This window comes from Motacilla alba, chromosome 4A, assembly GCF_015832195.1.
Source record: "Motacilla alba alba isolate MOTALB_02 chromosome 4A, Motacilla_alba_V1.0_pri, whole genome shotgun sequence".
Taxonomy (NCBI): Eukaryota; Metazoa; Chordata; class Aves; order Passeriformes; family Motacillidae; genus Motacilla; species Motacilla alba.
Window position 1 is genome coordinate 751,412 of NC_052045.1, and position 234,987 is coordinate 986,398.

A 234,987-nucleotide genomic window follows, 5' to 3' on the forward strand; every position below is an offset into this window, starting at 1 on the left:
TTTGGAGACAAGGGAGATTATGAACAATCCTTTAACAAGATCCTCAAGCCATCAGGCTGGTTAACATTATTGATCAGTGCAGGCAGAGCACATTTTTTAAAAGATCTATGAGATTAAAATGGAAATAGATTTCTGGTTCTGGCTGCTCACAAGCTTCATTTCCCTTGGCAGCAGAGAGCTCCTCTGAAGGAGGGGCAGCCCCCAGGTGAGAGGGGGAACAAGCTGCCCTGCCATTCCCTCTGCCTGGGCACGAGCACAGGCCCAGCAATCATGGGGGGATGCTTCCATTCCAACAAAAAAGGGGTATCTCAATAAAAACCCACATCACACCAGAGGAGACATCCCCCAACAGCTCATCGCCACAGCAAAGCTGTCCAGCAGGGAGGAACGTCACTTGGGTGTCATTTTAAACACTCTTCTTCTGAAACATTGAACACCAAGTCAGGACACATCCAGATCTGATTGGTGGCACCCACCTGGACAGCAGAGCTTTCATCTCCAAAGGGCCCGTGGGGGATCACAGTGCTCAGGATCTGTTTGCAAAATAAATAAAAAGAAGCACTTTGCTTTCAAATTAGTGCCCCAGGAGTTGACAGCAGTAGTAGTACACGATAGAAATTATTTGTATTAATAGCTGTGCTTATTCTAATGGTGTTGGCATTCTCTGTGAAGATTAATTGGCAATAATGCTGCAAAAACTATTGCACGAGAAATATGCACCATAAACCTAAAATAATTTGACTGACCTATGTTCCAAAGTAAAATATTTACAGTAATGAGATTCTAATCATCCTTTGTTATGGCAGCCATTCTCCCCACTCCTCTTTATTGATAGATGTATTGTTTCAGCATTTTAGCTCCATTTATTTTCTCACATTTGCATTTCCTTATGCACAGAAAATGAGAGGCAATCATTACCTTCTTCACTTTGCATTCAATTTACATCAACAGCACATTACCTCATCCAAACTCATTTATCAACTGCAGAAATTTGATAACAAAAGCTACTGTCAGTGATGAATAAAGATCATTTCAAATGGAGCAAGAAGAAACAAGATGAATTATAGGTTTCAGGACTTTTTGTTTGCTCAAGAAAAGGAAGATAAAGGATTTTTTCCACCAAGAAAAGAGGGATCTCACAAGGCTGCAACTCATATTCAGCATCTCCTCTTCACCTGCTGGGTGTGTGCTGCACACAGAGGCAGCCCCAAATACCATGAACCATAAACGTCTGCACCCGTTGCCTCACAAAGGAAAGTTCCTCCTTTTCCAGACTGAGTGCACAGAATTTATGGCTCATTAGCTCGAGGAAAAGCTTTCCCAAGCACCAAGGCTGCTGTGGCCTGAGGGCAGTGAGTGGTGCTGCAGCCTGGAGACAGCAGCATGTCCAGCAGGACACCCCTGTCCCTGTCCCTTCCCCTGCCCCTTCCCCTGTCCCTGCCCCTTCCCCTGTCCCTGCACCTGTCCCTTCCCCTGCCCCTTCCCCTGCCCCTTCCCCTGTCCCTGTCCCTTCCCCTGTCCCTTCCCCTGTCCTGTCCCTTCCCCTGCCCCTTCCCCTGTCCCTGCACCTGCCCCTTCCCCTGTCCCTGCCCCTTCCCCTGTCCCCTGTCCCTTCCCCTGTCCCTTCCCCTGCCCCTGTCCTGTCCCTGTCCCTTCCCCTGTCCCTGCCCCTGTCCCTGTCCTGTCCCTGTCCCTTCCCCTGTCCCTGCCCCTGTCCCTTCCCCTGCCTCTGTCCCTTCCCCTGTCCCTGTCCCTGCCGGGCTGCGAGCCCCCGTGCCACGGAGCTCACCCTGCAGTGCTGGTGGCAGAGCACCAGCTGCCTCTGCTGGGCACTGGCACATCTGGGGACCTTCCACCCAGGGTGCCCCGAGCCAGTAAACAAGCACCTGCACTTTGAACCCTGGACCCAGCTCAGCCACCCGCACTCGCTGTCAGCGAGAGCCTGGGCAGGGGGACAAGATGGCAAATGTCCCCCTCCTGCTCTCCTTGTGCCTCCTGGGAGCTTGTCTTGCTGCTGAAAACACAGGTGAGTTCGCTTCAAAGCGAGCAAAGCCTTCGCTTTTGGGCACAGGTGTTACAGACTCTGGCAGAGGGACAGCTTGTCACCTGGTGGTGGGACAGCAGCTCAGAGGCACTCTGCACTTCACAGCTCCTCTCCAGAGCTCTGCCTCTTTGCTGGGCAATGAAATAATAGCTGTTATTCTGATTTTATACAGCATGCGTCACAGGGATTAATTCCCAGAATGGATTTTTCCTTGGGTTTTTTGCATCTTTGAGCTTTCAGAGCTCGATTCAGCCATTTTAGGAGGCACACAAGAAGGGGAAAAGGGGAGAGCGCTGCCGGGGGAGTGACAGTCACACCTCTTTGTGTGCCATCACTTTGTCCCGGAGAGCAAACAAGTGCTCCCATCCATAAAACACTCATTGGATCTGCCACTGGAGGCTTGTTTAAAGGCAAGCCCAGCGTGGCTTGAACAAAGACTGTGGGATGCAGCCAGAGCTGGAGACAAGAGAGAGCAGCTGATGGATGTGGGCAATCACACACAGTAATGCAGCCGGGCTTGATTTATCTGCAGCAGCAACAGTTCCAGCAGAGGCTGCTTCACACCCAGTGTCAGCTGCTGTTTCCTGCAAGGCTGCCCTGTCTTCTTTCATTAAACATTGCTGGAAACAGGTTAAGAAAAGGCTCTCTCCAAAATGTTTGCTCAGCAATGGAAAGTGAGCAGAACCTCATATTTTTGCCACCCCCCACCCAGGTGTAGCCCCTATAAAATCCAGTGGGCAGGACAGGTGTGCCCTGGCAGCACCTGCCTAGAGAGCTGTGTCCCTCTGGCAGACTGGGGTTCAGCTGGTAAAGGGTGTGTGAGCGTGGTCCCAGGCTGAGCATGGTGTCCAGTCCGGAGGCTGCCATTCCTGTCACCCCACAGGCCCTGCAGCCCGCAGTCCCAACCAAGCTGTGCTCGTGAGAGCAGCGCGTGGGACCTGCTGAGGGAGGTGGACACCACAGCCCGCTGAGGAGGGGCCCAGGGGTGAGGAAGGCTCGTGCCCCCTCCTGCCTGCAGGAGATGCTGGGACCCAGGGCCAGGATGAGGAGCAGGGAGAGGAGGAAATGGCCCCTGGCTGCCAAGGGCCGCAGCTCTGCAGGGCACATGGCCCTCCACAGCCACACAGGCAGACAGGGAGGACAGTTTGTGTGGCCAAGCAGGACCTCACCAAGCAGCAGCCTGAAAAGCCCATTATTTGCCCCTCTCAAACAGCTTCTGGCAGTCTGTGCATCTGTGATGGGAGATGCTCACACCTTCTGCTTTAGGGTGTTTTAAGCATCAAACCTGAGCACTCCCAATCACCCTCTGGCCATCAGTCATTTCTATGGACTGCTCTGACCTTGGCTCTGCAGATTTGATCCTTTGCATTGGGCTCAGGTGGGGCAGTAAAGAAAGCTCAGCCCACAGTGACAGTCCTGGAGCGTCCCTGGCCATGGGCAACGGGGTGCACACCTGGAAAGGGAGGGCAGAGCCCTGCCAGCCCTGCTGCTGTCCCCTGTAGTGTTCCTGGGCAGCAGAGAGGCCAGCGCCGTGCTGCAGAGGGGCAGTAAAGGGAGAGGGGGCAATAAAGAAAGCTCAGCACACAGTGACTGTCCTGGAGTGTCCCTGGCCATGGGCAATGGGGTGCACACCTGGAAAGGGAGGGCAGAGCCCTGCCAGCCCTGCTCCTGTCCCCTCTCAGTGTTCCTGGGCAGCAGAGAGGCCAGCGCCGTGCTGCAGAGGCAGCGGCGAGCCAACTCCAACCGGCTGGAGGAGGTGATCCCTGGCAACCTGGAGAGGGAGTGCATCGAGGAGAAGTGCAGCTACGAGGAGGCCCGAGAGGTGTTTGAGAACGAGGAGAAAACGGTGAGTGCCGTGCTGCTCTAACCTAACCCTGCTCCCTCCAGCTGGGGCAGGAGGAGGGAGCAGCCAGGAGAAAACCTGCAGGGCCAAGGGCAGCCTCTGTCGAGTTCTCATTTGTGCTCCAGCACTTGGGCTGGGGAGCTGTGTTAAAAGCTTTATCAGCCACCGCTGGGATATGGAGCTGCTGATTTCCCTGCAAGTCTTTCCCTCCAGCTTTGGAGCTATCCAGGTACTGCCTCAGTCAGACAACACCCAGAAATTAGAAAACAAAGGAAACTTTTTTCTTTTTTCCCTTTGCAGATGCAGTTTTGGCAAACATACATTGGTAAGAGCTGCTTTCTTCATGTTCTAATGGTTAATATTCCTCTCTCAGTGCATAAAGACCTGATGTTTCTGTGACAAATGTATTCCAGCATCCAGGAACTCTAAGGGCAGAGCCTGGTGCTCCAAATCCTGCAGTGCCCAGCCTGGGTCTGTCCCGTTGGTATAGAAATGGCAAGCCAAAAAAAAAAAAAAAAAAAAAAAAAAAAAAAGAAAAAAAGGATGCCTTAGCATTTTATTTGTTCAAGCAGGGTTTTCTAATCAAATTTCAAAAACCTCGCGGAACAAAACCAGTTCAGGCAGACTGCTGGATCTCATTGAGCCCCATGCCCTGGGCTTCAGTTTCAGCTGTGCCACAGAGTAAAACCCCACAGCAATAATTAGCACCCCTTCAGCAAATAGCAAATGCTCTGCTCTCAAGCAGAGATCTCCAGATAAGGCACAGCCTTGTGAAGGCTCAGCGTGAATCCCTAGAAAGGCCACATTAGAGTGGAGACTCAACATGATCACAGCAAACAGCTGTTTGCAATTCACACCCTGACTTCATGCTTTCTTTCCACATCTACTTCTTCCTTTGCGGCCTCCATCCCCAACTCCTTGGTCCCTTAACAAAAAGATTTCCATGCCCACTACACCATCTGAAACTAATTTGAGGACATTTCAATAAATGAACTGTTTGTTAGATTGGCAGAGTGCCCAGAACATCTCACTAAACAGCCTTAAATAATTCAGATCACTCAGTCCAGACTATAAAATAAAAACCTTACATTTGCATTGTAGGACTGTCCTCTGACAAAACAACTGATGAAACTCAACACTGCATTAGTTTCCCAGCCACTGTAACAAATTAGCTCATCAGAAATAAGGAATGCCATCTATTCCTGTATTCTGGGGTGCCTGGTTTGCTGTTCCCAAGGCCCACGGGAGCTCAGCCCTGCTCCCACAGGAGCCCAGCTGCCCTCCCCGGGCACAGCAATCCTCACCTGCCTGCACAGCTCCCTCCAGGACTGGGACAAGCCCAAACCATTTTGTTGCTGTTTGCTCCTTGCATTGCAGCCCCGTGCCGAAAGCGCCTGGCGGGCCGCACGTCCTGCCCCTCACGGGACACACACCCGGCTCGGCCTGCCCCGGCACAGGCCCTTCCGAGGGCATCCCCGCGGTTTAACATCGCCGAGTCGCTTCTCCAAAGCTGCAGATCCCCAGCTTTGCACTGGTATTTTCATTAAAGCCTCAGGGTCTCAGCTGGAGAGCTGTGAAAATAAAAGCCCTGGCACAGGGGGGAAATGCAGAGCAGGTAACAGCAGTGCAGGAGCGGGAAAGGAAGAGCAGCGCCAGGGTTCTCAGTCTGACACACAGACAGGTCTGCACACCCCCCTGGACAGACCCGCACTTTCACAGAACAGCCTGAGTGTTAAACAACCAGACTGGGATCCCCAAAGCGCTCCCGAGGCAGCAAACCTCCTACACCTGGCTAACGTGGCCGAGCCATGAGCTCCTGCAGAGCCGACCCGCAGGGGACAGGGGACACGGCTCCAGCAGAGCCCTGCCGTGCTGCCCCAGTGCTGCCCGGGTGTTGCACGCTCAGCTGCCAGGACCTGCCAGGACCTGGCCGTTCCCGGTGCCCGAGGGAGCTGTGCTGTCTCTAGCTGGGACCTGCCAGGACCCGGCCGTTCCCGGTGCCCGAGGGAGCTGTGCTGTCTCTAGCTGGGACCTGCCAGGACCCGGCCGTTCCCGGTGCCCGAGGGAGCTGTGCTGTCTCTAGCTGGGACCTGCCAGGACCTGGCCGTTCCCGGTGCCCGAGGGAGCTGTGCTGTCTCTAGCTGGGACCTGCCAGGACCTGGCCGTTCCCCGTGCCCGAGGGAGCTGTGCTGTCTCTGGCCCGGCTGGGCTCTCTCTCTCTGTGTGTGTCTCTCTGTGTGTCTGTCTCTGTGTCTCTGTGTGTGTTAGCCGTGTCTGCTCACCTGTGTGTTCTCTCCGAGACGGGGATCAGTGCAACCCCAACCCCTGCAAAAACGGAGCCGTTTGCAAGGACGAGATCAATTCCTACGTGTGCTGGTGCCCGGCTGGCTACGAAGGCAAGAACTGTGAGATAGGTACGTGCCAGGGCTGCGGCAGGGGCCGTGCTGCTCTGCTGGGACCCCTGGGACACCGGGGTCAGCGCCACCCTCGGGGCTGGGGGACACCCACCTTGCTGTGCTGTGAGGCAGGAGGGTGTAAATTCACCCTGCTGGCCCTGGGGGTGGCAGGGGGACATGCCTGGGGACAGCAGTGGCCATCTCTGGTGCTGCTGGCCCTGGGGACATGCCAGGGGACACACCTGGGGACAGCAGTGGCTGTCTCTGGTGCTGCTGGCCCTGGGGACGTGCCTGGGGACAGTAGTGGCTGTCTCTGGTGCTGCTGGCCCTGGAGACATGCCAGGGGACACACCTGGGGACAGCAGTGGCTGTCTCTGGTGCTGCTGGCCCTGGAGACACCCTGGGGACAGCAGTGGCTGTCTCTGGTGCTGCTGGCACAGGGGATGGCAGGGGGACATGCCTGGGGACAGCAGTGGCTGTCCTGGCGCTGCTGGCCCTGGGGACACACCTGGGGACAACAGTGGCTGTCTCTGGTGCTGCTGGCACAGGGGATGGCAGGGGGACATGCCAGGGGACAGCAGTGGCTGTCTCTGGTGCTGCTGGCCCTGGGGATGGCACTGGGGACACCCTGGGGACAGCAGTGGCTGTCCTGGCGCTGCCCAGCCCCCCGTGCTGAGCACCTGCTCTTAGGCAGGGCTCAGTGGAGACTCAGGCTCAAGGTCTGCTGTTCAGCTGTGGCTGCCAGGGCAAATGTTGACACAGAACCCTTCCCTCGTGTCCCAAAAGCTTTCCGGGGTCTGCTCCATCAGGGACAGCCTGCTGGAAGCAGAGCTTCCCACAGCCCCCACGGAACCCCCTTCTCCCCGTCCCCTTTCTCACGCCAGGCTGAGCAGCAGTGGGCAGGGCAGGGCTGTCCTGACTGCCTCTCAGTGGCACTCTGCTTAATTCATAATTATAACTATCAGCAGCAACCTTGATTCTGGAGGCAAATAAAAGGCAAATATTTTCCTGATGGGTTGAGGAGTTTATGAAAACCAAACAGCTGATAATTTAAGCAAGAGGGATATTCAGCTCTTCTAATATAATCAGGGGCTGTGCAACTCGCATAATGTGCGAGACTCACTGCACTAATAAAAGATTCTCTTTCTAGTTGTATTTCTGCTCTGGCAAGAGAGGAGCGTGCGTTAAAAAGAGCATTTCAAAGTTGCATCAAATTTAAATAGTCTCATTGCAGATTTCTCGGGGAAGTGAGGAGCAAAAATAGAGCTGGAAGTGAGGCGTGAAGAAGAGCTCTGTAAAAATAGTAAATGATGGCACTAAAATGGCTACAGGAAGGGAGGTGTCCTTGAGGAAGTAGGAGTGGAGTTAATCTGCTGTGAAGATATTTGAAAACTCGCTGAGAATTGCAAGGGCCTCTGCAGATTTGTGTTTCCCCACCTCCAAGGCTCTGCCTCCCAGAGGAGCGAGGGCTGGGCTGGGGGAAGTGCAAGTGATGGGAACCTGGCTCTGCCTCAGCCGGGCTTGTTCCATCACAGGTGCTGCTGCAAGGGCTCCTCCAGCCAGGCTGGGACAGCTCCTGGGTGCCTCAGCAGGAGCACAGGCTTGTCCCAAAGCCTGGAGCCCAGCAGCAAGCCGTGCCCGGGTGCAGGCTCTGCTCCAGGCTGACACAGGGCACCCAAAACACAAAAGCGGGGAAATCACGTGGCTTGTTACCAAATATTTGCAGCACTCCTGTAGGGTCAGGCTGCCAAATTCCAGCCAGCACGAAGCTGCTGGAGGCAGGAGGCTGAGCCAGGGCTCTGGGGGCTCTGTGAGCTCCTCAACCCGCCTGCCCCAAGAAGTGCCCCCTGCTCCTGCACTGTGGGCAGGGATGGGGTTGCCCTGCTCCCCCTCTCCTTGCAAACCACGCTCTGCTTCCCAGGGTCTGGGGCAGCCACGGGGGTGCCGAGCCCAGACCCCCGAGTCTCCATGAATCCCTGAGCAGCTGTGTTTCCAAAGAGCTCCCACAGTTTCGTTTTCATTTCTTTCAGACTTCACTTGTGCCATCAAAAACGGAGGCTGCAAGCACTTCTGCAGTCACCAGCCCCCACAGAAGGTGGTGTGCTCCTGTGCTCCTGGCTATAAGCTCCATGAAGATGGAAAGTCCTGCGAACCTACAGGTGAAATTTTAAACTGCTTTTAAGTGATATGGGTTAAAGTTTTCAAGGCCTTGTCCTGGCTTTAGTTACATGACTTTCACAGGTGCAATATCCCGTCAGAAACCTTGTTGCTGGTTTTCCTGCTTGGCAGAGGCAGAGCCCACCCTGCCCTTTCCCCGGGGCACATTGGGGTCTGGCTGGAAGGGTTCAATCACCCTTTAAAACATCCCTTTTGCAGCCCGGGTGAGATGGAGGGTACTTATCCCGGGATTTGTTCAGAGGCAAACGCTGGTCTCAGATGGCTGCTCAGACAGGCTCCAGCCATGTCACAGTTCTGCATATGGATCAGAAATGTTCCGAGGGCAGAAGGGTGATGTTCAGCCACCCCAGCACCCAGCCAGGGCTCACTCCCACCCCTCCAGTATGAGCTAACAGTTAGTTACTGATTCTGCACTGAGGATGCTCTGAACTTTTCAGAACAAAAGAAGATTTTGCTTACTCTAAATCCTCCTGATGGTCTGTTTTGTGGCTGGTCCTGACCCAGTGTTTTACAATCTGAGCTGGGTGGGTGCAATGGAGCTTTGTGCTGGTGCTGTCCTCCCAGCAGCGTGGATCTGCAGAGACCCTCAGCGAGAGCTGGACTCTGGCTTAGCTGTCGTGTTGGGTGGGGTGGACGGAAAATGCAGTGCCTGAGGCTGCAGCTTCACAAAGGGCTGAGGAATAGCAGGTTCTCCTTGTGCTCCCAGCTTTACCCTGCCCCTAGACCATTACAACACCTATAAACACACTGACATGTGCAGACCCACCACAACACAGCAAGTTACCTGGGCATGAGCAGCTCAGAAGCACATCAGGCAGAGAGGAGATTGAGCAGATAAATATTTTGTCATCTGCAGTCAGTTTAACGTTGGATGCTATGACATTTCTAAGAGCTGCAGCAGCAGCTCTACACACCCAGGCTCACATGCAGGACCTGCACAGGGCAGCTCTGTCAGCTGCAGCAGGGCACACTGACCTCCTGGAAGTGCTGCCTGCCAGCAGTCAGTCTGGGAAGTGTCCTGGGCTGGGAATCCTGCGAACAGAGGATCTCATCAAGAGCTCAGCCCGTGTTGCCCAACATGCTCTATCACTTTCACTGGACCAGAAAGGTTTACGAGAAGATTATCTTTCAGGTTGGGTGATTGTCCTTCCTGCAAAAGCTTTGTTTTGTTTGCTCTGAACCCTTCATTTCGTGGGCTAAGCCTGCAGGTACCACTGTCCATCACTCAGCACTCGTTTGAGTCCTGTCCCTAAAGTGAACTGTTTAAAAATAAAGGATGAAGTCTCAGTAGGCCACACTCACATCTGATTTTACACTACTGTTTGTTTGCTCAGTGCTTCCGAGAGCTTTTCAGATGAAAGACAATGCCTGGTGCTATTTACTATTTTGACTGCCACCAGCAGCAGGAATCCAGCACACACTGCGTGGGAGAGGAACGGGAAGAGCTCGTGTGAAACGAGCCTGCAGACGAGTTCTTCATTAACAGAGGAAATATACAACTCTAGGAAGAGTTTATTAATGTTTTCCTCACCTCGGTGCCAAGCAGGATTATCTGTACAATTGGCAGCTGATATTTCCTGCCCTCTCCCAGCTGGCTGTTTATTGTTCCACTGCTGTGGAAAGGCCCAGCACAGGATTCCCAGGTATGCAGCACACATCCTGCCAAGAGCAGGCACAGCTGCCCCAACCCATCAGGCACAGGTGCTCAGCACAAGCTTTTCTCACTTCTAAAGCTGCTCAGATGTCATTTCCAAAGCCCAGAAACAACCAATGCTTTTGCTGCTTTTCCACATCGCTCGCTCTGGGGCTCCAGGGCACAGGCACAGTGCACAGGGTACTGCTCAGCCCGCGGCCCCGAGCTGGTCCCAAACTGTGCTGAGTGAGGCAGCATTTCCCTCCTCCCTCCCCTCGGGTGGCTGTAAGCCGGTGTGACACAGCCAGTCCCAGCTGTGACCGTTCCTCTCCCAGTGCCATTTCCCTGCGGGAGGATCACGGCTCCCGAGGCCAAGAGGAAGCTGACCCGCTCCATGAACACCTTTGAGCACTGGAACACCACGGGTGACGACCCTGAGGACGGCCCCGAGGAGGCGCAGGGCAATGCCACGGAGAGCAGCCCTGCAGCCAGCACGGAGAGCAGCCCTGCAGCCAGCACGAGCATCACGCCCGTGCTCAGGACGGGCACGCGCGTTGTCGGCGGCTCGGACAGCATGAAGGGAGAGGTGCCCTGGCAGGTACCAGCTCTTTGTCCCTTCTGAGTACAGATCATCTTGCTTCTAGATACCCTAAGCCTGTCCCTGAGGTTAGGCTGGCGGTAGTCTCAAGCCTAGCAGGAGCACAGCTCCTTTCCATTCGGTTTTCTGGCACGGCAGCAAGGCCTGCCTGCATGGGGCTCTCCTCTGGCGAGGAAAGCCAGAAGTCAGAGTCACAGCAGCTTTACCCAGTGGGGCACAAAGCTACACCAACAGATTGCCTAGTAGTCCATGAACGTGCCAAAAGTAAGCTGAAGGCTGAGGGAAAGGAGTTTGGCAAGGAGCAATGCAACTCATTTTTTGGCTCCATCAGTTTCAGCAGATCATAGAATCACCCAATAGTTTGGGCTGGAAGAAAACTTAAATATCAGCTGCTTTCATCCCCCTGCTGTGACCAGGGCCACCTGCCATGGTCCAGGCTCACACAAACCCCAGAGTGTGATTTGCCCCTCTCCCACAGGTTCTGCTGGTGAACAGCCAAGGCCTGGGCTTCTGCGGCGCTTCCATCATCAACGAGAAGTGGCTGGTGACAGCAGCACACTGCCTGAAGCCAGGCTACACCCACAACCTCACTGCCGTGGCAGGTGAGCAGCGGGGCAGGAGGGGAGGGACAGGGCACAGGGCTGCACAAGGCGTGGCACGGGGCACTGGCCACAGGGCACTGACCACAGAGATGGGCAGCAGCAGGACTCGAGCTGCTCTGGGGCCTGACTCGAGCTGCTCTGGGGCACGGAGGCCCCGGCTGAACTTACAGCACTTCAGCAGCCTGGTCCTGCAGGTCCCACCACCGCTGGCAGGAGCAGTGAGCCGGGTCTGCCTCGGTCCCAGAGCCACAGAGCTGCTGGGCACAGATCAGCCTGGCCACGGGCGAGCTCACCTGAGCCACAGGCTCATCCCAGCAGCTTTCAAGCCCGGTGGAAGAAGCATTCCCCTCCCCTGTATTTTTTGCTTCTCCGCTTTCATCCCTGAATCACGTTTTCAGGTCCCCAGCCACAGCGAGCATCTCTAACATAAGAAAACCAGCCGAAAGCCTCCCGCAGGTTTGCCTTGCGTTTAGGCTGGACAAACAGCCTGGGCGGGAGCTGCCGTTCCCCCTGTGCCCGCAGAAGCCCGGGCCGAGCCCGCAGGACCCGCTCACCTCAGGCTGGCTCCGCAGCAGTGCGGGCACGGCAGGCAGGGGCCGCGGATGCTGCTCCGGGGAGCCCGGCAGGGCCAGCAGAACCCCCGCAGCACGACCACAAAGCCCCGGGGGCTGCGGGACAGCGCTCGGCAAATCCATCCTTAACCCTGCCCAGCCTGCGGGGGATGCGGCAGGGGCGGCCCCTTCACCCACCTGAGCGCACGGAGCCGCCCTGCCCTCGGCACACCTGTTACACGGGGCGGGGAACAGGCTGCGGCACCCCATCACTGCATCCCGCAGCTGATCACTGCATCCCGCAGCTGCCCGCACCCCCATCACAGCATCCCGCAGCTGTGAGCACCCCCATCACTGCATCCCGCAGCTGATCACAGCATCCCGCAGCGGTGAGCAGCCCAGCCTCGGGCGGGCACAGGGGCACCTGTGAGCATCAGTGGTGGCATCGCTGCCCCGTCCTGCCCCGTGGCTCTGGGGGTTTAGAAAGGGGAATGTGAAGTTTCTTTTCACCAATACATTATTTATTTTAGAGCAGTATTTTTCATCAGCGAGTTCTTCCCCCTTTGCAAGGGAGGCATGCCCTTACCTCTCTCTGAGGGTGCAAATCCCCAACAGCCACTTTGCTGCTAACTCTGGCAAAAGCATCTGCATCTGTGCTGCCTGACTGGATGATGTGTGCCCGGTGTCACACCTGGGTTGTGCCAGGGGCCTGAGGTGGGAGGGAGCCTGCAGGTGCCTCTGGCAGGAGCCACAGCCTGGCCAGAACAGCCTCAGAGGCACCTGAGGGCTCAGCCCTCTGCAGCCTCTGGGCTGGGCTGGAGTGGCACAGGCTGGCACCAGTGGGGCACAGTCCTGGAGCTGCCACAGCCCTCTGCAGCCTCTGGGCTGGAGTGGCACGGGCTGGCACCAGTGGGGCACACTCCCTAGAGCTGCCACAGCCCTCTGCAGCCTCTGGGCTGGGCTGGAGTGGCACAGGCTGCCACCAGCAGGGCACAGTCCCTGGAGCTGCCACAGCCCTCTGCAGCCTCTGGGCTGGAGTGGCACAGGCTGGCCCCAGCAGGGCACAGTCCTGGAGCTGCCACAGCCCTCTGCAGCCTCTGGGCTGGAGTGGCACAGGCTGCCACCAGCAGGGCACAGTCCCTGGAGCTGCCACAGCCCTCTGCAGCCTCTGGGCTGGAGTGGCACGGGCTGGCACCAGCAGGGCACAGTCCTGGAGCTGCCACAGCCCTCTGCAGCCTCTGGGCTGGAGTGGCACGGGCTGGCACCAGCAGGGCACAGTCCTGGAGCTGCCCCAGGCACCCAGCCCGGTTGGTCCCTGCAGGCGAACACGACGTCAGGAGCGATGACCACACGGAGCAGCTGCGCAAGGTGGTGAGGCTGCTGCCCCACCCCACGTACAACGCCTCCATCAACGAGTACCACAACGACATCGCGCTCCTGGAGCTGGAGCGGCCGCTGACCTTCAACAGCTACGTGACCCCCATCTGCCTGGGCAGCCGCGAGTTCACCAACGCGCTGCTGCGGCAGGGCGTGGGCACGGTCAGCGGCTGGGGCAAGGTGCTGTTCCGCGGCCGCAAGGCCACCACCCTGCAGGTGCTCAAGGTGCCCTTCGTGGACCGGCCCACGTGCCTGAAGAGCACCTCCACCACCATCCTGCAGAACATGTTCTGCGCGGGCTTCCCGTCCGGCGGCAGGGACACCTGCGAGGGGGACAGCGGGGGGCCCTACACCACCGAGATCGAGGGCACCTGGTTCCTCACGGGCATCACCAGCTGGGGAGAGGAGTGTGCCCTGCCGGGCAAGTACGGCATCTACACCAGGGTCTCCAAGTACGTCAAGTGGATCAAGCAAACCACGAGGCTCCCCTGAGCCCGGGCGGCGCCGCGGAGGCTGCGCCACGCTGGAGGATGGACTGGGGACACGGAGAGGGAGCACGGAGAGCTCCGTGGCTTTGGAGACCATTGCGTTTCAATAAACGCTTCTAAATGAAACAACTTTTGCTCTTGGAAGGCAAAAGTTGAGAGAATGCAATGAAAATGTGGCAATAAGGAAATAAAAGCCCTCTAATGACCCGTGGCTGCATTTCTGAATGCACTGGCACCACTGTGGTGGTGTAAGTCCCCAAATCCTGAATGCAGAGGTTGGTGGATCAGCAGGGGAATGGCTCCCACGTGTCCCAGGCCGCTGTGCCACCAGCACTGCCCACAGCTGGCACACAACAGAGGGGCAAGGGAAGCCCAGCAGGCACTGCTGCCCCAGCAGCATCCCAGGAGCCCACAGGGGAGGTGAACACACCCTGCAGTGCACCCACAGTGCTCCCAAAGAGATGTTTTCACATGGAGGGGACACTGGGGACACCCTGAGCTGTGCTGGGATGGAGGCAGGGGACACTGGGGACACCCTGAGCTGTGCTGGGAGGGGTGCAGGGGACACTGGGGACACCCCGACCCTGCTGGGATGGAGGCAGGGGACATTGGGGACACCCTGACCCTGCTGGGATGGAGGAAGGGGACACTGGGGACACCCTGAGCTGTGCTGGGATGGAGGCAGGGGACACTGGGGACACCCCGACCCTGCTGGGATGGAGGCAGGGGACACTGGGGACACCCTGAGCCAGGGCAGGGTGTCAGCAGCTGCTCGTTCAGAGCTCAGGATGGGTGCTAAGGTGCCTCTGCACTTTCATTGCCACTGCATCCAGCAAGAAACAGATTGGATCATCTGCCACTGCTTACCTTAAAATCCAAATGCACGTAAGAAGGTTTTAAGTTGTTGCAAGGAAATAAAATAAAACCAACACTGTGAGCACTTTTTTTTCTCAAGAATTAGAGCAGATGTGTATTTGAACAGAATTGCACATTCTCAGGTGGATTTATTTAACAAGTTTTTAATCTTTAAATATAGATTTAACACATTTTTACAGGTACATATACAATATAGTTCATCTAAACTTGCAGTCAGAGAAAATTCTCTACTGTAGTTTATACATATACATGGAGAGCCTAGTTCAACAGCATACTCAGGGGAACATACCATGTGTGCAAAGTTCCAAATGTTAAAAACCTCAGACTGTACATTCAGATTTGCAGAACTTATCAACCTCATAAATTAATAAAAGCTTAGATTTAAAACTATGGAAGACAAAAAAGATTAAAATCATTCAATATGCAATGTGTGCTATGGTTCAGACAAATATTTACAGTTGTACCTCAAAATGTGTATTGTTACCACAAGAATTGTTACCACTAGAAACAGCCCCCACAGTGACTTCAGACCTTCCCACCTCGTTAGTGCATCGGGATGGATTTGAAAGCACAGGAGAGCCTTCAGTGGTGGAACAGCCCTGCACTGGGATTCCAGGGAAGGACACGGTGGGCTGGGCTTTGCTGGGGCTCGGGGCACACTCAGCTGGGCCTGGCTCTGAGGGTGCACAGGGCTCACCCCAGCCAGCAGCTCAGCAACGAAACCAGGCACAAAACCAACCCAGCATGCTCTGACTTCATCAACTTGGGACTGTGTCTAAGGAGCAGCTCACAAAGAAAGGTCAGATCATAAAGGTGCCCCTTCAGCCCACGGTATGAACACTTCGTTTGGCTGGGGCAGAGCAAACTCACTACTGCATGCACACCATTACCCTGCTCTCCACACACTCAGGTGCTCTTTGCACACATCTGCTTCAAAGTTCAAACCACTTGCACCTACCCATGTTCTACAAAAGCAAAACTAGACAAAGAAACACAGAATTAAATCATGAGTCCTCAACATTCATTTTCCCTTCTCAAGAATTCAATAGATACATTATTGTTAAAGATGCTGAAAAAGTCTTATCACAAGAACATCCTTAGTGCAAACATGGACATTTAGCTTGGATTTATGGCACGTGTTCCAAAAGTACATACATTAATGTAAACTTCAACACTTGCTAGATACAGGTTTCAGCCCTGGGACGCTTTGGGACCCTAAGTGATTGGTGACAACCCTGAGGTGTCAGTTTGACCTGATCCAGACCTCGCTGAAATCAGGGAGGCTGACTGCAACGGGCTGGAGTCAGACCCTAAGTGCAAAAAGAGGATCTTTAGTGTTATTGCTTCCTCACATGGGAGTCAGCCAGATGATGCTCTTACAGAACATTACATTCACACAGCTGATGCAGATATTTAAGAAAAATCCACCCATAAAATCAATTAAGCAGGACATACAGCTTCTTGGTTTGGTTTTTTTTTTTTTTTCCTTTTTGGTTTACCAAAACTCAACTCTTGTTTGCAACTTCAACAGCTGTCAGCTAGCAAGTAGGCAAAACCTACTTCAACCTGCAGAGGAAATTTCAAGCATCTAAACGAAGTGTCAGGAAACTGTAGTGTACTTCTCTGATGAAACATGATGTATGTCATGGAAAAACAGCAGGAAAAATTAATAAAATACCATAACTTCCACAGGCGAAAGAAAACAAAGAGCAGAGCATGGCTTCCTTTATGAGCATGAGAAGCTGCTAGGACCCCGTCCCACTCAGAGCAGATGAGGCTGTGGAGCTCTGTGAATGTGATGAACAGTACAGGACAACTCCAACTACTGTGCTAGTTCTCTGTAACACTTAGCTGAAAGCTTCCAAAGAGCATCGAAAATAGGATGCTGCTAGTTCACCCTCAATCAAGGGGAACTAAACTTTCTCGTGTTACACAGGGCAGCATCTATAAAGTAATGGAGAATGGTGTTAATATTAAAGCATCTTATTCCGAGAAATACAAATGTTACATGATTACAGGGAACAATGTATAACAGAAAAAAATAAATAAAAGCACTCCTGCTTTGCTCCCTAAAAGCTGAACTCCCACTGACTAAGGCAGGACCACAGGCTCTGACTCATTTCCATCATCTATCACTTCACTGTCACAGCAAGGCCAGCTGATATCTTCTCTGGGCTCCTTCTTTTGTCAGGCTGGAGATGGCTTTCTGGGTTACTCAACAGCTGCTCTGGCCCTGCAGGGCACAGGAGAGACCCTGCTTTGTGCTTCAAAGGCCAAAAGCAATGAGCGCTGCCTCTGAGGGACCCGGGGCAGGCACAGAGCCCGTGGCTGCAGGCATTGAAGGGTGTGAGGGGCAGAGAGCTGTGCTGCAGAGCCAGAACGTGGCAAAGCTGGCACCTTTCAGCCAACATGCCACAGCAGCCTGCCAAAGCTCGAGCCACAGGCATGAACACCCTGCTCAGGCAGCTCCAGTGTGCCCAGGGGACACAGGACAATCCCAGTGACTGTCCAGGGGGCACAGGAGAATCCCAGTGCCCTGCCCAGTGAGGGCACAGGACAATCCCAGTGCCCTGTCCAACAGGGACACAGGACAATCCCAGTGCCCTGCCCAACAGGGACACAGGACAATCCCAGTGCCCTGCCCAGGGGACACAGGACAATCCCAGTGCCCTGTCCAGGGGGCACAGGAGAATCCCAGTGCCCTGCCCAGTGAGGGCACAGGACAATCCCAGTGCCCTGTCCAACAGGGGCACAGGACAATCCCAGTGCCCTGCCCAAGGGACACAGGACAATCCCAGTGCTCTGCCCAGGGGACACAGGACAATCCCAGTGCCCTGTCCAACAGGGGCACAGGACAATCCCAGTGCCCTGCCCAACAGGGACACAGGACAATCCCAGTGCCCTGCCCAACAGGGGCACAGGACAATCCCAGTGCCCTGCCCAACAGGGGCACAGGACAATCCCAGTGCCCTGCCCAACAGGGACACAGGACAATCCCAGTGCCCTGCCCAGGGGACACAGGACAATCCCAGTGCCCTGTCCAGGGGGCACAGGAGAATCCCAGTGCCCTGCCCAGTGAGGGCACAGGACAATCCCAGTGCCCTGTCCAACAGGGGCACAGGACAATCCCAGTGCCCTGCCCAGGGAGCACAGGACAATCCCAGTGCCCTGCCCAGGGAGCACAGGACAATCCCAGTGCCCTGCCCAGGGGACACAGGACATGCAAGCTCAGTCCTTCAGGCACTGCCAGCAGGGAGAAACCTCTACTCAGCTCTTTGGCATGGAGAGCAGGCACAGGGGATCCCCCTAAGGCTTGGAGCAGAGGATGTGGCAAGCAGGATGTTAAATAAACTAGGAGAGGGTCTGGCACGTAGAACAGGAGCTGTGCCCACCTCAAATCACCAGGATGGCTTGGGCAGGAGGAGAGCTCTGAAGGAATCTGGTTCCAAGCCCTGCCCTGGGTGCTGCAGTGCAGCTGGGACCCCTTCCCTTCACTGGCACAGACCTGCCAGGGCTGCACAGTGTCATCCTGGCACACTGGCCACCCAGGCCACCAAGGCACATGCAGAAATGGTTTGTCTCCTGCTCCAGTGCAGAAGGGGAGTTGGGATTGCAATGCTGGAGCCCCAGCCTTCCCTGAAATGAAGAGCTAATCTTGCTTCTCTGTGTTAATTCATGGAAAAGCCAAGCCAGTTAACCAGGCAATGCCTGACCCCTGCAAGGCCCCTGAAACTACCAGCACATGGGTGAGCCTCAGCCGCAGTTACACTCTGAGTATGGCTCTTTCTGAGCACAGTTCTCTCCAAATATTGTTCGTTTTGAGCTCTGCATGTTACCACCTGCAATACAACACTGCTCCTTCATCATGCACAGTAAAAAATCCACCATGGGTTTGCACAGCAGAGAGAATAAATGTGTCTGGAAGAAAGCAGCAAGGACTAATCTCAGAACTTACAGCTAGAGGCACACCAGAAGGAAAACTCATTTTCCAAGTGATCTCCAAGGCAGCCACCTTCCTCCCAGAGAACCTCATGGCTCTATCCAGGCCAAGATTTACACGGGACCATGGATTTGCAGAGCTGGAATGGCTGGGGAGTGAGGTATTTACCAAACACCCCTCTGCTAACTTCAAATGGACAGCAAAGAGTTCCCTGTAACTTCCTCGTGATCTGTACTGGCTCAACACTGCAATCATTAGCAGGAGGGAGAGGAACAGCTGGTAGGCATGCAGGTATCAGCCATCCTGTGCTGGGCCCCCACAGGGGGATAAATCTAAGCAGAAATGGGAAGGTAATTTATTCAGATAAAGGCTTCACCCTGAAAAAATCCCAAGCCCCAGATTTGTATGAATTCTGCTCTGAAATTCTGTGACTGGACATGGAGTTTTAATTAGAGGAACCTGGAGCAGAGCAGTCAGACAGGCACTGCCCCCACAAAATGCCAGAACTGCCTCTCCCCCAGCACTGAAGTTTCTCCAACACTCTCCAAGCTCTGGGGGATCCCACAACGTGTTAGTCAAGTTTACATTGCTGACATGCAAAGCAGCACCTCAGCACAAGCAGCTCACAGTCCCTGAGGGATCTGAGGCTCCTCCTGCCCTGCTCGGCTGCCTAACTCTCCCTCTGCTAACTGGAACAAGAGCTCCATCTTCTGAAGAAGCAGGAGAGAGCCCAGACACTGCCAGGGAGTCACTGCAGGGGGAAGGGACCAGCCCCAGGGTAAAGGCAATGGCTGAGTGCAGAATACTGCATGAAAATCAATTTTCAGAGTGCAAGTTGCTTATGGCTGTAAGGACACGCTGCTGAAAAGCTCTAGGAGTAGCTCTAGGATACAGCAGAGAACATCCCACATCATGCCCCAGTCTTTCCTGGAGGGTGTGCAAGATTAGACTCGTGCCTTGGGACTGCAGGCACCATCAGAAACAGCAAAGAGAGCAGCTACCTCCAGAAACAGCAAAGAGAGCAGCTACCTCCAGAAACAGCAAAGAGAGCAGCTACCTCCGCAGGGAAAACAGAGCCCCAGCGCTCTCAGCTGGGGGACACGGCTCTGGGGTGCCTGGCAGTGGTGTGGCACTGACAGGAGGCATTTTCTGTGGTTTCACCCCGTGCCATCCCCCTCAGGTTGTACTCAGCAGCTTTAGAAACCAGCCCTGAGCTGACAGTCTCTAGGTTTTGGGGGATATGAGCACTGACAATGCAAAGCAGGGCTCAAAGTTTCCCAGCAGCTTTTTGTGAGATGCATTCACAGCTGGAAAACCCTTCTGCATAGGACCTGGGGAGATGGGGTAGTTATACATGGAGAGGACATCAAGGGAGCCATAACTGCAAGGTGCCAGTAAACTCTGAACATTGGCTAGCAAACTACCCCTTACAGAAAATCAGCAAACCTTCAACCTGGGAGATTTGACTGCCCTGCAACAAAGGGGATGAAAAACACCTTCCTGTATAGGATGGATTTCACTGAAATATACCAAAAACCATCAAGAGCTGGCTGGAATGTTAAGCCTCTCAGATGGCTTCCTTCACATTCATAAAAAAAAAAATATTCTGACAGAAAGAATTATTTAAAGAGAAATCTCCGTGCAAGATTTGCTTCATACAGTTATAGCTAGTAATTTTAATTTTTTTTTAATGGACTAAGTCTGTGTGGGCTTCCTGAGCTGTTCCATCTCCAGCCCTGGTGTCCCATTTGCAGAGGACAGCGTGGTGATGAGGCAACACATGGAGCAGTGACACTGCAGACACGGCAAGGGCAACAGGCTGCTCTTAAGGCATTTTCTTGTGTCATCTCTTATGCTTCCCTGTCTATTTCTATGTACAGTTACAGCTAGAAAATGAGAACTCTGGGTCTGCAGACTCCAAGCCTTTGGCTGAAGCCTGGAAACCTGTTTATAATACACTTTATCTAAGGGTGGATTAACCAGCAGGCAGCAGTGAGGGCAGGAGGGAGGCAGCAGGAGGAAGTATTGCCTTTAGAGTGCTGGGCTCAGGCCACGATGTCTTTAGCAGCAGGAGGAGATTTGGCTTAGGTGCCTCCTGCTCACACGGGGTGTGAGCTACAGCAGGGAGGAGGAGAACAGTCACAGGAATCCCTGGTCAGACTCCATCTCTTCTCCCCGGTCTTCTACCCAGTGCTCTCGCAATGAAATCTACGTTTTTAAATGCTTGGTTTTAATTTACCACGGCCTAAAGTCTCAGAAACGTCTTAAACAAACAAACAAAAAAGCTTAATTTGCTACTTTTGCAGGCTTTTTGGAAGAGCTGCTTGCTTTCCTATTTTTCCAGCAGAGGCATACGCAGCCAGATTTAGTACATCAAGTGTAATGCAAATGGCTTAAAAGACCTGATTTGAGCTAAGAAACATTTCTGCTAGGCGTGCTATCAAATACCTGCAACTTTGGCATTCCGAAATCTGCAGTCACCGACTACAATCTGCAGGCTGTGCACGGGAATCCAGCCTTCTTTTCTTCTGTTGAGGTTTTTCACCAACCTTTGAACGACAACAGCATTAGGAACAGAAGCCACCAAGGCAGGAGCAGCTTGGTGAGGGCACGCTCTGCACAGCTGGGGGGGCAAGCAGCAGTTTGCTCCAGCCAGGGAACATTTTAACAGGGCCTGGCCAGCATTTAAGGCATCTTCCCACCTAAATTCAGGAATATAATTAAAACCCACACCTCTGTAGACAGTGGAGAAGAACAGGACTCCCTCTCAAGTCACCCTGCCCGAGACCTCCAGAGATGCCAGCTCAGGAAAACTGGCTACTGAAGGAGTTGAGGACAATTATTTTTCTCACTCCTCTGCCAGACTGGTAGGATGATTTTAGTCAGGCCAAGATTTAGGCAGCTGGAAATACTCATGCTCATAAGTGACAACCCTCTGTGTCACTCATCAGTGAAGATTGTGCTGACAAAAAGCTTGGTGTGAGAAATCTCCGCCTGGCACTGGCTGAAGCCCCCAGGAGTGGTGAACTTCAGCAAACCTGAGATGCTTTGCATCTGCTTTTGCTAACAACAAACTGAATTCTTCAAATTGCAGTGGGACTAGATGATCCTTGCAGATCCCCTGCAATTGAAATATTCTGTTTTATCCTGTTCTGATTTCCCTTGAAGTGCAGGGGCTGCAGCTGTCAGCCAGGAATCCTGCACGGGGCATTGACATCTGTGCATTTACAGGCTGGTGCCTGCACAAACCTGACCCAGCTCCTGCCCTGCCCACAGCCCAGGCAAGACCCTGGGCTGGCTGAGAGCTGCTCAGAACCATCCTGGACAGGGAAGAGCCAGAAACCCCAGCCAAGCTGCTGTAAGTCCCAGGAGGGGCATGCTGCCCCCCAGACAAGGACACCAGTGCCCAGCAGACCCAGGGGTGCTCCCAGGAGATGCTCCCAGCTCTGAGGGGTTCTCTGGTGAGCCTTTACAGCTTTACACACCACAGAAACAGCCTGCAGCCATCCCAGTGCAGGGAACACTCCTACAGCTGTCTGAGGGAGGAAAACACCTTGCAGTTACTCACTGTGGCTGTTAAACTCCCAGAGGAACAAAGCCTGGAGCTGAGCTGGGATGGACAGAGGGACAGCATGGCAAGAGGGGCTGTGAAGGTGTTGGGAACTCCCAGCTCAGGCAGAGACCCATGGCCAGGGAGGTCCTGACTTGTTTCCCCAGGCTGTGCCAGTGTGGATGGCATCTAGTCTGGGCAAGAAATGACTTCTCCAGCTTTCTGGAATGGTCCAAAGCTCAGTCAGGAGCTGCAATGACTGTATCACCAAGCAAGGGGCACTTCAGGGGACTGCCCTGCAGGCTCTTGGAGATAAGGCAAAGTAATCCTAAAATACCTACCACTGCCCCTCACCATCTTCATGCAAGAGCTGAATTTCATCCCCGTTCTTCACCAGCAGGTCCTCTGATCCTCTCCTCTTGCAGTCTGCAAGGGCTTTGTATTTTCCTGGAGACTGTGGCACAGAGAAAAGCTTATCTCATTTAGCTGCACTGTGTATCATGCAGCTGTGATGCCTGCCTGCTGCAGGGAACGTGGCAGAGCCCCACCAGCCACCTGAATTAGAATTATTTCAAGAAACTGTGGCTGAGGCATCTCCTCATCCCCCACACTGAGGCACGGAGATTCTGAGGCACACGGCCACGACACGGGCACCGTGCAGTGAGGAGGACAAGGCAGGATGTCACAGCACTGGGGCAGGGATGGCACTGGTGACAGGGATGGCCACCTACCAGCTGGCTGCCCTCGTCCTCCTCGGTGTCGGAGCAGCTGCACAGGTACTGCTGGCCCGCCCACTCCTCCAGCCCCTCGCAGATCTCCAGCGACTGCGACATTCCCGGCCAGCCTGCAGGACAGCGTGGGGCTCAGCCCGGGCCAGCAGCCCCAGAGAGGCCCCAGAGGGAGGGCAGGGGAGGGGAGGGGGCCCTACTTCTGTGGGGTTTGTTCTGGGGGGACAGCAGCCCGCTGTCCAGCATCACCGGGCTGGTGCGCTCCGAGTCGTTCTCCTCTGAGCTGATGGAGGCTCTCTGCTGCTTCCTGAGGGGTCAGAACGACAAAATCAGCACTAGCTGTGCTTCACCAGTGAACACCAACTGCACGAGGTTAGGTTAAACAGGGTCAGAAATAATGCTGGTGCCTCTCCGTGGATGTTTTTGTGAATATTAGGGACTCAGTGCCCAGTTCTCAATAATTTGGGAGGGGAAGGGAAGCTGCTGCAGTGTCTCTGCTCTGAATCAGAGCCCTGTCTTTGCTCTGCTCCATCTGCAGAGGAGCTGCAGCTCGGGTGGAGCTGCCAGGCTCAAGGGCGTCCCTGCAGACCCTGTCCCCAGGCCATGGCCACCCAGGGAGCAGCAGCAGCACAGCCCTGCTGTCCCCTCCCCAGGACAGAGACAGTGCCAGCAGCAGGCAGCCAGCAGGCTCTGGGTGTCCCCTGATGGGAGGGCACCCAGGCCAGGCCAGCTCAGCTCATCCAGCCCAGGCCAGCCCAGCCCATCCAGCCCAGCCCGGCCCAGCACTCACCTGTCCCCCAGCTGGGAGGAGAGCTGGAGCTGCTCCGAGCACGAGCCAGGCTGCTGCTTCTCCCCTGCTGCGAGGCAAACACAGCTTCAGAGCCAGCTCTCTGCTGCACCTTCACACTTGAAGCATTGCTTTCAAAAGGAGAGCTGTTGTACAACCCTTCTGATCAGGGAAAACTGACCTATGGGCTCTTGCAAAGCACAGAGTGAATTATGGTTAAGGTGGCGTGTTAGCACAAATCCAACACTCGGCATGCTCCTGAGGACCATGAGATGCTGCAAATCGGGCATCTGGTTTGTATCTTGTTGAATTAAACCTATGATAACAAACGTGAAACAATGCCCAAGGTAATGACGACCAAAAAAATGTACTTCTGTGATTCACTGTCACATCAGCAGCCGGTTTTTACTGCTCAAGGTATGCTACTCCCTGCAATGCCAGGCCTCACTCCAGCATTTTGCTACCAGGCTTCTAAAAATTGCTTCTCCAGTGAGAATGAGTGGACTTGAAGATCAGCAATGTGCCAGTAGGAAAGCTGCTGCTGCAGAATGAAAGCCACACTGAAATTGATCAAATGTACCTTTTATAAGCTCTTGCTGCTTGAACAAAATTTTCCTTATTTCATTCAACCATGCCATCTTCAGATCTACTGTTTGGGCCTGGGAGAAGAGAAAATTGTCTGAATTTTGAATTAAGAGTCATCCATTATAATGTAGAAATAAAATCTTACTTTTCTATGCTGTAATTATCTGAAATCCCCCTTTTCCCCCAAAGCTACCACTAAATTTTAAACAGACTTGATCTTTTAAAATAGATGATTCCCATTACATCCAGGCAGGGCACAGTGGCAATTGTAGAGCTATCAGCACAAGCATGAAGATCAGTGAGAAACCATTCCTTCCCACAGCTCTGAGGAGGTGCAAACAGCCAAACTGGGAAGGGACAAACCTGCACCACATACACCTCCTCTCTCCCACTGTACCAGATCTCAAATTTCCGATGGTCTCCTTTCACATTCTCAGTTATCCCAACTGCATTCATCTGCAAATCCAAACAAACACAAAATTAAACACAGTACCCAGCTCCCTCTTCCCTAGGAACGCAGACTTTGTCAGCAAGTGAAACCTGCTTGCACTGAATTTAACATCTTTCATCAGTTTCAATTTAAATAGCAACTGGAAGTCATTATCTGTCTCATTCCTCCTGACTTTCTATCAGCTGCATTTTGGATGAGCCTTCCACAACAAATCAATGGACCTTGGGAGCTTTGCATTTGGGAACCAGTGGAACCAACTGAAGCATCATCTCAGCTGCCTCCTTCCGCACAGAATTTCTGAGATTTGGCAAGTGGAGATTTATAAATACTTTACGTGTTACGATACATGCAATTTATCCACACAGATTATTTCTTTCCAAAGCAGGGGTAATTCTTGGGACGCCCCAAGCCTGGCTTGCAGCTGAATGCTGCTTTACTCACTGTCCCAAACCACTTCTGACACTTTGGAGGAAAGCACCAAAGGCCCAAATCCTTCAGGACCACCTGAACCAAGCTCAAACCATGGTTAGAGACACAAAACTCTTCAGCAACAGGAGAGCTCTGCCCTCCCTCCTGAGCAGGCCATGAGGCTGAAAACTGCAGTAATACCTGACACCATGTGAACCACCCTCTCCCCTAAAGCAGGGTTTGCTGGCAATTATTCACTGATTAAAGGATGGCCAAAAATAGCTCAAGAATCCCACTTGCATGTTTTGGAACAGATGTAATAATAGAGGTATCATCTATCATAAATTATTCACGCAGACTGGATTAGACAAATCCACTATAAACACAAACAAAGCCTCAGAAATAACATCTGTTCAACACTGCTGTTCCTCCCTGACAATATGTGCGTGCCTTGGTCTGACAGATTTGGGTGATTTACAGCAGAGGTGCCATGGACAAATGTTCTGTTCCAACTGTTCCACACTTGGGGCCCTTCCCAGAGACAGGAACAGCCCCAGGGAGCAGCAACCAGGCTGCTCCTGACATCCCAGGAACATTTGGGCTGGAAAAGACCCCGAGACCATCGAGTCCAACCATTCCCCCAGCACTGCCGAGGCCACCACTGACCCCTGTCCCCAAGTGCCACATCCCCAGGGCTTTGAATCCCTCCAGGGATGGGGACCCCTCTGCCCTGGGCAGCTGTGCCCGTGCCTGCCCACTCCTCACACCCAAGCTGAACCCCCCTGGCACAGCTTGAGGCCCTTTCCCCTTCAGGAAGCTGGAGGAGCTCCATTTTGATTTTATAAAACATAAAAACTGATGAAAGCTGTTGGAAGGGCAGCCTAGAGAGCAGCTCACCCAGTCACTGCTGTCCCCAGTTCTGTGCACCTGGGTCACCTTGGCAATTTGCAGAGGCTCCTACAGCACTGCCCAGGCATCACGACATTAGAAACTTTAGATGATCTGCTAGGATGGTGCAAAGAACAAGTGCCAGGAAGAGACAGATTTAATTTCTGATTTAATTTTTTCTGTCTCAGATTTACGGTCTGTTCATTCAGGTCAGTGGATTTTAAGATTCCATGTCCTCCCCCTCCCAGGATTTGCTGTCAGCTGCTGGATCACTGCAGTGCACACCAAGCTGGGCTGGTGCAAAGCTCTGGGCTGGGGCTCCTCTGCATCAGCTTCCCCAGGCAGCAGGCAGATCCACCTGGCACTGCAGCAACCTGCAGCCTCTGGGACCCTGAACTCAGCTCAGAGCTGCTTACCTCTGCTCATTTCACACAGGATGCAGAATATCATCCTGAGGTTTCTTTGGTTTGCTTCATGGGTGTTCTGTTACACAGCACCTACCCAACAGCTCATTCCAACCCTGCATCCCCAAAAAACATTGCTGCAAAGAAAAGCCATTTCCTGATGCTTAGGGACATGGCTTAGGGGTGGATTTGGCAGTGCTGGTTTAACACTTGCACTCGATGATCTCAGAGGTCTCTTCCAGTATCAATGTCTGTGATTACAAACCAAACCAGTGGCAAGCTCCAGAAACAGGATTTTGCCCTCAGTGCAACAACTCTCAAACCGTTTGTGTGCAGGTGTAGTCCTGTCACCTCCATGGATTCTCTAACCCCAACCTCTGCCTGTCAACACAAACAAGGAGTCCTCCGGAGGCAAGGAAAAGCTGTGGGCACATTGCCTGGACTCCTGAGTGCAGCATCTCCTCCTCTGAGCTGCATTTCCCTGCCACCTCTTCAGTCCTTCCAAAGGCAGGTGTGGAAAAACAAGCCCTGCAGGAGAAACAAGCTCTCCAGAAAGAACCCTGGGCACCAAAACACACGGCCTGAGACTTGCTCCTCTTGCATGGTTTGTAACCCGCACCGGGGCTGAACTGACTCCTCTGCTGTCACCTGCTTTCCCGACTGCCTCTGCAAATCCCTCCCAGAGCCCTGGGACAGCAGCTGCTCTGCCCCAGCTCCTCAGGTCTTTCCAGTCTAACCTATACCCCCATGGGTATATAAACCCCCATGGGCTTTCATTTCTCAACAAAAACAAGGCAGAGCCCTGAGAAAAAAATCTCTGATATTAGAGCTGCTCATCACACCCAGTATGCCAGGAGGTCTCTCTCAGAGCAGCACTTTGGGGATTTTATTGATAATAGTTAGCATTTATGGTTGTTTACACTCCTCTTATATTGCTGCAGGCTACCCTTGTCATCTGATAATTGGCACTTCAGCTGCAGTTGGAGCCTGCCACAGGAGAGGGGAATGGGGAGGAAGAAGAGTTAACCCTGCTCCTCCTGTGGGGGGAAAAACAGGGCTCAGGAGCAGCCAGGCAGAGCTGCCCAGGGCCTCCTGGGGCAGGAGGAGCCCCCCTCTCTCCCAGGTGGGCTGGGGAAGACCAAACCTCCCTCCCATGGCCTCAGCAGCCCTGAACATGGACAGGAGCAGGGGCCAGGCACACCCGTGCCCCTGTACTGGCACAGCTCCACGTCCCTGGCAGAGTCACAGCCCCGACCCCGAGGCCAGGGGCTCTCCCAGCTGCTGCCTCAGCTCTGGGCTCCTCAGGGCTCCTTCAGCCTCCATGGATATGGCACGGCCCCGTGAGGCACCACAGCAGCAGAAAACAAACCCCATGTCCGAGAAAACCCCCCTGGCTCTGCAGAAGTACTGCTCTGCAGTCCACATGGCTGTAAAACACCCGAAGGCTCATGAACAAAAATAAAACACCTTACTTTCAGAAAGTGCTTAAAGCTGTAAGATGAGGTTTTGTCATAGCCATCTCCGTGCTCCTCTCTCTTCTTGCAGAAGACCAAGGCCTTCTCATACAGAAACAGGTGCCTCTGCATGGGCTTGAACCTGGCCAGGTCCTTCATTTTTGTGGGCCCTTTTCGGTGTCCTGCCCAAACACTGAAAGATCCCTGCATCAATACCTTCCCCAGCTCGCTCAGGTCACCCTGGGGACAGCATGACAAACGAAAAAGAACCAAAAAAAAGGGTGAATTAAAATGTGAGAGGGCTCTCCAAACAATGGCAGGACACAGGGCCAGCTCTGTTCCAAGGCACGTCCCTCCAAGAATAGTTCTTCCTGGAAGGATCAGAGGATCTTTTGGGAGCGAGGACCTGGTGCCAGCGGGAGCACAGGTCTCATGCAGGGCTGCAGCTAGTCTGGAAGGGCAGGAACTGGAAGAACTAAAGGGAACAGAAAACCACCAGCTCCTATGGAAGAGCACGCCAAGGGCTCTGGCCACTTTAGTGGGACAGGGAAGTGAGCTTTGAGCCTGAACTGAGGTACCAGAAGATGGAGTTCTCCAGGAGGCCAGGCCTGGGATCAGCAGCTTCCCTGAAACCCTAGGACAGACAACAACTCCAATGGGAAAGGCTGAAAATCAGCCTGAGAGAGTCGTTTGCTGAATGCTGAATGGAAATGCCACAGAAAGAGCCCAGGAGAGTTATTAAATTAGCCATGAGAACACAGAGGGCCACACTGGAACAATCCTCTAGAAAACCACAAGGTGGAAGCGTGGGCACTGTGCAGCCCAGGAGATCCCAAACCCCTGAAACCAGATGGAAGATTGTCACCTGTGAGGGCTCCCTGGTCCCACCCAGCACAAGTTCTGCTCTGGGCCAGCTCCCACTGTCACATTCTGGACACCCCATGGCCAGTGCACCACCCAGCCCCGTGCCAGGGCTACTCACATCATATCCTGTGATGGAAATCTGATGCATAGAGTCATTGACTGACTTCAGCAAATCCAGCATTGCAACCAGAGCTTCTTGGAGTTCCTGAACTCCGTCACAGCTCGTGCTGTACTTTAGCAGCTCCTGAAAATAGAAATAGCAGAGCACGTGTTTGCACTCGAACAAAGCAGATTTTTCCACCTTGCCCCAAGTTCCCAATGCCCACAAGTGACCTGCACTGGGCTTCTTTTTTCATGTCCCTGGAAAAGGGGCTCCCTCTAAAGCACAGTCAGCATGAGGCGTGGACCAGGCCAGTGAGGGGAGGCCGATTTTAATGTGTTTCCTTAAGGATGGTGCCAGCACAGAGCAGCATCACATTCCTCTGGTTCCTTTGTGCTGTGTTCTCCTGCTTGTTGAGATATGGCAAACAAGGCTGGGGGTGCTCATTAGTGCCAACATGCCCTCAAAGGAGCTTGCAGCAATGGCTGTCTTCAGACTGGCAGGCACAAGGAACAGAATTTATAAAACCAGAGCCTTCAGGTCAGTAAATGGAGGACAGAATTTTAGCACTGAGATAAAGGTTTCATTTCAGATCTCCTGTGCCCACCTACAGCTGCATGCATACTCACTCAAGAGGCTGGAAGGAGGGTCAGAAGCTACTGCCCAAATGTTACTCCTGCCTACAAAGTGAGAATAACTGCCCTGCCCTGCCTCAGATGGAGACACAAGAATAAATGCATTAAAGATTACAGGTGCTATCAACACCCGAGGAGAAGAGATGCAACAATTTATTTCATTCATCATCATCATCTCTGGCTCGGTTTTCTTACAAGTGCTTCTGTAGTTCTGCATCTCTGAACAGATTCCAACAGTCTTTCTCTCCCTAAAAATGGCCTGCTACAAGCACCTGCTCCTTTTCCAGGTATGTGAGCATCCATCTTCACTGAGAGGCACTTCAGGAGAGCCAAGATAAGCAATATGTCGTGCAAAGCTTGGTGCTGATCTACAGGTAACCTTTAATTGAAAAATAAACCAAATCCAATCTATCTGCTGGTGGCCTTTGGAAGCAGAACAGGAGATACCTTCAGAAGGAGCTGGTACTTTGTCAGGCGCTGCACTGGCTTGAGCAGATAGGAATCCAGCCCCAGCTTGTGCTCCAGTTTTCTTTGGCATTCCTGCAACACACAAGTCAGACTGAGAAAGCTTTGCCCCATCTGTGGGCAGATATCCCAACAGCACAGCCCTGGGGTTTGATGACTCCAGAGGCCTCATGGCCAAGGGTTGAACGGTACCCACAAAGAAAGAATTATGCAAATTAACATGCAAATTAACAGTGAGTGGACCTGCCCTCCTGGGGTACGAGAAATGCCACCGTCTCTTTTGTGAGTGCTTTGTGTGCAGAATGCCCACAGCACCAAACACTGCAGGACTGTGGGCTGCTGAGGAGGCTGCCAGGACGAGGGAGTGTCCCAGGTGTGCCTGCCCGGGTGGGAGCAGCAGCTCACCTGGAAGAAGGAGCTCTCGGAGCACTGCCTCCACAGGGACTCGGAGCGGGGCTTGTTCTGGCAGTACTTCTCGTACATCTGGAAATCCTCCCTCTGCAAGGCAAGCCAAGGGGCAGGTCACCCTCAGGGACCCAGTCCTGCCAGGCAGCAGCTCAGGCCAGCACCAGACTGTGTGTGCCTTCACCTCTGCTGCCGGCTTCGATGCCTACAAGTGACAGTCTGGGTGAAAAAAGCACAGCAGGGACCACAGCTGGGGCCAGCACGGCTGTTCTGCCATCTCTGCTGGCCACACACGGCCTCTGCTGGCCTGGCTGCTGCTCCTGAGGGCCACGAGCCCCTCAGCCCACCAACACAGCTGAGGTGCTGCAGAGTGTGACAAGCCAGGAGAAAGCCTGGCCCTGGAGTCTGCTTTGCACTGAAAATTCACCCACCCTGTCTAGGAAACAGCATCCCACTCTCTCAGGCGCTCCCAGGCAGCTCTCCAGACTGTGCAGGAAAATTCTGCAAGAGATGGGAGAGGGACAGGAGCACAGCAGTGAGCAGGGTGGGCTTTGGGCAGCCCAGCCGGGTGGGAGGGGAGAGCAGCAGCATACTTGTTGTGGAAGTCGTAGATCTCGGGCATGTTCCCGAAGAGAACGTCCTTCCTGCTCCTCAGCACGGGGGGCAGCAGCACCAGCATGGCAGGGTTATCCATCTCAGCTCTGTAGCCCTGCCACATGAAAAGGGCTCCCCCTCAGCTGCCATCTCCTCAAAGGCAGGTGAAAAGGGGACAAAAACAGACTTTCAATATGATCTCTCTGTTTCTAAGTGCAATATCTCTTTTATTCCCTGGTTTTTGGTCTCCAATCCCTGTCTTCAGTCCCTGGGCACACGGGGCTGTGGTCCCGAAGGGAATGGTGTGGGACAGCTCCCGAGGGGCTGGCAGCACTGCAGAGATGCTCCCAATTGTCCAAAGGCAATCAAGGCTGCAGGAGGAGCCCCAGGAATGGGTGTGTGGGGAGCACAGGGGACACAGGAGGGGCAGTGTGTGTGTGCAGGGACACAGGAGGGGCAGTGTGTGTGTGTGCAGGGACACAGGGACACAGGAGGGGCAGTGTGTGTGTGTGTGTGCAGCTCCACACAGCCACACCAGAGCCCTGCAGGAGAGCTGCAAACCAGACACTGCTGGAGATCAGACCAAACAGCCACGGGCTTTGTGCTCCTGCACAAGACGTGCTGAGCTCTGGGTGCTGCTCTCCTCAATGCTCCAGGAACTCTGGGCTCTGTGGCTGCACTGCCCCTGCACAGCACAGGCTCCCAAAGTGGGGAGGAGCTGGAAGGGACAACACTGGAATACAACACTGGAGTACAAACTGTTGGGTGGAAGCAGGAAACAGTGCAGAGCTCCCCAGAGTAACAGCCCAGCACTGCAGCAGACATGGCACATTTCCTACTGCAGTGCAGGGAGCAGGCACGGCCAGAGCTCAGCAGCAGCAGTGCAAAGAGACCCCAGGAATGCCAAAAGCCACACTCAGGCTGGCCCTGCTGGCCACCAAGGGCTGCACACAACTGAGGCCCTTCTAAGATGGGCAGCAAAAACGTGTTCAGTATGTACAGCACATCTCCTCTGGCTTCCCAAACTAATCTCTCCCTCACCGTGTTGGAGTCCATACTCCTCACACTAAGCAGGCATTTTGTAGCTCATTAAGGATGCAATAGATGATAAGTATCTGGAAAATTAGTCATTTTTATTTCAGGCCAGCAAGCAGGCTTCCCCCTTTAAAGGAAACAGTATTTTCAGGAAACTGAAGTCTATCTGTCCATTTTTCTCTATCCAGACTCCATGTGCACAGCAATAAATCTGTGTACCTGCAGCTGCTTCCTCCCAGAGAGTGTGGTTTAACAAAAATCCCAGTCAGGGCAGGGCAGCTACCTGCAGCCCAACAGATTTCTATCCTGCTTGCTCCTGGCTGAGAGAAATGGGGAGGGGGAGCTGTTTAACACCCAGCTTGTTTTGGCCATCAGCAGGAGTTATTTTGGAATAAAGTAGTAATGTCTAAAACATCAGTATGAGACATCATTGTCTGCTTTCTAAAGCAATGTGCTTCATGCAGTCACCGTTTCACAGCACTGAGACAGGATTCTCCCAGGGATAAAACACAAGCTGCTTCCTTTTGTCTCCTAAAGGTAAAGGAAATTAGGGAACAGTCAAGAGGAACAGCTTTTTGTATATTTTACAGGCACTGCTAAGGCTAATTACCAGTGCTTTTGTGTACAAACAGAAGGGTTCTCCTTCACTGCAGATGAAAAGCTCATCCTGACACCAACTGTTCCTGCAGTTGCCTCCAAAAAGAAAACCTAGGGAGCAAACTTGAGCATTTATGACTAGACTGGGATCTGGCAGTCTGGTGGAGGCCTGCCCTGTCCCATCTCAGCTCAGTGTGGCAGGGTGGCAGGTGCCCTTTGGCACAGGGCCCCAGGGAACAGCACTGAGAAGCTGCACAAGTCACTCACCGTCAGAACAGTGAAGAGCTCCTCCACATACACTCTCTCTGTCTCTACCAGCTCATTTATGACGTGGCTAAAGTGAAAAAGAACAGAAGTGTATTATTTCATGTCTATGAAAGCCCCACAGGTGGTCAGTGCAGTTCAAGGATCCAAGCATTGTGTGATCCCGTTAATCAGCAAGAGGGAGGAGCACAGGAGGCGACACCTGGGCCAGGCTGGAGGAACACAGGGGTGGGGCAGGGACTGGCCAGAAACAAACATCCTTTGGGGTGATGTGAAGGGGCTGAGTGCTCACCCTTTCAGCACATCCAGGCTGTCATCACTGTCTGAAATGAAGTACTGCAAGGAATTCCTCTTCTCCTGGTAGTCGTGCATGACCTCGATCTGGAAGGGAAGGCATGCACTGGGCAGGGCTGCAGAAGACCCTGCAGGGCAGCAGGAGGGTGCACCCAGCCCTGGGGTAGCTCCTGGGAAGGATGGAAGGTGCTTCCTTCTGAGAACCCTTGGGCAGGAAACCTCAGAAGGGAATAACGTGTCATGGTAGCCAAAAATTCCCAGACTTACTCTGCGACATGAATCTGAAAATGCTGCTCACATAACTCACTAGTGAAGAGGCCAGGGAAGAGTTCCCACAGGGGAAATATCTGTGCAGGGGGACATTTCCTAATGCCCACCTCTGCAATGTCAGAAATTACTCCAGGGAACAACACACAGCAGATAGGGACCCAGATACTGTGAAATCAGTCAAGCCAGGGCTCAGGGGTTGGACTGATCCAACCAAACCACAGGCAGACAAGAGGGTTTGGGTTTGCTTGAGGTTTTTAAAAGGCAAAAGAAAATAAAGGGAGCATCTCCAAACCCAAAGTACACTCAATCTTTAGAGCAGTTTCTCTTTTTCCATAAAACTAACTCAGATTCCATGAATAATTTTTACCTTGCGAGAACTTGGAGTTTTTCTTGAAGTTTTCTTCCCAGGGAGAGAGAGATCAAATGAAAATTTCAAACTGGAATTAAAATCTACACCTTGGATAGAAAAAAGCAGAGTTACATCATGTACATCTGTGGTGTCGTTTCAGACAGAAACTAATAAGTCAGGAAGAAAAATGGGATATGCTTTAAGAATAAATAATTGGTTAGCTAGTACTAATAGCAAACTGACAAAATAAAGGGTATTTTTCCCAAACAGTACTGATTCCACACAGCACATCCCATGGACATAAAGGCCATAAAGTACAAATATTTAGGAAAAACAAAATGCCCTCTGAGGGAACACAGTAATCAAAACCTATCACAGTCTCTGAAGCCTGAGCATATGATAACAGCAAAAACAATAAAAGCAAACAGACTACAAAGAAGGACACCCCCTGCTAGGACAGTGTTTAAAGTCCTTTTATGAATGTAGGGCAAGATGCTCAGCTGTAATAAACTGTTTCTCCATCTTGCACAAATTTATTGATGCTGTCAGTAAATAAACAAGTTGCAATTGAGCTACGGAGGTGAACTGGAAGCTCAGAAAGAAAGCATCAGTCTGCCCAGTGAGCTGCATGGCATCATTCAAACACTGTAAGAAAACGTGGAGCTGCTGGAGAGGCTGTGAGGGCACACTGGGGCACTGGGGAGCCCATCTCCAGCTGGGGCACTGGGGAGAGCCCATCTCCAGCTGGGGCACTGGGGAGGGGAGCCCAGCTCCAGCTGGGGCACTGGGGAGGGGAGCCCAGCTCCAGCTGGGGCACTGGGGAGGGGAGCCCAGCTCCAGCTGGGGCACTGGGGAGGGGAGCCCAGCTCCAGCTGGGGCACTGGGGAGGGGAGCCCAGCTCCAGCTGGGGCACTGGGGAGGGGAGCCCAGCTCCAGCTGGGGCACTGGGGAGAGCCCAGCTCCAGCTGGGGCACTGGGGAGAGCCCAGCTCCAGCTGGGGCACTGGGGAGAGCCCAGCTCCAGCTGGGGCACTGGGGAGAGCCCAGCTCCAGCTGGGGCACTGGGGCAAGCCCAGCTCCAGCTGGGGCACTGGAGAGAGCCCAGCTCCAGCTGGGGCACTGGAGAGAGCCCATCTCCAGCTGGGGCACTGGGGCACTGGGGAGCCCAGCTCCAGCTGGGGCACTGGGGAGCCCATCTCCAGCTGGGGCACTGGGGCACTGGGGAGCCCAGCTCCAGCTGGGGCACTGGGGAGCCCAGCTCCAGCTGGGGCACTGGGGCACTGGGGAGCCCAGCTCCAGCTGGGGCACTGGGGAGAGCCCAGCTCCAGCTGGGGCACTGGGGAGAGCCCAGCTCCAGCTGGGGCACTGGGGAGAGCCCAGCTCCAGCTGGGGCACTGGGGAGAGCCCAGCTCCAGCTGGGGCACTGGGGAGAGCCCAGCTCCAGCTGGGGCACTGGGGAGAGCCCAGCTCCAGCTGGGGCACTGGGGAGAGCCCAGCTCCAGCTGGGGCACTGGGGAGAGCCCAGCTCCAGCTGGGGCACTGGGGAGCCCAGCTCCAGCTGGGGCACTGGGGAGAGCCCAGCTCCAGCTGGGGCACTGGGGAGAGCCCAGCTCCAGCTGGGGCACTGGGGAGCCCAGCTCCAGCTGGGGCACTGGGGAGCCCAGCTCCAGCTGGGGCACTGGGGAGCCCAGCTCCAGCTGGGGCAGTGGCAGCTGAGCTCTGCAGGTGCTCACAGCCTGGCCCTGCAGCCGTGACCAGAGAGCTCTGCCTGCTGCAGACAGCCCCCAGGTGGGCAGGGGTGGGGCCCACCACACCTGGGAGCACCCAGAAGAGCTGAGGACTTGCCAGAGGCCCTGCTCAGAGCCTGCCCTGGGAGGAAGGGCACACGGATGTGCAGCTGGATGGGACACGGGCACCAGCTCCTCTTGCAAGAGGGACTCTGCTGCAGCACTTGGGCCCTGCAGTGCCACTTCTGCACATCCCACTGCACCTGAGGGCTCAGGGGGGATGGATTTACTCTTCCCCCCTCCCCATCCCCATAAAAATGGTTAAAAATTAGAGCCACATTTCTCAGACAGGCTTCAAATCCAGGGCAAAGATAAAAGAGGAAGCATCTGTCCTCAGACAGAGACAGAAGGGGCATAGAAACATAAGGAAGAAAGGAATAGAGGACAAAATGATGTGCTGAGAGTTGGTTTGGTTTCAAGCCCCACCATAAAACCCATCCATCTCAAAGCACTCCCAGCAGTGTGCCTTTGACACTGCCCATCACCAGCAGGCCTGCAGCAGTTTGATGTTTGCTATCAAACAGACTTCATTAAAAAGCTCTCTTGTCATGATCTCTCTAAAGGGGAGCCTTTTGTCTTTGCCACACTTGATCATTGCCTTCAGGAAGAGATTCATGCAGCACACCTGAGCTTTGCAGGGGACCTGCCTCTGCCAGGAAAACTCGTGTCCCATAAAGGCAGGAGAGAATTCCAGCTGGGTGATGGTGAGCTCATAGCATCCACAGAGGTGGGCACACATTTACCCTGCTCTTTAGGTCAGTAATTTGTCTTTGACCCTTTCCTACTCTTTAGGTCAGTAATTTGTCTTTGACCCTTTTCTCTTTCTGGCAAGCTGGAGAAGCTGTGCTGGGTAAAATGGGCAAAGCTCTAGTTTGGAGACTCAGAGCTTTTCCTGATTGAGGAAAGGCTTCAGAAGGTCATGTGCTTTGGAGAGGGTGGCATCAGCCTGGGAAGAGGAAAGCTGGGATTTATTTGCTGCACTGGCCCGCCTCTTGAGGAGCTTAATTTCCCTCCCTGCATCCAGCTTCATTCCCACCCCTCCACTTGGCCACTTCCATTTCTCATTCCCTGAACTGAAGCTGCTTTTGCTGCTGTGTGACACCTGCTTCAACTCACCATAACCAATATTTGTTAATTCATCATAAAAACCTTGTGTTAAAACACAAATGTTTAATTGCTTTTATGTAGTCAGATCACCAAATTTAATATTGTGACACAATTTAGCCAGTCCCTGGTGGAAAATACATGGATGCAACTTTGGAATCTCCTTTAATTCTGCCTGGTACACTCAGGGCTGCCAAGGATGAAAGTTTTAATGTCATCATTTAAAGCTGACATGGTGCCACATCCCATTACCAGAACTAAGGCAGAACATTCAGTGACCTCAGTTCAATGAGAATTTGTAACTTTATGGGCATTAATTATTCCACAATTGGGATTTAGGGAAGACACCCTGCAGGAATCAAAAGGAGTTAAGCATCCAGCTCATTTCTGTTCATGAGATTCGAGCTCCTCAATTCTCCAAGCTCCTTTGCAAACAGCAGTCTAACTTCATGTCAGCTCCAGCTCAAGACAGCCACAGAGAATAGGCAAGCTGATAAACTGATAAACCTTGCCCTTTTTGCCCTGGAGTATTACCTCACCAGTTTCCAGCCCAGCAGGACACCAGTGACTGGAGGTGTGCACGACTTACAGCTCTTTTTTCACTGAGAGGGAAGTGGAAATAAAGAACAAGCAACCAACTTCATCCTTCACACAGGTATGGGAGCACAAACACTGGAAAATTAATAAATCACCTGATATATATTTAACACTCTCCAATAACTCTGTCTGCCAGCAAGGTTTAGTCAGCCTCTCAAAGCCATCCTAAGCCTTACTCTTCCTGCCTCAAAGCCAAGTTACCCGCTGGAAATGCATTACTGCCCAGAATTTTACCGTGCTTAGGAGAGAACAAGGGTGACTTTGCTCGGGGTGGGTTCTCTGGCCGGGGAGCCACGAGCTGCACGGGCCTGACGTGCTTGTCCAGCAGCCTCCTGAAGCAGGCCTGCCTGTTCTCAAACATGCTGCGAACGTTCTCCAGCTTCACCTGCACCGCCTGGATCTGGCACTGCCGGGACACGGGAGAGCCACAGTCACCCTCCAGCTGCACTCTGGCCCGAGCACAGGGCTGCCCAGGGGACAGCACCACCCAGCCCTGCTCCTCACTCACAAGGAGCTGCTTACCTTCAACTCAGATGTTAACACTGACTCAAAGTCGTACTGTAGGGCTTGGGGATCATGGTTTAAGTAGGATGAGGAGCTTTCAAGAAATCTTTCTATGTCCTGGAGTGCTTTCTGAGCGCCTTCTTTAGACTGGCACTTGTCCATCTGCTGGTTGGCGAGCAGGTAGGCACCTTCATCACAGCACTGCAGAGCCTGGGGACAGCACAGGGACTGAGACCCTCCAGGTACCCCCAATGGCACGAGGCTCTCATGAGAATATCACTGGCTGATCTGGATGCAGCCACACTGGGGACAGCACAGGGACTGAGACCCTCCAGGTACCCCACTGACATGATACTCCTGTGAGAATGTCACTGGCTGGATCTGGATGCAGCCACACTGGGGACAGCACAGGGACTGAGACCCTCCAGGCACCCCCACTGGCATGAGACTCTCATGACTATGTCACTGGCTGATCTGGATGCAGCCACCAGCACTCCCAAGGAGCTCAGCACTCCCTGTGGCTTCATCAGAAAGCACAAAGCCATGTTTTTCCTGTCAGGTGATTGCAGTCCTGCACAGACCCAGCCCAGGTGTACCTGGCTAAAGTCAGTGGTGTACCTGCCATGGAGGGGCTGGTGCACAGCTGACCCCAGGGATAAGCAGGAGTTTATCTCTCCAGCTGGGAAAGCTGGGGTGGGCACTTGGCAGCTTACAGGGAGGCTGGCAGGTTTCCTGAGGCTCAGTGCACACCTGAGCTGGGGCTCACTGGCACTCACACTCTGAGGTGTGCACAGGGGGGAGAGGATGCTCCAGCCCAGAACAACGGAGAATTCCCAGTGCTGTGAACAGGACAGGAGACATGGAGAGCAGGAGCATGCTGTGCTCCTGCACAGCCCCAGGCCAGACCCCAGGCACCAACCAGGCCTGCAAGGAGCCAGGAGAGGCCCCTGTCCTGCTGCTGAGAGGCTGCCAAGGAACTGTGTCCCACAGATCAGCACAGGCTGAAGTGGAGCCCACTGAGAGCAAAAAGGAGCTCCCCAGTTCCCCGAAATAGGGAAACAGAACAGGGTCAAAATTCACTGTGTCTCTTAATTGGCCTCAAGCACATTACAGCCGTGTGCCTTCTGGCCTAATTAGCGTGAATTTCCCTAAATGAATATTTGATGCTGATTAAGATATCAAGGAGCGTTGGAGCCACATGACTCCACTTCCATGCTAGCATGCAGCAGCTGTGCCTCTCTGCCAATCTGTCACCTTATTTCACACTCAGCTACGTTCATTCTTAATAAATGACTCAGAAGAAAGGGCTGGAGTTTATGTGAGAGCATCACCTCTGTCACACTGGGCAGGAGAACCTCCAAAGTCAATTAATACATGGATGTAGCATGAAAGCTCCACCAAGAGCAGCAGCTGAGCTTGGTGCTCTGTGGAGATGCCCACCTGTTTTCTGCTGCCCTCAGAGCTGCAGCAGATCCCCGTTTGCTGACTTCCCAGCCCAGGGAGGAGTGTGGCACTCCTCCAGCCTCTGGGGAACACCTCCCTACCATTAACTGTGAAGAAAAGCTGCACATTCCAGAGGCTTCCAGCAAAGAAGAGAGGCTGACCCCATGGAGGAGCAAACCAACCGTCTCCTCCGAGCCCTGTCCCTCTGAACTCTACCTGCTGAAGGCGGGTGTGGAGGTCCAAGGTCTTCTGCAGGCGCTCCTGCTTCCTCTTGCTGTGCTCAGCCAGGAGGTCGCAGTGGTGCCGCAGCTCGTTGCACTGCTGGCAGATCAGGTTCAGGGCATAGTGGTGGTTGGCTGCCAGCTGGTGTCCGTGCAGGATCACCACCTGAGCCTTCCCCATCAGCTCCTGCAGGGAAGAGGAGACCTGCTGCACACCCACAGACACGGTGCCAAAGTGCCCACACACCCAGCGTGCCCTCCCACCCCACGGAGCTCAGGCTCTCGTGGAGATGGCTGCCAGCAGGGGTGGCTTACACAGCATGAAATGGCACCCACCATCTGGGGAGAAAAACCCTTCTATCCATACAGAGGATGAAGAAGAAAACAGTATTTCACCAAAGCAGCAGTGCTGTGAGTGTCTGCTGGCAGTGCCTCGCTGCCCCCTCCCGAATAAACACCCTGAATGAACTGCAGCTGGTGGCCAGGACAGGCCCACCGTGCCCCCAGGCACCAAGGGAATTGCAGTAGTTAAGGTTTATCTTGATGCCAAGAACACAGGATCTGATCTGCACACCTCAGTCGGTGTAATGGCTCTGGTTTCTCCAGGGCTGGGAGAAACTGGATGGCTTTCCACTGGGATGGCTTTCCTGCTGCCCCCTGCCCGCCTGGCTCTTTGATCCTTCTCCCTCTCTCCATAAACACTTCTTCCAAATGGCCAGCAAGCCTCAGACCTTTCTCTAGAACTCTTCTGTGCCCTGACCCCTCAGGATTTCTCTTCTGACACTGGCCCAGGTGCCCAGCTCATCCCTTTGCAAAGGTCACATCCTTAGCTGGGCTCCTGTCAATCATTTCTCTTCACTCTTCTTTCCCCTACATCTCTTAGTCTTCACCCATATGTTATGTTCAAGTCACAGACACGTCAGGATACAACTTTTTTTTGCAACTCCATGTGCCTGGTAACAAGTTTCTGCCTATTAGCATAGCTAAAGCACTTAAAATATAAATAATTCTCCTTCCAGCTCATTAAATCCCACGCCTCCCCCACGTTCAGACATTTATCTGTTCCGGATTTTCACGGTGGCTCAGCAATTTATTTTAGCTCTGATAATTAAATAGCCTGTTTCTGGCTTTCAGGGTGATCACAGCCTGGCTGCTCAGAGCAGAGACATGAAATCAATCCTTTCGTGCAGCACTTACCAACAAATTACAGAACCAGGGGGGTTCACACACACCTCCTACCACAAACACAGAACGTGGCTCTTGTGTTTCACGGCGCTGCCTCTGCGCAAGGCTCTCTCACCTGAGCCATGCCCTCGAAATGCTCCAGCTCCTTGAGCCTCTGTTTCACCTGGGGGACGCTGTCGCCGGTGTCGGGCAGCTCCGCCTGCTGAGCCATCAAAAACTCAATGGCACTCTTCACCTGCACACAGAGAACCAGACTGCTGCAAAAGGACACAAAGCACGGGCAGGAGAGCACTCTGAGCCCAAAATTAATCACACTTGAGCTAAGATTGCTAAATCCAGTAATACAACTAGTGTCCAAGAACTAATTTCTAAATTCAAAGATGCTTCCGTCAGCAGAATCCACGCGGCTGCAGGGCACTGATCCCTAAATTAGCTCTCAGGGAGGAAGCACAGCTGTCTCCCCAGGCTAGCCAGCCCTGCCGCAGCCAAGGAACAGCAGCATGAATTAAACACTCTCGAAAGAAAAAGCACAAGAACTTCTCTCCATCAGATCTCCAACTCTCCCTTCTGCCAATGGAAGCACGTCTGATCCTACCTCTTGAAAACTTTGCTCAAACTTCCAGAGTTGTAAATACTGCTCCATTTTTAACTGGTGCTTTTCCCAGAAGCCATCAAAAGCAGTCTCCATCTCACGCAGCTGACCAAGCAACCTTGGGCACAGAGAAAGGACAAGATTGCAACAATTTGCAAACAGGGGACAAGCAGAGATGGACAGGATCTGGAGATCACTTACACAGGTCTTCTGGACCCAAGGTCTCAGAAGAAGTCAACAGACATGTACATGTGGCTTGAGATGATCCCAGAGAGACATTTAAAGAAATCAGCACTGCAGAGGACAGCATCTGTGTGAAGCAGTTGCTGCTATCTCCATTTATGTGGGTAAAACCTGGGAGCCTGGCATGGGAGAGCCCTGCATCTACCCCACAGACTCATCAGAATGGTGGGGATAAGGATCAGAGCAAGTCAAATCAGGAGAGAAGTCACCCAGCCATCTGATGGACTGGAGCAAAATTCTGGTATCTTGTCTTTGATAGGTGACCTAAACAACACATCCACACCTGAATAATTGGAGTATTTCCACTGCAAAGTCAGGGGGTCAGGAACACAGTGCACTCACCGATTCACCGTCTCCCAGTCCCCAGGCCTCTCCTGCTGCTGGTCCTGGCTGCACTCCCCTGAGTCCGGCTCTTCAAAACTGCTCAAAAGCAGCTTTCCCTCTTTTGTGACTGCTGTAATTTCTTCCTGTGTAACACAAAACATTTCTCATTCAGGCTGCTTATTGTGAGGTAAGGATAAAAGCATTTTGTGTTTCTCCTGCCTTATTTTCCCTGTGTGAAACAAAGCAGCAATACCCAACAGACCAAAGGACTGCCAGCAGATGTTTTAGTGAATTCCTCTTACCATGGAATTAACCCCTGGAGCTGCACGAGGCTGAGCCTCGGATGGGTCACCAGGCTGGGTGGAAACTGCCCCACGTGAATACACCAGGCCACAAAGGGATTCAGGAGGCCAGCACAGCCCCAGCTCTCTGCTGGTGAGCAGGTGGTGCTGGTGTGGGACATCTGTCCACAAGCTCATGTCTTCAAGCAGGATTTTCCACAGCTTGAAGGCTGTGCTTCTCCATCAAGGTCAGCAGAGGAGGTTGTAAGGGAGCATCCCACGGGGGAACAAAGGCAGGACTGAGCCCACACAGCACCACTCAGTACAACCTCTACACATGAAGCCAACACCCCCAGTACAACCTCTCTTAGGGGAAATTTAAACCCTTGGGGTCCTCATCAGCACCAGCTGAGGTGCTCTGTGCTGGCTGGGCTCAGCCCCAAAGCAAACATGTGCACTGAGTCAACTATTTTCAGGAAAAAGAGGCCAAACACAGAAATGAGGAGGGAGAAAACACATGTGGCTGATGAACTGAGGTGGCAGAGGCCCTGAAGGAGTGACCTGCGTATGTTCCACTGCAGAGCCTGGTCCTGGAGGGGTAGGAGCTCCCCTAGGAGATGGCCAGGTTTCTGTGACAAGAGAAACAATGGCAAAATCTCTTCAGGGAGAGGATTCAGGAAGCCCAGACTTGGTTCAATGTCTGCCTGCCCCAGAGAGCTCACAGCAGCCCAAACACCAGCCCCAGGAGCAGGACACAGCTGCAGGAACCTCCCCTCTCCCCCAGTGTCCAGGGCCAGCCTGCAGCCCTGTCACTGAAGCACCCTGAAGATGAGCACAAGGCAAAAACCCCTCTCCTGACCCTGCCCAGGCAGGAACTCGGCAGAGAAATGGGGCAGCATGTTTGAGACTGCAGGGGACTGGTGTTTATCCTCTTACCCTCACTCTCCAGAGAGCCACGTTCCTCCTTTGATTCCAAGCCATTCCTCATCCATAAAGCAAAGTGGCCTGTCTGTCAAACAGGTGGTAACTTGACTTCTTCTGCTCAGCATTTCGATGGGGTTAATTTCTTAGTTACTCTGTTTAATTAATTTCTGTCATTTTTTCATTGTGCTTGATGCCAGTTTCTGCTCAGCATCACAGCTGCAGAAATTATTCTGATTTACTAAATATTTGAATTCAGGAATCCTCTGAACCAGTCCTGGGGTTGTCAGAGGGAGACAAGGATCCCATGTCTTGCTGTCACCACAACCTGTGCACAGCTTCTCATCTGCTTTTGTGTTTCATGGGCTCAGAAGGAACAAAAGGAAAAAGCCAACAGACCTCATTTCAGACAAAAGCGAACGAGTGGTTTTGATATTTGAAATTAATAGATGAGGAATTAAAAGCAACAGATGGCTTGTACTGAGTGCTGCTGTGCTTTCTACGCAAATGAAAACACGTGATGTGTTTTACTTCTCCACAGAGACACGTGGGCACTGCTGCCTGGTTTGTAGACTCTGACCTCCCCTGTGGAGCTGCTATCTGCCCCTGCACTGTGGCCACAGTCCTGAGCACAGAGCTGGATCATTCAGTCCTGTTGCAGTAGATGTAGCTGCTATTTCATATCACTCTCTTCATTTCCAAAGAGAGGGAGGCCCATTGACAGTGTCTGTAATGATACTTTCTAAACATGCACACACATATTTATGCCTACACACAGCACAACTTGGATGATATTTTCAGTATTTCTGAGAGGCAGCTTTCTGGGAATGCGCTGTCACATGAATGACAAATGATTATAAATTAAAATAGATACAATTCTTTGACTTAGGTAAATGAAACCTGTCACAAAGCAAAGGAGCTCATTCTTCACAGAACAACTATGAACACAGTGATTGCCTCTGCAGGAAGGGTTTGGGGCCTGTGCTGCTCCCTGGAAGGTGCAGGAGCACCAAAGACAACAGGCTGATAAAGCAGCAGCTGGCTGCACTGAACCTTCCTCTGACTCCTATGACAACATTAATCACAAAGAGTTGAAAGAAAAATTGAAATATTCAAGAAACAAATGTTGTGCAAGACAAAACCAGAAGGCTCTCATGAAGACAGGGATCTCATTGTGGATGCTCTGTGCCCTGTGCTCACACTGACATCTTCACCCTGGATGCTCTCCAGCTCAGTTGCCTTAAGCATCCCTTGGATGCTCTCTTCCCACAGCTCCCTTCCCTTCCCAGGGAAGGTCCAGCAGGCAGAGGGACCGGGGACAAACCACCCCTCCAGACCTGCTGATGGACTCTGTGTGCAGCTTTCTGCAGCCACGGGGCTGAGGCAGAGGGGCTCCAGCTGGGGACAGGAACAGGCAGGTGACAGAGCCTCCTACGGCGCTGCTGGCAGCCAGACGTGCAAGCCCTCAGGAGGAGCAGGCTGCAGCCGTGGCTGCTGCAGGCACGAGGGGGCTGCAGCTCAGAGTTTGCTGGCTGTAGGCAGGATGGAGCTGCAGCTCAGAGTTTGCTGGCTGCAGGCAGGAGGGGGCTGCAGGTACGAGGGGGCTGCAGGCACAAGGGGGCTGCAGCTCAGAGTTTGCTGGCTGCAGGCAGGGTGACCTGCTCGCTGCATGGCACAGGTAGGGGACACAGAACAGCCGGGCTGTGCTCTGCCTCATCTGAGAGCACGCACATGGGAGGGAGGGAGGGAGCAGAGGGCACCAACCACATGGGGGACACCAGCCACACAGGCAGCAGAGCCCCAGCAGCCCAGCTGGCCATGGGCACGGGGCTGTGCTAAGCCATACCTGGGGCTGGCAGTACCCTGTGAGCCACACCTTGAGCTGGCAGTACCCTGTGAGCCATACCTGGGGCTGGCAGTACCCCCTGTGAGCCATACCTGGGGCTAGCAGTACCCTGTGAGCCATACCTGGGGCTGGCAGTACCCTGAGCCATACCTGGAGCTGGCAGTACCCCCTGTGAGCCATACCTTGAGCTGGCAGTACCCTGTGAGCCATACCTGGGGCTGGCAGTACCCCCTGTGAGCCATACCTTGAGCTGGCAGTACCCTGAGCCACACCTGGAGCTGGCAGTACCCCCTGTGAGCCATACCTTGAGCTGGCAGTACCCTGTAAGCCATACCTGGGGCTGGCAGTACCCTGTGAGCCATACCTGGGGCTGGCAGTACCCCCTGTGAGCCATACCTGGAGCTGGCAGTACCCCCTGTGAGCCATACCTGGAGCTGGCAGTACCCCCTGTGAGCCATACCTTGAGCTGGCAGTACCCTGAGCCACACCTGGAGCTGGCAGTACCCCCTGTAAGCCATACCTTGAGCTGGCAGTACCCTGAGCCATACCTTGAGCTGGCAGTACCCTGTGAGCCATACCTTGAGCTGGCAGTACCCCCTGTGAGCCATACCTTGAGCTGGCAGTACCCTGAGCCATACCTTGAGCTGACAGTACCCTGTGAGCCATACCTGGGGCTGGCACTACCCTGAGCCATACCTGGAGCTGGCAGTACCCTGAGCCATACCTTGAGCTGACAGTACCCCCTGTGAGCCATACCTGGAGCTGGCAGTACCCCCTGTGAGCCATACCTTGAGCTGGCAGTAGCGCTCGGCGCGCAGGGCCAGCAGCCGCTCGATGCAGAACATGTCCTCGGGCAGCTCGGTCTCCGCCAGCTCCGTGCCGAAGCTCTGCAGCATCTGGGCAATCTCCTTCACAGTCAGGGCAAAGCTCTCTATGGCCTGCGGGACACAGGGACTGCAATCAGCCCGGCGGTCAGCACGCTCCTGCAGCTCCAAAGAGCCGGGGCTGGGCTGTGCCAGGGCAGCCCAACAGAGAGCCGGGAGGGATGGCCAGGCACACAGAGAGAGCATCCCACCGGGAATCCAACCTGCCACTCCCCTGGGACACAACACCCTGGGAAAACTGAGCACAGGAAGCACAAAAACACACAGCGAGGCACCACTCCTGCCTCCTGGCAACATGAAAGCTCTTTGCAAAGGGAAAGAAACAAACCCAACTGGAAACTCTCTGCATTTGCTCAGTATGCAGTGGGCACTCTCATTACCCCGCTCCCCAAACACAGTTCTGACATTAATCACATTAAACCACCATTATTAACAAAACATTCTATTTGGTATCTCCCATGAAGGGAATTCTAATAAAGATTTAAAAAGACAGATCTTTCAGGAGCAGTTTCAATAGGAGCCGATCCATGCAAACCCACCAAAGCCCAGCACCCCTTGGCTCCTTTGCACTTGTGATCTAGGAGGTGCAGTGCCTCTGGGGGCTCCTCTCAGCCCCCCAGTGCTCAGTGCCTGACTGCAAACCCTCCCCAGGGAGCCCCAGCTGGCTGGGCAGCCCCACTCACCACCCTGAAGGTGACCCACTGGCTGTGGCAGCCCCACTCACCACCCTGAAGGTGACCCACTGGCTGTGGCAGCCCCACTCATCACCCTGAAGATGACCCACTGGCTGTGGCAGCCCCACTCACTGTCCTGAAGATGACCCACTCGCTGTGGCAGCCCCACTCACTGTCCTGAAGATGACCCACTGGCTGTGGCAGCCCCACTCACCGTCCTGAAGGTGACCCACTGGCTGGGCAGCCCCCCTCACTGTCCTGAAGGTGACCCACTGGCTGTGGCAGCCCCCCTCACTGTCCTGAAGGTGACCCACTGGCTGTGGCAGCCCCACTCATCACCCTGAAGATGACCCACTGGCTGTGGCAGCCCCACTCATCACCCTGAAGATGACCCACTGGCTGTGGCAGCCCCCCTCACTGTCCTGAAGGTGACCCACTGGCTGTGGCAGCCCCACTCTCCATCCTGAAGGTGACCCACTGGCTGGGCAGCCCCACTCACCGTCCTGAAGGTGACCCACTGGCTGGGCAGCCCCCCTCACTGTCCTGAAGATGACCCACTGGCTGGGCAGCCCCACTCACTGTCCTGAAGATGACCCACTGGCTGTGGCAGCCCCACTCACCACCCTGAAGGTGACCCACTGGCTGTGGCAGCCCCACTCACCGTCCTGAAGGTGACCCACTGGCTGTGGCAGCCCCACTCACCCCCCTGAAGGTGACCCACTGGCTGGGCAGCCCCACTCACCGTCCTGAAGATGACCCACTCGCTGTGGCAGTACTCCAGGGTGCCCCCGAGCTCTGGGGTCAGCTGCTGCTCCTCAATGTAGGCCAGCAGGTCACTGACCGAGCTCAGCATCACCACCTGCACACACACAGAGGGCCTGTGTCACCTGGGGCCACCCTCCTGCCCCACCCCGAGCTCTGATGGTCCCCGAACTCCAGCTTGCTCTACAGCCTGCTCTGGAGAAGGGCTTCCTTCTTACACTTATGGCTTAACACAGCTTTTATTCGGTGTCTCTGACCATTGTAAGCCACCCCTCCTCTCCAGGTGCTTGCTTTCCTAAATGCAAGGCACAGTGAGATGCTGCAGAACGGGGCTCAAAGCAAAGTGATGCAGGTTTAAGCAAGGCATGACCAGTAAACTGGAAAGAAGACATACATTTTAATAAGTTATGAATGATAATCACCAGTTTCACACAAATGTGCACTCATGATTTTTTTGTGTGTCTTGATCTGCCATGGGATATGTCAGGAGTGTTCAATATTGTGCAAAGAGCAGCCACCTTAGAGGGAAAAATGTAAAGTCTGTGAAAATCATGCTATTTCCTAAAGGAAAGCATTAATTTGTTCTCTGTGTTTGTAATAGCATCAGCCTTAGATTCTATAAATGTACTTTTCTTCTCTTAATTATTCTCATTATGTCTTATAATCAAGGTGGTTTAAAGGTCTGGAAATTCTGAGTTGAGACTATAAACTCACTTCAGTTGCTATTTCAGGAACAACTATGAGCAGGATGTTGGTATGGAGTCTACACTCAGATTAATATAGGAAAATTCATAGCAAAAGCTCCACTAGACATGTCTTTTGACTTTTCAGACATTAAACAAATTCCTGGCTACTCCTCACATAGAATGCTTTGGGTTGGAAGGATCATGAAGTTTCCAGCCCTCACTCCTATGGGCAGGGACATTCCACAGTCCCAGGCTGCTCCAAGCCCTGTCCAGCCTGGCCTTGGGCAGTCCAGGGATGGAGCAGCCCCAGCTGCTCTGGGCACCCTGTGCCAGGGCCTGCCCACCCTCCCAGGGAAGAATGTATTGTAATATCTAATCTATATCTACCCTTTTCCAGTGGAAGCCATCCCCTGTGTCCTGTCCCTCCATCCTTGTCCCCAGTCCCTCTGCAGCTCTCCTGGAGCCCCTTCAGGCCCTGCAAGGGGCTCTGAGCTCTGCCTGGAGCCTTCTCTCCTCCAGGTGAGCAGCCCCAGCTCTCCCAGCCTGGCTCCAGAGGGGCTGAGCCCTCCCAGCCTCCTCTGGACATGCTGCAGTGGATCCATGTCCTCATGTCCTTCTCCTGGGGACACCAGCAGAGTGGGGCAGTGTCCCTGTCCCACCATGCATGGCAGGCTCTGCACACACAGCCCTGCTCAGGCTGCTCTGGGCACACACAGCCCTGCACAGGAGCTCTGTACCAGGCTCTAGGCACACACAGCCATGCACAGGAGCTCTGTACCAGGCTCTAGGCACACACAGCCCTGCTCAGGGCACACACAGCCCTGCACAGGAGCTCTGGGCACACACAGCCATGCACAGGAGCTCTGTACCAGGCTCTGGGCACACACAGCCCTGCTCAGGCTGCTCTGGGCACACACAGCCCTGCTCAGGCTGCTCTGGGCACACACAGCCCTGCACAGGAGCTCTGTACCAGGCTCTGGGCACACACAGCCCTGCACAGGAGCTCTGTACCAGCCTCTGGGCACACACAGCCCTGCTCAGGCTGCTCTGGGCACACACAGCCCTGCACAGGAGCTCTGTACCAGGCTCTGGGCACACACAGCCCTGCTCAGGAGCTCTGTACCAGGCTCTGGGCACACACAGCCATGCACAGGAGCTCTGTACCAGGCTCTGGGCACACACAGCCATGCACAGGCTGCTCTGGGCACACACAGCCCTGCACAGGAGCTCTGTACCAGGCTCTAGGCACACACAGCCCTGCTCAGGCTGCTCTGGGCACACACAGCCCTGCTCAGGAGCTCTGTATCAGGCTCTGGGCACACACAGCCCTGCTCAGGCTGCTCTGGGCACACACAGCCCTGCACAGGAGCTCTGTACCAGGCTCTGGGCACACACAGCCCTGCACAGGAGCTCTGTACCAGGCTCTGGGCACACACAGCCCTGCTCAGGAGCTCTGTACCAGGCTCTGGGCACACACAGCCCTGCACAGGAGCTCTGTACCAGGCTCTGGGCACACACAGCCCTGCACAGGAGCTCTGTACCAGGCTCTGGGCACACACAGCCATGCACAGGCTGCTCTGGGCACACACAGCCCTGCACAGGAGCTCTGTACCAGCCTCTGGGCACACACAGCCCTGCTCAGAAGCTCTGTATCAGGCTCTAGGCACACACAGCCAAGCACAGGAGCTCTGTACCAGGCTCTGGGCACACACAGCCATGCACAGGAGCTCTGTATCAGGCTCTGGGCACACACAGCCCTGCTCAGGCTGCTCTGGGCACACACAGCCCTGCTCAGGAGCTCTGTACCAGGCTCTAGGCACACACAGCCCTGCTCAGGCTGCTCTGGGCACACACAGCCCTGCACAGGAGCTCTGTACCAGGCTCTGGGCACACACAGCCCTGCTCAGGCTGCTCTGGGCACACACAGCCCTGCTCAGGCTGCTCCATACCGGTAACTTGAGCAGGAAATCCTCCTGGCTGAAGCGAAAGCCGATGTCGGTGAAGGTGCGCTGGAAAAACCCCGTGGGCCGCAGAACCATCACCAAGTGCAGGTTCCCTGGGAAGGATGCCTGCAAGGAAACACAGACAGCATTCACCCTGGGCACGGGGCAGCTCCCAGTGCACTGAAAATGGGGAATCATTCCCTTTTGGGGGTCTTTTCTCATTTCAAAACAGGAGGGTGTGGCACTCACATTCTCTGAAAAATCCCTTTGCCCAGGATTTTTCTCCTGGGAAGCTGAGCAGCCTCAGAGAAAAGGAAAACAATAATTATCTGATTTGCTTCTCCTGTGCTGTGCTCGTGTGGAATGTGTTTGGGGATTGTTTACCCACAGGTGATTGTTTCACTGCATTCTGCTGGGAGTTGTTTTCACTATTTGGCCAGTCAGGGCCAAGCTGTGTTGGGACTCTGGAAGGAGTCACAAGCTTTCATTATTATCCTTTAACCTTCTGTCTGTATCCTTTCTGTATTCTTCAGTATAGTTTGGTATTCTTTAATATATTATAGTATCATAAAATAATAAATTAGCCTTCTAGAACATGCAGTCAGATTCATCACTCCTTCCTTCACGGGGCACCCCACCAATACAAATACAGCAGGAGGGAGATGCTGGGAGTGGTTTTGAGATAGGGAATGTAACCCCAGCTCCCTTTGGGGCAGGCACGAGGTCAGCTGTGCTCCTCGGAGGCACACTTGTTATAAACTTTAATAATACAGATACTGTTTGTTCATCATTATAACTTGGGGAGTGAAATTACAACTTAGCAGGGAGCAGAGGGCTGGAACACTGCGAGGAATGACAGATTGAGGAAGCAAAATTTATTGCCAAACTTGCTAATCATCCCATAAGTGCATGAAGCACACTCGTCGTGTCCTTGGTAATTACCAGGCAACATTTAATTTGTGGCAAGAATTTGGAATTTCCTGTCTACACTGCTGGAGCCTTTTTTCAAGCATATGGTTAGCAGGTGCATTTTTAAATAGATCTGTGAAAAGGGTTCTTGAGAATGAAAAAGAATTTTTAAGAAAGTAGAAGTTGCTGCATTAAATTATGGATAAGTGCATGATGCAAAGACTTGAGTTAATTAAGACATGATTTGCTCTGAGATCCTGCCAGGCCAGGTCACATTTCTCTCCTCCTTATATCATCCTCCTCCATGAAACATGATAGTAACCTCTGTACCAAGGTGAGAATAATGAAGGTGTTTGGGTACTTTGCACTGCAGGCACTTCATCCGTGCCTCCCAAACAAAATCACCCCACAAACACACACCAGTGCTGTTTACAACAGGCCTGCTGTACACCTGAGCTGCCCTGCCACTCATCTGCTCTGTTTTCTTGGGTAGGAAGGGGCAGGTTGTGGCTTCCACTGCCCACAGCTTCCCTTAGAAATGGACAGCTGCTTTTAGGATCATATAAGCCACAGAAATCCAATATATTGATCTGCTGTTATTTTAAGTACAAGCAGAAAAAAAAAAAAAAGATTGTGAATGAAATGATGAACTCATCCCCTTTGGAAGTCAACAAGAGTGGTGCCAGGGACAAAGACTTGGCATTGGAAACAACAGCAAACCATTAAATAACAGAGACACTGGTGCTGGCTGCGGGCCCTGTGCTGTGCTCCTGCTCCAGCACCTGGGCAGCAATAACGCCTTCTCTGTGAACTCCTACCTTGACCCTCTCCTGAAACATGCTGCAGGAAAGTCTTTGAGAACAACCAGCCAGAAATTCATCCTGCCTCGGTCTGACACCATCATTCCCCTTCGTCCCCTGTCCCCTTTAGCCTTGCTGGCACTTGCAGCTTTGGCCTCTCCTTCTTCAAGTCCTCTTTGACAGGCACCCTCTGGGTGCAGAGCAGGCTCCCTGGAGGAGGAGCCTGGTGTCCAAACCCAACTCCCCATGGGAAAACCTGCAGCCTTTGGATGGCAGCCCCTAGGAGCCCCTGGGCACGAAAGGAAAGCTGCAGGAAGGGGGAGCAGAGGCAGGAGACAAGGCCAGCTGCACAGGGACCAGAGGGAGCTGCCTGGCTGCGAGCAGGGACGCCCCTGGACCCCTCTGCTGCAGGGTGCCAATGTATTCCACACCTGGAGAGCACAGCACTGCCCTCCTCCACCCCAGGGACTCCTCTGCTGCAGGGTGCCAACATGATCCACACCTGGAGAGCACAGCACTGCCCTCCTCCACCCCAGGGACAGCTCTGCTGCAGGGTGCCAACGTGTTCCACACCTGGAGAGCACAGCACTGCCCTCCTCCACCCCAGGGACAGCTCTGCTGCAGGGTGCCAACGTGTTCCACACCTGGAGAGCACAGCACTGCCCTCCACCACCCCAGGGACAGCTCTGCTGCAGGGTGCCAACATGATCCACACCAGGGCACAGCACTGCCCTCCACCACCCCAGGGACAGCTCTGCTGCAGGTGCCAATGTGTTCCACACACACCAGGGCACAGCACTGCCCTCCTCCACCCCAGGGACAGCTCTGCTGCAGGGTCCCCACGTGTTCCACACCTGGGCACAGCACTGCCCTCCTCCACCCCAGGGACTCCTCTGCTGCAGGGTGACAACATGATCCACACCAGGGCACAGCACTGCCCTCCTCCACCCCAGGGACAGCCATGCACACACCACTGTATCCCTCCTGCTCCTGGTATTTCACCTCCACAGAGCTGAGTTCCCAGGGCAGATGATTGGGTTTCCATTCAGTTCAGAAAGCATTTGGGGATTTTTCAGCTGATCTTACACATACAGGACCGAGGTCAGCACTTACGAGTAGCTACAAAACAGGAAACTCAGCTTTGCAAATGACACCTAATGCATTCCAAGCATGGGGGAAAAAGAACACAACAAGAAACAAGCTTGTAGAAAGACAGACACCAACAAGCCGTGTCCTGTGCCCTCTTAGAGACTTGAGGGAAAGGATGAAATGTTAGGGAAAAAAAAAACAAACCCACACACAGACCAGTAATTCCTCAATATAACATTCCTGTAGGGATTGTATCTTTTTTAATTACTGTAACAATTTTAATTTTTCTCAGAGCTGAAGTGTACATAAGTTTCCTGAAAACTGAACTCTGATGGTACTGAAAGTGCTGCTGCAAAAAACCCTTCCCCACAATATATTAAAGACAAAAGGATATTTAATCTTGCCTTATGCTTTATCTTATCATTTGTAAGCCTAAGAAGAATCCTGTGCACTTGATAAGCCTGGGGTTATGTAACAGAACACCTAAAGAACCTTCTGAAGCCTCTGCAGCAACCAGGAAAGGCAGAAAACTCCCAGCACAGCTCCACTAAATCAGGCAGCGGGCAGCACCTCACTGCTGTGAACTGTCTCACTGAGCACAGCCCTGCTCGCCACATCCCTCCCTTCCCAGGACGCAGACACGGATGCCTTAAGGCCAGTTCAGCAACTTTTTAAATGCACATTTAACTACAACCACACAGAGAGCCCTGAGCTAATCAATACAGACGAACTGGGCTAATACAGCACAAGAAAGGGCATGCACTGAAAGCACCACAGTTACTCCTCATTACTGAATATCTCATTCTGACACATTTCGTGTTATTTTAACATTTCCACCAATTTTAGGAGCTTTGTTTGCAGACACTATTCTTCCTAGCAGTTCACTGGGGCATCCATGGGGTTAGAAATCCATAAATAAATTTTTTAAAAAATTAAAAAAACAAAGTAGTATCTGGCAGTAAGTTTCTTTCTGAGCCCTGCAGACTGAGTCCAGGAGTCCTTATCCAGCTGCTGAACTTAATGACTTTCTGCTGGCCCTTAAAGGAAAAGTCATGCAACACAATGCCAGGCGCTGCTAATCTGAACCTTTAACTCCCCCCAGAGCCAGAAGGAAACTCCCAAGTGCTCTGCTACCTTTACTCCAGCTGGCTGCATGATTAAAGGGCCGAGGATGCTGTGAGCACCAGCGGGGCACGGATCCGTGCACAGCCCGCTCCCTCCAGGGCACGGACCCGGGCACAGCCCGCTCCCTTCAGGGGCACGGATCCGGGCACAGCCCGCTCCCTCCAGGGGCACGGACCCGGGCACAGCCCGCTCCTCCAGGGGCACGGACCCGGGCACAGCCCGCTCCCTCCAGGGGCACGGACCCGGGCACAGCCCGCTCCCTCCAGGGGCACGGATCCGAGCGGGGCCGCTCCCGCCGCGGCTCTCCTTCCCTGCAGCAGCAATGACCGAGCCGCTCCTGCGGGCGGGGAGCGCCGGGAGCGGCACTGCGGGCAGCGCTGCCGGCGGTACCGGCGGCACCCGGGGAACCCGGCGATACCCGGCGGTACCAGCGGTACCCAGCGATACCCGGCGGCACCCGGCAGTACCGGCGATACACAGTGATACCCAGCGATACCCGCGGTACCAGCGATAACCAGCGGTACCAGTGATACCCACTGATACCCAGCGATACCCAGCGGCAGCCGGCAGTATCAGTGATCCCCAGCGGTACCAGCGATACCTGCGGTACCCAGCGATACCCGGCGATACCCAGTGATACCCGGCGGTACCAGCGGTACCCGCGGTACCCAGTGATACCCGGCGGTACCCAGTGATACCCGGCGGTACCAGCGGTACCCGCGGTACCCAGCGGCACCCGCGGTCCCGGCGCCCGGCCGCTGCCGCACGGAGGATGCCGCTGCGCCCGAGCCCGGCCGCTGCGGGCCGTGCCGCGGCTGCCGCGCCTCCCCCGGGCCGCAGCGGGGCCCCGCTGTCCCTTGCGCCGCAGCACGGCGGGCCCGGAGCCTTACCGCATCCCGGCCGGGCCGCCCGCCCCGCCGCGGGCCCGCCTCCGCCATGCCGGGGATGCGGGACGGGGATGCGGGACGGGGATGCGGGACGGGGATGCGGGGATGCTCGGCTCGCCCCGCTGCCCGGCGCCGGCACGCAGCGGTTCCGTTCGCTTCGGTTCGGTTCGGGCAGGCAGCAGCCCTGCCGGCTCCCGGCTGGCAGCCCCGCTCTCCTCCCCAGCGCCGGCTTTGCTTTTAAGGTGGAATGCCAAAAATCAGCCTGCAGACGCTCTTTGCTGCGAGGATTGGGCTCGCAGCTCGGAGCTCTCACCCTTCCTCTCCCCCCCGCCGCTCTCTCCAAGGTGCCTTTCCGAGCTGCCCTGGGCTCTGGGGTGAACCAAGCAAAGATGCTCCGGCCAAAACCCGAGGCTTGCCCGGCATCACTTCCCACAGCACTGCTAGCCCGGCTTGCCCAGGCAATTGCAGCCATACACAAAGAGTTAAAACAAAAATCTGTACAGTGTGATAGAGAAATTTTCAAGATCAGATGCACAACCGCAGAGCTGCAATTGCATATACATATGCTGGAAAAATAGGACACAGTCTGTGCTTCAAATTCAGCTTCATGGCACTCCTTTACTCCAAAATTGTACAAAGATCAGAAAAAGATTTTTTTAATTGCATCAGGGTTTATGATGCGTGACTGGGAAAAAAAAATCAAGATTTAAATTTTTGTCCTTACACCTCCTGGACATTGAGACAGCCATTTAGGACCTGACTCTGTTTTTAAGACCATATTCCCAAGTCTTAAGACTCAGTGGACACAGGTTTCCTGCATCCCTCTCTGCACAGAGCACCTCCCCTTCTGTGCATGGGCAGCCCTGATACTGCAGGCAAAGTCACCTCCACTCATGGACACATGGCACAAACAGGGTGTATGCTCAAATAATTAAATTTCCTTATTAAACACAAAATGAATGACACTTTTGTAGAAGCTACAAATTAGGACAGGATTTTTTCCCATTTGACACTTCCAGACTATGCAAAGCAAGTACTTCATCCTTAAAGGATGCTCTTGGTATGAGCACCTGTTCAAACGCTGGCAGCAGAACTGAATTTTGATGACCCCTTTAAAGAGCTACTTTCTAAATGCTGCTTCTTCCCTAGTGGTGTGGTAACCACCACACCTGCAAGTTCAGTTCCTAACATTCATAAAAATCAGAACCAGAATTTCTCTCAGTGGGATCTCACTCCCACTGCAAGAAGGGAACCCTCTCTGCCTCCTAAGGGATGCTCCCAGGTATTGTTAACTGCCAGCAAAGCCAGGATTGTTAACACCAAGCTCAGCTGTAGCAGCATTAACCATTTCAAATACCACAAATCTAACTTTATCAGAGCCAGGCAAGCATTTTCTGTCTCAGTACATCCCCTCCACCCTTTCTCAGCTGGACCAACGTCTTTGACCACTCAATGACTGAGCAGAAACAAGCACAACAATAACACACCCAGAACACTGCCACTGACCCACACGGCACGGTGTGGCTGGGAAAGGATTTCTCTGCTGGCTCCTACCTCCCCCTGCACCCATAAATGTGACTTTTCCAAGCTGCAGGCTCTGCTGTGAGTCCAAGCTCTGGTTCCAAGACACAGTGCAAGGCAGAATTGTCCAAGCTCTGGTTCCAAGACACAGTGCAAGGCAGAATTGTCCAAGCTCTGGTTCCAAGACACAGTGCAAGGCAGAACTTCACAACCCCCCCTGTGAGCTGTGCATGTGTGTACGAGGCCATTTAAAACACATTAATGCATCCATACACTTTTAAATAGATTTTTCCATCCATGCCCACACACAAATCCTTGTGAAGCCTGTTTGAAGAACCTAAAACTTTCAGTCACCAACAATTAGGTAAAATAAACTAATAGCCAGTGTCAAGAAAGAACAAATATGGAGCAAAATTTTCTACCCATCAAAAGCAGAGAAGATGGCACACAACACATTTGAACCAGCGCAAAGGAGCATAAAACCCAGGAAATGGATCAAGCAAGCAAATTAACACACAAACAGCTCATTTACATACTCAAATTAATTACAGGGCCATAAAACAAACTGCCTAGAGAGGAAGCAGGAGCATCACTGCTCTGGTTCCCAGTGTTTTCTGAAGGGGATACACAAAGGCAGGCTGGCTTAGTGCACTAAAAGCAATCCACATTAAAGAGGACTTACTGCTATTTTTTGGAGAGTCGTTTTGACTGATGTCCATGTGTCCAGTCTTCTGTCCAGGATTAGGATAAATTTAGTGTCAGACTCATGCTGACTGCAAGATAAGAAAATACCAATAACCAGATAACGTTCCAAGAAAAGTGACTCTGTTCCCAAAAAAACCCAAATCCAAGAACTGGGAATGCAAACCACATTTTAAGATTTCTGCAGTTCCTGAAATTCCCTTTGAAAAAAAATTTTCCTGAGCACCCAAACTCTTTCCAGTGATGCTTAGCAACAGGACAAGGGGCAGGAGGCACAAACTGAACCACAGGGAATTCCATCTGAATGCGAGGAAAAATGTCTTTCTCCTGAGGGTGACAGCCCTGGGACACGCTGCAGAGAGAGACTGTGAAATCTCCTTCTCTGGATATTTTAAACACCCACCTGGGGCTTTTCATCTCTCCAGATATTCCAGCACAACCTGCTGCAGGTGAAGCTGCTCTGGCTGGGGGGTTGGATCACCTTTAAGATCCCTTCCCACCCAGGCCACTCTCTGTGATCCCCACAGCTCCCCTCCCAGCCCAAGCTCGCCGTGGCTCTGATTGTGCCAGCCCAGGGCTCAGCATCACCTGTGCCTGTGTGCAGGGGGGTGACAGCACATTGCTGGAGCCCAGACTGCTCCTGAAACCCAAACTGGCCTGGAGAAGGAGCCTGCAGAGGAGCTGTGCCCCTGCAGAGGAGCTGCAGAGGAGCTGTGCCTCTGCAGAGGAGCTGTGCCCTGGCCAGCAGGCTCCCCAGCTGATGCCCCAGGACCCCCCTGCCTTCACTGCCCAGCTCAGCTTAGAGCAGCCAAGCTGGGACTCCTGGCTGCTTTGGGCAGCAGACAGCACAGGGGACACCAACAGGGCAGGAGACAGCAGAGGTGGCACCAAGGCAAGAGACAGCAGAGGGGACACCAACAGGGCAGGAGACAGCAGAGGGGACACCAAGGGAGGAGACAGCAGAGGTGGCACCAACAGGGCAGGAGATAGCAGAGGGGACACCAAGGCCAAGCTGGACAGGGCAGGGCAGGGCAGTGCCAGCTGGCAGAGGGGATGGGGAGCTCTGGTGCCTCCCCCAGCCCGCCCTGCCAGGGAGGCAGCTGCTGCTCCAAGGTGTTTCCCAGCACACCCCAGCTGACTCAGCAAGCACAGGCTCCTGCCGTCCCTTTTAACACCCAAAGCCTTTGAGGTGCTTTGAAATGCCCAGGCAGCCAGCCGTACCAGGGCTGCCCTGTCTGTAATTGAAATACTCCTGCCAGGCTGGAGGGGAGCAGCACTGGCTGCAGCAGCTGAGCCACAGCCAGCCTGGAACCACCTCCTCTCCAGCAGTGTATTTACAGGAGTCTCAGGTCATGCTGCAGTATTTATTCTGTGGATGCTGACACAGGATAGCCATGGCCACACACCCTTCCTGGTGCTGGGAGAGGCTCCCAGGCCACGTGCTGGCTCCCCAGAGGGCTCAGGTGTCTGCCCTGGGCACAGCCCTGTGCCAGCCCTCCTGCCACATCATCTCTGCTGATTCCTGTGTTTGGCAAGGCAAACACACGGTGGATTACTCTGGAGTATCTCACAAGGCAGACAATAGTTGGCAACTCACTACAGAAAAGAAAAAAAAGCCACTTGAAGCCAATGCAGGAGCTTTCATTCAGTGCACATCTTGCTGCTGTGGTCTGTGGCAGCTACAGCTCTGACAAACACATTTAAGAGGAATTAGCAGTGGTGCTCAGAGGGATGAGGACCACAATTCCCTCTGACTCCTAACAACAGCTGGCTGAAGGTGTGGAGAGGCACCCAGCTCCCAAGCTACCCTGTGACACATCCTATGGATCTGCAGCTTCACACCCAAAGTGCAAAGGCTTCCCTTGAATTTATTCAGTGACTTTGAAGTGTAGAAGAAAGGAGCAGGGAAAATGAACATCAGATTTTACATATGGGACATACACAGAGCACATGTAATAGAGTCTGAGGCTGTGAGCATGGTGAGTCTGACTTTTCAGCCAAAACCTTTATTTGCTTAGAATGGTTTAGGCAATGTGAGACAACTCTGCAGGGTTCTGTTAGCTCTGTTCACCCCCACCATAAGCTAAGTGACCCAGGTGGGTGGGAGCAGGCCAAAGGATCCTTTGGTTTGAGGCAAAAATAAAACCCTTTGGTTTCTCAGCACACTCTAAAATTTTAAAAGGTATGTCTCTGAGCTACAAGAAACAATTCCCAACTCCCCTAGTGTTTCCCAAGGGCCTGCAATTGAAAAAAAAATAAACTGTGTTTACACAGAACTGCTGTAATCATAATAAAACCTGCAGACAACCCCCAGAACCCAAGCAATCCAGAAAAGGCAGCCAGCCTGTAGTGCAGTGCCAGTTAGGAAAAGCTGAAGGCATTAACTCAGGCCAAGGTTATGCTCAGAGAGCAGCCCCTGAGCATGCTAATGTGCTCTCATTAGTTCCCTTACAGAAAAAAGAGGAAACTTCCAGCAGTCTGACAGCCTTGACACCTACAGGGAGAAGTTTGTCATTTATTCTAAGCCAGTGCAGAAAGCCTGTGACTATTTGCAACCAGCCTTGCAAGTTTATCAGATTTCCAGGCCCGTGATGTACCTCTTAGAGTGACAATAAAAATAAATCAATGCTTTCTACCAAGGCTCTGAGGGCTCTGTTTGCATCCAGCAGGAAGATGGAGACAGATAACCAGGGCAAGGACTGCTCCTCTCTGGGTGTTTCTTGCCACTTTTTGATGCACCAGACTAAAAATAAAGACCTGGGATATTTTGCAGGACTTGAAATTGGAGCCTGGAGTCTGCAGCTGTGAGACTGAGCACAGCACTGAGAGACTCCTTGCCCCTGGTGGGATCAGAGCATGCCACCACGACCTGCCCAACACTGAAATCCAGAGATATTTATAGCCACCAGCACCCTCCAGTGTGCCACTACTCTGTGTCACAGTTCTGAGCCACTCTGCACCTCACCTCCCAGCCTACAGCAAACAGGCAAAGCCTGTGTAAACACCAACAAGCTGGAGAGCCAAAGGAAGAACAGGCCAGGACAGAACAGGATGTGATATTCCAGCAGGAAGGGACCCCCAGTGATGATCTGTCCAATGTCTGTCCAACAGCTGGGAGATGTTGCTAAGGGCATTGTCCAAATGCCCCAGGAGCTGACAGCCTGGGGAATCAATGACATCTCTAGGGAAAGTGTTCTGGTTTTCCAGCCCCTCAGTCAATAAATGCTTCCTAGTGTCTGTTCTAAACTGCCCCGACAGCTCTGAGCCATTCCCACACGCCCAGTCCCTGGCAGCCCGGGGGCAGAGCTCAGCACCCTGCTCTGCACATGGCCCCCTCAGGAGGCTCAGAGGGCAGGGGGATCCCCCTCAGCCTCCCTCTCTCCACACAGGACAAGCCCGGAGGCCTCAGCTGCTCCTCAGCACATTCCTTCAGCCCTCTCACCAGACTCGCTCCCTCCGGACAACTCAAGGACTCCACAGGCTTTATAAAAGTGGCACTAGAACTGCACACAGTACTGAAGGTAATACCACACCAAGGCTACACACAGAGGGATTTTTTCAGTTTTCAAGTTTTACTTTAATAGAATTAAGTCAGTTTTTTGTAACTGCAATCTCACAGATATCATAACTGACTTCAATTGATTTTTTTAAGCTTCTACTGGAATTCTGGCTCAACTAGGAAGAGATCAATTCTTTCAGGCTAGAGAAAAGATTTGTATTTGCTGTAAAGACCACACTGTCACAGCCCTCAACCCAAGCCTGGATGAAGTGCTGCTTTCTCACTCCTTAGGTCTCTTTTCTGCAACACAGGCTCTGTCACTTCCCTGCTTCAGCAGCCCACTGCAGGTGCTGCTCAGCACAGCAGCCTGAAGGCAGGCAGGCAGCATTTTGAGCTGGATGTGCACAGAATAGAAAGTGGGCACCTCTTACTTATGTTCCCTTCCAGCTCATCCACACAACTGCTTCCTGCAGCTGCCTCCTGCCTGCAGCAGTTCCAGGAATATCAGAAGTTCCCTTGCCTACAGACTCACCTTCCTGCTGGCTCTGCCAGGAATGCACTCGCCCTGAGGACTCAGGAGCAGCTCTCAGAATCCATCTCCTTTTCTAACAATTCTTTCCAGGAGAACAGTGCCTCCTGAAATCCAGCTTTCCAAAACACTACAAACCATTCAAGTTGCCCAAATGCCACAAACCTGACACCCACGAGGTTTGCTCAGGCTAGCACAGGCAGGGCACCAGGCAGCTCCTTTGCACGGGGTGTGTGGTTTTGATCTGCCCCTGCACAGCCACAGCTGAGCAGGTGTTGGTGCACCCACACCTAACCCTCATATCTGAGGAAATAAAATACCTCTGGCAGGGAAATATTTCCCTCTTCTAGGGACTTTCTGGCCAAAGTCTGAGCTCTAACCCCACGATGTGATGCTGCTGAGGGATGTGTACACTGGGGCACCAGAGCTGGCACAGACCTGCCACCCTCACCCAGTGATGCTGTCCCTGCCACCCTCACCCAGGTGATGCTGTGCCTCCCACCCTCACCCAGTGATGCTGTGCCTGCCACGCTCACCCAGGTGATGCTGTGCCTGCCACCCTCACCCAGTGATGCTGTCCCTGCCACCCTCACCCAGGTGATGCTGTGCCTGCCACCCTCACCCAGTGATGCTGTGCCTGCCATGCTCACCCAGGTGATGCTGTGCCTGCCACCCTCAACCAGTGATGCTGTGCCTGCCACCCTCACCCAGTGATGCCGTCCCTGCCACCCTCACCCAGGTGATGCTGTCCCTGCCACCCTCACCCAGTGATGCTGTCCCTGTCACCCTCACCCAGTGATGCTGTGCCTGCCACCCTCACCCAGTGATGCTGTCCCTGTCACCCTCACCCAGTGATGCCGTCCCTGCCACGCTCACCCAGGTGATGCTGTGCCTGCCACCCTCAACCAGTGATGCTGTGCCTGCTGAGCCTTCCAGCTCCAAAGTGTGAGGGAGCAACGTTCCTGAGGTGGTCAGACACTGGGGCAGGCTGTTATGGCGGCAGCAGGAGCAGAGCAGGATGATTAAAGTGGTTTTACTAAAGACATGCTGAACGTGTTTGAATCACCAGCAAGCTCGCAGCTCTCATTAGTCTCTTGATTGAGTCTGACCATTACAGGGCCAGCAGGACTGCTCATCATGCTAATGCCAGGCTGTGTACAGCCAGAAGCCTTGGAGAAACCAGGCAGAGTCCTGCTCCTGCTGGGCCAGTGCTCTGTGGGCCAGGAGCCCTCGAAACCTCAGAGTCCATCAAAACGAGGACAGAGGAACCAGAGGCTCCTGCTTGGTTTTTTTTTTTTTTTGAACAGAGGTGCCTAAACACTGCACACTTCTTGCAAAGCTGCTGCTAATGGAAAGCTCCCACCCAGCTGCTGTCAGCCTGCTCTCCCTGCAGCAAGAAATTTGCCAAAACAGGCATTATTCAAGAAAATTAAGGATTCCAGGTAACTGAGTCACCAGGCTCAGCAGCGAGAATCAGGAGGGCCATTAATCTAAGAACACAGCCCTGCGTGAGGCACAGGCAGACTGTCAGCAGCTTAACCCTGACACACAGGCAGGTAATGGGAGCTGCTGCTCTCTGCTGAGCCGTCAGCTGCCACGGGGACCCCAAAGGCTTTGTTCTGTAATTAGGCTCTTCCCCTGGTTTCATTTCTCTTTTTCCACAGTAATGACTCTCTATTTGTACACGTCAAAATATTATTTTGCAGTGGCATGGCACACTGAAGCAAGCATGGAAACTGCTCACCTTGCAGTGGCAGGGTATATTTAAGTGACACCTGCCAAAGCTTGAGGAAAGCTTGTTGTTAATTAGAAACCTAACCAACTAAATGTGTGACACACCCCAGCGGCCAGGCCACAGGGATGATGCCCACTCCCCCCTCTGCAGCTCCTGGCACATCAAACACCTCACCTGCACACTGCAGGGGCTTGCACCCCTGCTGTCCTCTGAGAGCTGAAGGAGCCCCTCACCCCCACCCATGGCTGGGCCCTGCAGACCCCTGCCCAAGCCAGGCAGGACCCCCCTCTGCCCACCCCAGACAAGGGCTGACTGTTATTATGATATTTTAATGAAAATCCTTTGTTAGGATTTTCTTTTTTTGAGAAGTTCACTAGTTTTAAAAAAGAAATGTAAATAATAATTATTTGTTGTTGTAAAATGCAACAGAGATATTGTTGATTAGTTTATGTTAAGTATTTTTACTTAATAATTAATTAAGAATGCAGTTGGCTCAGATTTTCTAGTCAGTTGTGAGTTTTTGTTACCATTCCATTCTATTCTTGTCCAACCTTCTGATGATTCCTTTCTCTCTATTATTTAGTATAGTTTTAATTTAACATTTTCAATATAATATATATAATAATATAATTCTCAACCTTCTGAGAAATGGAGTCGAGATTCTCATCTCTTCCCTCGTCCTAACTGCCCTGCAAAAGCCACAGCTGACAGGGAGCCTCCTACCTGGGGACAGACGTCAGGTAGGTCAGGACTTTGGCCACGCTCTCCTCGGGCACCTGGTTGAAGCCAGCGTTGTCAGGGAGGGTGATGATCCACGCCTTGTCCTTGCCCCTTCCACCTGCAAACACACAGGGATGCTGCTGCTGAGGAGGGCACGGCAGAGCCAGGGGCACCAGGCAGCTCACAGCACCCTGAGGGGGTTCACACCCCCAGAAGGGCCAGACAAAGCCAGCTCTGCCCCTGGGGCCACGCACAACACCAAGGGCAGGTGCTGGGCACAAATGCACGGAGTACCAGCATTTCCCTCATGGACTGAGTGCGCGTCACACGGGCCAGCTGAGGGAATCAGAAATACAGGGGCAAGCAAACACACTGGTCTGGAACCTAGAGAAACACATTTGACAGCAAAGGGCTTGTTCATGCAGAGGGCTGGGAGCCCAGAATGCTTCACAGTGTGGCACGGGACAGAAAGCCAACCTGCTCTTCAGACTGCCTCCGTGCTTTACTGACAGATTGCACTGGATACTGCCTGGTGGGCAACAGCCTGTGGGAATACCACTGACAAACGGCAAAGGACTTTGTCTGGAGTGTTTAATTACCACAGGGGGAGAGAGAGAGACCCTGGAGATGTTCTCATACTCACCAGACAGAAAAGCAAACTCCTTCATCAGATCATCACTGATGTCCTTTGCACAGATGGGTACTGCAGTTTCTGGGGAAAGGGAAAAGCAGCAATCAAAGTAAAGCACAAATCCAAAGCAAACACATTAATCATGGAGTTAATCCAAAGGTGGAACCTGAACTTCCCTAAACCATACATGAGATTGGGTAATAAAGGATATTTGGATCTTAGAGATGTTATTTCTGATGTTCCTGATGACTCAAACAGGGTGAAAGCCACAAGTCAGCAGCAAAGGTATTCCACGGGAATGCACCGAGGGGCACTGCCCCTGAGCTGGAGTGCCCTCCCTCAGCGGGCCATACCCACTGGAAATGTTTCCTTTCAGGTTAGCCATCCCACTCCTGTTTTACAGAGTGTCCCAGTGCTTCCCCTGGCAGGGCAGTGGGGTTTCTGCTGGAGCTGCAGCATCCAGGCTGCTGCCCTGGGAGCGAGGCTGGGCTTTCACACCGTGACAGTCCCTAATTCTGAACAAACAAGCTTCTGAAATCATGCCTTCACCTGGCACGGGGCCACAGACATTGGAGAGGCTGTTGTTCTTATGCTCAGTTATTAGATTTCTTCCTAATTAAATCATGGCAGAGGCTGTTTCAATGCCACATTTAGCACCACGATCATTTCAGAGGCAATGAAGCACATCAGAACACACACACACAACTTTACCTTCTCCTGGGAGAAGGAAACAAAGACCACACTGACTAAACACAAGAGGAGCTTAAAGCTGGCAGACATTTTTCTGGATTATCTATAAATGGAACGACAGCTAAAAATCAAACATCCTTGTTCCTGCAAATAAATATTTTGAAGCACATTGATACAGATTAAAGTCCTTGGGCTTTCTGATAATCAAATTTTAAACACTGATTATTTCACAGAGTTGGTCCTGGGGAATAATCTTCTGGCTGTTTTAAATCAGACAGGCTGCATACTTCAGCACACTCCAGCATAATCAATATTTATTCTATTTCTCTTTTTTTCAATGTCTTTCTGGTCTCTTCTGCTTTATCTGCAGATTTTTCAGGCCTGTGGTGGCTGCAGGGTGCTGCAGCACAGCAGCCCAGGTGTGTGGGGGGTACTCTGCCTGCCACAGCCCCCGGGCATGGGTTGCTCTCGGCCCTTCCAGGCACACACACACTGCTGCTTTCCCTCCCGCAGATAAAAATGGGGTTTTGTTTGCTGAGGATGGAGCCCCAGTCCCACTGGCATCCACAGAAACATTCCTGATTTTAACAGGCCCTGGAATTGGTCTTGGTGAGAAAGAAGTTTGTCTTGCAGAGATATTTCAAATATTTGTCTCTCATTCAACCTCTTCACCCAGCTTGAGGACAAGCAGCAGTGAGAGATTTCTTCTCTATTTGTTGACTCCTTTTTCCACCAGGTCAGTGGTTTCATACTGATAAAATTCACACTTAACAACTTGATGAGCTGCAACGCATGAACTAGATGACACCAAACACGTGTGTCATTGAAAATATGAGACAAAAGCCCGTGCTGTGCACATGTGTTTGTCACAAATCAGCGGGGGGCTGCCCTGTCCCCAGGCAGGGTAAGCCCAGCCCCAAAGCTCACCCAGCCCAGCCCCGGCTCCCCCAGATGCAGGCCTGGCCACGTGAGGAGCACCCCGTGCCCCAGAGCTCAGCAGCAGGCACAGCCCCAGGCTGGCAGGACGTGGATTTTGGCTGGCTTCTGCACTGAGACCACAGGGATGTGCCAGCTCGTTGAGGCTGAGCAGGAAACAGGCTGCAGAAAGGAAGCCAACCTTTCAAAAAAAAACATCACCACATTTAAAAGCTTCACAAGGCATCGTGTCACTGAGAGCCAGCTAACAAGGTGCAGGGAGGCAGGGGCAGTCTGTGCCCGTGCTTGGGACAGTCCAGCAGGGCAGAGGAGCAGGATGCTGCCCCTTGGCAAGGCAGGGCACAACAACAGCCTGATTGTGGCTGATTAGAGCTGCTCCTCGGCAGCTCATCCCTGGCACTCACTGTGTGCTGGGCACTGAACTCGGCCTCCTGGGCAAACACGAGGAAAAATCCAGTGCTGGCACCGGAGCCACAGCGTGCTGCTGTGCCTGAGGGACTCAGCTGGGTGCTGCAAGGAATCCTGAACCTTTGTCCTCTAACATTAATCTCTCAGAAAGGGCAGAGAAAGGCAGGGAGGCACCAAAGGCAGCAGCCGCTCAAACAAGGCTTCAGTTGATGTTCTGTGGCAAACTGGGGATTTTTCATTTAAGGCCACTCTTGGGACAGCACAGAAAACACCCCAGGGCACCCTCCATGAGCAGCACAGCCAGCCTGCACCTCCCTGGCACAGGGGGCAGGAAGTCAGGGCTTCAGGAAAGTCCACTCATTTCTTTCCAAGGCAAAAGGAGGCTTTGTGATCACCAGCTGTTACAAAACCAAGCCTGAAAACCCCACACAGCATCTCAGAGCACTGCCCACACTGCTGTCCCCACAGCTGGCACCACCTCCAGTTTTAGAGTCTTGCTAAAAACCAGCAGCATCTGGGTGGTAAATTGTCATAAGGGTGTAGTGTCACTTTTACACAGCTCTAAAATGGGCATTCACAAAGTGCTGCTGCAGTTATTACACTCAGAGGCTGCTCTGCAGGGGGAGATTGTTGCCATGGCACAGAGTTTTGGAGGCTGCATCAAGCCAAGCAGGGAAAAGACAAAGGGGGAAGTCAGGGCTCTCCACCCCTGAGGAAACCAGCGTGGCTCAGCACGGAGCCCTGCTGAAGCTGTCCTGCCCCCAAGCCCTGGTTTGCAGTGTGCAGGAGATTTCCCAGCCCTCCAGAGGGATGCACCTGGACCCTGCACAGGCTGGGGGGCGAGAACGATGCTCAGGGCAGTGCCCACCCTCTGGAGGAGACCCAGGCAGGGAGGGGCTGCCAGGCAGGTGTGCAGTGACACCCAGAGAGGGGACAGCTCCTGTCCCAGATCCCTCTTCTAACACCCAAACAAACCCTCAAGTGCTCTGCTCGTAGCAACTCTTGTTTTCTTTCCTTTTCCAAATTTGAGAGGCCCGCAGCACCGCGGGCAGCAGTGTGTAACAGGTGTGTAACACACCTGCCAGGCTGCCCCACCCTGACCACACTGTCTGCTGCTGGGAAATCCTTCTGGAGACAGCTCTGCTGTCAGTGAACAACAGCAGCCTTTCATCTGTGTGCTCCAGGAAACAAAACTGGAGTAAATCAAGTGAAAGGTGTAAAAGATCACATTGGGCTCCTCCAGGATCTGCCTCTCTCAGCTGCTCGTCCCTCCAGACACCCAGCAAAGCAGCATTTATTTGTACCAGGGAACCTCCAAATCAGCTGTAACCTGTCTCCTGTAACCTGGAGACCTTCTGGGCTAGCTGGGGTAAGCAGCCAGCGTCTGTCTTGGGCTGTGCCAGCTGTGCCAGCAGGTCCCTGGGGGTGACACCAGCTGCAGCACACACCACACACACTGCAGTGTTTGCAGGGTGCTCAGGGACCTTCCATCAGCTGGGCTTCTCCCACTGCACAGGCACCAGGGTCTGTGCAAGCTCCCCAGGCCCATGGAGCACAAACGGGGAGCGTGCAAGGATGGAGGCACTCCCACCTTTGCTTTGTGCAGGAATGGGAACCAAACCCCCCTGGAGCAGAGTGCCCCAGCCATGCACCCAGCAGAGAGGGGAGAGCAGCCCTCACAGCTTCTCCTGCTGCAAAATCCAACATTCATCGGGGCAGAGAACAGAAACACAGCCCTGTGTGTGAGGAGGGAAAGCAGCAGCACTGCAGTGTCCCCAGCCCAGCCCTGACTGCCATGCCTGCTGCACACACCCCAGAGTGGCGACCCTGCAGCCCAGCCCTCCCTCTCCACACACCATGCCCAGAAAGGAGCACAGAGGGGGTTAATGAGGAATCAAATACTCCCTGACAGGGCCTGCAAACTGCCCTGCTGTGCCATGGAGCACACAGAGCCTGTGCCCAGCGCCAAGAGCCTGCTCCTGGCTGCAGGGAGCAGGGCAGGGGGACGGAGCCCCAGGCAGCTGCCCCACACTGCTTCAGGCACTGCTCCCGGACTCTGTCCCACCCAGAATCACAGAATCACAGAATTTCTAGGTTGGAAGAGACCTTTAAGATCATCGAGTCCAACCCATGTTCTAACACCTCAACTAGATCATGGCACCCAGTGCCACATCCAGTCTGTTTTTAAACACATCCAGGGATGGTGACTCCACCACCTCCCTGGGCAGATGATTCCAGTATTTGACCACTCTTTCTGTGAAAAAATTCCTCCTTAAAAGCACCCATGTGCTTCCCTGCCCGGCCTGCACCTGGAGCAGGGCCTGCTCCCCCTGAGCAGCCCGGCGGTGAGCCGCTGCCCAGGAACAGCACACGCGGCTGGGCACGGCACAGCAGCTGCCCACACGGCACGGCAGCTGCCCACACGGCACGGCAGTTGCACACACGGCATGGCAGCTGCCCACATGGCACGGCAGCTGCCCACACGGCACGGCACGACAGCTGCCCACACGGCACAGCAGCTGTCCACACGGCACGACAGCTGCCCACATGGCACGGCACCTGCCCACACAGCACGGCCGCTGCCCACACGGCACGGCAGCTGCCCACACGGCACAGCAGCTGCCCACATGGCACGACAGCTGCCCACATGGCACCTGCCCACACAGCACAGCAGCTGCCCACACGGCACGGCACAGCAGCTGCCCACACGGCACGGCAGCTGCACACACGGCACGGCAGCTGCCCACACGGCACAGCAGCTGCCCACACGGCACGGCATGGCAGCTGCCCACATGGCACGGCATGGCAGCTGCCCACACGGCACAGCAGCGGCCCACACGGCACGGCAGCTGCCCACACGGCACGGCAGCGGCCCACAGGGCACACCAGCTGCTTACACCACATGGCAGCTGCCCACACATACGGCAGCTGCCCACACGGCACCTGCCCACACGGCACGGCACCTGCCCACACGGCACGGCAGCGCTGGCCACACGGCACGGCAGTGGCCCACACGGCACGGCACAGCAGCTGCCCACACGGCAGGCCCAGGAGGGGCTGGCAGCACACAGGCGGCACGAGGCTGCTGGAGACGCCCCACGGCACGTGTGGCACACGCCAGCTCAGCGTGCTCCTCAACAGGGCCTGCTCTGCTCAGAAGGTGACTTACGGGGCACAGAACAGACTGCCAAGGTCCTGGGGCTGCTTCCTGCACAGGAGAGTAAGCTCTGGCAGCCAGGAGCAAATCCTGTCCCCAGCGGCTTCAGGTGCCCATGTGGGACAGAGCAGGCCCCAGTGCCAGCAGGATTTGGTGCTGCAAAGGGTCAGGGTTAGGGTCAGGGTTAGGGTTAGGGTTAAGGTCAGGGTTAGGGTTAGGGTTTGGGTTAGGGTCAGGGTTAGGCTAACCCACCTAGGACAAAGCAGGCACCAGTGCCAGCAGGATTTGGTGCTGCAAAGGGCCCTGAGCACGCTGATGCCAAGGGCAGGAAGGACCCTGCAGCCCCCAGCCAGGCTGCTGCAGGTGCCCGTGGCTGGTGAGACTGGCACCAAGGGCAGTGCTGAACCCTGCTGAACCAGCTGCTGCAGGTGCTGGACTAACCTGGACACCTGGGAGAACCATGGAATTCCAGCTGGTATGGGCATTCTCCGTGCCAAGCGAGTGACACAAAAGACACATTTAAATATTTATGGCAGAAAGGTTCATCACTGTGACTGCTGCAAGTGCCTTTGTCCCACAGCCCACAGGGACAGCTCTCACCTCTCTGTGGCCAGGGAGCACCTGCACACCCCGAGCCCTGGCTCAGCCTGCAGGCACCTGCTGCCTGTCCACAGCCACTCAAAACCAGCTTTCATCTCGAGGAAAAGGTCAGCAATTAGGTTTATAAATGGCTGTTTTTCTGGGAGATCTCATGCGTTGGTCCTGGGGAAGATGGCCCCTGCAAGGCCTGAAGTCCTGCACATGGCAGCAAAGTCCCACCAGCATTAGTCCATGCCTAGCAGTGATGGCCTGGTCACCTCACCAGGTTCAAGGACTCCCTAAATTATCTTTTCTCAGATTGGGGGAGATTTTTAAGGAATGGCTCACTCTATTTTCAAGCTCCTTGCTTTCCTTGTCCCCAAGCTCCTGCTCCAACACAGCGTAGGAAGCAGCAGCAGATGGTTCTCTCTTCTGACCCAGGGCTGTGCTTCTCCTGTGAGGATCAGTGCTCAGTGCAGACACATCCCCACCACCAAACCTGGGGGTGTGCTCACTGACAAACCACACTGCAAAAAAAGGAAAGCTCCTGAAAAACCAGAATGACCTTTTCGAAAGGCTTAGATTTAGACACCGTGAGGATAAGAGGAAAAAGGCAAAAAAAAAGGTGCTGTGAAAGGAAAAGAAGACAAGAAATAGAAAACGTTAACTCAGTGCAATTCAGGTTTGAGGACCATCACCCAGGCAGTGTGGCTGACCCACGGAGGAGTGTCCCCATGGGGACAATCCCCACCTTCCAGCAGGAGCCAGCCCCGTGCTCAAACAGGGGTGGAACCACCACACCCAGCTGAGCACTGAGCCACGGCTCTGGCTCCACAGCCGGGCTGCCAGCCCCGGGGCAGCATCCCAGCGCCAGGCATAGCTCCAGCAGCACCATCCCAGTGCCAGCATCCCTCCAGCAGCACCATCCCAGCGCCAGGCATAGCTCCAGCAGCACCATCCCAGTGCCAGCATCCCTCCAGCAGCACCATCCCAGTGCCAGGCATGCCTCCAGCAGCACCATCCCAGTGCCAGGCATGCCTCCAGCAGCACCATCCCAGTGCCAGGCATCCCTCCAGCAGCACCATCCCAGTGCCAGGCATGGCTCCAGCAGCACCATCCCAGTGCCAGGCATGGCTCCAGCAGCTGCATCCCAGTGCCAGGCATGGCTCCAGCAGCACCATCCCAGTGCCAGGCATGCCTCCAGCAGCACCATCCCAGTGCCAGGCATGCCTCCAGCAGCACCATCCCAGTGCCAGGCATGCCTCCAGCAGCTGCATCCCAGTGCCAGCATCCCTCCAGCAGCACCATCCCAGTGCCAGGCATAGCTCCAGCAGCTGCATCCCAGTGCCAGGCATGCCTCCAGCAGCACCATCCCAGTGCGAGGGATGGCTCCAGCAGCTGCAGGGGACAGCCGGAGCAGCCAGGGCACCATCCCAGTGCCAGCATCCCTCCAGCAGCTGCAGGGGACAGCAGGAGCAGCCAGGGCAGTGGGGTGGCACAGCTGCAGCCACTGCGGGCACACCAAGCCAGCACTGCCTTGTTCCTGCTGAGCAGCCACTGCTGCCAGCAGCACAAGGAGCAGCCACCAAGGAGCCCAGACAAGGTGCAGGCAGATAAAGATCCTACAGCCATGGAAACCCATCCTTCACCACAGCTCTGGGAGCTGCAGGGAGCAGAGGGTCTGCAGGAGCCGTGGCTGAGCCACGCTGCCAGTGAGGAGGAGGAGGAGGAAGAGGAGGATGTTCAAGGGTGGTTAAAAGATCCCCTCTGCTGGAGACCATGGAGTTTTGGGGCCGGGGGTGGTGGGGAGGGAATCTCTTCCAATTTATATTTAGCAGCTGAGAAACTGGGGAAGCTTTGCTAAGAAAAGGTGAAGCGAAAGCAAATTAAGCAGCAACAAGGCTTAGTTGTTACCTTCTGCTGTGCGGTGATGTTTTCATGTCCAATCAGAAAATCCCCATCCTCATATCACACCAAACTAAGCACAAACTGGGAATGCTAAAAGCCAGCTCCACCATCCATGAATCCACGTCAGTTGCAAGAGAGGCAATAAAAGATTCTCCACACCCACTCTTTTGGATTCAGCCTCAATGTGGGAGCTGAGAAAATCTAGTTTCTGGCATTTCTAACATATAGGAGCTTCAATGTGCTTTAGTTTTCTCCTTTTTCCAGTTTCAGCCACCCTTCCCTCACCAAAGAGAGCAGTACATATGTTTGCACATCAGCACCAGGGCACACGTGCCAGCTGTGCAGGCAAAGGCACATTCAGCATCTGCCAGCAGTACCCATCTTCTCAGTCTAAACAATCAGCCCCTAAACCAGAGCCCATTCAGCACAAAAGACTTCCAAAACCCATTAAAATATACAGACATCAGTAACTTTCCCATCATCATTCAGCACCAGGCACTGATTTTTCAAAGGGAAATTCCAGCACGAAGTAACTCCTGGGAGATATTTCAGCAGTAAATCCTGGGGCCTCACTGGCTGCCTGGAGATGCTAGAATGAAGTTCACTGAGGACACTGGAACAATTTCTTTCACAGCTCTTACAGCCAGGAAACTGAACTATGCAGCCAGGTTCTCCCAATGGCATCACCTGGAAACTCTACTGTAAAGCAAGGGAAAATAAACACAATTTTTCCTGAAGTGAAAGTGGAAATGCCCAATTCTGGCATTCTCCCACCGAGCAAAAGCACATTTCCAAATCCAGCTAACCTGTTCCTGCAGCAGGAGCAGGCCTGTGCAGCAGAGAGTGAGATGGGGAGGACACTGCTGGAGCTTGCTGGCTGTGTCCCCCCTGTTTGCCCTTACAGACACCCCCGGAGCACCAGGACAACTGTGCTGTGCTGGGCCCCAGGGAACAGCTCTGCCCCAGGACACCCTGCCTCCTCTCTGCCCTAAAAGCAAGTCAGGCATCGCTGGGAGGAAAAAGGGATTCAGAAAACCAGGCAGCCCCACCCAGGCACCGCCACCAGCACCCCTCACGCTGCAGCTCCTCTGCCCAGCCATTTCCCACTGGCCCTGCACCTCCCAGCGTCAGGGGACTGGCAGCAGAGCAGGCTGAGCAGGGACCTGCCCTGTGCCCTGCACGTGTCCCCAGACAGCCCTGTCCCAGCCACACGTGGCTGTCCGCAGAGGCTCGCGGCTGGCTTGTGGCTCCAGCACTCCCCTGCACGTCCCACCTACCAAAAGCAAGGCTAACAAAGGCTCCCATGGCAGCACAAGCAGGGCAGTGTCCCAGCTCTAAGCCCCCATCCCCAGGCACTCTGTGCCTCCAAGCATCCCCTCGTTCAGTGGCAAGGAGAGCTCTTTGGGAAACTCTTCTTTCCCTCGCCATGTTTTACACTTCAGTTGTTCCGTCCCACACAGCCCTGCTGTCACTTCCCTTCTGTCCTGGTTCGTGAATGATAACCATTGAAGTGCTTGTAGCAAATGTGATGTAGGGAGAGGAAGCACTTCCCACCTACTACTGCCTGCTCCCAGACTACTACTGCTCCGTGCCCACCCAGAGCCTGGGGGATGCCAGCACACACCTTCTGGAGGCTGCCCTGGCTCTGCCGTGCTCTGAGGCAGCCCAAGCCATTCTAGAGATGGGAACGGCCACAAGGCTTGGGACTTTTAGAGCTTTTATCTCAGTCTAAGGCAGGTACGGGTGCATCACCTTCCACTAGAAACAACCAACAAGACTCCAGCACTGCTGCATGTAGGGAAATGGTTAAAACGTGGTCCCAGATCAGGCTGAATGCTCAGAAATCAGCAAGAAGGGAAAAAACCTTCTGATTTATTTTTAATCTCATGATTTGAAGAACCTTACTCAACTTTGTCTCTTTCTCAACATTTTATTTTAAGAACCTGTGTGGATGCCAAATCATGGGTCCAGATCCTGCGGCTATAACCACACAAGTGTGCCTTTGTGGGGATATTTTGGCTCTGTTTGACCATTACACAAAGGTCATGTGCCAAAGTGGTTAGGAGAGAGGGCTCGTGGTCAGTAGAAACCCACTGCCTGCTCCCACATGGTTCCCAGCAAACGTGCACCATCTGTGTCCCCATGCCCGTGGCACCAGCTCCTGCTCCAGCAGCGTGGGTGCTCCATGCCAGCAGCACAAGGAGCATCTAATCACATCCATTCAAGCAGCATCCTTTGCTAACTGACCATGACCACCCCTGCCTCCACGTATCTGCTCCATTTTAGGGTGCAGGAAAGGAACAGGGCAGGAGGGCAGGGCAGCCAGAGCAGCAGGTGCTGTGGCACCACCTGAGAAGGGCACGGTCACAGCAGCTGCTGGGAAGCAGGTGACACATTGGTGGAGTCCTCACCTGTGACCTACCCCTCGACAAACTCTTCCTGCACCCCCAGTTGTGCCTTGCAAAGATGTCAAGAAAGCTGGCAGCAGACAGGAAGATTTTTTTGGGTCAGTGTGTCTTTTTTGTGCCCGGCACAGCTGCAAGCACTCTGCCAGCTGCACACCGAGGAGGAGGGAGGGCTCTGCCTGCTTCCAGCCCTGACAAGGTGGGCATCCTCCAGTGGGCCTGGAGCCACCCGAGGGGCCCCTTCCCCTCCTGGTGCAGGAAAGACCTCACTGCAAAAACACCTGTAACTCCCCTCAGGAAAACAGGACAACAATGAAAAAGTGAGGGCTCCACACAACTTCTGAGCAGATCACTGTCCATCAAAGGAAACACCGCTGAGGCAGCTCCGGCCCCGATAAGGGATCAGATTGCATCTGCTTCTCACGTTCAGGGCGAGCAGCCCCAGCAGCACGGCCGCTCCCGTGCCACGCTGCGTTCCCGGCACGGCCGGGCGCTCAGAGCCGTTCGGGGACACGGGACACGGGAGCGGTGACGAGGCGTCTAACAGAGGAGCGCACCCTGCACACATCCATCTCCTGCTTCCCTCCTTCAACCCGGGAACGGGCACCACGGCCAGAGGGGAGGCACAGCTCCCCAGGGCAGAGCTCTGCAGCTGCGGCCACGGGAGCCGCGCAGGGCTCGCCCCGGCGAGCATCCTCCGCCATCCCGCCCGCACCGGGCGCTGCACCGCGCACCGGGGACACCGGGGGACACCGGGGGCAGCGCGGGGGACAGGGCCACCCACCGTGCCGAGCGTGGAACGAGGCACAGAGGGGCAGCGCGGATCCTCGGCCACCGGGGGACAGGGCTAACCCTGAGCACACGGGGCTGTCCGTGGAGCGAGGCACAGAGCGGCAGCGCGGATCCTCGGCCACCCGGGAGACAGGGCTAACCCTGGGCACCCGGGAGCGTGGAACGAGGAACAGAGCGGCAGCGCGGATCCTCGGCCACCGGGGGACAGGGCTAACCCCGGGCACCCGGGGCCGAGCGTAGAACGAGGAAAAGAGCGGCAGCGCGGATCCTCGGCTCCACGGGGGACAGGGCTAACCCTGAGCACCCGGGGCTGTCCGTGGAGCGAGGCACAGAGCGGCAGCGCGAATCCTCGGCCCCCGAGCGGCGGACCCTGCCGGGGCTCCCGGGCAGCGGCACCGAGCGCGCAGAAGCGCCCGCCGCGCTCGGCCCCGGCCCCGGGGAGGGACGGGCGCCCCCGGGCACGCCTGCCCCCGGCGCCGCTGCCCCGCGGTGTCCGGGAAAGCCGCTGTCCCCCCGCCGGCCCGGCCGCCCGCACTCACCGGCGGCGGCGGCCTCCAGCATCGCGGCGGCGCGGAGCAGGCGGTAGTAGCGCTCCATGTCCCCCGCCGAGGTGCCCCCCGGCGGGAGCCCGGCCGGGGCCGGGGCCGGGGCCAGGGCCATGCCGCGGGCAGCGCTCCCCGCCGGCAGCGCCCGCTCCGCGCCCCGGGCCCGCCGGGCGGGGCCGCCGCCTCTGCCCGCCCCCGGTACCGCCCCGGCCCCGCCCCGGTACCGGCACTGCCCCGCCCCGGCACCGCCCCGGTACCGGCATCGCCCCGCCCCCGGCACCGCCCCGGTACCGGCATCGCCCCGCCCCCGCCACTGCCCCGCCACCGCCACCGGCATCGCCCCGCCCCCGACATCGCCCCGGTACCGGCGCCGCTACCGGCACTGGCACCGCCCCGGCCCGGTACCGGCACGGCCCCTGGCACCGCTGCCCCCCAGGTTTTTCTTTCCCTTTTTTTTAGCTCCTTCCCCGCTTTTTCCTTCCTGGTCTGTTTGTTTGTTTGTTTCCCTTTTTCCGCCTTTTTTTCCTCTTCCCCCCTTTCCTCTCCCCCCCCTTTTTTCCTTTTTCTCTTTTCCCCTTTTTTCCTTTTCCTTTAGTTCAGTCCCTTCCCCCCTTTCTCTTCCCTTTCCCCGTTTTTCCTGTTTCTTATCCCACTTCCCCCTTTTTCCCATTCCCCTATTTCTCCTCTTTTGCCCCCCCTTTTTAGTCTTTTTTCCAGTATTTCTTTCTGTTCCCTCTTTTCCTTTCTTCTTCCTTCCTCCCCCTTTTTTCCCTCCCTCTCCCTTTTCCCCTTTCTTTCCTTTCCCTCCCCTCCTATTCCTTTTCTTTTCTTTAATTTACCACCCTCCCCAGTGCCCCCCAGCAAACCACCCTGCGGCTGGATTTACTCCCTGCCTTAGTGCCTATGGCACTTCTCTAGGGAAAAATAAAATTAAATTAAATTTAAAAAGCATTTCCATCCTGTGCAAGCAGCATTCTAGCAAATTCCTTGAACGATTTATGCGAACTACGTTGAAGCGCACCACAGCCAGTGCTGGCCAGAGCTCCGAGCACAGCGCTGGCCCGTCAGGCTCAGTTTTCCTGATGCTGAGGCTCAAACCCTGCCAGCTCATCCTCGCCAGGAGCCTGCGCTGCCCAGGGAGGCAGCGTGGAGAAGTCGATGTTCTTGTTTTTCCAAGACAACCTTTTAATTATGCTCTTCACTGTAATGGCAGCCCTTTTCCAACACTTCAGCAGTCGGGGCTATTAATTAGCGAGCCGTGGTCTAACAGTGGCAATATAAAATTCAGCATCTTTTGGTGGGTCCTTCTTACACTGATAGAGAATTTTTCAAGGATAAAGAACCTGCACAGCAGGTCCTCACTACCGAACAGCCTGGACAGATGATGATGATTCCCTGTCTGGTCATAAAGCACTTCTCGTGTGACAGGGACAGCTCATGTGCAGTTACTCCTGACAAAATCAGTTGATACGCAGGGCTACAAGTCAGGAAAGAGCCTCGCCGCATTCCTGCTGTGCTCTCATCACAGGAATGCTGGGTGTCCCAAACTGCCCCGGCCCAGGGAGAACGGGACCCAGCCGAGCGCTCACAGCCCCTGGTTTGCCCCGGCACCGTGCAGGGGACGCTCGGCTGTAGCTGGGACTCATCCCCCCGAGTGCCACACCCGCTTCTGGCACAGGATTTTGGGAGAATGAAGCCACCCTGTAAAGGTGCAGCTGTCACCCCCAAGGTTTCACAATCAATCCTTGCCTTGCTCCCTGGGCGGGAGGCAAAGTCATTCAGCCAGGATCTGGATGAGGGCTCTGCAGCCCAGCCCCTGCTCGAGCCCCAGCTGGGCTGGGACGGCCCCAGTGCTGGGGAACCCTGCATCCCCAGAGCTGGCACCCTGCACCCCCAGAGCAGGAGCCCTGCACCCCCAGTGCTGGGGAACCCTGCACCCCCAGAGCTGCAAGGCAGGAGCTCTGAACCCCCAGAGCTGCCTCAGACAGCTCAGCTGGCACGGGCAGCCTCGGCCAGCGGGCAGCTGGGCCAGCTCAGACCGGAGGGCAGTTGCTCATGGCTTTTCTTCGTGGCCTCTGAGATTCAGGGTTGGAGCCCTGGCTGCTCACTTTGGGGTGCTTCACCACACCCAGCTATCCCAGCGAGGCACTCTGCATCGTCCAGCTGCCCACATTTCACACGGCCAGCAGCTCCCTGGCTCCTCCAGAGCTGTGCTGCCCTCAGGAGCTGATAAACTGAGGGAGAAGCAGCAAGGAGACAGATTAAAGGAAATTCTGACAGCCAGAAACGTGGCTGTTTCTTTTTCAGGGATCTCCTGTCCAGGCCCCATAGCAATGTTCAGCACTGAGCGTGCCACATCCAAACTGGAGTGTGACAGGCAAGAGCCCTTTAAAGCTGTGGAAAATCTTGACAGCACCTGTTTGCAGAGATTTATTTCACGTGGGTGCAATGTCTCATCCTTAAATCTAATCTTAGGGAGAAGGTGTAGGAAGAATTCCAACTAATTTCATTAATTCCAGATCAGGGGCTGAAAAAACCCACTCAAAATTCTAAACCTCTTGAATTTGAAAAAATAACCCAACTTTTTTATCCCTTTCCCAGATTAAGGCTAGAAGGTTGAGACTGAAGCCATTATTTGGACTTGAGAAATCACCCTTCAAAAATACCTTTCAGTCATGTGCTGAGAACTGGAAAAACAGAGCTGGCTAAACACAGGGTAGAGTCAAAGTGATGTCCAAGGGAATTGCTCACCTCTGGAGTAAGCACAGCCCAGCAAACCACTTGTGCAGAAGAGTAATTAACCTCAGGCTGGTTTTCATGAGCAGGGGTTTCAGGAGGATTGTAGTGCAGACAGCAGCATCACCCACTCCAGTGTGGGCCTTCTTCCCAAGCTGGTCCAGGCTGAGCAGACCCTCCCCAGCCTGGCAGAAATCCTGCCCCCACTGAAGCCAGCCACACCTGCACAGATTTAATCAGGAGGATTTTATGTCTCCCACTGGAATGTGAAGAAACAAAGGGCTGCTCTCTGCTCTCCCACTCTCACTCTCCCCCTGCCTCAGTCAGACCTGCCTTATTTGTTGTTGCAGCTCCTGCTTTTGGAAAGGAGCACTCACAGGTGCACACACACACCCTTTCTCCAGGCCACTGTGTATTTTCCAGCTTAGCAGGTTATCCAGGCGTGTGAAAATGGGAAGCAAAGCCCAGTGCCAGCAGCAGAACGCTGTGGATGCATGTCCTGCAACAGCTGCAGGGGACAGCGAGGGACAGGGACACCATGACCCCTCCATGCGCCAAGAGCCCTCACACGCCAATGGCCTGACCTTAGAAAGAGTGCTGTCCTTGTTAAAAATCACCTTCCCACACCACATTGCTTCTCCTTTCTAACCAGAAGGGCACACGGGGGTTTTAAACGCTAATTTTGGTGCCTTCTGAAGTGCTGGTGACCCGGGTCAGCCCCCACCGGTGACACTCACAGCTTTTGTCCCCTCAGCCAGGGCAGCCAGCTCACAGAGAGCCTCTGCAGCCCTTCAGACATTCTCCCTGTCACTCCCTGGTGCTGCTGGGAGTCTCAACGCGTGGATCTGGTTTCCAATAGTACGAGCTGCTGGGAAAGGTTAGAGTTTGTTTTAAATAGCTCAGCCATCTGTCCTGCCGCGCCTGATGGGAGCTGCACGGATCGAAGCAGCCAAAACAGAATTTTTCAAACTGTCAGTTTCTCATTACAAACATTTCAGCTTCAAACAGACCCGTGTCCTTAAAAAGAAAGTTGAGCCTATATATTTCTTGTGCATTACACAAACACTGTGAGTCGTGCTCTAGCAGTTTCCTCGTGTTGTTGGAATTTCATCAATGCAAATATTGGGCCTGAACCTCACCAGCACCAGGCACTTTGCAAACCTCATCTGTGTATTTCGAGGCTTTGAACTAAAAATTACTTATTTATTACACAGAACCAAGAACCAAAACAGAGCAGTAAGGAAACACTTTGCAAATGGGAATCAGGCACATGGACCTACATCAGCTCCTAAATGTCAGCTGAAGCCCTGGGTTCTCCTATTCCAGAAAGTTAAATCAATTTATTCACTTAATTCACAGGATTCACTTTCATAGTTAAACATTCATCTTGAAGGAAGTGAACAGCAGCTGATACCCACAACTGCTAATACACTGCTGGAAAAATAAAAGTGTATGAGAACAAGCAGCGTTTCCTTAGGCAAATGCTGCTCCACATCAGACAACCAAGCATGGCCTGGCTGGCACCTACCCTGGGAAAGCCCAAACAATCAACTACCCCTGAGGAGGATCCAAGGAGATGAGAGAGACAGCAAATATATATTAATCAGAACAACATACCAAAGTTTATTGATTACTTCAAACAAAAGTTTCTGTAATGAAAAAAGAGCAAGTTGCATTCATAAAAGGTAACATTCACATTCAATTTCCTTGATATAAAGCAACATAAATGTATAAAATTGCATTAAAGTGAAAAAAATGTAAGGTTGCAGTCCTTTTTCTTTGCAAGAAGCTGAAAATGTATCTGCTCATTGCCTGTATATAATTTACATTTTCTATACACTACGTGGTTTTTTAAAAAAATTCATAGCTGGGAAATTGGATAAATGGTGCAGTATTAGGAAAGTTCTTCAACTGTGTGTGTACAAATTCAATTTGAAGCTTTTATGCAATTCCAAGTCATTTATAATATTCTCCTAACGATTAGGATTAGTTTTTGAGAAGTCACTATGACTACACCAAGCTCCACTGTTACCACATAAGAGTTTTAGAGGGAATCTTAATTACTTTCCTTATCTTTCAGTGTCACTAGTCAGTGATAAAACTTCAGCAAATTATTATGAGAAAACCCCAGCCTCTTTTCCTTCAAGTTTCTCCACCGAAAAGCCTGTACTGACCTTTTACTGTACCTGAGGGGCACCGTGGCACCGGGGAAGGAGCACCCACCACAGCAGCCCTGTGCCACTGCTGCCACTCCAGCCCTGCTGCCTCACACCTTGCAGCCCCGACCAGCACTGCTCCTGCCCCTCTCTAAGCTCAGAAGGGGCCTCCTGTCTGCCCTGATTTCACAGGTCACCCACAGCAACCGAATTCTGGTTTTGCCATTGCTGAGTGACGAGGATCAGCCCTCCTGCAGGACCGGGGCAGCCTGGCTGTCCTGGCCCCCAGCATGACACCAGTGCACTATCTGAAGATCCAAGCCCAAGAAAAACCGCATTTTCCCCAAAAGAGTTGTGATCCAAGACATTCCAGATGAACTGCACCCCACCTGTCAGCACACACACCTTGGGTTTGAACGTGCAGCTACTGCAATGGCTTGTTCCAGCTGCAGACTTGGAAATGCCAAGAGAAAGATCTGGTTCTCAGAAGGCTCTGTCTTGAGAAAGGCAGCAGAAGTTATCCTGGTGACTATTTGAGCAGTTCACACGCAGTCAGGCTCCCCTGCTCCCACTGACACCACCAATGGAATTCCAGGGGAACAGGTTTGACCCTTGGAGTAGAGCGTGACACAAAACTGAGAAGCAAGGTGCCACGCTTTGGGACCATCAGGGCTTGGAATGGTTTTGAATCACAGGAATCAGGCATTTTAGAGCCTGTTTTTCAGAGGTTATGTAAACACAAGTCAGCAACCGTGTATTTAAGGAGAATGGTCAGATTTGGCATACAGAGCACATCTCCACTGCCTCCGTCCTGTACTCCATCTGTAGGCACCGCATTTCTGCAGGGAAAGCTGAGCACGGGACAAGGGCTGCAAGTCCAATTCCAGGTCAGTGAAATGAGCTAGGAAAATGGGAAAACAAAACAAAAAAGCAGAAGATGAAAGCTTTGCCCACGGGACACATGCTGGCAGTGCAGCTCCTGCCCTGCATGCGGCAAGGAGCTGAGCCGCGCGCAGACGCCGCTCGTGCTGAGGCCAGTGCAGAGTGTGTGATACAGGGCTGCTGTCCATCCTCCCCTCCCATGCTGGGCGATGGCAGAGCAGCCCCAGGGGCTGTGCACTCCCCTCTCCCACTCAGGTAGGGCCCATCCAACGTCCTCATGATGCAGGAGAGAATGTGCCAGCAGCTGATGCGCAGCAGCCGCAGACGAACCGCGGGGATGGCAGCCAGAGAGCAAGACTTGATTCTCCCAAAAATGAACAGTCTGCAGTTCCACAAATTCGGTGAGGAGAATGTTCTGTCTATCCCAAATTGTTCTGTTGTGACACAAAGCTGAGCGAGCAGGAGCCAAACCCAGCGCAGTGCAGAGCTTGCTGCTTCTGAAAGGAGCCCCACGGCTTCTCACAGCAGCTGCTCTGGGGGACACCAGCACGAGGCAGGGACTGTCACACCAACCAGGGGGGCACACGGCCTGCTCTGTCACTGCTCATGACTTAACACAACAAAAGAAGCTGCTCTTTCCAAACATGAAGTATCAGAGGAAAAAAAAATATATTGAGAGTCAGGCATCTCACCTTCGCTGTGCAAAACCTAAAGAGGAAAGTTCCTACTACCATGGTACAGGTAGATTTAAAAAGAACATGCCAATTTAAAAAACAAAATGTAAAATGAAATCAGGTTCATGTATTCGATTTTAAACGGTCTTCTTTTTTCTTAGTGCAAATAACTCAAGATGCAGTTTTATACACCTGCAGGATGACAGGCACAGCCCACGTCCCTGGGATCAGCCAAGGACTCCAGTGTCCCTCAGTGCAGCAATGTAAGCACAGCCACAGGAGCCTGGGCACTGGGGCCCAGGGCCTGGCACAGCCCAACTTTTGGGATTCCTTTGTCCCCCACGAAAGCTTCCTTCCATCACAAACAGCCACAAGACAAGCTTTTCTTCACTCTCCAGCAGGAGTAAACCCAGCAGCAAACGGGCTGTGGGAGGATGCTCTGGCACTTCCCAGCACTGCAGTTCTTCACATGGACACCACTGCTGTGGACAGACCACAGACAGCTTCCAGCTCCACCTGGAGGAGAGAGCGGCAGAGATTTCTCCCGGATTTTCAGCGATCCTGCCGAGTGCCTCTGGGAACCACGGCTGGGAGGGGGCAGCTGCCAGCCGAGGCAGCACAGCCCCAGCACCAGGAGAGGGGCTCCAGGGCCGCATCACCTCCTGTGCGAGGGGAGCAGCCTCTTCCCAGTGCCTTCAGGGGGCTGGGGGGAATGTTACTGGGTTGAAGTCTGTGCTACTTCTTTGGTCAGGCAGAGCAGGAGCTGGAGCAGCCCTGCTGCTCTGGGGCAGATCTGCAGCGGGCACAGGAAGCCCCTGTGAAATGGGGCTGGCACTGCACTCTTGCACTTCCATCCATGCTGTTCTGGGTGAACTCCTAAGGATGCTTTCTCAGCCTCCAATGATGTAGGATTTGGCAGAAGTGGTTTTTCTGGGAGGGCAGGGAAGCCTCAAGACCAAAGCCTGTCGGGTACCGTGGGGCCAGCGCCCTGGCTGCTCTCCCAGCACGGCTGCTCTCAGTCCTTGGCACTATCAAAGGTCACTGCCAGGTTAAAACCATGGGTTTCCTGCAGCATGACAACGTGCAGTGTTTGTGTGGAGCACTTTAAGGTATCCTGAGAGGATATCTTTCTGCCAAATTAGTAACAGCATCTTCAGCCTTCACATAACCATTCTCTATCCGTTTGTATGACACTAACACAGGCAGATCAAAGGGGCCAGCCTGCAAAAATCAGAAGGAAAACAAACACGTATTGCAACTGTTACATTCCCAAACCCATAAACCTTTTCCTGGGTTATTAAAAATATATATAGGAGAAGAAGAATGATTAGGCCATGATAAAAGTGCCAAATATCATTCACAACCAAGTAGTCAAATGATAAATCAATTTTCACAATTTGCAAAGTGCTGCATGGAGTCTAAAAGAGGCATCTGCCCCACTGTCCCCTGCAGCTCCTGTGCTGGTCCAGCCACCTCCCACACCAGTCTGCACCAGTTTGTGGTGGTGGAGAGCACCACCTAATGTCAGTGGGGAAGGACTGGCTGCACGGGCGGGTGCCAGCTGCACGGGAGGGCTGGCAGGGCTGGCTGCTGGCCCTGCCATGCCCACAAATCTCATTTCTTTAGCAGCAGCTGTGGGCACAGAGGTGCGAGAGGTTCGTAGCCAGCCTGCAGGTTTATGTTTGCAGCAGACACCACACATAACATCTCCCCTAAACGCAGGATTGTGAATTCAATTGGGCACTTTTACTTCTTTATTCTGCTATTGGCTTCCTACAAAGTTTAAAATCAACTGGTAGGAGGATGCTCTGGGTGTGTGTGCAGACACACGGACACTGAGACATGCCTCTGTCCCATGTGCTGACACACACAGACAAGTGCATGTGTTTAGTTTCCATCTGTGCAGATGAATTGAAACATACTTATTTCTATCCGACAGAACAGCATGCACCCTGAAGAAAGGGATTTTGGTACAATTCAGATGCAATACTGGAATCATTTTAACAACTGAGATCCCCATCCTTCACTGTAAATGTATCAGCATTAGCTTTTGTAACCAGTGCTAGCACAATTCAGGCTGCACTCTCAAATTAAATTCTGTGCCAATATTAGACTGAAGTAGCAGTTAGATTGAAAGATTTGTTCACGTATCGCCAAATATTTGAAAGGATCTGTACAGACATGGGATTCTGAAGAAGCTGGATAGTACAACATCCAAATTAAAATGCATCCCAAGCATTGCATCTCCATTCCACAAGGACAGGTGCCCCACACCGAGAGCCAAGAGGATTACAAGAACCATGGTTTAATTGATTTGGAGGGGGTTACGTTTGGTTAATTGATGCCTTTAACACCATCCCAATCCTCAGCACAGGGTACCTGTTACAACACATTAGACTCATCTGAGAATGTTCTTAAAAGAAGAGGTCTGACAGAAGGTCTGGCCGACAATGAATCAGGTGCCTTCCTGCTGCTCTGCAACAGCGAGGCAAAGAGACTTATAGCACACGAGCCCTCAGCCTGCTGGCTCAAGCAGTGCAAGGCACACAACCCCTCTCACAGCCCCCCCATCTCAGAAAGGATGGGGCAACACAGTGCAGGAGGCACAGGAGGGATTCAGAAACTAGCCCTGCTCCTCCAAGTGCTGGGGGATTCGTGCTGCAGCTGCTTCTGAGGGAGGAGGAAGACACCCCTGACCTGCACACAGCTGGTGTTTTCAGAGCAGCAGGTAACGGTGGAGAGCTGCACTGAACCCCAACAGGAGGGACATGCCACCAGGGTGCTCTGCTGGGGTGAGCCCACCACTCCCACGGTCAGCAAGTCCAAGACCATCCCTTGATGTCAGGGGTGTGGGCTGTGGCTTAATCACTCTCACAAAGAACAGCAGCACTGACAAATGGGACGGACTGGGGAAGCTCCTCCTAGGTGAGACAAGCCTGAGCCATCTGACAAGTCACCCAGAGGACAATCAACATCAATCCCACCTTGTCCCACTCCTGTCTGGTCCACTAACACAAAACTACAGCAAGGCAGGAGAGTGTGACCAGCTTTGTTTGTGTCCACCTCACCTGGACATCCTGAGCACGACCAGCTCACCCACCTGAGGGGCAGCAAGAGACCCAAGGGGAAGAGACAGGCGAAATATTCAAGCAGAAGATTCAAATTAAGGCAAAAGGTGGGGAAAGCAAGGTTCTGCTGAGTGAGCAAATCTAAACGTGGGTTTCCAGGAGCTAGGCATTAGAAGGAAGAGAAAAGCAGTCGAGCAAGCAACACATTGCGACTCAGAAAGGAAATCACCTTATTCACTCCAAGAAAAGCTGTGATTGCTGGAAGTTTGAGAAAGCATGAAGATAGTGGATGTTCCTGAGGAAGGAAGGCGCTTCGTTACCTAGTTCACAACAGCACAAAAGACAGAAAATTGCAGTACAAGAAAGAGAAAGGCAGAAACCAAGGAAAACACAAATGCGCCTTGCAGTTAAAAAAAACAAACAGAACCAAAACAAAATAAAAACAACCACCACAGTTACCACACAGAAAATTTAATAAAGGCTGAGCAGAGCTGATGCGCTGTGTTATAGGAAACTGGGGGTGAAACCCTGTCCCACTGGGATCAAGGGCAAATGCCCAACAACCTGGCCTAAGTCCATCCTCCCCTTCCAGAAGGGACCCTTGGCCACCAAGCTGTGGTTCAGGCCCCCATACAATGTCCCTAATTTTGTTTTTCACTGTGTGCTTCCCTTGGGACACTGATCTTTATTTTATTTCAACTTCAAGGTCAGGATTCTCAACAAGGGTTTTGATTTGAAATCATCTAACCTGGTCCTAGATGCCTTTATGAATCAGGCAGCTGATTTTGGTGTCTGATGGCAGGCACAGATATCCAGAGCTGGTATCTCCTTCAGGCACTTACAGTAAAGCTCTTACTCAAAATGTACATTTAAATATGGCTCAGCCTGTGTTTAGTTTGGGGTGCACATCTGAAGGGACTTTCCTAGTTGACACTGGCTTTGCTTTGCTGAGTGATTTCACAAGAGCCTTTGTTAAACGCATAAAAAGCACTCTTGAAAGTAAGTATTGCAAGAGGGGATGGATCTCTGCTCAGCAGCTGAAGGCAAAAACAGGTCAGCTCCCAGGTGGGTTGAGCTGGGGCTCAGAAATCCCCAGGTCACCCCTGCAGGGCACTGTCCCCAAGCTCTGCCATGTCTGCAGCTGAGAGCAACTCCCTCCCAGCCTGTGCAACAGGGGCGTCCAGCTGGAAACCATGAAATCATCCCCAAGGGGAAGCAGTTACATGGATCCTCACAAAATACAACCACAGCTCTCTGCCATCCCTACTGTTTTCACCTCCAGGGGTGCCCCATCCCTGGGAGTGTCCCGGGCCAGGCAGGATGGGGCCCTGGGCAGCCTGACCTGGGAATGGCATCCCTGCCAGGCAGGGGGCTGGCCTGGGCGATCTCTGGGGAGCCTCCAACCCCAACCTTTCTGTGACTCCTTCACTGACCAGGGCAGGGGGTAACCTGCCTGTGACCCCGGCCCGTGTCCCTTCAGCTGTGCCCTGCTGCAGCCCTGGCACAGGCAAGCCCCAGGCGAGAGGGCAGGGCTGCCTGGCAATCCCCACGGGCTGGCCCAGGCCAGCATCGCTGAAGCTGCAGGAGGGGAGCATGGCCCGGGGAGCAGGAGCTGCCCCTCAGGGACATTCTGCCCCCTGGGAACACCCCCTGCCCCCCAGGAACACCCCCTGGCCCCTGGGGACAGCAGAGACAAGGAGCAGGGGGCTCAGCCAGCGAGCTGTGAGCCTGGCAGTGCTGTGCTGGCCTTCACCACTTGAAGGAGCACTGGAGAAAACTCTTAGGTTTCCACTTCAAAGGGAGCCTCCTCGCCAGCAGTGCAGGAGAGCTGTTAAGAAACCAGACAACTTCCAGGGAGAGAAACCATCATGGTCAAAGCCTTTGGCTATTTGTGCAGGATGGGCAAATGTGACAAGACCTGACCCTGCTCCCCCTGCAGCAGCACCTGGGGACACCCCAGGGGAGCATCCTGCTCTTCTGACACAAAAACAAGCAGGTCCTTCAGGACAAGATAAAGTGTTTGGTGTCAGCTCAGGCTGGACAAGGCTTATGCTCTTCTCCAGAAGACACCACACTCCCACCCAGGGAAGGCACTGAGGAAAGGCACAGGCTGACTCTCCCTGCTGCAGATCTAGGCAGTATTTTTAGAATAACTTCTTGACATTTTTGGCATGTGAAAGAGCAAGACAAGGCTCTAGAAAGCCTTCCTTGAGATGTGAGTGGTATGTGGCATTGTTAGAGGTTCATCTGGTGCCTAAGGGTAAGAACAGTTTTCATAAAAATACAGTGTGATACATCACCTCGTTCCTTACCTGATGATTTTTCTCCTTTATGTTTTTTAAAACTATTAGAAGAATTTCTGGGAAAAGGCTGATAAAGATCAGGAGAATTATTGCCAGCCATGTGGAAACAGAAGTCAGCATATGAGCAAATACAAAATACATTCTTTGCTGCTTCAAGAAAGGCCTGAAAAAGAAAGGATACAAATGAATTCTGGTTAACATGAGTTTTCCAAGAAGAACAGAATCAAGGAGACTTCAGGTAAAGCTGTTAGCAGTTATGCCTCCCTTCCAGACAGAGATGGATACAGCACAGAAACACACTGCCCATCCTTCTCCTAACCCATCTCCTGCCCCAGCTGCCCTATTTCTGGAAGAGTGTCATGATCCATTCTGCATCTTGCACATCTGTTTCTTTTCAGGGTGGGAAGGGGTTTGAATTTAGCCACCATCACTGAACGATAAATGATCCACCTCATCAAAAACCAGGTCATTTTATCTCAACCTCAGGCTTTGCTATAGCTTCTGGTTTGGTTTTGATAGTGGAAATCAGAGTCTCTCAATCACAACACATTGTTTGCCCCTTCCTCCTTTCCCTGATGAGGGAGAGCAACCAACAGCTGCTTGTGAAAAACATCTCATCAATAACTGATGACAAGGGTCCCAAGGCAGGTTTTGCTTACTGTTAAAACAAAAATACTGAGCTATGCAAGTTGAACAGCAGAAAGTTTTCAGTAGAAAACTCACATTTAGCACAGAGGTGTGGCTGGACTGCAGATCTGGATCTGCTGGTCAGCAAGAATTAACTGAAGAGCTAAAGCTCCTGACCCCCAAAATATTTAAATCTGTTCCACACCCTTATGAGCAGGTTGCTGGATCAGGGCTCCAGCCAATATCCCACAGCAAAGCAAAGGTGTGAAACAGAAACTGGGAATGCCAGCTGAACACTGACTGCAGCACAGGAAAAACAGATCTGTGGGGTTTGTAATGTACTAATGCTCACCTGCTCTTGCGACACGTTAAACCTGGGTGCACTCAAATCAATGAGAATTTCTCCTACTCAGATCCATCATTTCCACACCAGGACCTGCCTTTCTGCTGCTCATTTCTCCTCTGTCCCAGCGGGCCAGGTCCTCTTGCTCTGCATCTGCCTCACCTGCTCCTTCTGCTTCACCGAGGTTCTTTCCACCCCAAGTTCTGTCTCTCTGCCCCACATGCAAAACAGACCCTAAAAGGTTTACTCTAGAACCTCCCAGCAAAGACCAGAGCCTCAAGCAGCAGAAAAGCAAACACCCCGTGCCAAAGCTGAGCACCTGGATGATGCCCAGGCTGTTTTCTCTTCAGGCCCTTCCCTCTGCTGGGCTGAGCCCTGCTCAAACACATCTCAAACACACCTCAAACACACCTCGTGGTGCACCAGCCCTCTTCCACACTGCCTTCTGGGGGGTGCTGGGTGGAGGCAGCCCCTCCTCACCCAGCAGAGGAAGCAGCATGTCACCATGATGTTTTTATGAAAATCCTTTGCCAGGAATTTTTTTCTCCTGAGAAGTTGGGAAGCTTCAGCTTCTCCATGTTTTGCTGCTTTGGAATGTGATTTGGAGAACTGTTCACCCAGCATGTGAAATTGTTTTCACTTGATGTCCAATGACAGCCACCTGTGTCGAGGCTGTGAGCACTCACAAGATTTTATTATCATTCCATTCTATTCTCTTCCAGCCTTCTGATGAATCCTTCCTCCTGTTCTTTTAGTATAGTTTTACTTTAGCATTTTTAATATAATATATATCATAATAGAATAAATCAGCCTCCTGAAACATGGAGTCAAGATTCTCATCTCTTCCCTTGTCCTGGGACCCCTCAAACACAGCCACAGGGCAGGGCTGCACGCAGCCTGTCCCTGCCAGTCCCAGGGTGCCCCTGAGGAGGGGCAAAGGCAGAGCCAGCGCCGGGCACTGCCCCAAGGAAGGGCAGGGGGAACAAAGATACTTGCCAAATGACTCCTCCCCAAAAGAATGAGAAAAACACATAGAAAGCAAGGGAGCCCCAGATCACAAAGTGGTTCATCCACGTCCAGAATCGGGTATCTAACGCTAGCTGTGGGAACAAAGAGAGACAAAAACAGGCTTTAGATGCAGAGTGCATTGGATTGCGTTTAGATGACATTTCAGACTGGCTTCACATTAAGGCTGAAGGTTCTCCCAAGAGCTACCTCTGTGCATATGGGCACCAGGAAAAACATTTCCAATGCCCACAGTCTGGCACAATGTTAGCAGGGAAACAGTGACATTCTAATTGTAACTGACACTTCTAAATGGAATGAATTTGATGCAACCCCTGATCCTACAGGAAAGAAACATCTAAAGGTTACAGGGACTGTAATTGCCTCTTGTCACCACCTGCTGTCCTGAACCAAACACAAAAGACCTTTTGTAAGGTCTTATGCAAACAGTTTGTTCTGGAAAGCTCCATGAAACAAAACAGATTTGCTATTGTTATTTGACACATGTGCTTTTGTGATCACTTTGGCACTCAGCCTTGTCTGAAACAAGGTGGACAAACCCAAACTCTCTATTGCTCCTCTCCTCTTGCTGGAACTGAACATCAAGAGGGGAAAGCGTGGGGAAAACTCAACCAGAACCAACTGGAGTCCTCAGAAGAGGGGAAAAAATAGAAAAATAATTTAAACAGAACAAACATTTAAAGACCACAGACTACACAAAGGAAAGTAAGCAGGTTCTGCCTCTACAGGAGAAGATTTAAGTGTGGGGGAAAATACTCAGACCCTTCATCTCCAGCACATTCCCCCCATGATTTTACAGAGCACACAGGAGCCTTGCAAAGCTGAGGAAGGGACGGAGATGCTGACCTTGAGAGTGACGGTGAACACCAGCACGGTGAAAACAATCGTCCCAAAGGTCCAGTTCCCAAACACCTGCAAAACACACGGCACTGCCACAGCGTCCCGGCCCTCTGGGGAGGCACGGGACGGGGACAGGGATGGGGACAAGCAGGGAGCAGGGGAGGGCAGGGACAGAGCCACGGACACGGGACACGGACGCTCGGCCAGCTCCCCTCGCCTCGCCACCCGCAGCCATGCAGTGCCACAGACAGGTGACCAGAGCTGGGACGTGACAGGGACAACCTCCTACTAACAGCAATGTCAGTAACAACACGAGTCGCTGCACCACCTGCAGCTCAGGGCTTCCTGGCAATTTACTCAGTTTCTGCTTTCTCGCCACCATCATCATCATCATCCTCATGATGTCCCTGCAGTGCCCTTGCAGAAGGCAGCAGCAGCTGCTGCTCCAGCTGGCTGGCTTTGTGGTACTAGTGACTACACACACAGAGAAAGGCAGGTGCTGCAGATGAACCCAGTGATGGCAATGAATGGGAGAGGTGCTTACCAAAGGCTGTCAAGCTCTGAATGCATACATTAAAACAGAAAGTGAAATGTAAAAGTTTCCAAAAAACGCAAAAAAATTAAAGTCAATAGGAGTGAAAAACGAGTCAATCAAACATACATGGATATTATGAACAATTGCTGGTAGCAGTTCTTACAGGCATAAGTGTTTACAGAACAGGACATAACCACAGATCTTATTGCAGTGCCACACGGATTTGACCTCAGAAGGCATTCACAGAACACATCAGTGCTTCATGTTTCATCCCAGTGGCCACAGGTACAGAAGAGCACTGAGCTGGCAGTACAGGGGCTTGACTGCATATAGCTGGGGCCACAAATGCAATGTATGAATATACATACATAAATTTCATCAGCTTTTCTCCAAGTGTTAGCCCCTACAACGAGTTTCAGTGTTTTCCAGGGTCACAAGTGATGGTGTAAAGAAGTTTCCCATCAGCCAAGATTTAATAATATGCTGCACATTCCCTTGGGGAAAGGGTCCTGAAACCACTCAGGCCACCACGCCTGGCAGCTGCCCTGCACTAATGCTTTGCTCGGTACTCAGTTAACCAGCAAAACAAAAAATGAGAAAAAAAGGAAAAATAAAAAAACCCTCCATCTTTTTTCCTCCTCTTCCTGTGCAAGTTAACCCCAGCAGCTCCCACAGCAATTCAAGAGCTCGTCCCCACAGCAGAGGCACGAGCAAGCAGGCAGCAGGGACAACATCCTGCTGCCTCCAGCAGCTGGGGACTCCTGCTGGCTCCAGACAGGAGCAGAAGGGCAGCCCAGCCTCCCCCAAAGGGGGACCAGAGGCTGAAATCCCAGCCCCAGGCAGGCAGAGCACACAAGCAGCCCGGCACCAGGCTGCCCTGAGGAGCACCATCTCGTCAAGGTGGGCTGCTGCAGCTGCTCACACCCAGCCAGGCACACGCTGAACTTCAGCCTGGTGCTGGTGGGAAGGACAGACACTGCCCCTGCCCTGGGATCACACAGAGGAGGGGAGAGCACTGTGCCAAGCTCAGTGCCTTGGAGCAGAGCTGTAAGACTAGTCACTTTACCTAGTGAGGGTAACCAGCTCTGCCCCGTTCCCATGGCGATCTGGAAATGTTTGATTTCAAGCATTTGCTGCAGGATCACACCATAAGCAAGGCTACACTGCTGGACAAGACTGGAGACACAGTGCACAGACCAAGCACAGATATTCCCTGCCAGGCATATCAGAGGCAGCACAAACACAAACACTCATCTTCCCCTCTTCTGGGGCCGTTACCTTTCCGTTGTCTTCCAAGGATGAGTTCTGAAACAGAAAATAAACCCCAAAGAAAAACACCAGTCCTTCAAAGGCGCCCAGAAAGGTCCAGTAGAGGAAGGGCCTCCACTGCAGCATGGCATTGTCCGACACCTTCCTGCCAAGAGAGGGAGGAACAGGACCATCAGCACCACGCTCAGATGTGCTGCAAAGCTCCTCACAGGCTGGGGGGCTTGGGAGCAAGCCCCTGCAGCAGGAGCCGAGGGGGGAAACCACAGAAACACCCGTCAGGACATAAAGAACACTTCCAATATGCAGCTGCTGATCACGAGAAATCACAAGAGGTTCAGCATATGAATTGTTTTGTCTTTCTCCTCTAGGTAACTTGGATGAAAAAAGCACAAAGTGAACGAGGCAGTGCTGTCCTGAACCTCTCCTGCAGCCCCTGTGCTGCCCATGGTATCTGACATTATCTGCTCAATTCTAAAAGCAGGGTAAGGCTACAGAGCAGCTGTAGGGGATGCATGGAATCCACGGTGTTTCCCTCTTTTTGTTGAAAGCACAAAGTCCTTTTTTGAGAAAAGCTCTGCAAGGCCTGTTCCCTGAAGTGGTGTTTTTCTGCACAGGCTGAAAATAACCTCCTGAATTGTCTGGTGGGTGTTTTTCTCACAGGGGTTGTAGCAGGAGGCTCTTGGCTGAATACAGGATGAGCTCTGGCATGGAGGCAGCAGCAGCAAATGGATGGGCTATGAGCAAAGCTCTGCAGGGACCACACGCAGGGCCTGGGGAGTGGAGGGTGGCCAGCAGGGCAGGAGGGAGTTAAAAACAGTTCCCTGCATCATTATCTTTTCAGATTACTTTCTGTACAGTCCCCACCTTTTCTGAATTATTCTCCTTAACTCCTAAAGCAATTCATCACTTTCAGCAAGATGCACCTTGCAAGCCTGTCTGGTGCTGGGCTCCTGTAACAGCAGCTTCTGAAATGAGATCCTCCTGAAACCTCCACCCAACAATGCTGTGACCACGCTCCAGCATGTCACAACTTGGGTCTGAGAAACAAGCCAGGATAAACCAGACTGGAAGCGTGGGCTACTGCAAGGAGAGAAAACACAATCAGCTTCCTCCCCGCGAGCTGCTCTGCATTCCCACTGCTGTCCTGCAGTGCCCGTGGTAAACAGGCTTTCTCCAGCCCAGGATCTGCACTGCAGCAGCTCAGCACTTCCTCCAGCAGCAGCGCAGCGGGGGCTCTGCATCCAGCAGCACTTGCACAGGCAGCAATATTCCAGCTGAGGCTTTTCCCCTCAACACACAGACCCCAGAGATCACAGAGCCCACAGGGGAAGGCCCAGGGGCCTGCTGTTACTGCTCTCTGTCGCACAATATTCAATTACCAAGCTATTGAAAAGCCCAGACGGTGGCACTCTGCCACGGAGTGAAGGAGCGTGGAGCTCTAATCAATCATGGCTCCCAGTGTTTGCTTCAAAACCACCCAAGCCCCTTCCCAGCCTCACAGCTCTCGCTGCATTCACTGCTGTTCCTGTACCTAAGGCAAGGTTCACACAGTATTTCAGGCACCTGGTGATTCCCGTTCTCTTTGCTGTCTCTGCACAGAAATCACTCCTGGCTCGAGCACAGCCGTGCCACACACAGCTCCTCCACTGCTGGGGAGCATCACCCCACAGTGACAGGGCTGGCACGGGCCACTGGCCAAAGCAGCCCTCACCTGGCTCCTTCCACAGGGCTGAGCTGACTGCCCGGCTGGGGAATGAGCACCAGGGATGCACAGAGAGGAGCTTCCTCCAACAAACACCTTCCTTAGTCTCTGCTGAAGGGCTGACCCAAGCACGTGCGTGGGCAGGGCTGGGAGGAAGATGGGAAGCATCTCTGCTCCTGTGCAAGTCTGGAGCCTCTCCCCGCTGCAGTCAAGGAGAGAAAACAACAAGCAAAGCAGAGGGAGACATTCTAAGCAGTCCCTTCCCTGGGCAACGTGGCAGAAAACAGTGTGGAGCGATGAGCAGAAATCCCTGGGTTCTGATAAGGGGACCTGCCTGTGGAGGGGAATCCTGGGAGACCACATCCATTCAGACAAGCTGAGAAACCACCTGCCTGAGCTGGGCTTCAGAAACATTCATCTTTCTGAAAATGAATGGATCTTTTTTCCTCCTGAAAGCTGCATCTGCCCTCCCTGCATTACACACTCCACCACGTGCCTGGCTCAAAGGTAACGTGGATGAATCTCCTGGCCACACTCACAGCTCCATTCTTCTTTTGGATAAATTCCACCTACAGTTTACCCTTTCACAGAGATGCAGCAGTGCAGTTTCTAGAGCAGATACTGTCAGAGAGCATAGACAAACAGCAACAGGCAGTAAACACAAGGCTGCTCAGCTTGAATGCAGGAACAGCTGAGGCACGAGGGACAGAAATGGCTTCTTCTGCACTTGGTGGTGGTGACACAGTGTGGGGACACCTGCTTATGCTCCTGCACCAAGAAAACTCAAAGCACAGCTATAACAGAGGCGTGCAGAGGCTGGCCCAGCCCAGCTGTACTCACATGTAGAGCTGAGGGTCCGAGGTCAGCGTGTCAATGCTGATGTGCTGCTCCAGGAGGCTGTAAGCCAGGATAGGCAGCGACGTGAAGCAGATGTTGTACATGGTCAGATAGGCAGCATCATACAGTGGCTTAGAGGAGGAAGAAAGGGTTACATGAGACAGACAGAAAAAGGCCTCTCCACGAAGAAATGAAACCATAAATTACCAGCTCCTGCATTCCCTTTGTCACACAGATCCATCTCTTTGTCACCCTGCACAGCTTCACTGGGTGGGAGCTGAGCTCTGTGCAGTGCAAGGGGCAACAAGGCACCTGCAGGCTGCGTGCCCAGGAACCTGCCCCCACTGACAGGAAGTTTTGAAACTGGCTGGTCTCATCTCCAGCCTATCCCCCAGGAAAGCTGTGATTCCTTATCACAGCTTTCCTCTTGCTGCTCCTGTGCTGCCGTTTCTATTAATACAGCTGAGGCCTCCCGTGGCTCTCTAACGACTAGACTGTTTTAGAGGAACTATAGCTTCTTTTTTTTAAAAAAAGACAAGTGTTTCTGCCAAAACAGGCAGAGAATTCTCTCTCACCATTTACTCTTCCTGTTACTTTTGAGCCCAAATAGACACAAAAGCCCCTTAAGCTGACACGAAAGCCAAAGCTCACCTCCAAGCACACGAACCCACTCACCACATGGATCTGCCCCTCTGATGTTTACTTGGATTAAACAAAGCTCTGGTGACACTCATTGTGTGTCTTTTTTTAAAAGACATAAAAGAATGAACTGTTCTTCCTTCTGAGTGACATTTTTTATGCAGTGAAATGCAGCAGAGGAGACAAGAGCAGGAAACCGTTCAGAACTCGTTCTTGTAAGAAAAGCAGAAGTGGCAAAATCAGGTTCTGGCAAACCAGCTAAACCCTTCTCTCACTACTTCAGGAAGGTGTCCACCTGTGTTTATGGGTGGTGGATGGGAAAGGAAAGAAAGCAGATTGCTTTCTTTTCAGTTATGGTCTCCAAATATGATGCTCCAGATATGGTGCTGAGCAACAGGGTCAGTCCTGCTGTCCTCTAGAGCAACGTGGGGAAGGGACAGGATGCCAAAAGCCAGGTCTCTGCTAGGAGGCCTCATTCTGCCACTTGCTTTTTATCTCGCCTTTATAGACAAATCACTGGAAGTTACCTGCTGTGAGAATCCACAAAAGAACTGGTATAAAAACTGTGGTAAAATGAAGCAAAGGTTCTGGGGAAACAAAAGACAAATGGTCAGCAGGGAAGCACTTGACTTCTCAGTCTAAACCCAAGCAGTTTCTCCTGTTATCAGACATTAGTGTCTGACATTACAACATCAGACAAGGTAGGGCACTTGTTCAATCAAGCACAAAACCAATCCTGTGAGCAGTTAGTATCTGCAGGAGACACCAGAATGCTCACATTCCCCTGGAAGCACTGTTTTCAATGGACAGGCACATGGCAGACACAGCCTGGCCCAGGGAGGGAAAACAGAGCTACAGAATATCCCCCACATTTTTTCCCTGTTTATTAGAAATACAGGATAGAAATGCACAGGATAAACGAAGAAATCAGCCGCACACTGCCCCTTACCTTATAGAAGAAATACTGTACAAGGTGTGCTATTCTCACATAATATAAATGCCCATGTGCTAGTAGCAGTTTCCTTAAATGTTTGAACTTTGGCACAGCATAGTCGCTGTTTCTGGAGGCCTGGCGTCCTTCTTTGCCTTTAATCCCTGGAGACAGAAGCACGGCAAGGGTTAATCCCAAAGGGGCTGGAATCTGGATGCTGCCCACATCACTCAGTGCCTCAAGGCACGACAAAGGCCGAGTTCCCCTCCCAGTGCCCCAGGAGACCAAACACGAATACTTTGTGTGGTTTTGGCTCCACAACACTCAGACCTGCCTCTGGAGTTTTTAAGCTATATTTAGGCCGCTCTGTGATTTCCTGAGTCTGGTGAAGGGTGTCTAGGCAAACCTGATGGAAGATAAGGAATTGGTTCCCCGTGGGCTGGCCTGCATCTCACACAGCTCAGCTATTCCCCTGCAGCTGCTCAGCCTCCTGAGACATCCCCACAGAGCTGCTCTGCCCACAGCAGCCACATCCAGATGGACTGCACTGCATTCCCTGCATCAGAGGGCACCACAGCAGCTCCAACAGCCCCACGTGAAGAACAGGCCCTCTCCCTTCCACTGCCCCTCTTCAGTGGGATTGCAGGAGGCTCCTGTATTCCAGCCACCAGCCTGCTGCCAGTCACAGGGACAGCGCAGGCACAGCACACCTGGGCAGCAGCCCCAGCAAGCACCTGTGGCTCCTGTGCTGAGCTACTGCCACCAGCTGCCACTGAGGTCTGGCCTTTTCCCTGCCCTGCCCCTCATCACCCAGCTGTCTGCTGCTTCTGCCCCTGTCTCCTGAGCCCCACGCAACCCTCGCCAGCACTGCCTTGGCCAGGGAGTTCTGGAGCATCAGCTGCAGGGTATCGCTGACACAGAGAGTGGTGCTGGCACAGGAGAGCAGCAGATGATGAGCTCACCTCTCTCTTCCACAACGGGGGTGGTAAAACATGAGCACAGCTGCCCAGAGAGGCTGTGGGTGCCCCACTCCTGGCAACATTCAAGTCAGGTTGTACACAGCTCTGAGGAACTCGACGGAGCTGAAGATCTCCCTGCTCACTACAGGGCCTGGACCCTTTACAGGCCCCTTCCAACCCACACTGTTCCATGATTCTGTGATCTCAAGCATTAATCTGGAGTTAAACTCTGCCTCCAAGGAAAGCAAGAGCAGACTTCCCCGTTTTCCAGTGGGATTGGTTCAGCCACGTGCAGTCAAACACCAGCTGCCCCTCAGAAGTGAGCCCCAGCCAAGCAGACAGGTGTGGGCTGTGAGATGGGTGCTCCAGGGACTCTTACCTATGCCCACATGTGCCTCCAGAATCATACTGACATCATTTGCACCATCCCCTATGGAGAGGGTTATGGGGCTTCCTTTCGTGTTCTTCACCATTCGCACAATCTAAAAGATTTAAAAGAGCAGCAGCAGAACCCAAAGTTCAGTTTAAAAGCCTCCAGAGACCTTCCCACTGCTCCCCCCAGGACAAGCAATCAGGCTTTATAACACCTGGAGAGCTCAGGTTAATAAAAACCCTCTGGACTTGCTGTGCAGTCAGAACCGGAGCAGAGCTCATCCCAGCTGTGCAGGGCTGAAGGACAGCATTTAAAAACAAACCCCAGCAGCAACATCCTGCTCCTCCCCTCTGCCAGACCCTGCTCTCCCAAAGGTGGGTTCTCTCACGCATCCCAGGGTGCAGAAACACATCACTTATCAGCCTGGGACATCATCTGCTGCCGTGAGGAAGTCACAGACTCCACTTGACAAATTTGGAAAGGAAAAAAAAACTAAAGAGCAAGCTGGGAGGTTTTGTTTATTTCTAATTGGCCTGGTTTATGGGTTCCTGCCAGCACATGGAACAAAGGGTTTGCATTCAGATTTGAAAGAATGGTGCGCTTTCATCCTGCCCTGAAGCTCACGTGAGACCTACACACAGCCTGGAGAAGTGCTGCTTGGTTAGGACGCTCAGGTGAAGCCCCAGCTGATGAATTCAGCGCGTGTCACATCAGCAGAGAGGTAAATACCTGTGCTTTCTGCAGAGGAGCCATCCGGCAGCACAGCACTGCAGTGCACTTCAGGCAGATCTGCAGGAAGATGCTCTTGTAATTGCTAGAGCCAGAGTCCTGAGAGGGGTTGAGGATCAGCGACAGCGTCGAGCCATCTATGATCAGTCCATACTCCTGGCTCAACGTCCAGCTCCTGGGCACAACAAGGAACACGTCTGAAACTTCATCGCACTAAGTCAACCTAGCTGCTCGTATCATAGTGAGAAAAACCTGGCTTTGGGTTAATCTCCTTCCCATCCACTTTTTGGGGCTTAGCAATTTTAAAAAGCTTAGACTTAGCACGTGCCCTTCACTGAAGGAACAGTGCAATAATTTCAAAGCCAACTAATACCAGAGCTGATGGGCAAAGCAAAGGAACCGCTCGCAGAGTCTGCCAGTGGCCAGTCCCCAGGGCCCCAGCACCATCCTAACTCTGCACCATCTGAATGGGCAGGGCCATCTCCTCTGGCTCACTCACCTCTTCAGGCCTGCCCGGTTTTTGGGGAGGTCCTGAATGAGCTTTTTGTGGTACTCCAGCAGCAGCTCGTGGAGCCGATCCTCCTTCCTGTCGCCCTCGCCCACCGTCCTCGCCGTCAGCTCCAGCAGCTCCGTGCTGGTCTGGAACAGCCTGCAGGCGTAGCAGGTGGATTTGGCAGTTTCCATCTTGTCTCCTGTCAGCACCCAAACCTTCATGCCAGCTGCGTGCAGGGCCTCGATGGTCTCTGCCAGCTGCTCCTGCAGCCTGCGAGCAGAAGCAAACATCAGCTCACCTCGTCACACAGCCCCGAGCCTGGCTCTGCACCTGGAACCCGCGCTCAGGAGAAGGTCACTGACTGTTCCCATGCTGGAACATGGATTACACTGCCACAGCAACAGGGATTACAAGTCAGCAATACCAAATTTGTATTTGCAGACAAAAAGAGAAATCGCTGCTTTATACTCTTGACTCTTAGGCCTCACAGTAAGAGTTTAATTCACACTTGCAGTTACTATGACTGAATGTGGAATTGAATTTGTTTTGATGTGCAAATTAATGCTGTGCGCTTAATTCACTCTCCAGAAGTGCAAGTATTTCTGTAGTTTCATTAATAAATCCCGATTCCTACTACACCAGCCAATTTAAGCAACTAGGGCACTGTGAAATGGGTTGTGCCATGGTGTAATTAATTGCCCTGGACACTGCCTGGCTGCTCAGCTCCACCACGGGGAGTCCAGGCCACAAGGCCACGTCACAGAGGAGCCACAGGCACCACAGTGCTGCTGGAGTCACCTCCTTACCTGTCTTCCACAGCAGTAGCCCCAATCAGGTGCATGTCTGCCTCTGTGTCGTCAAAAACCTTGGCCATCTTCTCCTCCCTGTCCTGCAGAGCCATCTTGGCTTCATTGAGCTGCCTGTCAATTTTGTCATACTCCTTTTCAGTCAGCTCCTTGAAGGCCACACAGAGCGTTCGGTAGCCGTCCTGGCAGAGGGAGGGGAAGAAAACAAAGTGGACAAATGCCCTGATGCCAGATTTTTTACAGCTCCTCACTTCAGGCTTGGTGCTTTTGCCTACCATCTGTGCTTCTGGCAGTACTGACCCTGAGGGCAAGGATCATTTGTTGGCTTGTGTCACAAGAGCAGCTTTCTGTGTTTACACAGAGTAATCGTGGTTCTGCTTCTTATGTGCAGAAAGAAAGCAAGAGAAGGAGCAGGGCTGGCAGCGTGCAGCCAGCAGGGAGAGCAGGACTGGGTGCCACCATGACTGGGACCAGGCTGCTGATGTTACTTCTATTTTTAACTTGCCTGGGAGATGCTCGGACAACTGTGATGGAGACCATATAAGTATATCAAATAAAGGTGGAAGCCAACCAAACAGAAAAGGAAAGAAGCCTGGCATCAAAACAACGTGAAGTGACACTCACATTTTCAACACTTCACTCCAAAGCAAGGTCACATCCCTATGTTTGGAATAAGGCTTTCCTGACCCCAGGAGCCAGCCAAATTCCACCGTGTGCTCACCATAGCATTGCGGTCCACGTGGACTTTTGTTTGCTGGATTTCTTCTTGCTGCACCCTCGGAAAAATAGAGGAGTCTGCTCCTTTACAGAAGAGAAGCAACTTTCCTAAAAACAAATTATAGTTTATAGCACTCACAGGCTGCAGAAAGAGTTGACAATGCCAACAGCAGGCCAGTGATGCAGGGGGAGGAAATCTGGGAGGACTAAAGAAAGAACTGCCAGAAACCCAACTGCCTACCAAAAATGGCCTTTGCCCAGCCTGTGGAACTCCTCTGGGTGTCCCTACCTGCCTCTGAGCAAGCTTTCTGCAACAGGCTGGACACTGTGTGTGTGAGCCTTGCCAAGCTTTCCAAGGAGGGTGGAAGCAGCACCGACACCTGAGAAGGATGGTGACCTCTGAATTGTTGTCTGTTATTCCCATGAAAGCCCATCCCACCCAGGGGACATTCTCACATGTCTCCCCTGTGCTTGTTCCAGCCTGGAACAAGGCAGGCAGGGAGCTCTCCATGGGTCACTGTTCTCACCCCCTGAGCTGCTGTTGGTCCCAAACAGCTGCCGTGAAGGAGAATTAACTCTACAGCAACCTGTCCCAGCACAGAATTTAGTCAGAGCAGCTAGAACACCTAAGAGCTCAGCTGTGTGGGTGACAGAAGGAGGAGGATGTGTTTGACAGAGCCCACAGAACCCTCTGCCTGTACCTGTGCTGGCTCTCACAATGACACTCATGCGGCGCCGGACGGGGTCGAAGTTCAGCACGTGCAGAAGTTGGTACCTTTAGGAAAAGAGAAAAAAAGCTTTGACTCAGTAAAGGAAAAATAGAAAAATAACTACTCGAGACAGAAAATCACTAACAATGAGCTGCAGAAATCAATACACCCTACAAGTGGCATCAGCCACCTGGGAATGAATTTTACAGCTACTGCACAAGAAAATGGAGGGGAAAAAACCCAAACTGCAGTAGTGCTGTGGTGCTCTGAGCATGGCACTGAGGGTGGGGGTACCCAGCAGTGCACCAGGCCCCCAGGCTGGGCAGGGGCTCAGCGGGGATTGGGGCACCACGTGCTACAAGCAGTAACACTGAGTCTCACAGTTAGGTAAGAAGTTTCTCCATGAGGGAAGTGAGAAGTGAAACTTGCTTGTGAAGGCAAGTTTTCAGGGAGTGCTGGGACTGGGTCAGTGACTCACAGATGTCCACCAAGCTGCGAGCACAGGGTGAAATCTAACTATTTTCAGCTTGAGAGGGGAAGAAAAGGTTTCAGGGAACGGAGCCACATCACGAGTTTAGGCTCACAGTGCCCTGCTGTGAGCCCCAGCCACGGCCCATGGGGTCAGCAGCCACCTCGTGCATCCCAGAGCCACCTGCACAACCTGGTGCAGATGAAGGATACACACAAAGGACTGCAGGCTCTTGAGGGACCTGAATTTAGACATCAGAAAACCACCCGTGGATTTTTGCAAGTGACTCTTTTTGCCTACAGCTTGATGTGCTGGGCTTTGTAAATGGGCCAGGAGTCTTGGGGCAGGTCAGCACGGTCTGACTGCCCCCAGGGAACAGCTTTGACCTTGCCAGGCTGACCAAACTCGATGGGAGTGGTGCAGAAGAGCAGCCCTGTTCCCCAGCAGCACTTACATCTCAGTTTCATTCTTTTGGTTTCGTATTTTCATGAAATTGTTTTCGAGTCCTAGAAAAGTGAAACCATACCTGTCAATAAACAAAAGGACAGAACAGCATTGAAAACACCCATTGGCACATATCAGACGTTACAATGTTCTCTTTCACCCTCTGCACTGCAGAGGAGAGCTCGCTGAGCCCCAGCTAAGGAGCAGGGCTGCATGTTTGTTTGCTCCATGCAGAGCCTGCTGTGATGTCCTGGCACTGCTCCCATCCCCTGGAGAGCCTGGGCACTGGAGCACAGACACACAGAGCCTCTGGACATGGGCCACTGGCTCTCTGGCAGCTTTACAAGCCATGAGCAAGTGCACACAGCTGCGACAGCCTCCAGCTGAACCGAGGGGCTGGCAAGAGCACAGAATCACCAAATGGTTTGGGCTGGAGAGATCACCTAGTCCCAAACCCCTGCCAGGGGCAGGGACACCTTTCACCAGTCCAGGCTGCTCCAAGCCCCACCCAGCCTGCCCTCGAGCATCTCTGGCAGGATTCAAATGTGGGGCTGACAAAAATAACCATCCTATCATTTTGCCACTGCATGGCAAGGAAATTTCACTGCAATATGCACCTGGTAACTGGTCTCTGTTTCTAGAGGATTGAAGCACAAGGCCACGTGGGCTCCAGCAAAGCCCCTGGCACAGCTGGGCACTGCAGCACCTTGGGGCTGCTCTCAGTGAAGGCAAGCCATGGCCTGCCAGGGAGCTGCTCAGGGAAGATCCTTCACAGAGATCCCATTAACAGAGAGCTCACTTAAACCCACAGGCTCACAGTGCAGCTCAGGTTCAGCCAGGCTATCACAACATGCTTCCCAGAGAGACCATGGAAAGGGATCTGTCACCTTCAGACCACCCTCACCTCCCTCCTTCCCACCAGAGAGAGGGAACAAAGGGCCAACATCTTCACATTCTTACTTTTCTGCACCTTTCACCAGAGCGATTTCATCTGGGGAGGAGGAGATGTAGGTGTATTTGCGTTCTGGGTGTGCCACCAGCCCATCCACCTGGTCTGCCTCCTTGATCTGAACCGTGTGGCACAGGCACAGGGCTCTCAGGAACAGCTCCTCACGGCTCTGGGCAGGAGGGAGGGAGGGGTTACCAGCTGAACACCCAGCCAGGAGCTGGCCACAGAGCCTTGCAGCCATCGGCAGGCACGTCTCTCACCTTCTCAGCTTTGCCATAGTACTTGAGGGGCCCATCAGGGTGGGAGAAGCCATCCACCTCTGCACAGCAGTCCCTGTACTTGTGCCCGTCGATGCAGCACTCGATGAACTCCATGCTGTTCTCTGTCAGCGTGCCCGTTTTGTCTGTGAACACGTACTCCACCTGCAAGCACCAGGCAGCTGCCACAGGGCTGGGCACTGCCCCCAAACAGAGCCTGGGCCAGCTCAGGGCACTGGGGGGGTTCCTGGCTACCCCAACCCGGCTGCAAACAGACACAGTGCCCACTACCTCACTCTGCAGTTCTGCTACTTTGCTCCCTTGTTTTCCAGCCTGCTGCAGAGGTGGCAGGAGGCAGCTTCTGAAGACTTAAAATCTGTCTCCAGGCTCCTCACTTTCCCCTCATTCCTTTGCAGGGTCCCTTGCTATAGCCCTAGCGCTTACAGAACTGCTGCTGCAGGTCTGCTGCCTCCTTTGGGGATTTTCATCTTGGAGCTGTATTTCAATTAGCTAATTGCTACTCCGAGAGTATTTTTATTCTTGTTTTTAAAGCAAAATCAAAAGCAAGAGGCACTACACATGCCCTGCACTCGTCTCTCCCGCCGCAGATGAGAAAGGGAAGCCTGAGCTGTCTGGGTGCCCCACGAGGCAGCAGCAGCACAGCTGCACGTGCTCTGCACGCCCAGGGAGATGACTGGGCAGGCATTGTCACTAATCCTCAAAGAGACAGAGGATTTTTAATTTTTAATTGAAGCAGGGAAAGCAAAGCCCCCTGACACGCAGAGCGCTGCGCCCGACATTGCCCAAAATGGAAACAATTGGCGTGACCCAGTTCCTGCTCTCCCATGCACTATTTATAACCTTATCTGGCTGGCAGAGACAGCGGAATCACATCAAATGGAGAGTGCCAGCACGGCTCTGGGTGACGCTCCGGCCCGAGGGGACCACCAGGGATGGCCCCAGCAAGGGCTCCTGGCAGGGAGGGCACTCCCAGCCACGCTCTCATCCTGACAGACGCAAACACGGCGCGCTCTGACCTGCCCCAGCTCCTCATTCAGGTCCGAGGTGTTCACCAGTGCTCCCTCTTGTATCTCCTCATCGTACATCTCCTTGTCCCAGGAGATGAAGAAGGAGCCCAAGAACTTCTGCATCTCCACGGTGACGTACATGGAGACAGGGATAATAAAGTTGAAGAGGACCATGAACGACAGGAAATCCGTGAACATCCGCAAGACCTGCGGAGGAAAGAGGAGAAGATGCAGCCTGTGGCTGTCAGGGCACAGGGACAGACTGCAGCAACACCTGAGGCACTCTAGGCAGCTTCTCAGAAAAGGTTAAATAGCAAGAGACAGCATGAAAATGAACACAGCTGAGATACAGGGCTAAATCCCATTTTCCTTTGGCACAGAAAATCCCACTGTCCTCTGCAGATCCCAGGAACAGGAGCACATCTCACTGCTTCACAGTGACCAAAGCAGTGTTTCATAAGCATGTTCCTCTCAAGAATATCCTGCTACAGGCTCATCCTGACCCCAAGTAACCAGAAAAAAGGAGCAGGTGGCTTGAGACCAGCCAAGCTGTGGCAAGGGTACACGTGTGCAGTGACATCCCTGCGCACAACCCATCGAGTCATAAACCCATCCAGAGAACATCTCTGCACACTCACTCTCACTCTCTCAGGCTTGACTGCCCACGTCTGGGCAGGTTTAACAAACTGCTTGACATGGCCCCAGTTTAGGTTTACCTGTTCAAAGCTGAAAGATCTCGAGTTCAGATAAGGACCCAGGTCACCTCAGCTGCATCTCTGCATTATATAGTATTTATTTGTGCTCTCCCCACAAACATCACTGCGCACAAGCATGAGAGAGGCACAAAATAAACGCAGGCAGCAGGAGAGAGCAAAGGAAACAACAGCACTGCGTGTGAGCACACAGGACTCCCAGGGCTGGCAGTGGGCACTATCAGATTAACTAAACAGCCAGAGTAGGCAGAGCTGGAGGAGGTGCTGAAATAGAAATCCACTCACCTTGAACGTGTCTCTCTCTTTTTTAGTCTTTTCGTTGTACCAGGGCTCATCATTAAAGGGATTACTCTGCCAGACATACTTCAGAGTGGTGCACACAGTGGCCTTGCCCAGTAAGATGCACAAATACACTATCAAGAAAGCGTTGATGGATCTGAAAAACAGGTTCTTTTTTAAATTCTTGCAGCTATTTTTATAGAGAAAAGCATGTAAATAGACAAGAACAAAACTTCCTTACTTTTAAGAAGGGAATTACAGAACAAGAGCTTTTGACACTGCTGATATTCAGGTTTATTTTTTTAAACATTTCTTAAATTTGTTTTTAAATAAAAATGCACTAAATGATGCTGCTTCTCGCAAGATACGCTTTATCAAACACCCAGATTTCTCTAAGCTATCAGAGAGCATCTCAAACAAAAGGCAGTGGATTAGGGGATTACTTCTGTACAATCCATCCATGAAAAACAAACCCAAACCCAACAGGTTTTACCTATTTTTCCTGAACATAAATACTCACTTCTCCACTGCAGACCGTTTCTGAGATTTCCCTTGGTAGTTGAGAGCCATTTTTGTTTCCATGCCAGTGTAGACTGCAACTCCTGCAGGTACCAAAGCAGGGCTCATGAGGGATGGCAGCCTGGGGGGACCCAGCTGGCACGGGGCCATCAGGGGCACCACATCCAACTCCAGCCCCAGCTGAGGGAGCAGGCACGGCCCAAGGACTGCCAGCTCCAGAAAGCCCCGGGGCTGCTCAGGAACGCCACTGCCGCGTCCCGGAGCAGGAGCCCACGGATCACACACGGCCAGGACAAGCACCAGCCTCCCACCACAGCCCCCACCCTGCACCAGCAGCGTCTGAGACTGTGCTCTGAGAGGAGCTGGGGACAGCCCCTTGCTCCCGGCGTCCCAGGCAAGAGGAAAAGCTTGCCCTGGTGGATTAACCCTCCTGGGCAGCCCTGCAGACAGAACCAGTGCCTCCCAATTCCACCCTGGCCGCTTGGCAACCAGCTGCAGCTGTACAGCCCAGGCAGACAGGCTGCAGAGAAGAATGTTCCCTCTCCAGATTCAGCAGTGAGCATCATTTGTCATCACTTATCAGAACTATTCAAATAAACAAACAAAAATAACCTCACCATAAATCTTCTTGGTGTTTTTCAGGGTAGCACCTTTCAACAACAGGTTTTCGGGACCCAAAGACCTAAACATAAAAGGAATTATAACATTACATCACTCAAAGAACATTCAAACTACTTCTCTGAAATTCTCTGTAGATGCCCAACCCCTCTGAGGAAGGGCAACAGGACCAACCTGGCTACAGGCTCTTGGTTACTTCCATAGATGATAATCCTTCCAACAAATCTGTGAGAAAAAGATGAGAAACTTGTATTACAAACACGTTATACAACAAACATAACAAAGAAAAGTCATTGACAGGAAATGGAAGCAAATCCAGAAACAAGAGAATTTGAGTTTAATGTTTCAGAGGGGTGGCTGTGCTCAGCACAGGGAGAAGCACACAGCTCAGGGGTGCTCACACAGCCCAGCACATCCCCACTGCAGCCTGCAACACACCCAGAAACCCTCCCTAAGGGTCGAGCCACACACACCACTTACTCCTGGAGTCATTCAGCCCAATGCATCTTACTGGGAAGGCAAGAGTGGCCTAAACACAGCTACAGGGACCACCACTGCTGCTGAGGGACAAAGCAGCTGATTGTACACGAGAACTGCACAGGGGAGGCTTCTCTGCAGACACGGAGCTTGGAAGACTTTGCCATGCTCACACAGAGGAGGCGCAGTAGCTTAGCAGCGCCTTGAGACACCTTCTGGTCTCTGCCCCAGAGCAGATGGACTTTGCTGTGCTGAACTGCAGATCCCCGGGCGATGGTGCTGAGGGGTCTGCAGGGGATGCACCAGGCAGCCGCAGGGCAGGGCAGGAGGGACAGACTCACTTGTAGAGGTCGGGCTGCGGCTGCTCACACTCGATGGTGGCCGTGAGGGTGTCGATGGCTTCGTCGGTGCAGAGCACCGTGGTGTCCCGCACGGCGTAGTGAGTCTGCACAGGAGCACAGGCCGTGTCACCACGAGCCCCAGCAGCAACCCCATCCCCAAGTTTTACACCCCACCACCTAAAATGCCGCCGTGCACGAGCCTGTCAGCACCAGCAGCTCTCCCAAGCCCTCCCCACGCTCCCACGAAGCGGCTGAAGCATCTCTCAGAGGAAGAATGGAGCCACCAGTGCCAAGAGAAAGCACAGCAGCAAGCACTGCTGGGCGTCTCATAAGGCACCCACCACAGCAGAGCATCCTTGGCTCTCCCCGGGGGACCTGTCCTGGGGTGGAGGGGAGGCTGCAGGTGGCCCCGTGAAGAAGGGGCTCACCGCCTGCCCTGGCTGCTGACGGTAACGAGCCACCAGCTCCAGCAGCAGGGACCAGGCAGAGCACTGGCAGACTCCAAGCTATTTTTAGCAGCTGCTGCTGCAAAGGTTCATCTCTCATAATTAACTGAAAAGCCCACAAAGGATCTGCTCGCTGCCTTTCAGGCTCTATTTATAGGAGCTCCTCAGAGCTCCAAGTCACGGCGGGCTGCACGGCAGGCTGCCTCCATCCATCCTCATAAACAAATTCATTAAAACGCTTCCTCCGCTCCTGACGTGTGCATCCCCTCCCTGCCCATCCCAGGAGTCACACTCTGCAGCCATGGCAGGAGCCATCCCCTCCTCCCTGAGCCCTGCTAACCTGCCTCCTCCAGCACACACGGGCAGATCACAGCTCTTGTGAAGCACAAGTCAAAACTGTGTCTGCAGTGCCCAGTACTAAACCCAGGCTTGTGGGGGGCTTTGCAATGCTCCCATCAGCAGAGACAGTGCAATTACTGAGTGATACTTCAAAGCCACCTCCCAATCAATTCCATGATCTTCACATCCTTCAGTGCATTTAGAAAACACGTGTTCTGTTAGCTAACGTATGGCCAAAGATTGGTGCTTCAAAGACAGAGCCCTGACAAAATCTCTTCCACCCATACCTCAACCTGACATGCCCCAAACACCAGAAAAATCCCCTCCAGCCAGGCAGCAGATACCCCTGCAGAGATGGGGTTAGGGTGATGACCCAAATGTGCTTCCCTCACACCCTTTTGCAGCAAACCCTGGTTCCTAATGTTAGATCTATTCCCCAAACAGAGCTGGCTTTTCCATTCCCTCTCCCCGCCTCAAACTCATCTTCACCTCCTCATGAAACAGGAGACAGCTCCCAGTCACCTACAGGAACCCACAAAGCAAGAAAACACCAGCAGAGTGCTTGATACAGAAACTCAGCATCACGTCTCCAGGCTCACACGTCAGTAAGAGCCGGGACTCTGCAAAAGGAATGTGAACTCATGCACATAACACACCTGACACTAACCAGCAGCAGCCTTTTAACATGGTTAGCCACTTTTAGCCTCAAGCCACTTCAAAGCTCCAGCTCCTCCTCACTAGTGGAACCAGCACTGTGCCACCAGCTCCCACCCAGGTTATCCAGCACCAGTTAACAGCCATCCATGGAGAAGAGGCACAAATCCCAGATAAGCACATCAGATCCACAGTGGTATTCCCACTGACTCCAGAGTGTGCTGGAATGAACCACGTCATGTTAAAGTATCTTCCAGTCCCACTACTGCAGCTGCTAGTATCTGTGTATTTATCATACACTTATTACATTGTTATCATATTATTATATTATGTATTATACAAATATTTATCAAACTCAAGTGAAACCAAACATTCATGTCTTCTGACGTGTATAAGTTCTTTGCTGCTGCTTCTTTCCCTAGTCTAGAGAAGGGGAGACAGAGAAAGAAAGAAAATACACTGGAGATACCCATCCTGAGCAAGACCAGTGTTAAGCTTCACTGCTTGCTCCAGGGAAAGGGAGGGATAATCCCAGAAGTGATGCTTTTCTCACGCTGGTGAAAAATTCCCCAAATGAATCCAGACACAAGAAGTCCCTAATCCCACTGGAAATGCTTGGTGAAGTACCAGGAGTGTTGGCAGGGCCTGGAAAGGGGCTGGAGAGCTGCAGGCACTGCTGGCCAGGTGCAGCAGAGCTCCCAGTGTGGCTGGAGCAGGGAGCACTGGCACGCTGCCTGCCGTGGGGCTGTATTGGGAAATGGCAACCCAGTCTGGACTGGGCAGAGGCTCCATTGGTAAATGGCAACCCAGTTTGGACTGGGCAGAGGTAAATGGGAACCCAGTTTGGACTGGGCAGAGGCTCTCAGTAAATGGCAATTCAATCTGGATTGGGCAGAGGCTCTATTGGTAAATGGCAATTCAATCTGGATTGGGCAGAGGCTCCATCAGCAAATGGCAATCCAATTTGGGGCAGTGCCAGCAGAAATGGCCCTTGGAGACAAACAGAGCACAAACAATCCCCCAGGGCTCACTGCTGACGCACTGGGAGCGGACAAGAGGCAGGAGCAGCTCCAGCAGCCCCAGGGATGGGCTCCACGGCAGCGCCCTCCAGCTCAGCACAGCCCCCAGCAGCAAGCAGGGCCATGCCCAGGTGACAAGAGCAGCTCCCCACGCTGCCCCAGCCAGCCCCTGACCTTGAAGTTGGACTCGCCGTCGAGGCTCGCTGTGGTGACGTAGCAGGTGCCATCAGTGCTGCTGGAGGCCAGAAATATCAAGTCACAGGGGAAGGTCTCATCTGCTTTCACTTCCACGATGTCTCCAACCTAGGAGAAAGGAAACATCCACATGAGAAGCCCTCTGAGCTGTCATGAGATGAGTATGATTCAGCTTCGCTCAAAGCCTAGGAGGCAAGCTGGGGTCCCAGAGGTGCACAGACCCCTGCCCACCCTCCAGAGCCTGGAGGGTGACCCAGCCCTGCACTCACAGCACCCACACAGCACAGCCAGGGTTTATCCCTCTGCTAAACCCTGATGGAGCAGGAGGCTGTAGCTGCCTGAAGTGCGCTGTGATAAATTAACATCAAAGCTAAGTGTACTTTCCTGGTGTCCTTGGGAGAGTAGGAAATAGAAGAGGACTGCCTGTCCTGGAGAAGTGCAGAATGCTGACAGATCTGTCACCTGTCACCCCGGTACAGCTTTTGTGAGACAGCTTTTCAACAGAAATCAAAGGCAGCTTCACTCCTCAACCAGGAACAGCTCTGGGAGCCTCTCATCCCAAAGCGAGCAAGCTGGGGCAGCTCTAAGCCAGGACACCCCTCCTCCCCTGCCCTTGTCCCCTCTGCACACACCCTGTTCCCACCAGCCTGGGTGAGAGCCACACGCAGGTTCTCAGTCAGCAGTTACCTTGATTTTTTCACTCTCTTTCCGCACTTGCTTTGCATTTTCCACAACAAAGACGTTGCTTTTGTTCACCTCGTTGTCAGCTCTGTGCCTCAACCAGTCCTCGTACCCCTGGGGCACAGACACAGGCAACACAAACTCTAACAAAGTCAGTAAACTAATGAGAAAGGAGGAGTGAGGATCAGAGGGACACGTTAAAACAATGAATAAGGCAACCGTCCTCAGACCTCCTTCATGCCTGACAAAACATCAACCAGAGTAGCTCAGACTGAATCAATTCATTTAAAAAACCTTCATATGCATATTTGACAGATTCAGAACAGATTAAAATAACACAAAAATAATCTATATGCGGGGCATGCAACAAGCAGCTAACCTACTGTAAGACATTTCTATTATTCTCAGCTTTGGTAAGAGCAGACTGATAACATGAATAACACATTCAGCAGCCTGCAACTCTTTCCTATGGTAACGCAGGATGAGACTCTTCCTCTTCAGTCTTTACTGGAAGAATCAGCATTGAGATTTGAAGCAGGGAGATTTTATTCTAGCTCTCCCTTTCCAGCCCCCATAGATGAAACTTCTTTTTTTATTATTCACTCAGGAAATTTTAAATGGCATGTGTGCCTGTGATGGGAGGCAAGAGGTCTTTTAACACCGCAAGAAGATGAGGAGTACGCGTTTTCAGGACTAGCTGAGAGGCTGAACAGAACCTGTCCTTTCCACCTAACACAGCAGCAGAGTGTGGGCTGTATTTGGAGCACGTCTCTGCAAGGACTCAGGGAGCGTTTCCAAGAAGAGGAAAAACATTCACCTAACACCAGAAAGCTTTACTGACCCTCACAGCCTGCTTCCCACAGCACAGGGATGCTTCACGCTGCCAGAACCAGCCCCCACACTCGAAGTGCAGCCTCTCTGGAAAAGCACCGGTGCCCATCTCGCCCTCTAAGAGGGTGCACCAAACCTACCAGCACACGTTGGTGGCTCCTGAGCACATTTAAATCCGTGTTTCTCTATCTACCTGTCTCAAGGAGCATCTCCTCCTCCCACAGTGACAGCTGTACCTGTTTGATAGCTGTGACAGTGATGACAAAGAACAGCGGGAGGCCACTGGTCACCGGGCTGGTTGGGGTGTCCACTATCACCTGCAGGGAGAAAAAGGGACTGCTGAGCCCTGGGTTCCAGGCAGAAGAAACCAAACCTTTGCTTGTGGGGGGAAAAGGGTGCTTATCCCACTGGGGGCAGGTCAGAGACTGGCAGAGGGAAAGGCGAGGAAGGGCTGGCTATGAAAGGGAGGGCAGTACCATCATCCTGAACCACTGACACTGGGAGGCTAAAAATAACACCCATCAGCCCAAATTACCTATGAAATACACTGCAGAACAGGGCATGAATATTTAAGCAAAACAGAAATCCAGGCTTTGTCTTTAGGCTCCCAAACTCGGGGCTCAGAGCATGATGTAGGCACCGTGGCTGCAGAGGGGCCCTGGGCAGAGAGCTGGATCCCTCCTGAGCTCCCTGCAGGGCTCCAGCCAGCACCAAGCAAAGAGCAAGCCCCTGGCCACCAGGGAAAGCTGCAGGCTGTGGGAATGCTGCTCCTCCTGGCTGCAGCAGGACGTGGCCTGGAGGGTAAGAATGCAGGAGAAGCTCACAGGGGCAGGGAGCACCTTCCCCTGCCAAAGCAGAACACCACAAACTGGTCATTCTGCCTGCTGCTCCTGGAGAGCACGAGGGCTCTGATGAAAGGGACAGGGAAGCTCAGCAGAAAGGCTTTGTGTCCCCACAAAGGGACTTTGTCTCTTGTTTGTGCTTCCCCAGCAGGCTCACACAGCAGCATTTGGATTTTTATTGTTTCAGGCTGCCTGTAAAAAGCTGTGTTAAGGACAGGACTCCTCTAATCAGCTACGTGGACATTTTTGACTATGAAATGCTGCACACTGCAATATTACCCTGCCCTACTGAACCCAGAGAGAAAAGCCAGAAGATTCTGAAGTGGAAGAGAGACACCACAAGAAGCAGCCAGATAAATGGCAGATGAGTTAAACAGCAGGAGGGTAAACCAAGATAAACAGCAAAAATACTCCCAGGTACACGAAGCCCTGGCTCACTCAAATGGGTGTAAAGTGTCCCCAAGCAGAAAGTCTGGTGGAAACCACACTTTGGAGAACAGCTCTGGGTGAGGACAGTGCCAGGTGTCACACAGACACTGCACACAGCACAATGATGGCCACTCACCAGGGCACTACCATGAAGCTCAGGCCAGTGAGCCAAAAGTTATCTTGCAAAAACTGGACAGGTTTTGGGAATCCAAGAAGAACTTTGGCTTCCTGCTGAGAAGGGCAAAGTGCAGGATCTCCTGCTGCCCAGCAGGAGAGTTTCCTGCACCGGACAAGTTATAGTTGGGTGTACTTATATTAAAAAAGCACAATTTCTGTCCACACGGACACAGGATTACAGATATAGGAGCATAATATGACATGAAGTGCCTGGAGTAATTCATATATGTATTTCTAGTTTGGACTCCCTGCAAAAGTCCCGTGGCTGGACACTACTCTTCCCCTTTGTGGCTGATTAAAAGCTGAGGGACACACGAACAACAAGCCAGGGGAAAGGCAGACGCCTCTGAAACTATTTCTGGACTGGTTTAGGACTTCAACAGCTTAATTTGAATCCACTTAAAAGTGACAAAAGTCCTCCTGTAATTTAATAGCTTCTCCTTAGGAGATTCTTAGGACACTAAGGACCACACTCCAAAAGTTATCTCCATTTTCCCCCTCGAAGAGACTCTCTGCAGGTTCCTAGAACAGCTTAGTGCCACCAGCTTGGTCTGTCACAAACACCCTTGGACTGTGCCCCTTCTGCCAGGAGAGTCCCTGTGAGAGCTGCAAGAGATGAACCCAAGAGATTTGTACTGTTTGTGTGCAGCGTGTTTCGTGCTGAATGTGCCTGCTTTGTCTCACCAATGGTCTGCAGTCACAGAGGAACAGAAGGCTCCATAAAGGTTTCACAACAGGCAGGGCAGATGCACCAGGCAATTCCTGGAGCACTGTGACACTTCACTGCTCATGCAGCACTCAGGGGGACAACCCCATTGACTTACAGACATTCAAACACAAGCACAAACATCCCAGATACGGGTGGCATTTTCCAAGGTACTGAAAGTGAGTGGAGTGGCCCTGAGTGCCTTTTCAAGGCAAGTGACGTCTCAGCATGGCAAGCCCGGGGGCAGGGGCTGCTCTGCACAGCAGCCAGTGCATCAGGGCTGCCAGGCTGGGCTCTGCTCAGCTGGGCTGGTTTGCTCTCTGACTGACCACGAGGGCTGCCTCCTGATTTTAGAGCTGCTCACAGAACAAAGACAAGGAGGAACAGGCAGGCTCCTCCCTCACCTGCACAGAGCTGCGCCTAAAGTGGGCAAGCAGCTAGACAAGCCCAGTTTGTAGCTGTAATCAGGAATATTCCATGGTCTGCAGCCAGAGGGTCAAGAGATAAGATGTAATAGCACGTCACTAAGTGGCCAGCTACACAAAAAGGACATCCTGACTCCCGGGTATCGCTTCGGCTCAAGGCAAATTACAAATTGGGTCTGACAAAATGGAGCAACGCCAGCGAAATGAAGAGATGGAGGCAAGCCAGCTGACGCCAGAGCAAATTGGCCTTTCATGTCACACTGCCAGCAGCAGCCACACACAGCCACGGCTCAGGATCCTGCTCCTGCAGCAGCCAGAGGCACTGGAAACCAGAGCCCTCGCTGCACAGGCAAGGCATTCCAGGCACTCGTGGATTAAACAGGAGCCTGGGAGAGAGTGATAGCCCAGTGCTGAGAGCCACAGCCCAGTGCTGAGCCACCCAAGCCCTGCAGCAGCCACTGGAGCCCTGTCCCCTGGTGCCTGCTGCCAGCCCCAGAGCTGGCTGCGTGCTGAGCCCCAGCCCAGGGTCTGAAATCTGCAGGGATTCTCCCAGAATCTCTTTACCCCAAGCAATTCTGGCAGCTTGTTTTCTTGGATGACAGAAAGAAAATGAGAATTCTGCAGGATCTGCCCCTCCACTCAAGCCACAAAGCAGAGCAGGAGAAGTTTGTGCCTGTAATAAATTTGTTGGTTTTGCCCATGCAGAGCAACTTCCTGAATCTTCAGGTTTCCAAAACTCTTCCTACGCATTTTCTGAATTCTACTCAGTACATCCCATCTCTCCTGCTTGCCTTGAAACTCATGATATCTGAGACATAAAAATATCATATCACTTGGAAATACAGAGATAAGAAACAGAAGCAGTAATGGTGACAAAAAAAACCAGATCTTAATTGCATAGCATCAAGTGTATTTTCAGTGGTTGAATGATTTTAACAGTTAGAATTAAGGTGGTTTTTCAGTGTTTCAGCAGTCATTCAAACCCCATCTCACACAGGCCCAGGTATTTTACTATTTTTATGCCTTGGATGGTGTGGCAGAATTATAACACAGCCTCCAAGTTCAAAATTTCCAAACTTCTTACAAGCACAAACAGTTTTAAAGCTCAGATCTGTTAAGCCGTGTTTAACATCAGTTCAGCCTAAACAAAACCCACTCTTAGCCTCAAAGCTCTTACCTGCACGAGGAAGATGATGAGGAAGTAGAAGTTGGCAATTCTTCGGAACTGCTCGAAGAGGTTCTTGGGGAGGAAGTTCCAGAGGGTGTACTGCGGGAGAGAGGCACTCGCCAGAGGCAGGCAGGGAGCAGGGCCCACACAGCACAGACAGCAGAGGCAGGGCAGCTCCCCTCGGCCAGGGCAGGAGCACACGGAGCAGCCTGCAGGGCCCAGCCCAGGGGCACCCCCGAATTCCTGCCTCGGGCTCCAGGGCCCAGCCCAGGGGCACACTGCAGCTGGGGCACCCCCAAATTCCTGCCTCAGGCTCCAGGGCCAAGCCCAGGGGCACACTGCAGCTGGGACACCCCCAAATTCCTGCCTCGGGCTCCAGGGCCACCCCCAAATTCCTGCCTCGGGCTCCAGGGCCAAGCCCAGGGGCACACTGCAGCTGGGACACCCCCAAATTCCTGCCTCGGGCTCCAGGGCCCAGCCCAGGGGCACCCCCAAAATCCTGCCTCGGGCTCCAGGGCCCAGCCCAGGGGCACCCCCAAATAAATTCCTGCCTTGGGCTCCAGGGCCAAGCCCAGGGGCACAGTGCAGCTGGGGCACCCCCAAATTCCTGCCTTGGGCCCCAGGGGCACACTGCAGCTGGGGTGCCCCAAATTCCTGCCTCAGGTTCCAGGGCCAAGCCCAGGGGCACACTGCAGCTGGGGCTGGGGCACCCCCAAATTCCTGCTCCAGCCTCCAGCCCCAGCTCTCTGCTGAGCACTGAGCAGTCAGGAGTGGCTCACAGTGGGACAGCTGCTAAAAAGGCATTTGTACACAGGTGATTTCATTACAACATAACCCACAGTGGATCCATTTTTTCCGAATTCCCACAACCATCTTAGAGATGCTTCTGTTAAAAAAAAAAATGTAAAAAAATCCATGCTTGCCCATACAGATTCAGTACGAGGTTGGGCTTCATTATAATTTTAAGATGGCTACTGAATAATTTACTTTGGAAAGCATGTGGAATTTAAGGACAACATGGAAAACAATGGGTCTGATATCTATCTTTCAGTCTGTCTGGAATGAAAAAAAATAAGCAGTCAAGTCTGAAGACCAATGTCCACTTAATTATAAAAGAGACTGGTCAGGTCCCAGGCCCAGCAAATGTAAAAGGAAAAAAAGAGCAAGGACGTAACAATCAAAAATAAATCAAGGAAGAACTAAAATTAGTGCTAAAGCAAACCATTTGTCAGTGAGGGAGCTGAGCTGGGGGAAGGTGTCCTCACTGAAGGCCCCTCCTGCGTGCCAGGGAAACATCAACGGGAGTGCTACACAAGTGAAACAGGCTGAAAGCCTTCCCCAAAAATAAACCCAGACACACAAAACAGGTAAGATCCAAGATGCAGAAAGAAAGGAGAGGGAAAAACCCCTCTGCAGCTCAAGCACAGCAAAACTGAAGCCCAAGTGTGTGCTGAGCATCAGGAATGCTGAGCACTGGCACATGTATCCAGCTGTGTTGACAATATGGAATGCCACTTGTTTGACATTTTACTCGAATTGCCTTCAAATCTTTTGAAATAGCTTCATGAATGTCGTGGAAAAAAGCTAAGCAGAAGGCAGATGGGTGTCATCACAGCTTTCCACCATAAACAAAAGCTGCATTAATACCATATGAATGTTTCCCCCCCTTTCATCCAAAGGGATAAACAGAGCATGGTTATTTTTGTGCTATCTCAAGAAAGAAAAACCCCACAGAATACAAAAAAAAGAGGGAATCATATTTTTATGCCCCTTTATAAAATAATGCCACTTCCCTTTGCAAATTTGAGTTGCAGTTATCTCATGCTGTATTGTCTTCTCTTCCCAAAGGGGATGCCAGAAAATTTAAAAAAAAACCCAACCCCATGAAATCAATATGCACATGTGCTTTGCTCTCATCCAGCCCACAAGAAAGGAACTTGTCCACACCCCCAGTGGCACTGATAGGATGAAAAAAAGAGTACCAAGAGAACCCTGGAGCTGTAAGGGCTGTGCCAGGCTGCTCCACTGCAGAGGCAGCTTTGCCTCTATCCTCCAGCAATTCTGCTCTCCCAGTTCCCAAATCCCCACCGGAGCAAACCAAGGGGGGACCCGAGCTGGCTCAGGGCGCCCTGGGCGGGCAGGGGGCTCACCTTGGAGGAGACAATCCTGTTGTCACAGAACTTCTGCGCCACGTAGGCCTCGGTGTCGGGCACGGGCCGGTGCCCCACCAGCACGGTGCGCGTGCCCACGCGCTTCTCCTCGCCAGCACACTGCAGGGAGAAAGCACACTGCAGCACAGGGAGAAAGGCTGTCAGCCCCCGAGAAGCCCAGAGCCTGTGCCCACAGCCTCCAGCCCCTCGGCGCGCCGCGCTGCCCGCCGGGAAAGAGGCACCCGGAGCTCCAAAATTCACCTCGAGCCCCAGGGAAAGCACTGAGAGTGAAGGACACCGAGGTTATCCAGCAAACCCAGGGATGTGCTGAGCCTGGAACACAGCTCGGCCATCAGCTCAGGAGCACAGCCCGCCCCACGCCCCAGCAGGACAGGTCACTGCACTGCTGCCCGGGCCAGGACAGCTGCTGCCTGCAGCTGCAGCCTGTGCCAGGTTATTCTTCCTTCTTGAAGGAGAAGGTGTCTTTATCGAGCACTTCGAGGCATTAGGAACACAATTCAGCAGCTATACATCTCTTCCCAGCCCTGACCTGGAGAATCCTTCAGCTCAGGGTTTATTCAGTGCATGGAGGATGAACTGCACCCTCCCTTACACTCACTCCTCTGCCCAACCCTCAAACCCATGCGAAATGTCTCAGCAGCACACTGGTACACACAGATCTAGTGCTCAGCTCACAACACCAAAAGGGTCTGCTTCTGCTATTTAAAAATCTCAGCTAAAATCACGAATGATGAGGCAGACAGCTTCACAGCACAAACTCCTCAAGATGACACACACGGTGCTGGGAAGCCAGCTGGGCTTGCTGGGGGTGTAATTTAAAGCAGAATGAGATGTCACAAGTGAATGTCAGCCTCACGTCACGGGGGCCTGATGACAGCCCCACTGCTCGGCAGCAGGATGAGGGAGCTGCAGCAGAAAAACCTCAGCAGGGAAGCAGGACTGCTCTGCAGGACAACACAGCCCCTGCACAGAGCCAGAGACACCTGGGAGCAGCAGCACAGGTGAGCCCAGCCACCCCTGGGGCAGTGACAGCACCCTGCAAACCACAGACAGACCCCCTGTCCAGAGGGGAGGATGCTAACGCAGGGCAAACAAAGCACCTGAATGCACCAAAAGCACCAGAGCTCCTCTATGTCAATGTAACTCTTCAACATTTCCAACCTGTTGGAACTTCTTTTAGAACCTTTCCCAACCTGTGAGGAAGCTGAGGCCAGGCAGGTCCCGGCAGCTGCCAGGGGCTGAGGCAGCACCCTGAGCTCTGTCTCCATCAGCCCCAGCTCTGGCCAGCCCAGCACACTCATGTTTCTCAGTGAACCAGGAAACTTTAATTTCAAAAACAACAGAACTGTGCAGCAGTTTAAAAATCAGCTTTTTGCTGTTAAATGAAAGGGGGAACCTTTTTTCAAAGCGTCCTTGCCACAGATGCTCACAGCCAAGGGAGACGACCTGGCCAGCACCAGGAAGCATTCTGTGATGCTGAACTTAAAACTACACAGTGAATTTAAAATGCCCACTAAGAGCGAGTGGGGGAAGAGGGGTGAGGGGGAAAGAGTGGCGTTAGCCCAGGGTAAGATTCCCTTAGGGTTCAGTTTTCAAATCTCAAAACATGAACAGGGAAGACATGGGTCACAGTCTCTGGTTCGAGGACACTAGCAGGCAGCAGGGCTGCTGAAACACCAGCAGACACTCCTCATACTCCACAGCCATACCAATCCTCAGCCCTACAGTCTGCTTGCTTTGAAACCCCACCAGAGCAGGAGTCAGAACTGCCAAATGCCTGTCCCTAGCCAGCTGCCCAGCACGGGCTCAGCCCCTGCAGATGGACACCCAGGAGTGCCCTGGATCCAGCTCAGCACCCCTCGTCCAAAGGGCTCGTCACAGGCAGCTGTGCAAACAAAACCCAGCTGGAGAAAAGGTGCTCTGAAGAAAACATGCTAAGACAGAAGGCTTGGGAGTAACTGCTGCTGGGGGAAAGTGTCAAAACCAAAACCTTAAACAGTTAAAAACCAGGGGACCTGGAGCAGCAACAACTGAACGGATCCTGCTGCAGGAGGAGCAGGATCTGCCCAGAGGAAGGAGCAGCTCTTCCCTGCCTCTGCTTCCCACCCATGTCTGCACAGCTGTAATCAGAGAAGTGTTTTTACACCATGCCTATGCTTGGGAGGTGTGCTGACTGCTCTCACTACAGCCACGCTCACACCTCCGGTGGCTGATGCTCAGAGCAGGAGGCTCCTCATGCCCTACATGATGTCCCTGCACCTCCCCACAGCAGCAGCCACCAGCACCCCCAGCACTGACCACCTCCACCAGCTCCCAGACCGGGCAGGGCTGGCACACACTCCCAGCCAGGGAATGCCACCACGCTCCCAGGCACACCACCACCACGGCAGCAGCGAGCAGCACCTCTTCCAAACCACAAACCAGACCCAAAAAAGGCTCCCTGATGCATCTGCTGCATTACAGAGGTGCCAGCCACCGTGTGACCCACCTGTGCCCCAGGAGCAGGAGGCAGAGCCATCCATCCACGCCACAGCAGCAGCAGGCAGCTCAGACAGATGTCCCCAGGCTGGTCCCCACCGTGTCCCTGTGCAGGCTCTGGAGCCAGGCGTGCCTGGGAGCACCCCTGCAGCACAGGGAGGAAGCGACAGCTTCCCCTGCCCCTGGCACGGCGCTGGGAAGGAGCAGGGTCAGGCTCTGCCCCTCACACACACTGGCACGGAAACCACCGAGCTCTGCTCAAAGCACTGCTGGAAAGAGTCCACCAGGATCTCCTGACTATCCACGGAAAGCATGGTGCACGAGAAGCCTCAGAGCGGGGAGAACCCAAACCCAGCTGCGGTGTGCTGCTGGCCAAGCCACACCGAGTCAGCAGCAGCTCCTGGGGGGCCTTCACCCCCCAACGCCCTGCTGCTCACCTGCAGCATCACTGCACAGCGAGTGCCAGGCCAGGTAACAGCAGCTCTGTAACCCCACTGCATCCCAGCCCTCTCTGCACAGTGTAACCAGGCTGCCAGGTAACAGTGGCTCTGTACCCCCACTGCATCCCAGCATGGTCTGACCAGGCTGCCACGCTCACAGTGGCTCTGTACCCCCACTGCATCCCAGCCCTGCTGCACAGTCTAACCAGGCTGCCATGCTAACAACAGTGGCTCTGTAAGCCCACCACATCCCAGCCCTCCCAGCATGGTCTAACCAGGCTGCCACGCTCACAGTGGCTCTGTAACCCCACTGCATCCCAGCACAGTCTAACCAGGCTGCCACGCTCACAGTGGCTCTGTAACCCCACTGCATCCCAGCACAGTCTGACCAGGCTGCCAGGTAACAGAGGCTCTGTAACCCCACTGCATCCCAGCACAGTCCAACCAGGCTGCCACGCTAACAACAGTGGCTCTGTAAGCCCACCACATCCCAGCCCTCCCAGCATGGTCTAACCAGGCTGCCACGCTCACAGAGGCTCTGTAACCCCACTGCATCCCAGCATGGTCTAACCAGGCTGCCACGCTAACAGAGGCTCTGTAACCCCACTGCATCCCAGCCCTGCTGCACGGTCCAACCAGGCTGCCACGCTCACAGCATTTCACTCCCCATCCCCTCCACAGCCCACGGTGTCACACCAGGGGCTGGAGGGCTCCACACCCCATCCCTGCCCAGCCCCAGAAGGCCAGCACAGCCCAGGCTGCAGCAGGAGGTGCTGGCTGGGCTCAGGCACCCAAAGCTCTCCCTTGGAGGAGCCCAGCCTGGCCCTCGCTGGTCGCTAATAGATTGCTACGTCTTAATAACAGCTCTCAACACAGACTTAGAGGCAGATTTAGGGAATAACTGCCAGGCTTTTGGGAAAATTATAAAATATGCAGATTAGCAGGGAGAGGATTTAGACGACTTTCTCTGACTGCCTTTCATGAAAAATTTTAATTCTGATGGCAAAAAAAAAAAAAAAGAAAATATTACTTGGACGCAGTTCAAGCAGCTGCCTTGCTGCCTGGTGGGGCTCTGCACAGCCCACAGCTCACAGGGCTGGAGCAAGCTGGGCAGCCAAGAGCCAGAGTTTCTCCTGCTGCTTAGAGCCAAGCCTGCCAGAAGGATCATTCAAGAAAATAAACAACTGCATTCCCTTCCTAGGCACTGTCTCACCTCCCTGGGCCAGAGGTGTTTGAGCGAGAGAAGCAGAGACCAGCAGTGCCAGCCTGGGCACCGTGCGGGGACAGTGCCAGGGAAGCCACGCTGCACTGTCCCACCCAGCCTGGAGGATGTGGGGATGCAGCAGGTGAGCACAGAGCCACCTGCTGTACCCACCTGCTGTACCGTGTCCCTGCCACCCAGGAGAGCCCCCAGCAGCTGCAGACATCACAGCAGCACCAGGGGGACACTGCGGGCACCAGGAACTGCGAGGAGGGAGGGAAGGAGGCATTCCTGAGCAGAGCCACCATCCTGTCTGCAGCCCCAAAGGTGTAGGTGTCTCCTGCAACACTTCCAGCTTCAGTTCAGAGCTCCTGTTCCACTGCCCTGGTGCCCAACCAAGCCCACCAGCGAGCCAACCCCTCAGCAGGGCACCCAACCAGACTGCTCCTGAAGGAGCTCAGCTGGCAGGCAGCCAGAGAGCCAGCCACCAACCACAGCAGGTGAAGGTGAGGCAGGCGAGGCTGCTGTGCCAGGAGCATCCCCCAGCTGGCAGCTGGCTGCCCTGCTGGCTTTGCCCGGGGCAGGTCCAGGTGCCCGGCTGCACCAGCATGGCACACGGGGCTGCAGCAGCACCCTGCTCTGCCAGGGAGACTCTCACACAGGAATGTGTGCTGGAAAATGCTTGGGTGCAACCCAGCCTCCCCACACTTGCACCTTCTATAAAGCCCACGTTCTGCCAGAAGCAGCATTCTGAAATCCAGGCACTAGGGGGGATAATGGCTACTTTCTCACTTTGCCCAAACTCAGACAGCCCAGCTGTGTGCCCATGGAAGGTCACCTGAGCCTTGGCATTCCACTATAAATCTTTCTTTGAGGACACAAGAACAGGTATGGTTTGAAGAGATCGGGCCAGGAGTAAAAACACCCAAGGATGCACTTAATAACCCAACAAATTGATGACTTGGAGCTGTTGCAGCATTACATACAGATGGCACAATTACACTTGCAGCCCACAGCAGTCCCCAGATTGTCTGCTTGAGTTTGGGCAACTCTCCCTTGGGGTCCTTTCCCCTTCCCCATCTGTGCCCCCTCCACAGGAGCATCCCTCCCCAGCACAGCCTCCTGCCTGCCCGGGGAGAGGCCCCTGCTCAGCACCCTCCCCAGATTCTGGGAGTCCATCACAGCACCCAGGTGGCACTGGATAAAAGCTGCAAAGCTGGGTAAAAATTAGCAAGCCTGGGTAAAAAATTAATGGAGTTAGACTGAGTGCAACAGGAGAGGTGAACCTGTGCCCTGCAGCCACTGCTGACAGGAGCCACTTCAAGAGGACTATTTCTAGGGCAGCTGCAAACAGAGTGTTTAATTATATCCCCCATATGGAAAGCAAGTGTCTGTGCTATCTTCTGGCCCTGTTTCCAGAAAAAAACCCAGCAGCAGAAGTAAAACTAAAAAACCACCAGCATTTGATTTACTACAGCTCCAGAAAGCACCAAAACCAGAACTAACTAATAAAAAAACTTCTCCTTTCATGTTTGCTGAAGATAACTTTAGGCCACAACGTAAACACAAATAACTCATAGAAAACAGATCTAATAAAAACCACAGGCATTTAAAAAAATCATCTGCTAAACCCACAGATTATACAGTACAAGTACAAAGCTCTAACATTTGAATGAAATCACAGCTTATATTAAATATATGCAAAAGAAAGATTAAATCACATTACTAGGCTTCAATCTCATGAATAGTTTAAAGTCTAATTGCTCCTGTATTGTTCAATTTGTCATAAAAGTTGTAGAGAAGGCGACCTGATTTACAAAAAAAGCTTGCAAAAATAACAGCACCTCCCAAAACAGCCTGTTCTAGCTCCTGTTTCATTTAGCCTCAGAAGAACAAAGGAAAACACAGCCACAATTTTAAAAAGCCTCCATAAATTTACTGTAACCTCCCCGAAACATCAATCAGCCTCACTGCCCAGCCGCTATGCTTTTAATGGAGATTTCTTCCTGCCAATTTCCCTCTGACTCTTTGTCCTCAGTGATTTCTGTGAGGACACAAGTGATGCTTCGGGAACACCCTCAATAATTCAGCAGCTCAGCCTGTGCTTACCCACACCGAGCACATCTTGAGGCAGACGTCCTGATTTAGAGAGAGAGCTCCATGGATCAGGACCAAGCCCAGCAGGGCCCCCGTGCCTGCACGAGAGGGTCAATAACACACACAGACCTTGGGAAAACAGCCACCCACCAGGGCATCTGCAATCCTCATAGGGCAAGGGCTGCAGGCACACACTGCCCGACCTCATTTCCCACTGGATGGGACTCTGCTGTCACTCCCAAGCAGCGTGGGAAGGCTGGTACCCTGGGGAAACAGCAGGTTGAAATTTAAACCAGGATCATCCCTTCTCCGGTGCCGAGGCTGAAGCTCCCACTGACATTCCAGCCAGGGACAGAACACGACCACCAAGGAGTGACCAGTGGGTGAAGCCAGCTGCAGCCAAGGTGGGGGGCAGCAGGGGCAACCACGAGAGCCCCCAGACCCAAAGAAAAGGCCAGAGCAGAAGAGGAGCCTGGGGAAAAGGGCCAGTACCCGGGGGTTTTCACAGCAGCCACACGTGATGGGGCTGAGCACGCAGCCCTGGTCCCTGGGGATGACACAGCAGCGCGTGCTGAGCTCCAGCACAGCTCCACAACCACAGCACAGCACCCTACAGCCAGCAGGACTGCAGCCAGAGCCCACCCCATGTCCCCTCTGCCCCCAAGAGCTGCCGCCTCGCCCTGTGGCCTGAGAGGGAGATCACCTTCAGCAAGGACAGCAGAGCCCAACCAGGCTGCGATTCCTGGAAAAGCTGACTTAGCCAACAAAGCCACTGATAAAAACCAACAGAGACACGGCTGGGTGGAGAGAACGGGGGAAAAGGCGACTTGAAACACTTCATAAGGGTGGAGAGAGGAAATACAGAAGTTTTTTTCCTACATAATAAATTTAAAGGAGAGCCCAGCCCTATCCTGGACTTGAGGAGTGACGCGGACAGGGGTGACAGCTGAAAAGAGCTTTTTTGGCACGGATTTTGTTTTTCCTTGTGGAGGCAGTGCCTCAAACCAGGCAGTACTGCATCTTCCCAGCAAGCATGCCACAATGGCTGCAAGCACAGCCTCTGCTCGGCAGCACTTTGCACAAAGCCAGCTCCCACGAGTGAAGCAGCAAGCCAAACGCAGAGGGATCAGCTGGGGCAGTGTTACTGCAGGGCTGCTGCTGGGTGTAAAATCTGCTGCTCCTGCTCAAACACAACCACCGACCCTCGGAAGTTTTCAGCATCCCAATTCTTCTTCTCCCTGCCCTGCTGGCAGCCAGGGTTATGAAACCATTGCTCATCTTGAAATACAGGCAGCAGGTCTTTATTTTTGGCAGTCCAAAAGAAAAGTCCGACCAGCATGCCGCCAGCATATAAAACTCAGGCTCATAGGAACACTTCAGGCTCCAGAACAGAAAAAGGACTTTGAATAAGAGCCAAATGTTTTGCAGAGGTCACAAAGCAAATACAACGAGGTCTTCCTGTCTTCAAAACTCTTCCGCCCTCCTCTCCCCGGCTCAAGCTGTGCACATATGTCTGTTCATCAGCAGCTATTTTAGCAGGGCAGCAAGCTCTCCAGAGCAGTGATTTGGCCTGGCAAAAATTGAAATAAGAGCAAAATGGAAAAAAACTCCCAGTTTGCAACTGTCAGTGCTTGCACCACCCAGCAGGGCTATAATTTGTTGGTTTTCCCGTTGTTTTCTGGTCCTCTGAAAGCCTGAGCTCTTCAGTTATGGAAACAAAAAACCCCTAAATACTATGTTATGTATCCCAGCTCGGCCAGACGTTACTCTAACCTCTGCCACCCACAAACATTTTGCCCCTTTTTAAGTTTTCCCAGCATTTCAGAGCCAGGCTGCCAGCTGACTGGCGAGAAGCCCATTTCCCAGAGCAGTTTCTTGCCTTTCCCCTGGGAAGCAAGCCTGCCTGGCTGAGCACACTGCAGGGCAGAGGCTGCAGGCTGCCCTGCCAGGATGTACCTCGGCCCAGAAACCAGGGCTGGCACCCAGGGCTGCCCAGAGCCATCCCCCAGGGAAGCTGTCCCGACTCCCAAACAGCCCCCAGCAGGGAGGGGAGGGCAGGTGCACCCTGCAGGGACTCCCCAAGTCCTGCCCCAGCATCCCGGGGTGCCTCAACCCCCACAGTGGTACCCGAGGTCCCAGCACCTCCACGCTCCTCACTCACATGGGTTCAGATCAAGCTTTTCAACCCCCAAACCATGAAAACCATGGCTTTCTGCCCCTTGCTGTACTACAGACACGTTTCCACAGAAGCAGCAGGAGATAAAGGGGAAAAGAGGCAGAAATCACCTACTTCACCCCTTGCTCCACAGCCAAAATCAGCTCCACGTGACCCAGACCACACTGGGAATATTTTCATCTCTGGGCACCACAGTGACCAACAGATTCACCCTCGGGGCTTGCAGGCACAGCCACAGCAGGACACTGGGTCAGTGAAATCCGCCCAGCCAGGACAGAAATCCTCACCATGCGGCCTAGAACTGTTTATCTACAGGAAATCCTTTGGCTCCTGTTCCGGCCGGGCTGGGGAAGGCAGAGGGGCAGAGCAGAGCTGCACACACAGCAGGGCAGAGCTGCACACACAGCAGGGCTGCAGGCACAGCAGAGCACAGCAGAGCAGAACAGAGCTGCACACACAGCAGGGCAGAGCTGGGCACTGCACAGGAGCCAGCAGAGCTGCACACACAGCAGGGCAGAGCTGGACACACAGCAGAGCTGCAGGCACAGGCTGGGGAAGGAAGGCAGCAGGGCAGAGCTGGGCACTGCCCAGCACAGCAGAGCTGCACACACAGCAGAGCTGCAGGCACAGCAGGGCACAGCAGAGCAGAACAGAGCTGCACACACAGCAGGGCAGAGCTGGGCACTGCACAGGAGCCCGCAGAGCTGCACACACAGCAGGGCACAGCTGCACACACAGCAGTGCAGAACTGGGCACAGCACAGCAGAGCTGGCACTGCACACACAGCAGAGCTGCAGGCACACGGAGCTGAGGTTCCACTGGCCCTCAGCCCTGCAGCCTGGGGGTTCCCCCTGGGGCACCCCAGCACCAGCAGAGCCCATACACGCTGGAGAGCATCCCTGGGCATGGCTCAGCCCTCTCCAGCCCATCAGTCTCTTCTCTTCCCCGGCCAGGCACCAAGACAAGGGCGTTCCTGCTCTCCCAGGCACCAGCACCAGCTCCCTCAACAAGGCTTCCTCCCTCTGCCTGACTGCTTCCCAGCCTGCACTCGCTGCTGTGGTATTGGCAAGTGGAAAGTCCCACTTCCATCCAGCCAACCGCCCCGGGAGACAGCACCCATGGAAATTCTGTGCTCCACAATATCAATTTGGCTGATACAGGACAACAGCCCTCGGGGCACTGCAGCTCGTTTTACTGCACTCCCTCCCTGAGCAAACAACACAAGAAAAGGTGAGCTGTAAGGAAGGAGGAAAAAACAAAAACAATAAAAGCCTTCCACAACTCAGACTGAACAAAACCGGCATGCAAAACGCCACCCAGAGCAAACAGGAAAAAAAAAATCATTAATCCTGCATTTCAAGGCTGGCTTTGCAGCCCCCTGAGTGCAGTCTGAGTCCCTACAGATAGCAGCTGCTTGGCTTTGCATGAATGCTGGGGAGGAATTACACAGAAATCATAATAAAAGATGGAAGGGCTGCTCACAAAAGTGGATTTTTCCTCCTGCATTTAATTTCCCGGCAGTGAGATTTATTTTTTTATTTTTTTCCCCTCTTAAGCCAATTGAGACTCCAGCAGCAGAGCACGGCGTCGCTGCAGTCAAGCAGTATTTAATTTGTATTACTGCTGAAGAGATCTTGGATGGCAGCACCAAAGAAGCGCTTCAAATCATCTGGCCTTGCCTGTTGCACATCTTACTCAGCTTTTCTAGGTCCTTTACAGCACAAGAGACAGAGGATCCCTCTGGCCTGCAAAGCAGTGCATTCGCCACAACACTGCACACAAACAACATGGACCAAGTGAGCAATGCCTCTGCTCCCCACTTCACAGCATCTTGTTAGGGGATACAGCACTAAGACACGCCAGATGAAGAGATTCTGTGAAAACACACAGCAAAAAATGACCAAGCCCTCCATAAGCAAGGCTGGAGTCCTTTCACCTACAGATCCTGAAGATCAGCTGGAAACAAGAGCAAAAAGCCTGCAGCAAAGCATTACTCAGCAAAGGCCACAGTGGAGTTTAACAGGAATCTTGTTCAAGACAGGAAAGAGTAAAACAGCCAGCTAGAACAGCCTTGCAGGAGGAAAACAAAAAGCTCGCCACAAACAACGGGATGGTGCACTAAGCTCTCATTAAGGAGGGCAGGACACACGTCTCTGAAGCTCTATCAATTAGGCTGCACGGCCAGAGGAGATGTGCTTTCAGACTAAATGGGCTTCAGCTGGAACTCCATCCCCAACAACAGCACTGAGGTTTAGGGAAAAACCACTGGAGTCAGCAGGAGGCAACAGGCTCCCAGAGGAGCAGGCAGAAGGGGGTGCACAGGGGGCTCACATTTTACAGAGTTTGGTTCTGATCAGCACCCGTGGCACTGAGCACCCCTGTGAGAGCAGGAAAACGATGGAGGGGAAGGGGAGCAAAACCTAGGACAGCTTTCCTGCCAGCAGGGAGCCTCAGCTCCTCTCCCCACTGTCCCAAGTGGGGCTCAGGACCCAAATGCATGTTGGACCATCAGGGTGGTGCCCTGTGCCAATCACTGCCCAGCAGCCCCCTGGGCTTTGGCCCAGCCTGAGAAAGAGCCCATAAGCAAAAATAAATATATATATATTTAATGCATCCCTGTATATTGCTTAAATGCATATTTAATGTGCATATATTGCACGCATGCATATTTAATGCACATGTATCTACTGAAGTCATGCAGCCTCTGGGCAGAACTGGCTTTTCCTGACCCAGCAGCCTGCTGCTGACAGGGTGAGTGAGGGCAGCAAAGAGGAGACCTTTTAAAAGAGGGAAGTTTCAGTTTCCCCAGGCTACGAGTTGGTAAATGAAGCTTTAAAGCACTTTGCCACTCACTGCCATCCCCTGCAGCACACGGGCAGCAGCAGCCTGGCCCTCCTCCCTCAGCAGGGCTAAGGCACTCCGTGGAACAGCTCCGTGCTCAAGTCTTGGAGTCAAGCTTATTGCAAAACAGCAAAACACTGACTGCCCGAGCCAAACGTCAGCCAGTTCAGGCAAACCCAGGGAACAAGGCACTGGGGGCACGTTGGATGGCTGCAGGCAGCTCAGCAAAGTGCTGGTTACACCAGAGCAGCAGGGGCTGCCCCTGGTCCTGGAGCCAGCCTGTGGAACGGGCGCAGGGAGCCAAACTACACAAGATTACTGCACAAACATTTCAATAATAACTCCAGAAACGGCTTACCATCATCAACGAGAGCAGCAGTGAACCTGTTACCTATCTGCTACGAGCAGACTCGAGACTGGCACGGCGTCCCCAAGGGCAGGACAGGCTCTGGGCAGAGCCCGTGTCCCTGTGCCCTTCCTGCTGTGCCCAGGGCTGTGAGCTCCCAGGGGCAGCAGGGATCACTCAGCAGCCACAGCCTGGCTCCTGGGGCCAGCCCTGCCTGCACGGCCCCCACAAGTCACAGAAAGCTGCAAACCTGCAGGCAAACAAGGGAAAACACTAAAAAAACCTACCACTGAACCTCAATATTGCTTGCTAATTGAAGAAGGAAAATAAATCTTGAATACTTGCAAGAGTGAGGGAGCTGCAGACGTGTGCCAGGCTCTCGTGGCTCGCACAGCATCACCGGGGGGCTCCAAGCCCAGGCCTGGACACAGGTGTGCTGGCTGGGAGGGCACAGGCAGGTGAAGCCCAGAACACCCAAAACCAGCCTGTCCTTCCCTGACCTCAGAAAGCACAGAAATAGCTCCAATATGAGCACTGAGAAGCAGGCTTCAGTCTAGATGCAGAGGTCAGGCATTTTCCAAGATAACCTCGGGATAGGCTGTCCTGGCACAGGGCACGAGCTGCTGCCCTGTCCCCGAGCAGGGGACACATTTGGGCAGAGAGCCACCCGTGACTGCCCAGGCCACGCAGGAAAACCTCCCCAGTGCCCTCCAGCCTCAGCACCCGCTCCCACACACAGCCAACACAGGAAACTCCCCAGGAAAATCCCCCGAGCAAACGCTTCCAGGGAAAGGCAGCTGGGGTAGCAGCACACTGGGTCACCCTGTGTCCAAGCTGCTTGGAGAACACCCCCTGCCCAGCATCCTGCTGGAGACCCCCTTGCCCCTGCAGTGCCAGCTCCTCTGCAGGCACAGCTCAGTCAGAGATGTTCCCCACCTGGCCAGCCCAGCAGCTCCTGGCCAAGGCATTGGTTTAACTCTCCCAGGGAGCACAGTCCCACAGGGCAAGGAATCGGAATCACACATCCGGGACAAGAGACGCAAGCATGGTGCCATGGGAGGAAGATGCTCCTAGGGACCAAACCTGCACTGCTAAAAACACGATCACTGGCAGATAACTAATCTGGGGGTGAAGGTTCTGTCTGGCTTACAGCCACTGTGAATGCTCTCCATCAGCTTTGCTTTCAACTAACACTTAAACATAAATCTCTCCACTGGAGACAGCTACAGCCAGAACACAGCAGTTTCAATCAGAAAGGAAATGCATAAACCAAAGGCAGCAGGATGAAATTAAAGGCAAGGCTGAAAAGCTTGTTATTAATGAATGTCCTGTTTGCTTTTACAAATTCTGTTATTAAAAGCAAATTGCCATGTCTTCAGCTGCAGCTCCAGTCAGCTCAGCTCCCAACCTCTCCTGCACAGCCCAGACAATCACCATCACTCTCAGCAAAATACCAGCTGGGGACAGAAGTGGCATGGAGGGAAGAGGAAAATACAGCCAAGACTCGTTATTCTCCACAGAGAAGTTTCAGCATGCCACAGGTTTAATTAGAAGCATCATTAATGTTTGACCGGTGCTTTCCAGCCCTCCCCAGAGCGACTGCCAACTTCCCAAACTTCAACTGAACACATGCAGCTGTTTATCCCAGCCAAGCTTTCTGTTTGATTTTTATTCCTTTTTAGCCAAATGGCTGAGCTATTTCTGGGACTAAGGCTACAGTTAGGAGACATCAAAGAGGAAATGGTGACAGGAATTTCATAAACCCCTGTGTCCCCCAGAACTTGAGAAACCCCTGTGTCCCCATTTTCCAGGGAAGGAGCAGCAATAAGGGATTGCAGCCCTAAGCTTTTTGCAGTCCCAGCTTCCCTATTTGAGCCTCCCTTGACTTCTCTCTGTGGCCGCTGCAGGGGAACTGCCTGAGCACGTGGAATGCTGCTAGCACGCTGCACACATCCCACTAAACAAACTTCCAGCAACTCTCATGAAAATTTCAAGTGGCTTCATTGAAATCCAAACTCCTCTGAAGTGTGGGATTTCTCCAAGCAGAACTGCCACCTGGTGTCACAGAGACAGCCCAGCCCTAACCTTTGCTGCCTGCAGGTTCTGGTCTCACCAGGGAAAGCAAAACACTCCTGCAGAAGCTGGCATCAGGCACCTGACACGCAGCCTCACTCCCCAGGTGTTAGCATGCTGGACTGGGAGGAAAAGACAACTCCTACAGCTTCCAACTCCTAACTGTTACCATCTTTATTATCAGAATAGGAGCTGCAATCACACACTAATGTTTGGTTCACACTCTATGGGAAAAAAAAAACAAGTGTGAAAGAAAATCCCAATGTGCTCTGCGTGCAAAAATACATTTTATTACACACTTGCTGCAGATCCTAAAGATGGGAGTGTACATCAGCATCCTCCACACAGCCTTGGACACCTTCCACACCCCCAGCAGTCCTGAGCTGGGCAGGGACAGCCCCACACTGCCCAGTGCACCCCAGGGGCGCTCCCCATCCTCTGCCCCTGCTCACGGATCCCCAGCGCCAGTGGGGAATTTACTCCCCACCTAAAGAGTGACTTTGGGCCACTTGCCTTGTTCAGCCATCCGAACAGGGCTCAGTGGGGAACCTTCCTGCAGAGCCCCAGGAAGGACCTGCCCCACAGAGCCCCAGGACCAAGCTGGGGGTACCCCACTGCTGGCCCAGGAGAGAGGGATGCAGGGCCCTGGAGAGAGGAGAGAGGGATGCAGGGCTCAGTAGAGAGGGATGCAGAGCCCAGGAGAGAGGAGAGAGGGATGCAGAGCCCTGGAGGAGCAGTGAGAGCCCATCACTGCAGCCTGTGACAGGGCACAGAGCCACACGGGGCCAGCCCAGGACAGCCCTGCACACCCAGCTAAGAGGCACCTTCTTCCCCGACACCAGGCACACAGTGCTGAGAAGCAGCAGCTCACAACGAGCCCAGCACTTGCCAAACACATGGGATTTACCAGCACACGGGCTGCAAAGAGGATCAGGCCCCCAGGTATTTAATTAAACTGGAATAACACAACTAAGGTCCTATTGTTACACTCCAACAGAAGAATTTTGCTCCTAATTACAGACTGTTTGTTGTTTTCTTACTTATCCCAGGTATTGAACACAAACAGTACCAGAGCAAGGAGCTGCACTGACTGCAGAGGCAGGAGACCCTGCAGAGAGCACCAGCCCAGGGGCTCAGCCAGCAGCAGGCACCCCGAGAGTGGGGAGAGCACCCCAGGGTGCTTCACCCATCACCCCAGCCTTCCTGCACCGTGAGCAGGGTCTCAGCTCCCAGGGCTCGCTTCCAGACTGGCCTTAAACAGCAAATTGGGAGGAAAAGTGAAAGCAACGAGGGCATCAGTAAGCTCTCTTTCTGCATTCCTCACTTATCTCTCCCCCAGCCCTGGCAGAGCTGTGCTGCAGAGCTGTGGCCCCGGGGTACAGCAGCAGAACACCAGAGCAGTAGGTGAGAAAAGCACAGTGTCTGTGCTGCAGACACAGGGAGCCAGCGGGAATTGGACAGGGCTCACCCCAGCCCCGGGAAGAGCCCAGCCCAGCAGAGTGACCCCAAAGCTCCCCTGGACACCCACACACTTCCCCACTCCACTCCCGCACCCTCCCACAACAGCCGTACAAGCAGCAGGAGACTAAAAATAAGACTCCGGTGCTAGAATCTGTTTCCAAAAAAGAATTAAAGTTATATTTCAAGTTGACAGTATCTCCTAAAAGTGGATTAACCATGGCAATTCAATCCCACCTCCCCGCAGTGATCCCAGCCCCACTCTCCCTTTGACAGGGATTATTTTGGTGGTGCAAATCAAAGCTCAGAATCCAATTTGTTTCTGCAGAGCATCAGTCTGTACCCCCAGGGAGCTGTGCAGACCCACATGCACCACTCTACCCTTCCTGCTCTCCTTACCATCCCATTTCATACCCTGTCCAGGAGAAGAGTTTATAGGAGGGAAAAACAGAGCCACAAACAGCCATGCTGATAGGGCAAGTCACCTCCATTGTGCCTAAGCTGTGAGCTACAACTGAAAACAGGATTTTTAATATCGGTTGGTATTTATGAGCCTCAGACAGAGACCACACAGTGGAGAGGTTCCAGTGGTTGTCCGAGTAGCCCTATGGGATCTTAAGTGTCAGAAAAACCTGCAGCCCTTAATAACTGCAGCGAATTTCTGCAACGCCACGGCCACAGGATGAGCATCCCCTGAAGCCCAGCAGGGCCCAGCCAGGGCTGAGGGCCAGACAGCATCTCGGGACAGCTCCACAGAGACGGCCACAGCATCCCCTCTCCTGCCGTGGAGCAGGAGCGAGAGGACCGACCCAAGCCTGAGGTGGCACCCTGCGGGGCTGGGGACAGGGCAGAGGTGCAGCAGCAGGGCAGAGGTGCTCTGTCAGCCAGCGCTGATATGGGGGGACCCACACCACGTGCAGCAGCCTGATAAACTGCTCGCTGCTGCTGAAATGCTGCTCGCAAAGCCAGGAGGGGAAACAGCGTCTGAGCCTGGTGCCAGCGCTGCAGCTGACCTGGCACTCCGTGCTGGGCCCTGAGCAGAGCTGCTCCTCCAGAACGCCACCTCTGCCCTCTCCAACAGCTGCTGCCACAGCTCGGCCCTGACAGAGCCTTTGGAGATAGCTGGGCCGTGCTGGGGTGGTTTCCCTCCGCCTCAGAGGACATCACACCCCAGCAGCACCGAACATCCCCTCCTCAAGTGCGGGGACTCAGAGAGGTGACACGGAGACCGTGCGGGACCCCGGGCAGGGCAGGGGCTGCTCCCCAGCAGGAGGAGGGTGCTGGAGCCAGGAGCCAGGCAGGCACCTCCAGTCCCCGCTCACAGCAGGCTGCCACCTAAAAAAGCTTTGCACTGAAGCGGAGGAGATGCCTCAAACCACAAACGCCTCTCGACACGAGGGGGACAAAAACTCCCGCTGGGGTGGGTGGGGTAGGAAGCCCTCAGGGCAGAGCTGAACTCAAAAGGCACCAAGGCCAGAAAGCCAGGGCACCGAGTTTCCGTCTGATCCATCCGCCCCCGGGCTGCAAAGCCGTGGCTGTGGTTGGTGCGTTCTCCACAGGGCTAACCCCGAGCCTGCCTCACCGACACCGCCTACACACCAACCCAGAAACCAGACCTGCCCTGCCCAGCCCCGCAGAGCGACCTCCAGGCTGGAAAAAGGCGATTTCAGAACCCCCCGTGCTCCGAGCCCGCAGACCCGGGCACAAGCACCTCGCTGCAAAGCGAAAGGCGGCAGGGGAGCGAGTCTGCCGGCGGGCAGAGCCCGGCACGGAGCGGGGGCAGCCGGGCAGCGGCCCCGAGCCTGGCAGGGCGCTGGGGCAGTGCCCGCGGCACCCACGCCGCCCCAACTCCGGCAACTTTGCTAAGTACGCACTGCGCAATCCGTGACTCTGCTGAATAAACAGCAGCGCCCGAAACCACGCCGAAACACCGCTTTTCGCGCATTTGCTGCGGAAAAGGAAAAAATGAGCGATTACGGAGCTCAGGCCAAGCAGTGAGGTCACGGTGAAAGCTCCGAGCAGCTTATGTGGCAGCGGGCAGGGATCGGGATGGAGCCCGCATCCCGCCCGGGCAGGGGAGCCACGCGGGCCGGGGCCGGGGCAGTCCCCTCCGACAGGTCTGGGGAGGAAAAAACAACCTTTGGGCTCCGGCAGCAAAGGCAACTTCTGGAGGGCTCGCGGGAGCCGCCGCGGCGGGGCCGGGCCCCGCGGGGAGGGGGATGCGGGAGCCCCGCGGGAGAGCAGCCCCGGCGCTCGGCACGAACCGCGCCAACTTCGCCCGCCCGCGCCCGGCCCCGCACTCACCAGGCGGCTGAGGCTGCGCCGGAGCATCGCGGCGGCCCCGGCCCCGCCGCGCTCACCGCCGCATCGCCCGGCCCGGCCCGGCTCGGCTCGGCTCCTAGAGGGGCTGCGGGCCGCGCCGCCGGCCCCGCTCCGCTCCGCGCTCCATGCCGCCGGCCCGGCCCGGCCCGGCCCCGCTTTGTCCCGCCGCGCTGGAGGCGGCGCCGCCCCGGAGCAGCCTGGGAGCGCAGCGCGGCCCGCCCGCCGCCGCCGGGGGGAGCCACTGAGCACGGGCGGGGACACGCGGGACCGGGACAGGGGGACAGGGACAGCGGGGACACGCGGGACCGGGACAGCGGGGACACGCGGGAGAGGGGACACGCGGGGACAGCCGGGCAGGACACGCGGGACAGGGGACAAGGACAGCGGGGACCGGGGACTCGCGGGGACACGCGGGCAGGACACATGGGACAGGGAATACACGGGGACAGGGGTCAGCCGGGCCCATCCAGACCCGCGGGGACAGGGGAGTGGCGACATGGGGACAGCCGAGCCCAGCCGAAGCTGCGGGGACAGAGGACTCACGGGGACATGGGGACAGCCGGGCAGGACACGCGGGACAGGGAATACACGGGGACAGGGGACAGCCGGGCCCATCCAGACCCGCGGGGACAGGGGACAGCCGAGCCCGGCCGAACCCGCGGGGACAGGCTCGCCCCACTGCCATCCCCTCCGCCGCCTCCGCACGTGCGGTGTCCCCTGTACCGTGCCCGTGGCGTGGAACGGGTCACAGCGGTGTAACAGACCCTGCAGACCATCGCCGGCCAACCCCTGTCCTGGCAGGGACACCTGCGAGCCCCAGCCCACCTGGCCTTGAGCATCCACACCTCTTCTGGACAACCTGCACCAGAACACTCTTGGGAGAAGAATTTCTTCCTAATATTTAATCAAAACCTGCCCCCTTTCAATTTAAAGAGGGCTACCCCTTGTGTGGCCTGCCCTAAGCATCATTCCCCGTGGCCCTACAGCTACATGCCCCATTAGAAGTCCCTGTCCAGCAATCCTGCATCCACTTTAGGCACTGGGAGAACTCCAAAGCCTCCTCAGAGCCTTCTCTTCCACCATCTAACACCCCCAGCTCTCAGCCTGTCACCACAGCTGAGATGCTCCAGCCCTTAGAGCACCTTTGTGGCCTCCTCTGGACTTGCTCCAACGTGGCAGGGCAGGCAGGGAGGGCTCTCGGGAGCAGGGCTGGGACAGAGCCCCTCCATCCCTGCTGTGACACAGCCCAGGGCAGGGCTGGCTGTGCAGCCACGGTCACCACGCTCCAGCAGCCCACACAAACACGCCTTGGGGCGGCTTCCCCAGTCAGGACTGGCCACAGAAGCTGCTCAGAGTCTCTGGGTACTTTTCCCCAGCAGAACTCTTCCTGCCGTGTGTGGCTCAGCCTATTCCCAGGGCAGCTTTGCAGCCTCCTGGCCCAGAGCTGCCCAGCACTCCCCGGTGCCTCCAGCCTCCCTGCAGCACCCAGGCTGAGCACGCAGCACACCCCCTGCCCCAGGCTGGGACAGCACAAGGGGGGAAGCAGCTCACCTGAAATGCTTCCTCCAGGAGCCTTCTCCCCCATCGAGCAGGCACAGAGCATGAGAATATTCATGTCAACCACCACAACTGAAAAAGACGAGATGTGACCTAACAAAACCTACATGTTTTTGTTATTGTTTTCAACATCGTTACTGCCTAGCAATAAAACAGCCTTTTCTGGAGCAATAGCCTCTGCATCAGGCAGGGAGTTTTCCTGGGCTGTCCCCTGCTGACAGCTCCCAGCGCCTCCAGGAGTGGGCAGGTGCCTCGACCCCCGTGCCCAGGTGCCACTGCCGTTCCAGTAGCTTGCATTGCTCCCGTTTTAAAGTCAGCTTCTTCCTGGAAACTGAGCAAAGCTCACCCTGTGGCACCACAACCGCGCCTGGAGCGCAGCTGGCAGCTTCCAGAGGCCTGGAAAACACACAGGTTTTTCGCTTTGCATTTTTCAGGTGAAAATAGCATCATATTGATTTTACTAAGGCTAAACCCAGTCACATTTGCTCTGCGTAAGCACCGGCAGTCTGGCAGTTTCACACAGTGTGATACATCTGAGCCTGCCCCAGCACCAAAATAGAAGTCAGGTTTGGGCAGGCAGGAGCTGTGGGGGTTTTAAACCCCGCTTCTGCCAAGGCAGCAAGCAGATGGATCCTGGAGGCTGCACATCCCTGCAGAGGCACAGGCAGCACTCATCTGCACGCCAAGGGCAGCCCTCCCTGAGCAGCTGGGCTCTTACTCACCTTTCCACACAAAGGCCTCGCCACAACAGAGGAAACCAGAAAACAATGCCAGGCATTTCAAAATCATGAATGGCAATTGTTAAACATCTTTATATAATGCCTAACCAGTTTGGCTGTAGAGTTCCCTCCTCCACAAAGAGCACTAAAGTTAGACCAACGCTACCCTGCAGCTTTTGCCTCACTTTTTGGGTACTTCCCTGATGTTTTTCTAGCCTGGCTGTGCTGGGTAGAAGAGGGAGCTGTTGTTCTCAGACACTTTTCCTGTTGCAGAGCTCTGTGGTAGGTGCTGAACGGAGCAGCCATGCCCAGGATTTGGGGTTTGACCCCTGCATGCTTCCAAAGGCCAAGGCAATCTGGCTTACCTGGCCCACAGAAAAACAGCTCTATTATCCCCTCAATATATTGCTACAGGTGCAGCTGCTCCTCACCTTTCCCCTGAATTGATCAGGAGAGTTGGCCTCACCAGCAGAAGAATCCAAGCAGCTGCACTTGTCCTTCCAACGCCTGTGCCATACAAGTTGCAGCCCCTACCCAGTTCAGTTTGAAATGACAAGGTCTTAACTTTTTAAGTTTGCTGGGATTAGGAGCAAAATGCAAGACTTGGACTGTGATACAGAATTAAACATTAGATAATTAGCTTAATGCACTGCCAGCAGGAACAGAGACCCTTTTCCAGGAGCTCCTGGGTGAAATAAGTCCAAGCACAGCTGGGAAGAGCCACAGGTGAGTGCCCGGTCTCCCACACTCAGCCAGAGCAGAGCCGCAGCATCCTGCTGTGGACCAGACAGTTCAGATCCATACATCTCCTCCCTCAGCCCCGGAGAGCCAAGGGCAGCCTTTCACTGCAGGAACCCGGCAGCTGTCACCCTGCTGCGGGGCAGCCAAACCCCATCTCGGCAAAACCAGCCTGCAGAGAGGCAGCACGCAGCCCTGACTGGGCTTTCTCACGGCTGGGGCCGCCCGCACGGCTCCCCCGCCGATCCGGGGGCAGCTCTATCGGCGCCCAGGTCTTGGGATGGGAAATCTGCTGGGATGCGCCTCTGAAAGCGGGCGGGGCCGCGCCCAGGGATGGGACCACCGGGGCAGCTCCCGCTCCGAGGGAGAATTCCGCCCCGCGCAGCCCGGCTGGAGTCCATCGCCGCTTCAATTAGCGCAAAAAATGAGCCCGAAAATGCGCATCAGCCGGGCGCTCGGCAGACTGCGAGCAGGGCACGAGAAGGGAGAGCCCCCCAGCTGGGTAAATCCATTAATCCATTCCATCCTCCCACAGAAGCGTTGTCCTGTCCCTGCTTTGGCTGCTGTGCCCGTGGGGGTTTCGGGGTCCAGTCCCTGGCCGGGGTCCCCTCCGGCCTCGGGACACGCTCTAACCCTCCCAGCATTGTGGGGTTTTTGTTTGTTTTTTTTTCCCTTTAAATGTTGATTTTCGCAGTGTTCTTTGCTTCTTCTGCCATCGTGCGGCCAGCTGGGGACAAAGCGCTGTCTGTAAAACAAGCGCTCTGCTCTCCGCCTCTTCCAACATCGCACGGATTTTTACAACATCCGGCGTCGTGTGAAGCCAGTGGAGACGCATACCTGCTCACCGAGCCCTTCCCACCGCCGGACGGGTACTACAGGTTCGTCTTTAGAGCCGCTGCAGCGTGAAGTAGGTCTCGTTAATCCAAGCATGTGGGGTGGCAGCTGATTTATGGCAGGGGCAGGAGCTGCCCATTGACTCGCTGCTCCTCACACCGGGCAAGAGCATCCGGGAGAAGGCAAAATCCGAACTCAACAAAGTTTCCCTTTTTTCTTTTTCAAAGGAGGAAAGCCCAGCAAATATATTTGGTACACGATGTGACAAATTTATATACCTCAGACTCCAGCGTGTTTCCTGGTGCCCCAAGACACGCATTTCTACTAAATAAATTTGATTATATCCTCCTTCCTTCTGCCAGCAACAACGTCTCCAACAAGGCTCGTTTAACCTAGAAAGTTTTCATAGTTTCTCGTTTTCCAGTCCTTTGTCCTCTCCCTCCTTACAAGGTGTTAATTGCCTCCTTCTTGACCATGGAAAGAAGCTGAGGGAGTCGTGTCAATGAATTCAGCCTTGTTTTCTCAGGACACATGACAGCAAACGCTCCAGATCCCATTTTTAGTGTAACACAACAGAGGGGCTACAACAGGTAACAAAACATCCAAAAGAAGCTCCATGCTTGGCTGCTCATTATTCAACTGATTGAGAGCTGCCTGTTGTCACACATATTGCAATATTTTGAACAGTCTCTGAAAACCCCCTGGACTCTGGTGTGCTGATCTTAAAACTGAGCCACTTCCCAACTTCACTCACTTTCTCAGCTGGGAAACCTCCACAAGAGCCTGCTGGCACCCAGCCCACCCAAGTTAGTCAGAGGCTGGAACCTGCAAGCAGGAGAAAGTGTACATAGCAACCGGCTCCTCAAGCACAAAAAACCACCCAGCCCGGGCTTTTATCAACCCTAACACCCATTCCAAGGTTTAAAATCCACTTACCTTCTTTACACATGTTTATTTAAGTCTGTACATACTCCAAGCAGCTTTCAGACAACGCTGAAACATGGGTTCAGAGCCCACACCTCAGCATGAAACACGGGTCAGAGCCCACACCTCAGCAGTGCCTCCCGCAGCACAGCAAAGCCAAGGAGCAGGGGCTGCTCACCTTTCCCCCACAGCCTCTGCTCTGGTGGGCTGAGAGATTCATTTTAATTAACTTTTATACCTCTTTCACAAGGCAGGGAGGGGAGAGCTGCATGTGAAAGGCCCTCACCAGCCCAGGCTCTGTACCCAGGCATCCTTTCTCTGGCTGTTTAAATGCCCCAGGACAGGTGATGGGATTTACAGATTTACAGCGATTCAGAGCCACCTGCAGCCCCCCCACAGGATGTGATCCATTCCATTTGCCTTTCCAAATACCCATTAACCTGGATCACTTGCAATTCATTCCCTTTACTGCCCTAAATCGCTGTTCAAATTCCAGTGTCTGAGATGCTCTCAAAAACCACTGCTGGCTCCTTCTTCTGTAAATTTGGGCGAGTGAAGAACAAAGAGCTGCCGTGTTTTTCACACATCACAAGTCTCTGTCTCTTATTTCAGTTATTTTCCTTTGTCGGGCCGGGTTGCTGGTGGGTTTGCCACCCCACGCTCCCCGATGTGTGGAGCAGGCTCGCCTTGCCCGTGCTGCCCCTCGGAGCATGGGGCATCCTCACTGCAGCCTCCAGGGAGGCTGATTCCCAAAGCGTGTCTCCATCAGAAACGATTATGAAATCCACGGTGGTTCCCACTCCCCTGGGAACTCTAATGGACATGGGAAACCCACAGAGTTTAGCTTTTATTGAGAGAACACAGCAGGCATGGGGAGCAGCAGAGGTGCCTGTGCTCTCAACAAGAGCTTGTGTGGGCTCCCTGCTGCCCTGCCCGTGAGTGTGGGGCAAACCAAGGGCTCTCAGAGGAGGTTTCAGAGTCAACATCACCCCGCCATCCTCTTCTCTTCTGGGGGGGCTATAACATGAAGTGCAGCTGCTGGCTAAGCCCAGCCAGCGTGCCGAAAGAGGAATTTACTGACAGTGGAGAAAGCACAGCAGGGCCTCGGGTGGAACTAGAGGGGCTGACAGCCTCAGCACACGGACCCATCTGCCAGGCTCTCCTGCAGGCCCTGTGCTGCCTGGAAGGACTGCTGCTGTCCTGTCCACAGGAGACTCGGCAGTGTTTTGAACCGCAGCGCTCTTCACAGAAGAGCAGAGTTCTCACTGCTCAACTTGCAGCACACAGTTTAAATCCTGACAGTGATAGCAGCCACCAGGAAACAATGCAATTGTGCAGAGCAACCTTGGCTTGAGGGGGTGGGAGGTGTATTCCCACAGGCGCTTGCTGGAACATCTCTCCATCTCCTCCTGGCAGCACACAAACAGCCAGCAACTCTGGCAGAGCTCAGGCAGGCACAGACTCCCGCCCTCCATCTCTGGCTCTCTCCATCCTTCAGGCTCAGAAGGACCCAGGCTGGAGGGAGCTGCTGGTGACCTTGCTGGCAGACGTGGGTCTCTGAGTGAGCAACCACAGCGCTGCAGAAGTGCAGAACTCACACCCCACGTCACAACAATGCAGCCACAGCCCAGGCTGAGGCACCACCACAGTGCTGGTGGGACCAGGCACAGCATCTTACCTGCCCTGGCGCTCCTGAGTCAGCTTCTCTGGAAGCTGGAAGAGAAGGATGTGCGAGATAACATCCAAATGCTGAAATGCAAAGCAGGGCTGTGCCACCCAGCTGGCTGTTGATGCTGTGCACGAGGGATAGAAAATGTGTCTCTCCAGAGCAGCTGCTGAGGCACTGCTTCCTGCTTCCAGCATTTCCAGCAAACCCGAAATTCATGGGAGGGTACCTCTCAGCACCACCTCATTTTAGTCCCCACTTTGCCCTGTACCCACAGCACCCACATGCCAGGGAGCTCCACCAGACTGAGACGGGGGCTGATACACAAAGTGCTGTATTTGCAGGGCAGCATTCACTTCTGCTGCTGTTATTTACGGTTGATTTACAAATAATCCCTTCAGTCACCAACAGCTGAACACGGCAGAGTCAGACAGAGCTTTATGGCAGGCTGGCAAGGCAGAGTGGCCAGTTTCTCTTCTTTTCCCCTTCCAGCCCTGCCAAGGGAAGGGTGATTTGCCTTGCCCTGGCCCGCAGAGGCAGCGCTGTTAATGAGTAACAGGAAGCAGAGGTGACTAACGCTCGCCTCAGCTTCTGCTGCTTGCTGCAGGTGTCCCAGAAAACACCCAACCCCTGACTTCAGGTGAAGTGTCTCCAGGGCTGGGGGCAGCTCTGCCAGCCAGCAGACACGGCAGACACGGTGTGTCACGGGCTGCCCTGGCACGGGTGTGCTGCTGCCCTGGCACGGGTGTGCTGCTGCCCACCCTGTCTCACGGCAGGGACCACCTGGGGCAGCAGGGGCCAGGCTGTCCCTCCGGGAGGGGTGGCAGGATCAGGAGGAACGCTCCTGGGGATGGAGCCTCCGCCACCAGCTGCCTTTGAACTGAAATGTTCGCTGACGGGCTGCAGGGTGCACACACACGGGCATCGCCTTCCTGCAGTGGGTGAAGTGGGTCCTGACAGCCCTGCCAGATGTGGAGCTCCTCCGCAGAGCACCTGGGGCTGCCCTCCCTCCTCCACCAGCAGGGAACGAGACCAGGCAGTCCGAGAAGGAGTAGGCAGTGCCAGGCAGTGCCAGAACGAGCTCCAGGCAGCAGGCAGGGAGTGACTGCCGGGCCAGCTCAGCCCTGACCTGCTAAGACAGCTTTCCCCGGGCACAGCTCAGTTCAAGAGACGAGCTTTCCCCCTGGCGTTTGCTCGGATCTTCCTTTCCTCCAGACTAACCCGGGTTTAGATGGAGTTTTCCACGGAGTGCTAACAGGGGGCGGCAAGCGGCCGCTGTTCCCTCTTCACACGGCTTTGCAGCCCGGCTGCCACAGAGGCATCCCACAAAGGAACCTTCGGCTCGCCCCTGTGGATCCCTGCTTTTCAAGCCACGCAGGGGACAAAGATGCTGTTTGTGGCCCGGGCCCCATTTCCCAGCTCTGCCACCCTGGCCAAGCACCCGGCAGCTCTGCAGGGCGTGGGGCTCGCTGCCACTGCAGCCTGGCTCCTCCGGGACCACAGCCCCGTGCTCCGTGCCCCCTGCTCAGGGGGCGATGGCCGATGGCTGCTTCCTCTGCTCCTGCCTCATCTTCAGAGCCAGCATGGCCCGGCGGTACAAATCTGGGAACAAAGGAGCACTCAGGCACTGACCTGGGACCAGCTCCACGGCCCAGCTGGCACCCTGTGCTGAGCGAGGGCTGCAGGGACATCCCAGCCTCCAGCACGGTCACCCGTGTGGCCTCCGCATCCCACCCCACAGCAGAGGCAGCAGCAGCTGCCTCCCCAGCAGCCCCCAGCCAGCCCTGCAGCAGCACCTGCAGCTGTCCCCACGCCAAGCCCCCCATGGCCAAGTGTCCCTGCACAGCCCGCTGCCAGCAGGGCAGAACCCTGATGCTTTCAGCAAAATCTGTCCTGAGGAATACCAACCAAAGGTGCTTGAGACCTCCTCTCGCTGCTGCTCCAGAGAAGGTTCCCGTGACTTGATCTTATTCTTAATTTTCTTCTTTTTTTTCTTCCTCATACCCTGTGCTGGATGGAGAAATACAAAATTTCAGGCACCACACACCTGAGCAAGGGTGCCTTTGTCACCAAACCAGCTGAGAGGACTGCGGGTGGCAGGTGCGCCGTCCTCCGTTGCACCATCCCCTGTGGAGATGCTCAGACGTGTCTCCTCTTCCCCTCTCAGATGTGTCTCCTCTTCCCCCCGGCATTCCCGTGGCCTGGCTCTGCACTCAGCTGATCTGCAGCAGAGCTGATGGAGGTGGCGGGCACCAGTGGTCCAATGCTTTGTCACGTTGCCAGGCCTGGCCAGCTCCCTGCAGGGTGGCTCTGGGGGCCCTGCAGAGCTGGCAGCCTCCCACGGTCCCCTCTCACCTGGCTGGGGGGTGCCCATCCCCACGGCTGTGGGCTCCTCCTGCCCCACCCGGTTGGGGAGCAGCAGCCCCACCGCAGCCCCCGCTCCTGGTCCCTCTGGCTCTTCGGTTGCGCTCGGCTGCCCCAAGCCCTTCTTCTTCACCTTCACCTTCCTCTTCCTCCTCCGGGGGCCCTTGGCGCTCTCCTCCTGGGCAGGAAAGGGGATGAGGAGAGGGTGGCAGAGCCCCTCTCCCACCCCGTCCCGGGGTCCCTCTCGCTCTCTCACTCACCAGGGGCAGCAGGCGGCAGACGGGGCGCACCGCCCGGGGCTCCCCGTTCTTCCCCGCGCCCTCCCGAGCCTCCTCGCCGGGGGCCGGCCGGTCCCTGGAGGGAGCACAGCGGCGCTGGGGACGGGCGCTGCGGGGGCAGCAAGGGGACGGGGACGCGCTCCCGGAGCCCCGCACTCACCGGCGGCCGGGCGGGCGGGGGCGGGCGGCCCGCGGGGCGGGCGGCACCGGGGCCGGCGGGGCCGGGGCGGCGGCGGCGGCGCGGAGCAGCCAGCGCAGCCCCTGCACGGTGGTGCGGGCCGGGCCGGCCGGGGGGACACGCTTGGCGACACAGGGCTCCTGAGGAGCGGGGAGCGGGGATCAGCACGGGGAGCGCCGGGGAAAGGGGGGGAGCGGGAACGGGAATGGGAGCGGGAGCGGGAGCAGGAAAGGGAACGGGAAAGGGAACGGGAAAGGGAGCAGGAGAGGGAACGGGAGCGGGAACGGGAATGGGAGCGGGAGCGGGAGCGGGAAAGGGAACGGGAAAGGGAACGGGAAAGGGAGCAGGAGAGGGAACGGGAGCGGGAGCGGGAATGGGAGCGGGAGCGGGAACGGGGAAAGGGAGCAGGAACGGGAGCGGGGAGGGAGCGGGAAAGGGAACGGGAGCGGGAACAGGAGCGGGAGAGGGAACGGGAGCGGGAAGGGGAACGGGAGCGGGAAGGGGAACGGGAACGGGAGCGGGAGAGGGAACGGGAACGGGAGCGGGAAGAAGGAACGGGAACGGGAACGGGAACGGGAACGGGAACGGGAACGGGAACGGGAGCGGCAGCGGAGCCGGCCCCGCACTCACGATGCGGCACGGAGAGCGGTTCTCGTTGACCAGGCGCTCCAGGCACAGCCGCTCGATCAGCTCGCAGGGCAGCAGCGCGGCCGCCGCGTCCTGCTTGTTGGCCAGCCTGGGGCACGGGAGGAGCGGCCGTCACCGCCAGCTCGGCCCCGGGGCCTCGCCGGGGAGGCCGTGTGCTTTATCCCGGGCTGCTGCGGTCAGGTGAAGCATTGCCCGACCTCACCCGGCACCGGAGCCCCCTGCTCACCTCCTCCCCACGGATGCTCCGATCTCCCAAGCGCTGCTGGGCTCCTCCTGTCCCCGCACCCCCCGACAGCTCCCGGGACACCACGTCCCCCGCCGCAGGGGGGTCCCACTGCGCCCCTCACCCCCAGCTCACAGCTCGCATCCCGATCTTACAGCAAGAGCGGCTTCCCGGAGACATCGGGGTGGCTCAGGACGCGGCTCAGGACCCTGCGGGCCTCCTCCACGCGTGCCGGGTCACCGGAGTCCAGGACGAAGAGCAGCCCGTGTGCCTGGCTGTAGTGGCTGCGCCAGGCGCTGCGGCAGCGCTGTGCCCCGGGCAGGTCCAGCAGGGTCACCTCGAAGCGATCCAGCCGCAGGCGGCTCTGGCCGGGCTGCGCGGCGGGCAGCACCTCCCCGGCCAGCGCTGCGGGTGCGGAGAGCGCAGAGCGCTGGCACACGGGCCCAGGAGCATCCTGTGCCCCTCCTGCCCCCGCCGCATCCCCGCTCCCGCCTCCAGGACACGGCCGTGCCCTGCACCCTGCCCCGAACGGCCGCTGGAGCTCAGCAGCCTCGCTCCTCCGCTCTCGGGGGACCGCAAAGCTGCTGCCGCCGCCCGGGGCTGCCTCGGCGCCGTGCTGCTCCTCACCCCGCTCGATGTCCGCGATGACGGAGGTTTTCCCGGCATTGTCCAGCCCCATGACAAGGAGGGTCACCTTCCTGGGGAGCAGCGACAGCAGGTGAGCACCCCAGAAAAGGCTGTGCTCCCTGGGGAGCGGCGACCACCGCTGTCCCCCAGGCAGAGGACCCTGCCCATGGCAGCCACATTTCAGCCAGGAAAGGGGCAGGACAGTGACACAGGCTCTGTCTCAGCTGGGGACAAGGGCAGGGACAATCCCTGGCGGGTGGGAGAGGGTGAGGACAGGCACGAGTGCCTGGAGCCACCCCAGCACCATGGGGCAGCCACATGCTGAGCCTCCAAGGTGCTTCCCGTGGCAAGGATTTACTTTCAAACCAGATAGGATTAAGCAATTATATGCACAGGCCAGCATGGTTCTTCCTTATAAGCAGTCAATGATTACACCTTCCTGCAGTAAGTTTTGAGTATACACAGGTAGGGAAAGGTTGCAAGGATGATTTTATGAGCTTCTGCCTGGACTCAGGTGTTCTTCCTGTTGCTAAACAGTCCTGTCCACTCTCCAGCAATGTGATCCACCAGAGCCACACAGAAAACATTTTCTCTGCCACTGACAAGCCACCACAGTTATTTGCAATACCATTTTCTTCCCTAAACTTCTAGACCAGGCTGCATGGCAGTGGAGGTGGCATGGCTCCACCTCCACAATTACAGCAGGTCAGGTAAGGGGTCCTCTCTGGAGGGAAAGGAGCATAAACCTCCTTGCAGTGCTGTCCCAGGGAATTAACCTGGATGTCCTGACACACGCAAACAAGGCAGGTGTTTCAGTTCATCCTCCCCAGCTTTCCTGGGGAGCTGCTGACTCTGCAGCGCCAGAATCCCTGTGGAACCATCCCTGCACTGCACCCCTGCCCAGCCTGCTCCCCTGCCTGCTGCAGGGGCAGCGAGGACACACGAGGACACAGCACTCTGGGGACAGCTCCTGCGATGGGCACCTGTCTCCCCTGTCACCACACTGCTGACACCCAAAACACACAGGTAAATGTTGTCACCCTGGGAGCCCCGGGAGTGGCACAGGGACCTACCTGACGGGCTCCTGTATGGCCTGCAGCCACGACCAGCAGTGGGAGAAGAGGTGGAACATGCTTTGCAGCCCTGCACGGAGGGGTGGCCTCTCTCCAGCACCTAGGAAGCGAGCAGCCCAGCGTGCCCCTGTGCTTCATCCTCCTGCCTGGGCTCTCTCTTCACGGCAGGGAACATCTCATCCTGGGTGCCCCGTCCCACGGCACAGCACTTCTGCCTGGTGTGCACAAGCCAAGCCTGGAGAAAAAATCCATCCTCAGCGACACCCCATGGGCACAGACCCTGCTCTCGCTGCCCCTCACATCAGGGGTGCCACTCAGTCTCTCACCTGCTCACCCCTCTGCTCACATGCCCTTTGTGTGGCAGCTGCTTACCCCTAATCTGGATTTAAATTGCCAGCTCCTGCAGGCTCCTTAATCCGGCTGGGTCGGCCCAGGCCAGTGGCTGCTGGGCACGGCCATAGTGGGGCTGCCACGCCGGGTGGCACGGCACTGACTCGTGCACCCCACTGCAGCCTCGTGTCCCCATCGTGTCCCCATCGCTGCTGGACGTGCCCAGCGCTGGGGACGCTGCCTGGCAGCGCTGTGGGCTGAGTGAGGGGCTCCTCTCAGGAACAGCACCTCTGCCTTGTCCCTGCCTGACCCCCGAGGGGTGTTTCTCTGCAGCCCCTTCACGCTGTGCACGGCTCTGCTGCTCACCCAGGGTCCCCTCTGAGCTGGGCTGGGGGACACCGCTGCTCACTGCTTGTGTTTTGTGACAGGGACACTGAGTGGCAGCAGGTCCTGTGCTGCCTGGGGTGGAAACGGCAGCCAGCCCCAGCAGGAGTCTGGCTAGGAGCAGGGAAGTGGTGGAGACCCTCAGACCGCAGGGCAGAGAGTGGAGAAAAAGGGCCAGCTCCTGGATCTTCAGCTCTGAAGCTCTTATCTTCCTTCTCAGGTTTCCTGCTTCTTTTCCCAGCCAGAGCTGCCCTCCCTGGCTCGCTGCCACTGATGTGTGTGGAGGAGTCGCACAGGGATGTCGGAGCTGCAGGAGCTCTCCGTGGGGGAAGTGGAGTCCAGAGGGACAAAGATCCTTCAAAAGCCATGTCCAGGAGCAAACAGGAGCCTGCTGCCTCACATCAGTCCGTGCTAAACCACCAGCACTGGCAGCACCACCTCGACCAGCTGAGCACCAACCAAAGATGCTGAGACACTGCCCTGGCCCCAGGGGCGCAAGCCCAGGACGGGCACAGCCCCAATCCCAGGATGGGCACGGCCCCAATTCCAGGGTGGGCACTGCCCCAATTCCAGGATGGGTATTGCCCCAATCCCAGGATGGGCACTGCCCCAATCCCAGCATGGGCACTGCCCCAATCCCAGGATGGACACTGCCCCAATCCCAGCATGGACACGGCCCCAATTCCAGGATGGGCACTGCCCCAATTCCAGGATGGGCACTGCCCCAATTCCAGGATGGGCACTGCCCCAATCCCAGGATGGGCACTGCCCCAATCCCAGCGTGGGCACGGCCCCAAGCCCTTGTCCCCAGCCCCACACACTGCTGGGAACTCGGCCCCTGTCCTGGGCAAGGGAGGGGCTCTGGTTCCGTGCCGTGGGCCGGCAGCCGTGCGTGGTTAATGGTTGGTGAAGTTGCTGTTCTGATATCACCACCAGATGCCATGTTTGGGGTGACTGGTCACCCCTGTGCTGCTGATGGCAGGGCAGTGGCAGCACCTCCCTGTCCCCATCCTGGTGGCCTTTCCTGGTTTGTCCTTGCCTGTGCCAGCAGCCTGTGGGAGCAGTGGCCAGGGCAGGTTCACGCCCAGCAGGGGCTGCGATGCTTTTTGCAGAATTAGCTCTCTGAGGGCTGACATGATTCGCCCCGAGTGTCAGCTCCTGCCTCTGTGTTTAGGGGTGGCACTGCCAGGGGACAGCCCGGCAGGGACAGGAATGGGCTAGAACATGACCACAGGTGCTATAAATAGGGAAGTGCCATGTGTCAGGCAGCCGTGGAGGCAGCGGCTCAGCTTCCTGAGGGGCAGCAGGATCTGCTCTCCCTCTCGCACCAATGGATTTCCAGACACCTCTGAACGCTCGAGGTGCCACTGCTTTTAAAACAAGTGTCCAAAATCCCCGGTGAGGCTGGAGCCTGAGGCAGCTCCAGCTCACGCCTCTCGGCGCACACGCACCAGGATCAATTTTGAAAACCTCCAAATCCACCCCAAATCTGGTGAAGCCCACCCTCGGCTCCGGGGAAGCGGCACGAGGGCCAGGCCCACGCTGACCTCTGCTGTGAGCCGCGCTGGCTGCGCTCGGGTTGCAGCGGGCAGCTGGCCCTGTGCCCACGCAGCCGGCCGGAGCGCAGCCACCCGCCGGTGCCAGGGCACCGGGCCTCGCCAGGCGGTGCCGGCGGGGACCCGCGGCAGCCATTCCCGTTTCCTTGGTGACTGTTGCCAGGTGAGAACCTCCACGGCAGAATTTATTATCCTGGCGGATAAATGGAGATGTTCCTCACCAGAGCCGTAATCAGACCGTGCCCCGGCACGGCGCCGGGCTGCAGCCTCTAGAGCTGCCAGCGCCAGCGGGAGCCCCGAGGGGGCAGCGCCCGGGGCACCGGGGCTGCTGGCCCTGGCATCGCTCCCTGGCAGGCAGCAGGTGCCTGGGGCTGCTTCTGCCGCAGGAGAGGGAATGAGGGAGAGCCCCGGGAGCGCGGCGAGGCGCGGATGGCCGCGGGCTGGCGGGCTGCCCTGCCTTGGCTTCGCTAGAGCCCGTGAGTACGCGCCCCGTCGGGCACACGGGAACCCCCCTGGCACCCCCGGGCAAGCAGCAGGGCTGGGGGGACGGCTGGGGAGCTCGGATGAGGGGAGTGATGGTTTGCACGGGGCAGACAGCGGGCAGAGCAAGAGGGGCTGCCTGCAGGCTGGAGAGCCTCGAGCTGAGGTGGCACCAAAGCCAAGGTGATGGCAGGGACCAGAAAGCCCTGGCAGAAATATTAGCAAGCTGTTCTGCTGTGCCTGGAACCGCGTCAACTCTGCCTGAAAAGGGACCTGTGGTGGGCAAGGACAGGCTTTGAGGAGAGACTCATCTCTCTGTTTAATGTGTCATCTGACAGCGCTCCGAGCCGGCGGGCTGCAAGCAGCACATTGTCCCTTTAAATCCCAGCTCGGCGCTGGTGGCTAACGATAACCCCGGATCACAGCGGCTCCCAAATCCCAAGAGCTAATTACAGGCAAACGCCCTGCAGTCAGGCTGGGAACGCAGGATATTTACAGCCTGTGACACCGAGACCTCTTGCTGAGGAACTGGGGCACCGCGGAGCTTTGCTGGCATGGCAGTGGGGACAGTGGGGACAGTGGATGGTCTGCGCCCCGCTGCCATGCAAACGTTGTGGGCAGCCATTCCCGAGCTCTTCTGGGTGGGGGAGATGGTTTTTCCAGAGTGTTCTTTGCTCCCCCACGCCGGTGCCATCACCCCGTGGTGCAGGCAGGAGCAGGCAGGAAGCATGCAGGGAGCTGTTTGCTTTTCACCCAGTTCCTGGCAGAGAACTTCCCAGCCAAAGCATACGCACATTTCTAGGAGAGGCTTGGAGCTGAGCTCTGTTTGCTCTGCTCCCTGCTGCAGGACGAGCTGCCTCCTCGCTCCTTGCCCCGAGCCCACAGCTCTGGGAAGCCCCTGCCATGGCCACGAGCCCTGCCCGGGCTCCTGCAGGGGTTTTGTTGAGAGCATGCTGGTGCTCCTGCTGCCTTCCTGCCTGGGGGAGAGGAGAGTATGAACTGTTCCTCCTGCCCGCCAGGATGCCCAGGGCAGGCACAGCCTGGCTGGGTTAGCACTCTGCCAGGGCTGTACACTCTTCCAGCAGGGACCAGGGGAATCAGCTCATTAAAGGTAATTTTAACCCTTCCTGCCTGGTTTAGTGTTACAGCATCACCCTCTGCCTGTGCTGGGACTGTAGCCAGGGAGGCATGACTTCAAGAAGTGTAATTATCACAAAGATCTATAAATGCACCCAGAGGTAACTCTGCTTTCTTGTTCAAGAAGTGAAGCGTGAGGCAGCTGACGTGTGCTGTGCCTGCAAGCATCCTCTGGCAGCACGGAGCCCGTGCCCAGATCCAGTGGGCTCAGCACAGCCTCCAGTGAGCTTTAGAGGCACGAGGTGCTCAGCACAGATACCAGGTTCTCTCCCAGCAGGGTCAGAGTGAGGCTGGAGGAGGAACTGGAGTGCTGAAAGCAGTCGCATGATGAAGCAAATGGAATAAATATTTCCCCAACCAGAAGCTGTTCCACAGACTGCTGGGGCAGGGAAAAATACGGCTGAGTTACTGTGAGAGCAATGCAAAATCCAAACAGTTTAGCCTGTGGAAACCACTCATTTGCAAAGCTATTTCCAAACTAAGTCAAAAATTCCCAGCTCACAGATTCCTGGGCACCTCCCAGCCCTGCCGGCAGGGCAGCGTGGCTGCACTGAGGGGACAGAACTGTCCCCTTCTCACACAGCCATCAAGGTGGGGGACGCTGTGACTGCCACTTCAGCCAGCCCACGGGTGTTTTGCCCATCCACAGGTCCCCACCACGGACTGCTCCTGAGCAGCTCCCAGGGCTGGGGGCAGGCAGCAGGGCCATCCCCACACCCCGAGCTGCTGCCTCCCCCCCTGTAGTGTGCAGGGCTATATTTGGGAAGGCAGCAGAGCGCTCGGCATGTTCCGACGAGCACCCTGGGAGCAGTGCCTGCTCTGGGTCCTAGAGAGGAGAGCTGGGGGAGCACGCTGGCAGCTCTCCCCACCTGGGCTCTTTAAGAGCCTGGCTCGGAGCTCCCTGCCTTTTCCAAACAATTTTCTCTTCTCCTTTTACAGGAGCTGAGCCGCCAGGCAGGCATGTGTAAAGCAGACAGGGTTATTTTGAGACTGAGAGCCGCTGAGGAAGCTTGCTCCCACCCCACGTACAGCCCAGGCTCCCACACACAAACACCCTGGCACATCCAAGGGGCTGGGAAAGCTGCACAGCAAACCCTGAGCTTTCACACAGTGGGCAGCCACCACCACCAGTGCCCTTTGTGCAAGGTGTGCTCTGGGAACACCGGGATTAAAAAAAAAAAGATGGAGGCTGGGATTAAGAAATTAATGAAGCTGGGATGTTGTCCAGGGCAGGGCAGGCACTTGTGGAGACAGGAAAATTGACATTTGCACGCGGTAGTGAGACTCAGGCTGGTGCCTTGGGCATCCCCAATGATCCTCGTGGGTCACTTCCAGCTCAGGAGATCTGTGAATCTGTGATTCTGTGATTCTGTTATTCCATGATTCTGTGACTCTGTGAATGTGTGATTCTGTGACTCTGTGATTCTGTGAATCCATGATTCAGTGATTCCGTGATTCTGTGAATCTGTGAATCCTTGATTCAGTGATTCTGTGATTCCGTGATTCCATGATTCTGTGATTCCATGATTCCGTGAATCCATGATTCTGTGATTCCATGATTCTGTCATTCTGTGATTCCATGATTCCGTGAATCCATGATTCTGTGATTCCATGATTCCATGATTATGTGATTCCGTGATTCTGTGATTCCATGTCACTCCACGTGCCCCAGCCCAGGGGCTGTTCTGTTCCTGGGAGGTTCCAGAGTGAGGGCCAGGAGCAGCCACAGGCTCTGCTGGTCCAGAAAGCAGCCACTCCAGAGTGGGGACACGTGGGCAGGATGTCCCCCCACGTGGCCCGGCCCCGCTGGCCTGTGGCAGCTCCGGCTCAGGCAGCGTCTCTGGCACCCGTGTCCCTGTCCCAGGGTGCCCGTGCAGCCCCAGCTGTGCTGGGCTCGCAGGCAGAGGTGTGGGCGTGGGGCGGGCAGGGACAGGGAGTGGCAGTGGGACAGGAGCTGTGGCTGATGCTATCTGTGACCCACATCACTTTTATGGCCTGTCTGCTGTTTACAGCGCAGAGCGCAGGTGGGGTCAGGCTGTGGAGGTGACTCACAGCGTGAACAGCTCCTGCTGCTCCGTGCTTGGGACACAAAATGGGATAATAACCGGTGTGGGAAATGCTGTGAGGTTTTGGCTCTCCATTCCTCTTGATGGCTGCTGGGGCTTACGGATGCAGGACTGGAATTCCTGCTCTCTTAAACAGTCGCTCTTAAGTATTTCATCACGAAGCAGGGGAAGCTGAAATTAAAAATATGATGAGTTGAAGCCCAGGCATTGCTCAGCCGAGGGCTTGGTGACCTGCCAGACTCCTGGGGAATGCTTTTAATTTGGATAAGTGGAAGTTGCATAAATGGTACAAACGGCACGCTGCTCCTGCTGCTCATTCAGAGCCGTGGGTGCAGTTGGCAGTGCCACAGGATGTGTTGTCGCTGGCTGAGCACCCAGCCAGGCACAGCTGCTCCCGTGCACAGCTCCCACCCCGGCTGGCCACCGTCTCCAGGCAGCCTGGACACTGCTGCCTTCACCCTCTGCCCTGCCAGAGGTTGCTTTTGGAGAGGCTGTTCTCCAAAAACAGCTTGAAAATGCGTAACTGTCATACCAGAGCTGAGTGGTCACTCATAGATCTCCCATCCCCGCCAGTCAGGCCAGTCCCCGTGAGCTCGTGGGGTTTGTGGTTTCCCGAAGCAGCTGTTCAGCTTGGAATAACAGCTCTGAGCAGCTGCAGGGACAGGGACTGCTCCTGTGTGGGAGCTGTTGCTGGGGGAGGCATGGCCTCCAAAGTCTCAGGCAGTTTTCTTCTCAGCTCTCCTGCTGATAAGTCTGATAGCCCTGGTAATGCTTCCGGCCTGGTGCAATGGGGAAAGCTCTTGTGTGTGTGCTCTGGGAGCTTTTGTGCTTTTGGCTGTCCTGGGCAGGTGAGTGGACAGGGTCTCTGCTCCCAGCGTGGGCACCTCCTTGTGAGCTGGCCTAGCTGCCGAGGGCTGAGCACTGAGAGCCTTTTAAAAGTTACCTAAAAATTCCTGGTCTGCCTGAACTGGGGAAAACTGGCCAGTGTCAAACACTCTTTGCCTCGTCCCATGCGTCCCAGGCAGGCAGCGTGTGCCCAGGCTGGACTGAGGCATCTGGCAGGCAGAGGGTGCTCAGCCAGGGCAGCGTGTGCTCATCGCCCTGTGCCCACCCCAGCGCCCCTGGGGAAAGGTGGCAGGGCTGGGGCTGGGGGCAGCGTGAGCCGGGCACAGCAGGGACCCCCACGGCCACGGAGGTGGGGACAGCCCAGCCAGCCTTGTGCTCCCACCAAGGTGGGACAGACAGCAGGGAGGGGGGCTGAGCGCTGGGAGGTTTGGCTCTGTCAGCGAGTCCACAAATCCCATTATCTGCAGGGCAGGTGATGGGAAAGGTGATGGGAGGTGATGGGAGGTGATGGGAAAACACTCCTGCTCAGCTGTAGCACAAGGTCACGGGCTGGAGGCAGGAACAGCCAAGAGACAGGAGACGCATCTCCCGCCTCACGACAGCGCTCCCAGATCTCCGTACACACACCAGGCACTCATCCACCTGAAGGGAGTCCCTGACACAGCTTGTCTTGAGAGACACCAGGATGCTCCTGCCTCGCCAGCCCCTCCCTCCCTCACGCTGCCCGTGGAGAGCAGGGCCATGCGGTGTCTGGGTCTGCAGCTGGGGTCAGGCCCCGCATCTCAGGGGCTGCTGGGTGCAGGCAGCTCTCTGAGAGCTGTGTGATTCAGGCAAGGCTGACACCCACACTGGCATCCTTCCTGCCCGCAGTGGGACCCCAGTGTCCCTGGGGCCACCTAACAATTCTGCCCTGGAGGGACCCTCCATATGCTTGGAGGCGCAGTTGGTAACTGCCAGGAATTGATTGGGCCTGGACTTGATGGGGGGGGTCCTGGGGAGGGCTCCACAGTCTCAAGGGCACACACTAGGGGTGGCACGGGGATTGTCCCACTGTATGTGGGGAGGGGGAGTCCCACGGCAGGTGCTGCAGGGGCTGTGGGTCCCGGCCGTGCTGGGGAGCCCTTCCCTGCAGAGATGGGGAGCCCTCGGTGGAAGGTCCTGGTCCGAGACAGGGTCGTGGGGGCAGACGTGCAGGTGAGGCTGTCCTGGGGCAGGGACCAGCACACCTGGTGGGGACCAGGGCACGGTAGCGAGGGGGTCCCGGAGCAGGAGGGTGGTGGGCAGGGCAGGGTACCGGGAGCCAGGGGCCCCAGGCTGGAGGGCATCCCTTCTTGCGGTGGGGATTCCTGGCCGGGGCAGCCCGGGCCGAGGGCTCGGGCCGGTGCCGGTGCCGGTGCGCGGGGCTCGGCGGGGCCGGTGCGCGGGGCTCGGTGCGGGGCCGGTGCCGGTGCCGGTGCCGGCGCCGGTGCCGGTGCCGGCGGTGCCGGTGCGGTGCCGGTGCCCGGGGCTTGGGGTGCCGGTGCGGTGCCGGTGCCGGTGCCGGTGCCGGTACCGGTGCGGGGCCGCCCGTCGGGGCTCGCCGCGGCGGGGGAGCGCCGCCCCGCCCCGTCCCGCCCCGCAGCGCGGCTCCTCTCTCCGCTGCAGCCCGGGATGGCGCCGCGGCGGGGCTGAGCGGCCGGGCCGGGCCGGGCCGGGCCGGGGCCGCCATGGACGGGCCGAGCGGGGGCTGCCCGCCCGCCGCCGCCCCGTCGCGGGCCAGGCTGCCGCTCGGCATCGTCTTCTCGACGGCGCTCTTCTGCGGGGAGGGGGCGGCGGCCGCCGTGCTCTGCCTCTCCTACGGCCACTCCGACGACCGCTTCTGGCTGGCGCTCACCGTCTTCTTCGTGCTCTGCCCCTCCGTCCTGGTGCAGCTCACGCTCATCTTCGTGCACCGCGACCTCAGCCGCGACCGCCCGCTCGTCCTGCTCATGCACCTGCTGCAGCTCGGGCCCATCATCAGGTGAGCGCGGCGGGCACCCCGGGCACCTCTGCGTACCCTCGAGCACCTCCGGGCACCCCCAGAATCCCCGGGCACCCCCGGGCACTCCCGGTACCCCCGGTACCCCCGGGCACCCCCGGACCCCCGGCACCGATGCGCGGAGCCCGGCAGGGGCGCGGGCACCGGGTGAGAGCAGCAGCGGTGCCGGGCAGGACGCGCGCCCCGGCACCGGGTGTCCGCTGCCGCCTGCCCGGAGCCGCTCCTGCCGGCTGCCGCCCCTCCGCCCCGGCGCGGCTGCTCCCGGCCCGCGGGGAGCCTTGCTCGCCGGTGGCGCTCCTGCTGCTGGAGCCCGCTCCGGGCAGGACGCGGCTCTGCCGGCCCGTTGTGTCCCAGCTGCCGGGAAAGCTCTGCCCGAGGTCGGGAGGCAGCCAGCGATTCCCTCAGCCTCTCGGCTTTGCCATGGTTTGGCTGTGCTTGTGCTGGGAGCAGAGGTGGGAATCCCCGGTGGGTGCTGCCGGGTGGATAGCGACGCGATACGGGGCTGAGTCAGGGCAGGTTTACATTAGATATCAGGAGAAGGTTTTACACCCAGAGAGAGGGCGGTGCAGCTCTGAAACAGGCTCTCCAGGGAAGTGGCCACAGCGCCTGGCCTGTCGGAGTTGAACAAGCCTTTGGACAGCGCTCTTGGGCACATAGTGGGATTCTTGGGGTGTCCTGCACAGGGCCAGGAGTGGGACTCTGGGGGTTATGGGACATGGAGGAGAGCGAGGTGCAGCACTGGGGCTGGCATGGGAGCTGTGGGGCACTGGGCTGTGCTGGCAAGAGGGCAGTGAGGGGGTGGATGGATGTTGCACAAGCTGATCCCTCATTCCTTGGGAATGCTGCGGTGCCTGCTCCATGAGAACGCACTGCAGAGGCATGGCACGGCCACCATTCCACGGGGCTCCTTCCCAAGGGCAGGCCCGCAGCCACGCTCCAGGTACCCACAGGGCTCCCAAACCACCGTGGCTGCTCCGCACTTCCTCTGTCACCGGAAACCAGCAGCGCGCCACATGTGTCCCTGTCACCGTGTCTTGCCTTCAGAGCCACCTGGGGGGCCTTGCCTCGGTGCTGCCAGCCTGTGCTGGCCCACAGCAGTGCTGTGACACTCACAAGCGAGGCTGTCTGAGTATGGGTGGGTGCTGCCCAGCTGCTGTAAGAGCCAGCCGGGGCTGCCCAGGGAAGGCTGCTTCAGCCGGCTGCTCGGGCTGGAGCTGGAGCTGGAGCCTGCTGAGAAGGTCTGGCAGGGCACTGGCAGCCAGCTGGGACTGCCCTTCGAGCTGGGCCTTTGGGGTGAAACAGTTCTCCCGTTAGAGTTTGCAGTGAGCCATGAGTGCTGGCTTGATCTGTCGAGAGAATTTATCCTAAAGCCTCCCTCCTGTTGGGTTTGACACACAGCAATTGGTGCTGTCCTGATAAGCACTCATAAACAATGATGTCCTGCTGGTGCCAGAGCCAGCTGGTCCCCAGGCAGGAGCCAAGGTGATCCCCTGTGGCCACGCACACCCACCCGTGGCTCTGTGGAGGGGCTGGGGTCCCCTGTCCTTGCAGGCAGGGCAGAAAGCCCCAGCCCTGCCCGCAGCGAGGCCTGCAGAGAAGGGGCTGTGGAAACTCTGCCTTATCTGCCCACACCACACACGGCTTCACCCTGCACCCTCCTTCCTGCTGTCCCCAGCAGGGAGGAAGTGTGGAAGCCTTCTTCTGCTCAAGATGAGAGATCAAAGAGAACTCTGATATTCAGCTCTGATATTTCGGAGTTTCTTTTGCCTCTGCTTAGAGGAAGAGCTCTCTGCCAGTTGGGAAGACAGAACCCAAGGGTGATTAACACCTTCCTGCAGCTGCAGCTCCCAGCAGAGTCGCTGCTTTGTGCCCGGGATGCTGCACCTCTTCCAGCAGCTGTTTCACCCCTCGCTGGAGTGGCTGTTGCCCCCCTGCTACCCGTGATCACCCCGAACGCTGGAGCAGAGGAGCAGCCACGGGGCATCCCCATGGTCCTGGTGTGCCCACAGCTCTGCTGGGCAGCTGCCCAAGGCAGTCGTGTCGCTCTAGGACACGAAATGGTGACACGCTCACTGCCGCTCTCAAGGTGAAGAAAAAAGGGAAGTTGATTTTTTGATTCTTACATTTATAGTTTTTTAAAAGTGACAGTGAATTGGAGGGTGACAGTGCCACTCTCCAATGACGCTGGGCAAACCAACAGTTTATCAGATTTTTCTTTTTCTATGAAAAAACGTTAAACAATAAGTTATTTCCAGAATTGTGTGAGAAAGTGCGTTATAAGAACGTAGACATTAGAAGGTTCAGCAAAATCTTAAAAAATCAGGGCTGCACGCAGCAGGAGCGGGCTCTGGGCAGCACCACGCGGCGTGGGGCTGGAGGTGCTGGGGTGGGACAGCAGGAAGGCTGGCGGGTGACGGCTCGTGTGTCCCCACAGGTGTGTGGAGGCCCTGGTGGTGTACTGCTGGTCGGGGAGGGAGGAGGAGCCCTACGTGACCATCACGCGCAAGCGGCGGCTGCGGAAGGGCTACGAGGTGGAGATGGAGCAGGAGGTGGGCCACTCGGAGCGGCGCCTGGCCACGCACCGCAACGCCTTCAAGCGCATGGCCGTCATCCAGGCCTTCCTGGGCTCCACCCCGCAGCTCACCCTGCAGCTCTACATCAGCGTCCTGGAGAAGTACGTCCCTGCTGCCCGAGGTAAGGGCCATGTGCTCCCCAGGAGCCCACCAGGGCACCGAGGCAGCTCCTCAGCTGCTTGTGCTGGTGGGACCTCCAGGCAATCCGCAAAGTCCCTCCCGGGGACGCAGCTTCCTCTGGACTCCCCGAAATGTGGAGCACAACCCACACACTCTGGGCACTCATCAGCTCTCTGCTTTCCTGCTTGCAGTGATGCAAAGTGGGAAGGAGCGGGCATGGCTGAGGTGCCAGGCTCTGCTCCCAGCCCCGTGCTCGTATCTGCCCTCCAGAGCCAAGCCATGCACCCAGTGCCGTGTCTCATAAGAGGGTCAGGTCCCTGTCCGAGGCTGCTCCAGTCTCCATTCATCTTTTTCCATCTAGCTGCAGGCTCTGGCTTCCCTCAAGTCCCCCCACCCTGTATCTATTTCTGCACATTTTCCAGCAGCCAGAGCTCCCAGCCCAGCACTCCCACTCGGAGGCTCCCTTGCCTGCTCCCAGGATGTTTATGTGCTTGGGGGTGGATATGCCAGAGCAAACTTTTAACTCCCATTTTGGCACCGAGCTGGGCACGCAGGTGTGCTCCTGCACCGTTCCAATTACAGTGCTGGGTGAAGGAGCTGCCCTCACCCAGCCGCTCTCTCAGCACTGCTGGGAGCCCAGACCTTGTCATCTGTGCCCACAGCAGGTGCATGAAAGGGGAAGCACAGGAGATGCCCCACAGAAAGCCCCTAATTTGCCACAGCCCTCTGCAAAGGCATTTTGGGGAGTTGCAGATGCACAGGAAGAACGAGTGCCAGTGCTGCTCTAGCAGTGGATGCAGGAAGTGAATACCAAATGAGGTGTTCTGGGTGATCCCCTCGCAGCTGGAGTGTCAGCTCAGCCCTGCAGCTGGCAGCCACCATGCATGGGACCAGCTGCACTCTTCTATTTTTCTCTGTGGTGTTCCTGGCTGTGCTGAATGTGAGCAGCTGCCAGCACTCCCTACACATGACCTTGGCTTTGCAGCCCTCGGAGGGGGCTGGCTCTTGGGATGCCTCTGGGGCTGCAGGGGTGCAGCTCTTGGCTGGGATGAAGGCAGAGGGGCCCTCGCAGCACTGACTGTGCCCTGCTTACCCTGGAGCAGCATTTCCTGCACAGGGCAAGGGGGCTGGGGCATGGTCCAACCACAGAAATGGCTCTGGTTTGGCCAAGGCTTATGTTTTATTGGTGTCAGGAGAATCTTTGGGTTCTGAGCCTCCTGCTGCCAGCAGCCACCTCATTGTGGGAACTGTCACCACCATCCACGAGCTGTTCTGGCAGTGCTCAGGCTGAGCCTTCTGCTGTGAGCCCAGCTGTTTAGCACCCTGTACTTCTCACCCAGGACCCGCACCCCGGGTTTCCCACCTGGAGCTGTCACCCCACACTTGGCACCCCAGGCAGTGGAGAGGCTGGACACAGCCCGGTCTGCTGCACTGCCTGACTGGCCTGCTCTCTCCCCCGGCAGCCGTCCTCATGGCCATCTGCCTGGTGTCGGTCACCTACGGGGCGCTGGTCTGCAACATCCTGGCCATCCAGGTCAAGTACGATGACTACAAGGTGCAGCTGCGGCCGCTGGCCTTCCTGTGCATCGTGCTGTGGCGCAGCCTGGAGATCTCCACCCGCATCGCCGTCCTCGTGCTCTTCAGCACCGTCTTCAAGCACTGGATCATCCCCATCGCCCTGGCCAACCTCCTGGTGGTCTTCTTCTTGCCCTGGGTGCAGTTCTGGCGCAGCGGCAGCCGCCTGCCTGACAACATCGAGAAGAACTTCAGCCGCCTGGGCACGGTGGTGGTGCTGTGCGCCTTCACCCTCCTCTACTCCAGCATCAACATGTTCTGCTGGTCGGCCGTGCAGCTCAAGCTGGCTGACCGGGACCTCATCGACAAGTCGCAGAACTGGGGCCGCCTGGCCGTGTACTACGTGGCGCGGCTGGCGGAGAACACGGCCCTCGTCATCCTCTGGTACTTCTTCAAGACTGACGTCTATGAGAACGTCTGCACAGCGCTGCTGGTGCTGCAGCTGCTCCTCGGCTACTGCCTGGGCATCTACTTCATGCTGCTCTTCTTCCAGTACCTGCACCCCTGCCGCCAGCTCTTCCGGCACAACGTCGCTGACTTCCTGCACTGCGTGTGCTGCCGCCGGCGCCCCGCAGGGACCCCGCTGTGCCTCGAGGCACCCCAGGAGCCCGGCGTGAGGCACAGCATTGTCTGAGCACCCTCCAGCCGGCTACGGACACGGGCGTGGGCGGCACGGGCAGCCGGAGGATGCTCGTGGCACGGGCCGAGTGCTGCCTGCTGGTCCTGGTGCATCCCCACGGGGGCAGGGGGACAGGGCTGTGCTTGCCCGCTCAGGACCACGCATGTGAACATGAAGGAGGGTTGATTTGGATTGGACATAAGGAAGTTTTTCGCAAGGAGAGCGGTGAGGGACTGGCACGTGTTGCCCAGAGAGATGGTGGATGTCCCGTCCCCAAAAACATTCAGGGCCAGGCTGGATGGGCTCTGAGCAACCTGGCCTAGTTGAAGTGTCCCTGCCCGCCTCTGGAGTGTAACCAGATGGCCTTTAGAGGTCCCTTCCAACCCAAACTATTCTACAATTCTACAATTCTACGGCTCATGGGGTGCCCCTCCCAGCTGCCCCTGCCAGCTGGCTGCCCCAGGGTGCAGAGCCCCTGGGGTGCCCCGACACCCCCAGCTGCTGCTGTGGTGCACACGGTGACCTCGGGCCAGGGTGCCACTGGGACTGTTTTAAGCAGTAAAGAAACTTTGCTGTGACTGCGAGTCTGGGTGCTGGCAGTGACTCACACGGAGGGTGGGGACCGTCCCTCGGGGCTGGCACGGGCGCACACACCTGCTGTCCACGTCAAACGCCTTTACAGCACCGAAATGGGGCTGTGCCTGCGGGAAGTGGGGATGGGGGAGCCCCTCTGTGGAGGTGCAGGAGCATGGCGGGATGGGCTGGCCTCATCCTGCGCTTCCGTCAGCACGGCCGTGGCTGCAGGCCAGCAGAGAGCAGCATGCCAGCAAGGAGCAAGCCTGTCCGACCTGTTCCTCCAGGCTCAGGGGCCCAGAACAGGCTGCTGTTCCCAGCTGGAGCACCGGACACCCCGGGGCTCAGGGCCCTGCAGTGGAGGGCAGGCAGGAGGGGAAGGGTGGCTGGCACAGCAGTGGCAGTGGGTGCTGATGGGACCCATCATCCTGGCCCCAAACCAGGAGTTTGACACCCCCACCCCAGCACCCACTTTTGGGGTCAGCTCGGTTTGGGTGCTGGGCTGAGGATGCTTGTCAGCCCTGGGGGCCCATGGAGGTGCAGCACCACTGGTGCTCGGTCTTAAATCAGCCGCCCTGGATGCCCAGGCTGGATCCTGGCACCAGCACAGCGCCGTGACCCCAGGAGGCTTCTCTTCCTTCGGTGGCTTCCCTGGCAGATGGGCAGTGCAGGCTGGTGAGGGAGGCCGGGGAAAACAGAGCTGTGGAGCCAGGCACAGGATGGATCCTCCACAACTTCTTCCCAGGAAACTCCTGCCTTCGAAAAAAAGCCTGTTTTTGTCCTCAGAGGTTGCAAAAGCCCAAGAGGAGCAGCCAGACCGCTGTGTGACCCAGCCGTGGGGCCACGGGGCATCTCTCTGGCCGGCACGAGGGGCTCGTTTCGGTGCTGGCCGATCCCTGCCTTCCTGGAAGGTGGCCTTTGAAACCGCCGGCATTTCCTTAAAGTCTCCTCCGGGGAAAGTCCCCGGTGCCGTTCCCGCGGCCGGGGCTGTCGCACCGCCCGCCGCCTCCATAAAACGCGGGGCGGGCGGGCGCGGGCAGGCAGCGGCACCATGGGCAACTGGCTGGTCAACCACTGGTTCTCAGCCGCCGTCCTCGTGAGTGCCGGGGCTGGGGCTCCGCGGGTGCTGGGGGCTCTGGGGGCTCATGGGGGAAATGGGGAGCGGGGCTGTGGGGAGGCACGAGCATCCCCTCTGCTCGCCATCCCGCCAACCCGGCAGCCAGGGGAGGGATGGGCTCTGGAAACCTGCAGTCTTGGGGAAAACACAGCTCGCGGGAAAGGGGGTCCTGGAAAACTTAAAAATGCTGCTGCTTTGCCCGGCCGCTTTGGCTGGGAGCCGGCCACGTGCCTCTTCTCCCCTTGCGAGAGGAGGAGGATCCTGTGAGAACTCGTGGCAGGGTGAGGAGCTGGCACCATGGGGACCATCTGCCAGTGCCGTGCTGCAGCATCTCTGGTGTAACAGAGCTCGCCTGGCCAGCACCCATCAGCTGCTCAGCACTGTGCGAGGAGCTGTGAATGCATGGGAACATGGGGGTTTACTGACAGTTGGGCTATTTTAATTTTTTGAGTTACTTAAAAAAGAAGAAGAAAACAGCCAAAAACCAAATACACGGCAGGGTGGTTTTTTTTTTTGGGACCTCTGCAAAAATTCAGTGGCTGTGAGAGGCGGCAGTGTGGGGTGCAGTGGGGTTAGGCAGGGGACAGCAGCACAGTGGGGCAGGTGAGCCAGCTCCCTGTGAAACTTCCTTCTCCCAGAATCTGTCCCACACAGTCCTGACCACCCTCTGGATCTGCCTTCCCTCCCGTTACACGGGTGTTGCCTGCTGCTGCCTTTCCTCCTTCCTCGTGCACGGGTGATGCACAGGGCAGTGTGTGACAAGACAGCAATTCTGCAAGACTTCCACACCTCTCCTCACCTTTGACCCTGTGTCCCAGCCCTGTGCGTGACAGGGCAGCTCACAAGGAAACAGGACAGGATGCACTGTCTGTCCTGATACCCTCTGGCTGCACCCAGCCCTGACTGCTGCGGTGTGGGAGGCTCCCGGGACAGGGTCCCTCACGAGGCTGTGACTTTCCCCCGCAGGCAGCCTGGCTGGGCATCAACATCTTCCTCTTCACCTACTACTTTCTGTTCTTTGACCGGGACGAACGCTATTTCTACACCAGGGCCATCCTTGGGGTAAGGTGCTCCCCTGGGTAACCCTGCCTGCCCAGGCAGACGAGCCCCTCGGGGCCCTGCTGCAGTGGGGTGGGGGCTGCAACATCCCACGCCCCTCTCGTGTTCTGTTCTCTCCAGCCCACCATCATTCCGTCCCACTCCGTGGCCTGGCATGGCACCATGCTAGTCCCTGTCTCGGTCGCTGTCTGCTCTCAGCCCAACAGCACCCCAGCCCAGCCCAGCATCTCCCCCTCCCTGTCCTCTCCCAGCTCACCCCTCCCAGTCCCACGCCAGCCCAGCACCTCTCCATCCCAGTTCCCAGCCTAGCTCAGCACTGGCTGGCCCCATCCTGAGCCGGTCCTGGCACACGACAGGACAGCGGCGCTCACCCCTCTCTTCTCCCCAGTCTGCCTTGGCATGGGCTCGAGCATCGGCCAAGTGCCTCAACTTCAACAGCATGCTGATCCTGCTGCCCGTCTGCCGCAACCTGCTGTCCTTCCTCCGTGGCACCTGCTCGGTGAGTGTCCCGTGGTGGCACGGCCAGTGTGGCTGTCCCCGTCCCTGTCCCGTGCTGACGCCACTGCCTGTCCCTGCAGTGCTGCAGGCGGACGTTGCGGAAGCAGCTGGACCACAACCTCACCTTCCACAAGCTGGTGGCCTACGCACTGGCGCTGCTCACAGGTACCCCCTGGACTGGGATGGGGCAACAGTGGGGACTGGGAGCTGCCCGGTGGGTGACTGCCTGCCCCCCGTCCAGCCGTGCACACCATCGCCCACCTCTTCAACCTGGAGCGCTACAACCAGAGCCAGCAAGCCACCGACGGCAGCCTCCCCGCTGTCCTCTCCGAGATGCACCTGCAGGGCAGCAAGTGGCTGAACCCCATCCACTCCAACCAGACGGTGAGTGTGGCCCTGGCATCCAGCCACCCAGCACCAGCTGTCCCCTGCTCCCCTAACCCACCCTGCTGCCCCGCAGACCGTCGAGTACGTGGCTTTCACGACCATCCCGGGGCTCACGGGGGTGATCATCACGCTGGCACTCATCCTCATGGTCACGTCCTCCACCGAGTTCATCCGCAGGAACTACTTTGAGCTCTTCTGGTACACACATCACCTCTTCCTCGTCTACTTCGCCGGCCTCGTCATCCACGGCATCGCGTAAGGCTCCTCGGCACCCCCAGGGCAGGACAAGGGGCAGTGCACACAGTCCCCTGGTGGGGCAGCCCTGGGGACAGTCCAGTGGGGCTCTGAGCTGCCATTCCCAGGCGGGCTGGCCCAGCTGGCCTCACGCAGGGTGGCTCAGCCCTGGCTGCGGCAGAGCTGACCCCTGGGCTCATCCCTCACTCCCTGCAGCGGGCTGGTGCGCGGGCAGACGGAGCAGAGCATGGCAGAGGTGCACCCCTATCACTGCGCCGAGTACCTGACACAGCGGGAGCAGAACTGCACCCACAGCTGCTGCAAAGACCCCGAGTTTGGGAGCATCCCTGCTGAGGTAGGGCAGTGGTGGGATGGCTCTGGGGGAGAAGCTCTTCCCTTGCCCTTGGGATGCCCATCCTTTGCTCTCCTCCACCTTCACAGTCCTGGAAGTGGGTTCTTGCCCCCATCATCCTCTATGTCTTTGAGCGGATCCTGCGGGTCTGGCGTGCGCACCAGAAGGTGGTTGTCAAAAAGGTGGGTGGTGCAGGAGCCTGCTCCTCTGCCAGCTGCTGCCCTTGGAGTCACCTGTGCCACAGCCCCTCGCCGTGGTGGCCATGGGGAGGGGCCACAGGCACAGCCCCTTCGTGGGGACGGGGGCAGGCTGGGCGCTGAGCCCTGCCCGTGCCCCCAGGTGGTGATGCACCCTGCCCGCGTGCTGGAGCTGCAGATGCAGAAGAAGGGCTTCTGCATGGAGGTGGGGCAGTACATCTTCGTCAACTGCCCCGCCATCTCCGCGCTGGAGTGGCACCCCTTCACCCTCACCTCTGCCCCCGAGGAGGACTTCTTCTCCATCCACATCCGGGCAGCTGGGGACTGGACAGAGCGTCTCATCGACACCTTCCAGCTGGAAACGCCCAGGTAGGCTGGGGAGCGCCCGACAGGTCATGCCAGGGATCTGGGGAGGCCGTACCTCTCACCCAGGCCCCGCTCCGGCCAGGATCGAGGTGGACGGTCCCTTTGGCACAGCCAGCGAAGACGTGTTCCAGTACGAGGTGGCCATGCTGGTTGGCGCGGGCATCGGCGTCACCCCCTTCGCCTCCATCCTCAAGTCCGTCTGGTACAAGTTCCAGCAGGCTGACCAGACCCTCAAGACCAAGAAGGTACGGAGCGTCCCACGGCACCAGCTGTGGGTTTCTTTCTCTGGCTCGGCTCCACCTTGAGCAATCCCTCTCCCCTGCATCCCAGATCTACTTCTACTGGCTGTGCCGGGACACGGGAGCCTTTGCCTGGTTCAACGACCTGCTCGCCTCCCTGGAGCAGAAGATGGCTGAGTCGGGCAAGGCAGACTTCCTCACCTACCGCCTCTTCCTCACTGGCTGGGACACCAGCATTGTGAGTCGACCACAGGCTGGCATGGCTGCAGGAGGGGGACACAGGGTGGCCAAGCTGGGCAGCAAGGGCAGGGCAAGCATGACAATGGCTTGTAGGCACCAAGTCCAGTGTTTGGTGAGATCAATAATGGATGCTCCTCTGCGGTGAGGGACTGGAGGGGGGCTCTGGGTGGTGCCTGGGGGGCTCACCATCCCTGCCTGCCCAGGCCAACAACGTGGCACTCCACTTCGACACCGCTACGGACACAGTGACGGGCCTCAGGCACAAAACCATCTTCGGGCGGCCCATGTGGAACACGGAGTTTGCAGCGGTGGCTGCAGCCCACCCCAGGTGAGAGCTGAGCACAGAATTCGGGATGTTGGAGTCGGAGGCGTACCCCTGGCACTCAGCATGGGGCTGGCTTTGGGAGAGGGGTGCTACGCCAGGCAGGGAGCTCACAAAGCTTTTGAATCCCTTTTCCCCGAGTGGCCCGCCTGGCACTGACATGCCCGTGCTGTTGGCAGGTCGGTGGTCGGTGTGTTCCTCTGTGGGCCGGAGGCCCTGGCAAGGAGCCTGCAGAAGTCTTGTCACCAACACTCCAGCCTGGACCCCAGGAAGGTCAAATTCTACTTCAACAAGGAAAACTTTTAAGTTTAAGTGGCAGCGAGGCTGGCACCCAGAGGGCAGGGACCCTGACTGCACTGCCTCACGCCTTTCCGAAGCAAGGCCAGGGATAAGCACCTGTGCATGCACTGAAGCCAAGCAAGACACAGCAAGGTACTCCTTCTCCATGACGAATTCCAGGTTCAAAGACTGCTGCCTGCCTGTCCTGGTGTACTAGGGGTCCTCATGGAGCAAGGGGCCTGGAGCTCCAGCCAGCCCCCTCACCGGGAAACCAGAGCCACGTTCTGTGATGCTGCTGGAGCAGTGGGAAGCAGTGGGAGCCCAGCGGGTTGGGCAGAACCCCTGGATGGGGATGGGACACGGGCATCCATGCAGGTGTCAGGGGCCAAACGTGCCCCTCAGGGTTTAAACACTCTTGTATAAGAATAAATTAAACTTCTTTTCTTTGTAATGAAAGCTTCCGTGGTGACTCAGCTGTGCAGGTGCAAAGGAGCCCATGCTCTGCCCCTTGCAGGCTGCAATAGAAGAGCTGGTTGATGGCAAACTCTCTGGGGTGCAGGATCAGACATCCATCTGCACGGGCTCACTGCCACCCTGGCACCCCAGTGCCAGCCTGCAGCCAGCACCCAGCTCAGCTCCCAGCAGGTTCTGCTGCAGCGTATGCACAGAGGGAAAGCCCGCTGCCTGAGCAGGCTGGCGTGGAAAGTGATACTGCAATCGGATCCAGAGCCCTTCCTGCCCGGCCAGCAGGGAGAGAAAGCCAAGCTCCCTGTCCTGCCCTTCCCCGAGACCCCTGTGAACAGCACACTACAAGAAATTCCATTATTAATTCTTGCCCTGGTGTGGGGAGGAGGGAGGATGGCAAGTGCTTTGGACAAGACTGGAGCCAGGCCACTGCTCCCAGAACCCAACCCACTCTGGCCTCCATGAGAGACCAAACAAGGCAGCCAGGGACATGGATTTACTCAAACCCTCCTCCCACTTTATTTCAAACACCATAAAATATGCACAGAAAAAAAAAAAATGAACTAGAAAGAAAAACCTCTCAAGGGTGACATAACCTCTCCCAAAATGCACCATCAGCTCAGGTAGCAATGGGAGCAGCTGCCATGGAGCATCCCCTCTATCCAGGCACATGACATCTCCATCTTGTGCCTGCCAGAAAGAAGGAGAGGAGGGTGAGCCCGGCACAGAGGGAAGCAGGGCAGAGTGCCATCCCAGGCAGCTCTGTTTCACTGGAAGGGAGCAGGCACAGGGCGAGACCAGGCTAAGGACATCACCTGTCAGGGTGCCCCCGTGGATTTCTGGATTTGCTCCTTCAGAATGAGGATGCTCTGCCGCTGCTCTGGGGGCAGCATGGCGATCTGGTCTGCTGTCAGCTGCAGGACCTGCATGATCAGTGCTGCCTGTGGGGAAAGAGGGCTCAGACACATGCCCTGCCAGAGCAGCCACAGCATACCAGAGCCAGGGAGGGGCTGACCCCGCCACAGAAAGGCACACAGCAAGTGCTGCTCCTACTGTCTCAGCCTTTCCCTTTTGTTCTCTCACCTTCTCGTGATCCTGGGGGGTGACCTGGCTCTGTCCAGGGCTAAAGCCTCCAGGTTGACCAGCTCCTTGGACTCCTGCCCCAGGTATGCCTCCTCCCTGCATGCCTGCCCCAGCCATGTTAGGAACCTGGGGGAGTAAGAGAGGGGTTAGGGACTGGGGGCTTCTGGACCGAGCAATACAAATTCAAGAAGGTAAAACAGATGATCAGATGGATGCCCTCACGGACTGCTTGAAGATGCCTGAGCACGAAGAGAGAGTGCATTTTATGTGCTCTCCCCTCCCAACTCCAGTGCTCCTTTCTGTGTCTCAGGAAGAGGTGGAGAGAGGCCGGAGCCTTGTCCTGTCCCCAGCTGATGGGCAGTGCCTGGGGAAATGGGACAGATGCCCCGACCCCTCAGAGCCAGAGAGCACGGCCTGGTGCTTCCCAGAGCTGCTGCTCCGTGGGACACCCCCCACCCAGCCCCAGCCTAGGGGACGCCGTCGGTGCCCGAGCAGCTGAGCAGAGCCGTGTGTACCTGGCGGGGCCCCTGCGGGCCACTGGCTCCCATGTTAAGTGGCCCAGGACCCTGTATCCCACCAGGCATCGGGCCACGCGGGTTGGGACCGGGCCCTCGAGGCTCCAGGCCCCGGGGCTCCAGGACCCTGGCCTCCATGGCCCTGGCTTCCAGCACTCGCGGCTCCAGCACCCGCGGCTCCAGGCCTCGCGCCTCCAGCGCCCGCGCCTCCATCACCCGCGGCTCCAGCCCTCGCGGCTCCAGCCCTCGCGGCTCCAGCCCTCGGGGATCTCTTCCGACTGCGGAGGAAACACAAGGTAAGCTCCTGAAGGAAGCGGCGCTGCGAGGAGCGTGGGAGCGAGCCTGCCGCCTCCTTTGTCTGGGGGCCAGCAAGCACCCAAGAAGTGCAGGGCTGGGGGCAGAGGGCACATGCCTGGAGAAAGTCCCTTGCACCCTGGGACTGTCCCTCCTCGCCTGGAGTCAGTCATTTCACTGCCCAAACCCCCTTCCTACGCCTTGGGTCGGGGCAGCCGGCTCCACTCTGACTTCTTGCCTGCACAATCCAAGCCACCCGTATTTCATGCCCCCTCTCTCACCTCGAGCATCCATCAAGGGCCCCCGCGGCTCTCCCATCAGTGGTCGGGGTTCTCCCATGGGTCCCCCCCTCATCTCATGGGGGGGGCCACGGCTGTCATGACCAGGCATATGGTGCATAGGGGCTCCCTGGTGGGGCGGCCCAAGGTAACCTCTGACGCAGAGAGACGAGGAGAGCAAAGCAGGAGGAGGAGAAAAAGCGAGAGAGTGTGAATCAGACACTGGCTTGGCACGGTCTGGGCAGAGCGCTGGGATCGCCCCCGAAGCCGGCCGCAGGGGAGGAGGGTGAGGCTGGCACAGGGATGGGTGCTGGTGGCCCCGTGCCACAGGGCAGCTGCCATCGCCCCGGGGAGATCCCTTCCCCGGGGAAACGGGCCGGCCCCCACGGCGGGCAGCACACAGGCCTCCAACCAGGCATCAGTGACTCCCGGAAGGCCGGTGCCATCCCTGTCCTCAGCGAGAGGCTACCCTTGGGCAGGGGACAGTGCCAAGGGCTCCTCGCCTTCCCTCTCCCCTCACCTGGGCTCCACTTCTCCAGTGACTGAGAGCAGGGTCCCTCCGCGAGGGTCATTCGGGGCATCTCCCAAAAGGCCTCGGGGCGGCGGGCCACTAGCAGGTAGAGGTCCACGCTGCATAGGGGCCCTCGGGTCTGGCATGGGCACTGCCAGGGAGACACACAAGAACTCGTGAGCATCTGCATGACCAGTGCCGTGCCAAGACTGTCCCCGGCGCCCTTGGGCCGGGCGTGGGGCAGCCACGCTGCTCCCCTGAGCTGTGCTGTCTGCTGGGGACGTGGCCCCGCACATGAGGCTGGAGCACACCAAAGCTCCTTCCCTGGCTGCCAATTTTATTCCTCTTTTTCTTCTCGGGTTTTATTTAAGGTTCCTTATGGCACCAGGGGCCAAACCAAGCACAGGTGCCCCCATGGCAATCCCTACAAGTGTGGGCATCGACACCCTGCCGACGTGGGGCCAGGAGCAAAGCAAGACCTGGAAGGCTCCTGGAAGCACAGTGTCAAAGAGGGCTGGATCTCAGGCAAAAGCCCTTTCCAAACAGGCTCTCCTTTTCCACCAGAGGCTCCATGCATGGTTCTAGCCTGTTCTCTCCTGTAGCCCTAGAAGAAATCCTGCCTCCTTCATCTCCTCTTACTGCTGTCAGGCTACAAGGAGTGACATGCCAGTCCCTGGCCCTGAGAACAGCAGGGTGAGAGCTGCCCTCTGCACACTCCACAACGAGCTCCACGGGAAGAGGGAGCTGGTGCCGGGGTACCTTGAACGCGTTCGATAGACGCAGGCCTGGCAGGTCCCACGGGCGAGAGCTGCAGGTTCCCTGGGCAAGCAGCAGGAAAAGAGGGAAAGAGCAGACACGTAAATAGTGTATGCACACGCGCAGCGGCTTTGGGGACAGTGCTGCCTGCAGGATCACGCACCCTGAAGTCCCCAGAAAAACCTACAGAGAAAATGTTTCCAAGTCTGGCTTTATCAACCTCTTCCATTCGCACCCCCTTTGACAGCGGAGGCAGGACAGCCAGCGTGGCACAGTCCTTCCCTCACTCAGGGAGAGAGGCAGGCACAGAAGACATCCTGCCAAGAGACACGGCACTCCGTGGGGCCACGCCGGCCCCACGCACACCCAGCTCCTGCTCTCCAAAACCTTCTGGGTGCCAAGAACTATCAGACAGCTTTCGGGAAGACAGCGCCCACCCCAAAGAAAACGAGAGGCAGCTGACCCTAAGGCCAAAGGATCTCAGACTGGGTTTGCCGTGTTGCTGAAACAAGGCCTAGGATAGAAGTCAAGGCAACAGAGGTGACGGGAGTCTGCACGTGCTGTTCCTGGGAGAACAGGAACACCGGGGCCGTACTAACCTACACATGGCAACGTGTGAACCATAAGGAATCGGGCCCCAGGGCTGGGCCGGACAGACCGTGCCTGCGGAGGGAAAGCCGAGCCGTCACCCTCCGGGAAAGCCCTGCCAAGCCTCAAGCCAAAACGGAGACCCAGCTCCCTCTGCTGGGCACGGCGCGGGAGGACGCGGGGGCCGCAGCGGCTGCTCCCAGCACCCCGGCAGCGAAGGAGCAGCACAAGGACCGGAGAAGAGCAAGCTCTGCCTGCCCGCACAAGCACAGGGACACACACGGGCTCGCAGAGGTGAGAACACAGACACATCCCGCTCGGTGGGGACAGGCAGCTCTCCTGGCTGCCAGGGCACCACTGCACAACAAGGTGCAGAACGAGCTGGGAGCCAATCTGGGCTGAGCCCTGGGAGCCAAGGAGCTGCGAGCACAGCCTTGTGCCTCAGTGAACAAACCCGGGCACAGCCCCGGGGCTGGGCACAGCCGGGCTGCAGGCAGCTGGGGCACAGCACTGCTCACTGGAGCGAGGCTCACACCACACACAGCACTACACACGTCTGTTTTACCTTGTCCACGCTCCAAGGGGACTGGCCCTGCACCTGGCATCCCAACCTGTGGCTGCATCCCACCTGAGAGGGGACAGGCAGAGATCAGACCCCTCCTCAGCCATCCCTGACGACTAACCCATTCCTTTGGCCCCAAATACCTTCTCGCTCCCAGCTCCTGGGGGAGCATCTGGAGGTTTATTCCCTTGGTGTTGGTTCCCCCCAGGGACAATCCAACTTTGTGGCCCACCTCTGGCAGCAGCACAACCACAATGCACAGAACAGGATTACGTGTGCTCTCACAGGGCTGAGCCCTCTGGCTAGGGGGAAGGCAGAGGGGGGTGTCCGCAGGACCTGTGCGCTCACACTGGGGCAGCTCGGCCCAAACTCACCTCCTGGAGCCATGGGGCCAGGGCCTGGGCCCTGCACAGGGGCCGCCATCTGTCCTGGGGCTGGCACTCCCCCCTGCATGGGCGGCTGCATCAGAGGAGGAGCGCCGTTGACGTGCATCCCGCCCTGCCAGAGAGACACTGGATCTCAGGGACACCCCGACAGCCGGGCACGTGCCCCAGCTGGAGAGCTGGCACTGCCCATTTCCCCTGCACAGCTCCTGTGTAGGGCAGGCTCTTACTATGGGCTGCGGCTGGGACGACGGGGTGCTCTGCGGGTTCAGCTGCGCGTTGGGCCCTGGCCCAGGCCCCGGTCCCGGCCCAGGCCCCGGGCCTGGCACTGCCTGCTGGTTGCCTGGGATCAGAGGAGGAACACTGGTCTGGCGATGCAGGATTTTCTAGGGGAGGAAGAAGGAGAACGGAGTTCTTTTCCACTCCACAAAGGCTTCCACCAACACCCTCCCAACCTGGGACGAGCAGCAAGGGACAAACCAGCGCGATCTCCGGGTCGACGATCCTCATCACCACCTGGGCCTGCAGCAGCGCATAGGCCAGCTGGGGGTTCTGCAGCAGCATGTTCCTGGCTTCCTGGGGGCTGTTCTGGACACACAGCTGGAAGACAGGCCCTGATCAGAGCTCCCACGAGGTGGGACACGGGTGGGAGGGCGAGGGCAGCGGTGACAGGAGCTGTGCTCACACAGGGACTCCTGCGCTCACCTTCATCTGCTTCATCAGCTCAAACATCTGCTCGGGTGGCAGGCTGGCCACGGCCCGGCTGATGGACTCGGGGGCGTCCTCTGGGTTGACAGGGTCCCCATAGGGTGACTCTATGATGGGTGCACCTGTGCCCAAGCCTGCAACACGAACAGCACATGGACAGGCTCGTCAGGAGGGGAGCACCAGCCCACCAGGGGAAAAGGAGGCAGCAAAACCAGGGAGACCTTAGGAGGAATTTGTTCCCAGAAGGGGTGATTAGGCATCAGGCAGCAAAACCAGGGAGACCTTAGGAGGAATTTGTTCCCAGAAGGGGTGATTAGGCATGGGAACAGGCTGCTCAGGGAGGTTGTGGAGTCACTGTTCCTGGAAGTGTTTAGGTAAAGACTGGAAATGGCATTTAGTGCCCCAATCTAGTTGATGCAGTGTGTTTGGTCAAAGGCTGGACCGTGATCCTTACAAACCTTTTCCTAAGCAATTCTGTGATTCTGTGATCATCTGGGAGTGCAACCCCAGAGCTGAGCCCGTGCACCCCTCTGGGGCACTACTCACACCACCTCCCGGAGCAGCTCAGCTCTGCCAGCCTGGCAGAAGAGACAGGCCCTGCCCTGCAGCGCTGCCAAGGGCCCGGCGTGAGGGAGCCCAGAAGGCCGACTCACTCTTGAGCTCCTCCTTGTTCTTCTCGCTGGCGGCGTTGTCCACGCGCAGCGCCCTGCCGCTGAACTCGCGCCCGTTGAGGTTGCGCATGGCGCTGAGCGCCGTCTCCTGGTCCTGGTACTCGCAGAAGCCATAGCCCTTGGGCTTGCCCGTCTCCCTGTCGTACACCAGCCTGGCAGGGAGGAGAGCAGAGGAGACACGCGCCGCTGCTGAGGGCAGGTGGGCATCCTGCTGTGCCCACGGCTCCTGCAGCTCGGGGGGACACGGGGATGGAGCTCGGGGGATATGGGGATGGAGCTCAGGGGATACGGGGATGGAGCTCAGGGGGATACGGGGATGGAGCTCGGGGGGACACGGGGATGGAGCTTGGGGGATACGGGGATGGAGCTCAAGGGATACGGGGATGGAGCTCGGGGGATATGGGGATGGAGCTCGGGGGGACACGGGGATGGAGCTCGGGGGATACGGGGATGGAGCTCAAGGGATACGGGGATGGAGCTCGGGGGATATGGGGATGGAGCTCGGGGGGACACGGGGATGGAGCTCGGGGGATACGGGGATGGAGCTCGGGGGATACGGGGATGGAGCTCGGGGGGACACGGGGATGGAGCTCAAGGGATACGGGGATGGAGCTCGGGGGATACGGGGATGGAGCTCGGGGGGACACGGGGATGGAGCTCAGGGGATACGGGGATGGAGCTCAGGGGATACGGGGATGGAGCTCGGGGGATACGGGGATGGAGCTCGGGGGGACACGGGGATGGAGCTCAAGGGATACGGGGATGGAGCTCGGGGGATACGGGGATGGAGCTTGGGGGGACACGGGGATGGAGCTCAGGGGATACGGGGATGGAGCTCAGGGGATACGGGGATGGAGCTCGGGGGGACACGGGGATGGAGCTCGGGGGGATACGGGGATGGAGCTCGGGGGGATACGGGGATGGAGCTCAGGGGGGATACGGGGATGGAGCTCAGGGGATACGGGGATGGAGCTCAGGGGGGATGGAGCTCAGGGGGGATGGAGCTCAGGGGGGATGGAGCTCAGGGGGGATACGGGGATGGAGCTCGGGGGGATACGGGGATGGAGCTCGGGGGGATGGAGCTCGGGGGGATACGGGGATGGAGCTCGGGGGCTTAGAACTTGGGGGGATGGAGCCCCAGCAGTGCTGGCAGCATGATGAGAGCTCAGGGGGATACAGGGATAGAGCTCAGGGGGGATAGAACTTGGGGATAGAGCCCCAGCAGTGCTGGGAGCACAGTGAGAGCTCAGGGGGATACAGGGATGGAGCCCAGCAGCGCTGGCAGCACGGTGAGGGCAGCCCAAGGCACACAGCAGCCAGGCCCATGCCCAAGCCAAAGGGCCTGCTGGCTCCTGGCAGGGCTGCTGCCAAGGCTGGGGTGGGCAGGACGCCCAGCAGTGCCAGCCGTGTGCCTGCTATGACCTCACGAGGAAAAGGACGGGACTGGCTGCCCCCAGACCTCCCAAAACCTGAACTGAGAGCACCAGGGCCTGCTGCCCAGCCTGGAAAACACCTGTGGGAGGCACAGGGCTGGCAGTGAGCAGCACAGAGCCCGACCAACACCTGAGCCCTCATCAGCCCAGAGCTGCGTGCCCACGTCCACCTGCTCGGGACGTCGTGCTCCATCTCCACATGAGCCTGGCACGGCCACCGGGTCCCTGTGCCCTGAGCACGGCTGGCACAGCCTCACGAGCCCCGCAGCTGCTGCTCCGTGTGAGGAACCAGCCTCGGGGGCCCGGGGAGGTTCAGACGGGTGTCAGGCAGAGCTCCTTGGCCAAGGCTGTTGCCAAGCTCCCGAGCAGGCAGCCCGAGGCAGTGCCCGCGGCACCGTGCCTGGAAGGGGCCAAAAGCTGTGCGCATGTGGCACCGGGGGACGCGGTGGGCTCGGCGGTGCTGGGGGAACGGCTGGGCTGGGGGGTTTTAGAGCCCTTTGCCAACGTTAAGGGTTTGCGATCCACGGCTGCAAGGCCGGCTCCGCGGAGCCCGCGCGGCTCGGTGTGCACCGGGCACGGGAACCCGCGGGAGGCCTGCGGCCGCTCTCACCTAAAGCTGACCACGGGCCCAACCTCCGAGAAAATGTCCTTCAGCTGCTCCTCCGTGGCCTCATACGGGATGTTCCCCACTGCGGAGACAGACCGTGCCGCCGGTCAGCGCGGCGGGTACCGGCCCCGGCGGCGAGAGGGGAAACCCGCCGGCTCCCCGCCTGCCCGTGCCCGCCCGTGCCGCCTCCCCTTTGCAGGTCGCGGTCCCGCCCCGCGGCCTCACCGAACACGGAGCGCAGGGACCGATCCACGGCGGGGTCCCGCACCGACAGCCCCGCCATCGCGCCGCCCGCGCCGCTTCCGGCCCGCCGCCAGCCGCGTCCCCGCTTCCGCTTCCGTCCGCGACAACCGGGGCAGCGGCGCTTTCAAAAAGCGTCCGGCGGAAAACGCGGCACCGGCGTGGGTGGCCGGGACTCCCCGGCACCCCCGGAAAGGGGCTGCGGCGGCCTCGGGGGTCCCCCGGCACCGGGAGCGGCCTCTGAGCGGCTCCGGGACCTCGCGGATCCCCTGGCACCGGGCACCGGTCCTTAGGAACAGCCCCTGGCGAGCCTAACAGCGCCGGGGGCCCGGCAGGATGGAAGGCGCGGCTGTCCCCGCGGCTGTCCCCACGGCTGTTCCCGCGGCTGTCCCCACAGGTGTCCCCACAGGTGTCCCCGCGCTGGCCACGGAGCCGAGGTTCGCGCAGCGCCTCAGGTGAGCGGCAGGGGGAAGGGGAGCCCGCGCTGCCGCGGCCGGTGCCGGGCCCGCCGGGAGGCTCCGCGGGCAGGGCCTGACCGCGGCCGGCCGCAGGCAGTGTCTGGAGGCGGAGCGGCTCCGGGACGAGCGCTTCGGGCTGCAGCCGGTGCCCGGGGGCCGCGTGGCCGTGCCGGTGCTGCCGGAGAAGCTCTCGCAGCTGTGCGTGCCCCCGGAGGTGCCCTGGGAGCTGGTCGGCATCCAGGTGAGCACAGCCCCTCTGCCCTCCCCGAGCCCGGCGAGCGGCGGCGGCCCCGGCCCCGTGGCACGGCCCTGCCCAGGAGCCTGTGCCCTGCAGGGCCGCCCGCCGGTGCTCGCCGGCCCGGAGGCTGCGGGACGAGCTGCGGCGGCTGCTGGGGGCCAGCTGGACGGCGGAGCTGGAGCGGGACGTGCCGCACGCCTGGCAGAGGCACGGCGACCTGGTGCTGCTCAGCGAGGACAGCTTCAGCGCTGCGCCCTGGCAGGCGCTGGGTAAGGCGAGCAGGGCATGCCTGTCTGGCACGGCACGGCTCGGCCCGCGTCTCCCGGGTGCTGTGGTGCAGGCTCGGTGCCCTGGCAGGCGCTGGGGAAGGCGAGCAGGGCATGCCTGCCCCGGCACGGCACAGCACGGCACGGCTCGGCCCGCATCTCCCGGGTGCTGTGGTGCAGGCTCGGTGCCCTGGCAGGCGCTGGGGAAGGCGAGCAGGGCATGCCTGCCCCGGCTCGGCACGGCTCAGCCCGCATCTCCCGGTGTGGTTTTTGTAGGCTAGTCAGGATGAGGGAAGAGACGAGAATTTTGATTCTATGATTTAGAAGGTTGATTTATTATATTATCATATATATTCTATTAAAATGCTAAACTAAAACTGTACCAAAAGAATGGAGATTAAAGAATTATCAGAAGGCGAGACAGCGATAGAATGGAATGAATAACAAAGTTTTGTGCCTGACCGAGATAGTTTGGACGGCTGGACTGTGATTGGCCATTAATTAGAAACAACCACATGAGACTAATCACAGATTCACTTGCTGCATTCCACAGCAGCAGATAGCTATTGTTTACATTCTGTTCTCGAGGTTGCTCAGGTTTTCAGGAGAAGAAAAGCCTGGCAAAAGGATTTTCATGAAGCGTGTCGGTGCCGCCCGGGCGCCGTGTTGCAGGCCCGGCGCTCTGGGAGACGGTGGCCTCGGCTCTGGGGGCCCGGCGGGTGGCCCGGCGAGGACGGGTGGCGGCAGATGGCATGCGGAGCCCCAGGGTGACCCTGCTGCTGGGGCAGCACGGCTGGGTGGAGCACGTGGACAACGGCATCAGGTGGGCAGGAGCTGCGGGGCGGGAAGGGACTGCCCTCAGGGACTGCCCTCACCGCCTGGGGGGGTCCTGCAGGTACACCTTCGACGTGACCAAGTGCATGTTCTCCCCGGGAAACATCAGCGAGAAGCTGCGTGTGGCCTCGCTGCCCTGCGCCGGGGAGGTCCTGGTGGATCTCTATGCAGGTAACGGGGACAGAGGAGGGGCAGGACAGGTGCTGATGGCATCCAGGTAGACATGAAATGTCATTTCCAGCTTGGAATGAAAAATACTCAGGCTTAGAGCTCCTGTCTTGCCTGTGAGCCCTTCAGCTCTGCTGGCACTGCTGTCCTGCCTGTGTCCCTGCAGCCTCTGCCTCTGGACACAGGATGTCCTGTTCTCAGGCTCCGTGCCTAGTGCTGCTTTGGGGAATCACCTGGATCCCCTCACAGGGGAAGGATTTGCCACTGTTTGTGCTTGAGGAAGTTAGTGCTTCCAATTAGTGCCACACTGAAAGGACATGGCACCCACAAACCTGCCCTAGATTAATCAAACCAAACGGTAATCTGGACACTTCTGCAGAACCAGGCATGTCTCAACCTGATAGCCAAAGACCGAAGGTAAAATAAACTCCTCCAAACATTTTTCAAGGCAGATTTTGCTTTTGCAGAAGAGGGAGGGATAAATTTCCATTTTCCAGTATTTGGGCTTTCTCCAACGCAGAGCAAAGCAGACTTGGGGAGGCAGGGTGGCAGCGTGCGTGCTGCCCTGCCCTCGGGGAGGAGTGTGGATCTCTGGAGTCCCTGCCCTCAGCCGCTGCCCCCCCTGCCCGCAGGCATCGGCTATTTCACGCTGCCCTTCCTGGTGCACGCCGGAGCCGCCTTTGTCCACGCCTGTGAGTGGAACAGCCACGCCGTGGAGGCCCTGCACAGGAGCCTGGTGCTGAACGGGGTGCGGGATCGCTGCCGCATCCACCGCGGGGACAGCCGGCAGGTGAGCCGCGCCGGCCGTTCCGCGCCACCCTTCCTCCCGCGGGGTCCCCTCACCTCCGCTCCGCTCCCAGCTGCAGCTGCGCGATGTGGCGGACAGGGTCAACCTGGGGCTGATTCCCAGCTCGGAGGAAGGCTGGCCCGTGGCCTGCCGCGTCCTGAAGAAGGACACGGGTGGGGTTCTGCACATCCACCACAACGTGGAGGCTCGGCCCGCGCCGCAGAGCGCGCTGCTGCGGGCTGAGCGCGGCTCTCCGGAGGCGGCCGGCCCCGCGGGAGAGGCACGGCGACCGGCAGAGCACGGCGGGGAGCAGGCACTGCGGGCCAGGCTCCGGCCCGAGTGGCACAGGTGGGCCGAAGCCACGGCCACGCGCATCCAGGGGCTGCTGGCGGAGCTGCACGGGCGGCCGTGGCGCTGCAGCGTGCTGCACGTCGAGCCAGTCAAGTCCTACGCGCCGCACGTGCACCACCTGGTGCTGGACCTCGAGTGCCGGCCTGTGCTGCCCGTCTAGTGGGCCCTGGGCACCGCCGGGGCTCCAGCGCCCTTGGAAGGGTGGCCAGCAGTGTCCTGCTGCCAGCCTGGCTGTGCCTTATGTCCCCTAATTGCCAGGGGCAGCACTGCCCAGCAGCACCTCCCTGTGCCCAGGGCACCCAGGGTTGTGCCCCCCATGGCAGATCCCTTCAGGATCCAGACAAGGACGGAGCAAGCTGGGCTCAGAGTGCCAGTGTTCTGCCCTGGCTCTGCCAGTCACTGCCCAGGTCTTGGACACGTGGTAGCCCCTTGAGCCCCATTTTCACACAGTGCTGAGAAGCCTTGAGCTCCTGCTGGGTTCATTTCAGCAGGTCAGGGACAAGCTTTGTGCTTGTATTTTCCAGCATGCTTTTTAATGTCCTGGAAGTGAGTCTGTTCATCTTGTTTCCTTCCTGGTTTTTTTTCAGAAATAAAGATGTTTCTCACCGCCTCTTGTTGGTGTCCAGTTAAAACGTGAACACTGGTGCAGGTGTGAGGGTCTGGCCCGGGAACTCTGGGTCCTAGGGTGGTGCGTGGAGGGGCTCATGGAGCAAAGCCTCTGTGGCATTGTCTGCCTGCAAGCCCCAAGCCCTCTGCCTGTGTATTGTGTACTCCCAGTGGAGCGAACCCCTGCCCCATGAGGAAGCTCCCGCTGGCCCTTTGATGTCTCCGCGGTTTTTTCCACTGTGTCAGTGTCACATCGCTTCCCACAGGCCTGGGAGCCTCTGGCTCTCCCATCCCTGGGGTGCGGCCGAAAGTGTGGGCAGAGCCGCGTCCTCTCGTTCGCCTCGGGGCTGCACCCAGGTGGCCTCCCCCGCCGTCCTGCGTGGCGACAAGCCGCCTCCCCTCGGGTGGAGCCCCCGCCTCGGCCAGCCCGTGTGCTCGGCTTCCCCGCGCTGCGGGGCCCGTGTCTCCGCCACCAAGGACAAGGGCAGCGGCGGCAGCCTTGCGGCGGGAGGACACCGCGGCCGCTCCTCGGCTCCTCCCCGGGCATGCCGGGGGGTCCCCCGCACTTCGGGTGTCGGTGCGCTCGGAGCTCTTGGAGAGCAGCCGCCCACCCAGCCAGGGCCGCGGGGCACCGGGGAGAGCGCCCGGGGGGCCGGAGCCCCGCTCTGCCGGGGTGACCGGCGGGGCAGGGGCTGGGGGAGCGGGCACCGCCTCCCGCACGGGCCGCCCCGTCGGTGCCGCAGGTGCGGCCGCCGCGGCTCCTTTAAGGCACCGGCGCCGCCCTCCCCTCCCGGCTCCCCTCCCGCCGCCGGGCGGCGCCGGCCGCAGCCGCTGCAGGTACCGGGAGCGAAGCGGGGTCGGGCGGCGCTCCCCTGGCGGGGTACCGGGGGTTCCTCCGCGGACGGGGGAGGACGGGGGTCCCTCGGCTGGTGGGCACTCGGGGGAGCCAGGGGTCCCGCTGCGGCCCGGGGGTCGAGCCGCGGTGTCCCGGGGCGGGGGCAGTTCCTACCCCCCGTGGCCGCGCCGGGAACGCGGTGCTCCCGGTCGCGGACCCCCTTTCCCCGACAGAGAGGAGCCTGGGCTCCGTCCCGCCGCCCCCTCCTTCCCGAGGGACGCCGGAGCGCGGCTGCGGGGCCGGGAAGGTCCCTCCCGCCGGTTCCGCCGAGCCGGGCGGGAGCGGGGAGCGGCTGCAGTCCCCGAGCGAGCGCTCGGGCTCCGTGGGGGCCGCGCCGCGGCTCCCGGTGCCGCCGCCCGCCAGCCGGATCCGTCCGTGCCGCGGCTCCCGGTGCCGCCGCCCGCCAGCCGGATCCGTCCGTGCCGCGGCTCCCGGTGCACGTCCGCTCCCGGCGGCTCCTCGGGCAGCTCCGAGCCCCGGTGCGGGCTGGGAGGGGCAGCCCGGGGCGGCTCCTTCCTGCCGGGGCTGCCGCGGGTGCTGGGCGTCAGCCCGGTCCCACGGAGCCGGCTGAGGTCACCGGGGCGGCGGGGCTGGCAGGCGGCCCGAGCCCAGCCCGGGGCAGGGCGGTGCAGACGGCGGGCGGGCCGGTGTCCCCGGTGCCGCCGTCCCGTCCGGCCCCGGCAGCGGGCACGGGGCAGCTGGCGGGGGGCAGCCGCCTCAGCAGCTGGCATGTCCCTAGCTGGCATCCGCTGAGGGCCGGCCATCCCGCTGGAGCGATGTCGGAGGCTGTGGACCTGTCCTTCCTGTCGGACGCGGAGAGAGAGCTGATCCTGCAGGTCCTGCAGCGCGATGAGGAGCTCCGCAAGGCGGAGGAGAGGAGGATCAGGTGCGAGCGCGGAGGAGCCGGGCAGGAGCTGCTTCCCCGCTTTGCTGTGGTAGCGGCGGATGAGCGAGAGCGTGGGTGACGGGTGTTCCCGGGGTCCCGGGCGCCTCTGACAGCTCCTGCTGTCGGGTGTGAGCAGGCGCCTGAAGAATGAGCTGCTGGAGATCCGGCGCAAGGGAGCCAAGCGGGGCAGCCAGCGCTACAGCGAGCGGACCTGCGCCCGCTGCCAGCAGAGCCTGGGCCGCGTCAGCCCCAAGGCCAACACCTGCCGCGGCTGCAACCACTTGGTGTGTCGGGACTGCCGCTCCTACAGCCCCAGCGGCTCCTGGCGCTGCAAAGTCTGCACCAAGGAGGCGTGAGTAGCCAGGACAAGTGGCAGGGACCTTCTGTACACCCCTCCTGCCCCCTTCCTCCTCTCAGTTGCCTCAACTTGATGCCCCATAGCCAGTCTTTCCTAGCCTGGCTGGTCCTCCCCAGTGCAGGGCAGCTTGCTCTGCTGTCACTCCTGGAGAGGGTTCCCATGTTCGGGTGATGGAGAAATGGGCCAGACCCCGCTCTTGTGTCTCCTTCCTGTCCTTTCCTTCACCCCCTGAGCTGACTGCAGCATGCCCCTGTGCCCCTCGCCCAGCCTGTGTTTCAAGCACCCCAGGTTTCCTCCCTTTTGGCCTCCCCTGTCCTGCAAAACCTGGCTTGCTGCCGTGTTTGCTGAGGATGGAGCTGAGCCTGTCAGCTGCCCGGCGAATGGTCCCTGCGCAGTCCCTGCTCATTTTGCCTGTCGTGCCTGTGTTCCTGGGTTGTGGCAGCCCCGAGGGTGGCTTGGGGCACAGCAGGCAGCCCCCACTGCCCCTGAGTGCCCCCACCACCCCTGCCCTGCAGTGAGCTGAAGAAGACAACGGGTGACTGGTTCTATGACCAGAGGGTGAACCGCTTCGCCAACCGCCTGGGCAGCGACATGGTGCGGCTGTCCCTGCGGCACAGGCCAGCAGGTAGGGGTGCCACGGCAAAGCCCTCTCCCGCAGCCCGGCCACCTGGGATGCTCCGGCTTCCCCCAGTGCTCCTCTGCCCGGTGTGGAGCTGGATGGGAGCAACTCCTGCTCCAGGCAGTGAGTGAGCTTGGAGCAGTGTTCCTCCTGATGCCTCTCTGCTTCCAGCCAACAAAAGAGAGACTGTGGGACAAACCCTCCTGCAGAAAGCCCAGCTCAGCGAGCCTAAAAACTCCTCTGCAGTCCGGCAGCCGAGCCCCCCTGCACCCCGGGAGGGGTCCAGGTAAGAATCCCTGCTGTCCCCCGTGCTCCAGGCAGCAGCTGTCATCTGCCGCAGGTTTGAGAGGAATCTGCTGCCCCACGTGGACCGTCGGTGGCACAGAAGCTCTCTCAGACCGACCTCCTCGCCAAACAGGACATACCTGTGGTTTTGCTTGTCTGCAGTTTGTTTCCAGATGCCTCAGACCTTCGGGATGGCAAAAGCGACACAGAGTCCATGGAAAACATGAGCCTGGACAGCTACAGACCTAGTCCTGCTGATGACGGGGGCAGGTGAGAGGAGCCCAGCGTGGGTTGTCCTTGGCAGGACTGCCTGGCAGAGGATGGGACCGTGATGTGAAGTGTGTTTTTCTCAGTCTAGTGAGGGGAAGCTGGCTCCTCTGGCTGGGCTGAAGCCTGTCCCTGGGCAGGAATGTCCTCTGCTCCCACTCTGCTACGGGCAGCTCAAGTGGCACTTCCTGGCCAGCACTTGCTCTGCCAGCAGTGCTTGTGGCCTGGGACAGACCTTTCTGTGTCTGCCGCAGGAGGAACTCCCTGGAGAGAGCCAGCCCTGGAAAACAGGTCGCAGGGCCAGCAGGACCTGCTTCCTCCAGCCTGACCCTCCCTCTCCGCTCCAAGAGTGCGCTCTCTGACGGACGGGTGCGTGACGCTGCTGCAGCAGGCTCAGCGTGTCCTGGGGCGTGGGGCTGGGTACCCCACAGGGCTCCCAGCCCTGCCCTGCTCTGAAGGGGCTCTCCCTGCCCAGGATGCCACCGTGGGGACCCGCAGCAGCACCTCAGTGGACGAGCACGAAACGATATTTAAGAAGAACCCCCGGCGGGTGGCGAGGCCTGCGGGTGAGAGACGCGCGGGTGCTGGCAGGGCCAGGGGTGGGCAGCTCCTCCTCCCTGGGCTGGGAAGGCTTTCAGTGCAGCTGGGAGAGGCAGCCCCTCGTGTGAGGAGCAGCAGGGCTCTGCTCGTCCTGCTCTGTGCTGCTGTTCACCCCCTCTCGTGCAGAGTACACCAAGTCGGTGATCGACCTGCGCCCCGAGGACCTGGTGGGGGAAGGTGGCTCTTTGGGGGACAGGAGCAAGTCAGTCCCTGGCCTCAACACGGAGCTGGTGAGACCCTGAGTGCCACAGACGGCTGCCAGCTGGAGGAGCCAGGTGTCTGGCTGGCTGTGCCCAACTGCTTCCCTCACCGGCGGCCTGTCCCTGTCCTTGCAGGAGGAGGAGGAGGAGGACATTGATAACCTGGTGCAGATCCACCGGCAGCGGGTGGCCCGGGGCAGCATGCGCAGTGGCACCTCCTCGGTGAGCCCCGCGGGTGGCTCTGCTCTGCTCTGCTCTGCTCTGCTCCCCTCAGGGAGAAGCGATGGAGAGAGGCAGTGCTGAAGGGTTGGGTGGGAGGGAGGCAGGGCAGGCAGCTCCTGGAGGGAAGGGGCAAGGGCCTTGTGTGTGGGGGCTTCTTCCCCCAGAAGGAAATCAAAATGCAGAGACTCAGAATGCTCTGTTCCACAGCTGTGTGTGGGTGGGAGGCACTTGTGGCCATCCCCAGCCACGGCGAGGTGAGGAGGGCTGTGCAGAAGAGGCACAGGGAGTAACCTTGCTGAGGGTGAGGAGGGACTGTCAGGTGACGCCGTGCCAGCTCAGCCCTGCCTTGTCTTGCAGAGCACGCTGGGGAGCATGGTCAGCATTTACAGCGAGGCCGGCGACTTCGGCAGCGTGGCTGTCACTGGGGGCATCTCCTTCTCCCTGAGCTACGAGCAGAAGACGCAGACCTTGTTCATTCACGTGAAGGAGTGTCGCCAGCTGGCCTACGGGGACGAGGGCAGGAAGCGCTCCAACCCGTGAGAGCCGGGGGGCCGTGGCTGCTGCCACCACTGGTGGTGTCCAGCTGGGTTGTGGGTGCCCACCAGAGGTGGGAGCTGTTACTGGGAGGGTCCTGGTGAGGCAGAAGGTCTGCGGTTGCCCTGGGGAGCTCGGAGGATTTAGGTGGGGGGACCTTGTTGAAGTGCTGCCTGTTCTCCCCTCAGGTATGTGAAGACCTACCTCCTGCCCGACAAGTCCCGGCAAGGGAAGCGCAAGACGACCATCAAACGCAGCACCACCAACCCCCTGTACAACGAGCTGCTGAAGGTGTGGGGCTGGGCTGGGCTGCAGCTGCTCGGGGCATGCTGCTGGAACCAGCGAGGGGAGGGCTGAGCTCCCAACCCTGCGGCGGGGTCTCTGCAAAGGACCTGTGTTCAGAGACTGCGCCCCGAAAGCTGCAAAATCCCCGCACTGCCAGCTGTGCCCTGGCTGTGCTGCCAGGCCCCGGTGCCACGGTGGGGTGGAGGCACAGCCACAGATGTGACTGTGTCACAGGACATGTCCCTGGTTCCTGGCGTTCCCCAGAGTAGAGGCATCCTGCTTACCCTGGGTATTCCCTTCCAAGGTGAAGGCTTCCTGGCCCCTGGAGGCATGTTACAGTGCCAGGAGGGAGGGCAGCACGCCACAGGGGCAGAGATAAGTTCTGGGCCCCAGGGCAGAACAGCTTGGCAGTGCCCTTCACCATGCCTGCTGCCTGACTCTGTCCCTGAGTGTGGCAGTGCACCTCTGAGGCCAGGCACTCTTGCACAGGAGGAAGCGAGAGCTGTGGTTTGGTTTTCAGGCTCCCACAGCCAGGTTTGCTGAGGTTTTGCCCTCTGACCACCTGAGGCTCGGTGGTCTGGCAGAGCTCTGCTGGTGGTGGGATGGCCGGATGCCGCGAGTCCTGGCTCCAGGGGCCACTGCTGGGGGAGCACAGGCTCCTGCACCTCTGCCCTGGGACTCTGAGGTTTCGGCAGGCGTGGAAGGAAAGAGGAACAGGCTCCTGTGCGCATCCACTGCTGCTCAGGCCCGTCTGCTCTCGTGCTCGTGAGCTGATGGAGTTTGCCAGGCCTGCCCTGTGCTGTGCTGCCTGCTCACCGGTGGTTTTCTCTGTCCCCAGTATGAGATTAGCAGGTCCCTCCTGCTGGCGAGGACGCTGCAGTTCTCGGTGTGGCACCACGACCGCTTCGGCCGCAACACCTTCCTGGGGGAGGCAGAGGTTCCCTTGGCTGCCTGGGACTTCGAGAGCCACCTGGAGGAGTTCCTGCCCCTGCATGGCAAGGTGTGCCCCGCTGCCCGCAGCCTCCCCTGCCCGGTCCTGCTGGGGGTAGAGCCCTCGGTGGGCAGAGAGGGGTGGAGACCTCAGCTGAGCATTGCCAAATTGCCACATCAGATATTTGGAGGTGTGAAAACCCCAGATGCAGACAGCAGAGCTGGTGTAGTGAAAAAGGGCAGAACTTCTGCCTTGAGCCTAGCTTCCCTCTCCTTGTCAGGTGATTGGGCCAAAATGAGATCCCAGAGGAGCTGGGCTACGCTGGTCACGCTGGGGGGAGTTTTCAGGCATGTGTCCAGCTCAGCCACATCCAGCAGAGGCCACGTCCTTTGTCCCAGCCTGGGGGTGCTGCACACCGGGCTGTCACTGTGTGTGCCATGGCTTCTCTGCAGTGGTTGGTAATCCTCACCTCTTGGCAGATTGGGGCAGATGCTGCTGGTCTCCACCAGTACAAGGGGGAGCTGGTTGTCTCCATGAAGTACATCCCATCTGCCAAGCATCCTGGGGCTGGGAATGGCAGGAAAGGTGAGTGCTGAAGCTCTGGGATCAGTGTGGAGCCCTGCAGGGCCTGCTCCTGGCCATGCAGCTGGCTCTGGATGGGGTTCTTGGGTGCTGTCACTGCAGCCTTCTCCTCTGCAGAGCTGCTCTGGGTCAGGGCAGAGCTGGCTGTCCTCAGCTGCCCGAACCATTCAGTCCTTCCCTGGGGCTGGGCCAGGCTTGCTCTCTGTCCCTGCATGAAGCAATTTTGTCTGCCTTTGCAGGGCAGGGCCAGTACAGGAGAAGGCAGGAGGAGATGCCAGTCCAGGCTCTGCACCTGCCTTTGGGATGAAGGGTGTTCAGCAGGAACTTCCCAGAAGTTTGCAGTGCCAGAAATTAAATTGGATTAATTTCTACTGTGTTGGGTTTTTCCTAGGCAAAACAGGGGAAGGTGGTGAGCTCCAGGTCTGGATCAAGGAAGCCAAGAACCTGACAGCAGCCAAGTCTGGAGGGACCTCAGACAGCTTTGTCAAGGGGTGAGTGAGGGTCCTGGGGTGAGAAAGGCACTGTCCTCCCTGGCTGTATTCCCAAAGCTGCTGGGGGGCCTGGAGGAGGCCCCTGCAGGGTGTCATGGCCCTTCTTGCTGAGCCGTGCCAGGAAAGGCAGGAAGGGGGGCTCCAGGCCAGGTGCTGGGGTGCTGAGGTGCCCCAAGCCCCCCGAGCAGGAGGCAGTTGCCCATGTGCTGCTAACCCAAGGGGCTGCTTCCCCAGCTACCTCCTGCCACACAAAAACAAAGCCTCCAAGAGGAAGACGCCTGTGGTGAAGAAGACCCTGAACCCTCATTACAACCACACCTTTGTCTACAACGGCATCAAGGCCGAGGAGCTGCAGCACATCTGCCTGGAGCTGACGGTCTGGGACCGGGAGCCGCTGTCCAGCAACGACTTCCTGGGGGGTGTGCGCCTGGGGGTGGGCAATGGTGAGAGCCTGCAGCCCCCAGCCCTGCCAGCAGCAGCCACAGCCTCGCTGGGGCTCTGCCCTGCGGGCACCAGCCAGCTCCAGCACTCACTTCTGCCCTCCCTTCCCCAGGCATGAGCAACGGGCAGGCTGTGGACTGGATGGACTCCACGGGCGAGGAGCTGAACCTGTGGCAGAAGATGTGCCAGTACCCGGGCTCCTGGGCAGAGGGGACCCTCCAGCTGCGCTCCACCATGGCCAAGCTGGGGCCCTAGGCTGTGGCACCAGGCCTGGTGCTGCTGTCGGGAGCCACGCTTGCTGCACGGCCTGGCAAGGCTGCCAAACGTGCGTTGGGGTTTTTTTTTTCTTATACTTTAATAAACATGACCTTCTCTAAACAGGCTTGGGCAGAAAGTCTTCTTGGCCTAGCCTCGTTTAAAGGGTTTTCCTCTTGTCATGAGCCTTGTACCAGATTTCAGGCTGAACTGCACTCCTCGTGGACCCTCCCTTCTTCTCCCCTGGGCAAAATGCTTTTAAATGTCATTGTGGTTTTATTTCTTCCCATTCTTTTTCCTACCACCCTGTTCCAGAGTCTGCTCTCTCCTTGTCCTCTCCACCCTGTTCCCCACACACAGCCCAGCCCCAGCTGCAGCGCTGGGTGGATGGAGCTGTGTGGGGTCAGCCTGGGGGGTTGGGGATTGTGGTCTCCAGGAAACATTTGTTTCTCAGGCCTCTCAGTGACACATGTGCCAGCGCTGACTTTTTATACAAATCTATTTATTTCAACTTAATTTTCTACTGCCAAAGCAGTTCCCAGAAAGGGTTCCCCGTGGGTGGTGGGAGAGGGAGTGAGTGGCAGGGGAGAGGGCGAGCCCTTCAGGGTGGACTGCACGCTGCCTGGCTGCTCTGGGCTCTGCTGAGCGTGGGGCCATTTGCTTTTAATCAAGGCTTTCAGAGTGGGGGCATCGGGTCCAGGTCGAGCCGTGGGGAGGCTGAAGCTGCTGTAGAGGCTGTCTCCCTGCTGGCCAGCCTGCCCTCCCCGCCCTGCCGCTCTCCTCAGGCTCCCCCCTGCCCTGGGATTTGAGCAGGGGCACTCCAGTGTCTCCCAGCAGGGTCCCGGCTGGCTGCACCGTGCCCCAGCTGGACACAGCTCCCGGCCCTGGGCCGTGGGCCGCTGCTGGCACACAGCCCCCGATCCCCGGCGCTGCTCGGCACCCTGCTCCTCCCCTGCCCCGGGCGGCTAGGAAAGCAGACAGGGAGGTGTCCGCCGCCGGGGGTCACTCGCAGGGGTCCCCGCTCTGTGCCCGCCGCGCCGCCTCCCGCTCGCTCAGCAGGTAGGTGTCGATGAAGACGAAGAGCTCGTCGGGGCTGACCGGGGCGATGTAGCGCTCGCGGTCCGTGCCCGCCTTGTCCAGCAGCGCCGCGTTGAAGCGCGACCGGGTGAGGTGCAGGAAGCGCCTGCAGGCATGGGGGTCGTGCTCAGGGCTTGCGTGGAGGGCCGAGCCTGCCCGCCTCTGGCAACCACGCTCAGGGCCTCCTGGAGTGGGGGCTCCCACCGCTTCCCCGGGGCTGTGGGCTCTGGGAAGCTCTGGTGACACTGCATTCAGACCTGCAGGGGTTCCCCCCGCTGCTCGAGCCCCGCTGGTGCAGCACAGAGGGGCTGCTCATGAACCTAGCTGCAACCTCATGCTTTGCCATTGTTAGAGGCATCCCCGTTCCCTGTCGCCTTGAGCAGCCACCTGGCTGTGCGGGACAGCCCCGCCCGCCCTACCTGAGCTCCTCGATGATGCCGAGGGACAGGCGGTGCTCCCGGATGCGTCCCACCTCGTGCGGGGGCTGCCCCACCAGCTCCACGGTGGTGACGTGCCGCAGGTCCAGCCCGCAGGCGGCTTGCTGTGGAGGAGGGGGCACTGAGGGGCTGCCGGCTGTGCCGGTGGGCAGGGGGGCGGCAGGAAGCTCTGCTCACCTGCAGCATGGAGATCTGCATCTTGTAGTAGCGGTCAGAGGGGTCCGGGGCCGAGATGACCAAGAGGCGGCGTTTCTCGAGGAACTGATCCAGCAGGCTGGCGGCCGAGCTCACATCCGTGTTGATCTGCATGGCTGGGGCACCACACGAGCGCGTGGGGAGGTGCCATCGTGCCCCCGTCACCCCTGTGACCCACCGGGCAGCACCCCCCAAAGCTCTGGGCGTCGCCACGGGCGAGCCCTGCCCTGCCCGCAGCACCTACGTGCACAGAGGGGCTGGGAGCCCGTCCACTGCTGGCTCGACTGGCACACGCGCAGGGAGGTGCCCTGGCGCTCGTAGCCCCCGTCGCACAGGTACTCGCAGGTGGCACCGTAGTTGTTGCCGTCGGAGGTGCAGGAGATGTACCCGTTCTGCGGAGGCTTCAGCACGGGGCAGCGCCTCACTGCAGAGAGAGAAGCTGCTCAGGGCCGGGGCGGTGGGTGCTGCTGATGGCCAGGGTGGTGGGTGCTGCCAGCGCTGGGGCGGTGGGTGCTGCTAAAGGCCGGGGCGGTGGGTGCTGCTGAGGGCTGGGGCGGTGGGTGCTGCCAGCGCTGCTCAGGGCAAGGGCAGTGGGTGCTTCCAGGGCAGGGGCGGTGGGTGCTGCCAGCGCTGGGGCGGTAGGTGCTGCTCAGGGCAGGAGCGGTGGGTGCTGCTGAAGGCCAGGGCGGTGGGTGCTGCTCAGGGCGGTGGGGCAGTGGGTGCTGCTGAAGGCCAGGGCGGTGGGTGCTGCTCAGGGCAGGGGCAGTGGGTGCTGCTGAAGGCCAGGGCAGTGGGTGCCCGCACGGCTGCGCAGCCCGGAGCTGGGCAGAGTGAGCGGCCGCGGCAGCGCTCTCACCGTGGACGCGGATGCTGAACTTGCAGCTGGCGCGGTTGTAAGCCAGGTCGTGGGCGGTGTAGCGGATCACATGCTCTCCTTCGGGGAATTCCGAGCCGGGCTCCGGGCCCCGCAGCATCACCCTGACCCAACAGACGGGTTTCTCCATCGGCACCCCCGGCACGGCCTCCGGGCCCCGCTGGCAGTGCCCGCAGCCCCTCTGCCCTCACCTCTTGATGACTCCGTCGGCGGAGTCCCTCGCGCGGGGAGGGTCCCAGTAGACGGTGGCCGTCAGCTTGCCCGGCTCTGCCATGCGCTCCCGCGAGTCTGGACAGCGGATCTTGGGAGGCTCCAGATCTGCCCAGAGGGAGGAGAGGGATTCACGGAACCTGCGGAGGCCTTGGCTGAGATGTGAGAGCGGTGCTGAACCACCCCAGGCGGCTCGGAGCCGCCCGGACCTGCTGCGAAGCCAGCGCTGAGCGCCCCAGCCCCGGGCTGCCGCCTGCGCTTCGGGGCACCGCGGGGCCAGGCACAGGGGTCCCGAGGGAGGGAGGTGCAGGAAATGTCCGGGTTGGCGGTGGGGTGACTCCTGCAGACACCCCAGGCCCGGGTGACGATCCCCTGCGTGCCTCAGCAGCGCGGGGTGAGAATTTACCCACACAGCTCGGCTCGCTGCCGCTCCAGCGCCCATCCTCCATGCAGACGCGGCTCCGCTCGCCCTCCAGCTGGTAGCCGGGCAGGCAGGAGTAGTCACAGCGGGAATCCATCTGCACGCCCGCCGAGCACACGTAGGAGCCCCGCAGCAGCGCCGGCAGCACGTGGCACCGGATTTCTGCGATGGAGACGGCAAAGAGGGGAGGGAGGCGGCCGCCGGGTGGGCAGAGCGGCCGGGGCTGGCCGCCGTGGCAGCCTGCGGGGTGCTGGCAGGGGACACTCACGTCGGCAGTACGCCATCCCCGACCAGCGGCGGCTGGGCAGGCACTGCACGGCCCCGGGCCCCAGCAGGCGGTAGCCGCGGGCGCAGCTCAGCTCGCAGCGGGTGCCCAGGCTGCTGCGGTAGGAGCTGCCCCGCGGCGAGTAGCAAGTGGCCTCTCCGCGGTGGATGCTGAGCGTGGCGCACCACTGCGGCACTGCGGGAGAGCAGGGAGGCGACGGAGGAGTCTGCCGCGCCTCAGTTTCCCCACGAGGACACAAAGGATGGGTTGGGTGCTGTTACCTCGACGGTAATCCAGGGCCGGCTCGGGGGGCGGTTCTTCTGCGTACACCTCGTTGGTGTGGCTCTCCAGATAGTAGCCAGACCCTGGGAGGAAGGAAGAGACGAGCAGGGCAGCTCGTGGCCGCAAAACGTCCCGCAGCTGCCAGCGAGCAATCCCAGCCCTGGGCAGAGCTGTCAGGGGTTAAGCTGGGCGAACAGCGAGCCCAGTCCCCGGTGGCACGGAGTGGGCTGGCACCAGCCGCAGACTAAACAGCGGCAGCGGCAGCCGTGCTTGTGGCAGGAAACGGGCGCTGGCACCGACCCCCGGCTTCGTGCTGCCGGGAAGCCCTTCCACCCGCTCCCATGGGACCGTCACTGCCACGGGGCATGCCCAGGGAAAGAAGCAAGCTGCCCTCGCCTGCCCTTGCCCGCCCGTCCCCTCGCCCAGGAAGGGATGGCGAGCACGCTGCCCGGCCGGGGGCTGCTGGGGGTGCAGCCCCTTGCCCGTGCTCCGGGGAACGATGGAGCTGCTGGAGGGGCTCGGCCGGAGCTGCTGGCCCCTCGCCACCCGTGCTGCGCTGCGGGCCCCGCGGGTGGGCTGAGGACAGCCCCGCTCCATCCCTGCGGGCCGCCGGTGGGGAGGGGGCCGTGCAGGGAGAGCCTGACATCCTTCCCGCGGCCCCTCGGCGCCTCGGCCGGCCGCGGCATTCCCCAGCACTGAGCTCACGTTTCCGCCGCGTTTCCGCCGGCCCCCGCCAGCGCTGCCCCCTGCTCGCCGCGCTCCCTCGGCACGCCGGGGATGCTCGGCCTGGGCACCCCGCAAAGGCGGCAGCGCCTGCCCCCGCCGGGCCCTGGTCTCTGCTCCCGGCTTGGGGAAGGCGATACCGCCGGGGATATCCAGCCCGAGCAGAAGCCCCGCCGTCACGGGAGGAAACTCCATTACAAATCTTTCCAAAGTGAACTCTACCGTGGAGCCCGCCCGTTTCGCAGCGCGTTTATCCGGCTGCCCGTTCCCGCTGCCGTGGGTCCTGGGGGAGCGGGGGAGCAGGGACGGCACGGTGGGGATGGGTGACCTGGGCAACAAGGCCTTTTCTGAGGGGCTGCCGAGACTCCCGCCGGGGCCCTGGGGACAGAGCGCGCCGTGTCCCCGCGGCAGATGTGCCATTTCACGGTGATGTTCCCTTCCTCTGCCAGCGCTGCCTTTTCCTTCTCACCTGGGGCCAGCTCAGCCCCCTGCACCGGGCAGCAGCATCCCCAGGTGTGCTGGCAGCACGGCCAGGGGAGGGGATGGCAGCAGGGAAGGGGAAACCACCCCAAACAAGGCCCGTGACCCGGTCTCCCAGCCATGGGGCAGTCGGGAGCGCGGGCTCACCTCTGCGGCCGGTGGCCCCGCGGGAGCAGGCGGGGGTGTGAGGAGGACGGGCTGGTTCCCTGCTCCTCCCTGGATGCCTGCCAGCATCCCCTCCGTTCCTGCCTGTACCCACAGCTCGAGCACGGGCACCCCATTCCTCAGGCACCGATGCTCTCCCGGCACCGCCGTTCCCGGGCGCCCTCCATCCCTTCCCACCACCACGAGCCCCCAGCGGGAGCAGAACCGCGCAGGCTGCCACCCCCAGGAGCCCCCGCACACCCGGAGCTCACCTTCGTGCCACGTGGATGACACCAGCCTGGCAAGGACCAGCAGCAGGACGGGGGCTGCCTCCCGCGCCATCCCGGGCACCGGGGGGCAGCGCTGGGCAGCCGGGGGGCAGCCGGGGGTCCGTGCTGGGCAGCCCACCCTCCGTGCTGGGGCCGGGAGCAGCCGCGAGCCCTGGCGAGGATGGAGAGGAGCTGGCGGCAGGATGAAGGGCCCCCCTGTCGCCTTGTCACTGCACAGATGCCTGTCGCTCCTGCCTGGCCGCTCTGCTTCTGCTGAGCAAACTTACTTTCCCCCTTGGCTGCCCATCCCAAACATTCAAAAGCCGTGAGTCAGGCCCAAAACGATGAGATTGTAAAAAAAATAATAAATCCCAGGATCGCCCGTTTGCCGGCGCGCCTCCTGCTTCTCCGGGGCTTTAAAAAGTTGTAAGAGGCTTTCTTCTGCGAGCAGGAGAGCCGGGAGCCAGTGCGGACACGGGAGAGAGCCAAAGCCAGCCTGTGCCAGCCCTGACGGGCCCCGGGAGCGGGGGGCCTGCAGGGGCGAGCACCACAGCGCAGGAGCCCGGTCCCCTTCCCCACCTCCCGCCGGAGGGAGGGAGAGACCCCGCTGCAGACGGAAGGCTCCGAGGCCGCTGCCGAGAAAAGCGCTTCCAGCTGCGGTCCTGCTGCCGGCCCCGCGGGCACAGGGGCGCTGGGCGGGGGCAGGAGGGCAGCAGCGGGCACTGGGGCGGCAGGGCAGGGCAGGGAGGGAGGGATGGGCTGGCACGGCCCGGCGGGAGCGCTCGCGGGGGACTGCTGCTCTCCCAGAGGGTTAATTATGGGGCGGCCAGGCTGAGAGCGCTAATTAATGACACGCTGTCCCGGGCAGGGAGGGCAGCCGGGAGGGGCTGCTGCTGCCGCAGCCCCCGCAGCCCCCCGCGGCCCGGGGACACCCCCGGACAGCCCCGGGAGGGCTCAGCCCGCGGAGGGCAGGAAGCCCGGCGTGCTGGCCGTGCCGTGTGCCGGGGCGCGGGGTGGCTGGACAGCTGGACACCTGGACAGCTGGACACGGGGTGGGGCACGGCAGGGCTGCAGCAGGAGAGCAGGGATGGCTCTGGTTGGCACCGCGCAGGAGGTGGCACCGGGGAGGCAGGAAATGATGGCGTGGGTCGGGCAAGGGGTGGCACAGCGTGGCACGGGGCAGGCGGGAGGTGGCAGCGGGTGGCGCCAAGCAGGTGGGAGGTGGCATGAGGCAAGCGGGGGGTGACACGGGCAGGCGGTGGCACGGGGGAGGCACTGGGTGGCACTGCAGAGAGGGTGGCACGGGCTAAGCAGGGAGTGGCACTGGACAGGAGGTAGCGGGGACAGGTACGGGGCGGCACGGGCCAGGCAGCAGATGATACCGGACAGGTCGTGACAGGGGACAGGCAGGAGGTGACACCAGACAAGGGGGTGTCACGGGACAGGGGTGTCACAGGACAGGGAGTGACAGGGGACAGGGGATCCCAGGACAGGGGTTGTCCTAGGACAAGAAGTGGCCCTGGCAGGGGTGTCACAGGACAGGGGTGTCACAGGGGACAGGGGTGACCGGGGCCAGGGGGTGACAGGGGAAAGGGGTGACAGGGGTGTCAGAGGGGGTGACAGGGGTGACATGGGACATGGGTGGCCGGGGACAGGGGGTGACAGGGAGTGACAGGGGTGTCACAGGACAGGGGTGACAGGGGGTGACAGGGGACAGGAGTGTCACAGGACAGGGGTGCCAGGGGACAGGGGGTGCCGGGGTGCCAGGGGGTGACAGGGGCGCCCTCTGCGGGAGGAGGGGGGAAGAGCACGGTGCCGGCCGCTCGCTCGGCCATTTCCGTGAGCGCTCGGGCCCCTCCGGCGGGGGGCGTGTCGGGGGCGTGTCGGGCGGGCCGGCCCCGCCCAGCGGCGGCAGCTCGCCCTGGCGGCCATGGCGTCCCCGTCGCGGCGGCTGCAGACCAAGCCGGTGATCACCTGCCTCAAGAGCGTCCTGCTCACCTACACCTTCGTCTTCTGGGTGAGCGCCCGCCCTTTCCCCCGCCGCGCGCCGCGGCCGCGCCGCCCTGTCGCGATAGTCGCGAGCCAGCCGGCGCGGCTTTCCCCTCTCCCCACCAGGTGTCGGGCATTGTGCTGCTGGCCGTGGGCATCTGGGGCAGGGTGAGCCTGGCCGTCTACTTCTCCCTGTTGGACGAGAAAGCCACCAATGTCCCGTTCGTGCTGGTGGGCGCTGGCACCGTCGTTGTCCTCCTGGGCACCTTCGGCTGCTTCGCCACCTGCCGCGGCAGCACCTGGATGCTCAAGCTGGTGGGTGGCCTGGGACAGGGCGGGATGGAGCCCCATCCTCTCCTGATCCATCTCCTGATCCATCCTGGAACACCCCATCCTATTCCTGTCTGGTCCCATCCCTACCCTACCCTGTCCCACCCTGTCCTACCCCATCCTCTCCTCCTCCTGTCCCATCCCACCCTCTCCTCCTGTCCCATCCCACCCTGTCCTACCCCATCCCATCCATCCTCTCCTGTCCCATCCCACCCTGTCCTACCCCATCCTCTCCTCCTGTCCCATCCCACCCTGTCCTACCCCATCCCATCCGTCCCCTCCTGTCCCATCCCACCCTGTCCTACCCCATCCCAGCCGTCCCCTCCTGTCCCATCCCACCCTGTCCTACCCCATCCCATCCGTCCCCTCCTGTCCCATCCCACCCTGTCCTACCCCATCCCAGCCGTCCCCTCCTGTCCCATCCCACCCTGTCCTACCCCATCCCATCCGTCCCCTCCTGTCCCATCCCACCCTGTCCTACCCCATCCCATCCGTCCCCTCCTGTCCCATCCCACCCTGTCCTACCCCATCCCATCCGTCCCCTCCTGTCCCATCCCACCCTGTCCTACCCCATCCCATCCTCTCCTCCTGTCCCATCCCACCCTGTCCTACCCCATCCCATCCTCTCCTCCTGTCCCATCCCACCCTGTCCTAGCCCATCTCATCTGTCCCCTCCTGTCCCATCCCACCCTGTCCTACCCCATGCCATCCTCTCCTCCTGTCCCATCCCACCCTGTCCTACCCCATCCCATCCTCTCCTCCTACCCCATCCCACCCTGTCCTAGCCCATCCCATCCTTTCTGCCTGCAGTATGCCATGCTCCTGTCCCTCATCTTCCTCATCGTCCTGGTGGCTGCCATCGTGGGGTTCGTCTTCAGGCACGAGGTGAGTCTGGGTGGCCTCTGCCTCTCCCAGTGCTGCAGAGTGAGTTTGAGGCTGCTTTTACCCCGGGGCAGGCGCAGATGTCACCGGGGGACAGAGGGGCTGCTCGGGAGCAGTGCTCGGTTTAGCAAAGATGGGGTTAAACCAGCACAAAGAGCAGCTCGGTCCCTGTCAGGACCCAGAAGGAGCAGCCTGGGTGCGGGGCCAGTCCAGCACAGCACATTGTCCCTCGATCAGAACAGGCAGAGTAGCCCTGGACTGTAATTTCTGGCTTTGGTCTATCTTCTGCAATAATTTCAGTAATTAAAGCTCCTGGGAGGGTTTCTGTGCCTGCTTGGGAGGGAGCTGGCACGGCTCTCGTCCTTGTTATTACAGGCAGCATCCCTGCTGCCACGGTGCATCCAGCCCGCCCTTTAATACAGCCCCTAATTGCCTGCTGCCTGGGAATGCCTCTGGCCACGGCCGGAGCCACCTCTGCGAGTCACCTGTGCCGAGTCACCTGTGCCGAGTCACCTGTGCCGTCCCCGAGCGGTGACCAGCGCGGGATGGGCTCTGCAGGGCAGGAGGGACGGCGCCACTGACCCCTCTCTCTGGCAGATAAAGACAAGCTTCGAGAGTAACCTGGGCCTGGCCTTGAAGGACTACAACGTGACTGCAGATCAGCACAGCGAGGCCGTGGACACCATCCAGAGAACGGTGAGAGCCCCGGGCTGGCAGCTGGGCAGGGTGAGAGCCCAGCTGGGCAGGGTGAGAGCCCAGGTGGGCATGGGTGAGAGCCCAGGTGGGAGTGGGTGAGAGCCCAGATGGGCATGGGTGAGAGCCCCAGGTGGGGATGGGTGAGAGCCCCTGGTGGACATGGGTGAGAGCCCAGGTGGGGATGGATGAGAGCCCAGGTGGGCATGGGTGAGAGCCCCTGGTGGGGATGGCTGAGAGCCCAGGTGGGAGTGGGTGAGAGCCCAGATGGGCATGGGTGAGAGCCCAGGTGGGGATGGGTGAGAGCCCAGGTGGGGATGGCTGAGAGCCCAGATGGGCATGGGTGAGATGCCCCAGGTGGGGATGGGTGAGAGCCCCAGGTGGGCATGGGTGAGATGCCCCAGGTGGGGATGGGTGAGAGCCCCAGGTGGGGATGGGTGAGAGCCCCGGGCTGGCAGCAGCTGGGAATGCTGCCCTGACCCAGGGTATCCCCTGTGTCCTCTGTGGCACCAGCATCCCCTCAGAGGCTTTGGAATTTGGCAGATGCTGGATGAGATGGGGGAGCCATGGCAGTGGTGGCGGGACCAGGGGTCAGGGTCAGTTCCCTGGTGTGACCAGGCTCCCCACATGTGCTTCCCACTGCAGCTGCACTGCTGCGGGGTGCAGAACTATTCAGACTGGGAGAGGACTGAGTACTTCAGCCAGAAGGGCATCCCCCAGAGCTGCTGCAAGAACCAGAACGACTGCTCGGAGGAGGATCTGAAGGACCCAAACAAGGCCCAGCTGAAAGTGTTTGTGGATGTAAGTTAAGCTCAGAAGAAGCTGCCTGCTGGTCCTAGAGGTGGGCTGGGCAGGGATGGGTGTGTGCAGGAGGGCTAGTCTGTCCTTGGCAGGTTGGGAAGGAGAGCTGCCCTGTCGATGCTGATGTTCAGTGGCCCAGGGGCTCCCCTGGAGTGGGTAAGGGTATGGAATCCTCCCTTCTGTCTGAGGTTCCCTCGCTCCTTCCTTCAAGATCAGGGCCCAGCCAGACCCAAGCGCTGCCTTTGGGGATGTGTGTTTTGAAGAACAGGTGAGTAAGGAGGCAGCTTGGCAGTAAAGTTTGTTTCGGCAGTGCTGACATCTCCCTTGGGTGCAAAGTCCTGACCCGGTGGTGAGGGCGTGTGACCTCATCCACAGGGATGGTTGAGGGATGCAGGGTTCCTCTGGTGAGTCACCTGGCTGAAGCTGGGAGCAGCCCAAGGGCAGTGCTCCAGTGCTCCCTTTGATAAGGCATCTGGGCTGGGAGACTGGAAATGGCTTCGCGGGGGTCTCCAGGAGGGGCCAGCCAGGACCCCCCTGCTGCCTGCACAGGAGCATCTTCCCCTGGAGCTCCGGGTGCTTTGGGGAGGAGCTGGCCTGTACTCCTGGGGTGGAAAGCACTGGATCCACGCGCTTGCTTCGCTTCCTCTGCAGGGTTGTTTTTTCCTGGTAACGTCAACAATGGAGTCCAAGATGAGCGTCGTGGCCGGAATCTCCTTTGGCATCGCGTGTTTCCAGGTGAGTCTCCCTTGTCTGGCTCGGGAGGGGGCAGGGTGAAGCCAGCGTGTCTCCTGAGGTGTTCCATTCCAGTGCAAAGTCTGGCGAGTACAAAAGGCACGGTTGGTTTCGGGGAGGAGCAGCTACTCCGTGGATTCCCTTGGGTTCAGCCTGAGTGCCGTGCAGGCCCTGGTCTCTTACACCCAGGGCTGGAGCCCCGGCTCTGTTTCCTTGAGCCCGGGTTTATGTGGGGAGATCTCCTCTCTGAAACAACAGACCCCGAGACAAAACAAACGGAGACGGACAAACGCTCTATGCCTGCTGTTGGCAGGGGCCACATCTTTCCCTTCCTTTCCCTCCCCGCCCACAGGGCTGTCAGGAGGGTGTTTGGCACGGCTCCTGCGTGGTGGGCTCACCGTGAGCGCCGGTGTGCCACCATTGTGCTGGTGGCCGACCACCCTACCCTGCCCTGTGTCCTGTCCCCCCACCTCTCCTTCACCCCGCTGTGCAGGGCGCTTCCTGCAGCAGCAGCAGCAGCAGCGTGCTGGCCAGCCCCAGCTCCAGCAGCTTCATCCCAGCAGGAAACGGGAGGCCCCTGCCCCCAGCACGCCACGCTGGGCTCTCCCGAGGTGCCGAGGGCTTTCCGATGGCTGCAGGATGTGCGGCTGGCCCTGCTCCAGCTGCACCGTGCGAGCTTGCTGGGCTCTGGGGCTGAGCCCAGCCCTGGTGTGGAGGGGCTCAGCCTCTGCCTCCCCTTGACCCGGCGCCCAGAGGCTGCGGTGTGAGCGTCACGGAGCTGCTGGCCGGGACTGCGGGCTGGGGAGCAGGAACCTGCTGAGATACTCAGCTCTCTGAGCTTGTCACTGGGTGTTTTCTGTAACAGGGGGACTGAACCGGGGAGAGGTGGGAGCCTGCAGCTGCTGGTACCGAGTGCTTTGGGAGAGACCTGCTCCGCTGTGCCGCTGCTCGCCCCGCTCCTCCCCGCCTGGGCTGGGCTGGGCTGGGCTGGGCTGGACTCACTGAGATGGGGCTGATACACGAGTGGTGAGCTGCACACGCACTCCCAGCTGCAGCCTTATCTCAGCCGATGGCAGGCTTGGGAATTGTAACCAGTTCCTGGCTTTTATTGCCCCTTCCACAAGCGTGGCTGGGTCACGCCTGTGACGGGGACCCGTTGTGCTGATGTGCCTCTAACTTGGCTTCTGGAGGTCAGAGTCATGCAGGATCTGGCCCTGGAGTCTGCACAGTGGCTGGGAGGCTGTGCTGTGATAACGGGGCACGTTGTGATAGCAGTACCTTGCTGATGTGAGGACAGCAGCCTTGCTTCCCGAGTGTCCTTGCAGCAGGGAGGGGTGCTGCCATTCTCCAGTGGCTGTGTAATTGGCTGTGACACTCCTGGTACCTGTGTAATCTCTGCAATTACCATAAAACTGTCAATGCTTCATCAAGCAACTTGTAACAGGATGGGACCTGGAGCATCTCTTGCGAGGAGCTTGTTTAGGTGGTGCTGCCAGCATCCTGTGCTTCAGCCACTTTCAGTGATTCTGAAGCAGGGTGCAGCAGCAGCCCTTGTTGTGGTTTGTAAACCCCACTGCGCTTCCTTGGATTTCATAAAACCCTGGATCAATTTTTCTCCTGGAAACACCTCTCCCTGGTTTTGGCTCTGACACGTGGGGTTTGTTTTTTCTCTTTTTCAGTTGATTGGCATCGTTCTGTCCTGCTGCCTGTCCCGGTACATCACCAACAATCAGTATGAGATGGTGTAGCTGGCCCCCAGCTCTCTGTGCCTGTGCCTGGGTATGTCTGGGTATGTCTGTAAGCCTGGTGGGCTGCCTCTGCCCCCCTGGCTGCTGCTGGTCACCCGTGGGGTGGGGGTACCACATGGCGGGGGTTTAGGGTTAGAGGGCACCTGCAAGACCAGGTCTGCCGTGTCATTTTGCCCCGTGTCATTTTTCATTCTTGCCCTGTGTCATTTTGCCCCGTGTCGTTTTGCCCCGTGTCATTTTTCATGTTTGCCCCGTGTCATTTTTCATTCTTGCCCCGTGTCATTTTTCATTCTTGCCCCGTGTCATTTTGCCCCGTGTCGTTTCAGCCTGTGTATAAACCCCTCCTGTGTGCTGACTCTCTGCTGTGTGCCTTGCAGGGAATGGCTGGGGAGGATGCCTCCACCTCCACTTCTCCTCGGGATGCCACGCTGTGAAATCTTGCTTTGAACTGACTGATCTTCTTCTCAAGTAGCTCATAGGAAGGAGTGCAGCAGCTGTCCTGGTGCACTCAGGGACTCGTCCTGACGCCACTCTGCTGTGCCACTGCCTGGGATAGTAAATAATTGCTGTGGCTGTGGCGGCTGCAGCCCCGGCTCTTGCCCCAAGTGCCACACTGTGCTGCCCTGCCTGTGCTGGTGTTCAGCACAGCTCCTGGGTGTTCCAGTGCTCATCTTCAGTGCCTCCACTGGGAAAGAGATGCCTCCCCTTGCCTCGGGCAGCCCCTTGACATCCCCTCACTGCAGACTCAGTTGTTCTTGAGACAGGGCTGTTAAAACACAGTCCTGCCTGCCTGAAGCCTTGGCTCAGCCAGGTTGTTGCCAAGCTGTCTCCTCCCTCCCCTGGGTTTTATATACTTTTTTATAGTCGTACTTCTTTCAGTAGGGGCTGTAGTGGTTCTTTGTAAGCTGTAGTGAGGTTTGGTGATGTAGCTCCTGGTGCCTTTACCTTGGTGGGTGTCCTTGCACCGATTCAGCTGGGACCTGACTGTCAGTGTTATATGCTGCTTCAACTCATTTTATGTCTTGAGTAGAATTCTTTTTGTCCTCAGACACAATAAATATTAAGATATTTTACTCTATGAAACCTCCTCGACTTTTCTTTTCATGTCCTGGAAATTCCTGTGCTTGAGGAGCAGCAAGTCCCCCCGGGGCTGATGTGCTCACTCGGGGCCAGCCAGGAACCTCTGGCCACGGCAGCTTGCATTCCCCCACCGTGCCCTGGTGCACTTCTGCTTGCACATAGCTTCTGTAATTGAATTTTCTTCATAACAGTGGTTGTGTAACAGTGCTGGAGCACCCCAGCCCAGGAGCGGGGTGGGTAACTTCAGCCCAGTGTGGGCCATCCTTGGCCTGCTGGCAGCTGGCTTGGAGCAAAGGGCAGGGCAGTGCCAGACCCCAGCTGCTCCCCAGGACAAGCAATGGGGATTTAAGCTTTTAAAGTCATTTGTTACTGCTCATTTTTGGGCTGTTTTGCCAGCAAGCCGCTGCCTTTGTGAGCCTGGTGCTGCAGTGGAGCACCCCTTTGCCAGGCTTGGGGGCTTTTGGGTCTCAGGCACCGAACTCAAACGAGCTGTGTCTGGCTGGAGGGAAACGCCCAAACGCTGGTGTTGCATTTAGCCCAGGTGAGTAAATCAGACTTTGTCAGCTCCTGGCTGGCTGAGAGCCTGCTGGGAGAGCCTGGGACGGTGAGGCTGAATGTGCCAGAGCACGGGAGAAGGGCTGGAGGCTGGCTGAGGGCAGTGGAGGGAGGGAGGGATGGATGGATGGAGACAGGGCAGGGACACGTGAGAAGCAGGAGGGGATTTGGATAAACCCATCATCATCTCAAATCCATGCAGAGGGAAGGACCCTGCCCTGCTCTGGGCCCCTGCAGGCAGATTCCTTCCTGGGGCATCCAGTGGATGCCAGCTGAATGGGGATGGCTCTGGCAGAGGCTGGCATGGGGAGCCTGGAGGTTTCCAAGCAGCTGCAGGAAAACCAGCATGGGTTGTGGAGGCTTGTGCAAGCCTGCTCATCCCCTCGGGCAGCACAAGCACTGCAGCCATCAGAGGGTGTGGATCTTACCTGGTGAAATAGCACCGGTGTAGAGAACTCACTTTAATTTGGAGAGATGTTCTGGAGGTACAGGCATGTGCTGGTGGAGGTGCCAGGCAGACTTGGGACACCAGTGTCCTGGCAGAGGCATTGGGTGCACCTTGGTCACCTGCCTGGACACCCTGAGCAGGGACAGGAGCGTTGCTGGCTGGCCCCAGGGCTCTGGCTGCTGGCAGCAGCTGTGGCTGGGTGGGTTTCACACATCCCCCGGCTGCGTTTGCACTCCCCTCTCAGCGGGATAAATGTCTCAAGGGACTTGTCAGGAGGGCTTGGTGTCCCCAAGGCTGGTTAGTGTCCCTTGGGATGCCATGTGGGGAGCTCCCAGTGTTTTAACCACTTTGTCAGTGCAGCTGTGAACAGAGGGGAAGGAGCTGTCCTCAGAACGAGCTCACATCCCACGAGAGCTGCAGGGATGTGAGGGGGGTCTGGGATGTGAGGTGCCACACCTGGCACCTGCCTCTGTTCCCTGCTCTGCCTGTCCATTCCAGCCTTGGCAGTGTGCTCCCCTGGTGACACTCAGGGCTTTGCCTGGTGACACCTGCGGGATGTCAGAGCTCCTCAGCAGCAGCTGGCTCCCTGGGATGAAATCTGAGACCTGCCTTTGGCACGAGCCCGAGGTCATGGGCAGAAGAAGTGTGCCCAGGGCTGCACGGGGGCTTTGGTGTAAGCCTGCAGCCCTGTGGCAGGCTCTGTCCTGCTCAGGGCAGCTGCAGTGCTCAGGACTGACTTCTTCCCTCCTGCAGCTCAGGCTTCACCCGTTTGTTGGTGACAGGGCTGGGGACAGCTGGTGGCACCTGGGGTCCCCCACAGGAGGGGACTCCCTGTGACTTTGGCTTCTCAGCTCCTCGGTGAGCTCCTTGTGCCAGCTCCTTGTGCCTGAGCTGCAACAGCTCCCGAGGGGACTGGTGGCACCCCTGAGCTGCCAGCAGCTCCAGAGGGGACTGGTGGCACCCCTGAGCTGCCAGCAGCTCCAGAGGGGACTGGTGGCACCCCTGAGCAGCCAGCAGCTCCCGAGGGGACTGGTGGCACCCCTGAACTGCCAGCAGCTCCAGAGGGGACTGGTGGCACCCCTGAGTTGCCAGGAGCTCCAGAAAGGACTGGTGGCACCCCTGAGCTGCCAGCAGCTGAGCTGGACACGTGGGAGCACGCTGGACCAGCTCAGGCCGTGCTGAGCAGCAGCAGCAGCAGCAGCAGGGCCCTGCCCACGCCGCACGCCCCACCTGAGCTGTGGATGCTCCTGTCGAGGCAGCCCCGCAGCTGGATCACTTCGCAGCCCCATTTAGCACCAGCCCGAGATGAAACCACTTCCCATCCTGTTTGCAATCGCTCATACAAGACGTTTATTGTCCGGCTCTCGCTGCTGGTGCCGCGGCCGGCGGGGCGCAGGCTCGCCGGGCAGGGCAGCACCGCTGTCCCCGTGTCACCAGCCCGCTGCGGGCTGGCAGCGGGCACGGCCGGGCTACACCCTGCCCAGCATCCGCGCGATCCACCAGTTGCAGGGCATGATGATGCGGCAGATGACCCTGCCGCCCTGGTAGCAGTACGGGTAGGGGTGGTAGCCCAGCAGCGGCTCGCAGACCCGCCGGCAGTAGCGGTTGGCACGGCGGCACTGGGCGCAGCAGTAGCCTCGCTCGTCCCACAGAGGGTGGAACTCCAGCCCGTTCTCCGACTGCCGGCAAGAGACGGAGTCAGAGGGGGCTGCGTGGCCGAGGCAGCCGGGAGCGGGCACGGGACAGCCTGGCAGGGCACTCTGGGCACCCAGGGGAGGAGCAGGGCATCCCGGGGACATGCAGACACCCCGAGGGCATGCGCAGGGATCCCAAGGAGCCCAGCCGGGGCACCCCTGGCCACGGCCAAGATATCCCAGGGTGGATCCCCTCACTCACGTAGTCGTTGACGGGCAGGTCCTCCTCGGTGAGCTGCCGTGCCCGACGCTTGGGCCCTGCCTGCGTGCCCTCCTCCAGCTCGTGTTGGCTCCCCCCCTCCAACCAGCTCTGGCTGTCTGCCAGCACCTCAGGCTCTTCTTCTTCTGCCCCTTCAAGGTTGGCCAGCTCAGGAGCTACAGGGAGAGTCCAAATGCTGCTGTCAATAACCACGGAACAGGGGGACAAATGCAGCAGCAAGAATCAATGTCTCTACCAGAATTTGGTGCCGGGGTACACGAAAAGCCCAGCGGACACCAGTGCTCCATTGCCTCCTGCTGGCACCCAGCCTGGGGCAGGGCTGGGGGACATAATGGCCCGCTCCATCCCCGTGCCCATGGGTGGGTGTTGTTGGCATCTCCTGCACGGATGGGGCTGTGGGTGTGCAGAAGCACATCCTCCTGCTGGGCTCTGCTGCTGGGGGGTGGATTTGTAGGGCCCCATCAGATTAACGTGATCTGGGGCAGCTCATGGCCAGCTTCAGCTCTCTTAGCTTAGGAAAGAACCACAGCAGCAGTAATTTCCTTTACTAGGCAAGGTGCCAGACAGCCTTGGGACACTGCTGTCCTGGCAAAGGCTTTGGATGCACCTTGGTCACCCAGCTGGACTCACGGACCCAGGACATGCTGCAGGTGGGTCTAGGAGCAGGGACAAGGAAGCAGAAAGGGGACAGCAGTCGGGGACTCCAGCCTCCCTCTGCACTGGGGAGCTGTGGTGCCCACCTGCCCTCTGCAGCACCGGCGAGCTGGCCAGTACTGTGAGCGATGCCGTGTGCCTCTGTGGCTGCAGAGCAGAGGGAGTCTGCTCAGCAGGGATTTTTAAACTGGCTCATTCGGCTGGAAGTGGGTTAGAGAGAGCGGGTAATTACACCAGCACATCTCAGAGGCCACAACCTCTGCGAGGGCTGTGTAGTGAGCAGCTGGAGGTGGCAACCCCGCCGTGTGATTTAGATGCAGATGTCTGCTCACACTCTGATGTTCATGTGGTGACGAGAATTTAGGCGTCCCAGTTTCCAGCAGCGCTGCTTTCTTTGCAGGTACAAGGGATTACTTTTTTTTTTCCCCCTTGTTATGAGGAGGGAGGCCACTCTGCAAAGTGCAGGGCGGCGGGGAGCTGGCAGAAACAAGTGCTTTGTAGAGAGAATCTTCAGCCCCTGCTATTACATTGGCCATGGTCTCCTGTGGTCGTGGGGAACACGGTGTTCATGTCTGAGATGTACAACGAGGCTGTGAAAGTGGGTTCCCACCATGTCACAGAGGGCACGTGGCAGGGGGCCACAGGTGTGTGGCAGGGCTGTTCCCAGTGAGAGGGCTCATGAGCCCCTTGGGGAGGGGATGGCTCCTTGTACCTGCTATTGGCGTGGGGTGGATCCAGAAGATGGTCACATTTTTGCAGATGTCAAAAATTTTGGAGCTCTTCAGGAATTCCTTGTTCTGAATGGGCTTTTCCCCAGGCACCCAGACCACAGATTGCTCAAAGTAGGTGGTGGTGATTTCTTGTCCCTGGAAGAAGAGCAAGACATTACCTGGCGTGGTGAGACACCCTGTTCCCAGCACTGGCTGCTTCTCCTCCCCTTGGCCTAGAGGCACCTCTGCCCTCCCAGAGAGCAGCTGGACTTGGCTCGTGGTGCTCATGGGATGCACACGCAATACCCCGACAGCCCTCACCCCCCTTCTCTCTCCTCTTAGTTCATCACCCCAGACCCTTTTCCTGCACAGTCCCCACTATCTGGAAGAGCCTTCTGGAGCCCCCCCAGTCATTTAAAGCACAAGATTAAACCACCTCTGCTCTAGTTTGCTCCTCGGATTTAATTCCTCTCTCCTTCTGCTACTGATTTTTTGATCGAACACTTTAATTTACTCCTCACAGAAATTCTTTGCACGGCTGTGTTCTGTAATTTATACCACATGTCTCTGCCGTTGCATTAGTCCATGGTGTGTTTTGGCAGGCACTTAGGGAGGGAGATATATAAAGATTATGGGATGGGTCTGCGCTGAGCTCCCTGCCAAGGCAACGTTGTCTGTGTTGGTAGTGGTAGCCCACAGAGCAAGCTGGCAAAAAGTGTTTTTCTCTCCAGAAGGCATCAAGAGCTGTATATCTCTTTTACAGAGTTTTTCCTTACGGCTTTGGGAAGTCATAGGAAGGAGCCAACACAACCTGACCCAGTCTGGGTCATTTTTGGAGTCTCTGGTGGAAGCTGCAGGGTCGGGGAGGTGCTGCCTGCAGGACCTGGCAGCGTGCAGGCTCCAAGAAGACATGACTGGAGCTTAAATCTACATTTATCTCACCGGGTTTTACATTTCAGCTCTCTACCCGGGGCAATGTTCTGCTAAAGCCTGGGAAGTTATATCCCTTTTACGACGGTAGCTGAAAAGATCTATTAGCTTCTTAGGGCATAATCAAAGAATCGGTGTCTGGGAATTTGGGTCATGATTCAGGGAAATGTTTCTGCCCACGCTTCATTTCAAACACGTGTCCTGCTGGCGTTTTATCTGCAGCAGCTTCCCTGGGGGGGTTCAGTCTGCTAACACCCGTCCTCTTGCAAATGGGGAGGCAGGAAGGCTGTGCCACCGCCAGGGCCTGGGGACGGGGACAAAGGATCACTGCTGTCACGGGACTGAGCTGTCACTGCAGGTCACCCTGGCAGGGAGGGGTTCAGCCATGGACTCCACACTTCTTTCCGTGCAGCAGGCAAGGCGTGAGGCTCCTTGCAGCAGGATGCAGGGCAGTTAAACGGGTGCAGGGAGCAGTCAGGCACATCAGTGGGACAGAGGTCCATGCAGGACGAGGAAGTGGCCCCAGCCTGGTGCTTCCCACCTCTCGGGTCTGCATGCCAAGAGTTTTCTCAATTTGCATTTCTTAAATGTGGCTGCTCTTTTAAATCCCTTATTTCTGCCTCGTTCTGTTTGAAAACATGAGGCTCAAATCTTGGAGAAAACAATTTGATTGACTTTTTGGTGCCTGCTAATCCTGAGCTGCCTTACGACCTTTTGACTACAACAGGATTATTGTTCTTGATCTCTGGTATTGTGCTGAGAGGCTTTTGTCTGTTGCTTTCTAATCCCGTCTCTTTTCCCTTGTTTTCATAAGCAATCCTCTGAAATAAGATCAGTTTATGAAGCGATCACAACTCATTATTTCTTTCTTGCAGCATCTCTGGGAAGGCTGGAGCAGATGGGAAGGCGGCAGGAATGGCAGCCCCATGCCAGGGAGAGGAGTGCACTTCACAGGGCAGAGGGGAGCCCTGCTCTGTTCACCTACCTCAAGCTCAGGGATCTTGGCCTCTGTCGTCTCAGGCAGGACTTTAGTCTGAGTTTTGATGAAACACTTTTGAAGTCCCACGAAGAAGATGCCGGTTATTCCCTACAGGATCAAAGCAAACACCCAAAAAGCAGTCAGGGCACAGAGTAGGATGAATAACCCATTGGAGGCAGGGTACAGCAGGAGGAGGAAGGTTCACTCACATTTTTCCTGTTGCTATTTTCGTGCCAGTTCCGTTCAGCAGCGGTGCTAAGACGTACTAACAGGTTCTCATAAGGGATATTGCATTTTATGGTTTGGGAGAACTGGGCTTTTAACAAATATTTTAAGGCAGGTAGTCATAAAATTTTACTCTGCTCCTCTTCTCCTGATAACTATCATGAGCTCTCATTATAATTAATAAAAATATGCAGAATAGCATCTGACCGTTATGGTTATATGAACATTCAGCCCCCAGTTCCTGCCAGGTTATTAGCTCAAAATTTTGCCATATGTCACTGCACAGGGTATTTCCCTACAAATTTTAATTAGGTTTCATAGAGAGCCTTCTTCAGTGTCATGAGGTTTTAATGCTCTCCAGACAGACAAATGCACTGGGCTCAGATAGACTGATGATCATTGCATTCCTTTGCAAGGGTAAATCCAATAACTAGCTCTGGCTTCTAAGATGTATTTCACTGGAACTGAACCATGCCACTATTAAATACAGGTGGAAACTCGTGGAGATAGCACATCTCCCTTCCTTTGAGAGCATCCCCAGCGTGTCTGGGTCTTGCTCTCCCTGATGCAGGAATAAATAGTCCTGGGACTTGCTCCAGGGACTTCACAGGGTCCTGCAGGGTGCCATCAGGCCTGCTGCAGGACTGCAGGGCCTCAGGGACAAGCTGCCACACTCACGTTTTTGAAGTCATGGATCTCCAGGATCTCCTCACTGCCGTTCCCGCTGCTGAAGGTCTCTGTCCTGGCCAGTGGGTCAATCTCCATCACAATCTTCTTCTTCTCACCGTTGCTGAAGAACGTGTGCTCCATGTCATAAACCTGGGAGGCCAGAGTCACACAGGGCTCAGCTCAGCACCCCTCTGGTTTCACAGGCTGTCCAGTGGGTGGACAGGCCGTGCTGGGTGTGTGACCACCACTGCTGGGGACCCTGCCACAGGTCTGGCTGCTCCCTCACAGCCCAGCTCTGAGCCAGAGCAATCACCGGGACAGCGCGAGGGGAGGCAGCTCGTGGGCAGGAGCCTGGGCTGGAAAGGGCAGGCTGCAGCCAGGACAAGGAGCAACGTGTGTCAAGCCTGGGACGTGTGTCAAACCTGGGAGAAGATGCTCCTCACACACCCGCAGCAGGAGCTTCGCCCAGCTCAGCCTTTGCTGGTGCTTTCTGTGGCATGAGCCTGGTTACAGCCCAGGCTGGACTGAAGTCCCGAATCCACAGGAGCTTTATTCTCCCTTCTCCCTGGTCTGCTTGTTGCACACTGCATCCCTGGCTGGTTTGCTCCATCTCGGTGTCCCCGGCTCACCTGCTCCACCGTGTCCTCCCCAGCTTACTCGCTCCATCTCTGTGCCTTTTCCCTGAAAGGCAGAGGTAAGAGCCTCTCTCTGCCTGGAGGAGATCAAGGATTGCCTGCGGATCAAAGACCTCCTCGAGGGCTGCTGCAGAGCTCCGGGGCGTTAGCAGCCGGCTTCCCGGCGGCGCTGATCCCCGGGGAGCGGCGCTGGCAGCAGCGCTCTCCCGCTCGCCGGCGCTCGCCGCACTCCGGCAGCCCTCGGTCCCTGCGGATGCCCGACCCTTACAGGATGAGGAGCGGCAGATGCTGTTTGAAGCACAAAAACCATCCTGCTGGCGCGGCGAGAGCCGCCGGGCCCTGGGGAGCCTCGTCTCCCAGATCGAGCGGGGCTGCGCGGAAATAAAAAGGTTTGTGCAAATCCCCTGAGCCCGCGGGGCAGGGAGCAGAGATGGAGACACAGCGATGGGAGAGCCTTGTTCATCCCAGGGCATGGCCGTGAACCAGGGCAGGAGCCTGCTGGCCCCACTGGTGAGGGGCAGGAGCTGTGCCCTTGGTGCCAGCCCAAACCCCCTTTCACAGTCCCCTGGCTCCTGCACATCCCTCCCCTCGGGGGTTCAAAGCCTCCCAGCAGTGCTCCCAGCGCTGGTATCCCCTGTTTGGCACCCAGCTGGGCGCAGAACTGCCTGTGCAGACGGGAACTGATGGGAACATTCACCCCTGCTCAAAGGTCAGAGGAGTGCTGTGCGCCTTGGCAGCCACGGGCATCTCCTGTTGGTCTGCAGGAAGACTTTGTGAAGATTTACAGCTCTCCATGGATTTCATGGTGTGGTAAAACAGTCTGAAGCCTAAGATGGGTGGAAGGCCACTGGTTTTGACAGACAAAATGCACACAGTGCCATAAATCATTTCAAGGAGGGCAGCATCCCGGGTGGCACCTTACCTTCAAGTGCCTGTCCATTTACAAAGAACGACTTTGGCCAGCACAGCAGCCAGCTAACCCACTTGGGCTTTGCCAGCTCGGTGCTGCTCAGAGAGCTACGAGATGTTTTATAGGGCTGAAAATGACACTTGCTGCTGAATGGCTGAAATATGTCCCTCTGCAAGGCAGTGATGAAGCCCTCGTTAGCTGAATCATCAGCTGTGCTGGCTGGCGAGGAGGCTGCTGCGCAGAGGGCAGAGCCGTGTCCAAGGCCACCCCTCAGAGGAACAATCTTCTTTCAAGTTTTTTTCCACTCTCCAGTTACATGAAGGAAGCTTGAAGGGTTTCATGCTCTTCAAAGAGTTTAATTCCCCTTGGCTGATATTTTTGAGCGTTACCAACTTCCAGCCCCCTCCAGCCTGTTTGTCCTGAGGACTCCTGGGCCAGCTGGAGAAGCCCCACGGCCACAGGGACGGGGCAGTGCTGGGCTCCGGGAGTGCCTGTGTGCAGCTCTGCTGCAGGAACAGCTCTGCTTTCTCATGGCCTCACACCCATCAGGCGTTGGGGAGCACTGCATGGACTCCATCCTCCACCAGTGAGGACACCAAGGGCTCTGGATGTCCTTTCTGAGGCTGTGGCATTGTGTCTGCACTGCCTGCTTGGAGAAAACCACCCCTCCAGGGGTTAACAGCCTCTTCCCCTCATGGCTGGCATGACCCCTGTTTTTCTAGGAACAGTAGAGACTTTATAATCGTCTTGGCAGGATTCTGGGGGAACATATGGCTTTTATTGTTTTTCCTTTTATTTCAGGGGGTATTTATTTCTATTTGCTGATAAGAAGATAAAGTTTCCAGCAAGCAGGGTGCTTCCTCTGCCCGGCAGGAGGGTGGCCTGGCCAGGCTGGAGCAGCTCCAGGATAGAGCAGGGAGCAGACTGGAGATGCCAGCGTGGGAAAGAGCCTTGGCTGTGCACAGGAATTTTGGAGATGTTCTTGAGAGCCAGCAAAACCCACTGGTGATGGGGTGCAAAGCGGGGCCTCCCACCAGCATGGGAATTGGAAGGAAAGGAGGATGAGGGGCAGCAGGCAGGCCGTGGGTTTCAAGGTTAAACGATTCACTGGGGTTTTGGCAGCACCGTCAGGATGCTGGGCAGCAGCGGGCAGAGACGGCTGGGGAGGCACAGCCCCGCTGCCGCCCCGACACAGCACTCACAGCAGCGCCTGGCTGCAGCTGGGAATAAAGGAGCCCAATCCAGTTAGCAGAGGCTCCTCCAGAAGCTAATCCGTCTCACCGTCCCTCACATTGCAGACACATTAAAGTAAGAAATATAATCCATGACAATCAATCACCACTGCGTCCTGGCTTTCTCTCCTCTTTATGCGGTGGCATAATGACTTTTCCACCGGCTTCTGGCAAGATAATTGAAATGAAATGGAAAATATTTTCTTACTTGTCATAAAATTTGCTGCCGGTGAAAGAAGAGAAACTTTAACTCTTCATGGCGTAGCTCCCATCCCCTGTAATTGTCAACCGGGGAAAGAGCGCGGTGACAGGGGAAAAAACCAGCCCGCATAAAGTAAAAGCTAGTTATGAATAATACAGAGATTTTTAAAAGTCCCGTGAATACCTGTGGTCTGAGAAAATGCATTTTGTGAAGTTGCCTGGGTTTTGGAGAGTCGTTAAAAGTTTCAGCGAGTCAAGGGGAGGGGGACAGCTCCGTCTGGGGAAGCAAGGCTCTGAAATGCCGGATCGAAGAGCTTTTACTTACTTTTCTGGGTGCTGGGTTCCAGAGGTATTTGACACCAAAAAATATCAGAATGAGGGAAAGGAGCAGCAGGCTGAAGAGCAGTCCGCAGAGCTGGTACCTGGGGCAGCTCCTCTTGCGCGGCTCGGCTGCTTCTCCCTGTTGGAGGAGAAAGCAGCGCTGGCCGGGCTGTGCCGAGGCTCCCGGCGGAGGACGAGCACGGTCAGCGCCCCTGGCCCCGCAGGGACGCGGGTGGCAGGGCGAGGCTGCCCGGGAACTCACGTCCAGAAAGCGGCAGTGCTCCGGGCCGCGCCGAGCCGTCCCTCCCATGGTCTCGGTGTGCGAGGAGCCAGCCCGCTCCGAGGTGGAGTCACGGAGCCTCCGGCTGCACACGCGGTGGGAAGGCAGGGCCACGGCCGCCCCCGCGGAGGGACAGCCAGCCGTCCCCAGCCGTCCCCAGCCGTCCCCACGCTGCGCGGTGGCTGTCACACGCGCCCGGGGCCACCCTTCTCCTGTGACCTCTGCGGCTGCCCCAGCTCGGGCCGATGTGACAATGGCTGGACATGCCAACACTGCTGGTGCTCCACGAGCCTGGGGACAGGGACGCTGCTGCACTGTCCTTGAGTGTGTGGGAACAGCCCGGCAGCTGCCAGTGGGGTCCCTGCGTGGCAGGGGACATGGCATGGCAGGGGACACAGCATGGCAGGGGACATGGGATGGCAGGGGTCATGGCATGGCAGGGGACACGGCATGGCAGGGGTCACAGGATGGCAGGGGACATGGGTATGGCAGGGGGACATGGGCATGGCAGGGGACACAGCATGGCAGGGGACACGGGCATGGCAGGGGACACGGCATGGCAGGGGACACGGGATGGCAGGGGACACAGACATAGCAGGGGACACGGGCATGGCAGGGGACATGGGATGGCAGGGGGACATGGGATGGCAGGGGACACGGCATGGCAGGGGACACAGGTATAGCAGGGGGACACGGGCATAGCAGGGGACACGGGCATGGTGGGGGACACGGGATGGCAGGGGACACGGGATGGCAGGGGACACAGCCACTGCAGGGGGATACAGCCACTGCAGGGGACACAGGCATGGCAGGGGGACACGGCCACTGCAGGGGACACGTGTGCACACAGGTGAGCGAGCAATGCGTGCAGCCAGGTGAGCAGGGTGTGCACGCCATGCAGCGTGCCCCCGTGTGCAGCCCGTGTGGGGGTGAGGCCTCAGCTCTCCCTCTCGTGCACAGCCTTACCCCAGAGTCGGCCTAGCCAGGAATTTCCTGACTAATTTTTTTTTTTTCCTTTTTTCTACGTTCAAAAATTTCCATTTGTTGAAATCGTAGCTTTTCTTCATGGAAATGAACCCATCTTAAGAAAGGCTTTCAGAAATCCAGCGTGAGGTTTCTGGTCTGAACAGGATGAGGCTCCCTGGAGTAGAAGAGCTGGCATGGACTTTTTTTCCAAGCTGTTTACTCTAATAAAAACCCAAAGTGCATCATGCACTAATTAAAATTGCACTGAAAAAAGAAAATCCACATCGAATTTTGCTCAGGATGAGAAATGGAGAAAGAAATTGCTTTTAGCAGGTCTGGCACTGGCTTTGAGAGCACTGGGATGTTGCTGCCTGAAACCAGGGGTAAATCCTGGAGGGACAGGAGAGGAGATGCTGAATGGCCTGGGGAGAGCACTGTGCACACGTGTGTGCTGGGGGTGTGCCCTGGTGTGTATCTGTTCCCTGCAAAGGGGTTTGGGCTCCCTGGCCCCAGAGCAGCTGGAGCTCCTCACCCCACAGCCCCTCAGCAGTGCAGGGGTGTAAAACACACTGGGGAGGATTGAGATGGCTATAAGAGAAGGGAATCATACTGACAGGGTTATTTAGAGGAGAAAAACCCCCCTTTTTAATGGAAAGCAATCGCAGGCAGCCTTTGAAAACATCTGAGAGGTTTTGGAAATCTAAATGCAGCAAATCTGTGCAGACACCAGGTTTGTCCGTCTCCACTTCCCACCAGAAAGTTCCATCACGGAAGCTTTTGTTATTCACTGGAAACTCAAGTATTTGAAAACATTTTCTTTTCTTGTCAAAATTAGAGTTTCAGAGGAAAACTTTGGAGCAGCTCTGCTGAAAGATGGTTCTGATTACAGGAAAGAATTACAGCAGTGCTGCTGAGCAGACATAATTGATCAGCAGATCTTCACCATATCCCCCACTCAAGGCACAGGAAACACTGCAAATACCACTCATAAACCAAATTAGGCATTATTATTTTATTACTGTTGTAAGGTAAATGTCAAGCTTTTTAATGGCAATCACTGTGACTCCATCAGGAGTCGGGTGTCTGAATTAGCTGCAGAGGTGAGGAGCTCCCAGGGCTGGGAGTTAATAAAACTCAATAAATATCACAGGCCCCTTCCAGCCCCGGCAGTGCTGGGGATGGAGAGCCAGGGTGGGCGGTGGGGGACCCTGTGGCTGGGCTGGAGCCCTGCTGATCCTGCAGGGCTGGGGGGCAGCGGGGGCAGGCAGTGCCCGCACACCCACGAGCACACGCAGCCCCAGGGCCAGCTCAGCACAGAGCGGGCTGGCCCCACGGAGGGCAGGGAGCAGGATCAGAGCCCTCCACGCTGCTGCTCTCCATAGAGAGTCTTACAAACAGCCAGCCTTGCATCGGGGCTTTGAGAGCAGCAAAGCCCTGTGCAGCCCCTGGTGTCCCCCCTCTGCACCTCTGTGTTACAGCCACTGCATCCTGACAAGGAGACGCATGGCTGGGATGCAGACAGGGGCAGAAACTGCAGGATGCCACTCATGAAAATGTTGGATTTTTCCCCCCATTCCCTAATGCTCTGGCTCAGACTTCAGGGTTTCAGAGGGAAAAAAAAAAAAAAAAAAAAACAAAAGAAAAGTATTTTTTATGAAAAGACAATAATTTTGGGGGAAAACCTCTTAGTGTCCTTAAGATGACAAGCAGGTTCTCTGTATAAAAAGCGGTTCTGATGAAAATCTCCCATCAATGCCAATGGAGAGGGAACAATTACTAATTTTCCATGAAGCTAATGAGAGCGAGTGTATATGACAGGGGAGAATTTAATCTGATGTGAGCTGAGGAAGAGAAGCAATACTGATATTAATGTGTGACTAATTGATACCCAGAAGAACATTTGAAATGATTAAAAGGCATTTGATTTTTATTCAGGACAATAAGAGGCTCATTGGCTATGACTGGTGCATCCTTTCAGTTTTCTACTCCGTGTTCCAATTTGCCCAGAAAAATCTATCATATCTGCAGCGTAGCTTGACTGCCGCATAAAACCTCTGTGCCTGGAAATGCTACACCAAGAAATTCCTCCTGGACAGCACAAAGGATTGTACACGCTGTGAGCGGGGGTGAGCAGCCTGGCAGAAATAAAATAGGTCCCCAAACCACTAAAAAGCAGCTCCTCGAAGCAGTGGGGTTTGGGCAGCAGCCTCCAGCTGAAAGCCCCTCGTGATTAATATCGTGCTCTTTGTTATAATGAAAAACCCATTAAGGTCAGTGGCAGCATCTCTGAGCAGCACTAAATTGGAACGATGGAGACAGTAAAGTTAAAAATGAGCCATAATATTAATGTGGATAGTGAATTAATTGGGCAATTCCATAGGTAGTAAGTAAATCATATCATTTACTGTGGCACGTGGTGCCAGGCAGCTCTCCCTGCTGGCAGTGGTGACACCTGCTCCTGGATGGGGCCAGAGGAGCAGCACAGCACCCCAGGGACCCCACTGTGCCCATCTCCACTGCAGCCCTCATCCATGTCTGCCACTGGGAGATCTCTCAGTAGGGAAAATGCCTCTTGCTTTGCTCTTTTTGGTGCTTCAGCCCCAGGCATGCCTGAATGCTGCAGCCCTGCTCCGAGGTGCTTCTCCCTCCATCCTCAGCTGTGCTGTCTGTATCCCTTTGCAGCTGCACCCATAAAGTGTTACCAGACTGCTGGCAGGCTTTGGGAATGGCTGCTCCTCTCCTTTGGGGTCTCTCAGGAAAGGCTTCCTTAGCCCAGAAGATGTTCAGGACCACCAGACAGCCCTCGACTGTCTGCTGCTGCTTGTGTGCCTTGTGCTGGGATGCGTTTGGGGGCCCAGGGCAGGGATTTGAACCGTGGTGCAGCATTTGCAGCATGTGGCTCAGGCTGAGGGCTCCCTCTCCACTTCCAGCATTACGGACAGCAAACAGAGAAAGGGAAAAATCACATATAAAAGAAGGGTGCTCATTAGCCAGCGCCTGATCACCCAGGGCTGTCTTCGCTTCAAACCTCCAATTTTCGGTAACATTTGCCAGATGAGAGGACGTGTGCCTCCTCTTATCAGCCAGCCTCAGCCGAAGGTTTCAGTAAGAGAGGCTTCAGTAATTGGCCTATTCATCATTCATTGTTTATCTTAAGTTCACATCGTCGTAGGGAACTCCAGAGACATCCTTGATTCAAGTTAAGAAACTTAATCATGATGATAAAACTGCTCAGGGAGCTGGAGTTCATGTCGGAGGCGCGCGTGGCCGTGTGGCACTCCAGCAGCTGCTACTCACAGCAAATTACTCAAAACTGACAAAGCTTTGGGAGAGAGCAGAAAAAGATAAATTCGTGGTGGCCGTTGTGACGGAGGCGCCCAGAAAGTTATTACAGCAGGCACGCGCTTCCCTTGCTCACAGCCCATGAAAAATCCCACTCCTGCGAGCTCTGGGGACAGCTGCCTCGCGCTGCTCTCGCAGCTCCCTCGTCAACAGAAGTTATTAACAGCGCCGGAGAATTTTATCCAAATGCCAGTTTCATCTTGATAAATAACAATTTCATGTCTCTGTTCTACCAGATGACTGCACAGTTTTACTTCAAACACTTAACTTCTCCGAAATGCTTCCCCGTGCACGAGGCTTAGCTCAGCTGTGGAATGTGTGCTGAGCAGTTTTTTATTTTCACCGGGCTTTGAATACCTGTAATGCAAAGAGCAAACCCATAATCCTGCACTACCCTAAGTCACTTTTCCCAATAAAGATCTGCCTCCTACTGGGACAGCTAAAATGTAATTGAAAGCTCCGTGTGTGTTGGTGCCACACTGAAAAGCCTTTTATTAAAAATAGTTTGAGGGTTGTGAAGGAATAGTCTGCAGCTCCCCTGGGATGTGCAGGAAAGGAGAGCAAGAAGAGGATAACCTGGGGGTAAGGGGTTGGTGTCTCCCCCTGCCCTGCAGGGATCTGCCCCTCACAACCTCCACGGGCTGTTACTGGGCTCCCAGCTCACGGATGCTCGGAGCAATGCCAGCGCCGTGCTGGCAGCAGTTAATTGCCAGCCTGCTTCATTAGCAGCAGGCAGTTTGGTGATGACTGTGTCTGAGGGGCAGGAGGGTGAGGCTGGCCAGGTCACCTGCAGAGGTGCAGGTCTGGGGCTGCAGGTGTGGGGCTGCAGTGCAGGATGCAGGGATGCCCTGGGTACCAGCAATGAACTCGTCACACGTGGAGAGGCACCAGGGTCCCTTCTGAGGAACTGCCAGGTCAGTCTCTTACCTCAACTGAGAACTTGGCAGGGGGAATCCCACAGGGAGAAGAAAAACTTTGGTAAAAGGGACTGCATTGCTCTGGGATTGTGTGAGAATAACCAGCATTTTATCACTGCTTAGCAAACCTGAAGAGTTTAATGTTAACATACTGAACATTTCCTTCTGAATCAGTGCAGCACCACAATGTCTCCTGCCTTATTTTACAGTCACCTGGTACATGCACTAATGTTGTTTACTCTTAGGCAAGTAAAGAAAGAGTTGAGATTACCTCCACATGCTACTAATCAAGAAAGGATCCATTAAACTGAAGAATTTCAACACAGTTATTTTTCTTTGATTGTCATTAAATCTCCCATTGATGGCTTTTACCATTAATTGCCCAGGGATGATGCAAACACCATTTTCTCTGGTCCTTTGAGACCACAGGCAGCTGCAGCCCAGTGCTGGGAGGGTGAATTCCCCAGGTCTCCTGGGTGCACCGAGGTTCCTGGGGAGATTCTGAGGCTCAGGAGATGGGCTTTGCCTGGTTCCTCTCCGTGGAGTCTCCATGCAGCCTCACCTGTTTCCCTGCACCTCCAGCTCTGCTCTGCCTCTTTCCCAGCTCTCACACGTACAGTCAAGCTGTTCACAGCCCCAGGGCGCTTCTGGAAAAAAGCAGCTATTTTGAAAATCAATAAAATAAATAAAACGAAACAAAGTCAGCATGATTGCCCGCGTCTGCCTCAAACAGAGCAAAGTGCTGGAAGGCTCCGTAGCCCCACGGGTTTTGGGGTCCATCAGCTGATGCTGGCTCCCCTCTGGATGTTCCCTGGCAGCTGGGGGGCCCTGGGGGTGCCCAGATGGGAGGGCACTCCTGACAGCCCCGCTTCTTCCTGGGGCATCAGGTGCTCCTCATGAGCAAAGGTGGTTGGAGCCAATGCTGCTCAGCTGCCTGGGAGGGTATAGAGGGGATGGGGTGGCTCTGGGGGGCTTTGGGGTGTGCCCTTGGCTGGCAGGGTGGGGCTGCAGGGCTCCCAGTAGCAGTGTGTGCTGGGAGCCGAGGATCAGCCAGAGGAAACACACCAAAAAGGTAACAGAGAGAGGTGGGAGCTGTGGGTCAGGGCAGTGGGGTGGGCACTGGCCAGCCCTGCTGCCGTGGGGCACCTGCACTAGGCTGGGCTGTGTGCCCACAGGGCAGTGTTGGCAGGGGCTGGTCTCCTCCTCCTGCTCTGCTTTCTCTCTGCCTCAGCCATGAGTGGTGGCAGAAGGGCTGCAGAGGGGACACGATGAACATATTGGTGCTGCTGTGCCCTGGCACACGCTGCCAGGGCGGGCTGGCTGCCAGGCCAGGGGCTGTCCCTGCCCAGCTTTGGGGGCACCCACCCCCAGGTGCTGCTGCAGGGGGCTGCTCTCAGGCCAGAGGCTCCCAGTGCTTGTGGGACAGGGACACGCTGAGGGCTGCTCCAGGAGCTGGTGTCCTGCTGGGACTGGGGGACTCAGCTGCTGCCCTCTGGGGAGGTGCCAGAGCCCCAGGGCACTGGCCCTGGGTGAGGGTCTCCCTCCTTTAGCACCCGTGCTGGGGTCTGTAGGAGGGCTGGCTTGCCCCTCTAAGTGCTGGGTCCCATTCTGTGTCCCATGAGCTCCTTCCCCTGCAGCCAGGCTGGCTGCAGCTCTGCCCTTTCCCTGACTCAGTGAGCCTTTGCCTTTGGGATCACGCCCACGGCCACTTCTGCTGAGTGTGCTGTGTCTGCCCTCGCCTTCCATGCCCAAGGCTCTGCTCTGGGGGGGCCAGCTCGCTGTCCCAGCCTGGCTGTGGCTCTGCTCTGGGGGGCTAGCTCACTGGCTGTGCCTCAGCCCACAGAGACAGCCCCTGTACCTTTGGAGCAGGCTGGCAATGCCGAGAGCACCTGCAGTGCCCTCTCTCAGATAACACCTCCCTCTCTCATTTTTTCCTTGACATTAAGGTTTGAAGCTCCATCTCACGCTCTTTCTCTTCTACTGCTCTGCTCTCCCCTTGCCATACCTTGGCAGGTTCTTTTTTTTCCTCCCTCCCTGCCAAGGTTCTTCCCTTCTGTTGGATTTTTCTCTCTGCTGTTGCTTTGTTCCCACTTTCCCTCCTGGTTCCTGCTGCCTCCTCCTTGCTCTTTCCCTCTCTGTGCCACCTGCTGTGCTCTCCTCTTCCTGTCACACCTCCAGCATCTCCCCTGCTCCCTGGTTCTGCAGCCCTTGGGAAGGGACCCTGGCACTGCACTGCACCCTGGCTCTGTCCCTGGTGATGTCTTGGCTGGGATGTGGAAATTCCCAGGAGAATCTGCTTTGCTTTGCTGTCACCTATAGTGATTGGTTCCTACCTTTCCACAATTTTTTTCATCCTGTGAGAAACTGCTCGCTAAAGAAAGCACATTTTTCTTGCTTACTGGGAGTTCCTGTTTGTCATTTTTATAAATCAGTGTTTATTGGCCTAATTATTGTAAATGCAGAGCCCAATAAAGGTGACTGTGATTGCAATATCTGATAATGAATTTTATAACAAACCTGCTGAGCCTGAAAGCTGCCAGCAGGAAAGACATTATGTCAGGTTAATGACAGAGGAGAAATCCTCCTCGCTAAGCCTTTTTCCAAAGCATGCAGGATCTCTGCTGGAGGGTGCTGAGAGTCCTGCTGGGCTGCAGCACCTCAGGCTGGTGGGGTCTGACCCTCCAATGCTGCATCCTAAAGCTTTTGGGGCTCCTTTGCTGCCCTGATGGGGGATGCTTTAGGCAGGCAGGATGGAGGGCTCTGAGGAGGTTCAGACCCTGCCCGGGGTGTGCAGACTTCAGGCACCCAGAGGTGCTTGTACCTCTGCTCCTGCTCCCCCATCTGATTTAATCCCACCATGCAAATGCTGAACGTGAGGCGCAGGGAAAGCAGCTTAAATAGCACCTAAAGCTAGCTCAACTCCAACTCTGTAAATAGATTAATTCAAAAAAATCGATTTTGCCCTGCAGGGGTGGGTTATCTATAGAGATGCTGGTGCCTGCTCCAGCCTCGTGCCCTCAGGGGGTCAGACTCCCCTTCCTGCCAAGCAGGGCGAGCAGCCCCCTGCCTTTCTTTACTCGCTGTGGAGGGGCTGTCCCTCTGTCACCCTTCCTGCCCATGGTGGCTGTGGGGGGCCTGCAGGGGAGATCTTCTGGGCGATGTGCTGCTGCTCCTGCAGGGCCCTGGGCGCTGGAGGATTTGTGGGGTGTCTGCACAGCCTGGTGAGGCGGCTCTGCAGGTGCTCCAGCCCAGCTGGAGCGAGGAGCTGGGGCTGTGCTGGTGTGTGCTGCTGCCTTGGGGACAGGCTCTAGTGAAGGTCCCACGCAGTTGGTGACAGCTGCCCTGTGTCTGCTCCCAGGCATGGCTCTGTCCCAGAGCTTGGACCTGGCCCTGCAGTTCAGAGCTGCAGGTGCTGGGCTCTGGGCTTTCAGTGCATGCAGGGCAGCCATGGGCTCTGCTGGGCCCAGGCCTGCTCAGGCCCGGCTCAGGCCGGTGCCCGGGGCCTAGGCCGAGGCCGATCCCAGGGCTGGGTCTGGCCGTTGGCGGGGAGCCATGGCTCGGGCTGATGGCAGGGCCCAGCTCAGGCCGATCCTGGGGCCCAGGCCAAGGCCGATCCCAGGGCTGGGTTGAGCTGATGGTGGGGAGTCCTGGCTCGGGCTGATCCCAGGGCTGGGTCTGGCCGATGGCGGGGAGCCATGGCTCGGGCTGATGGCAGGGCCCAGCTCAGGCCGATCCTGGGGCCCAGGCCGAGGCTGATCCCAGGGCCCAGCTCAGGTCGATCCTGGGGCCCAGGCCGAGGCCGATCCCAGGGCTGGGTCTAGTTGATGGCAGGGAGCCATGGCTCGGGCCGATCCCAGGGCCCAGCTCAGGCCGATCCCAGGGCTGGGTCTGGCCGATGGCAGGGAGCCATGGCTCAGGCTGATGGCAGGGCCCAGCTCAGGCCGATCCCAGGGCTGGCTCGGGCCGATGGCGGGGTCCCTGGCTCGGGCCGATCCCAGGGCCCAGCTCAGGCCGATCCCGGGCCCCGGCTCGGGCCAATCCCCAGGCCTGGCTCAGGCCTGCTGCAGGAACAGGAATGCCTTTCTAGACCTACACTAGACCCAAGTGTGATCAGAAAGGCTTCATGAAACCTGGGCTTGGAGCGCTTGATTTCATTCACTCGCCCACAGCAGGGATTGAGTGCAAAAGGGAAAGAATAAAGACTAGAAGAGAATGTGTTTTCTCTTAAATAATGCAGAGAAACACGTTGGAGGAGGCTGTACAAATGTGATTTAGTCCTTTTCCCCCGTGTTACTTGCTGCTGGTCACTGGTGCACCCCAGCTGTGTCTCAGAGGCCAAGGGAGCTGTTTGCCCTCTCTGTGGGTGATGCCCACACGGAGCCTCCTCTCCCAAACCATGAGCAAGGGGCTGGAGCTGCTTTTTTGAATATTTGGTTGGCAGCCACTGAGTTCGATGTGACTCAATGCAAGAGCAAATTGGATTAACTGAAGCATATTTACTGGGATAAGCAGGGGGAAAAACCTGCACAGGGGTTCTTTGCAGAAACTGGTGTCTGCAGATGTGGCTGAACCCTCCAGGGATCCCCAGCACACGACAAAGCAAGATCCTGGTGTGGAAAAGGAAAATGGGGGCAGAGGGGGATTGAGAGGGCCACAAACGAGGTGGCCCATCAGGGTCTCCCTGGCAGCAGTGGGACGCAGTGATTTATTGGTGTCGCCTGCCACACTTAGAAAAATGCTTGTCTTTAGGAGGTAACACTTGCAAAAGAGCAGGACAGGGATACCTTAGGAGGTGTGTGCTTGGGTAGATAAAAACCAAGCACTGGACTGGTCACACTGAACAATTCAAGCTGCATTCAGTGCTCCTGATCAGAGTAACTTGTCTCTGCACCTGGAAATGACCCTCCCTTGCACAGAAGGGGACAAGGCAGAGGAAAGGTGCAGGCACAAGAAGTTTTTGCTGCTGGAGGCAGAAGGTTTGTGCCTGTAGCTTCCCTGCCTTGCTCAGCTTGCTGCCAGGAGCATTGCCAGGGCAATATCCTGCCCTGCTCCCTGCTCAGCCCACAGAGCACGATTATTTCATTCATCTCGTGTCATCTCCTCCTCGGTTGATCCAGCTGCAATATTGCAGAAATAACTTCCCACTGCTCCCTGAGGAGAAGCAGACTTCAGAGGCCAGGAGTGCTCTTCCCTCTCCTTCCTGCTTGCTGTGGGCCCCAGAGCTGCCAGAAGGTTTGAAAGTCTTTGAATCCTTCTAACTCCTACAGTCAGGGATGCATGAAAAGCAGCTGATGTAAAAAAAATAAAACCCAACCAGTTATTATAATCATCAAACCCTTCCAAATCCCAGGGACCTTAGCAAGGTCTGGGTGAAGTCACGTCCCTTTCCCAGGCACCAAAACATCACCTGGCATTGGCTGGTGCCAGCACAGGCTGTCAGGCTGTGGTGCTGTGGATCATTCCCCATTCTCTTTGTGTGCCTCCTCCCCAGCCTTCCCTCCTGGGCTTCACGCTGCTCCTCTGCCTGTGCCACGCTCTGGCTCTGGCCTGGGCGCTCCAGGGCTGCTGGCTGGTGGAGATTCATTAGCTGCAGACAGATGAGGAGCCAGGTGAATCCTTACTCCAACTCTTAAAATACTGTTTTAATGCAAAATGTATGTCCTGGAGTAAATCCCTGTTTCCATTTAAATGTGGGGAAGAGTGCAGTGCTGAATTTCAAGCACGTGGTCACAGAAAACAATGGCAGTGCTGAGTGAGTGACACATCTAATGAATGCAGCAAGGGGAGTGGGGCTGGCACTGCCACCCCCTTGTGCCAGGGCAGCCTCTGTCCCCTGCAGGAGGAATGTTTTCCCCGAGCACAGGAGTGACAAATGACGTGATCAATACGTAGGCTGATTGTGGTCTGATCTTGCTTAGCCCCACTAAGGCTGGGATTGATCCAGATCTAATCTTGCTTATCCTGGACAAGCCCAGGAGCAGATCCTGATCCTAGGGTAATGCATCCCATGCAAATCCAGAGAGGCTGGATTGATCTGCTGGCTGGTGGCTCTGTTTGGCCTCTGCAGAGGGGTTTATCGGCGTTATCTGCCCCTTGATGTGTAATGCAATCAAAGCAGTTGATGAATCTTGATGAAGTGCTGGCAGTGAGTGCCAGCAGCCCTGGCTGCAGCACTGTGGTGCCTGCTGCAGCAGTGTACAGCGCTCCCTGGTCAGTGCAGTGCAACAGAGGGAGGAGGGTCAGCGCTGGCTGGGAACCCAGGCACCCCTGCTGCCTTTCACCACAGCTGAGGGAGGTTTCCTTTGCTGTGGAGGGTGGCCATGGATGCCTGCAAAAGGTGCAGAATGTGTCAGTGAGGCTCCTGCTCCCACCTAGGGCGCTCTCTGGCATCCTCTTTGGCCCTGGAGGTTTCCACCTCCAAATTTAGTTATAAAAGGGTTGTGGCACCCGACAGTCACCTTGCTTTGCCGCATTGCCCTGCAAAGGCTGGTACCTGCAGCCCATGCAGCGAGCTCCAGCACACACCGGGCTGCTGCTCCTGTGATCCAAGGAGCTTCTGTTTCCAGGCCTTCCTGCAACTCTAATAACTTCAGGAAGGAATAAAAAGAAAGAAAGTAATTAGCTTCTGGGTGGAATTTCTCCAGCCTTTACTCAGCCCACTGGGGAATGTGTCAGGAACATGGACTATGGTTTTGTTCTGCGATTCCCGAGTTATACCAGCACAGGGAAAATGGCACGTCTCGCAGCTTGATGTTTTTGTGATGTCTTTCTTTGCTCTCAGGTTTGAAAGAAAAATACCAGACCCAAAAAAAACTCTCTTCAAAACGCAAAACTTGCCCTTAGCTTAATTCAGTGGAGACTTGAGCAGCTGCTCCTGCATCTCAGAGAAAAAAGGCCTCGTGCTATTAACATGTCTAAAGAAATTGGATGTAGAAATATGAAGGTCCCTCATCCTTTAAGAGCTGCACTCCCTGCCTCGGGCTCCTGGCTCCTGCCTGAGCAGAGCAGCGCTGTGGGATGCAAATAGGTTCCAGGAGATGACCCTGCTGGGCTGAAAGGGGGAATGCTGAACCCCAGCCCTTTGAGGAGAGGTGCCAGGAGGTGATGAGGGGCTCTCTTCCATCCTACAGCTTTTGAACCCCCCTGCCGGGTGTGTTGTCAGAGGCTGTGGTACTGAATCCTGGGGGCTTGGTGCCAGAGCTGAGCTACAGCTGCGTCTGCAGCCTGGACCCATATTTTTCAGAGTGCTTTGATCTGAAAAGTGCTTTAGCAGTGCAAATATAACCTAGAAGGTTCTCAAATGCCCCAGAAATGTTCTCCAAGAAAATATGCTGCCTTTCCCCTTCCTTTCCCTCGATCGGGAAATAATTCCAAATCCATCCAAATGTGCTTTTCTAATCAAAGGGGCCACTTTGTACGCCTGAATCCAAGGGGAGGGGATGGGAACAGGACTAAAACAAAACTCCTTCTCAGCGCCGCCTTTGTGAGATGGATCTCCCGTGGCTAAATCCATCTGTGTTTCTCCTTTGGCAGGAGTGGGGGGATCTTCCCCCTGCAGCTGGGCACTTCCCTTCAGAGGCTGAGCTGCTGCACGGGGAGGAGGAGGAGGAAGTGCTGGAGTGGCCCAGGTTTCTATGGCACTGCAGCCGCTCTCCTTATCTTCCTAACCTGATCGGGAGAAATTGCTTTTGTCAATTTTAATTTCAGCTGAGCTGAGCAGGATAAACAAAGGGAGGTGCAGGAGAAGCAGATGGTTTGTCACAGAGCAGTCAGGAAGACTGTGCAGCTTTTTATAGCATATAATGGCCTTTCCTTACATCTAGCTATCCATCACCATGTAATTCCCAAAATAAACTGGGATTGTGCAATATAATACGTGAAGTAACCCGAATGTCACAGCGGGTCTGGAATATTCAGCCTGCAGGAGTTTTGGTGGTTTGGAGCATTCACACAAACCCTTTTGCTGGTCGGTGTCAGCTCCTCGTGGTGCTGCTGGTGCCACAGCTGGGGCAGGGCAGCTCTGCTGAGTCTGGTGAGACCTTCTGCAGTCTGGGAGATGTGGCAGTGGCTCCACCACTTCTTGGTGTAACGGGATAAACGAGGGGTTTGTGTCTCACCCTCACCTCTCTCTTCTGATTACCCCAGCCAGGGTTGCCCAGACCTCCTGGCCCAGGCAAGAGGGGGCTGAAGCAGCAGGGGAAGGAGATATCTCATGGCCCTGCTTGGCCTTTCCTTGCCCATCTGGGAGCCTCACGCTCATGGAGCTTTGTTACCCACGCAGGAATTGTTGTGAGGTGGAGAATGTGGGCTTGACCTTCCCTCTGGGCTTGGGTGCTCCCACCACGGGGAGCATCTTGGTCATGGGGTGCCCCCTCTTGCCCTGTGGCATGGCAGGGCTGGCAGGAGGCTGCCTGTGGCCAAGGTGCTGCAAGGCTGCTGCTGTGACACCGTGTCCAGGGCAGCTGGGGGAATGTGAAGGCTCCCGGCGCTGCTGCTCTCGGTTGGTGACGCAGGCCGGTGGATATTTGTTTCAGTAAGAGCCGTGCTGCTGTTTGCAAACCCTTTCAAATTGCTCTCGGCGAGCGCTGCTGCGTCTGGAGCAAAGTCTGCTCGCAGCAAAGCCCGCGGAAGGGGAGGGCTGGGGGCGGTGGAAGGAGCCTGAATCCCTGCCAGGTTTCCGTCCCGCAGAGCGTGTCGGGGCTGAGCGGGGACGTGCTGTGGCTGCTGCCTGCCGTGGAACAACGGGCAGCCTGTCCCCATTAAAGCATCCCTCTGCAATTTCCAATAATGAGCAAATATGAAGAAAATCAAAGTATGTTTGAACTTCGTTAATGAACAGAAAGAGGGCTAAATGTTTCCGATAAGCTGTTTGCTGCAAATTTGCTGAATCCCTAATACTGCCCATTCCAGGTCAGGTTCTGCAGAACCCGAGGCCATGAAAACCTCGGTGCTGGAATGACAGGAGCAGCCAGAGCCCGCTGGGCAGAGCTGCTGGCAGTGGCTGTGATTTCTGGAGATCGGGGTCTTACACACAGTCCCAGGGAGACAGTTCCACACCTGGTGCGGGCAGGAGCATCCCCTCGGGGGGGCCAGCAGGGGACAGTGCCTGTGCTGCTGGCCTCGGCAGCAGCCGGGAACGGGGAGATACGGTCCTGGGCTTGGGAGAAAGCAGCTTAAAGGAGGCTCCCTGAGGGGTGGGCAACCAGCTCGCATTGAAGAGGATGGTGAACCCGAGGAGTGTTCGTGTGCAGTACGGTCCCCGCAGGCTGAGCAGCCTCTCTCTCTCCCTGGTGAGTGCGGGCACAGCCGGACACCCCGCCCGCTCCGCTCGCCGAGGCAGGCGGCGCTTCAGCCGGCTCTGCTTTCATCCCTCAGGGCTGGAAACCCGATCTTGGTCACGGGCTGGCTGCTCAGGCCTTCCCCGACGGACAGACGGACGGGGACGGACAGCTGAGCCCCCACCTGCACCCTCCGAGCTGAGCTTAGCCCCGGCTTGGGTGCCCTGCGAGGGGCTGCGGGGGTCTCCGGCTGGTGGCTGTCTCCCCCGGGACCCTCAGCTGTCACCCAGGGCCATCCCTGGCTCCACAGCGCCGACAGCTGATTAGCTGCTAATTAAAGCGAGTGATGACGGCAGGTAGGGGTACGGTGAGCCCTGCCACGAAGGGCTGGATGTAACTCGTAGCTCTGACGCAGGCTCTCGCCTGTAATTGCTGCTTGTCCCTCCCAACGTGGCGCCTGCCTGAACTTTCATGGTCCTTTGTTCCTCGGCTGCAGGAGAGCTCGGTGCCCTGGGTGACAGCCACGGCTCGGCTGCAGGAGGCTCCCGGCTGCTCTGTGGAGAGCCAGGGAATCGCAGGAAGGCTTGAAAGGTTGGGAAGGACCTTAAAGCTGCTGTCATTCAACCCCCTGCCATGGGCAGGGACACCTTCCCCTGCACGATGCTGCCCACAGCCACTTCCATCCAGGTCACGGATGCTTCCAGGGATGGGGCAGCCACAGCTTCTCTGGGCAGCCTGTGCCAGGGCCTCCCCACCCTGTGAGTAAAGAAATTCCTCCTTACATCTAGTCTAAATCTTTCCTCTCGGTTTAAAACCATTTCCTCTTGTCTCATCGCTGTCTGCCTGGGGAAGAGGCATGTCAGGAGGGTGCAGAGGGAGAGCTACAAGCAACAGCCTTCTCTGGGGTCCTGCAGTGTTCCCCTTTGGTGCCAGGCCTGGGTCTTTGGCCCCAGCTCTGCCCAGTGCCTGAGTCTCTGTCCCTCCTGCTGCTCCTTCACCAGAGCTGGGGTGATGGCTGTGATGTCTCCTTGCTCCACGTGGCACTCTTGATCTAAAGGCAGCTCCTCCATCAGGTGGGTGCTGTCCCTCCCCACGTGCCACCCTCGCTTTCAGGGGTGACTCGTGTCTGCAGAAATACAAAATCTCCCTCAAACAGCACACCAGTCCCTTGGTCTTGTTTATGTCACCTGTAAACAGGGAACAGATGCACCTTTTACTGTTAATAGATCAAAATTATAGATGATCACAAAATAACAGCGTACAGAATGCTTAGCTGATGTAAATTATCTTTTCCTCTATTTCCTTCCATTAGCCACCAACCATTTAGCCCAGGCAGAGCTCTGTCCCAGGGAAACACCTGAGTTGGATGTGGAGCAGCAGGCTGGGTAAGTGCTGGATAAGATAGCACTGCTGATGGACTGTGATGAGATGAAGTGTGAAAATCAGAGGGACTGGGAGATGGAAGGTGCTACATGTCATATTATCTCTATTTCTTATGAAAAAAAAAAGGCAGAAAGCTGTTTCTGTCTGATTTGTGGTCTTCTGTCCAGGGTATTGCTTACTCCAGGACAGAATTTGGCCTGCAGAGCAGCGAGGAAAGTTTGTAGCATTGGCAACAACGCTGTGTGATTCAGGAGCGAGCCCTTAAATAAGATTATTACTCATTTTACCAGGCACAGCGATCCATTATGGTTAATAAAACACTGCATAAGTGATTCTCAGCCTGATCCAAACAATATATCTTGTGGCCCAGCTGGGCTCACTTTTATCCTGAGCCTCACAATCAGGCTATGTTGGCATCAGCAGACACGGAGAGATTGGTACCTGATGGCACCGACAGCCAAGATCTGCCTCTTCCTTTCCAAAGGGATGAGTGATGCTGGATGGGTTCTGCTGCCACCTCCCTAGCACGTCCTTCTCTGAAGGACAGGGTCCATGCTGGCGGTGGTGGCACGTTGTCCCAGGGCTCCGGGGAGAAGGCAGATCCTCCCCAGGCTGGGCACCCTGTACCCCTGCTCCAGGGCAGCTGGGTGGCCTCTGAGGGACAGTGCTTTGTGCTTTGGCCCTGCTGGAGCAGCAGCTTTGGGTGCCCACATGGGCAGCTCGTCATCCCAGGGCAAATGAGTGCTGCCTGCTGGGGAAGGGGAGGAAGAGCAGCCTGGGCTGCAGAAGAAAGGCTTGGTCATGCACTCCTGGTGGAAATGAGGCCCGGGAACTTCTTGTGGAGGCGCAGCTGCTGCAGGGATGGTCACACGGCTGCCTCCACATGCCTGTGCTGCAGGAGGATAGAGCCAGCAACACTGCCCTTTGTATTCAGCATTCCACCTGCTCTGCCAGGCCCTGGGAGCAGCTCGAGGAGTGCTGGGACAGCAGCAGGAGCTGGTCCCTGCTAGGGTGCTGTTACCCCACAAATAAGGAGCAAGCCCTTGCTCTGCAGCGTGCTGGTGGCAGGCTGGGGGGCTCTGCTCCAGGCCATCCATCTGGCATCTTTTTGAGACACTGTACTCATTTTTTCCACCATGCCAAAACAAATCCTTGCAGACTATTAATCACTGGCTCGGAACAGCATCCACCCAGGTTCAGTTGTGATAAGATATGCCAGCCCTTGTCTGACATCGTGTAGCCATTTCAAAAGGACATAATTACAGCAATTGTTAGGCGTTTTTCTAGCTTTTTCTGCCTCCTCTCCCAGGTGATGTTGTGTGATGAATCCCTTTCCCTGACATCCTCAGCTCAAACAGCACTGCTCACCCAGCTGTGCTGCGCTGCAGGAACATCAGGCTCGCTGCAGACAGTGCAGGTGGGGAGCCACAGCCTGCCAATCTCAGTTTGACGGGTGAAAATGATCCACGTGGCCATGCTGGGAGAGCTGGGGCTTGGATGGGTGCATTCTGCAGTTTCCCTGTGTCTGCAGTTGCAGAGGTGGTAGGGGATGCCAGGGAGGATGCCAGGACTGCTGCCTGGGCTGCCAGTTGCTGGATGTGGGATGCGGGCAGGCAGCGTTGAAATGCCAAAGTCAAAACCAGGGAGGAACCAGAGCCAGAGTCCCTGATGTGGGCACCTAGGTGGGATGGAGCTGGGCCTGCTCTCAGCCCCACGGCTGCTTCTCAGCTGGTGCTGGATCTCCATCGGCAGCTCTGGAGCCAGGACAAATTGCACCAGCTGAGGAATGCTGCTGGAATCCCCCAGCTGCTGCTCAGTGCTGCAGCAGGAGGCTGTGCATCCCAGAAATGTGTCCTGCCTGTTGGCGTGCTGGGAAGGAGCCTTGTGGCTCAGGGGTGAAGGCAGATGCACGCTGGGGAGCCGTCAGCATTCTGCCAGGTGTCTAGTTGGTGCTGGAAGATGGAAGAGGTGCAGTGTCTCTGACCCCTCGCATGGAGTCAGCAGCAGACTAAGTAGCCTGCAGGAATAAAGGGGGAGGAAAATAGAAAGAGAAATGCAGAACAAGTGGTTTAGCTCCGTTCATGAGTGTTTTGAAGGATGGGCTGGGTGTTGCTGGAGCGGCTGTGCGGAGTTGGCTGAGCTCTGTGTTATCTGTGGAGCCGCTCAGACTCGAGACGCTGCGCTGCTCAGTTCCACTAAATCACTGTCTTTCCCCAGGTGTCTTTATTCCCCGACCTTCCCAATCTGTTTGTCCGTGCGGGGACCCGCAGACCGAATTAAGATGTGCTGTTTGTAAGCAGGGCGGAAAGAGCAGAGCTTGTCCCATCACCTGGGATAACCTCCACCAGCAGGCGGATCTCCTGCAGAGAGAGCTTTGGCTGCCTCTTAATTCATCCGTGGCACGGCTGCCCTGTGGAGCCCGGGGCCGTCTGTTGCTCACCTGCGCGGGGCCAGCAGCGGCCCTGGCCCGCAGGCAGGTGGCCAAGCCCCTGTGCGGAGCCGCTCCTGCCTCTCCCCCTGCCCGTGCCAATGGCACACATCCCAACCTCCCTGAGCTTCGTTTTCTGCCCTCCCTCCTCTTTCCTCCTCGCTTTTTATCTTTGCTTAAGTTGTTGTGCAGGCGAGTGCAGGGCAGTTAGCGCACGGTGATGTGTGTTCGGGGCCTGAGCTGGAAATATGGCTCATTACCTGGAGTGGGGAATATTAAGCACTTTTCTCTGTTGGCCATTTGATCACAAGGTTATCCTGTTTGATGGTTTTATACCCTGGAATTGATTGCATGGGAAATATTTAGCCAGCACGGCTGGAATGTGTGCCTCCCGACAGGCTGCCAGGTGCAGGTGAGCTACTGCACTGTGGGGAGCCACTCAGGGGGTGATCAGCAGCCCCCTTCAGACCTTCAGGTCATCTTTTCTTGCAGGATATGGGATTGAATCAAGCAAGCTGCAGTTTTTTGTGTGATCCTGCAGCAGCCAGCGGGACACAGCCCAGTGAGGTGGGGGAAAAGGCTGTATCACTTATTGCAGCCCCCTGAATTATGCTGCATTTTTTGCTTTGTGTCTCAGGTCCAGGGAGAGCCCCTTGCAGTAGCTAAAGGGGCTGCAGGAAAGCTGGAGAGGGACTTGAACAAGGGCATGGAATGACAGAGCAAGGGGAAATGGCTTCCCACTGACAGAGGAGAGATTTAGGTTAGATATTGGAAAGAAATTCTTCCCTGTGAGAGCGGGGAGGCCCTGGCACAGGGTGCCCAGAGAAGCCATGGATACCCCATCTCTGTGAGTGTTCAAGGACAGCTTGCACAGGGCTTGGAGCAAGCTGGGATGGTGGAAGGTGTCCCTGGCTGTGGGAAGGTTTGGAACTAGAAGATCCTTCAGGTCCCTTCCAAGCCACACTGTTCTGTGCTGCTGGCTGCCCTTGCCTTGCTCTTGCCCCGTGCAGGCTGTGAGAGGCCTCCCAGCTCCTGGCTGTGCCCTGTGCTGCTCCTGTTCTCACAGGATGGGCCTGCCTGGCTCCTCAGGCCCCTTCAGCAAGCACCAGCCGATTATTTCTCCCCTTTCCCCACGCCGTGCTGCCAGGCAGGCTGTGTAAATTGGGAGTGGGTCCAGCGGGCTTCCTCTGGACTGACACCAGTGCTGGAGCAGAGAATTAGCCCTGCACCTGTCACTTTTATAATATAGGCTTTAAATCTGATTATGGCTGCCTGTCTGGCTCTGCATTATGTGCTTCATGATTATTCAGCATTATGTAATCTTCGATAAAAGATGCTGCATCAGTAAAAGTGAATTAAACTATTGAGTGATAGGAGTTTATCGAATTCCTCGGAGTGATGTTGTCCTCTCTTTGGCACTTTAACCTCTTCAGTGCAAGGAGCATGCCAGACTCTGCCCTTGCTAACAGCCAGGAAACCCTGCTGACTTGGGGGGAATTGCAGGAGTACAAATAAAGTTAGATTTCAGCTTAGAAAGACAGTTTTTTTATAGTCTAAAGCCTCAATATTTTACAGCAGCGGTCTCTTATCTGCATTATGTGCAAACTGCTAACAGAGTTACGCAGACAGATGTCTGCAAGTCCTGCAGATGCTCAATAAGGTTTGGCTCTCACAGGGCTGATGGGCAGAGCTGGCCAGGATCTCCTTACTCCAAACCCTCTTGAGAATGGGCACTGAATTCCCAGGAGATGGAAAGAAAAAAGTCTTTAAATCTAAGCTGAATACTTTGTCTCATTTTCCAAACACCCCCTGAATATAAAAACTTGTATTTTTCTCCGTTTAGGGCTTCCCTTTCTCATCACACAGTAGATGTTTCATGGCTGGATGGTCTGGGGATTTTGCTCTGAGTTTTCCTATTTCTTCCTTTCCTTTTTCTGTGCCACAGGTTTTTTCTTTTTCTACTTCACTGTGATATTAGAAACATTTCAAGGGGAAGAAAAACCACAAACCTAAACTGTAACTCCTGACACCAGATACTTTGAAAAGCTTTCAAGTTGTGCAGAACTGGATAAGCAAAGAAAGGAAAAAATAAACCTACATCATTTATTTTACTTCACCTAGTAGCTAAAAGAAAAGGTGCTGGAAAGGGGAAAAACAACACTTCAGAACTGAGAAACTAAAAGAAAGGTTCTGAAAAATTAAAAAGATAAAGTTCGTCTTTGATGTTTAAAACAGGTTTCAAATTTTCAAACTCTTTTGTGCATGTCCTCCCCAGTTCTGCAGAGCTGGGGTGCTGTGGCTTTGCTCCCCCCCTGGCTCCAGCAGAGGATGAGGGGGGGCTTGGGTGCCACCAGCGGGGACCTGAGGGAGCCTGGGCTGGAGGGATGCAGGGCAGGCACTGAATCCCCCAGCCCACCCTGCCCTGCAGTCCCACAGCCCGGGAGAGGCAGGGATGCGAGCAGGAGCTGGTCAGGCAGCAGATATCTGTGAGCAAGGGCTGATCCCTGCTTGTCCTTTTCCATCATCCCTGCACCAGCAATGTTTAATAAAACCCCCGATACCCTAGTTTTAAATATACATCTTTCAGATGCTGAGATTTGCTTTTTGACAGGGATGAGGGCTGGAGAGGAGTCATCGCATTCGTGCTCAAACAAAGGGCTGCAAGCTGCACCTCTGGCTTATAATTCAAAGCTTTCCTTATTCTACAGCGCGGGCAGATCGGGATCTCTGTTCCGTGCTGCCCGGCCCCAGCAATGAGGTGGGTGAGAGACAGGTCTGGTGCCACCCTGCTCCTCAGCCTCCTCCTGCGGCCCCTGGGCTCTGAGGGGGACCATGCAGCTCCTCAGCAGCAGCAGCAGGTGCTGCTACAAAATGGGCTTGCAGGGCCAGCTGCTGCAGGGCGTTTGGCCAAGGGTGACACGGGGACCACCGTGTCACCAGCCCCTCCCTCCCAGCCAGGCCACCAGGCAGTGATGCTCAGGGCATCATCAGGTGCGCTGCAACAGGAGTGCTGGGCTTTGGATAAGCTAATTGTGTTGCAAGGAGTGGAGCGAAGCTTTTAGATTTCAGAGCCAACGTGTGGCATCTTTATTAATGTGCCTACTTGAGTTCCCTGGGACGCGATGTTTTCTCCTCACCCTGGCCATCCATCTGAGCTGATAATAGGACTATTAATCCATTCTGCTGACAGCACGCACAGACCTCCAGTGAGGCAGGAGATGGGGAAGAGGTGGGGCTGCAATCGATGCTTGTTGTGTTCCAAAGGGATCCCGTCACAGCCTCTGACAAACCCAGCGGGAGCTGCGGGTGAACGCGTGGAGGGTTGACCAAGGTGATGGGTGGCTGGCCAGCTGTGGCCTGGCTTCTCCTTGGTCAGCTGGAGAGCATCCTGCAGGGAAGCACTGAGAGATGAGATGTTCTGCAGGAGGCACAGCTGGAGACCTTGTGCTCCAGGGCATGTCACGCTGTTCAGGTTCTACATTCAGCAACCTCCTATCAGTTATTGACCCGCTTCTGATCCCCCTTCGTACCCACACAGGGGTGAAGTTCCTCTGATCTCAGGGCCTTTTCAGTCCTGCCTGGCTATGAGGTGAGTGGCACAGCATCCATAGTCTGTGATTTCCTTTACAGCAGCAGAAATATGTATATGCAATAGCTAAAGAAATGCAGGTCTTTATAGGTGTGACCCACAAAGAAATGGTTCAGTGGAAAAAGAGCTGGGAAATGAGGTGCTTCCCTGCCCAGCTCCTGCTCCTTTGCCCAGCCCCTGCCAGTAGCTGATCCCAGGCGCCTTTATATTCACACTGATCCTGTCTGGTTTTAAATATCTCAAGCCACAGAACTTTCTCCCTCCAGGGAACCATGTCGCAGTCTCATAATTTTTGCTGTCAGCAGAGGGGATTTTTTCCCCTGTGACATTCAACCTAAATGCTCCATTTCTTCATTTCCTGTCATCCCTTCTGGTGATGCCCCTTGTACTCTATTAAATAATTCCTTCCCTCCCTCTCTATTTACTCCAACCAGATCTGTAAGGCTCTTAGTTTGTCTCCCCATGGACAGCTCTTAACCAAGCAATATATATATTTAAGCCTTTTAATCTTCTTTCAGAAATCAGTCTCTCCGAGCCTTTGATCATTTGTGTGGCTTCCCTCTGAACCGCCGCCAACCCGTCTGTGCCGGGGGAGCCGCGCCGGGGCCGCGGCCGCACCTGAGCCCCGCAGCGCCTCGGATGCGCGGGACCCGGCCCGCCGGGGGTCCCTGCTGCCCTTATGCTCAGCAGGCTCCTGCGTCCCCCTGCTGACCCCTGGCCCCAGGCTTTTCTCTGGGGCGTCGCTCTGGATCTCGGCTTGGCTTGGCTTGGCTCGGCTCAGCCATCGCTGCCTGTCCTGCTGTCGCTCCGACTCGCCTTTGCTCACATCTGTCCGCGGCACAGCTCCTTTCGCCGCTTCCTGCCCGTGTTTCTAATCTCACCAGGCCCTTTCTGTGTTAATTTTCTATGCTTGCTGGAGCTCACAGCACCTCCCAGTATAGCATCATCTGCCAAATTCATTAATGTGTAGTTTACTCCCTCTTTCCAGGTCATTAATGAGGGTATTAAACGAGAGCAGCCCTAACCTAGATCCCTGCAGTACCCCATAAACACCTCCCCCTGCTTCTAATTACCCTTTGTTTATGATCCCTCAGCCAGGTTTTCAATCCACATGGCACAGTTCAAGTCATCAGAATTAATTTTTTCATGGAAGACTTCGACAGGGCCTTGCCCCCTCGTGCCGTCCCCAGCTGCCACCCCTCCCTGTCCCACTGCCACCCCCCCGCGGGTCACAGTGACCTACGCTGCTGCTCTCCGGACAGGAGAAGGAGCACCTGGCACAGGCTTTTTCCTCTGCCGCCTTTTGTCCCTCTGCTCCAGGACACGGCTGCGGAAAAGGAGGGGCCCTGCGTCCCTCCGGTGTCGTGCGGGGAGCAGGGGGCTCCCCTCGGCTGGCCCGGGTACCGTGTCCCTCCCTGGCCGGGGCCAGCCCATGGGGTGCTGCCGTGGAGGGATGCTGGCCCGGGGGATGCAGGCAGAGGGCGGGTGCTGGCCGGGACAGGTGCCGCCGGAGAGCTGGTGTCCCCGGACAGCTGTCATGCGGGATGGGATCACGGGGACGGTGTCTGCGAACGGATGTGTCCCAGGGACGGTGACCGTGCATGGATGCAGTCCCTGGCGGCAGGCGGCATCCCGGTCACCCTCTACAGCCCTCCCAGCCGGGAGGGGCCCGTGCCGCCCGAGGAGCCCCGCCCAGGCCGGGTGTCCCGGTGTCCCGGTGTTTCGGTGTTTCGGTGTTTCAGTATCTCGGTGTCCCGGTGTTTCCGTGTCCCGGTGTTCAGGTGTTTCGGTGTTTCAGTATCTCGGTGTCCTGGTGTTTCCGTGTCCCGGTGTTCAGGTGTTTCGGTATCCCGGTGTTTCCGTGTCCCGGTGCCCCGGTGTCCCGGTGTTTCCCTGTCCTGGTGTACTGGTGTTTCAGTATCTCGGTGTCCCGGCGTTCTCGTGTCCCGGTGTTTCGGTGTCCCGGTGTTTCGGTGTCCCGGTCCCGGTGTTTCCGTGCCCCGGTGTTTCCGTGTCCCGATGTTCCGGTGTCTCGGTGTTTCGGTGTCCCGGTGTTTCGGTGTCCCGGTGTCCGGTGTCCCGGAGTCCCGGAGTCCCGGTCCCGGTGTTTCGGTGTCGCGATGTCGCCGTGCGCAGACCGGGCCGGTGCCGTCCCCCGCGCGGCCGCGAGATGGCGCCCTTGTGCCTGGGAAGGCGCGGCGGGGCCCGACGGCGCGGCCGGGCCGGGCCGAGCTGGGCCGGGCCAGGCTGGGCCACACCGGGCCGTGCCCGCGGGGCGCGGCACCGCCCAGCTGTCGGTTCCCGATGCCAAGCACCCGGTGGGACCTGTGCCGCGGCCGATGCACCGCACCCCCGCCCCGCTGCCCCCCTCCCTTCGCCGCCGGACCGCTGCCCAGCGGCGGGCTGCGGGGCGGTTCGCCGACGGCCGCGCCGGCACCGGCCCCGCTGCAACCCCGGAGAGGGGAACGGCGTGTGGGGAGGCTTCCGAGCCGCGACCCGCCGGGGGTCCTCCCGGTGCCGCCTTCCCGGGCCCTGTACAGAACCCCCGGGACCCCGCGGAC

General features: G+C 56.5%; 12 protein-coding genes across 33 annotated transcripts; 6 read left to right on the forward strand and 6 right to left on the reverse strand.

Moving 5' to 3' along the window:
* Nucleotides 1-1,853: 1,853 nt before the first annotated feature.
* On the forward strand, nucleotides 1,854-13,917 carry F9 (coagulation factor IX). Its single transcript, XM_038123155.1, has 8 exons — nucleotides 1,854-2,026; nucleotides 3,727-3,890; nucleotides 4,188-4,212; nucleotides 6,188-6,301; nucleotides 8,314-8,442; nucleotides 10,430-10,692; nucleotides 11,171-11,294; nucleotides 13,167-13,917. The coding sequence occupies exons 1-8, from the start codon at nucleotides 1,960-1,962 to the stop codon at nucleotides 13,712-13,714; spliced, it is 1,434 nt and encodes a 477-aa protein (XP_037979083.1). The 5' UTR covers nucleotides 1,854-1,959; the 3' UTR covers nucleotides 13,715-13,917.
* Nucleotides 13,918-14,713: 796 nt separating this feature from the next.
* Nucleotides 14,714-75,386, reverse strand: MCF2 (MCF.2 cell line derived transforming sequence). 6 transcript variants are annotated; one of them, XM_038122995.1, is made up of 30 exons: nucleotides 75,211-75,386; nucleotides 63,809-63,877; nucleotides 63,169-63,283; nucleotides 56,663-56,753; nucleotides 49,656-49,775; nucleotides 47,001-47,117; nucleotides 45,489-45,638; nucleotides 41,671-41,795; nucleotides 41,089-41,203; nucleotides 40,609-40,728; nucleotides 39,304-39,495; nucleotides 37,663-37,854; nucleotides 37,375-37,546; nucleotides 33,672-33,760; nucleotides 33,033-33,121; nucleotides 32,744-32,810; nucleotides 30,844-30,959; nucleotides 30,682-30,751; nucleotides 30,251-30,343; nucleotides 29,828-29,920; nucleotides 28,764-28,889; nucleotides 27,800-28,021; nucleotides 24,540-24,632; nucleotides 24,172-24,250; nucleotides 23,595-23,658; nucleotides 23,005-23,111; nucleotides 22,808-22,920; nucleotides 22,418-22,530; nucleotides 20,975-21,075; nucleotides 14,714-16,530 (listed from the first exon to the last, which is right to left on the reverse strand). In XM_038122995.1, exons 1-30 carry the CDS (start codon nucleotides 75,329-75,331, stop codon nucleotides 16,490-16,492), a joined length of 3,375 nt encoding a protein of 1,124 aa, XP_037978923.1. In that variant the 5' UTR covers nucleotides 75,332-75,386; the 3' UTR covers nucleotides 14,714-16,489. The 6 variants fall into 6 exon arrangements, with proteins under 6 accessions (XP_037978923.1, XP_037978922.1, XP_037978920.1 ...); XM_038122994.1 differs by having other exon boundaries at nucleotides 23,595-23,661; XM_038122992.1 differs by lacking the exon at nucleotides 14,714-16,530 and adding an exon at nucleotides 16,540-16,819.
* A 4,159-nt stretch (nucleotides 75,387-79,545) lies between these two features.
* Nucleotides 79,546-134,303, reverse strand: ATP11C (ATPase phospholipid transporting 11C). 7 transcript variants are annotated; one of them, XM_038164735.1, is made up of 30 exons: nucleotides 119,237-119,281; nucleotides 116,728-116,847; nucleotides 114,587-114,676; nucleotides 111,067-111,147; nucleotides 110,006-110,113; nucleotides 109,298-109,426; nucleotides 106,666-106,769; nucleotides 106,022-106,072; nucleotides 105,847-105,911; nucleotides 105,231-105,312; nucleotides 104,717-104,867; nucleotides 103,728-103,925; nucleotides 102,694-102,855; nucleotides 102,445-102,602; nucleotides 101,495-101,566; nucleotides 100,563-100,636; nucleotides 99,866-99,969; nucleotides 99,145-99,326; nucleotides 98,345-98,608; nucleotides 97,846-98,020; nucleotides 97,123-97,225; nucleotides 95,803-95,948; nucleotides 95,381-95,440; nucleotides 94,218-94,345; nucleotides 91,685-91,820; nucleotides 89,878-89,943; nucleotides 89,002-89,105; nucleotides 87,045-87,198; nucleotides 84,044-84,139; nucleotides 79,546-82,885 (listed from the first exon to the last, which is right to left on the reverse strand). In XM_038164735.1, the coding sequence occupies exons 1-29, from the start codon at nucleotides 119,264-119,266 to the stop codon at nucleotides 84,047-84,049; spliced, it is 3,390 nt and encodes a 1,129-aa protein (XP_038020663.1). In that variant the 5' UTR covers nucleotides 119,267-119,281; the 3' UTR covers nucleotides 79,546-82,885; nucleotides 84,044-84,046. The 7 variants fall into 7 exon arrangements, with proteins under 7 accessions (XP_038020663.1, XP_038020661.1, XP_038020662.1 ...); XM_038164736.1 differs by lacking the exon at nucleotides 84,044-84,139 and adding an exon at nucleotides 84,962-85,052 and having other exon boundaries at nucleotides 82,753-82,885; XM_038164737.1 differs by lacking the exon at nucleotides 79,546-82,885 and adding an exon at nucleotides 84,962-85,052.
* Nucleotides 134,304-140,934: 6,631 nt separating this feature from the next.
* On the reverse strand, nucleotides 140,935-146,378 carry ARL13A (ADP ribosylation factor like GTPase 13A). Of its 3 annotated transcripts, none has more exons than XM_038123168.1 (9): nucleotides 146,010-146,328; nucleotides 144,937-145,007; nucleotides 144,465-144,714; nucleotides 144,069-144,174; nucleotides 143,421-143,578; nucleotides 143,243-143,336; nucleotides 142,974-143,160; nucleotides 142,527-142,628; nucleotides 140,935-142,220 (listed from the first exon to the last, which is right to left on the reverse strand). In XM_038123168.1, the coding sequence occupies exons 1-9, from the start codon at nucleotides 146,066-146,068 to the stop codon at nucleotides 142,144-142,146; spliced, it is 1,104 nt and encodes a 367-aa protein (XP_037979096.1). In that variant the 5' UTR covers nucleotides 146,069-146,328; the 3' UTR covers nucleotides 140,935-142,143. The 3 variants fall into 3 exon arrangements, 1 of the variants encoding a protein (XP_037979096.1); XR_005255083.1 differs by adding an exon at nucleotides 146,336-146,378 and having other exon boundaries at nucleotides 142,174-142,220; nucleotides 142,527-143,160; nucleotides 146,010-146,244; XR_005255082.1 differs by having other exon boundaries at nucleotides 142,174-142,220; nucleotides 142,527-143,160.
* A 1,967-nt stretch (nucleotides 146,379-148,345) lies between these two features.
* XKRX (XK related X-linked) lies at nucleotides 148,346-160,290 on the forward strand. Of its 2 annotated transcripts, none has more exons than XM_038123000.1 (4): nucleotides 148,346-148,755; nucleotides 154,453-154,807; nucleotides 157,260-157,519; nucleotides 158,982-160,290. In XM_038123000.1, the coding sequence occupies exons 1-4, from the start codon at nucleotides 148,674-148,676 to the stop codon at nucleotides 159,725-159,727; spliced, it is 1,443 nt and encodes a 480-aa protein (XP_037978928.1). In that variant the 5' UTR covers nucleotides 148,346-148,673; the 3' UTR covers nucleotides 159,728-160,290. The 2 variants fall into 2 exon arrangements, with proteins under 2 accessions (XP_037978928.1, XP_037978929.1); XM_038123001.1 differs by having other exon boundaries at nucleotides 148,424-148,442.
* Nucleotides 160,291-160,428: 138 nt separating this feature from the next.
* On the forward strand, nucleotides 160,429-166,031 carry NOX1 (NADPH oxidase 1). 2 transcript variants are annotated; one of them, XM_038122998.1, is made up of 13 exons: nucleotides 160,429-161,381; nucleotides 162,369-162,464; nucleotides 162,850-162,960; nucleotides 163,040-163,124; nucleotides 163,201-163,343; nucleotides 163,420-163,601; nucleotides 163,797-163,935; nucleotides 164,022-164,114; nucleotides 164,272-164,498; nucleotides 164,578-164,740; nucleotides 164,826-164,972; nucleotides 165,178-165,302; nucleotides 165,476-166,031. In XM_038122998.1, the coding sequence occupies exons 1-13, from the start codon at nucleotides 161,337-161,339 to the stop codon at nucleotides 165,600-165,602; spliced, it is 1,683 nt and encodes a 560-aa protein (XP_037978926.1). In that variant the 5' UTR covers nucleotides 160,429-161,336; the 3' UTR covers nucleotides 165,603-166,031. The 2 variants fall into 2 exon arrangements, with proteins under 2 accessions (XP_037978926.1, XP_037978925.1); XM_038122997.1 differs by having other exon boundaries at nucleotides 163,797-164,498.
* Nucleotides 166,032-166,521: 490 nt separating this feature from the next.
* CSTF2 (cleavage stimulation factor subunit 2) lies at nucleotides 166,522-174,778 on the reverse strand. 5 transcript variants are annotated; one of them, XM_038122801.1, is made up of 15 exons: nucleotides 174,655-174,712; nucleotides 174,433-174,511; nucleotides 172,372-172,541; nucleotides 171,716-171,852; nucleotides 171,491-171,610; nucleotides 171,241-171,396; nucleotides 171,002-171,125; nucleotides 170,631-170,693; nucleotides 169,481-169,540; nucleotides 168,731-168,872; nucleotides 168,214-168,365; nucleotides 167,639-167,916; nucleotides 167,124-167,249; nucleotides 166,856-166,981; nucleotides 166,522-166,730 (listed from the first exon to the last, which is right to left on the reverse strand). In XM_038122801.1, the coding sequence occupies exons 1-14, from the start codon at nucleotides 174,710-174,712 to the stop codon at nucleotides 166,859-166,861; spliced, it is 1,788 nt and encodes a 595-aa protein (XP_037978729.1). In that variant the 3' UTR covers nucleotides 166,522-166,730; nucleotides 166,856-166,858. The 5 variants fall into 5 exon arrangements, with proteins under 5 accessions (XP_037978729.1, XP_037978733.1, XP_037978731.1 ...); XM_038122803.1 differs by lacking the exons at nucleotides 166,522-166,730; nucleotides 169,481-169,540 and having other exon boundaries at nucleotides 166,859-166,981; nucleotides 174,655-174,778; XM_038122804.1 differs by lacking the exons at nucleotides 166,522-166,730; nucleotides 169,481-169,540; nucleotides 170,631-170,693 and having other exon boundaries at nucleotides 166,859-166,981; nucleotides 174,655-174,778.
* Nucleotides 174,779-175,005: 227 nt separating this feature from the next.
* On the forward strand, nucleotides 175,006-177,958 carry TRMT12 (tRNA methyltransferase 12 homolog). Its single transcript, XM_038122809.1, has 7 exons — nucleotides 175,006-175,124; nucleotides 175,221-175,368; nucleotides 175,445-175,634; nucleotides 176,304-176,454; nucleotides 176,527-176,636; nucleotides 177,266-177,423; nucleotides 177,494-177,958. The coding sequence occupies exons 1-7, from the start codon at nucleotides 175,006-175,008 to the stop codon at nucleotides 177,929-177,931; spliced, it is 1,314 nt and encodes a 437-aa protein (XP_037978737.1). The 3' UTR covers nucleotides 177,932-177,958.
* A 1,280-nt stretch (nucleotides 177,959-179,238) lies between these two features.
* SYTL4 (synaptotagmin like 4) lies at nucleotides 179,239-186,351 on the forward strand. The gene is made up of 17 exons (XM_038122800.1): nucleotides 179,239-179,257; nucleotides 180,012-180,158; nucleotides 180,295-180,510; nucleotides 181,032-181,141; nucleotides 181,307-181,421; nucleotides 181,583-181,690; nucleotides 181,942-182,056; nucleotides 182,163-182,253; nucleotides 182,414-182,517; nucleotides 182,623-182,709; nucleotides 183,067-183,245; nucleotides 183,432-183,534; nucleotides 184,367-184,528; nucleotides 184,939-185,044; nucleotides 185,433-185,532; nucleotides 185,767-185,975; nucleotides 186,086-186,351. The coding sequence occupies exons 2-17, from the start codon at nucleotides 180,049-180,051 to the stop codon at nucleotides 186,226-186,228; spliced, it is 2,058 nt and encodes a 685-aa protein (XP_037978728.1). The 5' UTR covers nucleotides 179,239-179,257; nucleotides 180,012-180,048; the 3' UTR covers nucleotides 186,229-186,351.
* Nucleotides 186,352-186,438: 87 nt separating this feature from the next.
* Nucleotides 186,439-192,198, reverse strand: SRPX2 (sushi repeat containing protein X-linked 2). The gene is made up of 10 exons (XM_038122807.1): nucleotides 191,609-192,198; nucleotides 189,989-190,072; nucleotides 189,711-189,902; nucleotides 189,428-189,604; nucleotides 189,003-189,129; nucleotides 188,794-188,915; nucleotides 188,182-188,361; nucleotides 187,920-188,053; nucleotides 187,725-187,846; nucleotides 186,439-187,411 (listed from the first exon to the last, which is right to left on the reverse strand). Exons 1-10 carry the CDS (start codon nucleotides 191,676-191,678, stop codon nucleotides 187,231-187,233), a joined length of 1,389 nt encoding a protein of 462 aa, XP_037978735.1. The 5' UTR covers nucleotides 191,679-192,198; the 3' UTR covers nucleotides 186,439-187,230.
* Nucleotides 192,199-193,488: 1,290 nt separating this feature from the next.
* TSPAN6 (tetraspanin 6) lies at nucleotides 193,489-199,858 on the forward strand. Of its 3 annotated transcripts, none has more exons than XM_038164842.1 (8): nucleotides 193,489-193,622; nucleotides 193,721-193,909; nucleotides 194,735-194,809; nucleotides 195,404-195,502; nucleotides 196,145-196,300; nucleotides 196,952-197,035; nucleotides 198,712-198,821; nucleotides 199,158-199,858. In XM_038164842.1, exons 1-7 carry the CDS (start codon nucleotides 193,536-193,538, stop codon nucleotides 198,778-198,780), a joined length of 759 nt encoding a protein of 252 aa, XP_038020770.1. In that variant the 5' UTR covers nucleotides 193,489-193,535; the 3' UTR covers nucleotides 198,781-198,821; nucleotides 199,158-199,858. The 3 variants fall into 3 exon arrangements, with proteins under 3 accessions (XP_038020770.1, XP_038020769.1, XP_038020771.1); XM_038164841.1 differs by having other exon boundaries at nucleotides 198,712-198,811; XM_038164843.1 differs by lacking the exon at nucleotides 194,735-194,809 and having other exon boundaries at nucleotides 198,712-198,811.
* A 2,331-nt stretch (nucleotides 199,859-202,189) lies between these two features.
* Nucleotides 202,190-210,642, reverse strand: TNMD (tenomodulin). The gene is made up of 7 exons (XM_038122770.1): nucleotides 210,506-210,642; nucleotides 210,248-210,382; nucleotides 206,954-207,094; nucleotides 206,057-206,158; nucleotides 204,144-204,297; nucleotides 202,760-202,932; nucleotides 202,190-202,542 (listed from the first exon to the last, which is right to left on the reverse strand). The coding sequence occupies exons 1-7, from the start codon at nucleotides 210,551-210,553 to the stop codon at nucleotides 202,333-202,335; spliced, it is 963 nt and encodes a 320-aa protein (XP_037978698.1). The 5' UTR covers nucleotides 210,554-210,642; the 3' UTR covers nucleotides 202,190-202,332.
* Between the last annotated feature and the right edge of the window lie 24,345 nt (nucleotides 210,643-234,987).

Excerpts from the sequence above, each read along its gene's own strand:
- SYTL4 (XM_038122800.1), top strand. The coding sequence starts at position 180,049 with ATGTCGGAGGCTGTGGACCTGTCCTTCCTGTCGGACGCGGAGAGAGAG. Across the intron at positions 182,254-182,413 it reads GCGGGTGGCGAGGCCTGCGG|AGTACACCAAGTCGGTGATC; the intron begins GTGAGAGACGCG and ends CCTCTCGTGCAG. Across the intron at positions 183,246-183,431 it reads GGCAGGAAGCGCTCCAACCC|GTATGTGAAGACCTACCTCC; the intron begins GTGAGAGCCGGG and ends TTCTCCCCTCAG.
- ARL13A (XM_038123168.1), bottom strand. The coding sequence starts at position 146,068 with ATGTTCCACCTCTTCTCCCACTGCTGGTCGTGGCTGCAGGCCATACAG. Across the intron at positions 145,008-146,009 it reads GCCATACAGGAGCCCGTCAG|GAAGGTGACCCTCCTTGTCA; the intron begins GTAGGTCCCTGT and ends GCTGCTCCCCAG. Across the intron at positions 144,175-144,464 it reads TCCGGGAAGCCGCTCTTGCT|GCTGGCCAACAAGCAGGACG; the intron begins GTAAGATCGGGA and ends CCCGTGCCCCAG.
- MCF2 (XM_038122991.1), bottom strand. The coding sequence starts at position 75,331 with ATGGCCCTGGCCCCGGCCCCGGCCCCGGCCGGGCTCCCGCCGGGGGGC. Across the intron at positions 56,754-63,168 it reads TACCTGACGTCTGTCCCCAG|TCAGCATGAGTCTGACACTA; the intron begins GTAGGAGGCTCC and ends CTTATCTTGCAG. Across the intron at positions 29,921-30,250 it reads CCGAGAGCTCCTTCTTCCAG|GAATGCCAAAGAAAACTGGA; the intron begins GTGAGCTGCTGC and ends TGTGTGTTGCAG.
- TSPAN6 (XM_038164842.1), top strand. The coding sequence starts at position 193,536 with ATGGCGTCCCCGTCGCGGCGGCTGCAGACCAAGCCGGTGATCACCTGC. Across the intron at positions 195,503-196,144 it reads TGGACACCATCCAGAGAACG|CTGCACTGCTGCGGGGTGCA; the intron begins GTGAGAGCCCCG and ends TTCCCACTGCAG. Across the intron at positions 197,036-198,711 it reads TTGGCATCGCGTGTTTCCAG|TTGATTGGCATCGTTCTGTC; the intron begins GTGAGTCTCCCT and ends TCTCTTTTTCAG.
- CSTF2 (XM_038122801.1), bottom strand. The coding sequence starts at position 174,712 with ATGGCGGGGCTGTCGGTGCGGGACCCCGCCGTGGATCGGTCCCTGCGC. Across the intron at positions 171,126-171,240 it reads CGTCCCAGCCGCAGCCCATA|GGCGGGATGCACGTCAACGG; the intron begins GTAAGAGCCTGC and ends TCTCTCTGGCAG. Across the intron at positions 166,982-167,123 it reads CCCCCCAGGATCACGAGAAG|GCAGCACTGATCATGCAGGT; the intron begins GTGAGAGAACAA and ends CTTTCCCCACAG.
- SRPX2 (XM_038122807.1), bottom strand. The coding sequence starts at position 191,678 with ATGGCGCGGGAGGCAGCCCCCGTCCTGCTGCTGGTCCTTGCCAGGCTG. Across the intron at positions 189,130-189,427 it reads CAGCGAGCCGAGCTGTGTGG|ATCTGGAGCCTCCCAAGATC; the intron begins GTAAATTCTCAC and ends CCCTCTGGGCAG. Across the intron at positions 187,412-187,724 it reads GGCATCATCGAGGAGCTCAG|GCGCTTCCTGCACCTCACCC; the intron begins GTAGGGCGGGCG and ends CCATGCCTGCAG.
- TRMT12 (XM_038122809.1), top strand. The coding sequence starts at position 175,006 with ATGGAAGGCGCGGCTGTCCCCGCGGCTGTCCCCACGGCTGTTCCCGCG. Across the intron at positions 175,369-175,444 it reads GGGAGCTGGTCGGCATCCAG|GAGCCTGTGCCCTGCAGGGC; the intron begins GTGAGCACAGCC and ends GGCCCTGCCCAG. Across the intron at positions 176,637-177,265 it reads CCTGGTGGATCTCTATGCAG|GCATCGGCTATTTCACGCTG; the intron begins GTAACGGGGACA and ends CCCTGCCCGCAG.
- TNMD (XM_038122770.1), bottom strand. The coding sequence starts at position 210,553 with ATGGGAGGGACGGCTCGGCGCGGCCCGGAGCACTGCCGCTTTCTGGAC. Across the intron at positions 206,159-206,953 it reads AGATCCATGACTTCAAAAAC|GGAATAACCGGCATCTTCTT; the intron begins GTGAGTGTGGCA and ends TTGATCCTGTAG. Across the intron at positions 202,543-202,759 it reads ACCTGCCCGTCAACGACTAC|TCGGAGAACGGGCTGGAGTT; the intron begins GTGAGTGAGGGG and ends TCTTGCCGGCAG.
- F9 (XM_038123155.1), top strand. The coding sequence starts at position 1,960 with ATGGCAAATGTCCCCCTCCTGCTCTCCTTGTGCCTCCTGGGAGCTTGT. Across the intron at positions 4,213-6,187 it reads GTTTTGGCAAACATACATTG|ACGGGGATCAGTGCAACCCC; the intron begins GTAAGAGCTGCT and ends GTTCTCTCCGAG. Across the intron at positions 10,693-11,170 it reads AGGGAGAGGTGCCCTGGCAG|GTTCTGCTGGTGAACAGCCA; the intron begins GTACCAGCTCTT and ends CCTCTCCCACAG.
- XKRX (XM_038123000.1), top strand. The coding sequence starts at position 148,674 with ATGAGGGAGAGCCCCGGGAGCGCGGCGAGGCGCGGATGGCCGCGGGCT. Across the intron at positions 154,808-157,259 it reads CAGCTCGGGCCCATCATCAG|GTGTGTGGAGGCCCTGGTGG; the intron begins GTGAGCGCGGCG and ends GTGTCCCCACAG. Across the intron at positions 157,520-158,981 it reads GTACGTCCCTGCTGCCCGAG|CCGTCCTCATGGCCATCTGC; the intron begins GTAAGGGCCATG and ends CTCCCCCGGCAG.
- ATP11C (XM_038164732.1), bottom strand. The coding sequence starts at position 119,266 with ATGGCTCTGCCTCCTGCTCCTGGGGCACAG. Across the intron at positions 98,609-99,144 it reads GCTACTGCTGTGGAAGACAG|GCTGCAGGAGCAGCTGGCAG; the intron begins GTAAGGAGGTGA and ends TTCTGCTCGCAG. Across the intron at positions 89,944-91,684 it reads CCTTGGAAGACAACGGAAAG|GTGTTTGGGAACTGGACCTT; the intron begins GTAACGGCCCCA and ends TGTGTTTTGCAG.
- NOX1 (XM_038122997.1), top strand. The coding sequence starts at position 161,337 with ATGGGCAACTGGCTGGTCAACCACTGGTTCTCAGCCGCCGTCCTC. Across the intron at positions 163,125-163,200 it reads CGCACTGGCGCTGCTCACAG|CCGTGCACACCATCGCCCAC; the intron begins GTACCCCCTGGA and ends CCCCCCGTCCAG. Across the intron at positions 163,602-163,796 it reads CTCGTCATCCACGGCATCGC|CGGGCTGGTGCGCGGGCAGA; the intron begins GTAAGGCTCCTC and ends CACTCCCTGCAG.